This window comes from Electrophorus electricus, chromosome 18 (genome assembly GCF_041902795.1).
Source record: "Electrophorus electricus isolate QZ-2024a chromosome 18, ASM4190279v1, whole genome shotgun sequence".
Classification (NCBI taxonomy): Eukaryota; Metazoa; Chordata; class Actinopteri; order Gymnotiformes; family Gymnotidae; genus Electrophorus; species Electrophorus electricus.
In genome coordinates this window covers 3,747,270-4,007,461 of record NC_137514.1, presented here as the reverse complement: position 1 = coordinate 4,007,461, position 260,192 = coordinate 3,747,270, and the positions used below count along the sequence as shown (strand labels likewise).

At 38.9% G+C, this 260,192-nt stretch overlaps 12 protein-coding genes and 10 long non-coding RNA genes across 65 annotated transcripts; 8 read left to right on the top strand and 14 right to left on the bottom strand.

Annotated features, from left to right (window-relative positions):
• Positions 1-5,961: 5,961 nt before the first annotated feature.
• Positions 5,962-6,554, bottom strand: LOC145651952 (uncharacterized). The gene is made up of 3 exons (XR_014118131.1): positions 6,537-6,554; positions 6,289-6,331; positions 5,962-6,006 (listed from the first exon to the last, which is right to left on the bottom strand). It is a non-coding gene; the product is annotated as an uncharacterized LOC145651952 (long non-coding RNA).
• Positions 6,555-19,820: 13,266 nt separating this feature from the next.
• LOC118242621 (uncharacterized) lies at positions 19,821-21,004 on the top strand. Its single transcript, XR_004776942.2, has 2 exons — positions 19,821-20,059; positions 20,730-21,004. It is a non-coding gene; the product is annotated as an uncharacterized LOC118242621 (long non-coding RNA).
• Positions 21,005-28,874: 7,870 nt separating this feature from the next.
• LOC145652103 (uncharacterized) lies at positions 28,875-33,237 on the bottom strand. The gene is made up of 8 exons (XM_081701576.1): positions 33,152-33,237; positions 32,713-32,737; positions 31,233-31,518; positions 30,627-30,869; positions 30,106-30,208; positions 29,858-29,900; positions 29,505-29,575; positions 28,875-29,160 (listed from the first exon to the last, which is right to left on the bottom strand). The coding sequence occupies exons 1-8, from the start codon at positions 33,235-33,237 to the stop codon at positions 29,154-29,156; spliced, it is 864 nt and encodes a 287-aa protein (XP_081557702.1). The 3' UTR covers positions 28,875-29,153.
• Positions 33,238-40,666: 7,429 nt separating this feature from the next.
• LOC145651942 (uncharacterized) lies at positions 40,667-43,502 on the bottom strand. Its single transcript, XR_014118071.1, has 2 exons — positions 43,214-43,502; positions 40,667-41,182 (listed from the first exon to the last, which is right to left on the bottom strand). It is a non-coding gene; the product is annotated as an uncharacterized LOC145651942 (long non-coding RNA).
• A 218-nt stretch (positions 43,503-43,720) lies between these two features.
• LOC145651934 (Fc receptor-like protein 3) lies at positions 43,721-48,441 on the top strand. 2 transcript variants are annotated; one of them, XM_081700773.1, is made up of 8 exons: positions 43,721-44,008; positions 44,971-45,034; positions 45,608-45,946; positions 46,313-46,555; positions 47,006-47,266; positions 47,397-47,445; positions 47,705-47,747; positions 48,166-48,441. In XM_081700773.1, the coding sequence occupies exons 1-8, from the start codon at positions 43,985-43,987 to the stop codon at positions 48,184-48,186; spliced, it is 1,044 nt and encodes a 347-aa protein (XP_081556899.1). In that variant the 5' UTR covers positions 43,721-43,984; the 3' UTR covers positions 48,187-48,441. The 2 variants fall into 2 exon arrangements, with proteins under 2 accessions (XP_081556899.1, XP_081556900.1); XM_081700774.1 differs by having other exon boundaries at positions 43,722-44,008; positions 47,400-47,445.
• Positions 48,442-57,028: 8,587 nt separating this feature from the next.
• On the bottom strand, positions 57,029-62,025 carry LOC118242616 (Fc receptor-like protein 3). 4 transcript variants are annotated; one of them, XM_081700764.1, is made up of 9 exons: positions 61,731-62,025; positions 60,687-60,750; positions 59,775-60,113; positions 59,166-59,408; positions 58,443-58,703; positions 58,264-58,312; positions 57,962-58,004; positions 57,638-57,679; positions 57,029-57,303 (listed from the first exon to the last, which is right to left on the bottom strand). In XM_081700764.1, exons 1-9 carry the CDS (start codon positions 61,752-61,754, stop codon positions 57,283-57,285), a joined length of 1,086 nt encoding a protein of 361 aa, XP_081556890.1. In that variant the 5' UTR covers positions 61,755-62,025; the 3' UTR covers positions 57,029-57,282. The 4 variants fall into 4 exon arrangements, with proteins under 4 accessions (XP_081556890.1, XP_081556891.1, XP_081556892.1 ...); XM_081700765.1 differs by having other exon boundaries at positions 58,264-58,309; positions 61,731-62,024; XM_081700766.1 differs by lacking the exon at positions 57,638-57,679 and having other exon boundaries at positions 61,731-62,024.
• A 27,073-nt stretch (positions 62,026-89,098) lies between these two features.
• On the bottom strand, positions 89,099-91,812 carry LOC113568983 (uncharacterized). 2 transcript variants are annotated; one of them, XR_014118066.1, is made up of 5 exons: positions 91,756-91,812; positions 91,564-91,657; positions 91,340-91,426; positions 91,059-91,121; positions 89,099-89,546 (listed from the first exon to the last, which is right to left on the bottom strand). XR_014118066.1 is itself a non-coding variant. In XM_081700798.1 (4 exons), exons 1-4 carry the CDS (start codon positions 91,699-91,701, stop codon positions 89,526-89,528), a joined length of 309 nt encoding a protein of 102 aa, XP_081556924.1. In that variant the 5' UTR covers positions 91,702-91,798; the 3' UTR covers positions 89,099-89,525. The 2 variants fall into 2 exon arrangements, 1 of the variants encoding a protein (XP_081556924.1); XM_081700798.1 differs by having other exon boundaries at positions 91,564-91,798.
• Positions 91,813-92,262: 450 nt separating this feature from the next.
• On the bottom strand, positions 92,263-93,655 carry LOC145643344 (B-cell receptor CD22-like). The gene is made up of 5 exons (XM_081701575.1): positions 93,580-93,655; positions 93,084-93,338; positions 92,718-92,972; positions 92,359-92,607; positions 92,263-92,267 (listed from the first exon to the last, which is right to left on the bottom strand). The coding sequence occupies exons 1-5, from the start codon at positions 93,653-93,655 to the stop codon at positions 92,263-92,265; spliced, it is 840 nt and encodes a 279-aa protein (XP_081557701.1).
• Positions 93,656-94,158: 503 nt separating this feature from the next.
• Positions 94,159-96,210, bottom strand: LOC145651957 (uncharacterized). The gene is made up of 3 exons (XR_014118136.1): positions 96,183-96,210; positions 95,005-95,074; positions 94,159-94,478 (listed from the first exon to the last, which is right to left on the bottom strand). It is a non-coding gene; the product is annotated as an uncharacterized LOC145651957 (long non-coding RNA).
• Positions 96,211-99,343: 3,133 nt separating this feature from the next.
• LOC118242623 (uncharacterized) lies at positions 99,344-111,965 on the bottom strand. Of its 10 annotated transcripts, none has more exons than XR_014118107.1 (9): positions 107,472-107,659; positions 107,179-107,320; positions 106,879-106,984; positions 106,288-106,549; positions 105,130-105,197; positions 104,678-104,817; positions 104,497-104,581; positions 101,055-101,109; positions 99,344-100,679 (listed from the first exon to the last, which is right to left on the bottom strand). It is a non-coding gene; the product is annotated as an uncharacterized LOC118242623 (long non-coding RNA). The 10 variants fall into 10 exon arrangements; XR_014118111.1 differs by having other exon boundaries at positions 99,344-101,109; positions 106,288-106,336; positions 106,450-106,549; XR_014118113.1 differs by having other exon boundaries at positions 99,344-101,109; positions 106,288-106,336; positions 106,450-106,467.
• A 271-nt stretch (positions 111,966-112,236) lies between these two features.
• LOC118242635 (B-cell receptor CD22-like) lies at positions 112,237-116,862 on the top strand. Of its 3 annotated transcripts, none has more exons than XM_081700752.1 (9): positions 112,237-112,491; positions 113,384-113,453; positions 113,980-114,324; positions 114,676-114,918; positions 115,172-115,432; positions 115,566-115,665; positions 115,871-115,913; positions 116,196-116,266; positions 116,617-116,862. In XM_081700752.1, the coding sequence occupies exons 1-9, from the start codon at positions 112,468-112,470 to the stop codon at positions 116,621-116,623; spliced, it is 1,164 nt and encodes a 387-aa protein (XP_081556878.1). In that variant the 5' UTR covers positions 112,237-112,467; the 3' UTR covers positions 116,624-116,862. The 3 variants fall into 3 exon arrangements, with proteins under 3 accessions (XP_081556878.1, XP_081556877.1, XP_081556879.1); XM_081700751.1 differs by having other exon boundaries at positions 115,563-115,665; XM_081700753.1 differs by lacking the exon at positions 113,980-114,324 and having other exon boundaries at positions 115,563-115,665.
• Positions 116,863-125,609: 8,747 nt separating this feature from the next.
• Positions 125,610-130,447, bottom strand: LOC145651933 (B-cell receptor CD22-like). Of its 7 annotated transcripts, none has more exons than XM_081700744.1 (9): positions 130,184-130,447; positions 129,218-129,287; positions 128,351-128,689; positions 127,744-127,986; positions 127,003-127,263; positions 126,802-126,904; positions 126,542-126,584; positions 126,188-126,259; positions 125,610-125,777 (listed from the first exon to the last, which is right to left on the bottom strand). In XM_081700744.1, exons 1-9 carry the CDS (start codon positions 130,205-130,207, stop codon positions 125,757-125,759), a joined length of 1,176 nt encoding a protein of 391 aa, XP_081556870.1. In that variant the 5' UTR covers positions 130,208-130,447; the 3' UTR covers positions 125,610-125,756. The 7 variants fall into 7 exon arrangements, with proteins under 7 accessions (XP_081556870.1, XP_081556871.1, XP_081556872.1 ...); XM_081700745.1 differs by having other exon boundaries at positions 126,802-126,901; XM_081700746.1 differs by having other exon boundaries at positions 127,744-127,959.
• A 261-nt stretch (positions 130,448-130,708) lies between these two features.
• On the top strand, positions 130,709-149,293 carry LOC118242611 (B-cell receptor CD22-like). 4 transcript variants are annotated; one of them, XM_081700756.1, is made up of 9 exons: positions 130,709-130,974; positions 145,372-145,441; positions 145,964-146,308; positions 146,635-146,877; positions 147,612-147,872; positions 147,971-148,073; positions 148,291-148,333; positions 148,616-148,657; positions 149,028-149,293. In XM_081700756.1, the coding sequence occupies exons 2-9, from the start codon at positions 145,381-145,383 to the stop codon at positions 149,046-149,048; spliced, it is 1,119 nt and encodes a 372-aa protein (XP_081556882.1). In that variant the 5' UTR covers positions 130,709-130,974; positions 145,372-145,380; the 3' UTR covers positions 149,049-149,293. The 4 variants fall into 4 exon arrangements, with proteins under 4 accessions (XP_081556882.1, XP_081556883.1, XP_081556880.1 ...); XM_081700757.1 differs by lacking the exon at positions 148,616-148,657; XM_081700754.1 differs by lacking the exon at positions 149,028-149,293 and having other exon boundaries at positions 148,616-148,966.
• A 9,372-nt stretch (positions 149,294-158,665) lies between these two features.
• On the bottom strand, positions 158,666-159,730 carry LOC118242642 (uncharacterized). 2 transcript variants are annotated; one of them, XR_004776979.2, is made up of 3 exons: positions 159,498-159,730; positions 159,265-159,367; positions 158,666-159,059 (listed from the first exon to the last, which is right to left on the bottom strand). It is a non-coding gene; the product is annotated as an uncharacterized LOC118242642 (long non-coding RNA). The 2 variants fall into 2 exon arrangements; XR_014118124.1 differs by having other exon boundaries at positions 159,265-159,364.
• Positions 159,731-159,858: 128 nt separating this feature from the next.
• Positions 159,859-161,713, bottom strand: LOC145652094 (uncharacterized). The gene is made up of 4 exons (XM_081701556.1): positions 161,656-161,713; positions 160,737-161,081; positions 160,143-160,385; positions 159,859-159,923 (listed from the first exon to the last, which is right to left on the bottom strand). Exons 1-4 carry the CDS (start codon positions 161,711-161,713, stop codon positions 159,859-159,861), a joined length of 711 nt encoding a protein of 236 aa, XP_081557682.1.
• A 1,574-nt stretch (positions 161,714-163,287) lies between these two features.
• On the top strand, positions 163,288-176,079 carry LOC118242636 (uncharacterized). Of its 6 annotated transcripts, none has more exons than XR_014118121.1 (8): positions 167,310-167,435; positions 167,484-168,000; positions 168,152-168,293; positions 168,488-169,184; positions 170,220-170,289; positions 170,602-170,746; positions 170,838-170,922; positions 174,314-176,079. It is a non-coding gene; the product is annotated as an uncharacterized LOC118242636 (long non-coding RNA). The 6 variants fall into 6 exon arrangements; XR_014118120.1 differs by having other exon boundaries at positions 167,310-168,000; positions 168,488-168,593; positions 169,136-169,184; XR_014118122.1 differs by having other exon boundaries at positions 167,310-168,000; positions 168,488-168,593; positions 169,005-169,184.
• An 11,446-nt stretch (positions 176,080-187,525) lies between these two features.
• Positions 187,526-206,802, bottom strand: LOC118242630 (B-cell receptor CD22-like). 5 transcript variants are annotated; one of them, XM_081700758.1, is made up of 9 exons: positions 206,532-206,801; positions 191,261-191,330; positions 190,353-190,691; positions 189,750-189,992; positions 189,026-189,286; positions 188,795-188,897; positions 188,535-188,577; positions 188,181-188,252; positions 187,532-187,774 (listed from the first exon to the last, which is right to left on the bottom strand). In XM_081700758.1, exons 2-9 carry the CDS (start codon positions 191,319-191,321, stop codon positions 187,754-187,756), a joined length of 1,143 nt encoding a protein of 380 aa, XP_081556884.1. In that variant the 5' UTR covers positions 191,322-191,330; positions 206,532-206,801; the 3' UTR covers positions 187,532-187,753. The 5 variants fall into 5 exon arrangements, with proteins under 5 accessions (XP_081556889.1, XP_081556884.1, XP_081556887.1 ...); XM_081700761.1 differs by having other exon boundaries at positions 189,750-189,965; XM_081700762.1 differs by having other exon boundaries at positions 189,750-189,959.
• Positions 206,803-207,062: 260 nt separating this feature from the next.
• LOC145651935 (B-cell receptor CD22-like) lies at positions 207,063-211,873 on the top strand. Of its 4 annotated transcripts, none has more exons than XR_014118034.1 (8): positions 207,063-207,324; positions 208,203-208,272; positions 209,578-209,793; positions 210,212-210,472; positions 210,549-210,673; positions 210,891-210,933; positions 211,216-211,287; positions 211,706-211,873. XR_014118034.1 is itself a non-coding variant. In XM_081700777.1 (8 exons), exons 1-8 carry the CDS (start codon positions 207,301-207,303, stop codon positions 211,724-211,726), a joined length of 804 nt encoding a protein of 267 aa, XP_081556903.1. In that variant the 5' UTR covers positions 207,064-207,300; the 3' UTR covers positions 211,727-211,873. The 4 variants fall into 4 exon arrangements, 3 of the variants coding, with proteins under 3 accessions (XP_081556903.1, XP_081556902.1, XP_081556901.1); XM_081700777.1 differs by having other exon boundaries at positions 207,064-207,324; positions 209,584-209,793; positions 210,571-210,673; XM_081700776.1 differs by having other exon boundaries at positions 207,064-207,324; positions 210,574-210,673.
• Positions 211,874-223,255: 11,382 nt separating this feature from the next.
• LOC145651948 (uncharacterized) lies at positions 223,256-225,060 on the bottom strand. The gene is made up of 3 exons (XR_014118125.1): positions 225,033-225,060; positions 223,856-223,925; positions 223,256-223,332 (listed from the first exon to the last, which is right to left on the bottom strand). It is a non-coding gene; the product is annotated as an uncharacterized LOC145651948 (long non-coding RNA).
• Positions 225,061-228,205: 3,145 nt separating this feature from the next.
• Positions 228,206-240,970, bottom strand: LOC145651946 (uncharacterized). Of its 5 annotated transcripts, none has more exons than XR_014118114.1 (8): positions 240,699-240,970; positions 236,030-236,171; positions 235,730-235,835; positions 235,139-235,187; positions 234,030-234,099; positions 233,573-233,717; positions 233,397-233,481; positions 228,206-230,008 (listed from the first exon to the last, which is right to left on the bottom strand). It is a non-coding gene; the product is annotated as an uncharacterized LOC145651946 (long non-coding RNA). The 5 variants fall into 5 exon arrangements; XR_014118115.1 differs by having other exon boundaries at positions 233,578-233,717; XR_014118116.1 differs by lacking the exon at positions 228,206-230,008 and having other exon boundaries at positions 233,238-233,481; positions 235,139-235,318.
• A 260-nt stretch (positions 240,971-241,230) lies between these two features.
• Positions 241,231-246,188, top strand: LOC118242610 (B-cell receptor CD22-like). 2 transcript variants are annotated; one of them, XM_035534584.2, is made up of 7 exons: positions 241,231-241,493; positions 242,495-242,564; positions 244,527-244,787; positions 244,918-245,020; positions 245,226-245,268; positions 245,551-245,621; positions 246,003-246,188. In XM_035534584.2, exons 1-7 carry the CDS (start codon positions 241,470-241,472, stop codon positions 246,007-246,009), a joined length of 579 nt encoding a protein of 192 aa, XP_035390477.2. In that variant the 5' UTR covers positions 241,231-241,469; the 3' UTR covers positions 246,010-246,188. The 2 variants fall into 2 exon arrangements, with proteins under 2 accessions (XP_035390477.2, XP_081556914.1); XM_081700788.1 differs by having other exon boundaries at positions 241,233-241,493; positions 244,921-245,020.
• Positions 246,189-250,078: 3,890 nt separating this feature from the next.
• LOC145651959 (uncharacterized) lies at positions 250,079-251,069 on the top strand. Its single transcript, XR_014118138.1, has 3 exons — positions 250,079-250,113; positions 250,512-250,743; positions 251,009-251,069. It is a non-coding gene; the product is annotated as an uncharacterized LOC145651959 (long non-coding RNA).
• The last annotated feature ends 9,123 nt before the right edge of the window (positions 251,070-260,192 follow it).

Genomic DNA, 260,192 nt, shown 5'->3' with positions numbered 1-260,192 from the left:
TGTTGTGTTTGTTATTGTATTCCAGATCTGTTCTACTCAGTTGTTCGTCTCTGGACTGTAATTCTGACATACATCTCTAACACTCAGTATAAATCTCTACTCAGCATTTGTCTGCCCTCTATTGCTCTGCTTTACCGTTTCCACTGTGAAAGTGAGCACTCCATCTTAAAATCCCTCTTTCTAAAATCAAAGTATAAAGTTTGCTGTGTAGCTGCTTATAACTTTTCAATTGCTTTGGCTTGTTCAAATTCTTATGCATTTGTGATTTGTAGACCACCATATTATATATATATATATATATATATATATATATATATATATATATATATATATATATATATATATATATATATAATTATATATAAGCATAATTACAGGTGGAGATACAGACCAGAGAGCGGAACAGATTAAACCAAAACAAGCACTGGGAAAGAGGAACAGGTAAAAGGAATGACAGGCATGGAGAAAACAAAACTAAGGAACGGAACAACCAGGAAATAAAGGAAAACAAAGACATGACAGGGAAATCATGTAAACAGGGATGCCAGTAGGGGGCCCATACGTGACACCAGTGCAGTCAAAAGAGTGAGAAATAGAAAGGGGAAGAATAAATTTAACATGTAGTTTCCTTCAGCAGAAAAGCTTTTCAGTGTTTTACATTAATGATTAATACTCAGAAAATGTTAAAATAAAAGCGTCCTTTGCATTTTTATTGCAAGGATGACAAATAACCTTCTTATTTTTCTGCTAATCTAAATAATTAAATGAACCTCATGTGAATAAAAAATAGTCACTATTATTTTAATACTATATTCATTCATTCGCTCATCATTCATTCATTCATTTAGTCCATTTATTTTAATGCAGTTAAATACATGGATGCAGTTTCCTCAAAAGCATCATAATGAAATCTAAGGGCATTTTCTCAGTTTTTGAATATTTTAATTAAAAAGCTGCAAACGAGTAGCTCTGCACACTCCTCTTTCTGTCATACTCTAACATCCCTGTTTATGTGTGTAAGTCCATTCAGATTGGTTGGTCAGTCCTGACGTAACATGACGCTGTCAAAATATAATTTAGTTCTAGAGTGGGAGTCTCTGAGAACACGTCCTTTTGGGGGGAATTACATCTGAGTGTTTTAACTGGCACAGTATATATATGATAAGTATTTGTTGGGTCAGTTCTTAGTGAGGAATCTGGTTACATCCAGATTGTGAACCTCAGGCACCTGAAGAGAGCCTCTTAGCAGCAGTGAGACACAGAGTCAGTTTGTAGTTAGATAGCATGTGTAATTTATAGACTACCTGTGTTTGACAAGAAGAGCAAGCACAGGGAAAAAAGAGGAAGAACAATAACAAAGGCAAATGTGGTCTTTGGCAAGCAAAGCAGGCATCAAATGAAGAAGTTACATGGTAGTAGAATATGTGGACTTAGCTCAGCATTATTTCTTATACTTGCAAGCATGCATAGAGAGAAAACAGATGCATTTTATTCTTACTTTGCTGTCTTTTACTGTAGCAGAATAACAACAGAGAATAAAAAGGCAAAAAATTCCAGTCAAGGCCAGTTTATCTGGAGAAATTTCCTGGTCTGACCAAACCTTTTACATGTGGCAAATATTCATTTCTCCTGGAAGTGATATGCAGATTATTTACAAAAATATGAAATCACCTTTGCCATTGGTTAAATCAGTTACATTTAGCTGACACTTTTATACAAAGTGACTTACAATTATGACTGAGTACAACTTGAGGGTTAAGGGATTTACTCAGGAGCCCCAGCCGTGGCAACTTGGCAGCGATGGGGCTTAAACTAGCAACCTTCTGTTTACAAATGAAATACCTGAACCACTGAGCTACCACTGCCCAATCATCCTTTGTTAGTAGTAATAACAAGCCAAGTTAATTAGAAACATGAGGTATTGAGTAAACAGCTATCTAACAGGAGCCGGGAGCCAGTCCAAACAGGAGCCAGTCCAAATGCCCGTAGTTTACATCGAACAACTCTGACATCCTCGTGTTGTTAAGTGAAATGACACTGATGGTGTGGTGACAGTGTGACTTTCCCAGGAACAGCAGAATGGGGGATGGAGTTCTAGCAGAAGGGTGACTCCATATGCGGATATGACCCATTTAACAACAGTTAGGTAGATTGGGGTGTTTTTCCATCTGCTGGACAGGGAGAGGCACACCACACAGTACTGGTGCTCTGTCACATTTACAGCTATTTCCAGGGACAAGGCACACACGATGTTCCCTTTGCACCATAGGAGGCCCTTCAGTCTGAACATCAGCATAATAAGATTCACCATGGATTACCTGCATACAGACATACAACAAAACACACATAGAGACAATAGTACACCCTAACTGGGGGCCTCTTTAATCTACTAGCATATATCAACTGAGGCTGAGCATCAGTTAGTACAGCTGTTTGGATTATCACAATAACAGTAGCGGATTGTGTGTAGTGAGCCTCAACAAATCTCCTAGGAAGCAAACATTCGATTAGCACTTTGCCATCTGGTGAGAATTTCAAGGAGTGCTACAGTACAATCAGAGATAATTGTGTGTAAATTACCAGCTAGCATGGGGCCTGGTTGGCCCTTTACCCACAACATGGGAAATGGTCTTCCTATCAAAACTTTGAAAGGAGACATTTTCATGACAGAGGGCAGTAGAGGATGTGAAACCTCCAGTCGATCATAGATATATACGCACAGATATTTGCAGAGCTGCTGAGTGACTCTTGATGTGAATGCTGGGCCCTTATCACTGTTGTTAGAATGCAGTATTCCATACATAGTTATTATATCTCTTGCCACAACTCTTACTATTGTTCTCACATTTTCCTTTGCACTCAGGAATACCTCAGGCCATTTAGAAAATTGATCAATCATCATAATAATATTTTTCTGCTGAATCAGCTAGTAACGCTCTGCTTCGTTGCTTATGGTTGGGGTGTCATATCCTGTTACTTTGATAACTGCTAAATGACTGGGAAGCTTGCAGTCAGGCTGCAATGAGAGTGGAATGTGATATGATCTTTCCCTCTACTGCCCTAAACCGGTTCTGTGGCCGAATCCATCAGAAATCATGGGAGACACCACATGCATGTCGACTGTGTGTGTACATAGTGAGGGGCTTATCCTTGAACAGATGAATAACATGCATGAATAAGAGCAAACCACTGTGTTCCTCCAGTGTCCAAGCTGAATTCAGGAGAGAAAGCATTTGATGCAGCATGAAGGCTGAAGAGCCCTGCAGAGAAGAGTGTTTAACAGTCAAACTACGAGTTCATGTCAAAATGTTTCATAGCCACTACACCTCTGAGCTGTCATGTTGTGTGGCTGCTGTGTTTAACACCTTGGTGACCTGATGACTAGTATTTTCTCAGCAGCAGCAGCAGCAGCAACCACAGAGTGTGAGCACACAGGAAGACCTGGTGCCATAAGTTCCAATAGGAATCTCCCAGGTCTGTAAGCCCCATCAACCTAGTCTGAGTCCATGCTAGTGCAAGACAATTTTTTTATTTCTAAATGTAAGTGCAAAAATGGGCTGTGTCTACATGCACAGGGATGCTAGTGAAAGCAGAACAAACATCAACCATGGTGGTGTGTGTGTGTGTGTGTGTGTGTGTGTGTGTGTGTGTGTGTGTGTGTGTGTGTAATTATATTTATTATACAAGAGATGTCCAGTACAAGCGAGGGATGACAAGATCATTGACCTTTCTCAAATCTTGTGTGAAATGCCACCTCCTCCAATCTGGTTTGCAAACTGGATTGATTAGAGTGTTATAAGGGGGCACAATAGGTGTCAGAACTCCTCTGACAGCAGAAAGTCCATGATGTTGACACTGTTCTCCTTTTCAGGCAAGAGCAGGTATTGCCTACATGACATGGGGGGTGTAGGTGCCAGCTAGACCCTGTACCCACTTGACCTTGGTATTCAACTCACAGAGAAGGCAGAACTGAGTGCAGGTATAAGTAGAATCACAAATAGAAAGATAATTAACCAGAGAGGTCAGTATATTATGACCCATGATTATCATGCTTAATTTAGACATTATGTCACAACCCAGAAGATTAAAATGTAAATTGGAAATGATCACAAATGGATGGTGAAAGCGTATTCCACAGTCACTGACACATGTAACACACTGAGGGAAGGTTTTGTGGGCAGAAAATGGGCAGCCCATTAACTCCAACAGAACTAATGGATGCTCCACACAAGACCCTTGTATTTTGTTCTATTGTTGCAAGACCTGAGCCAATGGAACCCTGGGTTTTTTTTTTGTATGTTTTTGTTTTTTACAAGGGTAAATATGCAAGCCAGACTCTCTCCATTGCTGGAAATGCTCCTGTTTTTAATGTAACTAGCAGGTCAGAGTGTCTTTCAATAAGCCATCAGCTATTAGCTAATAAGTCCATGATAAAGAGATTAGAGTAATTGGTTTTTGTACCTGACTTAGAGGTGTCAGTCTTATAGGTGCTGGTGGTGGGAGGTCTCGAGTCAGGCACACCACTAATCAGGCTTAACGCCCAACAGCTGGGCTAGGTCTATATAAGCCCAGTGACCCAGTCACTCAGTGCTGGCTCTTTGCAAAAGTTCTAAGCCACGTGCCTAGCTGGTAACTTTGGGTATTGAGGTCTGTAAGCCCTTCTGTTGTGAGGGTATTTGTGTTTTTACATGTTCTGTCCCTTCTCCAGTTTTCCTTCTCAAATCTGTCTCTCTTCCAAAGCTCCCCTTAGCCATTACAACTCCTTGTTTTCTGGTTTTGTTTAGGAAGTTTTAGTTTGGTTTTCCCCAGGGCATTGGGGCTGCCATCCTTCCCATGGTGTGCTTGGTTCTGCATTTTCCAAAGCTCGGTGTGGTGTTTAGTTTTTCTTTCCCTCTAGTTTTGTTGTCCTCTGTTCCTTTGAAGAGCGATATACGGGCACGTTGTTTTATGGCCGCTGCAGTCTAGCGGGAGCTCGTTCACCTCGCAAAAAAATGGCTGGGGTTCGACTCCCTGCCTTTTGGTTATTTACTTTTCTTGTTTACCTGTTCCACGAGCTAACTGTTCTGCACATGGGTCCATCATGAGAGCGTGGTTGCTCACCCAGCAGGCCGTTGGCATCATCACCTGAGTTCAAGATCACCTTACATTATTTTGCTCTATTTTCATTGTAGTCCAGATTGCTAGAGTGAGAATCCCTGAGTACACATCGTGAACAAGATATAAACATCATGATGCTTTTGAGGAAACTGCATTCAAGTATTTTAACTAGATTAAAATTAATGGACTAGATAAAAATTGAATGAACAAAAATTATTTAGATTTTTATTTAGATGTATTAATTATTTAGATTGTCAAATTAAGAACAAGGTTATTTTCCAACATTCCAAAAAAAATGAAAGGCTGCAATATTTTTTGCATTAATTATTAATGTAAAACACTGAAAAGCTTTTCTTTTGAAGGAAACAATACTTGTGTACTCTACATGTGATCATGCATCTCTCTTCCCCTCTATATCTCTCACTCTTTTGACTGCATTGGGATACAGCTGCATGTTTGATTTCTCAGTGATGATTCTCTTAGTGATGTTTCCTTAAGGCCTATAAAAGGAAACACAGGAAAGAATATCAGATCACAAGGACATTTGGAATAACAAAATACACACACACACACATCTTCATATGGCTTAACAAACTGAAAGAAAAGCAAAAAAACCCCTGTATATTTTGCCATATCTAAACTTAATAATATATTCCTCTGGATTCTACATAGTTATGGTAATGTAAGAATGCTGTGTATCGTAGTATTCATCCAGAATTCAGTAAAAATGACAAGAGCTTTACACATCCCATCTCAAAAAAGATTCTAGAGTGCTATCAAGATTCTAGAGTTCTAACAGAGTTCTATACCTGTGATGTAACTGATATGATGAACTCACTGCAGTATCTCATACACAGGAGAGCTGGATGTGGAAGTGTCACAGGTATGACAGGGCTTGAGGCTGGCGTTCTGTGAAGCACAGAGTTAATGATGTGCAGTTTAATGATAAACACTAAATAGCTTAATAGCTAAGGTTTCACTGGAGTTTATCCACTAATGTTATTTTGTTGTTGACAGTCTGCATCTCAGATGGAGCTCTCACTCTGACATAAAGAAATGCTAAATATACAGAACTAAGACTGACACTGTCATTTAAAGGCTCTGATTTGTCATGACATGAATTCTATGAACTCTTTAGCAGGTTTAAGACTCCTTATTGACAAATATATCTGGATTTCTGTGAGAGCTCACCCCATAATCAGATTCATCTGTATTTCTCTTTTGCCTCTTGCCTCTGAGCTCAAAAATCCCCAAATGTCAGTGTTTATCCAAACAGAAAACAGAGAATAAACATTATTATTCATATAATTGTATTTATGATATTAGTCATATTTTAAAGATTTTCCATATTAATAAAGTGCTTTTTGAAAGGAAATGAAATAAGGTAGTATAAAGTTATCGTTTATTCATGTAATTTATATTAACATCTTTCACTTTACCTTCTTAAACTTTCTCTCTTCACAAATAAAACTATTGAGAGAGTAAGTACATTCCCACAGAGGCTGACTCCAACAGTTACAGGCAAAATGTAGAAGTGACCTGCTGAGAGAAACAGACATACACACACTATTGTTCATAAACACAATATAGGGCTTTTGTAATTTGATTAGCAAAGGAATAAGTGAATGAACTGATGAATGAAAAATGAAACATAACTGTCTGTCTGTCTCACCCTTTAAAGTGACATCTATTGAAGCTGATTTCAGCATCCCATGTTCATTCTGAGCTACACAGTAATACCAGCCGCTGCTATTCGAGCTGATAGTGATGTTATATGTCTGTCCAGATCCTACAGGTGAGGTTCCTCCTTCTTTAAACCAGTTATAGTTCTGCACAGGTGGATTGGCATCACTGCTGCAGGTCAGAGTCACTGAACTGTCCTCCACTATTTCACCAGAGGGACTGATGGACACCAACTACAGGCTACAGATTACAGACTACAGGCATGATCTGCATCAATCAGTGGTGCAAAGACATGTAGAGTTACAGCTGTATAATGTTTATTTCTAGGTTCATTAATGGACTTGTATCCTCTACTGTTCTAAGAGCTGATTTTGGAGATGTTGTATAGTTGTCCCACCATTACTAATGTCTTCACCTTAAATCAGACAATAACACCATGAGGATAATGCATTTTATAGTAATGAAATGCCTCATGTACTCAAAGTAAAGAATATATATATAATTCTAATAAGACTACTACCTCATTGTATTTTTTACATTTTAACTGAGAAATGAGTTGAAATTGGCAATGAAATGAACTTAGCAATAATCAGATAATCATATAATGAAACCAACATTGTAAATTCACATCTGACAGTGAGAGTTTGAGCAGGAGAGGGGAGATGTTCATATCCTCTTACAGGACACATATAACTGCCTGCATCCTCACTGCTGACTGGCTGCAGGTGGAGTGGGTTTGTATTGGAGGATAAACGACGTCCATTTTTGTACCAGATGAATGTTGGACTGTCAGTCAGACTGCAGGTGGTTGTACAGGTCAGAACTGCTGCTTCTCTCTCTATTACTTCAAGAAGAGTGTTCACAAGGATCTCTAAGACAATGAGAAAATTATCAAACCAAACGAATGGAAATCCATCACAATTAGACTTTAGAATCATCCAGAAAAACTTCAAGCAATTAAGAAAATTATTCTGCTGTCATGAAACTGTCTTGAATTTGCTAAAAAATAAAAGCAAAACAAATTGTATAGTACAACTAATATATCAGAGTAACCCTTAATCAGTTTAACCACTCTCAGTAATCAGCTTAATTAAACTCAAATGCCTTTACATGAAGTGAGAATGTGCATCATAGTTAAAAATAAGCATTAATGAACTTCAAGACTCAAATTCCTCTGAGTAAAGGGACACTTTGCATCATAGTCAGAAAATTAGGAATTAAAGATTTAACCCACCTGTGACATTGATTTTGACAGGATCTCCCAGCCATTTTTGATCACTTACATTTGTTTTGATTCTGAAGTGATAGGCATGTTCATGCTCCTTCGTTATATTGATCAGTTTGAGGGAGAAGTGTTGCTGTTTATCTACATAACACTGGACCCTTCCTGAGTCATTAGTCGGTCTGCAATATACAGGTGTGTCTTCTTGTGGATTGAGCTTGTAGCAGGGTGGGGGAGGAGCTTGGGGAGAAGTGGACACTAGTGACTCTGAACAACTTAACGCTCAGTCACATAATATATGAGGTTGAGTAAAGAGAAAAACAAACAAAAATATATCTGCACTTTGTAGTTATAGTGGGGTTGTGAATTTTAATCTTACTACAGTGTGCCCTAAACTTGAGAAAAACCACAAAGCACTCAGCAAGCTCTGTAGCAGTGGTGTGGGAGATGTGGGGGGATTTGGTAACCAGTGTATCCCTACTCTTCAATTTATGGGTCCGTTTTTCAGACCAAATGTAAACAGGATGTAGATGGGCAGCCTGCGTTATCAGGGAGATGATAATCAAACGTTCTTCTCTTGAAGAATGCATTCTTGCACCCTCTGGTGGGAAAATAATTAATTGCTTAAACTTACTGGCAGAACAGTTTCACTGCTGTTTAAATGTGAGTACTGAGAGTTTAATTGAAATATCTCATTATGTAACCCCCCCGCCCCACCAATTTTCAGAAAATTAGGAGCAATTCAGAATATAAGGATCAGTAACTCATGATCAGTCATGTCAGTTCCACTACTGTAATAAAATCAAATCAAATTACACAACTGAAGCTGGCTGACACAATATGTTTCAAAGTAGTTTTGAGCAGGCTGTCATTACAAGTGTCTGTCTCTAACAGTTGGATGGTTCTAATGGATGCATCCCAATTGCATAGAACGAGTCATTTTTGTGTATGGTTTGGAAGGACACTATTGTCCCATAATGCAATGCACAATGGAAAGGGAGGAGCTATTCTAATAAATCTACTCACATCATTTATAAAAAATGGTAGACAATGACAAGTTTAGTCGTGATGGTGGCTGATATTACTGATGGTGGCTGATGTTTAAATGTGACTTAGATTACTTTTACTTTAGTAAAATTATTAATAAATATAATAAATCCAATTACTTTTACAAACAAAGCAAAGAACTTGATATTTACTGAAAATATATATTTGATATAACTAAAAACATGGTTGTTTTTGTAATCCAATTCATAATTGTAACATCATAGTGGCTATAGTTTTGGCTTTTAAGCACAATTTAATGTGACTGCAAGTGTGTGTGTGTGTGTGTGTGTGTGTGTGTGTGTGTGTGTGTGTGAATCAGTTGCTTAGGGATGGAACCCACCCTGAATGATTAAGTGAAGGCCAAACACTCGTGATCCTGGAGAGCCCCCAGAAAGGGCGCAATTCCATCCAAGTACCAGCTGATAAACTCCCAATAGCATGAGGTACCATCAAGTGACTGCTATAGAAAATTATTAGTAAATAATTAGTAAAATTATCAACAAGAGCCACCTCTACATGGATGATATCAAGCTGTATGCCAGAAGTGAAAGAGACATTGACTGACTAATACATCTCAGGATATACAGCAGCGACATCGGAATGTTTTACAGATCTGATAAGTGTGGACGTATGAGTGAGGCCAGTCCTGAGAATTCAGCTGAATAGGAGGAACGAGATCTGAGCTATGAACACCGATGATCTACCAGTCATCAGACACCCCGCTGGTATAATTAGTTGGCCTAATGAGGAGATAAAAGCCACTGTCATCAAGACAAGGAAACTCCTCACAATGCACAGAGGGTTTCAGTCCAAATCCATCACTCTGAGACTATACACTAAGGGGAAAGAGGCTGAGGACTAGTGAGTGTCAGAGCCACTATCCAAGATGAAACAACCAAGATCCAGGACACCAGGATGTTGGCCCCAAGTGAAGAAGTGCTTAGTGAGTACCTTAGAAACAGACATGTTGACATTTTACAAAGAAAAGCCACATATGTAAGTAATGTAGTGCAAGAAATAAGAAGGACATCAAAACTTTAACAACTTTCAGATTTATGTTCTATAAAGTATTCCAACTGCCAAACCAGTTTTTGTCCAGCAGATGGCGATATAACCCTGTGCTTATAAACCCCCTAAGGGTGAGCGTGTATGTGTGTGTCTGTGTGTGTGCATGTGTGCCTGTGTGTACATCTGTGTGTGCGTGTGTATGTGTGTTTGTGTGTGTGTATGTGTGTTTGTGTGTGTGTGTGTGTTTGGGTGTATGGGTGTGTCTCACCACATCTCTGCTTTCACACATTTCAGTCAGGAGCTGTAGCAGGACTGCAGGAGGCTGTAAATGATGACAATGATGAAGATTACTCATTTTGGTATCTGTCTCTTTCTCTCAGGTAAGTTGTTCCTCCCCTTCTGAAGCTTACAGCATTTGAAGGAAAGCAGTGGGTGACAAAATTCACAAATTTACATCCTTGTGCATTGTAACCTTGTTTGACAGCAACAAGATACAAAACATCTGGGGTTACAATCATTGGATATTAAAGAGAGTCAATCACATTTAAGTGTACTCATAAGTGGGCTCCAGGTAACAGGAAGTACTTCTGTAAGGATCCTTGTCAAAGAGCTGAGGACGTCCTTGTTGACTCAGATAAGCCATCCAGTGGGAGATACAGCCTGATGGATGAAGGGACAGACTTCACTGTGAGTATCACTTGACTGGAGAGGGCAGACTCTGGTAAATACTGGTGTGAGGTGGACAGAATGTTTAGGGACACATTTAATGATGTCATCCTTAAAGTTTTGGATGGTAAGCTTTTCACATTAAAAGAGTAAAAGAAGACGTGTGTTTCTTTTGACAGTTTGTCAGCTTCATCTCACTGTCTCACTGTGTGTCCTGTTGATGACGTCTGTGGTTTGGATTCTTATGTTTTTGTCCTTACATTACAAGGGTAAGACTTTTAGTAGAATCACACACATTTGCTTGGACATCTAAACTGCAGGCACATTTTTATAGATTTCTTATACAGTAAGTCTGTTTGATCTTAATGACACATTCATTCATCACATTTTATTATGTAATGTAGTTTTCACATTTCTATACTTCATGTGTTTGTGTGAGCATTACTCTCTAGCCTTGACCTAAGAGACACAGTTTAGCTCTTCAGTTTGGTAATCCCGAGGCTTCTTCCTTACACCCCATGTGTGGTCTAGACCTGTGTACTGTGAAGCTGATTTTAGACAATATATTTTGTTAAATTCACTGTATAAAACAAAAATGAATGAAAACAGAATATCTGAATCTTTTTCATTGACCTGTTTTCTTTTATCCAGTATGTACCCAGCCCCTTTTAGAGCCTTTGGTGATGTCCTGGTGTCATCCAGGAAGAGGACAGGTGAGTGACGAGGGGGTTAGCCAATAACATATTCAAGTCATAAAAAAACATCTTGATATATGAAGAATGTTTTTATGTCTTCATTTAGTTTATAAATAATTGGCTTTGAGAAATACTGATCCCCAAATGAAGTGTCTAACCCTAGTGTTTTAAGACGTTTTCTCTGTTATCTGTCCACAGTTTGAGGTGTCTGACTATGAGGGGGATCAATTTGGAAACCAGAACTCAGTGAGCCAGAATCAGACTCCAGAAGCTGACACTGAGCTAGATGATGAGAACATTCATATTGGTACCACAGACTAGGAGAACGTTCACAGTGCTACAACAGACTATGAGAATATTCACGCTGCTACCACAGACTATGAGAAACTTTTCACTGCTATGAGATTTTCTGTACAAAATATATATACATTACAGTGATGACTGATTGACTGAAGCACAGCTTTCTCTCAGCACCAGCTGTTATATATTATATATTATATCTGTTATACACATACACAAAAAAACCTTTAGCTGCAAATGAAGTAGCTGCTGTGCTCTTCATCATATCTCGGTTCGGATAGTTGTTTGTGCTGCACAGTTGTGTTTCTGCTGTGCACCAGATGGGCCTGATGTACGGCTGGACAATGTTGTGAAATCTTTGTGGTGATTATAAGTGAAAGGACATCAGGTCGGGCCGCCGGAGAGATTCTACATCCAGAGATTCCACCTTCCTCTACAACTTCAGTCAACTTCAGTGAACACATGAGTGTGGTGAGACAATGACACCCAAGTCAAAGTTCACTATAATACCAGGTTGCAAACCTGGTAAGACACACATGCACACAAAAAAACAACACCCCCCCCCCCCCCCCCCACAAAAAAAACCAAACAAAAAAACAAAAACAAAAACAGATTACTTTCATAAAAGGTCAGGGCATCTTACATTTATTCATGTAAATCTTAAAATAATCTTCAAATAATCATGTTTAATTACAACGGTATTAGGTAAGGAAATAATTTTTTTTATTTCTACAACAGAAACAGCAATATAGCAAATCCTCAAAATTAGATATTTGTGTTATTAAAATTATATATTTGTGTTATTCCAAAGTCCTGACTGAAAAATGTGGAATTTTACATCTTGACCCAGATCCATGCAATAAAATATGGTTGTCATACCTTCAGCCATTTCACCCAACAATCTCCCTCTTTTTCTCTCCATCTCTAACCCCCCCCCCCACACACACACACACATATTTTTCCTGTAGACTGTGTTTTATGGTTTATTGCTTTTTATTGCTATAGAGATGGTCTCTGTATTGTTTTCTCAAAGTCTGCAAAAAGAATGAGAGTACAAATGAAAGTGTGCTAGAGCAGATTTTAAACACACACATACATACCAAACACTGATCCATACAGACACAAATACAAACATGGACACACACACACACACACACACACACACACACACACACACACATGTTCACACACACACACACACACACACACACACAAAATGAGAAATTGAAATCTGATAATGATAGAACTCTAAAAACTATAACTTTCTTGTGCATGTGTATGCACAAGAAATTTGTGCGGTCATAGAGGGGATATACACATGCACAAGAAAGTTATAGTTCAGCACATACAGTTACATCACTGCAACTACACAACTTCATATGTATTCTTGAATGTGGTGGTGTAATATACTTTAGCACAAATGTGAACTTCGTTCTGACGAAAAGGCCCCATGTTTCCTGTGCACAGTCACTCATTTCTGCTAACCCCTCCCCCACACTCCTACAAGTCTAACAGAGCTCTTCTCTAATCTCCTCCTAAACGTCAGTAAGACAAAGGAGCTGATCGTGGATTGCAGCAAGAAGCAGGAGCGGCACTACCAACCTGTGAGGATCAGTGGAACCACGGTGGAGAGAGTAGATAGTTTCAGGTACCTTGGTGTTCACATCTCACAGGACCTGTCCTGGTCCTGCCATACCAACTCCCTGGCAAAGAAGGCTCGTCAGCGTCTTTACCACCTCAGACGCCTAAGAGACTTCAGACTACCCTCCAAGGTACTGCGAACTTCTACACCTGCACTATCGAGAGCATCCTCATGGGGAACATCACAGTCTGGTTTGAGAATAGCACCAAGCAGGACAGACAAGCACTCCAAAGGGTAATGCGTTCCGCAGAGTGCATCACTCACACGGAACTTCCTGACCTGCAGACCATCTACTACAAGCGGTGCCAGACCAAGGCCAGGAGGATTGTGAAGGACCCCACCCATCCCAATAATAGGCTCTTCTCTCTGTTGAGATAAGGGAGGCGCTTTCGCTCCCTGAAAACCAAGACAGAGAGACTGAAGAGGAGCTTCTTCCCACAGGCCATTCGGGCCCTGAATCAGGGAAACTGATAAAGTGTGGGGACCACCACCACCATGTAGCATAACTGTGTATATATATATATAGATAGATATTCTATTACCACCATGTAACATAAAAACTGTAAATATGCCATTTTACAAAATGGATCTGTACATTCTGTACATTGTGTACATATATATACACACAACCATATACATTGTACATTGTGTATATAATCATAATATACATATATTGTACATACATTGTTAATATATTTTTGTACATATATAGAATATATATTTCTCTATGCACCCGTTTTCATTTTCCTCAGTTTGGACAGAGTACCCTCAACCATTTCACTGCGAGTTATACTGTGTATGCATGTGACAAATAAACCAAACTTGAACTCGAACTTGAACTTGTGTGCGTGTGTGTGTGTTTCTTTGTGCATGCGTGTGTGTGTCTGAGTCTGTACCAAGGAAATAACAATCACAGAGCAATCTATGGTCTGTGTGTGTTTGTGTGGGTGTATATACATTTGTTTGTGTGTGTGTGTGGTTGTGTGTGTGTGTGTGTGTGTGGGTGTGTGTGCGAATGCATTTGTTGAAAAAGAAGAGAACAGTGCAGTAAAAGAGGAAGAGAATTTAAATACACTAAAAAATAACATCATTAAATACACCACAGACAGTTCACATGGTTAAAACCTCAAAGCTGTTTCTTCTGAGTTTATTTTCCTCTGTTCCCACACTGCTGATGAGACTTTGCACAGTAAGGTAAGAAGAGCTCTTTATTAACTTACATTTGTTTGTTAAATTTCCCCGTAGTCTGTGCTTTTAGTAAATAGCATAAAGGTCAAGAGAACATTACCACTCTTCATGAACTCTCATCCACATATAGTTGTAGAGGACGTGGAGTTGGTTTTGGATTTTAGTGGTGTTATGTTTATATGGTGTGTTTGTGTTCCTGATGGAGAGACTGTGTGAATCAAAGGAATAAAAAAGTAAGCAAAAAATGAGGGTGAATGTGAGAAGTGCGGGTGAGCGAGTGACAGAGAGGAGTCTTAATTAGGACAGTCCAGGAGTTATTATGATAACTCAGCAGTCAGACCCATCTGTGAACTAGAAATGAAAAATTTACATTAGGAACAAAGATAAAAAAAAACAGGAACAAGAAAATAATGTGATGACAAAGAAAGACTTACAAAGGGCTAACAAGAAATTGGTGTGGAACATCACTGATGCCTCTGTACAGAACACTCAACCAATGATGATTATATATATATATATATATATATATATATATATATATATATATATATATATATATATATAGAGAGAGAGAGAGAGAGAGAGAGAGAGAGAGAGAGAGAGAGAGAGAGAGAGTGGCCTGGGAGTGTGACAGAGTATTTTTACTGATTCTAGCCTTGAGCTCTTCTGAAATTAGATTGGTGCTTTTATTCCTGTTGGAGCCACAACTCCCAGCATTGGTGTCTCTGCCACAAGTGCCCCAGTCACCACTGGGAAAACCTTTTTGATAACACACACAGATTTGAAGTTGTTCAGATTATCTGTCTTGCATATGTTTCTATCCATGGTCTCTGCCACTTGGTCAGGTCTCTTAATATTTGCTTTCACTGCAAGTGTCTTGTGTTCCTGTTACTCTCAGAGACTCCTTTGTATAGTCTGCATCTTGTGTGGTGTAATGCACCCCTGTTACAATTAACATAATGCTTAGTTCTTGTATTTTTACTACCATGATCAGTGACTCTGTACTGTCCTTCAATCATGCTTTTTCCAGACATTGGTAAGATTGTCTTGTCAGCCACTTCTGCTACCTGTCAGTGTTAAATTCCATGTAGGTAATCCTGCCATGACACCTCCACTGTTTTCACGGTAACTATGTCCCCCTTCTGACTGGGACATGCCCTCATCAGCCCATCCTTGGGATCCCGTGTTTGGATGTAGTCATGGATATCTCATGTCACATCCTGAACAGTGGTGTTGAGCCTTCTGTCTGGTGTACAGTCTTTGTTTGTTATATCTTGGGTGATAATGAAGAAGATTTTGGTGAGTGGTTTGGTAGGCTATAGAGTTTACTCCCCCTACTCTTTCAAGTTCCTTGTCTAGTCAGATTGCCCTGCAGTGATATGACCTCTGGTGCAAAGATTCCTGGGTCAAGTCAACTCCTCCATTAAAGTGCTGCAACATTTCATGGGAAAACATTTGCAATAATTCTATTACACTGAGTGTGATTTAGCTATTTACGATCAATTTGTTTGATCACCTTCAAGTTTTGAGATTTAGAATCTATATTATGAATTAAGAGTTCTACTGGAATTCAACACATAGTGCCTGTAAGTTCCAACATTATTTTTCAAACCCTTTGTGACCTTTTGAGGAAAGTAGTGAGGCATGAGTGAAAGGTAACAAAATGTACATTTAATGAAGTAACTAATAGACAAAGCAGGAGTTAACTGAGGGGAACATGGAACAAAAATCAAAAATATTTCAAAAGGGCAAAAGGATTAAGCATTTGTTGTGGCTGGCTAGATTTTTACTTGGAATAGAGGAGGTCAGTGTGAAACATTGACTGGAGTTGCCTTAAATGAAGAGAATGAAACAAGGTTCATATATGTGTGATGACCAGTCAGTGAGTGATTGGATTGGAATAGAGGAGGTCAGTGTGAAACATTGACTGGAGATGCCTTAAATGAAGAGAATGAAACAAGGTTCATATATGTGTGATGACCAGTCAGTGAGTGATTGGATTGGAATAGAGGAGGTCAGTGTGAAACATTGACTGGTGATGCCTTAAATGAAGAGAATGTAACAAGGTTCATATATGTGTGATGACCAGTCAGTGAGTGATTGGAAACGTGGAAGTGATTTGGTGGTCCAGTTGGTTGAATGACAGGTGATTGACAGATTGGAGGTGTCTGATTGGCTGGGTGTCAAAGACTGGTTATGAGTGGGTGATTGTGTGTGTGTGTGTGTGTGTTTGGCTGGCTGGGTGTCAACATTCTTCATCTTTTGGGTGGGATGAGAATAGACCTCCTAGAACAGACCTGAACAACAAGCTCTCACTACATACATATTGGCCACTTCAGTCTTCTACACTGCTTAGGACATAACACAACTGTTATTAATACAATATGTATCTGATTTATGACTGTTTAAATACATTTGTATGTAATGCTGAGATGAGGTGTTAAAATAGTTGAAGTTGTTTTTATTTTGTTAAAGTTGGTAGAATGGTTGTGTTTTTATTCTTATCACAATGGCTTTCAAATTGTACATTTACAGTCTGGACAAGGATTCCTATAAATCCTTTTGTGAATCAATTTAGAATAAATAGCCCTCAAGAAATAAAACTGAACTGAAATGAGATGACAAGAGTCAAACCTCCTCAGTAATACAGATGTGTCATCAGATCAGACTGATATTTGAAACAGTGTAAACAGAAGCAGAAATGTGATGCACTCAGCTGTGTTGTGTGCTGTTGTGTGTCTGTGCAGGTTTGTTTAATGATGTCACTCAGAACTCCTCTTCTAACTCTCACTCTTATCACTCTGTTCATGTCTCTGGGTAAGACTGCAGTCTTCATCAAAATTGTATTTTTCTTTGTAAAATTTCCAAAACTGTTGAAACCTGCACAAATATTAGGAAAATTCTGATATCGAGTATAAAGATTTTCTGACACACTGTTCCCATTTAATGAAGTTAATTTACATTGGTTACCAAAGCCCCCACATCCCCCACACCACTGCTATAGAGCTTGCTGAGTGCTTTGTGGTTTTTGTCAAGTTTAGGGCAGTCTTAGATTAAGAGCACACTGTGGTAAGATTAAAATTCACAACCCCACTATAACTACAAAGTGCAGATATATTTTTGTTTGTTTTTCTCTTCACTCAACCTCATATATTATGTGACTGAGCGTTAAGTTGTTCAGAGTCACTAGTGTGCACTTCTCCCCAAGCTCCTCCCCCACCCTGCTACAAGCTCTTCGCACTTTGTGGTTTAGCTCAGAATCAGCTCAGTGTTCTGCAGTATCTGCTGGAGTTAGAGAGGAGAGAAGTGAAGCTGTAAGAGAACTCCCACTCTCTTATGGGGCCCAGACTCCTCTAATGACCTCTTGCATGCATTATATGTTTCAGGAGCTTTTGGAACAAAATTGAGTGTGATGTACAACCCAACTAAAATATGTGTTTTAAAGGGGTCCACAGTGTTTATCAATGACAGTTACACATACCCAGCAGGGCTGGAAGTCAAAGAGGAATTTTGGGTTAAAGAGCCATTCGATAGAGAACAGGGCACACCTGTATATTCCAAACCCACTAAGGACTCAGGCACAGTCCAGTGTTATGTCGATAAACAGCAAAAGTTCTCCCTCAAACTGATTAATGTAACGAAGGAGGATGACTATTACTTCAGAATCAAAACAAATGTAATCGAACAAAAATGGCTGGGAGATCCTGTTAAGATCAGTGTCACAGGTGGGTTAAATCTTTAATTTCCTATTTTCTAACTGTGATGCATAGTGTCCTTTACTCAGAGGAATTTGAGTCTAGAAGTTCATTAATGCCTATTTTTAACTATGATGCACATTCTCACTTCATGTAAAGGCGTTTGAGTTTAATTAAGCTGATTATTGAGAGTTGTTAAACTGATTAAGGGTTACTCTGATATATTAGTTGTACTATGCAATTTGTTTCTCTCTTATTTTTTAACAAATTCAAGACAGTTTCATGACAGCAGAATTATTTTCTTAATTGCTTGAAGTTTTCTGGATGATTTAAAGGCTGTCTAATTGTGATGGACTTCCATTTGTTTGGTTTGAGGATTCTCTCATTGTCTTAGAGCTCCTTGTGAACACTTTTCTTGAAGTAATAGAGAGAGAAGCAGCAATTCTTACGTGTACAACCACCTGCAGTCTGACTGACAGTCCAACATGCATCTGGTACAAAAATGGACGTCCTTTATCGTCCAATACAAACCCACTCCACCTGCAGCCAGTCAGCAGTGAGGATGCAGGCAGTTATATGTGTGCTGTAGGAGGATATGAACATCTCCCCTCTCCTGCTCAAACTCTCACTGTCAGATATGAGTTTACAATGTTGGTTTCATTATATGATTATCTGATTATTGCTAAGTTCATTCCATTGTCAAGTTCAGTTCATTTCTCAGTTAAAATGTAAAAAAATACAATGAATTAGTAAAGTCTTATTAGAATTATATATATATATATATATATATATATATATATTCTTTACTTTGAGTACATGAGACATTTCATTACTATAAAATGCATTCTCCACATGGTGTTATTGCCTGATTTAAGGTGAAGACATTAGTAATGGTGGGACAACTATACAACATCTCCAGAATCAGCTCTTAGAACAGTAGAGGATACAAGTCCATTGATGAACCTGGATATATGCCTGGTTGATGCAGATCATGCCTGTAGTCTCCTTGCTCCTCCTTTCAGACAGAAGACGTCATATTCATTTCTTCACATTCTCTCATTTTGTGGGTGTTAGATCCTCCAAAGAATGTCTTGGTGTCCATCAGGCCCTCTAGTGAAATAGTGGGGGACAGTTCAGTGACTCTGACCTGCAGCAGTGATGCCAACCCACCTGTGCAGAACTACGCCTGGTTTAAAGAAGGAGGAACCTCATCTGTAGGATCTGGACAGACATACAACATCACCATCAGCTCTAATAGCAGTGGCTGGTATTACTGTGTAGTTCAGAATGAACACGGGATGCTGAAATCAGCTTCCATAGATGCTGATTTAAAGGGTGAGACAGACAGACAGTTATGTTTCATTTTTCATTCATCAGTTCATTAACTTATGCATTTGCTAATCACATTATGAAAGCCCTATATTATGTGTATGAACAATAATGTGCATATGTCTGTTTCTCTCAGCAGGTCACTTCTACATTTTGCCTATAGCTGTTGGAGTCGGCCTCTTTGGGTTTGTATTTCCTCTCTCAATAGTTTTATTTATGAAGAGAGAAAGTTTAAGAAGGTAAAGTGAAAGATGTTAATATAAGTTACATGTATAAATGATAACTTTATAGTACCTCATTTCTGTTCCTTTCCAAAAGCACTTTATTAATATGGGAAATCTTAAAAATATGACTAATATCATAAATGCAATATTATGAATACTAATGTTTATTCTCTGTTTTCTGTTTGGATGAACACTGACATTTGGGTTTTTTTGAGCTCAGAGGCAAGAGGCAAAAGAGAAATACAGATGAATCTGATTATGGGGTGAGCTATCACAGAAATCCAGATATATTTGTCAATAAGGAGTCTTAACCCTGCTAAAGAGTTCATGGAATTCATGTCATGACAAATCAGAACCTTGAAATGACAGTGTCAGTCTTAGTTCTGTATCTTTAGCATTTGTTTATGTCAGAGTGAGAGCTCCATCTGAGATGCAGACTGTCAACAACAAAATAACATTAGTGGAAAAACTCCAGTGGAACCTTAACTATTAAGCTATTCAGTGTTTCTCATTAAACTGCACATCATTAACTCTGTGCTTCACAGAACGCCGACCTCAAGCCCTGTCCTACCTGTGAGAATACTGTAGTGAGTTCATCATATCAGTTACATCACAGTTATAGAACTCTGTTAGAACTCTAGAATCTTGATAGCAGTCTAGAATCTTTTTTGAGATGGGATGTGTAAAGCTCTTGTCATTTTTACTGAATACTGGAGGAATACTACGATACACAGCTTTCTTACATTACCATAATTATATAGAATCCACAGGAATAGATTATTAAATTTAGATATGCCAAAACATGCATTGTTTTGTTGTGTTTTTTCAATGTTTGTGTGTGTGTGTGTGTGTGTGTGTGTGTGTGTGTGTGTGTATTTTGTTATTCCAAATGTCCTTGTGAGCTGATATTCTTTCTTGTGTTTCCTTTTATAGGACTTAAAGAAACATCACTAAGAGAATCATCACTGAGAAATTAAACTTGCAGCTGTATCCCAATGCAGTCAAAAGAGTGAGAGATATAGAGGGGAAGAGAGATGGATGATCACATGTAGACAAGAGTGTTCAGTTAATCAACAGTAAAAAATGTAATCAACTGCAAAAAATGTTGTAGCCTTTCTTTTTTTTTTTTTGTACTGATGGAAAATAACCTTGTTCTTATTCTGAAAATTGAACTAATTAATAATCTAAATTAAAATCTAAATGTTTTATTATTTGTTAATTCAATTTTTATCTAGTCCATTAATTTTAATCCAGTTAAAATACTTGAATGTGGTTTCCTCAAAAGCATCATGATGTTTATATCTTGTTCAGTACATGTACTCAGGGATTCTCACTCTAGCAATCTGAACTACAATGAAAATAGAACAAAATAATGTAAAATGAGCGCGAACCCACGTCAGCTAGATGATGACACCGACAGCCTACTGGGTGAGCAACCACACTTTAATGGTGGGCCCTTGTGCAGAACAGTTAGATCGTGGAACAAGTAAACAAGAAAAGTAAATAACCAAAAGGTGAGGAGTGAACCTCAGCCATTTTGTTACGATGTGAACGAGCTCCTGCTAGACAGCTGTGACCATAAAACAATCTGCGCGTATATCGCTCTTCAAAGGAATGGAGGACAACAACACTAGAGGGAAAGAAAAACTAAACACCATGCCGAGTGTGGGAAAAGGGAGAACCAAGGATGGCAGCCCCGATGCCCTGGGGAAAATCAAACTAAAACTTCCCAAACGAAACCAGAAAACAGGAGCTGTAATGGCTAAGGGGAGGCTTAGGAGAGAGACAGATTTGAGGGGGAAAACTGCAGAAGGCAGGAGACGTGTAAAAACACAGACACCCTCGCAGCACAGAAGTGAGGTGTCACACAAGGGCTCACAGACCTCAATACCCAGAACTTGGCTCAGAACTTTGGCAAAGACCCAGCATTGGGTCACTGGGCTTATATAGACCTAGCCCAGCTTTTTGGCGTTAAGCCTAATTAGTGGCGTGCCTGACTCAAGATCTCCCTCTGGTGGTCGGAGGAGGCCTCGGCCTGGCACCGACCCTTACAAATAAGGTTACAAAACAACAAAAACTCCATAATGTAGGGATTAGATCCACACTACCAGCACCTATAAGACTGACAAAAAATAATTCCTTTAAACTCTTTATCATGGACTTCTTAGCTAATAGCTGTTGTTAAACATCATGGCACCAAAATATATGACATCTTAATGAAAGCTTTACATTGTTTGATTATATAATATAAACTATTACTAAATGAATTTCACAGTTAAAATGTAAAACACACAATGAAACACGAAAGAGTCACTAAATCTTCAACATGTATAGATGTCAGACCCTCGCTGGTACATAGGCAGCCCTTACACCACATCCACCAATCACTGCACACATTCACTTCCCCAATCCAAATCACCTGTTTACTTGAATAATCACCTAGACCTAGACCTCATTTATCTCCAGCCTATTTAAACCCCACAGGTGCCTGAGTTCAATGCTTTGTACTTATGGTCCCTTGTCACAAGTTAAAGGCTCTGCTTAGTAAGTTACTTTGAAAATGTATTTTCTGTCTTTGGTTGCATTTGGGAATTAAACAATTATGCTCCTCACTTGCACCTTGCTCTTGTTTCATGATGTCATAATAGAATATCTTTAATTTGAGACATTTTATCAAATTCGTTCTTTACATGTTGTTATTTATGCCTGATTTAAGGTGAAAACATTAGTAATGGTAGCACAACCATACATCATCTCCATCTCCAAAATCAGTTCTTAGAACAGTGGATAATGCAAGTTCAAATACAAGTCAGCTAATGGACGTTTATATAGACACTACACAGCTGTAACTACATGGTTTTGTATCACTGGTTGATGTTTACCATAACTTTAATCTCCCTGTTCCTCCTTTCAGGCAGAATATGCTATATTCATTTCTTCACATTCTCTCCTTTTGTGGGTATTAGATCCTCCAAATAATGTCTTTTTATCCATCTGGGAAATAGTGAAGTGACTCTGACTTGCAACAATGCCACCCCACCTGTGCAGAACTACACCAGATATAAAGAAGGAGGAACCTCACCTGTAGGATCTCGGCAGAGTTACATCATCAACAGCTCCAGGATCTGGTTCTGCTGTGTGGCTCAGTATGAACATGCAGTACTGAAATCAGCTTCAGCACATGCCACTTTAAAGGGTGACACACACAGGCAGTTATGTTTTAATTGTTCACATTCATTCATCAGTTTGTTCACTCTTATTCATTCATATTTACAAACTATAATTGCTATACTGTATATGTGTCTGTGTTTCTCACCAGGCCACTTCAACATATTGCCTATAGTTGTTGGAGTCGGCCTCTGTGGGATTGTAGTTCCTCTCAATAGTTTTATTGAAGAAGCGGGAAAGTTTAAGAAGGTTAAATTAAGTGAAATGTATTATGTTAAATTACACTTTGTTACGATCTCGTCGAGGCTCCAGGCCATAATGGGAAGTGTGACTCCCCCCCCCCCCCCCCCCCACCCCCCCAAAAAAAAAGTCTAAACAAGTCGGTAGTGGAAATGAAATCAGATTGCAACAGACCAAAGTAGTTCAATGACAGCCAGTGTAGTGTACAGGAATGTACACTAAATGTGTACAAAAATGTGATTTTATTTTCATTTTGTTATGACATTTGAATGAGCGTGCATGTGTGTGTGTGTCCATTGTTATTCCAAATATCCTTGTATTCTGATATTTTTTCCTGTGTGTCCTTTTATAGGCCTTGAGGAAACACCACTAAGAGAATCATCCCTGAGAAATATCAAACTTGCAGCTATGGCCCAATTGTAACGTTTACTGCAGTAACGTTTACTAGGCCAGAAGCAAAATGCCAACGCAGGAGGCTTTTAATGAACAAAGGAAACAAAACATGAGAGGCTAACAAACAGAGACACGGGAAAACACTGAGACAAATTAACACACGAACTAAGCAAACAGCAAAACAATGACAAGGTCAGTGACAGTGACAACAACTAGAAACTTAACCGAACATGCCAAAATAACCGACAAACTGGAAGACAAAACAAAGCCAGGGCTTAAATAACCAAGACTTATAAACTAACCAGACACAGGCGAACATCATTACAGGTGGAGATACAGACCAGAGAGCGGAACAGATTAAAACAAAACAAGCACTGGGAAAGAGGAACAGGTAAAAGGAATGACAGGCATGGAGAAAACGAAACTAAGGAACGGAACAACCAGGAAGTAAAGGAAAACAAAGACACGACAGGGAAATCATGTAAACAGGGATGCCAGAAGGGGGCCCATACGTGACACCAGTGCAGTCAAAAGAGTGAGAAATAGAGAGGGGAAGAATAAATTTAACATGTAGTTTCCTTCAGCAGAAAAGCTTTTCAGCGTTTTACATTAATGAATAATACTCAGAAAATGTTAAAATAAAAGCGTCCTTTGCATTTTTATTGCAAGGATGAAAAATAACCTTCTTATAAACTTTGCTAATCTAAATAATTAAATGAACCTCATGCGAATAAAAAATAGTCACTACTATTTTAATACTATATTCATTCATTCATTCATTCATTCATTCATGCATCCCTTCATTCATTCATTCATTTAGTCCATTTATTTTAATGCAGTTTCCTCAAAAGCATCGTAATGAAATCTAAGGGCATTTTCTCAGTTTTTGAATATTTTATTAAAAAGCTGCAAACGAGTAGCTCTGCACACTCCTCTTTCTGTCATACTCTAACATCCTTGTTTATGTGTGTAAGTCCATTCAGATTGGTTGGTCAGTCCTGACGTAACATGACGCTATTTAATTTAATTTAGTTCTAGAGTGGGAATCTCTGAGAACACGTCCTTTTTGGGGGAACTACATCTGAGTGTTTTAACTGGCACAGTGTATATATGATGTTAAGTATTTGGTTGGTCAGTTCTTAGTGAGGAATCTGGTTGCATCCAGATTGTGAACCTCAGGCACCTGAAGAGAGCGTCTGAGCAGCAGTGAGACACAGAGTCAGTTTGTAGTTAGATAGCATGTGTAATTTATAGACTACCTGTGTTTGACAAGAAGAGCAAGCACAGGGAAAAAAGAGGAAGAACAATAACAAAGGCAAATGTGGTCTTTGGCAAGCAAAGCAGGCATCAAATGAAGAAGTTACATGGTAGCAGAATATGTGGACTTAGGTCAGCATTATTTCTTATACTTGCAAGCATGCATAGAGAGAAAACAGATACATTTTATTCTTACTTTGCTTTATTCTTACTCTTTTATTCTTATTCTTAATATTCTTTTATTCTTTATTCTTTATTTTTATTCTTACTTTGCTTTACATTTTACTCTTACTTTTAGAGAGAAAACAGATACATTTTATTCTTACTTTGCTGCCTTTTACTGTAGCAGAATAACAACAGAGAATAAAAAGGCAAAAAATTCCAGTCAAGGCCAGTTTATCTGGAGGAATTTCCAGGTCTGACCACACCTTTTACATGTGGCAAATATTCATTTCTCCTGGAAGTGATATGCAGATTATTTACAAAAATATGAAATCACCTTTGCCATTTATTAAATCAGTTACAATTAGCTGACACTTTTATACAAAGTGACTTACAATTATGACAAGTACAACTTGAGGGTTAAGGGATTTAACCACTGCCCAATCATCCTTTGTTAGTAGTAATAACAAGCCAAGTTAATTAGAAACATGAGGTATTGAGTACACAGCTATCTAACAGGAGCCAGGATCCAGTCCAAACAGGAGCCAGTCCAAATGCCCGTAGTTTACATCGAACAACTCTGACATCCTCGTGTTGTTAAGTGAAATGACACTGATGGTGTGGTGACAGTGTGACTTTCCCAGGAACAGCAGAATGGGGGATGGAGTTCTAGCAGAAGGGTGACTCCATATGCGGATATGACCCATTTAACAACAGGTACATTGGGGTGTTTTTCCATCTGCTGGACAGGGAGAGGCACACCACACAGTACTGGTCCTGTGTCACATTTACAGCTATTTCCAGGGACAAGGCACACACGATGTTCCCTTTGCACCATAGGAGGCCCTTCAGTCTGAACATCAGCATAATAAGATTCAACATGGATTACCTGCATACAGACATACAACAAAACACACATAGAGACAATAGTACACCCTAACTGGGGGCCTCTTTAATCTACTAGCATATATCAACTGAGGCTGAGCATCAGTTAGTACAGCTGTTTGGATTATCACAATAACAGTAGCAGATTGTGTGTAGTGAGCCTCAACAAATCTCCTAGGAAGCAAACATTCGATTAGCACTTTGCCATCTGGTGAGAATTTCAAGGAGTGCTACAGTACAATCAGAGATAATTGTGTGTAAATTACCAGCTAGCATGGGGCCTGGTTGGCCCTTTACCCACAACATGGGAAATGGTCTTCCTATCAAAACTTTGAAAGGAGACATTTTCATGACAGAGGCCAGTAGAGGATGTGAAACAACCAGTCGATCATAGATATATACGCACAGATATTTGCAGAGCTGCTGAGTGACTCTTGATGTGAATGTTGGGCCCTTATCACTGTTGTTAGAATGCAGTATTCCATACATAGTTATTATATCTCTTGCCACATCTCTTACTATTGTTCTCACATTTTCCTTTGCACTCAGGAATACCTCAGGCCATTTAGAAAATTGATCAATCATCATAATAATATTTTTCTGCTGAATCAGCTAGTAACGCTCTGCTTCGTTGCTTATGGTTGGGGTGTCATATCCTGTTACTTTGATAACTGCTAAATGACTGGGAAGCTTGCAGTCAGGCTGCAATGAGAGTGGAATGTGATATGATCTTTCCCTCTACTGCCCTAAACCGGTTCTGTGGCCAAATCCATCAGAAATCATGGGAGACACCACATGCATGTCGACTGTGTGTGTACATAGTGAGGGGCTTATCCTTGAACAGATGAATAACATGCATGAATAAGAGCAAACCACTGTGTTCCTCCAGTGTCCAAGCTGAATTCAGGAGAGAAAGCATTTGATGCAGCATGAAGGCTGAAGAGCCCTGCAGAGAAGAGTGTTTAACAGTCAAACTACGAGTTCATGTCAAAATGTTTCATAGCCACTACACCTCTGAGCTGTCATGTTGTGTGGCTGCTGTGTTTAACACCTTGGTGACCTGATGACTAGTATTTTCTCAGCAGCAGCAGCAGCAGCAACCACAGAGTGTGAGCACACAGGAAGACCTGGTGCCATAAGTTCCAATAGGAATCCCCCAGGTCTGTAAGCCCCATCAACCTAGTCTGAGTCCATGCTAGTGCAAGACAATTTTTTTATTTCTAAATGTAAGTGCAAAAATGGGCTGTGTCTACATGCACAGGGATGCTAGTGAAAGCAGAACAAACATCAACCATGGTGGTGTGTGTGTGTGTGTGTGTGTGTGTGTGTGTGTGTGTGTGTGTGTGTGTGTGTGTGTAATTATATTTATTATACAAGAGATGTCCAGTACAAGCGAGGGATGACAAGATCATTGACCTTTCTCAAATCTTGTGTGAAATGCCACCTCCTCCAATCTGGTTTGCAAACTGGATTGATTAGAGTGTTATAAGGGGGCAGAAAGTCCATGATGTTGACACTGTCCTCCTTTTCAGGCAAGAGCAGGTATTGCCTACATGACATGGGGGGTGTAGGTGCCAGCTAGACCCTGTACCCACTTGATCTTGGTATTCAACTCACAGAGAAGGCAGAACTGACTGCAGGTGTAAGTAGAATCACAAATAGAAAGATCATTAACCAGAGAGGTCATTATATTATGACCCATGATTATCATGCTTAATTTAGACATTATGTCACAACCCAGAAGATTAAAATGTAAATTGGAAATGATCACAAATGGATGGTGAAAGCGTATTCCACAGTCACTGACACATGTAACACACTGAGGGAAGGTTTTGTGGGCAGAAAATGGGCAGCCCATTAACTCCAACAGAACTAATGGATGCTCCACACAAGACCCTTGTATTTTGTTCTATTGTTGCAAGACCTGAGCCAATGGAACCCTGGGTTTTTTTTTTGTATGTTTTTGTTTTTTACAAGGGTAAATATGCAAGCCAGACTCTCTCCATTGGTGGAAATGCTCCTGTTTTTAATGTAACTAGCAGGTTAGAGTGTCTTTCAATAAGCCATCAGCTATTAGCTAATAAGTCCATGATAAAGAGATTAGAGTAATTGGTTTTTGTACCTGACTTAGAGGTGTCAGTCTTATAGGTGCTGGTGGTGGGAGGTCTCGAGTCAGGCACACCACTAATCAGGCTTAACGCCCAACAGCTGGGCTAGGTCTATATAAGCCCAGTGAGCCAGTCACTCAGTGCTGGCTCTTTGCAAAAGTTCTAAGCCAAGTGCCTAGCTGGTAACTTTGGGTATTGAGGTCTGTAAGCCCTTCTGTTGTGAGGGTGTTTGTGTTTTTACATGTTCTGTCCCTTCTCCAGTTTTCCTTCTCAAATCTGTCTCTCTTCCAAAGCTCCCCTTAGCCATTACAACTCCTTGTTTTCTGGTTTTGTTTAGGAAGTTTTAGTTTGGTTTTCCCCAGGGCATTGGGGCTGCCATCCTTCCCATGGTGTGCTTGGTTCTGCATTTTCCAAAGCTCGGTGTGGTGTTTAGTTTTTCTTTCCCTCTAGTTTTGTTGTCCTCTGTTCCTTTGAAGAGCGATATACGGGCACGTTGTTTTATGGCCGCTGCAGTCTAGCGGGAGCTCGTTCACCTCGCAAAAAAATGGCTGGGGTTCGACTCCCTGCCTTTTGGTTATTTACTTTTCTTGTTTACTTGTTCCACGAGCTAACTGTTCTGCACACAGGCCCATCATGAGAGTGTGGTTGCTCACCCAGCAGGCCGTTGGCATCATCACCTGAGTTCAAGATCACCTTACATTATTTTGTTCTATTTTCATTGTAGTCCAGATTGCTAGAGTGAGAATCCCTGAGTACACGTCGTGAACAAGATATAAACATCATGATGCTTTTGAGGAAACTGCATTCAAGTATTTTAACTAGATTAAAATTAATGGACTAGATAAAAATTGAATGAACAAAAATTATTTAGATTTTTATTTAGATGTATTAATTATTTAGATTGTCAAAATACGAACAAGGTTATTTTCCAACATTCCAAAAAAAAATGAAAGGCTGCAACATTTTTTGCATTAATTATTAATGTAAAACACTGAAAAGCTTTTCTTTTGAAGGAAACAATACTTGTGTACTCTACATGTGATCATGCATCTCTCTTCCCCTCTATATCTCTCACTCTTCTGACTGCATCGGGATACAGCTGCAAGTTTGATTTCTCAGTGATGATTCTCTTACTGATGTTTCCTTAAGGCCTATAAAAGGAAACGCAGGAAAGAATATCAGATCACAAGGACATTTGGAATAACAAAATACACACACACACACACACACATCTTCATATGGCTTAACAAACTGAAAGAAAAGAAAAAAAAAACCCTGCATATTTGCCATATCTAAACTTAATAATATATTCCTCTGGATTCTACATAGTTATGGTAATGTAAGAAAGCTGTGTATCGTAGTATTCATCCAGAATTCAGTAAAAATGACAAGAGCTTTACACATCCCATCTCAAAAAAGATTCTAGAGTGCTATCAAGATTCTAGAGTTCTATCTGAGTTCTATAACTGTAATGTAACTGATATGATGAACTCACTGCAGTATCTCATACACAGGAGAGCTGGATGTGGATGTGTCACAGGTAGGACAGGGCTTGAGGCTGGCGTTCTGTGAAGCACAGAGTTAATGATGTGCAGTTTAATGAGAAACACTAAATAGCTTAATAGTTAAGGTTCCACTGGAGTTTTTCCACTAATGTTATTTTGTTGTTGACAGTCTGCATCTCAGATGGAGCTCTCACTCTGACATAAAGAAATGCTAAATATACAGAACTAAGACTGACACTGTCATTTCAAGGTTCTGATTTGTCATGACATGAATTCTATGAACTCTTTAGCAGGGTTAAGACTCCTTATTGACAAATATATCTGGATTTCTGTGATAGCTCACCCCATAATCAGATTCATCTGTATTTCTCTTTTGCCTCTTGCCTCTGAGCTCAAAAATCCCCAAATGTCAGTGTTTATCCAAACAGAAAACAGAGAATAAACATTATTATTCATATAATTGTATGTATGATATTAGTCATATTTTAAAGATTTTCCATATTAATAAAGTGCTTTTGGAAAGGAACTGAAATAACGTAGTATAAAGTTATCGTTTATTCATGTAATTTATATTAACATCGTTCACTTTACCCTCTTAAACTTTCTCTCTTCATAAATAAAACTATTGAGAGAGGAAGTACAATCCCACAGAGGCTGACTCCAACAGTTACAGGCAAAATGTAGAAGTGACCTGCTGAGAGAAACAGACATACACACACTATTGTTCATAAACACAATATAGGGCTTTTGTAATTTGATTAGCAAAGGAATAAGTGAATGAACTGATGAATGAAAAATGAAACATAACTGTTTGTCTGTCTCACCCTTTAAAGTGACATCTATTGAAGCTGATTTCAGCATCCCATGTTCATTCTGAGCTACACAGTAGTACCAGCCGCTGCTATTCGAGCTGATGGTGATGTTGTAAGTTTCATTTTATAGTAATGAAATGCCTCATGTACTCAAAGTAAAGAATATATATATAATTCTAATAAGACTACTACCTCATTGTATTTTTTACATTTTAACTGAGAAATGAGTTGAAATTGGCAATGAAATGAACTTAGCAATAATCAGATAATCATATAATGAAACCAACATTGTAAACTCACATCTGACAGTGAGAGTTTGAGCAGGAGATGGGAGATGTTCATATCCTCTTACAGCACACATATAACTGCCTGCATCCTCACTGCTGACTGGCTGCAGGTGGAGTGGGTTTGTATTGGAGGATAAACGACGTCCATTTTTGTACCAGGTGAATGTTGGACTGTCAGTCAGACTGCAGGTGGTTGTACAGGTCAGAACTGCTGCTTCTCTCTCTATTACTTCAAGAAGAGTGTTCACAAGGATCTCTAAGACAATGAGAAAATTATCAAACCAAACGAATGGAAATCCATCACAATTAGACTTTAGAATCATCCAGAAAAACTTCAAGCAATTAAGAAAATTATTCTGCTGTCATGAAACTGTCTTGAATTTGCTAAAAAATAAAAGAAAAACAAATTGTATAGTACAACTAATATATCAGAGTAACCCTTAATCAGTTTCACAACTCTCAATAATCAGCTTAATTAAACTCAAACGCCTTTACATGAAGTGAGAATGTGCATCATAGTTAAAAATAGGCATTAATGAACTTCAAGACTCAAATTCCTCTGAGTAAAAGGACACTATTCATCATAGTTAGAAAATTAGGAATTAAAGATTTAACCCACCTGTGACATTGATTTTGACAGGATCTCCCAGCCATTTTTGATCACTTACATTTGTTTTGATTCTGAAGTGATAGGCATGTTCATCCTCCTTCGTTACATTAATCAGTTTGAGGGAGAAGTGTTGCTGTTTATCTACATAACACTGGACCCTTCCTGAGTCATTAGTCGGTCTGCAATATACAGGCTTGTCTTCTTGTGGATTGAAATCCACTTTGACCCAAAATTCCTTGTTCACATCAAGCCCTGCTGGGTATGTGTAAGTGCCATTGATGAACACCGTGGACCCCTTTAAAACACATATTTTAGTTGGGTTGTACTTCACACTCCATTCTGTTCCAAAAGCCCCTGAAACATATGTGTCATGGCAGGCTTCCCTACATGGAATTTAACATTGACAGGTAGCAGAAGTGGCTGACAAGACAATCTTACCAATGTCTGGAAAAGGTAGGACTGAAGGACAGTACAGAGTCACTGATCATGGTAGTAAGAATACAAGAACTAAGCATTATGTTAATTGTAACAGGGGTGCATTACACCACACAAGATGCAGAATGTACAAAGGAGCCTCTGAGAGTAACAGGAGCACCAGATTCCTGCAAGGAAAGCAAATATTAAGATACCTGACCAAGTGGCAGAGACCATGTATAGAAACATATGCAAGACAGATAATCTGAACAACTTCAAATCTGTGTGTTATCAAAAAGGTTGTCCCAGTGGTGACTGGGGCTCTTGTGGCTTGTGGCTTGTGGCTCCAACTGGAATAAAACCATCAATCTCATTTCAGAAGAGCTCAAGGCTAGAATCAGTAAAAATACTCTGTCACACCCCCAGGCCACTCTCTCTCTCTCTCTCTCTCTCTCTATATATATATATATATATATATATATATATATATATATATATATATGACTGCTGTTTCAAAGCATAGTCTATGCCTAACGCAGGGTGTTCATCATTGGTTGAGTGTTCTGTACAGAGGGAGCAGTGATGTTCTACACCAATTTCTTGTTAGCCCTTTGTAAGTCTTTCTTTGTCATCACATTATTTTCTTGTTCCTGGTTTCTTTTTCTTTGTTCCTAATGTAAATTTTTCATTTCTAATTCACAGATGGGTCTGACTGCTGGTTTGCTGAAATTAGACTATCATATTAACTCCTGGACTGTCCTAATTAACACTCCTCTCTGTCACTCGCTCACACACTCTTCTCACATTCAATTTTCCTTGACACACAGTTTTGACACATTTTTTGCTTGTTTTTTCATTCCTTTCACTCACACATTCTCTCCATCAGGAACACAAACACACCACATAAACATAACACCACTGAAATCTAAAACCAACTCCAAGTCCTCTACAACTATATGTGGATGAGAGTTCATGAAGAGTGGTAATGTTCTCTTGACCTTTAACTATGTACTAAAAGCACAGACTACAGGGGAATTTTACAAACAAATGTAAGTTAATAAAGAGCTCTTCTTACCTCACTGTACAAAGTCTCATCAGCACTGTGGGAACAGAGGAAAATAAACTTAGAAGAAACAGCTTTGAGGTTTTAAACTGGTGAACCTTCTGTGGTGTATTTATTGATGTTATTTTTAGTGTATTTAATTTCTTTTCCTCTTTTACTGCACTGTTCTCTCCTTTTTCAACAAATGCACATGTGCACACACACACACACACACACACACACATGCGCGCGCACACACACAGTCACACACACACACACACACACACACACACACACACACATACACACACACACACACACACACATAAACAAATGTATATACGCCCACACAAACACACACAGACCATAGAGTGCTATATGGGTGTTATTTCCTTGGTGCAGACTCAGACACACACGCATGCACAAAGATACACACACACATACACACACACACACACACACACACACTCACAGTACTCTGTGGGTGTTATTCCTGTGGTTCAGGCCACTGAGAGCCTCAATCTTCCCATGGAGCAACTGCCATGGCTGCACATTCATGGAGAAAACACTTCTGTTTATTGATTACTATCACTGCACTGTGTGTGTGTGTGTGTGTGTGTGTGTGTGTGTGTGTGTGTGTGTGTGTGTGTGTATGTATGTGATCAAACCAAACCAATAAATGGAGGATGAAAATAACAGTATGGAAATAATTACAAAGAATCACTTTGCTCTTTTAGTTTTATATACATAACACTGGTCCCTGCCTGAGTCATTAGTGCCTATATATAGTTCAGGCTTCTCCACAATCTTAGCTGTGTGATGCAGAATTCCTCTTACACTCAAAGACATGTTGGCTATGTGTAAGTGCCACTCATAAATTCTGTGTATTCCTTTAAGGAACATGTTATCTGCTGGTTATAATTCACATTCAAATCACTCACAAAAGATTCTGAAACATGATGCATGAAAGAGGTCATTAGAGGAGTCTGGGCCCCATAAGAGACTGGGAGTTCTCTTACAGCTTCACTTCTCTCCTCTCTAACTCCAGCAGCTACTGCAGAACACTGAGCTGATTCTGCGCTAAAGCACAAAGTGAGAAGAGCTCTGTTAGACTTGTAGCAGTGTGGGGGAGGGGTTAGCAGAAATGAGTGACTGTGCACAGGAAACATGGGGCCTTTTCGTCAGAACGAAGTTCACATTTGTGCTAAAGTATATTACACCACCACTGATTAAATGAGTTTGTTCAAGAATACATATGAAGTTGTGTAGTTGCAGTGATGTAACTGTATGTGCTGGAATCATGTGCAGAAAGATCAGAGACAGAAAATTAATTATTAGTGACATCATTAGAGGAGCCTGTGTTTTTACAGAAGAACATAATAGTCATAATTTGCCTTTAGTTGGCAATATTTTTTGCAGTTCATATTATTTCAATGCACATAAAGATATTTATATTTGCTTTTCAATAAGGTGATGTCCACAACCATAAAATGAAGACTTTCATTATGAGAACAGTGTGGCAGACAACTGAATAGTGGAATAAAAGTAGATTTAGAGCTGTTTCTCTATACATCTTGTGTACATGTATCAGGTAACAGCAGTTGTGGATCAGTACTCACAATATGGGAAATCCACTGCATAAATGAAAAACAGACAAAAGTTAAAAACTAGTACAGAGCAAAAATTACTATACCTCACACTGGACATGGACATGTATATATGATATATACATGAATTAAGGATTCCCTGAACTGCATTGCTGGGTTGAACACAGGTATCTGTTTTTAATTGCTTGAAGTGGATTGTTAAAGTACAGAGGTGGCAGGTAATGATAGTTTGAGTGAGGATTATCAGGGCTCTGCTGAAATGCAGTACACTTTGTTTAAGGAACAGTAAAAGTCAAATGAAGTACATGTTGATTAAGGAACAGTAAAGGTTCAGCCCCAGGCTCACTGAGCTCTCACTGAATGTTTACTGCTCCTTCTGTAAAGTGTATTTGACTCTTCTGTGCCTTTTAGCGTCCACTTAGGAGACACAGAAGCAGCAGAACATCTGCTGCCTCAGTTCATTTAACCCTCGTGTCGTCTTAATATTATGTATACACCCCGTGTCCTAAGGGTCAAAAATGACCCGCCTTTACTAAACCCCTAAAATAAAATAGCTGAACTGAGTTTTAAAGCCCCAATCTACTTTGCTTGAAGAAACAACCTTCATGCAAGTCTGTCTATGAATATTTGAGTTTTCTCTTTTCACATTGCAGAAAGACTACATTTAATCAGTGGCCACCACTCGTTTTTATTACAGCACACCTGTTATATTATTTTTCGTACACTAAAGTAGAGATGTATTATCATCATTTTTGCTTAAGGTTCTGCATAGGTGTTAACATTAACATTTTATTAAGAGATGGCAATTCTATAGCTTCAGAAAGTAGCGGAAATGTGCAGAAAGTAGTTTTTAATGTCTTGTATTGAAAGGAAACAATTACAGTCATCAACATTTTTTGGCAACATAGTGATATTTTCTTATGCACCCTACAGTGAGAAATTCAACTACAACATATCAAGCTCCCATTTTTCTCCTAGCATTCGTGAAACAGTGTGAAACACTTTCAGTGGCATTGTGGCACAAAAAATCACCCTTCTACTCTCTGCATCCCAGAGACTAGATGTAGCCTCACCTCGTGAGCTAAAAACCACCTGCTAAAATTAGCAGCCCTATGTAAGCTTGCAGGTCAATAACATACATTATTTTCCAGATGTCCCCATATATAGAGAAACCTTCCAAATTTGTCATTTCCAGGCGGATTTTTTTCGATGACTGGTGTGATATATATGCAGAGAATGCTGAAGTGATGTCATGGCCATGAGCAACTGCATATCTTGTGGGCCCTGGGGTCATCCTTATGACATTTTGAGTTGCCTCCCTGCCATGTATGTCATATGGTAACAGGGACCATGTTATTTTGCCATTTTTTAACAAAAATGTCTCTCTGTTAGCTTGGGGGATTTCTTCTTCATCTGAAGATGATTCACCGTGCTCCGGGTTGTATTCCTCCCCATCTCCTTCTTCAGATACCTCTTCTAAATAATTGATCTCTTGTTATTCCTGGACGTCTGAAAAAATCAGATCTATGACCTGTTGGGCACTGAAGCGTGCACTCATGTCTTCAGCAAAGAGAGAACTGGGAGTACTGTTACCTGCCGCACCTTTTATAGCCTTTCACTGCATTCCCCTTTAGTAAACAATGCTTTCAAGAAATGTTTATTTGCTCTGAAATTTTGTTTATTTCATCTGAATTTGATTTTATTTAGTCTTTGAACTTGAGAGATTTGTGGGGTCATAGAGGGGACATGCACATGCACAAGAAAGTTGTAGTTTTTAGAGTTCTATCAGTAGCATATTTCAGTTTCTCATTGTGTGTGTGTGTGTGTGTGTGTGTGTGTGTGTGTGTGTGTGTGTGTGTGTGTGTGATTTTGTTGTTTTTGTGGAATGTAAATGATTTTATAACTGATGGGTCAAAAATGACCCTAAGACAATCTTTGTACCCTGGAGGTGTACAGCTTTCATGGAAATTTAAATTTCATGTTGAAAAAAGACCATTAAGGGGGTTTTCTCTACAGTTAAATGTGACGGTGGGTCATTTTTGACCCTTAAGACAACACAAGGGTTAAAGCACAAACCACCTCTTTAAAGATTTTTACTGCTCAGCCACACAAGAGTAAAATATGAATGTAATAACATTTAAGAAAACATCCTTAAATATGTTTGTGTCTAATTAAATGTATCTTGTAACTCTGATTATGTTGCACAGTGACATGCAAACTTTGCAAAGTGTTTGGCAGCTGCTGACATGTGTGACATGAGCTGGTCTAATTTTAAAGCAATCATACTTATGTGCGAACAGAGGAAGTCATGTGATCAGTAATTAACCAGTTGTTTGGAAGCCTTTGCTTTGTAGTAGAATAACGGTAGACAATGCATAGTAGACTGTGAATGATATTATTTGTAATTCTGTTGTAACATTCACAAATTATTTGTCCTTTATTATTTTCTGATCAGACCAAATCCAGCTATAAAGGTTTAACAGATTCATTTATTTGCTTTTACTCGTCCAGTGTCACTCATTCTGAGAAACATGCCCCAGGGCCATGAGGAAGGACAACCAGACCAGGCGAGGCAGACGGTGAAATCAGCAGGACAAGTTAAGGAAAATATGGAATTTTTCCTTACAATAGCGCTGGAATACTGGAATTGACCTTGGTCTACGTGCACTTTTACATAAAACAAGGATGAAGTAACAAGGTACAGCCATGTATTTTAAAAAAACAAAACACTTTCACCATCCCATTTTAAAGATGAAAATGTTTAAATAAAGAGCAGTTCATCATTGCGAAGTAAAGAACACCACTGTATGGGCCTAGATGAAGTTTATGCCTGAGACTAGAATACATAGAATTGTCAATGGTAATTTTATACTCCAAATTAGTTCATGATTAGACATAATCAAATTCTAAGAAATCACCTGTAAATCTCTATTCTTTTAATCTCTCTTTTGTTAATCTCTGTTCTGTTCATTTCTATTCTGTTAATCTCTAATCATGCTGCATTAAAACGTATCTGAACTAAAGAAAGAGTCTTACTGTTCTATAATGAGACTGATCACCATGTTCAAATATCAAATGAGAACAGAGGCAGCACAGAAGTGAAAAGCTAGATGTGGTTAACACATTTATCTGCAAGATCCCGCCGTTGAGAGGGTATGCATGCCCTTTCTGGCTAAAACTTACTTTAAACTAAAGACAAATATCTTTAGAAATATGTATTTACCACATCAGCAAGAAGGCGATGATAGAGAATTAACCTCTACAGACATAACTGTACACATAACTTAGCTCTGACCACTACAACATTTTTTTTTTTTTATAATCGATTTTATTTCAACATTTTACACTGTGAAGACTGAACTTAGTTTTCAAGATTTCATGCATGATTTTAGGTTTTTGGAATCAACGCCCCCTTCTGTTCGTCTAGTTACACTGAGCATTGAGCCATACTGGTAGATAAGCAGTATAACACACTTGACAATCGCAAATAAATACAAATTATTTTTCACTTAAAAAATTAAAATAAATCTACCGTTATCCCTACTCTTCATCTGACTGGTCCGGTTTTAAGACTTAATATGAGCAGGGTGCCGTTGGGCAGCATGCGTAGTCAGGGCCATGGCAATGAAATATTCCCGTTCGAGAAAACACTCTATCACCCTCTAGCGGGATAATTAATGAATTGCTTAAGAAGAGATTCATTGCTGTTTAGACATGTCACGCGGATGCTAATTGTATTTTCTAAGACAAAATTTGAAATGATCTTATACCGGAAACATGTTTTAAAAGGCCATTTAAAAAAGGACAAATGCTGTTGTGGAAATTTACCAACCCCCCCCCCACACACACACACACAACACCGCGTACTCAGCGTGGGATTTCTGTTGAACGGTTGCACGTAGATGACTGAAAATCGGTAATCATTTACCTGATGCTTTTATCCAAAACAACATACAATTATGACTATACAACTGAGGGTCTTGCTCAGGGGCCTAACAGTACAAAATTGAACTGGCAAACGTCGAATTATTAGTCAAGTACATTAACCATTGAGCTACCACCATCCAGGCACACACACTCAGTATCATACTGGTTATCATTTCTTTCCTTTCTTGTCTCCTGTCCTTCCAGACACTGATGAGTGCAGTGTGAGGTTTACATTCCCCTCTCATTATCCCAGATACCCCTGTTTCTCTGGGGGTCAAAGATCAAACCAGACAAACAATTCCATCCGGTCTGAAGATTCAGAAGACCAGTATTCCTGATGCTGGCTTGGGAGAGTTTAAAAAATGTCAAACTGTTCCAGTTGGAACATTCAAGTCATTCAGAAGCTCATTTGAAAAATATCATACATCAAAATCAATATATTTTACAGAAACAAAAATTAGCATTTTTATTGTTTGTTTTCAGTTATTTGGTCCCATACAATACATATCATTTGTCAACAAAGCTCCTGTTTCTCAGCTTCCTTCAAGTGCCACAAGTGCTCTATTATATTTTTACAAACACATTTTATTAACTGTATTTCAGTACAGTTCTCTGGGGCAACAGACCTACAGTTTGCTTTAAATGTTGAGTCCTACTGTAGAACAGTATTCACAGTGAACACAGTATGATTTCTTATATAGCCCCTTTAAATTTAATTTTGTTTTTGCAATCAGTGTAATAAGTACATAGATGCTAAGAGAGCGACTCACTCTAATTGGATGAGGTGGAGAATGCAGCACTGAATCTGCAGCTCATGGGTTGTTGGCCATATGTGATGAATAATGAATTTTATAGTCTATTATTTGATTAAAAAACTGCCAGTTATTCATCCTCTCTCTCTCTCCCTCTGTGTGTGTGTGTGTGTGTGTGTGTGTGTGTGTGTGTGTGTGTGTGTGTGTGTGTGTGTGCCTGTCTGTCTCTGTTGTTAGGTATATAAACTGTGCTCGTAATGATGAAGAGCAGAATTTGTTGACCTTCTAGTATCATGGGGGGTTCTCTACCATGGCTATCTACCCATCAAAGCAGGACAGGAGCTCCTGATGTGGTACGGAGATGAGTACGCCAAAGATGTCTGCGTCATGTTTGGCTACATAAGGCTCAAAAAGTGCTCTGCACAAGGTTAAGTCCAAACACCTTTTTTAATTTCACTGAGTTAATCTTGAATCTTACTTGAGTTTTTAAACTAAAATGTACCAGGTCAGTGTTTGCCCTACAATGACACACCTGATTTAGCTCAACATTCCTCGTTAAAATAACAAACGCTCGATGAAAGTTTGCGGTTTTTGATCCAGAAAAGCTGTGTAGTTCATGGGTCTCCCAGATTAGGTGCATTGAAAATATACTGAATTACAATATAAGTCAAATTTTGTTTAAGTATTTATTTTGTGATGATATTTTGCTTTAAGTATTATCATTGTTTACATGAGGTACAATGTGATGGAAATTATTATTCGATCATGTATTATCATGTGATTCATATATAATCATGTTAATCCTTTCTCTATGTAATCCTATATGAATAGTTTAGTCTGCACATTCTGTCTTTGTATATTGTGTAAACAAAATGACTGCTGAATCAGTTGCTTCGTGATCTTGCACGTGTCGTGCGACTAATGCTGATAAAGAGGAACTAGCAAACTGTGTCTGTCCTGGTGGAACAGAGCATCCTGGTATGTGCAAAAGTGTTTAGCGCGATAAGGAGCAGGAAACGGGTAAACAGGATGACAGGACATCCCTTCCGGGAATTGAAGTTTAGATTTAAGGAACAGAATCAGTCTACCCCTTTAGAGCTTTCGCTTTAGAGCATTTGCTCTCACACAGCTGTGTTTTTGTATGTCTTATTTTCTTTATTAAATTACTCTTTTAATCACGTCTGACTTGCTCTTTATTCAAAGTTCCACCACAACAGCCACCCGACAGTTGTTTACCATAATTATGTTGCATCTCACACTGAAATTATAATGCCTTTTTTCTCTCTAGGAATGAATGATATCCATTTGCAAGTCTTCTGCTGTGTGTGTCCACTTTCCCATACAGTTCAAATTTAACTCCACAAACACATCAGGAGATGCCATCATGAGGACTATGTCAGATTCCTGAAATCAGGAGAAATTAAATATGAGAATCTGGCACCTAAAAAAGCTTCAATACTCCACAAACGTCCGCTGTTACTGTCCACACCAACACACCTCACAGACAATCGCAGAAAGTCTCGGAAAAGAAGAGTGTGGAAAGAGTTTTAGTAGATGGGATGATATCCAGATCTTCACTTGCTGCATGTGAAGATTGAGGCTCTCAGTGGCCTGAACTACAGGAATAACACTGTACTGTTTCATGACATGTCGTGTGTGTGTGCGCGTGCGCATTTGTTGAAAAAGGAGAGAACAGTGCAGTAAAACAGGAAGAGAATTTTAATACACTAAAATTAACATCATTAAATACACCACAGACAGTTCACAAGTTTAAAACCTCAAAGCTGTTTCTTCTAAGTTTATTTTCCTCTGTTCCCACAGTGCTGATGAGACTTGGTACAGTGAGGTAAGAAGAGCTCTTTATTAACTGACATTTGTTTGTTAAATTTCCCTGTAGTCTGTGCTTTTAGTACATAGTGAAAAGTCAAGAAAACGTTACCACTCTTCATGAACTCTCATCCACATGTAGTTGTAAAGGACTTAGAGTTGGTTTTGGATTTCACTGGTGTTATGTTTGTGTGGTGTGTTTGTGTTCCTGATAGAGAGAGTGTGTGAGTGAAAGGAATGAAAACACAAGCAAAAAATGTGTCAAGACTGTGTCAGGGAAAAATGAATGTGAGAAGAGTGTGTGAGTGAGTGACAGAGAGGAGTCTTAATTAGGACAGTCCAGGAGTTATTATGATAGACCAATTTCAGGGAACCAGCAGTCAGACCCATCTGTGAATTAGTAATGAAAAATTTACATTAGGAACAAAGAAAAAGAAACCAGGAACAAGAAAATAATGTGATGACAAAGAAAAACTTACAAAGGGCTAACAAGAAATTGGTGTGGAACATCATTGCTCCCTCTGTACAGAACACTCAACCAATGATGAACACCCTGCGTTAGCCACAGACTATGCTTTGAAACACCAGCCACTCTTACTCCAGCTACTACACAGATAGATAGATAGACAGATAGATAGACAGATAGACAGATAGATAGAGAGGCCTCTGACAGAGTATTTTCACTGATTCTAGCCTTGAGCGCTTCTGAAATGAGATTGATGGTTTTATTCCAGTTGGAGCCACACCTTCCAGCATTGGTGTCTCTTCCACAAGAGCCCCAATCACCACTGGGACAACCTTTTTGTTAACACACACAGATTTGAAGTTGTTCAGATTATATGTCTTGCATATGTTTCTATACATGGTCTCTGCCACTTGGTCAGGTCTCTTAATACTTGCTTTCCCTGCAGGAATCTTGTATTAGTGTTACTTTCAGAGGCTCCTTTGTACAGTCTGCATCTTGTGTGGTGTAATGCACCCCTATTACAATTAACCTAGTGCTTAGTTCTTGTATTTTTACTACCATGATCAGTGACACAGTACTGTCCTTCAGTCCTACCTTTTCCAGACATTGTCTTGTCAGCCACTTCTGCTACCTGTCAGTGTTGAATTCCATGTAGGTAATCCTGCCATGACAGCGCCACTGTTTTCACGGTAACTATGTCCCGCTTCTGACTGGGACATGCCCTCATCAGCCCATCAATCGGGGCCAGTGTTAGGATGTAATCAAGGATATTTCATGTCACATCCTGAACAGTGGTGTTGAGCCTTCTGTCTGGTGTACAGTATTTGTTTGTTAGCTCTTGGGTGATAATGAAGAAGATTTTGGTGAGTGGTTTGGTAGACTATAGAGTTTTCTCTTCCTTCTCTTTCAAGTTCCCTGTCTAGTCAGATTGTCCTACAGTGATATGACCTCTGGTGCTTAGAGTCCTGGGTCAAGCCAACTCCTCCATTATAGTGCTGCAACATTTCATGGAAAATAATGTGTGGTTTAGCTATTTACTATCAATGTGTTTCATCACCTTTAGGTTTTGAGATTTAGAATTTATATTAGGAATGAAGAGTTCTACTGGAATTCAACACAGTGCTTGTATGATCCAACATTATTTTCCAAACCCTTTGTGAACTTTTGAGCAAAATAGTGAGGCATGAGTGAAAGGTAACTAATAGACAAAACAGGAGTTAACTGAGGGGAACATGTTACATAAAGCAAAAAGATTTCAAAAGGGAAAAAGGATTAAGTAGTCCTTGTGACTTGCTAGATTTTTAATTAGAATAGAGAATAGTCAGTGTGAAACATTGGAGATGCCTGTGGGCACACGCATTTTAAAGCTCATTTTTGAACGATTTGTACTTGTTCATTTTAACACTATATATCTGAAATTGTACACATAGCACAATGATCATTCAGAATTCAAATTGAAGTAGACAATTGGGAGAAGACATCCATTCACATCTAAGCTTATTTGTCCATCATTTAGTTACATTTGAGCTCATCTAATACAGAAGAACACGTTAAAAAAAACATAAAACGCCATTGATTTTCTTGGTGTATAATGTGTCTATTGATGCTGGAGATTCAGTTTCACTCAAACTCTACATTTCCTGATTCACCAGGGTCTTGCGTAATAAACTGAAGTTTTGAGCACATACATGAAATGACTAAATAGCTACATAATGTTTTACAGTAGGTGTCCAAGACTTCTCCTTAGTGTCCCAAAACCTCTCTAAATGCACAAAAAGTCATCAATCACTATACATCAAGTCTGCATGTTTCTTTTTTGCTAAAACATCACAGTAAGTTACTTTAGTAAGTTCCACAGCAATATGAGCTACATAGCATCATTGTTGGCATCATTGCTAATACTGTAAATGCTATAATACTGTAAAGCAATAGTATACTTTTTCATTTATACTTACAATTTGTAGCAGGATTACGATTTTTTCAAGCAGTGAATGGTAACATCCAGTGATTTGCTATGAAAACATCGAAGCTAGTTCATGCTAGCAGCAAGCAAACAACTCCACATAAACTTCAGCTAAAATAAGCATCTTCCTTTCCATGATGTCCAAACGTATTGGCGATCAAATCATTCTTATGGTTGTACGAGTTTCGCCAAACAGCCTCAAACCCATGCCCTATGCTATCTGCTAACAACACTGAAGCACTAACAGTACACAGTGCGCAGACCTTTAAACATTAAACGGATGACTAAATAAGGCAAGCGAGGGGTCTACGTTTTCGCCTGAGCGTCCTCTATTTGATAAAACAACTGCCAATCACACCGCTTGCCCTGGAAACATTTGGTGAGAATTGCTGTCACTCCAAGACAATGGCGCTGCAATGGCCAATAGAAATCAATATAAAATGGAAAAATGGGGGGGGGGGGTCTAATGCTCTATTTAGGAATACTTTTACGTCAGTAACGTGCAGTTAGAGTTAAACAAAGGCTGCGTAGTTTCGGTTTGCTTAAGAAGGAACTGAACGCGTGTTTTTACGCAAAGAAGTGAGCACGGAATTAAAGAACTTTACTAACACTGTGTATAACATTTAACCATCTAAACATCTCACACAGTTGTTTTAATGGTAATTTAACTTTCTATGACAAAAGAACTTATCTTAAAGCGGAAGAATGTTTTAAAAGGCCACATTGTGGAAATTTACCCGAGCGCGGGATTTGTGGCGATCTGATGCATGTAGACGGCTGCAAATCGGTAAGCGGGTACTTGTATTAGTCCTAAGAAATGTTATGTTGATCAATGTACTGTACTTTAAGAATATTCGATGTTATCAATCATTTATTTGAGTATGCCAGTTTGGGCTTGCTAGGGAGCGTTAGCGCATAAGGGGCTTAAATAAAGAGAGTGAAACAATATATGTAATATGTGTGATGATCAGTAAGTGGGTGATTGGAAACGTGATTGGGTGCTACGATTGGTTGAAGAACAGGTGAGTGGCGGACTGGAGGTGTCTGATTGGCTGGGTGACAGAGTGTGTGTGTGTGTGTGTGTGTGTGTGTGTGTGTGTGTGTGTGTGTGTGTGTGTGTGTGTGTGTGCGCGTGTGTGTGTGTGTTTGTGTGTGTTCGTGTGTGTGTGTGTGTGTGTGTGTGTGTGTGTGCGTGTGTGTGTGTGTGCGTGTGTGCGTGTGTGTGTGTTTGGCTGGCTGGGTGTCAACATTCTTCATCTTTTGGGTGGGATGAGAATAGACCTCCTAGAACAGACCTGAACAACAAGCTCTCACTACATACAGTTTGGCCACTTCAGTCTTCTACACTGCTTAGAACATAACAAAACTGTTATTAATACAATGTGTACTTGATTTATAACTGTGTAAATACATTTGTATGTAATACTGAGATGAGGTGTTAAAATAGTTGAAGTTGTTTTTATTTTGTTAAAGTTGGTAGAATTATTTTGTGTTTTTATTCTTATCTCATCTGCTTTCACCTTTTTCATTTACAGTCTGGGCAAGGATTCCTCTAAATCCTTTTGTGATTCGATCCAGAATAAATAGCCCTCAAGGAATAAAACTGAATTGAAATGAGATGACGAGCCAAACCTCCTCAGTAATACAAATGTGTCATCAGATCAGTCTGACTGATATTTGAAACAGTGTAAACAGAAGCAGAAATGTAATGCACTCAGCTGTGTTGTGTGCTCTTGTGTGTCTGTGCAGGTTTGTTTAATGATGTCACTCAGAACTCCTCTTCCAACTCTCATCACTCTGTTCATGTCTCTGGGTAAGACTGCAGTCTTCATCAAAATTGTATTTTTATTTGTAAAATTTCCAAAACTGTTGAAACCTGCACAAATTCTGATATCAGAAAATTCTGATATCTAGTATAAAGATTTTCTGACACCGTGTTCCCATTTAATGAAGTTAATTTACATTGGTTACCAAAGCCCCCACATCCCCCTCACCACTGCTACAGAGCTTGCTGAGTGCTTTGTGGTTTTTCTCAAGTTTAGGGCAGTCTTAGATTAAGAGCACACTGTAGTAAGATTAAAATTCACAACCCCACTATAACTACAAAGTGCAGATATATTTTTGTTTGTTTTTCTCTTTATTCAACCTCATATATTACATGACTGAGCGTTAAGTTGTTCAGAGTCACTAGTGTCCACTTCTCCCAAGCTCCTCCCCCACCCTGCTACAAGCTTTTCTCACTTTGTGGTTTAGCTCAGAATCAGCTCAGCGTTCTGCAGAAGCTGCTGGAGTTAGAGAGGAGAGAAGTGAAGCTGTAAGAGAACTCCCACTCTCTTATGGGGCCCAGACTCCTCTAATGACCTCTTGCATGCATTATATGTTTCAGGGGTTGATGGAACAGAATGGAGTGTGAAGTACAACCCAACTAAAATATGTGCTTTAAAGGGGTCCACAGTGTTTATCAATGGCAGTTACACATACCCAGCAGGGCTGGAAGTCAAAGAGGAATTTTGGGTTAAAGAGCCATTCGATAGAGAACAGGACACACCTGTATATTGCAAACCCACTAAGGACTCAGGCACAGTCCAGTGTTATGTCGATAAACAGCAAAAGTTCTCCCTCAAACTAATTAATGTAACGAAGGAGGATGACTATTACTTCAGAATCAAAACAAATGTAATCGAGCAAAAATGGCTGGGAGATCCTGTTAAGATCAGTGTCACAGGTGGGTTAAATCTTTAATTTCCTATTTTCTAATTGTGATGCATAGTGTCCTTTACCCAGAGGAATTTGAGTCTTGAAGTTCATTAATGCCTATTTTTAACTATGATGCACATTCTCACTTCATGTAAAGGCGTTTGAGTTTAATTAAGCTGATTATTGAGAGTTGTTAAACTGATTAAGGGTTACTCTGATATATTAGTTGTACTATACAATTTGTTTCTCTCATATTTTTTTAGCAAATTCAAGACAGTTTCATGACAGCAGAATAATTTTCTTAATTGCTTGAAGTTTTTCTGCATGATTTAAAGGCTGTCTAATTGTGATGGACTTCCATTCGTTTGGTTTGATGATTTTCTCATTGTCTTAGAGCTCCTTGTGAACACTCTTCTTGAAGTAATAGAGAGAGAAGCAGCAGTTCTGACGTGTACGACCACCTGCAGTCTGACTGACAGTCCAACATTCATCTGGTACAAAAATGGACGTCGTTTATCCTCCAATACAAACCCACTCCACCTGCGGCCAGTCAGCAGTGAGGATGCAGGCAGTTATATGTGTGCTGTAAGAGGATATGAACATCTCCCCTCTCCTGCTCAAACTCTCACGGTCAGATGTGAGTTTACAATGTTGGTTTCATTTTATGATTATCTGATTATTGCTAAGTTCATTTCATTGCCAAGTTCAGTTCATTTCTCAGTTAAAATGCAAAAAATACAATGAATTAGTAAAGTCTTATTAGAATTTTTGATATAGATATATATATATATATATATATATATATATATATATTCTTTACTTTGAGTACATGAGACATTTCATTACTATAAAATGCATTCTCCACATGGTGTTATTGCCTGATTTAAGGTGAAGACATTAGTAATGGTGGGACAACTATACAACATCTCCAGAATCAGCTCTTAGAACAGTAGAGGATACAAGTCCATTAATGAACCTGGATATATGCCTGGTTGATGCAGATCATGCCTGTAGTCTCCTTGCTCCTCCTTTCAGACAGAAGACGTCATATTCATTTCTTCACATTCTCTCATTTTGTGGGTGTTAGATCCTCCAAAGAATGTCTTGGTGTCCATCAGTCCCTCTGGTGAAATAGTGGAGGGCAGTTCAGTGACTCTGACCTGCAGCAGTGATGCCAACCCACCTGTGCAGAACTACGCCTGGTTTAAAGAAGGAGGAACCTCACCTGTAGGATCTGGACAGACATACAACATCACCATCAGCTCTAATAGCAGCGGCTGGTATTACTGTGTAGCTCAGAATGAACACGGGATGCTGAAATCAGCTTCCATAGATGCCACTTTAAAGGGTGAGACAGTCAGACAGTTATGTTTCATTTTTCATTCATCAGTTCATTCACTTATGCATTTGCTATTCACATTATGAAAGCCCTATATTGTGTGTATGAACAATAATGTGCATATGTCTGTTTCTCTCAGCAGGTCACTTCTACATTTTGCCTACAGCTGTTGGAGTCGGCCTCTTTGGGTTTGTATTTCCTCTCTCAGTAGTTTTATTTATGAAGAGAGAAAGTTTAAGAAGCTAAAGTGAAAGATGTTAATATAAGTTACATGTATAAATGATAACTTTATAGTACCTCATTTCTGTTCCTTTCCAAAAGCACTTTATTAATATGGGAAATCTTAAAAATATGACTAATATCATAAATGCAATATTATGAATACTAATGTTTATTCTCTGTTTTCTGTTTGGATGAACACTGACATTTGGGTTTTTTTGAGCTCAGAGGCAAGAGGCAAAAGAGAAATACAGATGAATCTGATTATGGGGTGAGCTATCACAGAAATCCAGATATATTTGTCAATAAGGAGTCTTAACCCTGCTAAAGAGTTCATGGAATTCATGTCATGACAAATCAGAACCTTGAAATGACAGTGTCAGTCTTAGTTCTGTATCTTTAGCATTTGTTTATGTCAGAGTGAGAGCTCCATCTGAGATGCAGACTGTCAACAACAAAATAACATTAGTGGAAAAACTCCAGTGGAACCTTAACTATTAAGCTATTCAGTGTTTCTCATTAAACTGCACATCATTAACTCTGTGCTTCACAGAACGCCGGCCTCAAGCCCTGTCCTACCTGTGAGAATACTGTACTGTAGTATGAAGATGTGTGTGTGTGTGTGTGTGTATTTTGTTATTCCAAATGTCCTTGTGATCTGATATTCTTTCCTGCGTTTCCTTTTATAGGACTTAAAGAAACATCACTAAGAGAATCATCACTGAGAAATTAAACTTGCAGCTGTATCCCAATGCAGTCAAAAGAGTGAGAGATATAGAGGGGAAGAGAGATGGATGATCACATGTAGACAAGAGTGTTCAGTTAATCAACAGTAAAAAATGTAATCAACTGCAAAAAATGTTGTAGCCTTTCTTTTTTTTTTTTTTGTACTGATGGAAAATAACCTTGTTCTTATTCTGAAAATTGAACTAATTAATAATCTAAATTAAAATCTAAATGTTTTATTATTTGTTAATTCAATTTTTATCTAGTCCATTAATTTTAATCCAGTTAAAATACTTGAATGTGGTTTCCTCAAAAGCATCATGATGTTTATATCTTGTTCAGTACATGTACTCAGGGATTCTCACTCTAGCAATCTGAACTACAATGAAAATAGAACAAAATAATGTAAAATGAGCGCGAACCCACGTCAGCTAGATGATGACACCGACAGCCTACTGGGTGAGCAACCACACTTTAATGGTGGGCCCTTGTGCAGAACAGTTAGATCGTGGAACAAGTAAACAAGAAAAGTAAATAACCAAAAGGTGAGGAGTGAACCTCAGCCATTTTGTTACGATGTGAACGAGCTCCTGCTAGACAGCTGTGACCATAAAACAATCTGCGCGTATATCGCTCTTCAAAGGAATGGAGGACAACAACACTAGAGGGAAAGAAAAACTAAACACCATGCCGAGTGTGGGAAAAGGGAGAACCAAGGATGGCAGCCCCGATGCCCTGGGGAAAATCAAACTAAAACTTCCCAAACGAAACCAGAAAACAGGAGCTGTAATGGCTAAGGGGAGGCTTAGGAGAGAGACAGATTTGAGGGGGAAAACTGCAGAAGGCAGGAGACGTGTAAAAACACAGACACCCTCGCAGCACAGAAGTGAGGTGTCACACAAGGGCTCACAGACCTCAATACCCAGAACTTGGCTCAGAACTTTGGCAAAGACCCAGCACTGGGTCACTGGGCTTATATAGACCTAGCCCAGCTTTTTGGCGTTAAGCCTAATTAGTGGCGTGCCTGACTCGAGACCTCCCTCTGGTGGTCGGAGGAGGCCTCGGCCTGGCACTGACCCTTACAAATAAGGTTACAAAACAACAAAAACTCCATAATGTAGGGATTAGATCCACACTACCAGCACCTATAAGACTGACAAAAAATAATTCCTTTAAACTCTTTATCATGGACTTCTTAGCTAATAGCTGTTGTTAAACATCATGGCACCAAAATATATGACAGCTTAATGAAAGACACTCTGACCTGCTAGTTAAATTAAAAACAGGAGGCAATGGAAAAAGAGTCTGGCTTGCATATTTACCCTTGTAAAAAATCAAACAAGCAAAAAAACAGGGTTCCATTGGCTCAGGTCATGCAACAATAGAACAAAATACAAGGGTCTTGTGTGGAGCATCCATTAGTTCTGTTGAAGTTAATGGGCTGCCCATCTCCTGCCCACAAAACCTTCCCTCAGTGTGTTACATGTGTCAGTGACTGTGGAATACGCTTTCACCATGCATTTGTGTTCATTTCCAATTTACATTTTAATCTTCTGGGTTGTGACATAATGTCTAAATTAAGCATGATAATCATGGGTCATAATATAATGACCTCTCTGGTTAATTATCTTTCTATTTGTGATTCTACTTACACCTGCAGTCAGTTCTGCCTTCTCTGTGAGTTGAATACCAAGATCAAGTGGGTACAGGGTCTAGCTGGCACCTACACCCCCCATGTCATGTAGGCAATACCTGCTCTTGCCTGAAAAGGAGGACAGTGTCAACATCATGGACTTTCTGCTGTCAGAGGAGTTCTGACACCTATTGTGCCCCCTTATAATACTCTAATCAATCCAGTTTGCAACCAGATTGGAGGAGGTGGCATTTCACACAAGATTTGAGAAAGGTCAATGATCTTGTCATCCCTCGCTTGTACTGGACGTCTCTTCTATAATAAATATAATTACACACACACACACACACACACACACACACACACACACACACACACACACACACACACACACACACACACACACACACACCATCATGGTTGATGTTTGTTCTGCTTTCACTAGCATCCCTGTGCATGTAGACACAGCCCATTTTTGCACTTACATTTAGGAATAAAAAAATTGTCTTGCACTAGCATGGACTCGGACTAGGTTGATGGGGCTTACAGACCTGGGGGATTATGGCACCAGGTCTTCCTGTGTGCTCACACTCTGTGGTTGCTGCTGCTGCTGCTCAGAAAATACTAGTCATCAGATCACCAAGCAGCCACACAACATGACAGCTCAGAGGTGTAGTGGCTATGAAACATTTTGACATGAACTCGTAGTTTGACTGTTAAACACTCTTCTCTGCAGGGCTCTTCAGCCTTCATGCTGCATCAAACGCTTTCTCTCCTGAATTCAGCTTGGACACTGGAGGAACACAGTGGTTTGCTCTTATTCATGCATGTTATTCATCTGTTCAAGGATAAGCCCCTCACTATGTACACACACAGTCGACATGCATGTGGTGTCTCCCATGATTTCTGATGGATTTGGCCACAGAACCGGTTTAGGGCAGTAGAGGGAAAGATCATATCACATTCCACTCTCATTGCAGCCTGACTGCAAGCTTCCCAGTCATTTAGCAGTTATCAAAGTAACAGGATATGACACCCCAACCATAAGCAATGAAGCAGAGCGTTACTAGCTGATTCAGCAGAAAAATATTATTATGATGATTGATCAATTTTCTAAATGGCCTGAGGTATTCCTGAGTGCAAAGGAAAATGTGAGAACAATAGTAAGAGATGTGGCAAGAGATATAATAACTATGTATGGAATACTGCATTCTAACAACAGTGATAAGGGCCCAGCATTCACATCAAGAGTCACTCAGCAGCTCTGCAAATATCTGTGCGTATATATCTATGATCGACTGGTTGTTTCACATCTTCTACTGCCCTCTGTCATGAAAATGTCTCCTTTCAAAGTTTTGATGGGAAGACCATTTCCCATGTTGTGGGTAAAGGGCCAACCAGGCCCCATGCTAGCTGGTAATTTACACACAATTATCTCTGATTGTACTGTAGCACTCCTTGAAATTCTCACCAGATGGCAAAGTGCTAATCGAATGTTTGCTTCCTAGGAGATTTGTTGAGGCTCACTACACACAATCTGCTACTGTTATTGTGATAATCCAAACAGCTGGAGTCACCCTTCTGCTAGAACTCCATCCCCCATTCTGCTGTTCCTGGGAAAGTCACACTGTCACCACACCATCAGTGTCATTTCACTTAACAACACGAGGATGTCAGAGTTGTTCGATGTAAACTACGGGCATTTGGACTGGCTCCTGTTTGGACTGGATCCTGGCTCCTGTTAGATAGCTGTGTACTCAATACCTCATGTTTCTAATTAACTTGGCTTGTTATTACTACTAACAAAGGATGATTGGGCAGTGGTTAAATCCCTTAACCCTCAAGTTGTACTTGTCATAATTGTAAGTCACTTTGTATAAAAGTGTCAGCTAATTGTAACTGATTTAATAAATGGCAAAGGTGATTTCATATTTTTGTAAATAATCTGCATATCACTTCCAGGAGAAATGAATATTTGCCACATGTAAAAGGTGTGGTCAGACCTGGAAATTCCTCCAGATAAACTGGCCTTGACTTGAATTTTTTGCCTTTTTATTCTCTGTTGTTATTCTGCTACAGTAAAAGGCAGCAAAGTAAGAATAAAATGTATCTGTTTTCTCTCTAAAAGTAAGAGTAAAATGTAAAGCAAAGTAAGAATAAAAATAAAGAATAAAGAATAAAAGAATATTAAGAATAAGAATAAAAGAGTAAGAATAAAGCAAAGTAAGAATAAAATGTATCTGTTTTCTCTCTATGCATGCTTGCAAGTATAAGAAATAATGCTGACCTATGTCCACATATTCTGCTACCATGTAACTTCTTCATTTGATGCCTGCTTTGCTTGCCAAAGACCACATTTGCCTTTGTTATTGTTCTTCCTCTTTTTTCCCTGTGCTTGCTCTTCTTGTCAAACACAGGCAGTCTATAAATTACACATGCTATCTAACTACAAACTGACTCTGTGTCTCACTGCTGCTCAGACGCTCTCTTCAGGTGCCTGAGGTTCACAATCTGGATGCAACCAGATTCCTCACTAAGAACTGACCAACCAAATACTTAACATCATATATACACTGTGCCAGTTAAAACACTCAGATGTAGTTCCCCCAAAAAGGACGTGTTCTCAGAGATTCCCACTCTAGAACTAAATTAAATTTTGACAGCGTCATGTTACGTCAGGACTGACCAACCAATCTGAATGGACTTACACACATAAACAAGGATGTTAGAGTATGACAGAAAGAGGAGTGTGCAGAGCTACTCGTTTGCAGCTTTTTAATAAAATATTCAAAAACTGAGAAAATGCCCTTAGATTTCATTACGATGCTTTTGAGGAAACTGCATTAAAATAAATGGACTAAATGAATGAATGAATGAAGGGATGCATGAATGAATGAATGAATGAATGAATGAATATAGTATTAAAATAGTAGTGACTATTTTTTATTCGCATGAGGTTCATTTAATTATTTAGATTAGCAAAGTAATAAGAAGGTTATTTTTCATCCTTGCAATAAAAATGCAAAGGACGCTTTTATTTTAACATTTTCTGAGTATTATTCATTAATGTAAAACACTGAAAAGCTTTTCTGCTGAAGGAAACTACATGTTAAATTTATTCTTCCCCTCTCTATTTCTCACTCTTTTGACTGCACTGGTGTCACGTATGGGCCCCCTTCTGGCATCCCTGTTTACATGATTTCCCTGTCGTGTCTTTGTTTTCCTTTACTTCCTGGTTGTTCCGTTCCTTAGTTTCGTTTTCTCCATGCCTGTCATTCCTTTTACCTGTTCCTCTTTCCCAGTGCTTGTTTTGTTTTAATCTGTTCCGCTCTCTGGTCTGTATCTCCACCTGTAATGATGTTCGCCTGTGTCTGGTTAGTTTATAAGTCTTGGTTATTTAAGCCCTGGCTTTGTTTTGTCTTCCAGTTTGTTGGTTATTTTGGCATGTTCGGTTAAGTTTCTAGTTGTTGTCACTGTCACTGACCTTGTCATTGTTTTGCTGTTTGCTTAGTTCGTGTGTTAATTTGTCTCAGTGTTTTCCCGTGTCTCTGTTTGTTAGCCTCTCATGTTTTGTTTCCTTTGTTCATTAAAAGCCTCCTGCGTTGGCATTTTGCTTCTGGCCTAGTAAACGTTACTGCAGTAAACGTTACAATTGGGCCATAGCTGCAAGTTTGATATTTCTCAGGGATGATTCTCTTAGTGGTGTTTCCTCAAGGCCTATAAAAGGACACACAGGAAAAAATATCAGAATACAAGGATATTTGGAATAACAATGGACACACACACACATGCACGCTCATTCAAATGTCATAACAAAATGAAAATAAAATCACATTTTTGTGTTATCTAAAATTAATAATAATCTATTCCTGCAGATTCTGTATAGTTATGACAATGTAAAGTAGCCTAATACTATGAAAGCTGTGTACTGTATATTTCCAGTATTCATTAGCTTGTTTTTTGTACCTTTTTCCTAAATAAACTACAGCTCCTATTTAATGCCCATCACAAACACAAAAGATGTAAAGAAAGGTTTGGAAGCCAAATGAATAACCTTTTGTTGAACAATTTGTTGAATTCCGGTAGAATTTCCACCAGAAAAATTTGACTTCATTTTGAGCTGTAGCTTAAACCACAAGGTTTTCTGAGAACTACAAATGTGGAACACAAAACTGATTGAAGAAACCCACATGTCCACACTGATGGTTCAGCAGAAAGATGCTCATGGGTAGACTTTGTTTGAGTAGAAAAGTGTACTTATTACTTCAGTGATCCTATTGATAGATTAGGTGCAGCATTATTTATAATAATCTAATACATTCAAAAATTCACTTTTTACATTCTGTGAAGCAGAGAATTAACATACAAAACAGAAACAGTGTGTGTGTGTGTGGTGTGTGTGTGTGTGTGTGTGTGTGTGTGTGTGTGTGTGTGTGTGTGTGTGTGTGTGTGTGTGTGTGTGTGTGTGAGAGAGTTCATGATAGTTGACCTGGTGTATGACCTTGCTTCCAGTTTTCACTTTACTCTTGTCTGCTCTAATAGTTAGTCTGCAGTTGTACATTTGTATATATTCAACTTTTTCCTTTTGTTGAGTGGTCACTGGTAAGTAGGGAGTGACTGCCATTTTGTTTTGGGATGTGGTTTGATCGGTTTTCCACTTAGGGAGTAAATGTAGTTTTGTGTGTATTTTCTTTTGTGTAGGTTTAGTGAGTGCCTTTTTTTTTCTAGTGTGGATTTATTTGTTACTTTGGCCTGGGTCACTCCTGATGTTATAGTAGTGTCAGGCCGTCTCCTGTACACTACACTGGCTGTCATTGAACTACTTTGGTCTGTTGCAATCTGATTTCATTTCCACTACAGACTTGTTTAGACTTTTTTTTGGGCGGGGGGGGGGGGGAGTCACACTTCCCATTATGGCCTGGAGCCTCGACGAGATCGTAACAAAGTGTAATTTAACATAATACATTTCACTTAATTTAACCTTCTTAAACTTTCCCGCTTCTTCAATAAAACTATTGAGAGGAACTACAATCCCACAGAGGCCGACTCCAACAACTATAGGCAATATGTTGAAGTGGCCTGGTGAGAAACACAGACACATATACAGTATAGCAATTATAGTTTGTAAATATGAATGAATATGAGTGAACAAACTGATGAATGAATGTGAACAATTAAAACATAACTGCCTGTGTGTGTCACCCTTTAAAGTGGCATGTGCTGAAGCTGATTTCAGTACTGCATGTTCATACTGAGCCACACAGCAGAACCAGATCCTGGAGCTGTTGATGATGTAACTCTGCCGAGATCCTACAGGTGAGGTTCCTCCTTCTTTATATCTGGTGTAGTTCTGCACAGGTGGGGTGGCATTGTTGCAAGTCAGAGTCACTTCACTATTTCCCAGATGGATAAAAAGACATTATTTGGAGGATCTAATACCCACAAAAGGAGAGAATGTGAAGAAATGAATATAGCATATTCTGCCTGAAAGGAGGAACAGGGAGATTAAAGTTATGGTAAACATCAACCAGTGATACAAAACCATGTAGTTACAGCTGTGTAGTGTCTATATAAACGTCCATTAGCTGACTTGTATTTGAACTTGCATTATCCACTGTTCTAAGAACTGATTTTGGAGATGGAGATGATGTATGGTTGTGCTACCATTACTAATGTTTTCACCTTAAATCAGGCATAAATAACAACATGTAAAGAACGAATTTGATAATAAAATGTCTCAAATTAAAGATATTCTATTATGACATCATGAAACAAGAGCAAGGTGCAAGTGAGGAGCATAATTGTTTAATTCCCAAATGCAACCAAAGACAGAAAATACATTTTCAAAGTAACTTACTAAGCAGAGCCTTTAACTTGTGACAAGGGACCATAAGTACAAAGCATTGAACTCAGGCACCTGTGGGGTTTAAATAGGCTGGAGATAAATGAGGTCTAGGTCTAGGTGATTATTCAAGTAAACAGGTGATTTGGATTGGGGAAGTGAATGTGTGCAGTGATTGGTGGATGTGGTGTAAGGGCTGCCTATGTACCAGCGAGGGTCTGACATCTATACATGTTGAAGATTTAGTGACTCTTTCGTGTTTCATTGTGTGTTTTACATTTTAACTGTGAAATTCATTTAGTAATAGTTTATATTATATAATCAAACAATGTAAAGCTTTCATTAAGATGTCATATATTTTGGTGCCATGATGTTTAACAACAGCTATTAGCTAAGAAGTCCATGATAAAGAGTTTAAAGGAATTATTTTTTGTCAGTCTTATAGGTGCTGGTAGTGTGGATCTAATCCCTACATTATGGAGTTTTTGTTGTTTTGTAACCTTATTTGTAAGGGTCGGTGCCAGGCCGAGGCCTCCTCCGACCACCAGAGGGAGATCTTGAGTCAGGCACGCCACTAATTAGGCTTAACGCCAAAAAGCTGGGCTAGGTCTATATAAGCCCAGTGACCCAATGCTGGGTCTTTGCCAAAGTTCTGATCCAAGTTCTGGGTATTGAGGTCTGTGAGCCCTTGTGTGACACCTCACTTCTGTGCTGCGAGGGTGTCTGTGTTTTTACACGTCTCCTGCCTTCTGCAGTTTTCCCCCTCAAATCTGTCTCTCTCCTAAGCCTCCCCTTAGCCATTACAGCTCCTGTTTTCTGGTTTCGTTTGGGAAGTTTTAGTTTGATTTTCCCCAGGGCATCGGGGCTGCCATCCTTGGTTCTCCCTTTTCCCACACTCGGCATGGTGTTTAGTTTTTCTTTCCCTCTAGTGTTGTTGTCCTCCATTCCTTTGAAGAGCGATATACGCGCAGATTGTTTTATGGTCACAGCTGTCTAGCAGGAGCTCGTTCACATCGTAACAAAATGGCTGAGGTTCACTCCTCACCTTTTGGTTATTTACTTTTCTTGTTTACTTGTTCCACGATCTAACTGTTCTGCACAAGGGCCCACCATTAAAGTGTGGTTGCTCACCCAGTAGGCTGTCGGTGTCATCATCTAGCTGACGTGGGTTCGCGCTCATTTTACATTATTTTGTTCTATTTTCATTGTAGTTCAGATTGCTAGAGTGAGAATCCCTGAGTACATGTACTGAACAAGATATAAACATCATGATGCTTTTGAGGAAACCACATTCAAGTATTTTAACTGGATTAAAATTAATGGACTAGATAAAAATTGAATTAACAAATAATAAAACATTTAGATTTTAATTTAGATTATTAATTAGTTCAATTTTCAGAATAAGAACAAGGTTATTTTCCATCAGTACAAAAAAAAAAAAAGAAAGGCTACAACATTTTTTGCAGTTGATTACATTTTTTACTGTTGATTAACTGAACACTCTTGTCTACATGTGATCATCCATCTCTCTTCCCCTCTATATCTCTCACTCTTTTGACTGCATTGGGATACAGCTGCAAGTTTAATTTCTCAGTGATGATTCTCTTAGTGATGTTTCTTTAAGTCCTATAAAAGGAAACACAAGAAAGAATATCAGCTCACAAGGACATTTGGAATAACAAAATACACACACACACACACACACACACACACAAACATTGAAAAAACACAACAAAAAAATGCATGTTTTGGCATATCTAAATTTAATAATCTATTCCTGTGGATTCTATATAATTATGGTAATGTAAGAAAGCTGTGTATCGTAGTATTCCTCCAGTATTCAGTAAAAATGACAAGAGCTTTACACATCCCATCTCAAAAAAGATTCTAGAGTGCTATCAAGATTCTAGAGTTCTAACAGAGTTCTATAACTGTGATGTAACTGATATGATGAACTCACTACAGTATTCTCACAGGTAGGACAGGGCTTGAGGCCGGCGTTCTGTGAAGCACAGAGTTAATGATGTGCAGTTTAATGAGAAACACTGAATAGCTTAATAGTTAAGGTTCCACTGGAGTTTTTCCACTAATGTTATTTTGTTGTTGACAGTCTGCATCTCAGATGGAGCTCTCACTCTGACATAAACAAATGCTAAAGATACAGAACTAAGACTGACACTGTCATTTCAAGGTTCTGATTTGTCATGACATGAATTCCATGAACTCTTTAGCAGGGTTAAGACTCCTTATTGACAAATATATCTGGATTTCTGTGATAGCTCACCCCATAATCAGATTCATCTGTATTTCTCTTTTGCCTCTTGCCTCTGAGCTCAAAAAAACCCAAATGTCAGTGTTCATCCAAACAGAAAACAGAGAATAAACATTAGTATTCATAATATTGCATTTATGATATTAGTCATATTTTTAAGATTTCCCATATTAATAAAGTGCTTTTGGAAAGGAACAGAAATGAGGTACTATAAAGTTATCATTTATACATGTAACTTATATTAACATCTTTCACTTTAGCTTCTTAAACTTTCTCTCTTCATAAATAAAACTACTGAGAGAGGAAATACAAACCCAAAGAGGCCGACTCCAACAGCTGTAGGCAAAATGTAGAAGTGACCTGCTGAGAGAAACAGACATATGCACATTATTGTTCATACACACAATATAGGGCTTTCATAATGTGAATAGCAAATGCATAAGTGAATGAACTGATGAATGAAAAATGAAACATAACTGTCTGACTGTCTCACCCTTTAAAGTGGCATCTATGGAAGCTGATTTCAGCATCCCGTGTTCATTCTGAGCTACACAGTAATACCAGCCGCTGCTATTAGAGCTGATGGTGATGTTGTATGTCTGTCCAGATCCTACAGGTGAGGTTCCTCCTTCTTTAAACCAGGCGTAGTTCTGCACAGGTGGGTTGGCATCACTGCTGCAGGTCAGAGTCACTGAACTGCCCTCCACTATTTCACCAGAGGGACTGATGGACACCAAGACATTCTTTGGAGGATCTAACACCCACAAAATGAGAGAATGTGAAGAAATGAATATGACGTCTTCTGTCTGAAAGGAGGAGCAAGGAGACTACAGGCATGATCTGCATCAACCAGGCATATATCCAGGTTCATTAATGGACTTGTATCCTCTACTGTTCTAAGAGCTGATTCTGGAGATGTTGTATAGTTGTCCCACCATTACTAATGTCTTCACCTTAAATCAGGCAATAACACCATGTGGAGAATGCATTTTATAGTAATGAAATGTCTCATGTACTCAAAGTAAAGAATATATATATATATATATATATATATATATATATATATATATATATATATATATCAAAAATTCTAATAAGACTTTACTAATTCATTGTATTTTTTGCATTTTAACTGAGAAATGAACTGAACTTGGCAATGAAATGAACTTAGCAATAATCAGATAATCATAAAATGAAACCAACATTGTAAACTCACATCTGACCGTGAGAGTTTGAGCAGGAGAGGGGAGATGTTCATATCCTCTTACAGCACACATATAACTGCCTGCATCCTCACTGCTGACTGGCCGCAGGTGGAGTGGGTTTGTATTGGAGGATAAACGACGTCCATTTTTGTACCAGATGAATGTTGGACTGTCAGTCAGACTGCAGGTGGTCGTACACGTCAGAACTGCTGCTTCTCTCTCTATTACTTCAAGAAGAGTGTTCACAAGGAGCTCTAAGACAATGAGAAAATCATCAAACCAAACGAATGGAAGTCCATCACAATTAGACAGCCTTTAAATCATGCAGAAAAACTTCAAGCAATTAAGAAAATTATTCTGCTGTCATGAAACTGTCTTGAATTTGCTAAAAAAATATGAGAGAAACAAATTGTATAGTACAACTAATATATCAGAGTAACCCTTAATCAGTTTAACAACTCTCAATAATCAGCTTAATTAAACTCAAACGCCTTTACATGAAGTGAGAATGTGCATCATAGTTAAAAATAGGCATTAATGAACTTCAAGACTCAAATTCCTCTGGGTAAAGGACACTATGCATCACAATTAGAAAATAGGAAATTAAAGATTTAACCCACCTGTGACACTGATCTTAACAGGATCTCCCAGCCATTTTTGCTCGATTACATTTGTTTTGATTCTGAAGTAATAGTCATCCTCCTTCGTTACATTAATTAGTTTGAGGGAGAACTTTTGCTGTTTATCGACATAACACTGGACTGTGCCTGAGTCCTTAGTGGGTTTGCAATATACAGGTGTGTCCTGTTCTCTATCGAATGGCTCTTTAACCCAAAATTCCTCTTTGACTTCCAGCCCTGCTGGGTATGTGTAACTGCCATTGATAAACACTGTGGACCCCTTTAAAGCACATATTTTAGTTGGGTTGTACTTCACACTCCATTCTGTTCCATCAACCCCTGAAACATATAATGCATGCAAGAGGTCATTAGAGGAGTCTGGGCCCCATAAGAGAGTGGGAGTTCTCTTACAGCTTCACTTCTCTCCTCTCTAACTCCAGCAGCTTCTGCAGAACGCTGAGCTGATTCTGAGCTAAACCACAAAGTGAGAAAAGCTTGTAGCAGGGTGGGGGAGGAGCTTGGGAGAAGTGGACACTAGTGACTCTGAACAACTTAACGCTCAGTCATGTAATATATGAGGTTGAATAAAGAGAAAAACAAACAAAAATATATCTGCACTTTGTAGTTATAGTGGGGTTGTGAATTTTAATCTTACTACAGTGTGCTCTTAATCTAAGACTGCCCTAAACTTGAGAAAAACCACAAAGCACTCAGCAAGCTCTGTAGCAGTGGTGAGGGGGATGTGGGGGCTTTGGTAACCAATGTAAATTAACTTCATTAAATGGGAACACGGTGTCAGAAAATCTTTATACTAGATATCAGAATTTTCTGATATCAGAATTTGTGCAGGTTTCAACAGTTTTGGAAATTTTACAAATAAAAATACAATTTTGATGAAGACTGCAGTCTTACCCAGAGACATGAACAGAGTGATGAGAGTTGGAAGAGGAGTTCTGAGTGACATCATTAAACAAACCTGCACAGACACACAAGAGCACACAACACAGCTGAGTGCATTACATTTCTGCTTCTGTTTACACTGTTTCAAATATCAGTCAGACTGATCTGATGACACATTTGTATTACTGAGGAGGTTTGGCTCGTCATCTCATTTCAATTCAGTTTTATTCCTTGAGGGCTATTTATTCTGGATCGAATCACAAAAGGATTTAGAGGAATCCTTGCCCAGACTGTAAATGAAAAAGGTGAAAGCAGATGAGATAAGAATAAAAACACAAAATAATTCTACCAACTTTAACAAAATAAAAACAACTTCAACTATTTTAACACCTCATCTCAGTATTACATACAAATGTATTTACACAGTTATAAATCAAGTACACATTGTATTAATAACAGTTTTGTTATGTTCTAAGCAGTGTAGAAGACTGAAGTGGCCAAACTGTATGTAGTGAGAGCTTGTTGTTCAGGTCTGTTCTAGGAGGTCTATTCTCATCCCACCCAAAAGATGAAGAATGTTGACACCCAGCCAGCCAAACACACACACACGCACACACGCACACACACACACACGCACACACACACACACACACACACACACACACACACGAACACACACAAACACACACACACACGCGCACACACACACACACACACACACACACACACACACACACACACACACACACACACACACACACACACACACACACACACACTCTGTCACCCAGCCAATCAGACACCTCCAGTCCGCCACTCACCTGTTCTTCAACCAATCGTAGCACCCAATCACGTTTCCAATCACCCACTTACTGATCATCACACATATTACATATATTGTTTCACTCTCTTTATTTAAGCCCCTTATGCGCTAACGCTCCCTAGCAAGCCCAAACTGGCATACTCAAATAAATGATTGATAACATCGAATATTCTTAAAGTACAGTACATTGATCAACATAACATTTCTTAGGACTAATACAAGTACCCGCTTACCGATTTGCAGCCGTCTACATGCATCAGATCGCCACAAATCCCGCGCTCGGGTAAATTTCCACAATGTGGCCTTTTAAAACATTCTTCCGCTTTAAGATAAGTTCTTTTGTCATAGAAAGTTAAATTACCATTAAAACAACTGTGTGAGATGTTTAGATGGTTAAATGTTATACACAGTGTTAGTAAAGTTCTTTAATTCCGTGCTCACTTCTTTGCGTAAAAACACGCGTTCAGTTCCTTCTTAAGCAAACCGAAACTACGCAGCCTTTGTTTAACTCTAACTGCACGTTACTGACGTAAAAGTATTCCTAAATAGAGCATTAGACCCCCCCCCCCCCATTTTTCCATTTTATATTGATTTCTATTGGCCATTGCAGCGCCATTGTCTTGGAGTGACAGCAATTCTCACCAAATGTTTCCAGGGCAAGCGGTGTGATTGGCAGTTGTTTTATCAAATAGAGGACGCTCAGGCGAAAACGTAGACCCCTCGCTTGCCTTATTTAGTCATCCGTTTAATGTTTAAAGGTCTGCGCACTGTGTACTGTTAGTGCTTCAGTGTTGTTAGCAGATAGCATAGGGCATGGGTTTGAGGCTGTTTGGCGAAACTCGTACAACCATAAGAATGATTTGATCGCCAATACGTTTGGACATCATGGAAAGGAAGATGCTTATTTTAGCTGAAGTTTATGTGGAGTTGTTTGCTTGCTGCTAGCATGAACTAGCTTCGATGTTTTCATAGCAAATCACTGGATGTTACCATTCACTGCTTGAAAAAATCGTAATCCTGCTACAAATTGTAAGTATAAATGAAAAAGTATACTATTGCTTTACAGTATTATAGCATTTACAGTATTAGCAATGATGCCAACAATGATGCTATGTAGCTCATATTGCTGTGGAACTTACTAAAGTAACTTACTGTGATGTTTTAGCAAAAAAGAAACATGCAGACTTGATGTATAGTGATTGATGACTTTTTGTGCATTTAGAGAGGTTTTGGGACACTAAGGAGAAGTCTTGGACACCTACTGTAAAACATTATGTAGCTATTTAGTCATTTCATGTATGTGCTCAAAACTTCAGTTTATTACGCAAGACCCTGGTGAATCAGGAAATGTAGAGTTTGAGTGAAACTGAATCTCCAGCATCAATAGACACATTATACACCAAGAAAATCAATGGCGTTTTATGTTTTTTTTAACGTGTTCTTCTGTATTAGATGAGCTCAAATGTAACTAAATGATGGACAAATAAGCTTAGATGTGAATGGATGTCTTCTCCCAATTGTCTACTTCAATTTGAATTCTGAATGATCATTGTGCTATGTGTACAATTTCAGATATATAGTGTTAAAATGAACAAGTACAAATCGTTCAAAAATGAGCTTTAAAATGCGTGTGCCCACAGGCATCTCCAATGTTTCACACTGACTATTCTCTATTCTAATTAAAAATCTAGCAAGTCACAAGGACTACTTAATCCTTTTTCCCTTTTGAAATCTTTTTGCTTTATGTAACATGTTCCCCTCAGTTAACTCCTGTTTTGTCTATTAGTTACCTTTCACTCATGCCTCACTATTTTGCTCAAAAGTTCACAAAGGGTTTGGAAAATAATGTTGGATCATACAAGCACTGTGTTGAATTCCAGTAGAACTCTTCATTCCTAATATAAATTCTAAATCTCAAAACCTAAAGGTGATGAAACACATTGATAGTAAATAGCTAAACCACACATTATTTTCCATGAAATGTTGCAGCACTATAATGGAGGAGTTGGCTTGACCCAGGACTCTAAGCACCAGAGGTCATATCACTGTAGGACAATCTGACTAGACAGGGAACTTGAAAGAGAAGGAAGAGAAAACTCTATAGTCTACCAAACCACTCACCAAAATCTTCTTCATTATCACCCAAGAGCTAACAAACAAATACTGTACACCAGACAGAAGGCTCAACACCACTGTTCAGGATGTGACATGAAATATCCTTGATTACATCCTAACACTGGCCCCGATTGATGGGCTGATGAGGGCATGTCCCAGTCAGAAGCGGGACATAGTTACCGTGAAAACAGTGGCGCTGTCATGGCAGGATTACCTACATGGAATTCAACACTGACAGGTAGCAGAAGTGGCTGACAAGACAATGTCTGGAAAAGGTAGGACTGAAGGACAGTACTGTGTCACTGATCATGGTAGTAAAAATACAAGAACTAAGCACTAGGTTAATTGTAATAGGGGTGCATTACACCACACAAGATGCAGACTGTACAAAGGAGCCTCTGAAAGTAACACTAATACAAGATTCCTGCAGGGAAAGCAAGTATTAAGAGACCTGACCAAGTGGCAGAGACCATGTATAGAAACATATGCAAGACATATAATCTGAACAACTTCAAATCTGTGTGTGTTAACAAAAAGGTTGTCCCAGTGGTGATTGGGGCTCTTGTGGAAGAGACACCAATGCTGGAAGGTGTGGCTCCAACTGGAATAAAACCATCAATCTCATTTCAGAAGCGCTCAAGGCTAGAATCAGTGAAAATACTCTGTCAGAGGCCTCTCTATCTATCTGTCTATCTGTCTATCTATCTGTCTATCTATCTATCTGTGTAGTAGCTGGAGTAAGAGTGGCTGGTGTTTCAAAGCATAGTCTGTGGCTAACGCAGGGTGTTCATCATTGGTTGAGTGTTCTGTACAGAGGGAGCAATGATGTTCCACACCAATTTCTTGTTAGCCCTTTGTAAGTTTTTCTTTGTCATCACATTATTTTCTTGTTCCTGGTTTCTTTTTCTTTGTTCCTAATGTAAATTTTTCATTACTAATTCACAGATGGGTCTGACTGCTGGTTCCCTGAAATTGGTCTATCATAATAACTCCTGGACTGTCCTAATTAAGACTCCTCTCTGTCACTCACTCACACACTCTTCTCACATTCATTTTTCCCTGACACAGTCTTGACACATTTTTTGCTTGTGTTTTCATTCCTTTCACTCACACACTCTCTCCATCAGGAACACAAACACACCACACAAACATAACACCAGTGAAATCCAAAACCAACTCTAAGTCCTTTACAACTACATGTGGATGAGAGTTCATGAAGAGTGGTAACGTTTTCTTGACTTTTCACTATGTACTAAAAGCACAGACTACAGGGAAATTTAACAAACAAATGTCAGTTAATAAAGAGCTCTTCTTACCTCACTGTACCAAGTCTCATCAGCACTGTGGGAACAGAGGAAAATAAACTTAGAAGAAACAGCTTTGAGGTTTTAAACTTGTGAACTGTCTGTGGTGTATTTAATGATGTTAATTTTAGTGTATTAAAATTCTCTTCCTGTTTTACTGCACTGTTCTCTCCTTTTTCAACAAATGCGCACGCGCACACACACACGACATGTCATGAAACAGTACAGTGTTATTCCTGTAGTTCAGGCCACTGAGAGCCTCAATCTTCACATGCAGCAAGTGAAGATCTGGATATCATCCCATCTACTAAAACTCTTTCCACACTCTTCTTTTCCGAGACTTTCTGCGATTGTCTGTGAGGTGTGTTGGTGTGGACAGTAACAGCGGACGTTTGTGGAGTATTGAAGCTTTTTTAGGTGCCAGATTCTCATATTTAATTTCTCCTGATTTCAGGAATCTGACATAGTCCTCATGATGGCATCTCCTGATGTGTTTGTGGAGTTAAATTTGAACTGTATGGGAAAGTGGACACACACAGCAGAAGACTTGCAAATGGATATCATTCATTCCTAGAGAGAAAAAAGGCATTATAATTTCAGTGTGAGATGCAACATAATTATGGTAAACAACTGTCGGGTGGCTGTTGTGGTGGAACTTTGAATAAAGAGCAAGTCAGACGTGATTAAAAGAGTAATTTAATAAAGAAAATAAGACATACAAAAACACAGCTGTGTGAGAGCAAATGCTCTAAAGCGAAAGCTCTAAAGGGGTAGACTGATTCTGTTCCTTAAATCTAAACTTCAATTCCCGGAAGGGATGTCCTGTCATCCTGTTTACCCGTTTCCTGCTCCTTATCGCGCTAAACACTTTTGCACATACCAGGATGCTCTGTTCCACCAGGACAGACACAGTTTGCTAGTTCCTCTTTATCAGCATTAGTCGCACGACACGTGCAAGATCACGAAGCAACTGATTCAGCAGTCATTTTGTTTACACAATATACAAAGACAGAATGTGCAGACTAAACTATTCATATAGGATTACATAGAGAAAGGATTAACATGATTATATATGAATCACATGATAATACATGATCGAATAATAATTTCCATCACATTGTACCTCATGTAAACAATGATAATACTTAAAGCAAAATATCATCACAAAATAAATACTTAAACAAAATTTGACTTATATTGTAATTCAGTATATTTTCAATGCACCTAATCTGGGAGACCCATGAACTACACAGCTTTTCTGGATCAAAAACCGCAAACTTTCATCGAGCGTTTGTTATTTTAACGAGGAATGTTGAGCTAAATCAGGTGTGTCATTGTAGGGCAAACACTGACCTGGTACATTTTAGTTTAAAAACTCAAGTAAGATTCAAGATTAACTCAGTGAAATTAAAAAAGGTGTTTGGACTTAACCTTGTGCAGAGCACTTTTTGAGCCTTATGTAGCCAAACATGACGCAGACATCTTTGGCGTACTCATCTCCGTACCACATCAGGAGCTCCTGTCCTGCTTTGATGGGTAGATAGCCATGGTAGAGAACCCCCCATGATACTAGAAGGTCAACAAATTCTGCTCTTCATCATTACGAGCACAGTTTATATACCTAACAACAGAGACAGACAGGCACACACACACACACACACACACACACACACACACACACACACACACACACACAGAGGGAGAGAGAGAGAGGATGAATAACTGGCAGTTTTTTAATCAAATAATAGACTATAAAATTCATTATTCATCACATATGGCCAACAACCCATGAGCTGCAGATTCAGTGCTGCATTCTCCACCTCATCCAATTAGAGTGAGTCGCTCTCTTAGCATCTATGTACTTATTACACTGATTGCAAAAACAAAATTAAATTTAAAGGGGCTATATAAGAAATCATACTGTGTTCACTGTGAATACTGTTCTACAGTAGGACTCAACATTTAAAGCAAACTGTAGGTCTGTTGCCCCAGAGAACTGTACTGAAATACAGTTAATAAAATGTGTTTGTAAAAATATAATAGAGCACTTGTGGCACTTGAAGGAAGCTGAGAAACAGGAGCTTTGTTGACAAATGATATGTATTGTATGGGACCAAATAACTGAAAACAAACAATAAAAATGCTAATTTTTGTTTCTGTAAAATATATTGATTTTGATGTATGATATTTTTCAAATGAGCTTCTGAATGACTTGAATGTTCCAACTGGAACAGTTTGACATTTTTTAAACTCTCCCAAGCCAGCATCAGGAATACTGGTCTTCTGAATCTTCAGACCGGATGGAATTGTTTGTCTGGTTTGATCTTTGACCCCCAGAGAAACAGGGGTATCTGGGATAATGAGAGGGGAATGTAAACCTCACACTGCACTCATCAGTGTCTGGAAGGACAGGAGACAAGAAAGGAAAGAAATGATAACCAGTATGATACTGAGTGTGTGTGCCTGGATGGTGGTAGCTCAATGGTTAATGTACTTGACTAATAATTCGACGTTTGCCAGTTCAATTTTGTACTGTTAGGCCCCTGAGCAAGACCCTCAGTTGTATAGTCATAATTGTATGTTGTTTTGGATAAAAGCATCAGGTAAATGATTACCGATTTTCAGTCATCTACGTGCAACCGTTCAACAGAAATCCCACGCTGAGTACGCGGTGTTGTGTGTGTGTGTGTGGGGGGGGGGTTGGTAAATTTCCACAACAGCATTTGTCCTTTTTTAAATGGCCTTTTAAAACATGTTTCCGGTATAAGATCATTTCAAATTTTGTCTTAGAAAATACAATTAGCATCCGCGTGACATGTCTAAACAGCAATGAATCTCTTCTTAAGCAATTCATTAATTATCCCGCTAGAGGGTGATAGAGTGTTTTCTCGAACGGGAATATTTCATTGCCATGGCCCTGACTACGCATGCTGCCCAACGGCACCCTGCTCATATTAAGTCTTAAAACCGGACCAGTCAGATGAAGAGTAGGGATAACGGTAGATTTATTTTAATTTTTTAAGTGAAAAATAATTTGTATTTATTTGCGATTGTCAAGTGTGTTATACTGCTTATCTACCAGTATGGCTCAATGCTCAGTGTAACTAGACGAACAGAAGGGGGCGTTGATTCCAAAAACCTAAAATCATGCATGAAATCTTGAAAACTAAGTTCAGTCTTCACAGTGTAAAATGTTGAAATAAAATCGATTATAAAAAAAAAAAAATGTTGTAGTGGTCAGAGCTAAGTTATGTGTACAGTTATGTCTGTAGAGGTTAATTCTCTATCATCGCCTTCTTGCTGATGTGGTAAATACATATTTCTAAAGATATTTGTCTTTAGTTTAAAGTAAGTTTTAGCCAGAAAGGGCATGCATACCCTCTCAACGGCGGGATCTTGCAGATAAATGTGTTAACCACATCTAGCTTTTCACTTCTGTGCTGCCTCTGTTCTCATTTGATATTTGAACATGGTGATCAGTCTCATTATAGAACAGTAAGACTCTTTCTTTAGTTCAGATACGTTTTAATGCAGCATGATTAGAGATTAACAGAATAGAAATGAACAGAACAGAGATTAACAAAAGAGAGATTAAAAGAATAGAGATTTACAGGTGATTTCTTAGAATTTGATTATGTCTAATCATGAACTAATTTGGAGTATAAAATTACCATTGACAATTCTATGTATTCTAGTCTCAGGCATAAACTTCATCTAGGCCCATACAGTGGTGTTCTTTACTTCGCAATGATGAACTGCTCTTTATTTAAACATTTTCATCTTTAAAATGGGATGGTGAAAGTGTTTTGTTTTTTTAAAATACATGGCTGTACCTTGTTACTTCATCCTTGTTTTATGTAAAAGTGCACGTAGACCAAGGTCAATTCCAGTATTCCAGCGCTATTGTAAGGAAAAATTCCATATTTTCCTTAACTTGTCCTGCTGATTTCACCGTCTGCCTCGCCTGGTCTGGTTGTCCTTCCTCATGGCCCTGGGGCATGTTTCTCAGAATGAGTGACACTGGACGAGTAAAAGCAAATAAATGAATCTGTTAAACCTTTATAGCTGGATTTGGTCTGATCAGAAAATAATAAAGGACAAATAATTTGTGAATGTTACAACAGAATTACAAATAATATCATTCACAGTCTACTATGCATTGTCTACCGTTATTCTACTACAAAGCAAAGGCTTCCAAACAACTGGTTAATTACTGATCACATGACTTCCTCTGTTCGCACATAAGTATGATTGCTTTAAAATTAGACCAGCTCATGTCACACATGTCAGCAGCTGCCAAACACTTTGCAAAGTTTGCATGTCACTGTGCAACATAATCAGAGTTACAAGATACATTTAATTAGACACAAACATATTTAAGGATGTTTTCTTAAATGTTATTACATTCATATTTTACTCTTGTGTGGCTGAGCAGTAAAAATCTTTAAAGAGGTGGTTTGTGCTTTAACCCTTGTGTTGTCTTAAGGGTCAAAAATGACCCACCGTCACATTTAACTGTAGAGAAAACCCCCTTAATGGTCTTTTTTCAACATGAAATTTAAATTTCCATGAAAGCTGTACACCTCCAGGGTACAAAGATTGTCTTAGGGTCATTTTTGACCCATCAGTTATAAAATCATTTACATTCCACAAAAACAACAAAATCACACACACACACACACACACACACACACACACACACACACACACACACACACACACACACACACACACACAATGAGAAACTGAAATATGCTACTGATAGAACTCTAAAAACTACAACTTTCTTGTGCATGTGCATGTCCCCTCTATGACCCCACAAATCTCTCAAGTTCAAAGACTAAATAAAATCAAATTCAGATGAAATAAACAAAATTTCAGAGCAAATAAACATTTCTTGAAAGCATTGTTTACTAAAGGGGAATGCAGTGAAAGGCTATAAAAGGTGCGGCAGGTAACAGTACTCCCAGTTCTCTCTTTGCTGAAGACATGAGTGCACGCTTCAGTGCCCAACAGGTCATAGATCTGATTTTTTCAGACGTCCAGGAATAACAAGAGATCAATTATTTAGAAGAGGTATCTGAAGAAGGAGATGGGGAGGAATACAACCCGGAGCACGGTGAATCATCTTCAGATGAAGAAGAAATCCCCCAAGCTAACAGAGAGACATTTTTGTTAAAAAATGGCAAAATAACATGGTCCCTGTTACCATATGACATACATGGCAGGGAGGCAACTCAAAATGTCATAAGGATGACCCCAGGGCCCACAAGATATGCAGTTGCTCATGGCCATGACATCACTTCAGCATTCTCTGCATATATATCACACCAGTCATCGAAAAAAATCCGCCTGGAAATGACAAATTTGGAAGGTTTCTCTATATATGGGGACATCTGGAAAATAATGTATGTTATTGACCTGCAAGCTTACATAGGGCTGCTAATTTTAGCAGGTGGTTTTTAGCTCACGAGGTGAGGCTACATCTAGTCTCTGGGATGCAGAGAGTAGAAGGGTGATTTTTTGTGCCACAATGCCACTGAAAGTGTTTCACACTGTTTCACGAATGCTAGGAGAAAAATGGGAGCTTGATATGTTGTAGTTGAATTTCTCACTGTAGGGTGCATAAGAAAATATCACTATGTTGCCAAAAAATGTTGATGACTGTAATTGTTTCCTTTCAATACAAGACATTAAAAACTACTTTCTGCACATTTCCGCTACTTTCTGAAGCTATAGAATTGCCATCTCTTAATAAAATGTTAATGTTAACACCTATGCAGAACCTTAAGCAAAAATGATGATAATACATCTCTACTTTAGTGTACGAAAAATAATATAACAGGTGTGCTGTAATAAAAACGAGTGGTGGCCACTGATTAAATGTAGTCTTTCTGCAATGTGAAAAGAGAAAACTCAAATATTCATAGACAGACTTGCATGAAGGTTGTTTCTTCAAGCAAAGTAGATTGGGGCTTTAAAACTCAGTTCAGCTATTTTATTTTAGGGGTTTAGTAAAGGCGGGTCATTTTTGACCCTTAGGACACGGGGTGTATACATAATATTAAGACGACACGAGGGTTAAATGAACTGAGGCAGCAGATGTTCTGCTGCTTCTGTGTCTCCTAAGTGGACGCTAAAAGGCACAGAAGAGTCAAATACACTTTACAGAAGGAGCAGTAAACATTCAGTGAGAGCTCAGTGAGCCTGGGGCTGAACCTTTACTGTTCCTTAATCAACATGTACTTCATTTGACTTTTACTGTTCCTTAAACAAAGTGTACTGCATTTCAGCAGAGCCCTGATAATCCTCACTCAAACTATCATTACCTGCCACCTCTGTACTTTAACAATCCACTTCAAGCAATTAAAAACAGATACCTGTGTTCAACCCAGCAATGCAGTTCAGGGAATCCTTAATTCATGTATATATCATATATACATGTCCATGTCCAGTGTGAGGTATAGTAATTTTTGCTCTGTACTAGTTTTTAACTTTTGTCTGTTTTTCATTTATGCAGTGGATTTCCCATATTGTGAGTACTGATCCACAACTGCTGTTACCTGATACATGTACACAAGATGTATAGAGAAACAGCTCTAAATCTACTTTTATTCCACTATTCAGTTGTCTGCCACACTGTTCTCATAATGAAAGTCTTCATTTTATGGTTGTGGACATCACCTTATTGAAAAGCAAATATAAATATCTTTATGTGCATTGAAATAATATGAACTGCAAAAAATATTGCCAACTAAAGGCAAATTATGACTATTATGTTCTTCTGTAAAAACACAGGCTCCTCTAATGATGTCACTAATAATTAATTTTCTGTCTCTGATCTTTCTGCACATGATTCCAGCACATACAGTTACATCACTGCAACTACACAACTTCATATGTATTCTTGAACAAACTCATTTAATCAGTGGTGGTGTAATATACTTTAGCACAAATGTGAACTTCGTTCTGACGAAAAGGCCCCATGTTTCCTGTGCACAGTCACTCATTTCTGCTAACCCCTCCCCCACACTGCTACAAGTCTAACAGAGCTCTTCTCACTTTGTGCTTTAGCGCAGAATCAGCTCAGTGTTCTGCAGTAGCTGCTGGAGTTAGAGAGGAGAGAAGTGAAGCTGTAAGAGAACTCCCAGTCTCTTATGGGGCCCAGACTCCTCTAATGACCTCTTTCATGCATCATGTTTCAGAATCTTTTGTGAGTGATTTGAATGTGAATTATAACCAGCAGATAACATGTTCCTTAAAGGAATACACAGAATTTATGAGTGGCACTTACACATAGCCAACATGTCTTTGAGTGTAAGAGGAATTCTGCATCACACAGCTAAGATTGTGGAGAAGCCTGAACTATATATAGGCACTAATGACTCAGGCAGGGACCAGTGTTATGTATATAAAACTAAAAGAGCAAAGTGATTCTTTGTAATTATTTCCATACTGTTATTTTCATCCTCCATTTATTGGTTTGGTTTGATCACATACATACACACACACACACACACACACACACACACACACACACACACACACACACACACACAGTGCAGTGATAGTAATCAATAAACAGAAGTGTTTTCTCCATGAATGTGCAGCCATGGCAGTTGCTCCATGGGAAGATTGAGGCTCTCAGTGGCCTGAACCACAGGAATAACACCCACAGAGTACTGTGAGTGTGTGTGTGTGTGTGTGTGTGTGTATGTGTGTGTGTATCTTTGTGCATGCGTGTGTGTCTGAGTCTGCACCAAGGAAATAACACCCATATAGCACTCTATGGTCTGTGTGTGTTTGTGTGGGCGTATATACATTTGTTTATGTGTGTGTGTGTGTGTGTGTGTGTGTATGTGTGTGTGTGTGTGTGTGTGTGTGTGTGTGTGTGTGACTGTGTGTGTGCGCGCGCATGTGTGTGTGTGTGTGTGTGTGTGTGTGTGTGCACATGTGCATTTGTTGAAAAAGGAGAGAACAGTGCAGTAAAAGAGGAAAAGAAATTAAATACACTAAAAATAACATCAATAAATACACCACAGAAGGTTCACCAGTTTAAAACCTCAAAGCTGTTTCTTCTAAGTTTATTTTCCTCTGTTCCCACAGTGCTGATGAGACTTTGTACAGTGAGGTAAGAAGAGCTCTTTATTAACTTACATTTGTTTGTAAAATTCCCCTGTAGTCTGTGCTTTTAGTACATAGTTAAAGGTCAAGAGAACATTACCACTCTTCATGAACTCTCATCCACATATAGTTGTAGAGGACTTGGAGTTGGTTTTAGATTTCAGTGGTGTTATGTTTATGTGGTGTGTTTGTGTTCCTGATGGAGAGAATGTGTGAGTGAAAGGAATGAAAAAACAAGCAAAAAATGTGTCAAAACTGTGTGTCAAGGAAAATTGAATGTGAGAAGAGTGTGTGAGCGAGTGACAGAGAGGAGTGTTAATTAGGACAGTCCAGGAGTTAATATGATAGTCTAATTTCAGCAAACCAGCAGTCAGACCCATCTGTGAATTAGAAATGAAAAATTTACATTAGGAACAAAGAAAAAGAAACCAGGAACAAGAAAATAATGTGATGACAAAGAAAGACTTACAAAGGGCTAACAAGAAATTGGTGTAGAACATCACTGCTCCCTCTGTACAGAACACTCAACCAATGATGAACACCCTGCGTTAGGCATAGACTATGCTTTGAAACAGCAGTCATATATATATATATATATAGAGAGAGAGAGAGAGAGAGAGAGAGAGAGAGTGGCCTGGGGGTGTGACAGAGTATTTTTACTGATTCTAGCCTTGAGCTCTTCTGAAATGAGATTGATGGTTTTATTCCAGTTGGAGCCACAAGCCACAAGCCACAAGAGCCCCAGTCACCACTGGGACAACCTTTTTGATAACACACAGATTTGAAGTTGTTCAGATTATCTGTCTTGCATATGTTTCTATACATGGTCTCTGCCACTTGGTCAGGTATCTTAATATTTGCTTTCCTTGCAGGAATCTGGTGCTCCTGTTACTCTCAGAGGCTCCTTTGTACATTCTGCATCTTGTGTGGTGTAATGCACCCCTGTTACAATTAACATAATGCTTAGTTCTTGTATTCTTACTACCATGATCAGTGACTCTGTACTGTCCTTCAGTCCTACCTTTTCCAGACATTGGTAAGATTGTCTTGTCAGCCACTTCTGCTACCTGTCAATGTTAAATTCCATGTAGGGAAGCCTGCCATGACACATATGTTTCAGGGGCTTTTGGAACAGAATGGAGTGTGAAGTACAACCCAACTAAAATATGTGTTTTAAAGGGGTCCACGGTGTTCATCAATGGCACTTACACATACCCAGCAGGGCTTGATGTGAACAAGGAATTTTGGGTCAAAGTGGATTTCAATCCACAAGAAGACAAGCCTGTATATTGCAGACCGACTAATGACTCAGGAAGGGTCCAGTGTTATGTAGATAAACAGCAACACTTCTCCCTCAAACTGATTAATGTAACGAAGGAGGATGAACATGCCTATCACTTCAGAATCAAAACAAATGTAAGTGATCAAAAATGGCTGGGAGATCCTGTCAAAATCAATGTCACAGGTGGGTTAAATCTTTAATTCCTAATTTTCTAACTATGATGAATAGTGTCCTTTTACTCAGAGGAATTTGAGTCTTGAAGTTCATTAATGCCTATTTTTAACTATGATGCACATTCTCACTTCATGTAAAGGCGTTTGAGTTTAATTAAGCTGATTATTGAGAGTTGTGAAACTGATTAAGGGTTACTCTGATATATTAGTTGTACTATACAATTTGTTTTTCTTTTATTTTTTAGCAAATTCAAGACAGTTTCATGACAGCAGAATAATTTTCTTAATTGCTTGAAGTTTTTCTGGATGATTCTAAAGTCTAATTGTGATGGATTTCCATTCGTTTGGTTTGATAATTTTCTCATTGTCTTAGAGATCCTTGTGAACACTCTTCTTGAAGTAATAGAGAGAGAAGCAGCAGTTCTGACCTGTACAACCACCTGCAGTCTGACTGACAGTCCAACATTCACCTGGTACAAAAATGGACGTCGTTTATCCTCCAATACAAACCCACTCCACCTGCAGCCAGTCAGCAGTGAGGATGCAGGCAGTTATATGTGTGCTGTAAGAGGATATGAACATCTCCCATCTCCTGCTCAAACTCTCACTGTCAGATGTGAGTTTACAATGTTGGTTTCATTATATGATTATCTGATTATTGCTAAGTTCATTTCATTGCCAATTTCAACTCATTTCTCAGTTAAAATGTAAAAAATACAATGAGGTAGTAGTCTTATTAGAATTATATATATATTCTTTACTTTGAGTACATGAGGCATTTCATTACTATAAAATGAAACTTACAACATCACCATCAGCTCGAATAGCAGCGGCTGGTACTACTGTGTAGCTCAGAATGAACATGGGATGCTGAAATCAGCTTCAATAGATGTCACTTTAAAGGGTGAGACAGACAGACAGTTATGTTTCATTTTTCATTCATCAGTTCATTCACTTATTCCTTTGCTAATCAAATTACAAAAGCCCTATATTGTGTTTATGAACAATAGTGTGTGTATGTCTGTTTCTCTCAGCAGGTCACTTCTACATTTTGCCTGTAACTGTTGGAGTCAGCCTCTGTGGGATTGTACTTCCTCTCTCAATAGTTTTATTTATGAAGAGAGAAAGTTTAAGAGGGTAAAGTGAACGATGTTAATATAAATTACATGAATAAACGATAACTTTATACTACGTTATTTCAGTTCCTTTCCAAAAGCACTTTATTAATATGGAAAATCTTTAAAATATGACTAATATCATACATACAATTATATGAATAATAATGTTTATTCTCTGTTTTCTGTTTGGATAAACACTGACATTTGGGGATTTTTGAGCTCAGAGGCAAGAGGCAAAAGAGAAATACAGATGAATCTGATTATGGGGTGAGCTATCACAGAAATCCAGATATATTTGTCAATAAGGAGTCTTAACCCTGCTAAAGAGTTCATAGAATTCATGTCATGACAAATCAGAACCTTGAAATGACAGTGTCAGTCTTAGTTCTGTATATTTAGCATTTCTTTATGTCAGAGTGAGAGCTCCATCTGAGATGCAGACTGTCAACAACAAAATAACATTAGTGGAAAAACTCCAGTGGAACCTTAACTATTAAGCTATTTAGTGTTTCTCATTAAACTGCACATCATTAACTCTGTGCTTCACAGAACGCCAGCCTCAAGCCCTGTCCTACCTGTGACACATCCACATCCAGCTCTCCTGTGTATGAGATACTGCAGTGAGTTCATCATATCAGTTACATTACAGTTATAGAACTCAGATAGAACTCTAGAATCTTGATAGCACTCTAGAATCTTTTTTGAGATGGGATGTGTAAAGCTCTTGTCATTTTTACTGAATTCTGGATGAATACTACGATACACAGCTTTCTTACATTACCATAACTATGTAGAATCCAGAGGAATATATTATTAAGTTTAGATATGGCAAATATGCAGGGTTTTTTTTTTCTTTTCTTTCAGTTTGTTAAGCCATATGAAGATGTGTGTGTGTGTGTGTGTGTATTTTGTTATTCCAAATGTCCTTGTGATCTGATATTCTTTCCTGCGTTTCCTTTTATAGGCCTTAAGGAAACATCAGTAAGAGAATCATCACTGAGAAATCAAACTTGCAGCTGTATCCCGATGCAGTCAGAAGAGTGAGAGATATAGAGGGGAAGAGAGATGCATGATCACATGTAGAGTACACAAGTATTGTTTCCTTCAAAAGAAAAGCTTTTCAGTGTTTTACATTAATAATTAATGCAAAAAATGTTGCAGCCTTTCATTTTTTTTTGGAATGTTGGAAAATAACCTTGTTCGTATTTTGACAATCTAAATAATTAATACATCTAAATAAAAATCTAAATAATTTTTGTTCATTCAATTTTTATCTAGTCCATTAATTTTAATCTAGTTAAAATACTTGAATGCAGTTTCCTCAAAAGCATCATGATGTTTATATCTTGTTCACGACGTGTACTCAGGGATTCTCACTCTAGCAATCTGGACTACAATGAAAATAGAACAAAATAATGTAAGGTGATCTTGAACTCAGGTGATGATGCCAACGGCCTGCTGGGTGAGCAACCACACTCTCATGATGGGCCCGTGTGCAGAACAGTTAGCTCGTGGAACAAGTAAACAAGAAAAGTAAATAACCAAAAGGCAGGGAGTCGAACCCCAGCCATTTTGTTGCGAGGTGAACGAGCTCCCGCTAGACTGCAGCGGCCATAAAACAACCTGCCCGTATATCACTCTTCAAAGGAATGGAGGACAACAAAACTAGAGGGAAAGAAAAACTAAACACCACACCGAGCTTTGGAAAATGCAGAACCAAGCACACCATGGGAAGGATGGAAGCCCCAGTGCCCTGGGGAAAACCAAACTAAAACTTCCTAAACAAAACCAGAAAACAAGGAGATGTAATGGCTAAGGGGAGCTTTGGAAGAGAGACAGATTTGAGAAAGAAAACTGGAGAAGGGACAGAACATGTAAAAACACAAACACCCTCACAACAGAAGGGCTTACAGACCTCAATACCCAAAGTTACCAGCTAGGCACTTGGCTTAGAACTTTTGCAAAGAGCCAGCACTGAGTGACTGGCTCACTGGGCTTATATAGACCTAGCCCAGCTGTTGGGCGTTAAGCCTGATTAGTGGTGTGCCTGACTCGAGACCTCCCACCACCAGCACCTATAAGACTGACACCTCTAAGTCAGGTACAAAAACCAATTACTCTAATCTCTTTATCATGGACTTATTAGCTAATAGCTGATGGCTTATTGAAAGACACTCTGACCTGCTAGTTACATTAAAAACAGGAGCATTTCCAGCAATGGAGAGAGTCTGGCTTGCATATTTACCCTTGTAAAAAACAAAAACATGCAAAAAAAAACCCCAGGGTTCCATTGGCTCAGGTCTTGCAACAATAGAACAAAATACAAGGGTCTTGTGTGGAGCATCCATTAGTTCTGTTGGAGTTAAGGGGCTGCCCATCTCCTGCCCACAAAACCTTCCCTCAGTGTGTTACATGTGTCAGTGACTGTGGAATACGCTTTCACCATCCATTTGTGATCATTTCCAATTTACATTTTAATCTTCTGGGTTGTGACATAATGTCTAAATTAAGCATGATAATCATGGGTCATAATATAATGACCTCTCTGGTTAATGATCTTTCTATTTGTGATTCTACTTATACCTGCACTCAGTTCTGCCTTCTCTGTGAGTTGAATACCAAGGACAAGTGGGTACAGGGTCTAGCTGGCACCTACACCCCCCATGTCATGTAGGCAATACCTGCTCTTGCCTGAAAAGGAGAACAGTGTCAACATCATGGACTTTCTGCTGTCAGAGGAGTTCTGACACCTATTGTGCCACCTTATAACACTCTAATCAATCCAGTTTGCAAACCAGATTGGAGGAGGTGGCATTTCACACAAGATTTGAGAAAGATCAATGATCTTGTCATCCCTCGCTTGTACTGGACATCTCTTGTATAATAAATATAATTACACACACACACACACACACACACACACACACACACACACACACACACACACACACACACACACACACACACACACACACACCACCATGGTTGATGTTTGTTCTGCTTTCACTAGCATCCCTGTGCATGTAGACACAGCCCATTTTTGCACTTACATTTAGAAATAAAAAAATTGTCTTGCACTAGCATGGACTCAGACTAGGTTGATGGGGCTTACAGACCTGGGGGATTCCTATTGGAACTTATGGCACCAGGTCTTCCTGTGTGCTCACACTCTGTGGTTGCTGCTGCTGCTGCTGCTGCTGCTGCTGCTGCTGCTGCTGAAAAAATACTAGTCATCAGGTCACCAAGGTGTTTTAAACACAGCAGCCACACAACATGAAAGCTCAGAGGTGTAGTGGCTGTGAAACATTTTGACATGAACTAGTAGTTTGACTGTTAAACACTCTTCTCTGCAGGGCTCTTCAGCCTTCATGCTGCATCAAACTCTGTCTCTCCTGAATTCATCTTGGATACTGGAGGAACACAGTGGTTTGCTCTTATTCAAGCATGTAACCTGTTCAAGGATAAGCCTCTCATTATTTACAATCTTATTGGTCATTATTTGTGAACATTACAGTTTCCTTCCACACAAAGAGACAATGAAAATATATTCACTGTAATTGCTAATCCCCCCTTTGACAGAGGCAAAACACAGCTCATAACATGCAGACCTCATCTGAATCAGATCAAATGCAGACCTCATCTGAATCAGATCAAATCCAGACCTCAGTTCAGTCAGCAAATATAAGTTGATGTCACTTGCATGAAAGATGGGTTACATCCATGTGGGTTAAAGAATGTAAAACAAAAAGCAAGTAATTAGAAAACCATTTCTCTAGATGGCAGTGTAAGATAAGCATGGGTAATTTTTCTGCATATGTATAAAGTGGGAGTACTGTCCAAGGTTCTGAAAATAGCAGCTCTAGGGTGCGGGAGCTTATTTGAGTTCAAGAGTGCTGCGTCAAATATAACTGGCATCCACTTAATACCACAATGAAAAAAAGTTTGCTGGTTCAAGGCCCAACATCGCCAAGCTGCCACTGTTAGGCCCCTGAGCAAGGCACTTAATCCTCAATTGCTTGAATTGTAGTCTGTCACAAATGTAAGCTGTGAACCTGATCAGCATACAGCTTGACACTCAGCACCCCCTGAACTTCACAATCCAGTTTTGATGCTTTCAGGAGGTTGTGTGGGAAATTGCTAGGATATGCCTCCTCTTATATCTTAGCTGATGTAATCTGCATTTCTCTGTACAGTTAGAAGGCTCCACTAATGTAATACTCCCATGTCATGCTTCCCCTATACTAGCATAGCAATACCCTTGGCAACCTGCCTCATGTCTTTGTTTTGACTTCCAGGTTTAGTTTCTTGTTCCGGTTTTCTCCATCCCTTATTAGTTTCAGGTGTTTCTTATTATCCTCTTGTTAGCCTATGTATTTAAGGCCTGTGTTGGCCCTGTTTCATTGCTGGTCATTGAGTTTCTCTATGATGGCTTGTCTGGTTGTTGTAATCATCCTGTACAATATTTTGGTCTGTATTCTCTGGTCAGTGTTTCCCACTTATATCTCTGTGTTGTGTTTGTTATTGTATTCCAGATCTGTTCTACTCAGTTGTTCGTCTCTGGACTGTAATTCTGACATACATCTCTAACACTCAGTATAAATCTCTACTCAGCATTTGTCTGCCCTCTATTGCTCTGCTTTACCGTTTCCACTGTGAAAGTGAGCACTCCATCTTAAAATCCCTCTTTCTAAAATCAAAGTATAAAGTTTGCTGTGTAGCTGCTTATAACTTTTCAAATGCTTTGGCTTGTTCAAATTCTTATGCATTTGTGATTTGCAGACCACCATATATATATATAAACATAATTACAGGTGGAGATACAGACTAGAGAGCGGAACAGATTAAACCAAAACAAGGACTGGAAAAGAGGAACAGGTAAAAGGAATGACAGGCATGGAGAAAACAAAACTAAGGAACGGAACAACCAGGAAATAAAGGAAAACAAAGACATGACAGGGAAATCATGTAAACAGGGATGCCAGTAGGGGGCCCATACGTGACACCAGTGCAGTCAAAAGAGTGAGAAATAGAAAGGGGAAGAATAAATTTAACATGTAGTTTCCTTCAGCAGAAAAGCTTTTCAGTGTTTTACATTAATGATTAATACTCAGAAAATGTTAAAATAAAAGCGTCCTTTGCATTTTTATTGCAAGGATGACAAATAACCTTCTTATTTTTCTGCTAATCTAAATAATTAAATGAACCTCATGTGAATAAAAAATAGTCACTATTATTTTAATACTATATTCATTCATTCACTCATCATTCATTCATTCATTTAGTCCATTTATTTTAATGCAGTTAAATACATGGATGCAGTTTCCTCAAAAGCATCATAATGAAATCTAAGGGCATTTTCTCAGTTTTTGAATATTTTATTAAAAAGCTGCAAACGAGTAGCTCTGCACACTCCTCTTTCTGTCATACTCTAACATCCCTGTTTATGTGTGTAAGTCCATTCAGATTGGTTGGTCAGTCCTGACGTAACATGACGCTGTCAAAATATAATTTAGTTCTAGAGTGGGAGTCTCTGAGAACACGTCCTTTTGGGGGGAATTACATCTGAGTGTTTTAACTGGCACAGTATATATATGATAAGTATTTGTTGGGTCAGTTCTTAGTGAGGAATCTGGTTACATCCAGATTGTGAACCTCAGGCACCTGAAGAGAGCGTCTGAGCAGCAGTGAGACACAGAGTCAGTTTGTAGTTAGATAGCATGTGTAATTTATAGACTACCTGTGTTTGACAAGAAGAGCAAGCACAAGGAAAAAAGAGGAAGAACAATAACAAAGGCAAATGTGGTCTTTGGCAAGCAAAGCAGGCATCAAATGAAGAAGTTACATGGTAGCAGAATATGTGGACTTAGTTCAGCATTATTTCTTATACTTGCAAGCATGCATAGAGAGAAAACAGATGCATTTTATTCTTACTTTGCTGTCTTTTACTGTAGCAGAATAACAACAGAGAATAAAAAGGCAAAAAATTCCAGTCAAGGCCAGTTTATCTGGAGAAATTTCCTGGTCTGACCAAACCTTTTACATGTGGCAAATATTCATTTCTCCTGGAAGTGATATGCAGATTATTTACAAAAATATGAAATCACCTTTGCCATTGGTTAAATCAGTTACATTTAGCTGACACTTTTATACAAAGTGACTTACAATTATGACTGAGTACAACTTGAGGGTTAAGGGATTTACTCAGAAGCCCCAGCCGTGGCAACTTGGCAGCGATGGGGCTTAAACTAGCAACCTTCTGTTTACAAATGAAGTACCTGAACCACTGAGCTACCACTGCCCAATCATCCTTTGTTAGTAGTAATAACAAGCCAAGTTAATTAGAAACATGAGGTATTGAGTACACAGCTATCTAACAGGAGCCGGGAGCCAGTCCAAACAGGAGCCAGTCCAAATGCCCGTAGTTTACATCGAACAACTCTGACATCCTCGTGTTGTTAAGTGAAATGACACTGATGGTGTGGTGACAGTGTGACTTTCCCAGGAACAGCAGAATGGGGGATGGAGTTCTAGCAGAAGGGTGACTCCATATGCGGATATGACCCATTTAACAACAGGTACATTGGGGTGTTTTTCCATCTGCTGGACAGGGAGAGGCACACCACACAGTACTGGTGCTGTGTCACATTTACAGCTATTTCCAGGGACAAGGCACACACGATGTTCCCTTTGCACCATAGGAGGCCCTTCAGTCTGAACATCAGCATAATAAGATTCACCATGGATTACCTGCATACAGACATACAACAAAACACACATAGAGACAATAGTACACCCTAACTGGGGGCCTCTTTAATCTACTAGCATATATCAACTGAGGCTGAGCATCAGTTAGTACAGCTGTTTGGATTATCACAATAACAGTAGCAGATTGTGTGTAGTGAGCCTCAACAAATCTCCTAGGAAGCAAACATTCGATTAGCACTTTGCCATCTGGTGAGAATTTCAAGGAGTGCTACAGTACAATCAGAGATAATTGTGTGTAAATTACCAGCTAGCATGGGGCCTGGTTGGCCCTTTACCCACAACATGGGAAATGGTCTTCCTATCAAAACTTTGAAAGGAGACATTTTCATGACAGAGGGCAGTAGAGGATGTGAAACCTCCAGTCGATCATAGATATATACGCACAGATATTTGCAGAGCTGCTGAGTGACTCTTGATGTGAATGCTGGGCCCTTATCACTGTTGTTAGAATGCAGTATTCCATACATAGTTATTATATCTCTTGCCACAACTCTTACTATTGTTCTCACATTTTCCTTTGCACTCAGGAATACCTCAGGCCATTTAGAAAATTGATCAATCATCATAATAATATTTTTCTGCTGAATCAGCTAGTATTGAATCAGCTGAATCTGCTTCGTTGCTTATGGTTGGGGTGTCATATCCTGTTACTTTGATAACTGCTAAATGACTGGGAAGCTTGCAGTCAGGCTGCAATGAGAGTGGAATGTGATATGATCTTTCCCTCTACTGCCCTAAACCGGTTCTGTGGCCAAATCCATCAGAAATCATGGGAGACACCACATGCATGTCGACTGTGTGTGTACATAGTGAGGGGCTTATCCTTGAACAGATGAATAACATGCATGAATAAGAGCAAACCACTGTGTTCCTCCAGTGTCCAAGCTGAATTCAGGAGAGAAAGCGTTTGATGCAGCATGAAGGCTGAAGAGCCCTGCAGAGAAGAGTGTTTAACAGTCAAACTACGAATTCATGTCAAAATGTTTCATAGCCACTACACCTCTGAGCTGTCATGTTGTGTGGCTGCTGTGTTTAACACCTTGGTGACCTGATGACTAGTATTTTCTCAGCAGCAGCAGCAGCAACCACAGAGTGTGAGCACACAGGAAGACCTGGTGCCATAAGTTCCAATAGGAATCCCCCAGGTCTGTAAGCCCAATCAACCTAGTCTGAGTCCATGCTAGTGCAAGACAATTTTTTTATTTCTAAATGTAAGTGCAAAAATGGGCTGTGTCTACATGCACAGGGATGCTAGTGAAAGCAGAACAAACATCAACCATGGTGGTGTGTGTGTGTGTGTGTGTGTGTGTGTGTGTGTGTGTGTGTGTGTGTGTGTGTGTGTGTGTGTGTGTGTGTGTGTGTGTGTGTAATTATATTTATTATACAAGAGACGTCCAGTACAAGCGAGGGATGACAAGATCATTGACCTTTCTCAAATCTTGTGTGAAATGCCACCTCCTCCAATCTGGTTTGCAAACTGGATTGATTAGAGTGCTATAAGGGGGCACAATAGGTGTCAGAACTCCTCTGACAGCAGAAAGTCCATGATGTTGACACTGTTCTCCTTTTCAGGCAAGAGCAGGTATTGCCTACATGACATGGGGGGTGTAGGTGCCAGCTAGACCCTGTACCCACTTGACCTTGGTATTCAACTCACAGAGAAGGCAGAACTGAGTGCAGGTATAAGTAGAATCACAAATAGAAAGATCATTAACCAGAGAGGTCATTATATTATGACCCATGATTATCATGCTTAATTTAGACATTATGTCACAACCCAGAAGATTAAAATGTAAATTGGAAATGATCACAAATGGATGGTGAAAGCGTATTCCACAGTCACTGACACATGTAACACACTGAGGGAAGGTTTTGTGGGCAGAAAATGGGCAGCCCATTAACTCCAACAGAACTAATGGATGCTCCACACAAGACCCTTGTATTTTGTTCTATTGTTGCAAGACCTGAGCCAATGGAACCCTGGGTTTTTTTTTTTGTATGTTTTTGTTTTTTACAAGGGTAAATATGCAAGCCAGACTCTCTCCATTGCTGGAAATGCTCCTGTTTTTAATGTAACTAGCAGGTCAGAGTGTCTTTCAATAAGCCATCAGCTATTAGCTAATAAGTCCATGATAAAGAGATTAGAGTAATTGGTTTTTGTACCTGACTTAGAGGTGTCAGTCTTATAGGTGCTGGTGGTGTGGATCTAATCCCTACATTATAGAGTTTTTGTTGTTTCGTAACCTTATTTGTAAGGATCGGTCCCAGGCCGAGGTCCCCTCCGACCACCAGTGGGAGGTCTCGAGTCAGGCACACCACTAATCAGGCTTAACGCCCAACAGCTGGGCTAGGTCTATATAAGCCCAGTGAGCCAGTCACTCAGTGCTGGCTCTTTGCAAAAGTTCTAAGCCACGTGCCTAGCTGGTAACTTTGGGTATTGAGGTCTGTAAGCCCTTCTGTTGTGAGGGTGTTTGTGTTTTTACATGTTCTGTCCCTTCTCCAGTTTTCCTTCTCAAATCTGTCTCTCTTCCAAAGCTCCCCTTAGCCATTACAACTCCTTGTTTTCTGGTTTTGTTTAGGAAGTTTTAGTTTGGTTTTCCCCAGGGCATTGGGGCTGCCATCCTTCCCATGGTGTGCTTGGTTCTGCATTTTCCAAAGCTCGGTGTGGTGTTTAGTTTTTCTTTCCCTGTAGTTTTGTTGTCCTCTGTTCCTTTGAAGAGCGATATACGGGCAGGTTGTTTTATGGCCGCTGCAGTCTAGCGGGAGCTCGTTCACCTCGCAAAAAAATGGCTGGGGTTCGACTCCCTGCCTTTTGGTTATTTACTTTTCTTGTTTACCTGTTCCACGAGCTAACTGTTCTGCACACGGGTCCATCATGAGAGCGTGGTTGCTCACCCAGCAGGCCGTTGGCATCATCACCTGAGTTCAAGATCACCTTACATTATTTTGCTCTATTTTCATTGTAGTCCAGATTGCTAGAGTGAGAATCCCTGAGTACACATCGTGAACAAGATATAAACATCATGATGCTTTTGAGGAAACTGCATTCAAGTATTTTAACTAGATTAAAATTAATGGACTAGATAAAAATTGAATGAACAAATAAATGATTTAGATTTTTATTTAGATGTATTAATTATTTAGATTGTCAGGATCTCCCAGCCATTTTTGATCACTTACATTTGTTTTGATTCTGAAGTGATAGGCATGTTCATCCTCCTTCGTTATATTGATCAGTTTGAGGGAGAAGTGTTGCTGTTTATCTACATAACACTGGACCCTTCCTGAGTCATTAGTGGGTCTGCAATATACAGGCTTGTCCTCTTGTGAATTGAAATGCTCTGTGACCCAAAATTCCTCTTTCACATCAAGCCCTGCTGGGTATGTGTAACTGCCATTGATAAACATTGTGGACCCCTTTAAAACACATATTTTAGTTGGGTTGTACTTCACACTCCATTCTGTTCCAAAAGCTCCTGAAACATATGATGCATGAAAGAGGTCATTAGAGGAGTCTGGGCCCCATAAGAGAGTGGGAGTTCTCTTACAGCTTCACTTCTCTCCTCTCTAACTCCAGCAGCTACTGCAGAACTATGAGCTGATTCTGATCTAAACCACAAAGTGAGAAGAGCTTGTAGCAGGGTGGGGGAGGAGCTTGGGGAGAAGTGGACACTAGTGACTCTGAACAACTTAACGCTCAGTCACATAATATATGTGGTTGAGTAAAGAGAAAAACAAACAAAAATATATCTGCACTTTGTAGTTATAGTGGGGTTGTGAATTTTAATCTTACTACAGTGTGCTCTTAATCTAAGACTGCCCTAAACTTGAGAAAAACCACAAAGCCCTCAGCAAGCTCTGTAGCAGTGGTGTGGGGGATGTGGGGGGATTTGGTAACCAGTGTATCCCTACTCTTCAATTTATGGGTCCGTTTTTCAGACCAAATGTAAACAGGATGTAGATGGGCAGCCTGCGTTATCAGGGAGATGATAATCAAACGTTCTTCTCTTGAAGAATGCATCCTTGCACCCTCTGGTGGGAAAATAATTAATTGCTTAAACTTACTGGCAGAACAGTTTCACTGCTGTTTAAATGTGAGTACTGAGAGTTTAATTGAAATATCTCATTATGTAACCCCCCGCCCCACCAATTTTCAGAAAATTAGGAGCAATTCAGAATATAAGGATCAGTAACTCATGATCAGTCATGTCAGTTCCACTACTGTAATAAAATCAAATCAAATTACGCAACTGAAGCTGGCTGACACAATATGTTTCAAAGTAGTTTTGAGCAGGCTGTCATTACAAGTGTCTGTCTCTAACAGTTGGATGGTTCTAATGGATGCATTCTAATGATTAAGTGAAGGCCAAACACTCGTGATCCTGAAGAGCCCCCAGAAAGGGCACAATTCCATCCAAGTACCAGCTGATAAACTCCCAATAACATGAGGTACCATCAAGTGACTGCTATAGAAAATTATTATTAAATAATTAGTAAAATTATCAACAAGAGCCACCTCTACATGGATGATATCAAGCTGTATGCCAGAAGTGAAAGAGACATTGACTGACTAATACATCTCAGGATATACAGCAGCGACATCGGAATGTCATACAGATCTGATAAGTGTGGACGTATGAGTGAGGCCAGTCCTGAGAATTCAGCTGAATAGGAGGAACAAGATCTGAGCTATGAACACCGATGATCTACCAGTCATCAGACACCCCGCTGGCATAATTAGTTGGCCTAATGAGGAGATAAAAGCCACTGTCATCAAGACAAGGAAACTCCTCACAATGCACAGAGGGTTTCAGTCCAAATCCATCACTCTGAGACTATACACTAAGGGGAAAGAGGCTGAGGACTAGTGAGTGTCAGAGCCACTATCCAAGATGAAACAACCAAGATCCAGGACACCAGGATGTTGGCCCCAAGTGAAGAAGTGCTTAGTGAGTACCTTAGAAACAGACATGTTGACATTTTACAAAGAAAAGCCACATATGTAAGTAATGTAGTGCAAGAAATAAGAAGGACATCAAAACTTTAACAACTTTCAGATTTATGTTCTATAAAGTCTTCCAACTGCCAAACCAGTTTTTGTCCAGCAGATGGCGATATAACCCTGTGCTTATAAACCCCCTAAGGGTGAGCGTGTATGTGTGTGTGTGTGTGTGTGTGCATGTGTGCCTGTGTGTACATCTGTGTGTGCGTGTGTATGTGTGTGTGTATGTGTGTGTGTGTGTGTGTGTGTGTGTGTGTTTGGGTGTATGGGTGTGTCTCACCACATCTCTGCTTTCACACATTTCAGTTAGGAGCTGTAGCAGGACTGCAGGAGGCTGTAAATGATGACAATGATGAAGATTACTCATTTTGGTATCTGTCTCTTTCTCTCAGGTAAGTTGTTCCTCCCCTTCTGAAGCTTACAGCATTTGAAGGAAAGCAGTGGGTGACAAAATTCACAAATTTACATCCTTGTGCATTGTAACCTTGTTTGACAGCAACAAGATACAAAACATCTGGGGTTACAATCATTGGATATTAAAGAGAGTCAATCACATTTAAGTGTACTCATAAGTGGGCTCAAGGTAACAGGAAGTACTTCTGTAAGGATCCTTGTCAAAGAGCTGAGGACGTCCTTGTTGACTCAGATAAGCCATCCAGTGGGAGATACAGCCTGATGGATGAAGGGACAGACTTCACTGTGAGTATCACTTGACTGGAGAGGGCAGACTCTGGTAAATACTGGTGTGAGGTGGACAGAATGTTTAGGGACACATTTAATGATGTCATCCTTAAAGTTTTGGATGGTAAGCTTTTCACATTAAAAGAGTAAAAGAAGACGTGTGTTTCTTTTGACAGTTTGTCAGCTTCATCTCACTGTCTCACTGTGTGTCCTGTTGATGACGTCTGTGGTTTGGATTCTTATGTTTTTGTCCTTACATTACAAGGGTAAGACTTTCAGTAGAATCACACACATTTGCTTGGACATCTAAACTGCAGGCACATTTTTATAGATTTCTTATACAGTAAGTCTGTTTGATCTTAATGACACATTCATTCATCACATTTTATTATGTAATGTAGTTTTCACATTTCTATACTTCATGTTTTTGTGTGCGCATTACTCTCTAGCCTTGACCTAAGAGACACAGTTTAGCTCTTCAGTTTGATAATCCCGAGGCTTCTTCCTTACACCCCATGTGTGGTCTAGACCTGTGTACTGTGAAGCTGATTTTAAACAATATATTTTGTTAAATTCACTGTATAAAACAAAAATGAATGAAAACAGAATATCTGAATCTTTTTCATTGACCTGTTTTCTTTTATCCAGTATGTACCCAGCCCCTTTTAGAGCCTTTGGTGATGTCCTGGTGTCATCCAGGAAGAGGACAGGTGAGTGACGAGGGGGTTAGCCAATAACATATTCAAGTCATAAAAAAAACATCATGATATATGAAGAATGTTATTATGTCTTCATTTAGTTTATAAATAATTGGCTTTGTGAAATACTGATCCCCAAATGAAATCTCTAACCCTAGTGTGTTAAGAAGTTTTCTCTGTTATCTGTCCACAGTTTGAGGTGTCTGACTATGAGGGGGATCAATTTGGAAACCAGAACTCAGTGAGCCAGAATCAGACTCCAGAAGCTAACACTGAGCTAGACAATGAGAATATGCCCACTGGTACCACAGACTATGAGAATGTTCACACTGGTACCACAGACTATGAGAAACTTTTCACTGCTATGAGATTTTATGTACAAAATATATATACATTACAGTGATGACTGATTGACTGAAGCACAGCTTTATCTCAGGACCAGCTGTTATACATTATATATTATATCTGTTATACACATACACAAAAAAACCTTTAGCTGCAAATGAAGTAGCTGGCGTGCTCTTCATCATATCTTGGTGCGGATAGTTGTTTGTGTTGCACAGTTGTGTTTCTGCTGTGCACCAGATGGGCCTGATGTACGGCTGGACAATGTTGTGAGATCATTGTGGTGATTATAAGTGAAAGGACATCAGGTCGGGCCGCCGGAGAGATTCTACACCCAGAGATTCCACCTTCCTCTACAACTTCAGTCAACTTCAGTGAACACATGAGTGTGGTGAGACAATGAAACCCAAGTCAAAGTTCACTATAATACCAGGTTGCAAACCTGGTAAGACACATGCACACAAGAAAACAACCCCCCCCCCACAAAAAAAACAAAAAAAAAAAAAACAAAAACAGATTACTTTCATAAAAGGTCAGGGCATCTTTCATTTATTCATGCAAATCTTAAAATAATCTTCAAATAATCATGTTTAATTACATTGGTATTAGGTAAGGAAATACATTTTTTTAATTTCTACAACAGAAACAGCAGTATGGCAAATCCTCAAAATTAGATATTTGTGTTATTAAAATTATATATTTGTGTTATTCCAAAGTCCTGACTGAAAAATGTGGAATTTTACATCTTGACCCAGATCCATGCAATAAAATATGGTAGTCATACCTTCAGCCATTTCACCCAACAATCTCTCTCTCTCTCTCACACACACACACACACACACACACACACACACACACACACACACACACACACACACACATACATACACACACACACACACACACACACACACACACACACACACACACACATATTTTTCCTGTAGACTGTGTTTTATGGTTTATTGCTGTTTATTGCTATAGAGATGGTCTCTGTATTGTTTTCTCAAAGTCTGCAAGAAGAATGAGAGTACAAATGAAAGTGTGCTAGAGCAGAATTTAAACACACACATACATACCAAACACTAATCCATACACAGACACACATGGACACACACACACACACACACACACACACACACACACACACACACACTGGCAGCCATGCATTTAAATAGTTCAATAATACTCCTCACTAATACACTTCATTCTAGCACCTAAGTAACTTAAGTAACTTCATACTGATATAGCACTTGTCAGTCATTCTGTTTGTCAGTTTTAATGGTATAATCATATAGTTACAGTTATGGTTTATAAACATATAGTTATAATAATGGAGAAACTCAGCAGGATCTAATTCTTAGTAATGTACACTGTCACTGCCAATGATTGTACCTGTCATGCACTATTTATCAGCCACGATCTAACTCAGCTCTTAACAGCTCAACCCTACACAGGATGGCTGCAGCACTGGGTATGGCCACTGGGGGGCAGCCTATTTTGATCACAGCGGTGATGCTCATATGGTAGTGGCATGTTCATATGCAAAACACAGCAGTATCAGTGTCACTGCTAGACTTTTAGTGGCCTGCCACCTAAAAGAATATCAAGTTCATTCATATAGTCAGTAAATGACCATAGATAGATGATGGTTAGACATTTGTGCTTGGCAACAGAAGAGCTGTTTTTGTATACCTATATTGTGTCTCTAATAAATAAGGTTTTTCGTAGAAGCATAAAGTGAGCTAATTCTTGACAGTGTTGTATGCAATGTGAGAAAGATCTGCATTATAGTAATCCCTCTCTTTAGTAACCAAACATGACATGTCCCAAATAAACCATCAATGTGTGGAATTAAATAGGTTCTGGGTGGTGTTATCCAGTTTACTCACTTCCTCAGTTTTCTCAAGTATAATAAAACCTTTTCAAGTGGAATGAAACAGCTTGAACTTACTGTGATGTTCTCATACACAGGACAGGTGGTTGTGTTCAAATCATCAGGACAGGGGTGAACAGTCTGTGTAAAGGTGGCAATAAAAAGCACATATGAAAGTAAAGCATTCACAGCAAACACTCTTGTCTAGAATTACATGTTTGTTGGAACCACACAACAAATGTTGCCTGGGAATCAAAACTACCACCTCAGTGTTTTTAACACCTCACACTACCTGTGCTACCAGGTGAGCTACAAGAGCCACAACAACCAAGACTAATTTTGTTTTTGAAGATACTTACAGCAAGTACATCATATAAATTATCAGAGGGTCTGACTTTCAACTCAAGAGCTGTGTATGCATCATCCATAGAATCAGGGTCAGCATTCTGCAGAGAAGACGCAGGTAGGAAACAGGAAGCAGAAGCAGGCCTTGATGTAGGCATTACAGTGGCTTTATGAAGAGGCAGTGAAGATTTACAATGAAGATCTCCATTGGAGATCCCTCACTATGCAGAGTCAGAACCTTGGATAGCGCTCTCTCTCGACAACCTGGCGCTGTTCCACTCCCTCTCCTTTTAGAGGCACTGTGGTATTTCTTTCTCTTACTCCTATTCCTCCTGCTCATAGAACACAAACTATCAAATATTGCCAGCACAGACATAATTAATTGCTGAAACCTGTTCTACTCAAGGAAGTTGGTCACAAATTTCTTCACCTCATCCAGAATGCCAGCACAAGAAGAGCAGAGAGCCCACACACTGTTACTCTGACAGCTATATTAAGAATGATGGAAGAGCCTGCTGAGAGATCCAGACATGCACACACACACGTACACATGCACGTATGCATAACAGCAATAACAAAATATATTAACAAAAATCAAATCATTGAATCAAGTCTATGGAAATTTCATATCACAACTATCATATCATGTCTCTTGTATCATGACTATTGTGGCGAGGATAAGCAGGATGCGGGGACGAGGCACGATGAAACATGCTTTTTTTTAAAAACATGCAAAACATAAGACAAAGCTCTAAGGCTATGCACATCTCAAACACCAACACACATATTACGACACACGAGACATATATACATCGAAGACGATTACACATAGCACGGAACAGGTGAACAACATGAGAGGGCGTGGCAAGACAGAAGAACACACACACACCAAGAAACTTGGGGAGGGGGCGGGGCTATAACATGACAACTATCAGGTCTACCCTGTAAAGCAAATAAATATATATAAACTGTCCTACACACTTTCATTCATTAACTGCATTATTAGGACATTTCTGATTTCTCTGATTGTTACCTTTTATTAAGACAGACACAGTAGATGAATTCTGAGCTCCATGATGGTTCTGAGCTGCACAATAGTAGAATCCACTCTGTAGAACTCTGTAATTCTGTCCAGATCCTACAGGTGAGGTTCTTCCTTCTTTAAACCAATTGAAGTTCTGCACAGATGGGTTGGCATCACTGTTGCAGATCAGAGTCACTGAACTACCCTCCACTATTTCACCAGAGGGACTGATGGACACTGATACATTCTTTGGAGGATCTAAAAACCAGGAAACAATGGCATGGTTTAATCATCAGAGGAGGTATTTTCTTTACTGTACCTTTACAAAACACAGAATTTCAAATTGTACAAAGTAAACATTAACTTACACATAACATTCAGTATTACAGATGAGTATTTTGATCCATGTTCATTACTGGACTTGCACTTGTATTCTCCACTGTCCTCAAAGCTGATATTAGGAATAATGTGTGTGCTTTCTTTTCCTAATAATGTTTTCTCCTTAAACCAGTTATAGTTCTGCACAGGTGGGTTGGCATCACTGCTGCAGGTCAGAGTCACTGAACTTCCCTCCAGTATTTCACCAGAGGGAGTGATGGACACTGATACATTCTTTGGAGGATCTAAAAACCAGGAAACAATGGCATGGTTTAATCATCAGAGAATGTATTTTCTTTATTGTACCTTTAAAAAACAAAATAATTTCAAATTGTACAAGATAAACAATAACTTACACATAACATTCAGTATTACAGATGAGTATTTTGATCCATGTTCATTACTGGACTTGCACTTGTATTCTCCACTGTCCTCAGAGCTGATATTAGGAATAATGTGTGTGCTTTCTTTTCCTAATAATGTTTTCTCCTTGAACCAATTGTAGTTCTGCACAGGTGGGTTGGCATCACTGCTGCAGGTCAGAGTCACTGGACTGCCCTCCACTATTTCACCAGAGGGACGGATGGACACTGACACATTCTTTGGACGATCTATGAGTAGACATTATTGCTTTAAATGTAATATTTATCTTTTATTATGCAGGTAATACAATTATTTCACTGGCAGTGCAAGATCTTAGGATGTTTATTCAGTAATTCATTTGTTTTACATTTGATTTTATGTAAATATTGGAAGTATTGTATGAAAGCAAAATGAAGCTATGTAAACTTACATCTGACCGTGAGAGTTTGAGCAGGAGAGGGGAGATGTTCATATCCTCTTACAGCACACATATAACTGCCTGCATCCTCACTGCTGACTGGCCGCAGGTGGAGTGGGTTTGTACTGGAGGATAAAGGATGTCCATTTTTGTACCAGATGAATGTTGGACTGTCAGTCAAACTGCAGCTGGTTGTACACGTCAGAACTGCTGCTTCTCTCTCTATTACTTCAAGAAGAGTTTTAATAAGGAGCTCTAAGACAATGAGAGAATCATCAAATGAAGCAACTGGAAGTCCATCACAATTTAAATCATACAGGGAAACTTCAAGCAATTAAGAAAATTATTCTGCTGTGATGAAACTGTCTTGGATTTTATTTAAAGAAAAGAGAGAAACAAAGTGTGTAGTACAAATTGAGTAGTACAGCTAATATATCAGAGTAACCCTTATTCAGTTTAACAACTCTCAATAATCAGCTTAATTAAACTCAAACGCCTTTGCATGAAGTGAGAATGTGCATCATAGTTAAAAATAGGCATTAATAAACTTCAAGACTCATATTCCTCTGAGTAAAGGACACTATGCATCACAATTAGAAAATGGGGAATTCAATATTTAACCTACCTGTGACAGTGATCTTGACAAGATCTCCCAGCCATTTTTGATTGGCTACATTTGTTTTGATTCTGAAGCGATAGTCATGTTCATCCTCCTTCGTTACATTAATCAGTTTGAGGGAGAAATGTTGCTGTTTATCTACATAACACTGCACTCTGCCTGAGTCCTTAGTGGGTCTGCAATATACAGGTGTGTCCTGTTCTCTATCGAATGGCTCTTTAACCCAAAATTCCTCTTTGACTTCCAGCCCTGCTGGGTGTGTGTAACTGTCATTGATAAACACTGTGGACCCCTTTAAAGCACATATTTCAGTTTGTTTGTACTTCACACTCCATTCTGTTCCAAAAGCCGCTGAAACATATAATGCATGCAAGAGGTCAATAGAAGAGTCTGGGCCCCATAAGAGAGTGGGAGTTATCTTACAGCTTCACTTCTCTCCTCTCTAACTCCAGCAGGTACTGCAGAACTCTGAGTTGATTCTGAGCTAAACCACAAAGTGAGAAGAGCTTGTAGCAGGGTGAGGGAGGAGCTTGGGAGAAGTGGACACTAGTGACTCTGAACAACTTAACGCTCAGTCACATAATATATGAGGTTGAATAAAAAGAAAAACAAACAAAAATATATCTGCACTTTGTAGTTATAGTGGGGTTGTGAATTTTAATCTTACCACAGTGTGCTCTTAATCTAAGACTGCCCTAAACTTGAGAAAAACCACAAAGCACTCAGCAAGCTCTGTAGCAGTGGTGTGGGAGATGTGGGGGCTTTGGTAACCAATGTAAATTAACTTCATTAAATGGGAACACTGTGTCAGAAAATCTTTATATTTTAACTTATTAATCTTTATATAATAAACTTTTGATGAAGATTGCAGTCTTACCCAGAGACATGAACAGAGTGATGAGAGTGAGAGTTAGAAGAGGAGTTCTGAGTGACATCATTAAACAAACCTGCACAGACACACAACAGCACACAACACAGCTGAGTGCATCACATTTCTGCTTCTATTTACACTGTTTCAAATATCAGTCAGACTGATCTGATGACACATCTGTATTACTGAGGACGTTTGGCTCTTGTCATCTCATTTCAATTGAGTTTTATTCCTTGAGGGCTATTTACTCTGGATTGAATCACAAAAGGATTTATAGGAATCCTTGTCCAGACTGTAAATGAAAAAGGTGAAAGCAATTGTGATAAGAATAAAAACACAAAATCATTCTACCAAGTTTAACAAAATAAAAACAACTTCAACTATTTTAACACCTCATCCCAGCATTACATACAAATGTATTTACACAGTAACAAATCAGATACATATTGTATTAATAACCGTTTTGTTATGTCCTAAGCAGTGTAGAAGACTGAAGTGGCCTATATGTAGTGAGAGCTTGTTGTTCAGGTCTGTTCTAGGAGCTCTATTCTCATATGGTGTCATGTTGGAGAGGAGACCTGCATCAGAAGAGCGGAGTGTATGTGTGGGGCCGTATGAGTATAGGAGTTCAGCTAGGTAGGGAGGTGCAAGACCATGTAGAGCTCTGAGTGTAAGTGGGTGGCATGATTGACAGCTGTCAATCAATCAAAAACAAGCTATAAATCATTTTGATGGACGGTGTATACAAAACCCCCTCCCCCCCACTATGTACTTTCATTGCATCAGAATGATAAATCACTTTATTAGCAAAGTAGGACTGGACACTAGAATTTATCTTGGTCTCAATGAATATTTTCACAACACAAATCAAGTAACAAGACCATGTGTTGTAACCACAAACTACTTTAGCCATCCTATTTGAAAATATTTTTTAAAATGTAAAGAAACAGTAGTCCATCACAGAATCATAGAACAACCATGCACGGTCCCAGATGATGGTAATGCCTGACATTAGAATAACAGAATTGTCAATGGTAATTTTCTACTGGTTCTGCAAATTAGTTGATAATTAGACAATCATTTTCTAGGAAATTAAACCAAAATCTCTATTCTGTTAATCTACATTCTGTTAATCTTTATTGATGTTGCATTAATACTGTTGTGACCTAAAGAAAGAGTCTTACCGTTCTGTGACAAGACTGATCACCAGTGTTCAAATATCAAATGATAAGAACAGAGGCAGCACAAAGCTAAAAAGCTAGATGTGGTTAACACATTTATTTCCTTCCTCTTTTAGGGAGTGCTTGACCTTCCTGGCTAAAGCAGCTTTGTTGCATGCTCATGTGGTTTTTAAACAGGTGTTGAGAAAGAAGGCCATGGCAAACAGGCAGCAAAATATGTTCCAGTGAGTTTTTATTTATAGCTTGTGATAATGCAAAATAAGAAATATGCATATTTGTGAAAAGTGAATTTCAAAAATACTAAATGTAGTCACTTGCTGCCATCCTCCGTCAGCCTTGAGCTGTCATCAAAGTACAAATAAAGCTAAAGACAACCTCAGTCTATGACACTGCACCACCCCAGACCTCCAGAAAGAAGCACTGAGCCAAAGTGAGAATGTGAATAACACTTTAGACAAGCTCAAAGAAATAGCTCGTGTGTGTCACATTATATACAAGCAAAGGACTACATTTTACTTACAAAAAAAACAAAAAACAAAACTTCACTGTTATCCCTACTCTTCAATTCATGGGTCTGTTTTTCAGACCAAATGAGAACAGGATGTAAATGGGCAGCCTGCATTATGAGGGAGATGATAATCAAACATTCTGCTCTAGAGGAATGCATCCTTGCACGCTCTGGTGGGAAAATAATTAATTGCTTAAACTTACTGGCAGAACAGTTTCACTGCTGTTTAAATGTGAGTACTGAGAGTTTAATTGAAATTTCTCATTATGTAACCCCCCGCCCCACCAATTTTCAGAAAATTAGGAGCAATTCAGAATATAAGGATCAGTAAGTCATGATCAGTCATGTTAGTTCCACTACTGTAATAAAATCAAATCAAATTACGCAACTGAAGCTTGCTGACACACTATGTTTCAAAATAGTTTTGTGCAGGCTGTCATTACAAGTGTCTCTAACAGTTGGATGGTTCTAATGGATGCATCCCAATTGCATACTTAGAAGCAGTCATTTCTGTGTATGGTTTGTATGGACAATATTGTCCCATAATGCAATGCAAAATGGAAAGGGAGGAGCTATTCAACTGAATCTAGTCACATCATTTGAAAAAAATGGTAGACACTGACAAGTTTAGTAGTGATGGTGGCTGATGAATGTTTAAATGTGACTTAGATTACTTTTACTTTACTAAAATTATGAATATATATAATAAATCCAATTACCTTTACAAACAAAGCAAAGAACTTGATATTGATTGAAAATATATAACTAAATACATGGTTGTTTTTGTAATCAAATTCATAATTGTAGCATCATAGTGGCTATAGTTTTGGCTTTTAAGCACAATTTAATGTGACTGCAAGTGTGTGTGTGTGTGTGTGTTTGTCTGTTTGTGTGTGTGAATCAGCTGCTTAGGGATGGAACCCACCCTGAATGGTTAACTGAAGGCCAGACACTCCTGATCCTGAAGAGCCCCCAGAAAGGGAACAATTCCATCCAAGTACCGATTGATAACATGCCAATAACATGAGTTACCATCAAGTGACTACTAAGGAGATGCCCTGTCTCTCATGCTGTTCTACATAGGACTCAGCCCCCTTAGCAAAATTATCAACAAGAGCCACCTCCTCTACATGGATGATATCAAGCTGTATGCCAGAAGTGAAAGAGACATTGACTCACTAATACATCTCAGGATATACAACAGCGACATCGGAATGTCATACAGATCTGATAAGTGTGGACGTATGAGTGAGGCCAGTCCTGAGAATTCAGCTGAATGGGAGGAACAAGATCTGAGCTATGAACACCGATGATCTACCAGTCATCAGACACCCCGCTGGCATAATTAGCTGGCCTAATGAGGAGATAAAAGCCACTGACATCAAAACAAGGAAACTCCTCACAATGCACAGAGGGTTTCAGTCCAAATCCATCACTCTGAGACTATACACTAAGGGGAAAGAGGCTGAGGACTAGTGAGTGTCAGAGCCACTATGCAAGATGAAACAACCAAAATCCAGTACACCAGGATGTTGGCCCCAAGTGAAGACGTGCTTAGTGAGAACCTCAGACAGCAAAGAAAAACCACGTATGTAAGTAATGTAGTGCAAGAAATAACAAGGACAACAAAATGTTAACAACTTTCAGATTTATGTTCTATAAAGTCTTCGAACTGCCAAACCAGTTTTTGTCCAGCAGATGGCGAAATAAACCTGTGCTTATAAACCCCCTAAGGGTGAGTGTGTGTGGGTGTGTGTGTGTCTATGTATGGGTGGGTTGATGGGTGTGGGTGTGGTTTTTATGATGTGTGGAGAGTTTGAAAACTGATAAGATGCTTCTCATCACATCTCATCATGTCTCATCATGTCTCACAATGGCTCTGCTTTCACACATTTCAGTCAGGAGCTGTAGCAGGTCTGCAGGAGGCTGTCAGAGCTCTGGGGACAAAGTTGTCAAATAAATATTATAGACAATGATGAAGATTATTCATCTTGGTATCTGTCTCTTTCTCTCAGGTAAGTTGTTCCTCCCCTTCAGAAGCTTACAGTGTTTGAAGCAAAGCAGTGACAAACACATTTAAGTGTATTCATAAGTGGGCTCAAGGTAATAGGAGGTCGTCGACTCAGATAAGCCATCCAATGGGAGATACAGCCTGATGGATGAAGGGACAGACTTCACTGTAACTATCACTCGACTGGAGAGGGCAGACTCTGGTAAATACTGGTGTGGGGTGGACATAATTTTTGTTAACACACAATGATGTCATCCTTAAAGTTTTAGATGGTAAGCTTTTAACATTAGAGAGATCATTTAGTTTATAAAGATGAAACTACCATTTTAACAATGGCTGATGATACAAACCCTGATAAATAATTACAGAAGTGTCTTTTCATACTTCTCCTCTCTCTCTCTCTCTAGGACAGCACCACAAACCTTTGTTACTTCAACCTCTCAGTCTCCTTCTCCAACCACAATCAGTTTTGTGAGAAACATTTCAATATCTGTCACCACCAATGCTACAGGTACACACACACAAACATACACATGCTGTATTCTGTAAATAACCATTAAACTAGTAAATTTCTCTGGACTGACGTTTCATCTCTTAGTTTCTGTTCACAGTAGTATATCAGGTATGTGATGACCAAAACTCTGGTAAGAATGTTCTACTATTTTATTTTCCCAGTTTAAGAACATTCAGAACCCCAGAACTCATATGCACAACCTCCCACACATGCACTTACAAACAGACACATAATGTAACGTAAAACAACCGGCCTCAGATGTGGTTTTTGTCACCATGGTTACAGAGTAAAAACAAAACAAAACAAACAAACAAAAAAAACATGTAGAATATGTCAGTCATTCTTTCAACTGCCTCAGAGGACAACCTGCTATGGTTTTGTTCAGGAAGCTGTGTGAAGAAAGAGGTAGCAGGCCAGTGTATTGTGTGCATGGAGGTGACACTGCAAGACTCATTAACACATTCAGTTTCATTCTGTTGTGGAACAGAAAAAAAAACACTGAAAACAGTGACTAAGGAAAAAAAGTAAAAGAAGACATGTGTTTCTTTTGACAGTTTGGCAGCTTCATCTCACTGTCTCACTGTGTGTTGTTGATGACGTCTGTGGTTTGGATGCTTATGTTTTTGTCCTTACATTACAAGGGTAAGACTGTCAGTAAAATCACACACATTTGCTTGGACATCTAGACTGCAGGCACATTTTTATAGATTTCTTATACCCTAAGTCTGTATGATCTTAATGACACATTCATTTATTACATTTTATTATGTAATGTGGTTTTCACATTTCTATACTTCATGTGTTTGTGTGAGCATTACTCTCTAGCCTTGACCCAAGAGACACAGTTTAGCTCTTCAGTTTGGTAATCCTGAGGTAACTTTCTTACACCCCATGTGTGGTCTAGACCTGTGTACTGTAAAGCTGATTTTAGACAATATATTTTGTTAAATTCACTGTATAAAATCAAAAAAATGAATGAAAACAGAATATCTGAATCTTTTTCATTGACCTGTTTTCTTTTATCCAGTATGTACCCACCCCCTTTTAGAGCCTTTGGTTGATGTCCTGGTGTCATTCAGGAAGAAGACAGGTGAGTGATGAGGGGATTAAAAATATCATGATATATGAAGAATGTTATTATGTCTTCATTTAGTTTATAAATAATTGGCTTTGAGAAATACTGATCCCCAAATGAAGTTTCTAACCCTAGTGTTTTAAAAAGTTCTCTGTTATCTGTCCACAGTTTGTTTGACTATAAGGGGGATCAATTTGGAAACCAGAACTCAGTGAGCCAGAATCAGACTCCAGAAGCTGACACTGAGCTAGATGATGAGAACATTCATACTGGTACCACAGGCTATGAGAAACAACTCTACAACTTCAGTCAACAGTGAACACATGAGAGTGGCGAGACAATGACACCCAAATCGAAGTTCAGTATAATCCCAGGTCATAAGCCTAAAAAAACTTACATAGACATATATGCACAAAAAAAAAAGAAAACAGATTACTTTCATAAAAGGTCAGGGCATCTTACATTTATTCATGCAAATCTAAAAATCTTCAAATAACCATGTTTAATTACATCGGTATGAGGTAAGGAAATACATTTTAAAATTTCTACAACCAAAACAGCAATATGGCAAATCCTCAAAATGAGATATTTGTGTTATTAAAATTAGATATTTGTGTTATTCCAAAGTCCTGACTGAAAAATGTGGAATTTTACATTTTGACCCAGATCCAGGCAATAAAATATGGTTGTCATACCTTCAGCCATTTCACCCAACAATCTCTCTCTCTCTCTCACACACACACACAGGCACACAGACACATACATACGTTTCCTGTAGACTTTATTACTATGGCGATGGTCTCTGTATTGTTTTCTCAGTGTCTGCAAGAAGAATGAGAGTACAAATGAAAGTGTGCTGCAGCAGAATTTGAACACACATACAAACCACATACTGATGCATACATAAACACATACAAATCACACAATGATGCATACATAGACACACATACAAACATGGACACGCATACACACACTGGCAGTCATGCATTTAAATAGATCAATAATCCTCCTCACTAATACACTACATTCTAGCACATTTTTTCCTAAGTAACTTCATACTAATATAGCAACTGCCAGTCATTCTGTTTGTCAGTTCTAATGGTATAACTATATAGTTATAGTTATGGTTTATAAACATATAGTTATAATAATGGAGAAACTAATGGATTCTTACTCATGTGTACCGTCACTGCCAGTGATTGTACCTGTCATGCATAATTTATCAGCCACCATCTAACTCGCCTCTTAACAGCTCATGACTCATCACAGGACGGCTGCAGCACTGGGTATGGCCACTGGGGGGAGCCTATTCTGAACACATCGGGATGCTCATATGGTAGTGGCTTGATCATATGCAAATATTCTATATTGTCCTGTATGAATGTGACCAGTGTGTAAGTATATATAGATATGTATATGTGTATGAATGTGTGCATGTATGTCCAGTGACGGTTGTTGCTCTGTCTTGGTCTTAACCTACCCTACATAACGTGCAGTCGCACAGGTGGCTGCAGATTCTGATGAGAATATGCTGTGTGCACATTGGCTGCTGCTTCTCATCTGTTTGCGAGTCATTGCAAAAGCTGATATCTGTCTGTAAAGTATCCTTGAGTTGGAGATAGGTGCTAGGTAAATAATAATAATAATAATAATAATAATAAAAAATTAACAGCATCATTAGCATATTTGACTTATCTGTTCATTACCTTTTATTATGACAGACACAGTAGATTAATTCTCAGCTCCATGAGGATTCTGAGCTACACACTAGTAGAATCCATTCTGTAGAACTTTGTAATTCTGTCCAGATCCTACAGATAAAGTTCCTCCTTCTATAAACCAGGTGTGTAGTTCTGCACAGGTGGGTTGGCATCACTGCTGCAGGTCAGAGTCACTGAACTGTCCTCCACTATTTCATCAGTTACTTACACAAAACATTTAGTGTTACTGAATGAGGCCCATGTCTATGGTCATTACTGGATTGGCATGTGTATTCTCCACTGTCTTCAGCATAATACAGTCTGGCATAGCCAGTGACTCCTAGGAATAGGCTAGGTGACAACCAAGAATACGTTGGTGACTACTGGAAAGACAGTTGACGGCACGGAAAGATGGCACACGGGACAAGAAGGGTTAGCAACCCAGCCTGTATCTTTAGTGAGAAAGGACCCAACCAAGTTACGGAAAGCCCTGAAGAGAGATACCCCCAGGAGATCCTGAGATTGGGGGGGAATGAGATCTCTAATCAAACTGATAAATGGTTAACAACTCATGCAAACGGACTGGCCACGAGTGTAACATGCATTTGCGGAAAGCTGCGCAAGAACCAACATGGCCTCAGAATTCATCAGGCCAGAATGAAATGTTTGGTGCAGGAGACCAAGGTGCAACGCACAAGTCCTGAACCTGGTGAGACACAGGAAGAGCCCGGCCAGGAGTCACCCCACAGAGCCAAGTCCCTCCATGCTCCTGTGTCTCCTATTCCAAGCAGAGTAGTTCCACAGCAGCGGATAAAGTGGCCCCCAGCCAGTAACCAGAGTGTGTGGCTGCAGTTTAACAAGGACGTGTCCAACATCATTCAAGCTATGGCCAAAGGAGATGCAGACAGTCGACTTCAAATAATGACTACCATACAACAAGCCCACCACCTATAGCATGAATCGCAGGGCCAGAAAACTACATCAACTGTGCCAGGAGCTTCGAACCCTCAAGAAACAGTACAAGAAATCTAATAAGAAGAAGCAGGCATTAGAAGAACTGCAAAATTTTCTGAGGAAGAAACTGATGACCATATGCAGAGCAGACTGGTATAGGAGGTGGGGAAGAGAGAGAGCCAGGAAGCAAGCCACTTTCATTGCCAATCCCTTTGAGAAGGTAAAAAATCTGCTTGGAGGCAAACACAGTGGCTACCTAGAGTATTCAAGAGAGGAAGTAAATTGTTTCCTCCTGAACACCCTGAGAGAGCTGTTGAGGGAGCAAGAGCTTGAGCCCAACAAAGCTCTCATCAGCCCTGCCCCCCAACAACAGAGTTCGAACTGAGGGAGCCGATCCTGAAGGAGGTGGAGGAAGTGATTAAGAGAGGTCACTCAGCATCCACTCCAGGCCCCAGCAGTGTACCCTACCTGGTCTATAAGTGTTGTCCTGAACTTCTCCGGCACTTATGGAGGATCTTGAAGATGATATGGCGAAGGGGGAGAGTCACTGACCAGTGGAGGTGTGCTGAGAGTTGGATCCCAAAAGAGGAGAACTCGAGAAACATCAACCCGTTTCATTCAATTTCATTATTTAGTGTGGAAGGGACTGCGTTTTTTAGTCTCACGAAGACTGACCAAGTTTCTCCTCAAGAACAACTTTATTGATACCTCAGTACACAAAGGTGGGATTCCTGGATGTTTGGAGCACACAGGGGTAGTTACACAGCTCATCAGAGAGGCTCAAGAGAGCAAAGGTGGCCTAGTTGTGTTGTGGTTGGACCTGACCAATGTTTATGGGTCCATACCACAAGCTGGTTGAGCTAGCACTTCACCGCCACCATGTTCCCAGTAAGATCAAGGATCTGATCCGAGATTACTACAATAATTTCAGGATGTGGGTCACTTCTGGGTCAGTAACATCAGACTGGCATCGTATTGGGAAAGGAATAATAATCTCTTTGCCCTTGCCATGAACATAAACTTTAGGTATAGTCCTGAAGGTAATTTGATTTAGCTTTTAATAAATAAATGACTTGCATCTGACCGTGAGAGTTTGAGCAGGAGAGGGGAGATGTTCATATCCTGTTACAGCAAACCTATAACTGCCTGCATCCAAACCTATAACTGCCTGCATCCTCACTGCTGCCTGGCTGCAGGTGGAGTGGGTTTGTACTGGAGGATAAAGGATGTCCATTTTTGTACCAGATGAATGTTGGACTGTCAGACTGCAGGTGGTTGTACATATCAGAACAGTGGTGTGTCCCTCTATTACTGCTTGAGAGGTGTCTACATGGAGGTCCAAGTCAAAGAGATCATCAGATGTGTCAGAGCAGAGAAAACACCAGCAGTGCAGCTCTAGACCAGGACAGGAGCTGAAAAACCCTGATGTTGCAGTGGAATAAAACCTCTGATGGAGCTACATGAATATGTCACTATAAATCACTATGATACCATGAAGATTAAAGTGACATGATAGCTTGTGTTGTTAGCAGGATAATGTGGTGATTAAATGTACCTGTAAATTTCAGCTGTATTCCAGGAATACCCACCCATTTCTCTGTGCGTGTTTGGATTCTGTAGCAGTAATGGTGTTCATCCTCCTTCAACACATTAGTCAATCAGAGGGAGAAGTGTTACTAGACCCTTCCTGAATACTCAGGAAGATCAAGCAGAGAAACTGGTTCCACATACTTAACTGGGTCTATATACCAAAAGGCTTCTGTCACTGTAAGATGGTCTGGGTGTGTATAAGAGCCATTCTTAAACACAGTGGACCCTTTTAAAGCACATATTGTCTCTTTGCTGTATTTCATAGTCCATTTGTTTCCAGAAGCCCCTGTAAAATATGATCCATATAAGAGATCACAGGTTAACTTAACTTACTAACTTACTGCTTCTCTGTCCTTGCAGCCCTCTACTCCTAAAAGAACACTGACCTAAATGTGAGAAAAACCACGAACCACAAAGCACTCAGTGAGCACTGCAGTGGTGGAGAGGGGCATGTGGGGGGATTTGGCAACCAATGGAAATGGACTTCATTGAATGTGAACAATGCATTCAGTTATGAAAAGATGATGCATTAATGAAATTATGTTGAGGCATCATTGAGCAGTTTCTTTTTAAAAGGTGTGATTGGGTCCAGACTTACCGAGAGTGATGAACAGTGATGAGAGTAAGAGTTAGAGGAGGAGTTGTGTGTGACATCATTAAAAAACCCTGCGCAGACACACAATAGCACACAACACAGCTGAGTTCGCCACATTTCTGCTTCTGTTTAACTGACTGGTGAACATTATTGTTACTAAAATATAAAACAATCTTGTCAGTCATGGATACAAAAATAGTATTTCATTTACCTGTTATCACATGTTTTAGCTCGGTGTAATTTTATTTTAGTTGTAGAGAAATATTTTTTAAACAATGTTGTTACAAATGTTTTACAGACATGCATGTACAAATACTAAATGAAAAAGATGCAGGTGTAAGGCCCGATTGTAAAAAAAATATATACATTATTTTTAAAAGTGATTCTTTAACATTTATAAAAACTTATAAATAGCTTTGATGACATTTATTTGATATATATATATATATATATATATATATATATATATATATATATATATATATATATATATCTAAATAAAATTATCAATATATATTGGGTTGTATTACCATTTACTGTAAGTGTTATGCGCGAGTTCCATCTGTGTCATATGTGTTTAATGTTAATAAACATCCGGCCCTATGCCCTGTGGCACTCGGGCCAGCTACATTACAGCATGTGTATGTATGCCACGCAGAGGAGGTTTTTTGGATTGTACTGTAGATGGACATCACTGGACCAAATTCTTATTTTTGTCCTTATTTTTTACTTCTCTAGTAACACGTTTATCAGCTTTGGATGTTTCTACAGTTCATATATGAACTGTCTACAAGATTCCAAGAGCAAGCCTGTCACGTAATGAATAAACCGGCAATATTACTGCAAAACTGAGTTGAGTCTGACTCTCATCTCCTCCACATGCGTCACAGGCTTCTCGCTACCAATTCCAAAACTTCCCTCTAATCGGGGTTGGAGTGTAACTTAAATAGGACTAACTCCAAAGCTTTACACCACACACATCAGATCATGCTTCAAAGCCTGTAAAAGCATCAAAACATGCTTAAAGGATTGTAGCCATTATGATGTTACAATTATGAACTGGATTACAAAAACAACTTTGAGGTATATTGAATGTATATTTTCAGTAAAGATCAAGTTATTTCCTTTGTCTGTAAAGGTAATTTGATTTATTGTGTGTACCTCACTGGTAGCGTGTTGTACTCAGGAGAGCTGGAATAAGAATCCAAGGCTGTGTACATGTCATCAGGAAGACACAATTTTGAGGCAAGACAGACCATGTTAGTATCAGTACCTTGGACAGCAGCCTCACTCCTGCGCTAAGCTTTTCTGCATCACACATACCATTTAATACACTGCCATCTAGAGGAAGAGATTTGTAATTACAGGCACACGATCAGGATCAACAGACTCTTTCCTTGTTTGTAAGATTCACATGGTTCATCTAAAAGAAACAGATACAAATTATACAGCAAATTACAAAGTATTCTGGAAATTGGTAACAATGCAGGAATAGTGTCTTTCACGTAAATTATAATTAATGTAGCTTCTTCACTGGTATATTAGATTGAAGACAAGGTAGAAGTACATCAGTTATAAACGAAAGCAAACAATCAGCACTTACACAGGTAAAATTTTAAAGCAACATGTGGCAGCTCTTAATTTTAATTAAGACAAATGGTATAAATTATATGTGCATGTGCAACAAGTACTGGAAAAAAAAATGTTTAAGAATGCCAGAATTCCCGCTGGGGTCACGATCTCCCTGCTTACCGATCTCATGTCTTTGTTTTTGTAGCTTCAGAGATGCTTCGAGTTTTATACAGACTGTGTTACTGACGATTCATGTTCAGTAATGTCCCTGTGGGGTGGAGAAGCGCTGTAAAAAGATTTGGAGAAGTAAAAGCTGAGTTCATTGTATTCACTTCTTTCTACTGTGTCCATTTCTTTTTTCATTAAATATCAAGTTTATTAGGCGAACCCTGGTGAAGCTCAGTTGGTGACAGCAGTGTTTATTCACGTTCTTTGGGACAAATGAACGAAAGTGTGCGGGTTGAGAGTAGTTTAGCTTACTCGGTATAGTTAACTTGGCTCCAATGGGAAAGGAAACCAATGCGCCATCACATGTGGAAAAGAAGAGATCAGATTGTTCTCTGTAGTCCAACTTTAGTGGCAGGTACAGCGAGTGCGACCTCATGGACTCTGCTTTATATTTCTGGAAGGCGATAAAAACGCAGTATTTTACTATTCACCAAGTTTCATTATAGTAAAAACGTAATTCAGTGTGAGTGTGGTGATTAATAAATTTATGAACGAGATCAATGCAATTGTCACGGTTGGCCGGTCATACGCCAGAGAGAACTCACCTATTTTAGATAGGGGCCGTCCTACACCCCTACCTCGTTCTCATCAATTACACAAACTGTCTTCGCTATTAAATCTACAGCTCTACGGCTACCTGCTGACGTTGGGTACTGCAAGTAAAATACGGTTTGGCGGCTCTCTGCTCCGCTCTCGACTGCAGCCGACTACTCTGGTTGGCCACCAAGTCGAGACGCATGTTACCTCTAACAAGAATGTTGAATTGCGTGGAGTCCCAAGGAGGTTCGGACCGGCTCCAATAACTGAACTCATGTTACGCTTCCAACAGGAACAAGGCAAAAGGTAGAATGCAAAATGCAGGAGGCGGTTTATTTCATGAGGAAACACGAAAGGTAAAACAAACAGAGAATAAGGGGCGCTAAGGGTAATCTAACACAGCTGAAGTACACAAAAAAAAGAAAAGGAAAAAAAAAGCAATGACGACGACAGTAAAACAAGAATAAGGCAAACCTGACAGAAAGACGTCCCTTACCACAATTACCAACACGTAGAAGTCAAACCTAACAGAAAGACGTCCCTTACCACAATTACCAACGCGTAAAAGACAAACCCACAGGGCTTAAATAACCAAGACAATCAGACACTAAACAGATAGAGGTGAACATGGGAACAGCGGAAACTAAAACAAGGAGTGGAATACAGGAACAGACGGGGGCGGAGAAAACGAAACTAAGGCATGGAACCCGGCAGCGCAGGAAGACCGGGAAACGGTGACATCAGGGACGTGAGGAGGGTGGCCATTCGTGACAAACAAACGCTGCATAACCGCTGATGTATATTGTCACAGGACGTTTGAATCGTGATTATGATTTGTTCTTCCAAGCTCCCGAAAAACTGGATATTTGGATATAGTTCTTCATCTATACTTTCATGCTATACTTTCTCTTTCTCATCAGAAAACGTTTCAGTTTTATTTTATTTAAAAGCTTATTTCTGTGAGGGTAGCGACGTCACAGAGGAAGCGGGAGGCAAGGTCGAGCTAAAGAGCTCTTTATTCTCCATGGTCACATGAAAACACTCACAAAATGGACAAAAAACAAGTATACTTAATATAAGGACCTTGGAGAAGCGATGCACGGGATGAGTCTCTAGTGCAGCGCCTTCTCCAAGAAAAATATGAAATGCAAATTAAAATCTCCAAGTGGTCCATTGTCGTCTCTGCTGTTGTATTATGGCTATTGTATTGTGTAACATTTAATTTTGCTTTTAGTGTTAATTCCGTAAAATATATTATATAAACCCAGCTAAGTGTTATTGTTTTCCTCAGTGATCAGAAATTGTGCAAGGCGAATCCAAATCGTCAAAAGTGCTCTCATAGCACGTCTAGCCGACGTCGGCACGATGTGTACGGTTTGCTTCTGGGAAACGTAATACAGAGTTCGTTTGCTAATTGGGAAGACCTCTTATCAAGGTCGTTTTTGGATCAAGTGACATGTCCAGCCAACCTTATACCAATACTCTTCCCACACTCTGAGCACTGATACGGCTTCTCTCTGTACGAATGCGATGGTGTCGCTGGAGATCATCCCGTCTACTAAAACTCTTTCCACACTCTTCTTTTCCGAGACTTTCTGCGATTGTCCGTGAGGTGTGTTGGTGTGGACAGTAACAGCTAACATTTGTGGCGTATTGAAGATTTTTTTAGGAGCCAAATTCTCATGTTTAATTTCTCCTGATTTCAGCAATCTGACATAGTCCTCATGATGGCACGCACACACACACACACACACACACACACACACACACACAAACACACACACACACAGACTGTGCAGTGATCAATAAACAGAAAGGTTTTCTCCATGAATGTGCAGCCATGGCACTTGCTGCATGTGAAGATTGAGGCTCTCAGTGGCTTGAACTACAGGAATAACACTGTACTGTTTCATGACATGTCATGTGTGTGTGTGTGTGTGTGTGTGTGTGTGTGTGTGTGTGTGTGTGTGCACGCATTTGTGGAAAAAGGAGAGAACAGTGCAGTAAAACAGAATGCACTAAAATTAATACACTAAAAATAACATCATTAAATACACCACAGACAGTTCCCAAGTTTAAAACCTCAAAGCTGTTTCTTCTGAGTTTATTTTTCTCTGTTAGATAAAGATAAAGAAACCAGGAACAAGAAAATAATGTGATGACAAAGAAAGACTTACAAAGGACTAACAAGAAATTGGTGTGGAACATCACTGCTCCCTCTGTACAGAACACTCAACCAATGATGAACACCCTGTGTTAGCCACAGACTATGCTTTGAAACACCAGCCACTCTTACTCCAGCTACTATATATTTACACACACACACACACACACACACACATATAGATAGATAGATAGATAGATAGATAGATAGATAGATAGATAGATAGATAGATAGATAGATAGATAGAGAAAGCAAAAGAGAGAGAGAGAGAGAGAGAGAGAGAGAGAGGCCTCTGATAGAATATTTTCACTGATTCTAGCCTTGAGCGCTTCTGAAATGAGATTGATGGTTTTATTCCAGTTGGAGCCACACCTCCCAGCATTTGTGTCTCTGCCACAAGTGCCCCAGTCACCACTGGGACAACCTTTTTGATAACACACACATATTTGAAGTTGTTCAGATTATATTTCTTGCATATGTTTCTATACATGGTCAGGTCTCTTAATATTTGCTTTCCCTGCAGGCATCTTGTGTTAGTGTTACTCTCAGAGACTCCTTTGTACAGTCTGCATCTTGTGTGGTGTAAGGCACCCCTGTTACAATTAACATAATGCTTAGTTCTTGTATTTTTACTACCATGATCAGTGACACAGTACTGTCTTTCAGTCCTACCTTTTCCAGACATTGGTCAGATTGTCTTGTCAGCCACTTCTGCTACCTGTCAGTGTTGAATTCCATGTAGGTAATCCTGCCATGACACCTCCACTATTTTCACGGTAACTATGTCCCCCTTCTGACTGGGACATGCCCTCATCAGCCCATCCTTGGGGTCCTGTGTTTGGATGTAGTCTTGGATATTTCGTGTCACATTCTGAACAGTGGTGTTGAGCCTTCTGTCTGGTGTACAGTCTTTGGTTGTTAGCTCTTGGGTGATGATGAAGAAGATTTTGGTGAGTGGTTTGGTAGACTATAGAGTCTACTCCCCCTTCACTTTCAAGTTCCTTGTCTAGTTAGATTGCTCTACAGTGATATGACCACTGGTGCTAAGAGGCCTGGGTGAAGTCAACTATTCCATTACAGTGCTATAACATTTCATGGAAAATAATCTGTAATAATTATATTACACTGAGTGTGGTTTGCCATTTACTATCAATGTGTTTCATCACCTTTAAGTTTTGAGATTTAGAATTTATATTAGAAATGAAGAGTTCTACTAGAATTCAACACATAGTGCTTGTATGATCCAACATTATTTTCCAAACCCTTTGTGAACTTTTGAGCAAAATAGTGAGGCATGAGTGAAAGGTGACTAATAGACAAAACAGGAGTTAACTGAGGGGAACATGTTACATAAAGCAAAAAGATTTCAAAAGGGAAAAAGGATTAAGTAGTCCTTGTGACTTGCTAGATTTTTAATTAGAATAGAGAATAGTCAGTGTGAAACATTGGAGATGCCTGTGGGCACACGCATTTTAAAGCTCATTTTTGAATGATTTGTACTTGTTCATTTTAACACTATGCATCTTAAATTGTACACATAGCACAATGATCATTCAGGATTCAAAGTGAAGTAGACAATTGGGAAAAGACATCCATTCACATCTAAGCTTATTTGTCCATCATTTAGTTACATTTGAGCTCTTTTAATACTGAAGAACATGTTAAAAAAACATAAAACGCCATTGATTTTTTTGGGTGTATAATGTGTCTATTGATGCTGGAGATCCAGTTTCACTGAAACTCTACATTTCCTGATTCACCAGGGTCTTGCGTAATAAACTGAAGTTTTGAGCACATACATGAAATGACTAAATGGCTACATAATGTTTTACAGTAGGTGTCCTAGACTTCTCCTTAGTGTCCCAAAACCTCTCTAAATGCACAAAAAGTCATCAATCACTATACATCAAGTCTGCATGTTTCTTTTTTGCTAAAACATCACAGTAAGTTACTTTAGTAAGTTCCACAACAATATGAGCTACATAGCATCATTGTTGGCATCATTGCTAATACTGTAAATGCTGTAATACTGTAAAGCAATAGTATACTTTCTCATTTATACTTACAATTTGTAGCAGGATTACGATTTTTTCAAGCAGTGAATGGTAACATCCAGTGATTTGCTATGAAAACATCGAAGCTACTTCATGCTAGCAGCACGCAAGCAACTCCACATAAACTTCAGCTAAAATAAGCATCTTCGTTTCCATGATGTCCAAAACTATTGGCGATCAAATCATTCTTACGGTTGTACGAGTTTCGCCAAACAGCCTCAAACCCATGCGCTATGCTATCTGCTAACAACACTGAAGCACTGACAGTACACAGTGCGCAGACCTTTAAACATTAAACGGATGACTAAATAAGGCAAGCGAGGGGTCTACGTTTTCGTCTAAGCGTCCTCTATTTGATAAAACAACTGCCAATCACACCGCTTGCCCTGGAAACATTTGGTGAGAATTGCTGTCACTCCAAGACAATGGCGCTGCAATGGCCAATAGAAATCAATATAAAATGGAAAAGGGGGGGGGGGGGGGGGTCTAATGCTCTATCCATTAATACTTTTACGTCAGTAACGTGCAGTTAGAGTTAAACAAAGGCTGCGTAGTTTGGGTTTGCTTACGAAGGAACTGAACGCGTGTTTTTACGCAAAGAAGTGAGCACGGAATTAAAGAACTTTATTAACACTCTGTATACCATTTAACCATCTAAACATCTCACACAGTTGTTTTGATGGTAATTTAACTTTCTATGACAAAAGAACTTATCTTAAAGCGGAATAATGTTTTAAAAGGCCACATTGTGGAAATTTACCCGAGCGTGGGATTTGTGGCGATCTGATGCATGTAGACGGCTGCAAATCGGTAAGCAGGTACTTGTATTAGTCCTAAGAAATGTTATGTTGATCAATGTACTGTACTTTAAGAATATTCGATGTTATCAATAATTTATTTGAGTATGCCAGTTTGGGCTTGCTAGGGAGCGTTAGCGCATAAGGGGCTTAAATAAAGAGAGTGAAACAATATATGTAATATGTGTGATGATCAGTAAGTGGGTGATTGGAAACGTGATTGGGTGCTACGATTGGTTGAAGAACAGGTGAGTGACGGACTGGAGGTGTCTGATTGGCTGGGTGACAAAGAGTGTGTGTGTGTGTGTGTGTGTATGTGTGTGTGTGTGTGTGTGTGTGTGTGTGTGTGTGTGTATGTGTGTGTGTGTGTGTGTGTGTGTGTTTGGCTGGCTTGGTATCAACATTCTTCATCTTTTGGGTGGGATGAGAATAGAGCTCCTAGAACAGACCTGAACAACAAGCTCTCACTACATACAGTTTGGCCACTTCAGTCTTCTACACTGCTTAGGACATAACAAAACTGTTATTAATACAATGTGTACTTGATTTATGACAGTGTAAATACATGTGTATGTAATACTGAGATGAGGTGTTAAAATAGTTGAAGTTGTTTTTATTTTGTTAAAGTTGGTAGAATTATTTTGTGTTTTTATTCTTATCTCATCTGCTTTCACCTTTTTCATTTACAGTCTGGACAAGGATTCCTCTAAATCCTTTTGTGATTCGATCCAGAATAAATAGCCCTCAAAAAATAAAACTGAATTGAAATGAGATGACAAGAGCCAAACCTCCTCAGTAATACAGTTGTGTCATCAGATCAGTCTGACTGATATTTGAAACAGTGTAAACAGAAGCAGAAATGTGATGCACTCAGCTGTGTTGTGTGCTGTTGTGTGTCTGTGCAGGTTTGTTTAATGATGACACTCAGAACTCCTCTTCTAACTCTCACTCTCATCACTCTGTTCATGTCTCTGGGTAAGACTGCAATCTTCATCAAAAGTTTATTATATAAAGATTAATAAGTTAAAATATAAAGATTTTCTGACACAGTGTTCCCATTTAATGAAGTTAATTTACATTGGTTACCAAAGCCCCCACATCTCCCACACCACTGCTACAGAGCTTGCTGAGTGCTTTGTGGTTTTTCTCAAGTTTAGGGCAGTCTTAGATTAAGAGCACACTGTGGTAAGATTAAAATTCACAACCCCACTATAACTACAAAGTGCAGATATATTTTTGTTTGTTTTTCTTTTTATTCAACCTCATATATTATGTGACTGAGCGTTAAGTTGTTCAGAGTCACTAGTGTCCACTTCTCCCAAGCTCCTCCCTCACCCTGCTACAAGCTCTTCTCACTTTGTGGTTTAGCTCAGAATCAACTCAGAGTTCTGCAGTACCTGCTGGAGTTAGAGAGGAGAGAAGTGAAGCTGTAAGATAACTCCCACTCTCTTATGGGGCCCAGACTCCTCTAATGAGCTCTTTCATGCATCATATGTTTCAGGGATTTTTGGAACAGAATGGAGTGTGAAGTACAAACAAACTGAAATATCTGCTTTAAAGGGGTCCACAGTGTTTATCAATGGCACTTACACAAAGCCAGCAAAGTTTAATGTGAAAGAGGAATTTTGGGTCACAGAGAATTTCAATGGACATGAGGACAAGCCTGTATATTGCAGACCCACTAATGCCTCAGGCAGAGTCCAGTGTTATGTAGATAAACAGCAACACTTCTCCCTCAAACTGATTAATATAACGAAGGAGGATGAACATGACTATCGCTTCAGAATCAGAACAAATGTAGCCAATGAAAAATGGCTGGGAGATCCTGTTAAGATCAGTGTCACAGGTGGGTTAAATCTTTAAGTCCCAGTTTTCTAACTGTGATGTCCCTTTACCCAGAGAAATTTGAGTCTTGAAGTTCATTAATGCCTATTTTTAACTATGATGTGCATTCTCACTTCATGTAAAGGCGTTTGAGTTTAATTAAGTTGATTATTGAGAGTTGTTAAACTGATTAAGGGTTACTCTGATATACTAGTACTACACAATTTGTTTCTCTTATTTTTTAACAAATTCAAGACAGTTTCATGACAGCAGAATAATTTTATTAATTGCTTGAAGTTTTTCTGGATGATTCTAAAGTCTAATTGTGATGGATTTCCATTCGTTTGGTTTGATGATTCTCTCATTGTCTTAGAGCTCCTTGTGAACACTCTTCTTGAAGCAATAGAGAGAGAAGCAGCAGTTCTGACGTTTACAACCACCTGCAGTCTGACTGACAGTCCAACATTCATCTGGTACAAAAATGGACGTCATTTATCCTCCAATACAAACCCAGTCCACCTGCGGCCAGTCAGCAGTGAGGATGCAGGCAGTTATAGGTGTGCTGTAAGAGGATATGAACATCTCCCCTCTCCTGCTCAAACTCTCACAGTCAGAGGTGAGTTTACAATGTTGGTTTCATTATATGATTATCTGATTATTGCTAAGTTCATTTCATTGCCAATTTCAGCTCATTTCTCAGTTAAAATGTAAAAAATACAATGAGGTAGTAAAGTCTTATTAGAATTATATATAATATATATATATATATATATATATAAAAACATTTGAAATCCTGTGTTTTGTAAAGGTACAATAAAGAAAATACCTCCTCTGGTGATTAAATAATTCCATTATTTCCTGGTTTTTAGATCCTCCAAAGAATGTATCAGTGTCCATCAGTCCCTCTGGTGAAATAGTGGAGGACAGTTCAGTGACTCTGACCTGCAGCAGTGATGCCAACCCACCTGTGCAGAACTATAACTGGTTTAAAGAAGGAAGAACCTCACCTGTAGGATCTAGACAGACTTACAACATCACCATCAGCTCTAATAGCAGCGGCTGGTACTACCGTGTAGCTCAGAATGAACATGGGATGCTGAAATCAGCTTCAATAGATGTCACTTTAAAGGGTGAGACAGACAGACAGTTATGTTTCATTTTTCATTCATCAGTTCATTTACTTATTCCTTTGCTAATCAAATTACAAAAGCCCTATATTGTGTTTATGAACAATAGTGTGTGTATGTCTGTTTCTCTCAGCAGGTCACTTCTACATTTTGCCTGTAACTGTTGGAGTCAGCCTCTGTGGGATTGTACTTCCTCTCTCAATAGTTTTATTTGTGAAGAGAAAAAGTTTAAGAAGGTAAAGTGAAAGATGTTAATATAAATTACATGAATAAACGATAACTTTATAGTACCTTATTTCAGTTCCTTTCCAAAAGCACTTTATTAATATGAAAAATCTTTAAAATATGACTAATATCATAAATACAATTATATGAATAATAATGTTTATTCTCTGTTTTCTGTTTGGATGAACACTGACATTTGGGGATTTTTGAGCTCAGAGGCAAGAGGCAAAAGAGAAATACAGATGAATCTGATTATGGGGTGAGCTATCACAGAAATCCAGATATATTTGTCAATAAGGAGTCTTAACCCTGCTAAAGAGTTCATAGAATTCATGTCATGACAAATCAGAGCCTTGTAATGACAGTGTGAGTCTTAGTTCTGTATCTTTAGCATTTCTTTATGTCAGAGTGAGAGCTCCATCTGAGATGCAGACTGTCAACAACAAAATAACATTAGTGGAAAAACTCCAGTGGAACCTTAACTATTAAGCTATTCAGTGTTTCTCATTAAACTGCACATCATTAACTCTGTGCTTCATAGAACGCCAGCCTCAAGCCCTGTCCTACCTGTGACACCTCCACATCCAGCTCTCCTGTGTATGAGATACTGCAGTGAGTTCATCATATCAGTTACATTACAGTTATAGAACTCAGTTAGAACTCTAGAATCTTGATAGCACTCTAGAATCTTTTTTGAGATGGGATGTGTAAAGCTCTTGTCATTTTTACTGAATTCTGGATGAATACTACGATACACAGCTTTCTTACATTACCATGACTATGTAGAATCCAGAGGAATATATTATTAAGTTTAGATATGGCAAAATATACAGGGTTTTTTTTGCTTTTCTTTCAGTTTGTTAAGCAATATGAAGATGTGTGTGTGTGTGTGTGTGTGTGTGTATTTTGTTATTCCAAATGTCCTTGTGATCTGATATTCTTTCCTGTGTTTCCTTTTATAGGCCTTAAGGATACATCACTAAGAGAATCATCACTGAGAAATCAAACTTGCAGCTGTATTCCAATGCAGTCAGAAGAGTGAGAGATATAGAGGGGAAGAGAGATGCATGATCACATGTAGAGTACACAAGTATTGTTTCCTTCAAAAGAAAAGCTTTTCAGTGTTTTACATTAATAATTAATGCAAAAAATGTTGCAGCCTTTCATTTTTTTTGGAATGTTGGAAAATAACCTTGTTCCTATTTTGACAATCTAAATAATTAATACATCTAAATAAAAATCTAAATAATTTATTTGTTCATTCAATTTTTACCTAGTCCATTAATTTTAATCTAGTTAAAATACTTGAATGCAGTTTCCTCAAAAGCATCATGATGTTTATATTTTGTTCAAGACGTGTACTCAGGGATTCTCACTCTAGCAATCTGGACTACAATGAAAATAGAACAAAATAATGTAAGGTGATCTTGAATTCAGGTGATGATGCATGCCAACGGCCTGCTGGGTGAGCAACCATACTCTCATGATGGGCCCGTGTGCAGAACAGTTAGCTCGTGGAACAGGTAAACAAGAAAAGTAAATAACCAAAAGGCAGGGAGTCGAACCCCAGCCATTTTGTTGCGAGGTGAACGAGCTCCTGCTAGACTGCAGCGGCCATAAAACAACCTGTGCGTATATCGCTCTTCACAGGAATGGAGGACTAGAGGGAAAGAAAAACTAAACACCACACCGAGCTTTGGAAAATGCAGAACCAAGCACACCATGGGAAGGATGGCAGCCCCAATGCCCTGGGGAAAACCAAACTAAAACTTCCTAAACAAAACCAGAGAACAAGGAGTTGTAATGGCTAAGGGGAGCTTTGGAAGAGAGACAGATTTGAGAAGGAAAACTGGAGAAGGGACAGAACATGTAAAAACACAAACACCCTCACAACAGAAGGGCTTACAGACCTCAATACTTAAAGTTACCAGCTAGGCACTTGGCTCAGAACTTTGGCAAAGACCCAGAACTGAGTGACTGGCTCACTGGGCTTATATAGACCTAGCCCAGCTGTTGGGCGTTAAGCCTGATTAGTGGTGTGCCTGACTGGAGACCTCCCACTGGTGGTCAGAGGGGACCTCGGCCTGGCACCGATCCTTACAAATAAGGTTAGGAAACAACAAAAACTCCATAATGTAGGGATTAGATCCACACCACCAGCACCTATAAGACTGACACCTCTAAGTCAGGTACAAAAACCAATTACTCTAATCTCCTTATCATGGACTTATTAGCTAATAGCTGATGGCTTATTGAAAGACACTCTGACCTGCTAGTTACATTAAAAACAGGAGCATTTCCAGCAATGGAGAAAGAGTCTGGCTTGCATATTTACCCTTGTAAAAAACACAAACATGCAAAAAAAAAAACAGGGTTCCATTGGCTAAGGTCGTGCAACAATAGAACAAAATACAAGGGTCTTGTGTGGAGCATCCATTAGTTCTGTTGGAGTTAATGGGCTGCCCATCTCCTGCCCACAAAACCTTCCCTCAGTGTGTTACACGTGTCAGCGACTGTGGAATACGCTTTCACCATCCATTTGTGTTCATTTCCAATTTACATTTTAATCTTCTGGGTTGTGACATAATGTCTAAATTAAGCATGATAATCATGGGTCATAATATAATGACCTCTCTGGTTAATGATCTTTCTATTTGTGATTCTACTTACACCTGCAGTCAGTTCTGCCTTCTCTGTGAGTTGAATACCAAGATCAAGTGGGTACAGGGTCTAGCTGGCACCTACACCCCCCATGTCATGTAGGCAACACCTGCTCTTGTCTGAAAAAGAGGACAGTGTCAACATCATGGACTTTCTGCTGTCAGAGGAGTTCTGACACCTTTTGTGCCCCATTATAACACTCTAATCAATCCAGTTTGCAAACCAGATTGGAGGAGGTGGCATTTCACACAAGATTTGAGAAAGGTCAATGATCTTGTCATCCCTCGCTTGTACTGGACGTCTCTTCTATAATAAATATAATTACACACACACACACACACACACACACACACACACACACACCAACCATCATGGTTGATGTTTATTCTGATTTCACTAGCATCCCTGTGCATGTAGACACAGCCCATTTTTGCACTTACATTTAGGAATAAAAAAATTGTCTTGCACTAGCATGGACTCGGACTAGGTTGTAGGTTGATGGGGCTTACAGACCAGGGGGATTATGGCACCAGGTGTTCCTGTGTGCTCACACTCTGTGGTTGCTGCTGCTGCTGCTCAGAAAATACTAGTCATCAGATCACCAAGGTGTTAAACACAGCAGCCACACAACATGACAGCTCAGAGGTGTAGTGGCTATGAAACATTTTGACATGAACTCGTAGTTTGACTGTTAAACACTCTTCTCTGCAGGGCTCTTCAGCCTTCATGCTGCATCAAACGCTTTCTCTCCTGAATTCAGCTTGGACACTGGAGGAACACAGTGGTTTGCTCTTATTCATGCATGTTATTCATCTGTTCAAGGATAAGCCCCTCACTATGTACACACACAGTCGACATGCATGTGGTGTCTCCCATGATTTCTGATGGATTTGGCCACAGAACCGGTTTAGGGCAGTAGAGGGAAAGATCATATCACATTCCACTCTCATTGCAGCCTGACTGCAAGCTTCCCAGTCATTTAGCAGTTATCAAAGTAACAGGATATGACACCCCAGCCATAAGCAACGAAGCAGAGCGTTACTAGCTGATTCAGCAGAAAAAGATTATTATGATGATTGATCAATTTTCTAAATGGCCTGAGGTATTCCTGAGTGCAAAGGAAAATGTGAGAACAATAGTAAGAGTTGTGGCAAGAGATATAATAACTATGTATGGAATACTGCATTCTAACAACAGTGATAAGGGCCCAGCATTCACATCAAGAGTCACTCAGCAGCTCTGCAAATATCTGTGCGTATATATCTATGATCGACTGGAGGTTTCACATCCTCTACTGCCCTCTGTCATGAAAATGTCTCCTTTCAAAGTTTTGATGGGAAAACCATTTCCCATGTTGTGGGTAAAGGGCCAACCAGGCCCCATGCTAGCTGGTAATTTACACATAATTATCTCTGATTATACTGCAGCACTCCTTGAAATTCTCACCAGATGGCAAAGTGCTAATCGAATGTTTGCTTCCTAGGAGATTCGTTGAGGCTCACTACACGCAATCTGCTACTGTTATTGTGATAATCCAAACAGCTGTACTAACTGATGCTCAGCCTCAGTTGATATATGCTAGTAGATTAAAGAGGCCCCCAGTTATGGTGTACTATTGTCTCTATGTGTGTTTTGTTGTATGTCTGTATGCAGGTAATCCATGGTGAATCTTATTATGCTGATGTTCAGACTGAAGGGCCTCCTATGGTGCAAAGGGAACATCGTGTGTGCCTTGTCCCTGGAAATAGCTGTAAATGTGACACAGCACCAGTACTGTGTGGTGTGCCTCTCCCTGTCCAGCAGATGGAAAAACACCCCAATGTACCTGTTGTTAAATGGGTCATATCTGCATATGGAGTCACCCTTCTGCTAGAACTCCATCCCCCATTCTGCTGTTCCTGGGAAAGTCACACTGTCACCACACCATCAGTGTCATTTCACTTAACAACACGAGGATGTCAGAGTTCTTCGATGTAAACTACGCGCATTTGGACTGGCTCCTGTTTGGACTGGCTCCTGGCTCCTGTTAGATAGCTGTGTACTCAATACCTCATGTTTCTAATTAACTTGGCTTGTTATTACTACTAACAAAGGATGATTGGACAGTGGTAGCTCAGTGGTTCAGGTACTTCATTTGTAAACAGAAGGTTGCTGGTTTAAGCCCCACCGCTGCCAGGTTGACACTGCTGGGGCTCCTGAGTAAATCCCTTAACCCTCAAGTTGTACTCAGTCATAATTGTAAGTCACTTTGTATAAAAGTGTCAGCTAAATGTAACTGATTTAACCAATGGCAAAGGTCATTTCATATTTTTGTAAATAATCTGCATATCACTTCCAGGAGAAATGAATATTTGCCACATGTAAAAGGTGTGGTCAGACCAGGAAATTTCTCCAGATAAACTGGCCTTGACTGGAATTTTTTGCCTTTTTATTCTCTGTTGTTATTCTGCTACAGTAAAAGACAGCAAAGTAAGAATAAAATGTATCTGTTTTCTCTCTATGCATGCTTGCAAGTATAAGAAATAATGCTGGCCTAAGTCCACATATTCTGCTACCATGTAACTTCTTCATTTGATGCCTGCTTTGCTTGCCAAAGACCACATTTGCCTTTGTTATTGTTCTTCCTCTTTTTTCCCTGTGCTTGCTCTTCTTGTCAAACACAGGTAGTCTATAAATTACACATGCTATCTAACTACAAACTGACTCTGTGTCTCACTGCTGCTCAGACGCTCTCTTCAGGTGCCTGAGGTTCACAATCTGGATGCAACCAGATTCCTCACTAAGAACTGACCAACCAAATACTTAACATCGTATATACACTGTGCCAGGTTAAACACTCAGATGTAGTTACGCCCAAAAGGACGTGTTCTCAGAGATTCCCACTCTAGAACTAAATTAAATTTTGACAGCGTTATGTTACGTCAGGACTGACCAACCAATCTGAATGGACTTACACACATAAACAGGGATGTTAGTGTATGACAGAAAGAGGAGTGTGCAGAGCTACTCGTTTGCAGCTTTTTAATAAAATATTCAAAAACTGAGAAAATGCCCTTAGATTTCATTACGATGCTTTGGAGGAAACTGCATTAAAATAAATGGACTAAATGAATGAATGAATGAAGGGATGAGTGAATGAATGAATGAATGAATATAGTATTAAAATAGTAGTGACTATTTTTTATTCGCATGAGGTTCATTTAATTATTTGGATTAGCAAAGTAATAAGAAGGTTATTTTTCATCCTTGCAATAAAAATGCAAAGGACGCTTTTATTTTAACATTTTCTGAGTATTAATCATTAATGTAAAACACTGAAAAGCTTTTCTGCTGAAGGAAACTACATGTTAAATTTATTCTTCCCCTCTCTATTTCTCACTCTTTTGACTGCACTGGTGTCACGTATGGGCCCCCTTCTGGCATCCCTGTTTACATGATTTCCCTGTCGTGTCTTTGTTTTCCTTTACTTCCTGGTTGTTCCGTTCCTTAGTTTCGTTTTCTCCATGCCTGTCATTCCTTTTACCTGTTCCTCTTTCCCAGTGCTTGTTTTGGTTTAATATGTTCCGCTCTCTGGTCTGTATCTCCACCTGTAATGATGTTCGCCTGTGTCTGGTTAGTTTATAAGTCTTGGTTATTTAAGCCCTGGCTTTGTTTTGTCTTCCAGTTTGTCGGTTATTTTGGCATGTTCGGTTAAGTTTCTAGTTGTTGTCACTGTCACTGACCTTGTCATTGTTTTGCTGTTTGCTTAGTTCGTGTGTTAATTTGTCTCAGTGTTTTCCCGTGTCTCTGTTTGTTAGCCTCTCATGTTTTGTTTCCTTTGTTCATTAAAAGCCTCCTGCGTTGGCATTTTGCTTCTGGCCTAGTAAACGTTACTGCAGTAAACGTTACAATTGGGCCATAGCTGCAAGTTTGATATTTCTCAGGGATGATTCTCTTAGTGGTGTTTCCTCAAGGCCTATAAAAGGACACACAGGAAAAAATATCAGAATACAAGGATATTTGGAATAACAATGGACACACACACACATGCACGCTTATTCAAATGTCATAACAAAATGAAAATAAAATCACATTTTTGTGTTATCTAAAATTAATAATAATCTATTCCTGCAGATTCTGTATAGTTATGACAATGTAAAGTAGCCTAATACTAAGAAAGCTGTGTACTGTATATTTCCAGTATTCATTAAACCGCAAGGTTTTCTGAGAACTACAAATGTGGAACACAAAACTGATTGAAGAAACCCACATGTCCACACTGATGGTTCAGCAGAAAGATGCTCGTGGGTAGACTTTGTTTGAGTAGAAAAGTGTACTTATTACTTCAGTGATCCTATTGATAGATTAGGTGCAGCATTATTTATAATAATCTAATAAATTCAAAAATTCACTTTTTACATTCTGTGAAGCAGAGAATTAACATACAAAACAGAAACAGTGTGTGTGTGTGTGTGTGTGTGTGTGTGTGTGTGTGTGTGTGTGTGTGTGTGTGTGAGAGAGAGAGTTCATGATAGTTGACCTGGTGTATGACCTTGCTTCCAGTTTTCACTTTACTCTTGTCTTCTCTAATAGTTAGTCTGCAGTTGTACATTTGTATATATTCAACTTTTTCCTTTTGTTGAGTGGTCACTGGTAAGTAGGGAGTGACTGCCATTTTGTTTTGGGATGTGGTTTGATCGGTTTTCCACTTAGGGAGTAAATGTAGTTTTGTGTGTATTTTCTTTTGTGTAGGTTTAGTGAGTGGCTTTTTTTTTCTAGTGTGGATTTATTTGTTACTTTGGCCTGGGTCACTCCTGATGTTATATTAGTGTCAGACCGTCTCCTGTACACTACATTGGCTATCATTGAACTACTTTGGTCTGTTGCAATCTGATTTCATTTCCACTACAGACTTGTTTAGACTTTTTTTTTAATTTGGGTCACACTTCCCATTATGGCCTGGAGCCTCGACGAGATCGTAACAAAGTGTAATTTAACATAATACATTTCACTTAATTTTACCTTCTTAAACTTTCCCGCTTCTTCACTAAAACTATTAAGAGGAACTACAATCCCACAGAGGCCGACTCCAACAACTATAGGCAATATGTTGAAGTGGCCTGGTGAGAAACACAGACACATATACAGTATAGCAATTATAGTTTGTAAATATGAATGAATGTGAGTAAATGAATGTCGACTGATGAATGAATGTCAACAATTAAAACATAACTGCCTGTGTGTGTCACCCTTTAAAGTGGCATGTGCTGAAGCTGATTTCAGTATCCTATGTTCATACTGAACCACACAGCAGAACCAGATCCTGGAGCTGTTGATGATGTAACTCTGTCCAGATCCTACAGGTGAGGTTCCTCCTTCTTTATATCTGGTGTAGTTCTGCACAGGTGGGGTGGCATTGTTGCAAGTCAGAGTCACTTCACTATTTCACAGATGTATAAAAAGACATTATTTGGAGGATCTAATACCCACAAAAGGAGAGAATGTGAAGAAATGAATATAGCATATTCTGCCTGAAAGGAGGAACAGGGAGACTATAGTTATGGTAAACATCAACCAGTGATACAAAACCATGTAGTTACAGCTGTGTAGTGTCTATATAAACGTTAATTAACTGACTTGTATTTGAACTTGCATTATCCACTGTTCTAAGAACCGATTTTGGAGATGGAGATGATGTATGGTTGTGCTACCATTACTGTTTTCACCTTAAATCAGGCATAAATAACACCATGTAAAGAACGAATTTGATAATAAAATGTCTCAAATTAAAGATATTCTATTGTGACATCATGAAACAAGAGCAAGGTGCAAGTGAGGAGCATAATTGTTTAATTCCCAAATGCAACCAAAGACAGAAAATACATTTTCAAAGTAACTTACTAAGCAGAGCCTTTAACTTGTGGGGTCTAAATAGGCTGGAGATAAATGAGGTCTAGGTCTAGGTGATTATTCAAGTAAACAGGTGATTTGGATTGGGGAAGTGAATGTGTGCAGTGATTGGTGGATGTAGTTTGTAAGGGCTGCCTGTGTACCAGCGAGGGTCTAACATCTATACATGTTGAAGATTTAGTGACTCTTTCGTGTTTCATTGCGTGTTTTACATTTTAACTGTGAAATTCATTTAGTAATAGTTTATATTATATAATCAAACAATGTAAAGCTTTCATTAAGCTGTCATATATTTTGGTGCCATGATGTTTAACAACAGCTATTAGCTAATAAGTCCATGATAAAGAGTTTAAAGGAATTATTTTTTGTCAGTCTTATAGGTGCTGGTAGTGTGGATCTAATCCCTACATGATGGAGTTTTTGTTGTTTTGTAACCTTATTTGTAAGGGTCGGTGCCAGGCCGAGGCTCCTTCCAACCACCAGTGGGAGGTCTCGAGTCAGGCACAACACTAATCAGGCTTAACGGCCAAGAGCTGGGCTAAGTCTATATAAGCCCAGTGAGCCAGTCACTCAGTGCTGGGTCTTTGCCAAAGTTCTGAGCCAAGTTCTGGGTATTGAGGTCTGTGAGCCCTTGTGTGACACCTCACTTCTGTGCTGCGAGGGTGTCTGTGTTTTTACATGTCTCCTGCCTTCTGCAGTTTTCCCCCTCAAATCTGTCTCTCTCCTAAGCCTCCCCTTAGCCATTACAGTTCCTGTTTTCTGGTTTTGTTTGGGAAGTTTTAGTTTGATTTTCCCCAGGGCATCGGGGCTGCCATCCTTGGTTCTCCCTTTTCCCACACTCGGCATGGTGTTTAGTTTTTCTTTCCCTCTAGTGTTGTTGTCCTCCATTCCTTTGAAGAGCAATATACGCGCAGATTGTTTTATGGCCACAACTGTCTAGCAGGAGCTCGTTCACATCGTAACAAAATGGCTGAGGTTCACTCCTCACCTTTTGGTTATTTACTTTTCTTGTTTACTTGTTCCACGATCTAACTGTTCTGCACAAGGGCCCACCATTAAAGTGTGGATGCTCACCCAGTAGGCTGTCGGTGTCATCATCTAGCTGACGTGGGTTCGAGCTCACTTTACATTATTTTGTTCTATTTTCATTGTAGTTCAGATTGCTAGAGTGAGAATCCCTGAGTACATGTACTGAACAAGATATAAACATCATGATGCTTTTGAGGAAACCACATTCAAATATTTTAACTGGATTAAAATTAATGGACTAGATAAAAATTGAATTAACAAATAACAAAACATTTAGATTTTAATTTAGATTTATTAATTAATTCGATTTTCAGAATAAGAACAAGGTTATTTTCCATCAGTACAAAAAAAAATTAAAAAATGAAAGACTGCAACATTTTTTGCAGTTGATTACATTTTTTATTGTTGATTAACTGAACACTCTTGTCTACATGTAATCATCCATCTCTCTTCCCCTCTATCTCTCACTCTTTTGACTGCATTGGGATACAGCTGCAAGTTTAATTTCTCAGTGATGATTCTCTTAGTAATGTTTCCTTAAGTCCTATAAAAGGAAACACAGGAAAGAATATCAGATCACAAGGACATTTGGAATAACAAAATACACACAGACACACACACACACACACACACACACACACACATACACAAACACACAAGCACACACACACACAGACATCTTCATATTGCTTAACAAATTGAAAAAACACAACAAAACAATGCATGTTTTGGCATATCTAAATTTAATAATCTATTCCTCTGGATTCTATATAATTATGGTAATGTAAGAAAGCTGTGTATCGTAGTATTCCTCCAGTATTCAGTAAAAATGACAAGAGCTTTACACATCCCATCTCAAAAAAGATTCTAGAGTGCTATCAAGATTCTAGAGTTCTAACTGAGTTCTATAACTAGAGTTCTATAACTGTGATGTAACTGATATGATGAACTCACTGCAGTATTCTCATACACAGGAGAGCTGGATGTGGAAGTGTCACAGGTATGACAGGGGTTGAGGCCGGCGTTCTGTGAAGCACAGAGTTAATGATGTGCAGTTTAATGATAAACACTGAATAGCTTTATGGTTAAGGTTCCATTGGAGTTTTTCCACTAATGTTATTTTGTTGTTGACAGTCTGCATCTCAGATGGAGCTCTCACTCTGACATAAACAAATGCTAAAGATACAGAACTAAGACTGACGCTGTCATTAAAAGGCTCTGATTTGTCATTACATGAATTTTATGAACTCTTTAGCAGGGTTAAGACTCCTTATTGAAAAATATATCTGGATTTCTGTGATAGCTCACCCCATAATCAGATTCATCTGTATTTCTCTTTTGCCTCTTGCCTCTGAGCTCAAAAAACCCCAAATGTCAGTGTTCGTCCAAACAGAAAACAGAGAATAGACATTAGTATTCATAATATTGCATTTATGATATTATTATTAGCATTTATCATATTTTCAAGATTTCCCATATTAATAAAGTGCTTTTGGAAAGGAACAGAAATGAGGTACTATAAAGTTATCATTTATACATGTAACTTATATTAACATCTTTCACTTTACCTTCTTAAACTTTCTCTCTTCATAAATAAAACTATTGAGAGAGGAAATACAATCCCAAAGAGGCTGACTCCAACAGCTATAGGCAAAATGTAGAAGTGACCTGCTGAGAGAAACAGACATGCACACTATTGTTCATACACATAATATAGTGTGAATAATCATAATGTGAATAGCAAATGCATAACTGTCTGTCTGTCTCACCCTTTAAAGTGGCATCTATGGAAGCTGATTTCAGCATCCCGTGTTCATTCTGAGCTACACAGTAATACCAGCCACTGCTATTAGAGCTGATGGTGATGTTGTATGTCTGTCCAGATCCTACAGATGAGGTTCCTCCTTCTTTAAACCAGGCGTAGTTCTGCACAGGTGGGTTGGCATCACTGCTGCAGGTCAGAGTCACTGAACTGTCCCCCACTATTTCACTAGAGGGCCTGATGGACACCAAGACATTCTTTGGAGGATCTAACACCCACAAAATGAGAGAATGTGAAGAAATGAATATGACGTCTTCTGTCTGAAAGGAGGAGCAAGGAGACTACAGGCATGATCTGCATCAACCAGGCATATATCCAGGTTCATTAATGGACTTGTATCCTCTACTGTTCTAAGAGCTGATTCTGGAGATGTTGTATAGTTGTCCCACCATTACTAATGTCTTCACCTTAAATCAGGCAATAACACCATGTGGAGAATGCATTTTATAGTAATGAAATGTCTCATGTACTCAAAGTAAAGAATATATATATATATATATATATATATATATATATATATATATATATATATATATATATATATATATATATATATATAATTCTAATAAGACTTTACTAATTCATTGTATTTTTTGCATTTTAACTGAGAAATGAACTGAACTTGGCAATGAAATGAACTTAGCAATAATCAGATAATCATATAATGAAACCAACATTGTAAACTCACATCTGACAGTGAGAGTTTGAGCAGGAGAGGGGAGATGTTCATATCCTCTTACAGCACACATATAACTGCCTGCATCCTCACTGCTGACTGGCCGCAGGTGGAGTGGGTTTGTATTGGACGATAAAGGACGTCCATTTTTGTACCAGATGAATGTTGGACTGTCAGTCAGACTGCAGGTGGTTGTACACGTCAGAATTGCTGCTTCTCTCTCTATTACTTCAAGAAAAGTGTTCACAAGGAGCTCTAAGACAATGAGATAATCCTCAAACCAAACAAATGGAAGTCCATCACAATTAGACAGCCTTTAAATCATCCAGAAAACTTCAAGCAATTAAGAAAATAATTCTGCTGTCATGAAACTGTCTTGAATTTGTTAAAAAATAAGAGAGAAACAAATTGCATAGTACAACTAATATATCAGAGTAACCCTTAATCAGTTTAACAAGTGTCAATAATCAGCTTAATTAAACTCAAACACCTTTACATGAAGTGAGAATGTGCATCATTGTTAAAAATAGGCATTAATGAACTTCAAGACTCAAATTCCTCTGAGTAAAGGACACTATGCATCACAGTTAGAAAATAGGAAATTAAAGATTTAACCCACCTGTGACACTGATCTTAACAGGATCTCCCAGCCATTTTTGTTCGATTACATTTGTTTTAATTCTGAAGTAATAGTCATCCTCCTTCGTTACATTAATCAGTTTGAGGGAGAACTTTTGCTGTTTATCGACATAACACTGGACTGTGCCTGAGTCCTTAGTGGGTTTGCAATATACAGGTGTGTCCTGTTCTCTATCGAAAGGCTCTTTAACCCAAAATTCCTCTTTGACTTCCAGCCCTGCTGGGTATGCGTAACTGCCATTGATAAACATTGTGGACCCCTTTAAAACACATATTTTAGTTGGGTTGTACTTCACACTCCATTTTGTTCCAAAAACCCCTAAAACATATAATGCATGCAAGAGGTCATTAGAAGAGTCTGGGCAACCATAAGAGAGTGGGAGTTCTCTTACAGCTTCACTTCTCTCCTCTCTAACTCCAGCAGCTTCTGCAGAACTCTGAGCTGATTCTGAGTTAAACCACAAAGTGAGAAAAGCTTGTAGCAGGGTGGGGGAGGAGCTTGGGGAGAAGTGGACACTAGTGACTCTGAACAATTTAACGCTCAGTCACATAATATATGAGGTTGAATAAAGAGAAAAACAAACAAAAATATATCTGCACATTGTAGTTATAGTGGGGTTGTGAATTTTAATCTTACCACAGTGTGCTCTTAATCTAAGGCTGCCCTAAACTTGACAAAAACCACAAAGCACTCAGCAAGCTCTGTAGCAGTGGTGAGGGGGATGTGGGGGCTTTGGTAACCAATGTAAATTAACTTCATTAAATGGGAACACTGTGTCAGAAAATCTTTATATTTTAACTTATTAATCTTTATATAATAAACTTTTGATGAAGATTGCAGTCTTACCCAGAGACATGAACAGAGTGATGAGAGTGAGAGTTAGAAGAGGAGTTCTGAGTGACATCATTAAACAAACCTGCACAGACACACAACAGCACACAACACAGCTGAGTTCATCACATTTCTGCTTCTGTTTACACTGTTTCAAATATCAGTCAGACTGATCTGATGACACATCTGTATTACTGAGGAGGTTTGGCTCTTGTCATCTCATTTCAATTCAGTTTTATTCCTTGAGGGCTATTTATTCTGGATCGAATCACAAAAGGATTTAGAGGAATCCTTGTCCAGACTGTAAATGAAAAAGGTGAAAGCAGATGAGATAAGAATAAAAACACAAAATAATTCTACCAAGTTTAACAAAATAAAAACAACTTCAACTATTTTAACACCTCATCTCAGTATTACATACAAATGTATTTACACAGTTATAAATCAAGTACACATTGTATTAATAACAGTTTTGTTATGTCCTAAGCAGTGTAGAAGACTGAAGTGGCCAAACTGTATGTAGTGAGAGCTTGTTGTTCAGGTCTGTTCTAGGAGGTCTATTCTCATCCCACACAAAAGATGAAGAATGTTGACACCCAGCCAGCCAAACACACACACGCACACACACACACACACACACACACGCACACGCACACACACACACACACACACACACACACACACACACACACACACACACACTCTTTGTCACCCAGCCAATCAGACACCTCCAGTCCGTCACTCACCTGTTCTTCAACCAATCGTAGCACCCAATCACGTTTCCAATCACCCACTTACTGATCATCACACATATTACATATATTGTTTCACTCTCTTTATTTAAGCCCCTTATGCGCTAACGCTCCCTAGCAAGCCCAAACTGGCATACTCAAATAAATGATTGATAACATCGAATATTCTTAAAGTACAGTACATTGATCAACATAACATTTCTTAGGACTAATACAAGTACCTGCTTACCGATTTGCAGCCGTCTACATGCATCAGATCGCCACAAATCCCACGCTCGGGTAAATTTCCACAATGTGGCCTTTTAAAACATTCTTCCGCTTTAAGATAAGTTATTTTGTCATAGAAAGTTAAATTACCATCAAAACAACTGTGTGAGATGTTTAGATGGTTAAATGGTATACAGAGTGTTAGTAAAGTTCTTTAATTCCGTGCTCACTTCTTTGCGTAAAAACACGCGTTCAGTTCCTTCGTAAGCAAACCCAAACTACGCAGCCTTTGTTTAACTCTAACTGCACGTTACTGACGTAAAAGTATTCATGAATAGAGCATTAGACCCCCCCCCCTTTTCCATTTTATATTGATTTCTATTGGCCATTGCAGCGCCATTGTTTTGGAGTGACAGCAATTCTCACCAAATGTTTCCAGGGCAAGCGGTGTGATTGGCAGTTGTTTTATCAAATAGAGGACGCTTAGACGAAAACGTAGACCCCTCGCTTGCCTTATTTAGTCATCCGTTTAATGTTTAAAGGTCTGCGCACTGTGTACTGTCAGTGCTTCAGTGTTGTTAGCAGATAGCATAGGGCATGGGTTTGAGGCTGTTTGGCGAAACTCGTACAACCATAAGAATGATTTGATCGCCAATAGTTTTGGACATCATGGAAACGAAGATGCTTATTTTAGCTGAAGTTTATGTGGAGTTGTTTGCGTGCTGCTAGCATGAACTAGCTTCGATGTTTTCATAGCAAATCACTGGATGTTACCATTCACTGCTTGAAAAAATCGTAATCCTGCTACAAATTGTAAGTATAAATGAGAAAGTATACCATTGCTTTACAGTATTACAGCATTTACAGTATTAGCAATGATGCCAACAATGATGCTATGTAGCTCATATTGCTGTGGAACTTACTAAAGTAACTTAATGTGATGTTTTAGCAAAAAAGAAACATGCAGACTTGATGTATAGTGATTGATGACTTTGTGTGCATTTAGAGAGGTTTTGGGACACTAAGGAGAAGTCTAGGACACTTACTGTAAAACATTATGTAGCTATTTAGTCATTTCATGTATGTGCTCAACTTCAGTTTATTACGCAAGACCCTGGTGAATCAGGAAATGTAGAGTGAGTGAAACTGAATCTCCAGCATCAATAGACACATTATACACCAAAAAAATCAATGGCGTTTTATGTTTTTTTTTAACATGTTCTTCTGTATTAGATGAGCTCAAATGTAACTAAATGATGGACAAATAAGCTTAGATGTGAATGGATGTCTTCTCCCAATTGTCTACTTCAATTTGAATTCTGAATGATCATTGTGCTATGTGTACAATTTCAGATGCATAGTGTTAAAATTAACAAGTACAAATCGTTCAAAAATGAGCTTTAAAATGCGTGTGCCCACAGGCATCTCCAATGTTTCACACTGACTATTCTCTATTCTAATTAAAAATCTAGCAAGTCACAAGGACTACTTAATCCTTTTTCCCTTTTGAAATCTTTTTGCTTTATGTAACATGTTCCCCTCAGTTAACTCCTGTTTTGTCTATTAGTTACCTTTCACTCATGCCTCACTATTTTGCTCAAAAGTTCACAAAGGGTTTGGAAAATAATGTTGGATCATACAAGCACTATGTGTTGAATTCCAGAAGAACTCTTCATTCCTAATATAAATTCTAAATCTCAAAACCTAAAGGTGATGAAACACCTTGATAGTAAATAGCTAAACCACACTCAGTGTAATAGAATTATTACAGATTATTTTCCATGAAGTGTTGCAGCACTATAATGGAGGAGTTGGCTTGACCCAGGACTCTAAGCACCAGAGGTCATATCACTGTAGGACAATCTGACTAGACAAGGAACTTGAAAGAGAAGGAAGAGAAAACTCTATAGTCTACCAAACCACTCACCAAAATCTTCTTCATTATCACCCAAGAGCTAACAAACAAAGACTGTACACCAGACAGAAGGCTCAACACCACTGTTCAGGATGTGACACGAAATATCCATGATTACATCCTAACACTGGCCCCGATTGATGGGCTGATGAGGGCATGTCCCAGTCAGAAGGGGGACATAGTTACCGTGAAAACAGTGGCGCTGTCATGGCAGGATTACCTACATGGAATTCAACACTGACAGGTAGCAGAAGTGGCTGACAAGACAATCTGACCAATGTCTGGAAAAGGTAGGACTGAAGGACAGTACTGTGTCACTGATCATGGTAGTAAAAATACAAGAACTAAGCACTAGGTTAATTGTAACAGGTGTGCATTACACCACACAAGATGCAGACTGTACAAAGGAGCCACTGAAAGTAACACTAATACAAGATTCCTGCAGGGAAAGCAAATATTAAGAGACCTGACCAAGTGGCAGAGACCATGTATAGAAACATATGCAAGACATATAATCTGAACAACTTCAAATCTGTGTGTGTTAACAAAAAGGTTGTCCCAGTGTTGATTGGGGCTCTTGTGGAAGAGACACCAATGCTGGGGGGTGTGGCACCAACAGGAATAAAACCATCAATCTCATTTCAGAAGCGTTCAAGGCTAGAATCAGTGAAAATACTCTGTCAGAGGCCTCTCTCTCTTGCTTTCTCTATCTATCTATCTATCTATCTATCTATCTATCTATCTATCTATCTATCTATCTATCTATCTATCTATCTATCTATCTATCTATCTATCTATCTATCTATATATATATATATATATATATATATATATATATATATATATATATATAATATATAATGTCTGTGTGTGTGTGTGTGTGTGTGTGTGTGTAAATATATAGTAGCTGGAGTAAGAGTGGCTGGTGTTTCAAAGCATAGTCTGGCTAACACAGGGTGTTCATCATTGGTTGAGTGTTCTGTACAGAGGGAGCAGTGATGTTCCACACCAATTTCTTGTTAGCCCTTTGTAAGTCTTTCTTTGTCATCACATTATTTTCTTGTTCCTGGTTTCTTTTTCTTTGTTCCTAATGTAGATTTTTCATTACTAATTCACAGATGGGTCTGACTGCTGGTTCCCTGAAATTGGTCTATCATAATAACTCCTGGATTGTCCTAATTAAGACTCCTCTCTGTCACTCACTCACACACTCTTCTCACATTCGTTTTTCCCTCACACATTTTTGACACATTTTTTGTCTTGACACATTTTTTGCTTGTGTTTTCATTCCTTTCACTCACACACTCTCTCCATCAGGAACACAAACACACCACACAAACATAACACCAGTGAAATCCAAAACCAACTCTAAGTCCTTTACAACTATATGTGGATGAGAGTTCATGAAGAGTGGTAATGTTTTCTTGACTTTTCACTATGTACTAAAAGACTACAGGAAAATTTAACAAACAAATGTCAGTTAATAAAGAGCTCTTCTTACCTCACTGTACCAAGTCTCATCAGCACTGTGGGAACAGAGGAAAATAAACTTAGAAGAAACAGCTTTGAGGTTTTAAACTTGTGAACTGTCTGTGGTGTATTTAATGATGTTAATTTTAGTGTATTAAAATTCTCTTCCTGTTTTACTGCACTGTTCTCTCCTTTTTCAACAAATGCGCGCACACACACACGACATGTCATGAAACAGTACAGTGTTATTGCTGTAGTTCAGGCCACTGAGACCCTCAATCTTCACATGCAGCAAGTGGAGATCTGGAGATCATCCCATCTACTAAAACTCTTTCCACACTCTTCTTTTCCGAGACTTTCTGCGATTGTCTGTGAGGTGTGTTGGTGTGGACAGTAACAGCGGACGTTTGTGGAGTATTGAAGCTTTTTTAGGTGCCAGATTCTCATATTTAATTTCTCCTGATTTCAGCAATCTGACATAGTCCTCATGATGGCATCTCCTGATGTGTTTGTGGAGTTAAATTTGAACTGTATGGGAAAGTGGACACACACAGCAGAAGACTTGCAAATGGATATCATTCATTCCTAGAGAGAAAAAAGGCATTATAATTTCGGTGTGAGATGTAACGTAATTATGGTAAACAACTGTCGGGTGGCTGTTGTGGTGGAACTTTGAATAAATAGCAAGTCAGATGTGATTAAAAGAGTAATTTAATAAAGAAAATAATACATACAAAAACAGCTGTGTGAGAGCAAATGCTCTAAAGCGAAAGCTCTAAAGGGGTAGACTGATTCTGTTCCTTATATCTAAACTTCAATTCCCGGAAGGGATGTCCTGTCATCCTGTTTACCCGTTTCCTGCTCCTTATCGCGCTAAACACTTTTGCACATACCAGGATGCTCCGTTCCACCAGGACAGACACAGTTTGCTAGTTCCTCTTTATCAGCATTAGTCGCACGACACGTGCAAGATCACGAAGCAACTGATTCAGCAGTCGTTTTGTTTACACAATATACAAAGACAGAATGTGCAGACTTAACTATACATATAAGATTACATAGAGAAAGGATTAACATGATTATATATGAATCACATGATAATACATGACCGAATAATAATTTCCATCACACTGTACATCATGTAAACAATATTAATACTTAAAGCAAAATATCATCACAAAATAAATACTTAAACAAAATTTGACTTATACTGTAATTCAGTATATTTTCAATGGACCTTATCTGGGAGACCCATGAACTACACAGCTTTTCTGGATCATAAACCGCAAACTTTCATCGTGCGTTTGTTATTTTAACAAGGAGGAATGTTGAGCTAAATCAGGTGTGTCATTGTAGGGCAAACACTGACCTGGTACATTTTAGTTTAAAAACTCAAGTAAGATTCAAGATTAACTCAGTGAAATTAAAAAAGGTGTTTGGACTTAACCTTGTGCAGAGCACTTTTTGAGCCTTATGTAGCCAAACATGATGCCGACATCTTTGGCGTACTCATCTCCGTACCACAACAGGAGCTCCTGTCCTGCTTTGATGGGTAGACAGCCATGGTAGAGAACCCCCCATGATACTGGAAGGTCAACAAATTCTGCTCTTCATCATTACGAGCACAGTTTATATACCTAAAAACAGAAACAGACAGGCACACACACACACACACACACACACACACACAGAGGGAGAGAGAGAGGATGAATAACTGGCAGTTTTTCAATCAAATAATAGACTATAAAATTCATTATTCATCACATATGGCCAACAACCCACGAGCTGCAGATTCAGTGCTGCATTCTCCACTTCATCCAATTAGAGTGAGTCGCTCTCTTAGCATCTATGTACTTAATACACTGATTGCAAAAACAAAATTACATTTAAAGGGGCTATATAAGAAATCATACTGTGTTCAGTGTGAATACTGTTCTACAGTAGGACTCAACATTTAAAGCAAACTAGGTCTGTTGCCCCAGAGAACAGTACTGAAATACAGTTAATAAAATGTGTTTGTAAAAATATAATAGAGCACTTGTGGCACTTGAAGGAAGCTGAGAAACAGGAGCTTTGTTGACAAATGATATGTATTGCATGGGACCAAAGAACTGAAAACAAACAATAAAAATGCTCATTTTTGTTTCTGTAAAATATATTGATTTTGATGTATGATATTTTTCAAATGAGCTTCTGAATGACTTGAATGTTCCAACTGGAACAGTTTGACATTTTTTAAACTCTCCCAAGCCAGCATCAGGAATACTGGTCTTCTGAATCGTCAGACCGGATGGAAGTGTTTGTCTGGTTTGATCTTTGACCCCCAGAGAAACAGGGGTATCTGGGATAATGAGAGGGGAATGTAAACCTCACACTGCACTCATCAGTGTCTGGAAGGACAGGAGACAAGAAAGGAAAGAAATGATAACCAGTATGATACTGAGTGTGAGTGCCTGGATGGTGGTAGCTCAATGGTTAATGTACTTGACTAATAATCAGACGTTTGCCAGTTCAATCTTGTACTGTTAGGCCCCTGAGCAAGACCCTCAGTTGTATTGTCATAATTGTATGTTGTTTTGGATAAAAGCTTCAGCTAAATGCTTACCGATTTTCAGTCATCTACGTGCAACTGTTCAACAGAAATCCCACGCTGAGTACGTGGTGTTGTGGGGGGTTTGGTAAATTTCCACAACAGCATTTGTCCTTTTTTAAATGGCCTTTTAAAACATGCTTCTGGTATAAGATCATTTCAAATTGTGTCTTAGAAAATACAATTAGCATCCGCATGACATGTCTAAACAGCAATGAATCTCTTCTTAAGCAATTCATTAATTATCCCGCTAGAGGGTGATAGAGTGTTTTCTTGAACAGGAATATTTCATTGCCATGGCCCTGACTACGCATGCTGCCCAACTGCACCCTGCTCATATTAAGTCTTAAAACCGGACCAGTCAGATGAAGAGTAGGGATAACGGTAGATTTATTTTAATTTTTTAAGTGAAAAATAATTTGTATTTATTTGCGATTGTCAAGTGTGTTATACTGCTTATCTACCAGTATGGCTCAATGCTCAGTGTAACTAGACGAACAGAAGGGGGCGCTGATTCCAAAAACCTAAAATCATGCATTAAATCTTGAAAACTAAGTTCAGTCTTCACAGTGTAAAATGTTGAAATAAAATCGAATATAAAAAAAAAATGTTGTAGTGGTCAGAGCTAAGTTATGTGTACAGTTATGTCTGTAGAGGTTAATTCTCTTTCATCGCCTTCTTGCTGATGTGGTAAATACATATTTCTAAAGATATTTGTCTTTAGTTTAAAGTAAGTTTTAGCCAGAAAGGGCATGCATACCCTCTCAACGGCGGGATCTTGCAGATAAATGTGTTAACCACATCTAGCTTTTCACTTCTGTGCTGCGTCTGTTCTCATCATTTGATATTTGAACATGGTGATCAGTCTCATTATAGAACAGTAAGACTCTTTCTTTAGTTCAGATACGTTTTAATGCAGCATGATTAGAGATTAACAGAATAGAAATGAACAGAACAGAGATTAACAGAAGAGAGATTAAAAGAATAGAGATTTACAGGTGATTTCTTAGAATTTGATTATGCCTAATCATGAACTAATTTGGAGTATAAAATTACCATTGACAATTTTATGTATTCTAGTCTCAGGCATAAACTTCATCTAGGCCCATACAGTGGTGTTCTTTACTTCTCAATGGTGAACTGCTGTTTATTTAAACATTTTCATCTTTAAAATGGGATGGTGAAAGTGTTTTTTGTTTTTTTTTGTTAAAATACATGGCTGTACCTTGTTACTTCATCCTTGTTTTATGTAAAAGTGCATGTAGACCAAGGTCAATTCCAGTATTCCAGCGCTATTGTAAGGAAAAATTCCATATTTTCCTTAACTTGTCCTGCTGATCTCACCGTCTGCCTCGCCTGGTCTGGTTGTCCTTCCTCATGGCCCTGGGGCATGTTTCTCAGAATGAGTGACACTGGACGAGTAAAAGCAAATAAATGAATCTGTTAAACCTTTATAGCTGGATTTGGTCTGATCAGAAAATAATAAAGGACAAATAATTTGTGAATGTTACAACAGAATTACAAATAATATCATTCACAGTCTACTATGCATTGTCTACCTTTATTCTACTACAAAGCAAAGGTTTCCAAACAACTGGTTAATTACTGATCACATGACTTCCTCTGTTCACACATAAGTATGATGACTTTAAAATTAGACCAGCTCATGTCACACATGTCAGCAGCTGCCAAACACTTTGCAAAGTCTGCGTGTCACTGTGCAACATAATCAGAGTTACAAGATAGATTTAATTAGACACAAACATATTTAAGGATGTTTTCTTAAATGTTATTACATTCATATTTTACTCTTGTGTGGCTGAGCAGTAAAAATCTTTAAAGAGGTGGTTTGTGCTTTAACCCTTGTGTTGTCTTAAGGGTCAAAAATGACCCACCACAACATTTAACTGTAGAGAAAACCCCCTTAATGATCTTTTTTCAACATGAAATTTAAATTTCCATGAAAGCTGTACACCTCCAGGGTACAAAGATTGTCTTAGGGTCATTTTTGACCCATCAGTTATAAAATCATTTACATTCCACAAAAACAACAAAATCACACACACACACACACACACACACACACACACAATGAGAAATTGAAATTATCTGCTACTGATAGAACTCTAAAAACTACAACTTTCTTGTGCATGTGCATGTCCCCTCTATGACCCCACAAATCTCTCAAGTTCAAAGACTAAATAAAATCAAATTCAGATTAAATAAATTGAATTTCAGACCAAATAAACATTTCTTGAAAGCATTGTTTACTAAAGGGGAATGCAGTGAAAGGCTGTAAAAGGTGCGGCAGGTAACAGTACTCCCAGTTCTCTCTTTGCTGAAGACATGAGTGCACGCTTCAGTGCCCAACAGGTCATAGATCTGATTTTTTCAGACGTCCAGGAATAACAAGAGATCAATGATTTAGAAGAGGTATCTGAAGAAGAAGATGGATGGGGAGGAATACAACCCGGAGCACGATGAATCATCTTCAGATGAAGAAGAAATCCCCCAAGCTAACAGAGAGACATTTTTGTTAAAAAATGGCAAAATAACATGGTCCCTGTTACCATATGACATACATGGCAGGGAGGCAACTCAAAATGTCATAAGGATGACCCCAGGGCCCACAAGATAGGCAGTTGGCCATGACATCACTTCAGCATTCTCTGCATGTATATCACACCAGTCATCGAAAAAAATCCACCTGGAAATGACAAATTTGGAAGGTTTCTCTATATATGGGGACATCTGGAAAATAATGTATGTTATTGACCTGCGAGCTTACATAGGGCTGCTAATTTTAGCAGGTGGTTTTTAGCTCACGAGGTGAGGCTACATCTAGTCTCTGGGATGCAGAGAGTAGAAGGGTGATTTTCAGTGCCACAATGCCACTGAAAGTGTTTCACACTTTTTCACGAATGCTAGGAGAAAAATGGGAGATTGATATGTTGTAGTTGAATTTCTCACTGTAGGGTGCATAAGAAAATATCACTATGTTGCCAAAAAATGTTGATGACTGTAATTGTTTCCTTTCAATACAAGACATTAAAAACTACTTTCTGCACATTTCCGCTACTTTCTGAAGCTATAGAATTGCCATCTCTTAATAAAATGTTAATATTAACACCTATGCAGAACCTTAAGCAAAAATGATGATAATACATCTGTACTTTAGTGTACGAAAAATAATATAACAGGTGTGCTGTAATAAAAACGAGTGGTGGCCACTGATTAAATGCAGTCTTTCTGCAATATGAAAAGAGAAAACTCAAATATTCATAGACAGACTTGCATGAAGGTTGTTTCTTCAAGCAAAGTAGATTGAGGGTTTAAAACTCAATTCAGCTATTTTATTTTAGGGGTTTAGTAAAGGCGGGTCATTTTTGACCCTTAGGACACGGGGTGTATACATAATATTAAGACAACACGAGGGTTAAATGAACTGAGGCAGCAGATGTTCTGCTGCTTCTGTGTCTCCTAAGTGGACGCTAAAAGCCACAGAAGAGTCAAATACACTTTACAGAAGGAGCAGTAAACATTTAGTGAGAGCTCAGTGACCCTGGGGCTGAACCTTTACTGTTCCTTAATCAACATGTACTTCATTTGACCTTTACTGTTCCTTAAACAAAGTGTACTACATTTCAAGAGAGCCCTGATAATCCTCACTCAAACTATCATTACCTACCACCTCTGTACTTTAACAATCCACTTCAGGCAGTTAAAAACAGACATATGTGTTCAACCCAGCAATGCAGTTCAGGGAATCCTTAATTCATGTATATATCATATATACATGTCCATGTCCAGTGTGAGGTTAGTTAATGTGAAAATGTCACTTTCCGGTGCAAGAAAAAATGAAATTAACTATCTGGATAGTTTTTTCTAGAGTAACCGTCCCTGTATGTATTTTGGATATTGTCTCTTGGATGTATATTTGCTTTTGGTCTGCTTCTCCAGTGTTGACCATTGCCTGAACTGCTTTCTCTGTGAAATCATCTGTATAGTAATTTTTGCTCTGTACTAGTTTTTAATTTTTGTCTGTTTTTTCATTTATGCAGTGGATTTCCCATATTGTCAGTAAACCTATTTTTGTTCAACTCATCTGCACACATCTGATTAGTCATGTTGCCTTACATTGATCTTTATCCTAGCAATGGTTTCTACAATGTGATTTTAAACCACGGTGCTTTATATCTGGGCTGTTGAGTGCATTCTTTTAAAGTAAGACAAATGATCAACCTACTGGTCTACAACTGCTGTTACCTGATACATGTACACAAGATGTATAGAGAAACAGCTCTAAATCTACTTTTATTCCACTATTCAGTTGTCTGCCACACTGTTCTCACAATGAAAGTCTTCATTTTATGGTTGTGGACATCACCTTATTGAAAAGCAAGTATAAATATCTTTATTTGCATTGAAATAATATGAACTGCAAAAAATATTGCCAACTAAAGGCAAATATGACTATTATGTTCTTCTGTAAAAACACAGGCTCCTCTAATGATGTCACTAATAATTAATTTTCTGTCTCTGATCTTTCTGCACATGATTCCAGCACATACAGTTACATCACTGCAACTACACAACTTCATATGTATTCTTGAACAAACTCATTTAATCAGTGGTGGTGTAATATACTTTAGCACAAATGTGAACTTCGTTCTGACGAAAAGGCCCCATGTTTCCTGTGCAAAGTCACTCATTTCTGCTAACCCCTCCCCCACACTGCTACAAGTCTAACAGAGCTCTTCTCACTTTGTGGTTTAGCGCAGAATCAGCTCAGTGTTCTGCAGTAGCTGCTGGAGTTAGAGAGGAGAGAAGTGAAGCTGTAAGAGAACTCCCACTCTCTTATGGGGCCCAGACTCCTCTAATGACCTCTTTCATGCATCATGTTTCAGAATCTTTTGTGAGTGATTTAAATGTGAATTATAACCAGCAGACAACATGTTCCTTAAAGGAATCCATGGAATTTATGAGCGGCACGTACACATAGCCAACATGTCTTTGACTGAAAGAGGAATTCTACATCACACAGTTAAGATTGTGGAAAAGCCTGAACTATGTAAAGGCACTAATGAGTGAGACAGGGACCAGTGTTATGTAGATAAACAGTTTAAAACTAAAAGAGCAAAGAAAGGTTTGTAATTCTTGCCATACTGTTATTTTCATCCTCGGTTTATTGGTTTGATTTGATCACATACATACATGCACACACACACTCACACACACACACACACACACACACACACACACACACACACACACACACACACACACACGCAGACACACACACGCAGACACACACACAGTGCAGTGATAGTAATCAATAAACAGAAATGTTTTCTCCATGAATGTGCAGCCATGGCAGTTGCTGCATGTGAAGATTGAGGCCCTGAATCACAGGAATAACACCCACAGAGTACTGTGTGTGTGTTTTTTTTTTCACCTCAGTTTGGACAGAGCACTCTCATACCATTTCACTGTGAGTTATAATGTGTATGACTATGTATGTGACACATCAGTCGTGATGAAGTGCTTTGAAAAGCTAGTCAGAAACTTCATGACATCTTCACTGCCAGCCTCCATGGACCCACTGCAGTTTGCATACCGCCACAACCGCTCCACTGATGATGCAATTGCACATCTGTTCCACACCACACTGACCCACCTGGACGAAGGGAGAGGAAATTATGTTAAAATGCTGTTTGTCGACTACAGTTCAGCATTTAACACTATCATCCCCTTCCTACTCACTACTAAGTTGGAGGATCTAGGACTGCATACATCCCTGTGCGACTAGATCTCCAACTTCCTAACAGACAGACCACAATCGGTACGGGTGGGCAACTGTGCCTCATCCACCCTCACACTCAGCACTGGAGCTCCTCAGGGTTGTGTCCTAAGCCCCCTGCTCTACTCACTGTACACTTACGACTGCACAGCCACTTCCAGCTCCACCATCATTGTCAAGTTTGCTGATGACACCGTTGTCATGGGCCTGATCTCAGACAACGATGAGAGGGCTACCTGGAGGAGATTAAACACCTGGAAAATTGGTGCCAGGAAAATAATCTCCTCCTAAACGTCAGTAAGACAAAGGAGCTGATCGTGGATTGCAGCAAGAAGCAGGAGCGGCACTACCAACCTGTGAGGATCAGTGGAACCACGGTGGAGAGAGTAGATAGTTTCAGGAACCTTGGTGTTCACATCTCACAGGATCTGTCCTGGTCCTGCCATACCAACTCCCTGGCAAAGAAGGCTCGTCAGCGTCTTTACCACCTCAGACGCCTAAGAGACTTCAGACTGCCCTCCAAGGTACTGCGAACTTCTACACCTGCACTATCGAGAGCATCCTCACGGGGAACATCACAGTCTGGTTTGAGAATAGCACCAAGCAGGACAGACAAGCACTCCAAAGGGTAGTGCATTCCGCAGAGCGCATCACTCACACGGAACTTCCTGGCCTGCAGACCATCTACTACAAGCGGTGCCAGACCAAGGCCAGGAGGATTGTGAAGGACCCCACCCATCCCAATAATAGGCTCTTCTCTCTGTTGAGGTGAGGGAGGCGCTTTCGCTCCCTGAAGACCAAGACAGAGAGACTGAAGAGGAGCTTCTTCCCACAAGCCATTCGGGCCCTGAATCAGGGAAACTGAAAAACTGTGGGGAAACCCACCACCATGTAGCATAACTGTATATATATATATATATATATATATATATATATAGATATCCTATTACCATCATGTAACATAAAAACTGTAAATATGCCATTTTACAAAATGGATCTGTACATTCTGTACATTGTGTACATATATATATATATACACAACCATATACATTGTACATTGTGTATATAATCATAATATACATATATTGTACATACATTGTTAATATATTTTTGTACATATATAGAATATATGTTTCTTTGTGCATGCGTGTGTGTGTCTGAGTCTGTACCAAGGAAATAACAATCACAGAGCAATCTATGGTCTGTGTGTGTTTGTGTGGGTGTAAATACATTTGTTTGTGTGTGTGTGTGGTTGTGTGTGTGTGTGTGTGTGGGTGTGTGTGCACATGCATTTGTTGAAAAAGGAGAGAACAGTGCATTAAAAGAGGAAGAGAATTTAAATACACTAAAAATAACATCATTAAATACACCACAGACAGTTCACATGGTTAAAACCTCAAAGCTGTTTCTTCTGAATTTATTTTCCTCTGTTCCCACACTGCTGATGAGACTTTGTACAGTGAGGTAAGAAGAACTCTTTATTAACTTACATTTGTTTGTTAAATTTCCTCGTAGTCTGTGCTTTTAGTAAATAGCATAAAGGTCAAGAGAACATTACCACTCTTCATGAACTCTCATCCACATATAGTTGTAGAGGACGTGGAGTTGGTTTTGGAGTTCAGTGGTGTTATGTTTATGTGGTGTGTTTGTGTTCCTGATGGAGAGACTGTGTGAAACAAAGGAATAAAAAAGCAAGCAAAAAATGAGTGTGAATGTGAGAAGTGCGTGTGAGCGAGTGACAGAGAGGAGTCTTAATTAGGACAGTCCAGGAGTTATTATGATAATCCATTTACAGGAAACAAGCAGTCAGACCCATCTGTGAATTAGAAATGAAAAATTTACATTAGGAGCAAAGATAAAAAAAAACAGGAACAAGAAAATAATGTGATGACAAAGAAAGATAAAGGGCTGTGACAGAGTATTTTTACTGATTCTAGCCTTGAGCTCTTCTGAAATTAGATTGGTGCTTTTATTCCTGTTGGAGCCACAACTCCCAGCATTGGTGTCTCTGCCACAAGTGCCCCAATCACCACTGGGACAACCTTTTTGTTAACACACACAGATTTGAAGTTGTTCAGATTATTTGTCTTGCATATGTTTCTATACATGGTCTCTGCCACTTGGTCAGGTCTCTTAATATTTGCTTTTCACGGTAACTATGTCCCCCCTCTGACTGGGACATGCCCTCATCAGCCCATCCTTGGGATCCCGTGTTTGGATGTAGTCATGGGTATCTCATGTCACATCCTGAACAGTGGTGTTGAGCATTCTGTCTGGTGTACAGTCTTTGTTTGTTATATCTTGGGTGATAATGAAGAAGATTTTGGTGAGTGGTTTGGTAGGCTATAGAGTTTACTCCCCCTACTCTTTCAAGTTCCTTGTCTAGTCAGATTGCCCTGCAATGATATGACCTCTGGTGCAAAGATTCCTGGGTCAAGTCAACTCCTCCATTAAAGTGCTGCAACATTTCATGGGAAGAAATCTGCAATAATTATATTACACTGAGTGTGATTTAGCTATTTACGATCAATTTGTTTGATCACCTTCAAGTTTTGAGATTTAGAATCTATATTATGAATTAAGAGTTCTACTGGAATTCAACACATAGTCCCTGTAAGTTCCAGCATTATTTTTCAAACCCTTTGTGACCTTTTCAGCAAAATAGTGAGGCATGAGTGAAAGGTAAATGTACATTTAATGAAGTAACTAATAGACAAAGCAGGAGTTAACTGAGGGGAACATGGAACATAAATCAAAAAGATTTCAAAAGGGCAACAGGATTAAATATTTCTTGTGGCTGGCTAGATTTTTACTAGGAATAGAGAAGGTCAGTGTGATACAATGACTGGAGATGCCTGTGGGCTTAAATAAAGCGAGTGAAACAAGGTACATACATGTGTGATGATCAGTCAGTGGGTGATTGGAAATATGGAAGTGATTGGGTGGTCTGATTGGTTAAACGACAAGTGATTGACAGATTGGAGGTGTCTGATTGGCTGGGTGTCAAAGAGTGGTTATGAGTGGGTGATTGTGTGTGTGTGTGTGTGTGTGTGTGTGTGTGTGTGTGTGTGTGTGTGTGTGTGTGTGTGTGTGACACCATTCTTCATCTTTTGGGTTGGGTGAGAATAGACCTCCTAGAACAGACCTGAGCAATAAGCTGGTAGAATGGTTATTTGTTTTTAATCTTATCACAATTGCTTTCAAATTGTTCATTTACAGTTTGGACAAGGATTCCTCTAAATCCTTTTGTGATTCGATCTAGAGTAAATAGCCCTCAAGAAATAAAACTGAATTGAAATGAGATGACAAGAGCCAAACCTCCTCAGTAATACAGTTGTGTCATCAGATCAGTCTGACTGATATTTGAAACAATGTAAACAGAAGCAGAAATGTGATGAACTCAGCTGTGTTGTGTGCTGTTGTGTGTCTGTGCAGGTTTGTTTAATGATGTCACTCAGAACTCCTCTTCTAACTCTCACTCTCATCACTCTGTTCATGTCTCTGGGTAAGACTGCAGTCTTCATGAAAATTGTATTTTTCTTTGTAAAATTTCCAAAACTGTTGAAACCTGCACAAATATTAGGAAAATTCTGATATCCAGTATAAAGATTTTCTGACACAGTGTTCCCATTTAATGAAGTTAATTTCCATTGGTTACCAAAGCCTCGCACATTCCCCACACCACTGCTACAGAGCTTGCTGAGTGTTTTGTGTTTTTTCTCAAGTTTAGGGCAGTCTTAGATTAAGAGCACACTGATGTAAGATTAAAATTCACAACCCCACTATAACTACAAAGTGCAGATATATTTTTGTTTGTTTTTCTCTTTACTCAACCTCATATATGATGAGGTTTTCCGCCACCCTGCTACAAGCTTTTCTCACTTTGTGGTTTAGCTCAGAATCAGCTCAGAGTTCTGCAGTAGCTGCTGGAGTTAGAGAGGAGAGAAGTGAAGCTGTAAGAGAACTCCCACTCTCTTATGGGGCCCAGACTCTTCTGTTGACCTCTTGCATGCCTTATATATTTCAGGGGTTTTTGGAACAGAATGGAGTGTGAAGTACAACTCTACTGAAATATGTGCTTTAAAGGGGTCCACGGTGTTCATCAATGGCACTTACACATACCCAGCAGGGCTTGATGTGAATGAGGAATTTTGGGTTAAAAGGTCATTCAATACACACCAGGACAAGCCTGTATATTGCAGACCCACTACTGACTCAGGAAGGGTCCAGTGTTATGTAGATAAACAGCAACACTTCTCCCTCAAACTGATTAATGTAACAAAGGAGGATGAAAATGACTATCGCTTCAGAATCAAAACAAATGTAAGTCATCAAAAATGGCTGGGAGATCCTGTCAAAATCAATCTCAGAGGTGGGTTAAATCTTTAATTCCTCATTTTCTAACTATGATGCAAAGTGTCCTTTACCCAGAGAAATTTGAGTCTTGAAGTTCATTAATACCTATTTTTAACTATGATGCACATTCTCACTTCATGTAAAGGAGTTTGAGTTTAATTACGCTGATTATTGAGAGTTGTTAAATTGATTAATGGTTACTCTGATATATTAGTTGTATATACAAAATTTGTTTCTCTCTTATTTTTTAACAAATTCAAGACAGTTTCATGACAGCAGAATAATTTTCTAATTGTGATGGACTTCCATTTGTATCGTTTGATGATTCTTTCATTGTCTTAGAGCTCCTTGTGAACACTCTTCTTGAAGTAATAGAGAGAGAAGCCGCAGTTCTGATGTGTATAACCACTTGCAGTCTGACTGACAGTGCAACATTCATCTGGTACAAAAATGGACGTCGTTTATCCTCCAATACAAACCCACTCCACCTGCGGCCAGTCAGCAGTGAGGATGCAGGCAGTTATATGTGTGCTGTAAGAGGATATGAACATCTCCCCTCTCCTGCTCAAACTCTCACTGTCAGATGTGAGTTTACAATGTTGGTTTCATTATATGATTATCTGATTATTGCTAAGTTCATTTCATTGCCAAGTTCAGTTCATTTCTCAGTTAAAATGCAAAAAATACAATGAATTAGTAAAGTCTTATTAGAATTATATATATATATATTCTTACTTTGAGTACATGAGACATTTCATTACTATAAAATGCATTCTCCACATGGTGTTAGTTCAAGTTCAAGTTCAAGTTTGGTTTATTTGTCACATACATAGTCATACACAGTACAACACGCAGTGAAATGGTGGAGGGTGCTCTGTCCAAACTGAGGAAGAGAACCAAAGGTGCATAGAGAAAAAAATATATATACAGATAAATATATATTCTATGTATGTACAAAAATATATTAACAATGTATGTACAATATATGTATATTATGATTATATACACAATGTACAGTGTATATGGTTGAGTATATATTTACACAATCTACAGAATGTACAAATCCATTGTATAGTACCATATCTACAGTTGTTGTAACAGGTTAATTGCCTGATTTAAGGTGAAGACATTAGTAATGGTGGCACAACTATACAACATCTCCAGAATCAGCTCTTAGAACAGTAGAGGATACAAGTCCATTAATGAACCTGGATATATGCCTGGTTGATGCAGATCATGCCTGTAGTCTCCTTGCTCCTCCTTTCAGACAGAAGACGTCATATTCATTTCTTCACATTCTCTCATTTTGTGGGTGTTAGATCCTCCAAAGAATGTCTTGGTGTCCATCAGGCCCTCTAGTGAAATAGTGGGGTACAGTTCAGTGACTCTGACCTGCAGCAGTGATGCCAACCCACCTGTGCAGAACTACGCCTGGTTTAAAGAAGGAGGAACCTCATCTGTAGGATCTGGAGAGACATACAACATCACCATCAGCTCTAATAGCAGTGGCTGGTATTACTGTGTAGCTCAGAATGAACACGGGATGCTGAAATCAGCTTCCATAGATGCCACTTTAAAGGGTGAGACAGACAGACAGTTATGCATTTGCTATTCACATTATGATTATTCACACTATATTATGTGTATGAACAATAGTGTGCATGTCTGTTTCTCTCAGCAGGTCACTTCTACATTTTGCCTATAGCTGTTGGAGTCAGCCTCTTTGGGATTGTATTTCCTCTCTCAATAGTTTTATTTATGAAGAGAGAAAGTTTAAGAAGGTAAAGTGAAAGATGTTAATATAAGTTACATGTATAAATGATAACTTTATAGTACCTCATTTCTGTTCCTTTCCAAAAGCACTTTATTAATATGGGAAATCTTGAAAATATGATAAATGCTAATAATAATATAATAAATGCAATATTATGAATACTAATGTCTATTCTCTGTTTTCTGTTTGGACGAACACTGACATTTGGGGTTTTTTGAGCTCAGAGGCAAGAGGCAAAAGAGAAATACAGATGAATCTGATTATGGGGTGAGCTATCACAGAAATCCAGATATATTTGTCAATAAGGAGTCTTAACCCTGCTAAAGAGTTCATGGAATTCATGTCATGACAAATCAGAACCTTGAAATGACAGTGTCAGTCTTAGTTCTGTATCTTTAGCATTTGTTTATGTCAGAGTGAGAGCTCCATCTGAGATGCAGACTGTCAACAACAAAATAACATTAGTGGAAAAACTCCAATGGAACCTTAACTATTAAGCTATTCAGTGTTTCTCATTAAACTGCACATCATTAACTCTGTGCTTCACAGAACGCCGGCCTCAAGCCCTGTCCTACCTGTGAGAATACTGTAGTGAGTTCATCATATCAGTTACATCACAGTTATAGAACTCTGTTAGAACTCTAGAATCTTGATAGCACTCTAGAATCTTTTTTGAGATGGGATGTGTAAAGCTCTTGTCATTTTTACTGAATACTGGAGGAATACTACGATACACAGCTTTCTTACATTACCATAATTATATAGAATCCACAGGAATAGATTATTAAATTTAGATATGCCAAAACATGCATTGTTTTGTTGTGTTTTTTCAATGTTTGTGTGTGTGTGTGTGTGTGTGTGTGTGTGTGTGTGTGTGTGTGTGTGTGTGTGTGTCTGTGTGTATTTTGTTATTCCAAATGTCCTTGTGATCTGATATTCTTTCCTGTGTTTCCTTTTATAGGACTTAAGGAAACATTACTAAGAGAATCATCACTGAGAAATTAAACTTGCAGCTGTATCCCAATGCAGTCAAAAGAGTGAGAGATAGAGGGGAAGAGAGATGGATGATTACATGTAGACAAGAGTGTTCAGTTAATCAACAGTAAAAAATGTAATCAACTGCAAAAAATGTTGCAGTCTTTCATTTTTTAATTTTTTTTTGTACTGATGGAAAATAACCTTGTTCTTATTCTGAAAATCGAATTAATTAATAAATCTAAATTAAAATCTAAATGTTTTGTTATTTGTTAATTCAATTTTTATCTAGTCCATTAATTTTAATCCAGTTAAAATATTTGAATGTGGTTTCCTCAAAAGCATCATGATGTTTATATCTTGTTCAGTACATGTACTCAGGGATTCTCACTCTAGCAATCTGAACTACAATGAAAATAGAACAAAATAATGTAAAGTGAGCTCGAACCCACGTCAGCTAGATGATGACACCGACAGCCTACTGGGTGAGCATCCACACTTTAATGGTGGGCCCTTGTGCAGAACAGTTAGATCGTGGAACAAGTAAACAAGAAAAGTAAATAACCAAAAGGTGAGGAGTGAACCTCAGCCATTTTGTTACGATGTGAACGAGCTCCTGCTAGACAGTTGTGGCCATAAAACAATCTGCGCGTATATTGCTCTTCAAAGGAATGGAGGACAACAACACTAGAGGGAAAGAAAAACTAAACACCATGCCGAGTGTGGGAAAAGGGAGAACCAAGGATGGCAGCCCCGATGCCCTGGGGAAAATCAAACTAAAACTTCCCAAACAAAACCAGAAAACAGGAACTGTAATGGCTAAGGGGAGGCTTAGGAGAGAGACAGATTTGAGGGGGAAAACTGCAGAAGGCAGGAGACGTGTAAAAACACAGACACCCTCGCAGCACAGAAGTGAGGTGTCACACAAGGGCTCACAGACCTCAATACCCAGAACTTGGCTCAGAACTTTGGCAAAGACCCAGCACTGAGTGACTGGCTCACTGGGCTTATATAGACTTAGCCCAGCTCTTGGCCGTTAAGCCTGATTAGTGTTGTGCCTGACTCGAGACCTCCCACTGGTGGTTGGAAGGAGCCTCGGCCTGGCACCGACTCTTACAAATAAGGTTACAAAACAACAAAAACTCCATCATGTAGGGATTAGATCCACACTACCAGCACCTATAAGACTGACAAAAAATAATTCCTTTAAACTCTTTATCATGGACTTATTAGCTAATAGCTGTTGTTAAACATCATGGCACCAAAATATATGACAGCTTAATGAAAGCTTTACATTGTTTGATTATATAATATAAACTATTACTAAATGAATTTCACAGTTAAAATGTAAAACACGCAATGAAACACGAAAGAGTCACTAAATCTTCAACATGTATAGATGTTAGACCCTCGCTGGTACACAGGCAGCCCTTACAGACTACATCCACCAATCACTGCACACATTCACTTCCCCAATCCAAATCACCTGTTTACTTGAATAATCACCTAGACCTAGACCTCATTTATCTGCACCCTATTTAAACCCCACATGTGCCTGAGTTCAGTGCGTTACAATGATGGCCCCTTGTCACAAGTTAAAGGCTCTGCTTAGTAAGTTACTTTGAAAATGTATTTTCTGTCTTTGGTTGCATTTGGGAATTAAACAATTATGCTCCTCACTTGCACCTTGCTCTTGTTTCATGATGTCACAATAGAATATCTTTAATTTGAGACATTTTATTATCAAATTCGTTCTTTACATGGTGTTATTTATGCCTGATTTAAGGTGAAAACATTAGTAATGGTAGCACAACCATACATCATCTCCATCTCCAAAATCAGTTCTTAGAACAGTGGATAATGCAAGTTCAAATACAAGTCAGCTAATGAACGTTTATATAGACACTACACAGCTGTAACTACATGGTTTTGTATCACTGGTTGATGTTTACCATAACTGTAGTCTCCCTGTTCCTCCTTTCAGGCAGAATATGCTATATTCATTTCTTCACATTCTCTCCTTTTGTGGGTATTAGATCCTCCAAATAATGTATTTTTATACATCTGTGAAATAGTGAAGTGACTCTGACTTGCAACAATGCCACCCCACCTGTGCAGAACTACACCAGATATAAAGAAGGAGGAACCTCACCTGTAGGATCTGGACAGAGTTACATCATCAACAGCTCCAGGATCTGGTTCTGCTGTGTGGCTCAGTGTGAACATAGGATAATGAAATCAGCTTCAGCACTTGCCACTTTAAAGGGTGACACACACAGGCAGTTATGTTTTAATTGTTGACATTCATTTACTCACATTCATTCATATTTACAAACTATAATTGCTATACTGTATATGTGTCTGTGTTTCTCACCAGGCCACTTCAACATATTGCCTATAGTTGTTGGAGTCGGCCTCTGTGGGATTGTAGTTCCTCTCAATAGTTTTAGTGAAGAAGCGGGAAAGTTTAAGAAGGTAAAATTAAGTGAAATGTATTATGTTAAATTACACTTTGTTACGATCTCGTCGAGGCTCCAGGCCATAATGAGAAGTGTGACCCAAATAAAAAAAAAAGTCTAAACAAGTCTGTAGTGGAAATGAAATCAGATTCCAACAGACCAAAGTAGTTCAATGACAGCCAGTGTAGTGTACAGGAGTCAGTGTGACACTACTATAACATCAGGAGTGACCCAGGCCAAAGTAAGAAATAAATCCACACTAGAAAAAAAAAAGCCACTCACTAAATCTACACAAAAGAAAATACACACAAAACTACATTTACTCCCTAAGTGGAAAACTGAGCAAACCACACCCCAAAACAAAATGGCAGTCATTCCCTACTTACCAGTGACCACTCAACAAAGGGAAAAAGTTGAATATATACAAATGTACAACTGCAGACTAACTATTAGAGCAGACAAGAGTAAAGTGAAAACTGGAAACAAAGTCATACACCAGGTCAACTATCATGAACTCTCTCTCTCACACACACACACACACACACACACACATACACACACACACTGTTTCTGTTTTGTATGTTAATTCTCTGCTTCACAGAATGTAAAAAGTGAATTTTTGAATTTATTAGATTATTATAAATAATGCTGCACCTAATCTATCAATAGGATCACTGAAGTAATAAGCACACTTTTCTACTCAAACAAAGTCTACCCACGAGCATCTTTCTGCTGAACCATCAGTGTGGACATGTGGGTTTCTTCAATCAGTTTTGTGTTCCACATTTGTAGTTCTCAGAAAACCTTGCGGTTTAATGAATACTGGAAATATACAGTACACAGCTTTCTTAGTATTAGGCTACTTTACATTGTCATAACTATATAGAATCTGCAGGAATAGATTATTATTAAATTTAGATAACACAAAAATGTGATTTTATTTTCATTTTGTTATGACATTTGAATGAGCGTGCATGTGTGTGTGTCCATTGTTATTCCAAATATCCTTGTATTCTGATATTTTTTCCTGTGTGTCCTTTTATAGGCCTTGAGGAAACACCACTAAGAGAATCATCCCTGAGAAATATCACACTTGCAGCTATGGCCCAATTGTAACGTTTACTGCAGTAACGTTTACTAGTCGAGAAGCAAAATGCCAACGCAGGAGGCTTTTAATGAACAAAGGAAACAAAACATGAGAGGCTAACAAACAGAGACACGGGAAAACACTGAGACAAATAAACACACGAACTAAGCAAACAGCCAAACAATGACAAGGTCAGTGACAGTGACAACAACTAGAAACTTAACCGAACATGCCAAAATAACCGACAAACTGGAAGACAAAACAAAGCCAGGGCTTAAATAACCAAGACTTATAAACTAACCAGACACAGGCGAACATCATTACAGGTGGAGATACAGACCAGAGAGCGGAACAGATTAAAATAAAACAAGCACTGGGAAAGAGGAACAGGTAAAAGGAATGACAGGCATGGAGAAAACTAAACTAAGGAACGGAACAACCAGGAAGTAAAGGAAAACAAAGACACGACAGGGAAATCATGTAAACAGGGATGCCAGAAGGGGGCCCATACGTGACACCAGTGCAGTCAAAAGAGTGAGAAATAGAGAGGGGAAGAATAAATTTAACATGTAGTTTCCTTCAGCAGAAAAGCTTTTCAGTGTTTTACATTAATGATTAATACTCAGAAAATGTTAAAATAAAAGCGTCCTTTGCATTTTTATTGCAAGGATGAAAAATAACCTTCTTATTACTTTGCTAATCTAAATAATTAAATGAACCTCATGCGAATAAAAAATAGTCACTACTATTTTAATACTATATTCATTCATTCATTCATTCACTCATCCCTTCATTCATTCATTCATTTAGTCCATTTATTTTAATGCAGTTTCCTCCAAAGCATCGTAATGAAATCTAAGGGCATTTTCTCAGTTTTTGAATATTTTATTAAAAAGCTGCAAACGAGTAGCTCTGCACACTCCTCTTTCTGTCATACTCTAACATCCCTGTTTATTTGTGTAAGTCCATTCAGATTGGTTGGTCAGTCCTGACGTAACATGACGCTGTCAAAATTTAATTTAGTTCTAGAGTGGGAATCTCTGAGAACACGTCCTTTTGGGGGGAACTACATCTGAGTGTTTTAACTGGCACAGTGTATATACGATGTTAAGTATTTGGTTGGTCAGTTCTTAGTGAGGAATCTGGTTGCATCCAGATTGTGAACCTCAGGCACCTGAAGAGAGCGTCTGAGCAGCAGTGAGACACAGAGTCAGTTTGTAGTTAGATAGCATGTGTAATTTATAGACTACCTGTGTTTGACAAGAAGAGCAAGCACAGGGAAAAAAGAGGAAGAACAATAACAAAGGCAAATGTGGTCTTTGGCAAGCAAAGCAGGCATCAAATGAAGAAGTTACATGGTAGCAGAATATGTGGACATAGGTCAGCATTATTTCTTATACTTGCAAGCATGCATAGAGAGAAAACAGATACATTTTATTCTTACTTTGTTTTATTCTTACTCTTTTATTCTTATTCTTAATATTCTTTTATTCTTTATTCTTTATTTTTATTCTTACTTTGCTTTACATTTTACTCTTACTTTTAGAGAGAAAACAGATACATTTTATTCTTACTTTGCTGCCTTTTACTGTAGCAGAATAACAACAGAGAATAAAAAGGCAAAAAATTCCAGTCAAGGCCAGTTTATCTGGAGAAATTTCCTGATCTGACCACACCTTTTACATGTGGCAAATATTAATTTCTCCTGGAAGTGATATGCAGATTATTTACAAAAATATGAAATCACCTTTGCCATTGGTTAAATCAGTTACACTTAGCTGACACTTTTATACAAAGTGACTTACAATTATGACTGAGTACAACTTGAGGGTTAAGTGATTTACTCAGGAGCCCCAGCAGTGTCAACTTGGCAGTGGTGGGGCTTAAACCACCAACCTTCTGTTTACAAATGAAGTACCTGAACCACTGAGCTACCACTGCCCAATCATCCTTTGTTAGTAGTAATAACAAGCCAAGTTAATTAGAAACATGAGGTATTGAGTACACAGCTATCTAACAGGAGCCAGGAGCCAGTCCAAACAGGAGCTAGTCCAAATGCCCGTAGTTTACATCGAACAACTCTGACATCCTCGTGTTGTTAAGTGAAATGACACTGATGGTGTGGTGACAGTGTGACTTTCCCAGGAACAGCAGAATGGGGGATGGAGTTCTAGCAGAAGGGTGACTCCATATGCGGATATGACCCATTTAACAACAGGTACATTGGGGTGTTTTTCCATCTGCTGGACAGGGAGAGGCACACCACACAGTACTGGTGCTCTGTCACATTTACAGCTATTTCCAGGGACAAGGCACACACGATGTTCCCTTTGCACCATAGGAGGCCCTTCAGTCTGAAGATCAGCATAATAAGATTCACCATGGATTACCTGCAAACAGACATACAACAAAACACACATAGAGACAATAGTACACCCTAACTGGGGGCCTCTTTAATCTACTATCATATATCAACTGAGGCTGAGCATCAGTTAGTACAGCTGTTTGGATTATCACAATAACAGTAGCAGATTGTGTGTAGTGAGCCTCAACGAATCTCCTAGGAAGCAAACATTCGATTAGCACTTTGCCATCTGGTGAGAATTTCAAGGAGTGCTGCAGTATAATCAGAGATAATTATATGTAAATTACCAGCTAGCATGGGGCCTGGTTGGCCCTTTACCCACAACATGGGAAATGGTTTTCCCATCAAAACTTTGAAAGGAGACATTTTCATGACAGAGGGCAGTAGAGGATGTGAAACCTCCAGTCAATCATAGATATATACGCACAGATATTTGCAGAGCTGCTGAGTGACTCTTGATGTGAATGCTGGGCCCTTATCACTGTTGTTAGAATGCAGTATTCCATACATAGGTATTATATCTCTTGCCACATCTCTTACTATTGTTCTCACATTTTCCTTTGCACTCAGGAATACCTCAGGCCATTTAGAAAATTGATCAATCATCATAATAATCTTTTTCTGCTGAATCAGCTAGTAACGCTCTGCTTCGTTGCTTATGGTTGGGGTGTCATATCCTGTTACTTTGATAACTGCTAAATGACTGGGAAGCTTGCAGTCAGGCTGCAATGAGAGTGGAATGTGATATGATATTTCCCTCTACTGCCCTAAACCGGTTCTGTGGCCAAATCCATCAGAAATCATGGGAGACACCACATGCATGTCGACTGTGTGTGTACATAGTGAGGGGCTTATCCTTGAACAGATGAATAACATGTATGAATAAGAGCAAACCACTGTGTTCCTCCAGTGTCCAAGCTGAATTCAGGAGAGAAAGCGTTTGATGCAGCATGAAGGCTGAAGAGCCCTGCAGAGAAGAGTGTTTAACAGTCAAACTACGAGTTCATGTCAAAATGTTTCATAGCCACTACACCTCTGAGCTGTCATGTTGTGTGGCTGCTGTGTTTAACACCTTGGTGATCTGATGACTAGTATTTTCTGAGCAGCAGCAGCAGCAACCACAGAGTGTGAGCACACAGGAAGACCTGGTGCCATAATCCCCTAGGTCTGTAAGCCCCATCAACCTACAACCTAGTCCGAGTCCATGCTAGTGCAAGACAATTTTTTTATTCCTAAATGTAAGTGCAGAAATGGGCTGTGTCTACATGCACAGGGATGCTAGTGAAATCAGAACAAACATCAACCATGATGGTTGGTGTGTGTGTGTGTGTGTGTGTGTGTGTGTGTGTGTGTGTTTGTAATTATATTTATTATAGAAGAGACGTCCAGTACAAGCGAGGGATGACAAGATCACTGACCTTTCTCAAATCTTGTGTGAAATGCCACCTCCTCCAATCTGGTTTGCAAACTGGATTGATTAGAGTGTTATAATGGGGCACAAAAGGTGTCAGAACTCCTCTGACAGCAGAAAGTCCATGATGTTGACACTGTCCTCCTTTTCAGACAAGAGCAGGTGTTGCCTACATGACATGGGGGGTGTAGGTGCCAGCTAGACCCTGTACCCACTTGATCTTGGTATTCAACTCACAGAGAAGGCAGAACTGACTGCAGGTGTAAGTAGAATCACAAATAGAAAGATCATTAACCAGAGAGGTCATTATATTATGACCCATGATTATCATGCTTAATTTAGACATTATGTCACAACCCAGAAGATTAAAATGTAAATTGGAAATGAACACAAATGGATGGTGAAAGCGTATTCCACAGTCGCTGACACATGTAACACACTGAGGGAAGGTTTTGTGGGCAGGAGATGCGCAGCCCATTAACTCCAACAGAACTAATGGATGCTCCACACAAGACCCTTGTATTTTGTTCTATTGTTGCACGACCTGAGCCAATGGAACCCTGTTTTTTTTTTTTGCATGTTTGTGTTTTTTACAAGGGTAAATATGCAAGCCAGACTCTTTCTCCATTGCTGGAAATGCTCCTGTTTTTAATGTAACTAGCAGGTCAGAGTGTCTTTCAATAAGCCATCAGCTATTAGCTAATAAGTCCATGATAAGGAGATTAGAGTAATTGGTTTTTGTACCTGACTTAGAGGTGTCAGTCTTATAGGTGCTGGTCGTGTGGATCTAATCCCTACATGATGGAGTTTTTGTTGTTTCGTAACCTTATTTGTAAGGATTGGTGCCAGGCCGAGGTCCCCTCTGACCACCAGTGGGAGGTCTCGAGTCAGGCACACCACTAATCAGGCTAAACGCCCAACAGCTGGGCTAGGTCTATATAAGCCCAGTGAGCCAGTCACTCAGTGCTGGGTCTTTGCCAAAGTTCTGAGCCAAGTGCCTAGCTAGTAACTTTAAGTATTGAGGTCTGTAAGCGCTTCTGTTGTGAGGGTGTTTGTGTTTTTACATGTTCTGTCCCTTCTCCAGTTTTCCTTCTCAAATCTGTCTCTCTTCCAAAGCTCCCCTTAGCCATTACAACTCCTTGTTCTCTGGTTTTGTTTAGGAAGTTTTAGTTTGGTTTTCCCCAGGGCATTGGGGCTGCCATCCTTCCCATGGTGTGCTTGGTTCTCCATTTTCCAAAGCTCGGTGTGGTGTTTAGTTTTTCTTTCCCTCTAGTCCTCCATTCCTGTGAAGAGCGATATACGCACAGGTTGTTTTATGGCCGCTGCAGTCTAGCAGGAGCTCGTTCACCTCGCAACAAAATGGCTGGGGTTCGACTCCCTGCCTTTTGGTTATTTACTTTTCTTGTTTACCTGTTCCACGAGCTAACTGTTCTGCACACGGGCCCATCATGAGAGTATGGTTGCTCACCCAGCAGGCCGTTGGCATGCATCATCACCTGAATTCAAGATCACCTTACATTATTTTGTTCTATTTTCATTGTAGTCCAGATTGCTAGAGTGAGAATCCCTGAGTACACGTCTTGAACAAAATATAAACATCATGATGCTTTTGAGGAAACTGCATTCAAGTATTTTAACTAGATTAAAATTAATGGACTAGGTAAAAATTGAATGAACAAATAAATTATTTAGATTTTTATTTAGATGTATTAATTATTTAGATTGTCAAAATAGGAACAAGGTTATTTTCCAACATTCCAAAAAAAATGAAAGGCTGCAACATTTTTTGCATTAATTATTAATGTAAAACACTGAAAAGCTTTTCTTTTGAAGGAAACAATACTTGTGTACTCTACATGTGATCATGCATCTCTCTTCCCCTCTATATCTCTCACTCTTCTGACTGCATTGGAATATAGCTGCAAGTTTGATTTCTCAGTGATGATTCTCTTAGTGATGTATCCTTAAGGCCTATAAAAGGAAACACAGGAAAGAATATCAGATCACAAGGACATTTGGAATAACAAAATACACACACACACACACACACACACACACACACACATCTTCATATTGCTTAACAAACTGAAAGAAAAGCCAAAAAAACCCTGTATATTTTGCCATATCTAAACTTAATAATATATTCCTCTGGATTCTACATAGTCATGGTAATGTAAGAAAGCTGTGTATCGTAGTATTCATCCAGAATTCAGTAAAAATGACAAGAGCTTTACACATCCCATCTCAAAAAAGATTCTAGAGTGCTATCAAGATTCTAGAGTTCTAACAGCGTTCTATAACTGTGATGTAACTGATATGATGAACTCACTACAGTATTCTCACAGGTAGGACAGGGCTTGAGGCCGGCGTTCTGTGAAGCACAGAGTTAATGATGTGCAGTTTAATGAGAAACACTGAATAGCTTAATAGTTAAGGTTCCACTGGAGTTTTTCCACTAATGTTATTTTGTTGTTGACAGTCTGCATCTCAGATGGAGCTCTCACTCTGACATAAAGAAATGCTAAAGATACAGAACTAAGACTCACACTGTCATTACAAGGCTCTGATTTGTCATGACATGAATTCTATGAACTCTTTAGCAGGGTTAAGACTCCTTATTGACAAATATATCTGGATTTCTGTGATAGCTCACCCCATAATCAGATTCATCTGTATTTCTCTTTTGCCTCTTGCCTCTGAGCTCAAAAATCCCCAAATGTCAGTGTTCATCCAAACAGAAAACAGAGAATAAACATTATTATTCATATAATTGTATTTATGATATTAGTCATATTTTAAAGATTTTTCATATTAATAAAGTGCTTTTGGAAAGGAACTGAAATAAGGTACTATAAAGTTATCGTTTATTCATGTAATTTATATTAACATCTTTCACTTTACCTTCTTAAACTTTTTCTCTTCACAAATAAAACTATTGAGAGAGGAAGTACAATCCCACAGAGGCTGACTCCAACAGTTACAGGCAAAATGTAGAAGTGACCTGCTGAGAGAAACAGACATACACACACTATTGTTCATAAACACAATATAGGGCTTTTGTAATTTGATTAGCAAAGGAATAAGTAAATGAACTGATGAATGAAAAATGAAACATAACTGTCTGTCTGTCTCACCCTTTAAAGTGACATCTATTGAAGCTGATTTCAGCATCCCATGTTCATTCTGAGCTACACGGTAGTACCAGCCGCTGCTATTAGAGCTGATGGTGATGTTGTAAGTCTGTCTAGATCCTACAGGTGAGGTTCTTCCTTCTTTAAACCAGTTATAGTTCTGCACAGGTGGGTTGGCATCACTGCTGCAGGTCAGAGTCACTGAACTGTCCTCCACTATTTCACCAGAGGGACTGATGGACACCAACTACAGGCTACAGACTACAGACTACAGGCATAATCTGCATCAATCAGTGGTGCAAAGACATGTAGAGTTACAGCTGCGTAGTGTTTATATCCAGGTTCATTAATGGACTTGTATTCTCTACTGTTCTAAGAGCTGATTTTGGAGATGTTGTATAGTTGTCCCACCATTACTAATGTCTTCACCTTAAATCAGACAATAACACCATGAGGATAATGCATTTTATAGTAATGAAATGCCTCATGTACTCAAAGTAAATAATATATATATATATATAATTCTAATAAGACTACTACCTCATTGTATTTTTTACATTTTAACTGAGAAATGAGCTGAAATTGGCAATGAAATGAACTTAGCAATAATCAGATAATCATATAATGAAACCAACATTGTAAACTCACCTCTGACTGTGAGAGTTTGAGCAGGAGAGGGGAGATGTTCATATCCTCTTACAGCACACCTATAACTGCCTGCATCCTCACTGCTGACTGGCCGCAGGTGGACTGGGTTTGTATTGGAGGATAAATGACGTCCATTTTTGTACCAGATGAATGTTGGACTGTCAGTCAGACTGCAGGTGGTTGTACACGTCAGAACTGCTGCTTCTCTCTCTATTGCTTCAAGAAGAGTGTTCATAAGGAGCTCTAAGACAATGAGAAAATCATCAAACCAAACGAATGGAAATCCATCACAATTAGACTTTAGAATCATCCAGAAAAACTTCAAGCAATTAAGAAAATTATTCTGCTGTCATGAAACTGTCTTGAATTTGTTAAAAAATAAGAGAAACAAATTGTGTAGTACTAGTATATCAGAGTACCCCTTAATCAGTTTAACAACTCTCAATAATCAACTTAATTAAACTCAAACGCCTTTACATGAAGTGAGAATGCACATCATAGTTAAAAATAGGCATTAATGAACTTCAAGACTCAAATTTATCTGGGTAAAGGGACATCACAGTTAGAAAACTGGGACTTAAAGATTTAACCCACCTGTGACACTGATCTTAACAGGATCTCCCAGCCATTTTTCATTGGCTACATTTGTTTTGATTCTGAAGCGATAGTCATGTTCATCCTCCTTCGTTATATTAATCAGTTTGAGGGAGAAGTGTTGCTGTTTATCTACATAACACTGGACTCTGCCTGAGGCATTAGTGGGTCTGCAATATACAGGCTTGTCCTCATGTCCATTGAAATTCTCTGTGACCCAAAATTCCTCTTTCACATTAAACTTTGCTGGCTTTGTGTAAGTGCCATTGATAAACACTGTGGACCCCTTTAAAGCACATATTTCAGTTTGTTTGTACTTCACACTCCATTCTGTTCCAAAAATCCCTGAAACATATGATGCATGAAAGAGCTCATTAGAGGAGTCTGGGCCCCATAAGAGAGTGGGAGTTATCTTACAGCTTCACTTCTCTCATCTCTAACTCCAGCAGCTACTGCAGAACTCTGAGCTGATTCTGAGCTAAACCACAAAGTGAAAAGAGCTTGTAGCAGGGTGGGGGAGGAGCTTGGGGAGAAGTGGACACTAGTGACTCTGAACAACTTAACGCTCAGTCACATAATATATGAGGTTGAGTAAAGAGAAAAACAAACAAAAATATATCTCCACTTTGTAGTTATAGTGGGGTTGTGAATTTTAATCTTACCACAGTGTGCTCTTAATCTAAGACTGCCCTAAACTTGAGAAAAACCGCAAAGCACTCAGCAAGCTCTGTAGCAGTGGTGAGGGGGATGTGGGGGCTTTGGTAACCAATGTAAATTAACTTCATTAAATGGGAACACTGTGTCAGAAAATCGTTATACTAGATATCAGAATTTTCTGTTATCAGAATTTGTGCGGGTTTCAACAGTTTTGGAAATTTTACAAAGAAAAATACAATTTTGATGAAGACTGCAGTCTTACCCAGAGACATGAACAGAGTGATGAGAGTGAGAGTTAGAAGAGGAGTTCTGAGTGACATCATTAAACAAACCTGCACAGACACACAACAGCACACAACACAGCTGAGTGCATCACATTTCTGCTTCTGTTTAAACTGTTTCAAATATCAGTCAGACTGATCTGATGACACAACTGTATTACTGAGGAGGTTTGGCTCTTGTCATCTCATTTCAATTCAGTTTTATTCCTTGAGGGCTATTTATTCTGGATCGAATCACAAAAGGATTTAGAGGAATCCTTGTCCAGACTGTAAATGAAAAAGGTGAAAGCAGATGAGATAAGAATAAAAACACAAAATAATTCTACCAACTTTAACAAAATAAAAACAACTTCAACTATTTTAACACCTCATCTCAGTATTACATACAAATGTATTTACACAGTTATAAATCAAGTACACATTGTATTAATAACAGTTTTGTTATGTCCTAAGCAGTGTAGAAGACTGAAGTGGCCAAACTGTATGTAGTGAGAGCTTGTTGTTCAAGTCTGTTCTAGGAGGTCTATTCTCATCCCACCCAAAAGATGAAGAATATTGACACCCAGCCAGCCAAACACACACACACACGCGCACACACACACACACACACACACACACACACACACACACACACACACACACACACACACACACGCACGCGCACACACACACACGCACACATACAGACGCACACACGCGCACACACACACACACACACACACACACACACACACACACACACACACACACACACACACACACACACACACTCTTTGTCACCCAGCCAATCAGACACCTCCAGTCCGTCACTCACCTGTTCTTCAACCAATCGTAGCACCCAATCACGTTTCCAATCACCCACTTACTGATCATCACACATATTACATATATTGTTTCACTCTCTTTATTTAAGCCCCTTATGCGCTAACGCTCCCTAGCAAGCCCAAACTGGCATACTCAAATAAATTATTGATAACATCGAATATTCTTAAAGTACAGTACATTGATCAACATAACATTTCTTAGGACTAATACAAGTACCTGCTTACCGATTTGCAGCCGTCTACATGCATCAGATCGCCACAAATCCCACGCTCGGGTAAATTTCCACAATGTGGCCTTTTAAAACATTATTCCGCTTTAAGATAAGTTCTTTTGTCATAGAAAGTTAAATTACCATCAAAACAACTGTGTGAGATGTTTAGATGGTTAAATGGTATACAGAGTGTTAATAAAGTTCTTTAATTCCGTGCTCACTTCTTTGCGTAAAAACACGCGTTCAGTTCCTTCGTAGGCAAACCCAAACTACGCAGCCTTTGTTTATCTCTAACTGCACGTTACTGACGTAAAAGTGTTCCTGAATAGATCAATAACCCCCCCCCTTTTTCTATTTTATATTGATTTCTATTGGCCCATTGCAGCGCCATTGTCTTGGAGTGACAGCAATTCTCTCCTATGGGTGAAGGGGGAAGGAGAAGGCATGACTAACATGTACTTCACAAATGTTTCTAGGGCAAGCGTTGTGATTGGCAGTTGTTTTATCAAATAGAGGACGCTTTGACGAAAACGAAGACCCCTCTCTTGCCTTATTTAGTCATCCGTTTAACGTTTAAAGGTCTGCGCACTGTGTACTGTCAGTGCTTCAGTGTTGTTAGCAGATAGCATAGCGCATGGGTTTGAAGCTGTTTGGCGAAACTCGTACAACCATAAGAATAATTTGATCGCCAATAGTTTTGGACATCATCGAAAGGAAGATGCTTATTTTAGCTGAAGTTTATGTGGAGTTGTTTGGGTGCTGCTAGCATGGACTAACTTCGATGTGTGCATAGCAAATCACTGGATGTTTCCATTCACTGCTGGAAAAATCGTAATCCTGCTACAAATTGTAAGTATAAATGAGAAAGTATACTATTGCTTTACAGTATTACAGCATTTACAGTATTTTCCCCAGCATTTACAGTATTAGCTACAGTATGTTCCCCTAATGATGCCAACAATGAAGCTATGTAGCTCATATTGTTGTGGAACTTACTAAAGTAACTTACTGTGATGTTTTAGCAAAAAGAAACATGCAGTCTTGATATATAGTGATTGATGACTTTGTGTGCATTTAGAGAGGTTTTCGGACACTAAGGAGAAGTCTAGGACACCTACTGTAAAACATTATGTAGCTATTTAGTCATTTCATGTATGTGCTCAAAACTTCAGTTTATTACGCAAGACCCTGGTGAATCAGGAAATGTAGAGTATGAGTGAAACTGAATCTCCAGCATCAATAGACACATTATACACCCAAAAAAATCAAAGGCATGTTATGTTTTTTTTGACATGTTCTTCTGTATTAGATGAGCTCAAATGGAAGTAAATGATGGACAAATACGCCTGGATGTGAATGGATGTCTTCTCCCAATTGTCTACTTCACTTTGAATCCTGAATGATCATTGTGCTATGTGTACAATTTCAGACGCATAGTGTTAAAATGAACAAGTACAAATCGTTCAAAAATGAGCTTTAAAATGCTTGTGCGCACAGGCAGCTCCAGTCAATGTTTCACACTGACTATTCTCTATTCTAATTAAAAATCTAGCAAGCCACAAGGACTACTTAATCCTTTTTCCCTTTTGAAATCTTTTTGCTTTATGTAACATGTTCCCCTCAGTTAATTCCTGTTTTGCCTATTAGTTACCTTTCACTCATGCCTCACTATTTTGCTCAAAAGTTCACAAAGGGTTTGGAAAATAATGTTGGATCATACAAGCACTATGTGTTGAATTCCAGTAGAACTCTTCATTTCTAATATAAATTCTAAATCTCAAAACTTAAAGGTGATGAAACACATTGATAGTAAATGGCAAACCACACTCAGTGTAATATAATTATTACAGATTATTTCCCATGAAATGTTATAGCACTGTAATGGAATAGTTGACTTGACCCAGGCCTCTTAGCACCAGTGGTCATATCACTGTAGGGCAATCTAACTAGACAAGGAACTTGAAAGTGAAGGGGGAGTAGACTCTATAGTCTACCAAACCACTCACCAAAATCTTCTTCATCATCACCCAAGATATAACAACCAAAGACTGTACACCAGACAGAAGGCTCAACACCACTGTTCAGGATGTGACACGAAATATCCAAGACTACATCCAAACACAGGACCCCAAGGATGGGCTGATGAGGGCATGTCCCAGTCAGAAGGGGGACATAGTTACCGTGAAAATAGTGGAGGTGTCATGGCAGGATTACCTACATGGAATTCAACACTGACAGGTAGCAGAAGTGGCTGACAAGACAATCTTACCAATGTCTGGAAAAGGTAGGACTGAAAGACAGTACTGTGTCACTGATCATGGTAGTAAAAATACAAGAACTAAGCATTATGTTAATTGTAACAGGGGTGCCTTACACCACACAAGATGCAGACTGTACAAAGGAGTCTCTGAGAGTAACACTAACACAAGATGCCTGCAGGGAAAGCAAATATTAAGAGACCTGACCAAGTGGCAGAGACCATGTATAGAAACATATGCAAGACATATAATCTGAACAGCTTCAAATCTGTGTGTGTTATCAAAAAGGTTGTCCCAGTGGTGACTGGGGCACTTGTGGCAGAGACACAAATGCTGGGAGGTGTGGCTCCAACTGGAATAAAACCATCAATCTCATTTCAGAAGAGCTCAAGGCTAGAATCAGTGAAAATATTCTATCAGAGGCCTCTCTCTCTCTCTCTCTCTCTCTCTCTCTCTCTCTCTCTCTCTCTCTCTCGCTCTATCTATCTATCTATCTATCTATCTATCTATCTATCTATCTATCTATCTATCTATCTATCTATCTATCTATCTATCTATATATATATATATATATATATATATATATATATATATATATATATAATATATAATGTCTGTGTGTGTGTGTGTGTGTGTGTGTGTGTGTGTGTGTGTAAATATATAGTAGCTGGACTAAGAGTGGCTGGTGTTTCAAAGCATAGTCTGGCTAACACAGGGTGTTCATCATTGGTTGAGTATTCTGTACAGAGGGAGCAGTGATGTTCCACACCAATTTCTTGTTAGGCCTTTGTAAGTCTTTCTTTGTCATCACATTATTTTCTTGTTCCTGGTTTCTTTATCTTTATCTAACAGAGAAAAATAAACTCAGAAGAAACAGCTTTGAGGTTTTAAACTTGGGAACTGTCTGTTGTGTATTAATTTTAGTGCATTCTGTTTTACTGCACTGTTCTCTCCTTTTTCCACAAATGTGCGCACACACACACACACACACACACACACACACACACATGACATGTCATGAAACAGTACAGTGTTATTCCTGTAGTTCAGGCCACTGAGAGCCTCAATCTTCACATGCAGCAAGTGCCATGGCTGCACATTCATGGAGAAAACCTTTCTGTTTATTGATCACTGCACAGTCTGTGTGTGTGTGTGTGTGTGTGTGTGTGTGTGTGTGTGTGTGTGTGTGTGTGTGTGCGTGCCATCATGAGGATTATGTCAGATTGCTGAAATCAGGAGAAATTAAACATGAGAATTTGGCTCCTAAAAAAATCTTCAATACGCCACAAACGTTTGCTGTTACTGTCCACACCAACACACCTCACAGACAATCGCAGAAAGTCTCGGAAAAGAAGAGTGTGGAAAGAGTTTTAGTAGACGGGATGATCTCCAGCGACACCATCGCATTCGTACAGAGAGAAGCCGTATCAGTGCTCAGAGTGTGGGAAGAGTATTGGTATAAGGTTGGCTGGACATGTCACTTGATCCAAAAAACGACGTTGATAAGAGGTCTTCCCAATTAGCAAACGAACTCTGTATTACGTTTCCCAGAAGCAAACCGTACACATCGTGCCGACGTCGGCTAGACGTGCTATGAGAGCACTTTTGACGATTTGGATTCGCCTTGCACAATTTCTGAACACTGAGGAAAACAATAACACTTAGATGGGTTTGTATAATATATTTGACGGAATTAACACTAAAAGCAAAATTAAATGTTACACAATACAATATCCATAATACAACAGCAGAGACGACAATGGACCACTTGGAGATTTTAATTCGCATTTCATATTTTTCTTGGAGAAGGCGCTGCACTAGACGGGAGACTCATCCCGTGCATCGCTTCTCCAAGGTCCTTATATTAAGTATACTTGTTTTTGTCCATTTTGTGAGTGTTTTCATGTGACCATGGAGAATAAAGAGCTCTTTAGCTCGACCTTGCCTCCCGCTTCCTCTGTGACGTCGCTACCCTCACAGAAATAAGCTTAAAATAAATTTTAAATAAAATAAAACTGAAACGTTTTCTGATGAGAAAGTATAGCATGAAAGTATAGATGAAGAACTATATCCAAATATCCAGTTTTTCGGGAGCTTGGAAGAACAAATCATAATCACGATTCAAACGTCCTGTGACAATATACATCAGCGGTTATGCAGCGTTTGTTTGTCACGAATGGCCACCCTCCTCACGTCCCTGATGTCACCGTTTCCCGGTCTTCCTGCGCTGCCTGGTTCCATGCCTTAGTTTCGTTTTCTCCGCCCCCGTCTGTTCCCTTATTCCACTCCTTGTTTTACTTTCCGCTGTTCCCATGTTCACCGCTATCTGTTTAGTGTCTGATTGTCTTGGTTATTTAAGCCCTGTGGGTTTGTCTTCTACGCGTTGGTAATTGTGGTAAGGGACGTCTTTCTGTTAGGTTTGCCTTCTACGTGTTGGTAATTGTGGTAAGGGACGTCTTTCTGTTAGGTTTGCCTTCTACGTGTTGGTAATTGTGGTAAGGGACGTCTTTGTTAGGTTTGCCTTCTAAGTGTTGGTAATTGTGGTAAGGGACGTCTTTCTGTCAGGTTTGCCTTATTCTTGTTTTACTGTCGTCGTCATTGCTTTTTTTTTTCCTTTTCTTTTTTTTGTGTACTTCAGCTGTGTTAGATTACCCTTAGCAACCCTTATTCTCTGTTTGTTTTACCTTTCGTGTTTCCTCATGAAATAAACCGCCTCCTGCATTTTGCATTCTACCTTTTGCCTTGTTCCTGTTGGGAGCGTAACATGAGTTCAGTTATTGGAGCCGGTCCGAACCTCCTTGGGACTCCACGCAATTCAACATTTTTGTTAGAGGTAACATGCGTCTCGACTTGGTGGCCAACCAGAGTAGTCGGCTGCAGTCGAGAGCGGAGCAGAGAGCCGCCAAACCGTATTTTACTTGCAGTACCCAACGTCAGCAGGTAGCCGTAGAGCTGTAGGTTTAATAGCGAAGACACTATGTGTAATTGATGAGAACGAGGTAGGGGTGTAGGACGGCCCCTATCTAAAATAGGTGAGTTCTCTCTGGCGTATGACCGGCCAACCGTGACAATCACATTGATCTTGTTCATAAATTTATTAATCACCACACTCACACTGAATTACGTTTTTACTATAATGAAACTTGGTGAATAGTAAAATACTGCGTTTTTATCGCCTTCCAGAAATATAAAGCAGAGTCCATGAGGTCGCACTCGCTGTACCTGCCACTAAAGTTGGACTACAGAGAACAATCTGATCTCTTCTTTTCCACATGTGATGGCGCATTGGTTTCCTTTCCCATTGGAGCCAAGTTAACTATACCGAGTAAGCTAAACTACTCTCAACCCGCACACTTTCGTTCATTTGTCCCAAAGAAAGTGAATAAACACCGCTGTCACCAACTGAGCTTCACCAGGGTTCGCCTAATAAACTTGATATTTAATGAAAAAAGAAATGGACACAGTAGAAAGAAGTGAATACAACGAACTCAGCTTTTACTTCTCCAAATATTTTTACAGCGCTTCTCCACCCCACAGGGACATTACTGAACATGAATCGTCAGTAACACAGTCTGTATAAAACTCGAAGCATCTCTGAAGCTACAAAAACAAAGACATGAGATCGGTAAGCAGGGAGATCGTGACCCCAGCGGGAATTCTGGCATTCTTAAACATTTTTTTTTCCAGTACTTGTTGCACATGCACATATCATTTATACCATTTGTCTTAATTAAAATTAAGAGATGCCTTATGTTGCTTTAAAATTTTACCTGTGTAAGTGCTGATTGTTTGCTTTCGTTTATAACTGATGTACTTCTACCTTGTCTTCAATCTAATATATCAGTGAAGAAGCTACATTAATTATAATTTACGTGAAAGACACTATTCCTGCATTGTTACCAATTTCCAGAATACTTTGTAATTTGCTGTATAATTTGTATATGTTTCTTTTAGATGAACCATGTGAATCTTACAAATCAGGAAAGAGTCTGTTGATCCTGATCATGTGCCTGTAATTACAAATCTCTTCCTCTAGATGGCAGTGTATTAAATGGTATGTGTGATGCAGAAAAGCTTAGCGCAGGAGTGAGGCTGCTGTCCAAGGTACTGATACTAACATGGTCTGTCTTGCCTCAAAATTGTGTCTTCCTGATGACATGTACACAGCCTTGGATTCTTATTCCAGCTCTCCTGAGTACAACACGCTACCAGTGAGGTACACACAATAAATCAAATTACCTTTACAGACAAAGGAAATAACTTGATCTTTACTGAAAATATACATTCAATATACCTCAAAGTTGTTTTTGTAATCCAGTTCATAATTGTAACATCATAATGGCTACAATCCTTTAAGCATGTTTTGATGCTTTTACAGGCTTTGAAGCATGATCTGATGTGTGTGGTGTAAAGCTTTGGAGTTAGTCCTATTTAAGTTACACTCCAACCCCGATTAGCGGGAAGTTTTGGAATTGGTAGCGAGAAGCCTGTGACGCATGTGGAGGAGACGCGAGTCAGACTCAACTCAGTTTTGCAGTAATATTGCCGGTTTATTCATTACGTGACAGGCTTGCTCTTGGAATCTTGTAGACAGTTCATACATGAACTGTAGAAACATCCAAAGCTGATAAACGTGTTACTAGAGAAGTAAAAAATAAGGACAAAAATAAGAATTTGGTCCAGTGATGTCCATGTACAGTACAATCCAAAAAACCTCCTCTGCGTGGCATACATACACATGCTGTAATGTAGCTGGCCCGAGTTCCACAGGGCGCAGGGCCGGATGTTTATTAACATTAAACACACATGACACAGATGGAACTCGCGCATAACACTTACAGTAAATGGTAATACAACCCAATATATTGATCATTTTATTTAGATATATATATCAAATAAATGTCATCAAAGCTATTTATAAGTTTTTATAAATGTTAAAGAATCACTTTTAAAAATGATGTATATATTTTTTTTACAATCGGGCCTTACACCTGCATCTTTTTCATTTAGTATTTGTACATGCATGTCTGAAAAACATTTGTAACATTGTTTAAAAAATATTTCTCTACAACTAAAATAAAATTACACCGAGCTAAAACATGTGATAACAGGTAAATGAAATACTATTTTTGTATCCATGACTGACAAGATTATTGTTACTAAAATATAAAATAATGTTCACCAGTCAGTTAAACAGAAGCAGAAATGTGGTGAACTCAGCTGTGTTGTGTGCTATTGTGTGTCTGCGCAGGGTTTTTTAATGATGTCACACAGAACTCCTCCTCTAACTCTTACTCTCATCACTCTGTTCATCACTCTCGGTAAGTCTGGACCCAATCACACCTTTTAAAAAGAAACTGCTCAATGATGCCTCAACATAATTACATTAATGCATCATCTTTTCATAACTGAATGCATTGTTCACATTCAATGAAGTCCATTTCCATTGGTTGCCAAATCCCCCCACATGCCCCTCTCCACCACTGCAGTGCTCACTGAGTGCTTTGTGGTTCGTGGTTTTTCTCACATTTAGGTCAGTGTTCTTTTAGGAGTAGAGGGCTGCAAGGACAGAGAAGAAGTAAGTTAGTAAGTTACGTTAACCTGTGATCTCTTATATGGATCATATTTTACAGGGGCTTCTGGAAACAAATGGACTATGAAATACAGCAAAGAGACAATATGTGCTTTAAAAGGGTCCACTGTGTTTAAGAATGGCTCTTATACACACCCAGACCATCTTACAGTGACAGAAGCCTTTTGGTATATAGACCCAGTTAAGTATGTGGAACCAGTTTCTCTGCTTGATCTTCCTGAGTATTCAGGAAGGGTCTAGTAACACTTCTCCCTCTGATTGACTAATGTGTTGAAGGAGGATGAACACCATTACTGCTACAGAATCCAAACACGCACAGAGAAATGGGTGGGTATTCCTGGAATACAGCTGAAATTTACAGGTACATTTAATCACCACATTATCCTGCTAACAACACAAGCTATCATGTCACTTTAATCTTCATGGTATCATAGTGATTTATAGTGACATATTCATGTAGCTCCATCAGAGGTTTTATTCCACTGCAACATCAGGGTTTTTCAGCTCCTGTCCTGGTCTAGAGCTGCACTGCTGGTGTTTTCTCTGCTTTGACACATCTGATGATCTCTTTGACTTGGACCTCCATGTAGACACCTCTCAAGCAGTAATAGAGGGACACACCACTGTTCTGATATGTACAACCACCTGCAGTCTGACAGTCCAACATTCATCTGGTACAAAAATGGACATCCTTTATCCTCCAGTACAAACCCACTCCACCTGCAGCCAGTCAGCAGTGAGGATGCAGGCAGTTATAGGTTTGGATGCAGGCAGTTATAGGTTTGTTGTAACAGGATATGAACATCTCCCCTCTCCTGCTCAAACTCTCATGGTCAGATGCAAGTCATTTATTTATTAAAAGCTAAATCAAATTACCTTCAGGACTATACCTAAAGTTTATGTTCATGGCAAGGGCAAAGAGATTATTATTCCTTTCCCAATACGATGCCAGTCTGATGTTACTGACCCAGAAGTGACCCACATCCTGAAATTATTGTAGTAATCTCGGATCAGATCCTTGATCTTACTGGGAACATGGTGGCGGTGAAGTGCTAGCTCAACCAGCTTGTGGTGTGGACCCATAAACATTGGTCAGGTCCAACCACAACACAACTAGGCCACCTTTGCTCTCTTGAGCCTCTCTGATGAGCTGTGTAACTACCCCTGTGTGCTCCAAACATCCAGGAATCCCACCTTTGTGTACTGAGGTATCAATAAAGTTGTTCTTGAGGAGAAACTTGGTCAGTCTTCGTGAGACTAAAAAACGCAGTCCCTTCCACACTAAATAATGAAATTGAATGAAACGGGTTGATGTTTCTCGAGTTCTCCTCTTTTGGGATCCAACTCTCAGCACACCTCCACTGGTCAGTCACTCTCCCCCTTCGCCATATCATCTTCAAGATCCTCCATAAGTGCCGGAGAATTTCAGGACAACACTTATAGACCAGGTAGGGTACACTGCTGGGGCCTGGAGTGGATGCTGAGTGACCTCTCTTAATCACTTCCTCCACCTCCTTCAGGATCGGCTCCCTCAGTTCGAACTCTGTTGTTGGGGGGCAGGGCTGATGAGAGCTTTGTTGGGCTCAAGCTCTGGCTCCCTCAACAGATCTCTCAGGGTGCTCAGGAGGAAACAATTTACTTCCTCTCTTGAATACTCTAGGTAGCCACTGTGTTTGCCTCCAAGCAGATTTTTTACCTTCTCAAAGGGATTGGCAATGAAAGTGGCTTGCTTCCTGGCTCTCTCTCTTCCCCACCTCCTATACCAGTCTGCTTTGCATATGGTCATCAGTTTCTTCCTCAGAAAATTTTGCAGTACTTCTAATGCCTGCTTCTTCTTATTAGATTTCTTGTACTGTTTATTGAGGGTTCGAAGCTCCTGGCACAGTTGATGTAGTTTTCTGGCCCTGCGATTCATGCTATAGGTGGTGGGCTTGTTGTATGGTAGTCATTATTTGAAGTCGACTGTCTGCATCTCCTTTGGCCATAGCTTGAATGATGTTGGACACGTCCTTGTTAAACTGCAGCCACACACTCTGGTTACTGGCTGGGGGCCACTTTATCCGCTGCTGTGGAACTACTCTGCTTGGAATAGGAGACACAGGAGCATGGAGGGACTTGGCTCTGTGGGGTGACTCCTGGCCGGGCTCTTCCTGTGTCTCACCAGGTTCAGGACTTGTGCGTTGCACCTTGGTCTCCTGCACCAAACATTTCATTCTGGCCTGATGAATTCTGAGGCCATGTTGGTTCTTGCACAGCTTTCCGCAAATGCATGTTACACTCGTGGCCAGTCCGTTTGCATGAGTTGTTAACCATTTATCAGTTCGATTAGAGATCTCATTCCCCCCCCAATCTCAGGATCTCCTGGGGGTATCTCTCTTCAGGGCTTTCCGTAACTTGGTGGGGTCCTTTCTCACTAAAGATACAGGCTGGGTTGCTAACCCTTCTTGTCCCGTGTGCCATCTTTCCGTGCCGTCAACTGTCTTTCCAGTAGTCACCAACATATTCTTGGTTGTCACCTAGCCTATTCCTAGGAGTCACTGGCTATGCCAGACTGTATTATGCTGAAGACAGTGGAAAATACACATGCCAATCCAGTAATGACCATAGACATGGGTCTCATTCAGTAACACTAAATGTTTTGTGTAAGTAACTGATGAAATAGTGGAGGACAGTTCAGTGACTCTGACCTGCAGCAGTGATGCCAACCCACCTGTGCAGAACTACACACCTGGTTTATAGAAGGAGGAACTTTATCTGTAGGATCTGGACAGAATTACAAAGTTCTACAGAATGGATTCTACTAGTGTGTAGCTCAGAATCCTCATGGAGCTGAGAATTAATCTACTGTGTCTGTCATAATAAAAGGTAATGAACAGATAAGTCAAATATGCTAATGATGCTGTTAATTTTTTATTATTATTATTATTATTATTATTATTATTTACCTAGCACCTATCTCCAACTCAAGGATACTTTACAGACAGATATCAGCTTTTGCAATGACTCGCAAACAGATGAGAAGCAGCAGCCAATGTGCACACAGCATATTCTCATCAGAATCTGCAGCCACCTGTGCGACTGCACGTTATGTAGGGTAGGTTAAGACCAAGACAGAGCAACAACCGTCACTGGACATACATGCACACATTCATACACATATACATATCTATATATACTTACACACTGGTCACATTCATACAGGACAATATAGAATATTTGCATATGATCAAGCCACTACCATATGAGCATCCCGATGTGTTCAGAATAGGCTCCCCCCAGTGGCCATACCCAGTGCTGCAGCCGTCCTGTGATGAGTCATGAGCTGTTAAGAGACGAGTTAGATGGTGGCTGATAAATTATGCATGACAGGTACAATCACTGGCAGTGACGGTACACATGAGTAAGAATCCATTAGTTTCTCCATTATTATAACTATATGTTTATAAACCATAACTATAACTATATAGTTATACCATTAGAACTGACAAACAGAATGACTGGCAGTTGCTATATTAGTATGAAGTTACTTAGGAAAAAATGTGCTAGAATGTAGTGTATTAGTGAGGAGGATTATTGATCTATTTAAATGCATGACTGCCAGTGTGTGTATGCGTGTCCATGTTTGTATGTGTGTCTATGTATGCATCATTGTGTGATTTGTATGTGTTTATGTATGCATCAGTATGTGGTTTGTATGTGTGTTCAAATTCTGCTGCAGCACACTTTCATTTGTACTCTCATTCTTCTTGCAGACACTGAGAAAACAATACAGAGACCATCGCCATCGTAATAAAGTCTACAGGAAACGTATGTATGTGTCTGTGTGCCTGTGTGTGTGTGAGAGAGAGAGAGAGAGATTGTTGGGTGAAATGGCTGAAGGTATGACAACCATATTTTATTGCCTGGATCTGGGTCAAAATGTAAAATTCCACATTTTTCAGTCAGGACTTTGGAATAACACAAATATCTAATTTTAATAACACAAATATCTCATTTTGAGGATTTGCCATATTGCTGTTTCGGTTGTAGAAATTTTAAAATGTATTTCCTTACCTCATACCGATGTAATTAAACATGGTTATTTGAAGATTTTTAGATTTGCATGAATAAATGTAAGATGCCCTGACCTTTTATGAAAGTAATCTGTTTTCTTTTTTTTTTGTGCATATATGTCTATGTAAGTTTTTTTAGGCTTATGACCTGGGATTATACTGAACTTCGATTTGGGTGTCATTGTCTCGCCACTCTCATGTGTTCACTGTTGACTGAAGTTGTAGAGTTGTTTCTCATAGCCTGTGGTACCAGTATGAATGTTCTCATCATCTAGCTCAGTGTCAGCTTCTGGAGTCTGATTCTGGCTCACTGAGTTCTGGTTTCCAAATTGATCCCCCTTATAGTCAAACAAACTGTGGACAGATAACAGAGAACTTTTTAAAACACTAGGGTTAGAAACTTCATTTGGGGATCAGTATTTCTCAAAGCCAATTATTTATAAACTAAATGAAGACATAATAACATTCTTCATATATCATGATATTTTTAATCCCCTCATCACTCACCTGTCTTCTTCCTGAATGACACCAGGACATCAACCAAAGGCTCTAAAAGGGGGTGGGTACATACTGGATAAAAGAAAACAGGTCAATGAAAAAGATTCAGATATTCTGTTTTCATTCATTTTTTTGATTTTATACAGTGAATTTAACAAAATATATTGTCTAAAATCAGCTTTACAGTACACAGGTCTAGACCACACATGGGGTGTAAGAAAGTTACCTCAGGATTACCAAACTGAAGAGCTAAACTGTGTCTCTTGGGTCAAGGCTAGAGAGTAATGCTCACACAAACACATGAAGTATAGAAATGTGAAAACCACATTACATAATAAAATGTAATAAATGAATGTGTCATTAAGATCATACAGACTTAGGGTATAAGAAATCTATAAAAATGTGCCTGCAGTCTAGATGTCCAAGCAAATGTGTGTGATTTTACTGACAGTCTTACCCTTGTAATGTAAGGACAAAAACATAAGCATCCAAACCACAGACGTCATCAACAACACACAGTGAGACAGTGAGATGAAGCTGCCAAACTGTCAAAAGAAACACATGTCTTCTTTTACTTTTTTTCCTTAGTCACTGTTTTCAGTGTTTTTTTTTCTGTTCCACAACAGAATGAAACTGAATGTGTTAATGAGTCTTGCAGTGCAACCTCCATGCACACAATACACTGGCCTGCTACCTCTTTCTTCACACAGCTTCCTGAACAAAACCATAGCAGGTTGTCCTCTGAGGCAGTTGAAAGAATGACTGACATATTCTACATGTTTTTTTTGTTTGTTTGTTTTGTTTTGTTTTTACTCTGTAACCATGGTGACAAAAACCACATCTGAGGCCTGTTGTTTTACATTACATTATGTGTCTGTTTGTAAGTGCATGTGTGGGAGGTTGTGCATATGAGTTCTGGGGTTCTGAATGTTCTTAAACTGGGAAAATAAAATAGTAGAACATTCTTACCAGAGTTTTGGTCATCACATACCTGATATACTAATGTGAACAGAAACTAAGAGATGAAACGTCAGTCCAGAGAAATTTACTAGTTGAATGGTTATTTACAGAATACAGCATGTGTATGTTTGTGTGTGTGTACCTGTAGCATTGGTGGTGACAGATATTGAAATGTTTCTCACAAAACTGATTGTGGTTGGAGAAGGAGACTGAGAGGTTGAAGTAGCAAAGGTTTGTGGTGCTGTCCTAGAGAGAGAGAGAGAGAGAGAGAGGAGAAGTATGAAAAGACACTTCTGTAATTATTTATCAGGGTTTGTATCATCAGCCATTGTTAAAATGGTAGTTTCATCTTTATAAACTAAATGATCTCTATAATGTTAAAAGCTTACCATCTAAAACTTTAAGGATGACATCATTGTGTGTTAACAAAAATTATGTCCACCCCACACCAGTATTTACCAGAGTCTGCCCTCTCCAGTCGAGTGATAGTCACAGTGAAGTCTGTCCCTTCATCCATCAGGCTGTATCTCCCATTGGATGGCTTATCTGAGTCGACGACCTCCTATTACCTTGAGCCCACTTATGAATACACTTAAATGTGTTTGTCACTGCTTTGCTTCAAACACTGTAAGCTTCTGAAGGGGAGGAACAACTTACCTGAGAGAAAGAGACAGATACCAAGATGAATAATCTTCATCATTGTCTATAATATTTATTTGACAACTTTGTCCCCAGAGCTCTGACAGCCTCCTGCAGACCTGCTACAGCTCCTGACTGAAATGTGTGAAAGCAGAGCCATTGTGAGACATGATGAGACATGATGAGATGTGATGAGAAGCATCTTATCAGTTTTCAAACTCTCCACACATCATAAAAACCACACCCACACCCATCAACCCACCCATACATAGACACACACACACCCACACACACTCACCCTTAGGGGGTTTATAAGCACAGGTTTATTTCGCCATCTGCTGGACAAAAACTGGTTTGGCAGTTCGAAGACTTTATAGAACATAAATCTGAAAGTTGTTAACATTTTGTTGTCCTTGTTATTTCTTGCACTACATTACTTACATACGTGGTTTTTCTTTGCTGTCTGAGGTACTCACTAAGCACTTCTTCACTTGGGGCCAACATCCTGGTGTACTGGATCTTGATTGTTTCATCTTGGATAGTGACTCTGACACTCACTAGTCCTCAGCCTCTTTCCCCTTAGTGTATAGTCTCAGAGTGATGGATTTGGACTGAAACCCTCTGTGCATTGTGAGGAGTTTCCTTGTTTTGATGTCAGTGGCTTTTATCTCCTCATTAGGCCAGCTAATTATGCCAGCGGGGTGTCTGATGACTGGTAGATCATCGGTGTTCATAGCTCAGATCTTGTTCCTCCCATTCAGCTGACTTCTCAGGACTGGCCTCACTCATACGTCCACACTTATCAGATCTGTATGACATTCCGATGTCGCTGTTGTATATCCTGAGATGTATTAGTGAGTCAATGTCTCTTTCACTTCTGGCATACAGCTTGATATCATCCATGTAGAGGTGGCTCTTGTTGATAATTTTACTAATTATTTAATAATAATTTTCTATAGCAGTCACTTGATGGTACCTCATGTTATTGGGAGTTTATCAGCTGGTACTTGGATGGAATTGTGCTCTTTCTGGGGGCTCTTCAGGATCACGAGTGTTTGGCCTTCACTTAATCATTCAGGGTGGGTTCCATCCCTAAGCAACTGATTCACACACACACACACACACACACACACACACACACACACACACACACACACACACACACACACACACACACACACACACACACACACTTGCAGTCACATTAAATTGTGCTTAAAAGCCAAAACTATAGCCACTATGATGTTACAATTATGAATTGGATTACAAAAACAACCATGTTTTTAGTTATATCAAATATATATTTTCAGTAAATATCAAGTTCTTTACTTTGTTTGTAAAAGTAATTGGATTTATTATATTTATTAATAATTTTACTAAAGTAAAAGTAATCTAAGTCACATTTAAACATCAGCCACCATCAGTAACATCAGCCACCATCACGACTAAACTTGTCATTGTCTACCATTTTTTATAAATGATGTGAGTAGATTTATTAGAATAGCTCCTCCCTTTCCATTGTGCATTGCATTATGGGACAATAGTGTCCTTCCAAACCATACACAAAAATGACTCGTTCTATGCAATTGGGATGCATCCATTAGAACCATCCAACTGTTAGAGACAGACACTTGTAATGACAGCCTGCTCAAAACTACTTTGAAACATATTGTGTCAGCCAGCTTGAGTTGCGTAATTTGATTTGATTTTATTACAGTAGTGGAACTGACATGACTGATCATGAGTTACTGATCCTTATATTCTGAATTGCTCCTAATTTTCTGAAAATTGGTGGGGCGGGGGGTTACATAATGAGATATTTCAATTAAACTCTCAGTACTCACATTTAAACAGCAGTGAAACTGTTCTGCCAGTAAGTTTAAGCAATTAATTATTTTCCCACCAGAGGGTGCAAGGATGCATTCTTCAAGAGAAGAACGTTTGATTATCATCTCCCTGATAACGCAGGCTGCCCATCTACATCCTGTTTACATTTGGTTTGAAAAACGGACCCATAAATTGAAGAGTAGGGATACACTGGTTACCAAATCCCCCCACATCCCCCACACCACTGCTACAGAGCTTGCTGAGGGCTTTGTGGTTTTTCTCAAGTTTAGGGCAGTCTTAGATTAAGAGCACACTGTAGTAAGATTAAAATTCACAACCCCACTATAACTACAAAGTGCAGATATATTTTTGTTTGTTTTTCTCTTTACTCAACCTCATATATTATGTGACTGAGCGTTAAGTTGTTCAGAGTCACTAGTGTCCACTTCTCCCCAAGCTCCTCCCCCACCCTGCTACAAGCTCTTCTCACTTTGTGGTTTAGATCAGAATCAGCTCATAGTTCTGCAGTAGCTGCTGGAGTTAGAGAGGAGAGAAGTGAAGCTATAAGATAACTCCCACTCTCTTATGGGGCCCAGACTCCTCTAATGACCTCTTTCATGCATCATATGTTTCAGGAGCTTTTGGAACAGAATGGAGTGTGAAGTACAACCCAACTAAAATATGTGTTTTAAAGGGGTCCACAATGTTTATCAATGGCAGTTACACATACCCAGCAGGGCTTGATGTGAAAGAGGAATTTTGGGTCACAGAGCATTTCAATTCACAAGAGGACAAGCCTGTATATTGCAGACCCACTAATGACTCAGGAAGGGTCCAGTGTTATGTAGATAAACAGCAACACTTCTCCCTCAAACTGATCAATATAACGAAGGAGGATGAACATGCCTATCACTTCAGAATCAAAACAAATGTAAGTGATCAAAAATGGCTGGGAGATCCTGACAATCTAAATAATTAATACATCTAAATAAAAATCTAAATCATTTATTTGTTCATTCAATTTTTATCTAGTCCATTAATTTTAATCTAGTTAAAATACTTGAATGCAGTTTCCTCAAAAGCATCATGATGTTTATATCTTGTTCACGATGTGTACTCAGGGATTCTCACTCTAGCAATCTGGACTACAATGAAAATAGAGCAAAATAATGTAAGGTGATCTTGAACTCAGGTGATGATGCCAACGGCCTGCTGGGTGAGCAACCACGCTCTCATGATGGACCCGTGTGCAGAACAGTTAGCTCGTGGAACAGGTAAACAAGAAAAGTAAATAACCAAAAGGCAGGGAGTCGAACCCCAGCCATTTTTTTGCGAGGTGAACGAGCTCCCGCTAGACTGCAGCGGCCATAAAACAACCTGCCCGTATATCGCTCTTCAAAGGAACAGAGGACGACAAAACTAGAGGGAAAAAAAAACTAAACACCACACCGAGTTTTGGAAAATGCAGAACCAAGCACACCATGGGAAGGATGGCAGCCCCAATGCCCTGGGGAAAACCAAACTAAAACTTCCTAAACAAAACCAGAGAACAAGGAGTTGTAATGGCTAAGGGGAGCTTTGGAAGAGAGACAGATTTGAGAAGGAAAACTGGAGAAGGGACAGAACATGTAAAAACACAAACACCCTCACAACAGAAGGGCTTACAGACCTCAATACTCAAAGGTACCAGCTAGGCACTTGGCTCAGAACTTTGGCAAAGACCCAGCACTGAGTGACTGGCTCACTGGGCTTATATAGACCTAGCCCAGCTGTTGGGCGTTTAGCCTGATTAGTGGTGTGCCTGACTCGAGACCTCCCACTGGTGGTCGGAGGGGACCTCGGCCTGGCACCGATCCTTACAAATAAGGTTACGAAACAACAAAAACTCCATCATGTAGGGATTAGATCCACACCACCAGCACCTATAAGACTGACACCTCTATGTCAGGTACAAAAACCAATTACTCTAATCTCCTTATCATGGACTTATTAGTTAATAGCTGATGGCTTATTGAAAGACACTCTGACCTGCTACTTACATTAAAAAAAGGAGCATTTCCAGCAATGGAGAAAGAGTCTGGCTTGCATATTTACCCTTGTAAAAAACACAAACATGCAAAAAAAAAAAACAGGGTTCCATTGGCTCAGGTCTTGCAACAATAGAACAAAATACAAGGGTCTTGTGTGGAGTATCCATTAGTTCTGTTGGAGTTAATGGGCTGCCCATCTCCTGCCCACAAAACCTTCCCTCAGTGTGTTACATGTGTCAGCGACTGTGGAATACGCTTTCACCATCCATTTGTGATCATTTCCAATTTACATTTTAATCTTCTGGGTTGTGACATAATGTCTAAATTAAACATGATAATCATGGGTCATAATATAATGACCTCTCTGGATAATGATCTTTCTATTTGTGATTCTACTTACACCTGCAGTCAGTTCTGCCTTCTCTGTGAGTTGAATACCAAGATCAAGTGGGTACAGGGTCTAGCTGGCACCTACACCCCCCATGTCATGTAGGCAATACCTGCTCTTGCCTGAAAAGGAGGACAGTGTCAACATCATGGACTTTCTGCTGTCAGAGGAGTTCTGAAACCTATTGTGCCCCCTTACAATACTCTAATCAATCCAGTTTGCAACCAGATTGGAGGAGGTGGCATTTCACACAAGATTTGAGAAAGGTCAATGATCTTGTCATCCCTCGCTTGTACTGGACGTCTCTTCTATAATAAATATAATTACACACACACACACACACACACACACACACACACACACACACACACACCACCATGGTTGATGTTTGTTCTGATTTCACTAGCATCCCTGTGCATGTAGACACAGCCCATTTTTGCACTTACATTTAGGAATAAAAAAATTGTCTTGCACTAGCATGGACTCAGACTAGGTTGATGGGGCTTACAGACCTGGGGGATTATGGCACCAGGTCTTCCTGTGTGCTCACACTCTGTGGTTGCTGCTGCTGCTGCTCAGAAAATACTAGTCATCAGATCACCAAGCAGCCACACAACATGACAGCTCAGAGGTGTAGTGGCTATGAAACATTTTGACATGAACTCGTAGTTTGATTGTTAAACACTCTTCTCTGCAGGGCTCTTCAGCCTTCATGCTGCATCAAACGCTGTCTCTCCTAAATTCAGCTTGGACACTGGAGGAACACAGTGGTTTGCTCTTATTCATGCATGTTATTCATCTGTTCAAGGATAAGCCCCTCACTATGTACACACACAGTCGACATGCATGTGGTGTCTCCCATGATTTCTGATGGATTTGGCCACAGAACCGGTTTAGGGCAGTAGAGGGAAAGATCATATCACATTCCACTCTCATTGCAGCCTGACTGCAAGCTTCCCAGTCATTTAGCAGTTATCAAAGTAACAGGATATGACACCCCAACCATAAGCAACGAAGCAGAGCGTTACTAGCTGATTCAGCAGAAAAATATTATTATGATGATTGATCAATTTTCTAAATGGCCTGAGGTATTCCTGAGTGCAAAGGAAAATGTGAGAACAATAGTAAGAGTTGTGGCAAGAGATATAATACCTATGTATGGAATACTGCCTTCTAACAACAGTGATAAGGGCCCAGCATTCACATCAAGAGTCACTCAGCAGCTCTGCAAATATCTGTGCGTATATATCTATGATCGACTGGTTGTTTCACATCCTCTACTGGCCTCAGTCATGAAAATGTCTCCTTTCAAAGTTTTGATGGGAAGACCATTTCCCATGTTGTGGGTAAAGGGCCAACCAGGCCCCATGCTAGCTGGTAATTTACACACAATTATCTCTGATTGTACTGTAGCACTCCTTGAAATTCTCACCAGATGGCAAAGTGCTAATCGAATGTTTGCTTCCTAGGAGATTTGTTGAGGCTCACTACACACAATCCGCTACTGTTATTCATTAATGTTCATTCATTAAAGTTCATTAATGCCTATTTTTATCTATGATTCACATTCTCACTTCATGTAAATGCATTTGAGTTTAATTAAGATGATTACTGAGAGTTGTTAAATTGATTAAGGGTTACTCTGATATATTAATTGTACTACACAATTTGTTTCTCTCTTATTTTTTAACAAATTCAAGACAGTTTCATGACAGTTTCATAATCGAATGTTTGCTTCCTAGGAGATTTGTTGAGGCTCACTACACACAATCCACTACTGTTATTGTGATAATCCAAACAGCTGTACTGACTGATGCTCAGCCTCAGTTGATATATGCTAGTAGATTAAAGAGGCCCCCAGTTAGGGTGTACTATTGTCTCTATGTGTGTTTTGTTGTATGTCTGTATGCAGGTAATCCATGGTGAATCTTATTATGCTGATGCTCAGACTGAAGGGCCTCCTATGGTGCAAAGGGAACATCGTGTGTGCCTTGTCCCTGGAAATAGCTGTAAATGTGACACAGCACCAGTACTGTGTGGTGTGCCTCTCCCTGTCCAGCAGATGGAAAAACACCCCAATGTACCTAACTGTTGTTAAATGGGTCATATCCGCATATGGAGTCACCCTTCTGCTAGAACTCCATCCCCCATTCTGCTGTTCCTGGGAAAGTCACACTGTCACCACACCATCAGTGTCATTTCACTTAACAACACGAGGATGTCAGAGTTGTTCGATGTAAACTACGGGCGTTTGGACTGGCTCCTGTTTGGACTGGCTCCTGGCTCCTGTTAGATAGCTGTGTACTCAATACCTCATGTTTCTAATTAACTTGGCTTGTTATTACTACTAACAAAGGATGATTGGGCAGTGGTAGCTCAGTGGTTCAGGTACTTCATTTGTAAACAGAAGGTTGCTGGTTTAAGCCCCACCGCTGCCAAGTTGACACTGCTGGGGCTCCTGAGTAAATCCCTTAACCCTCAAGTTGTACTCAGTCATAATTGTAAGTCACTTTGTATAAAAGTGTCAGCTAATTGTAACTGATTTAATAAATGGCAAAGGTGATTTCATATTTTTGTAAATAATCTGCATATCACTTCCAGGAGAAATGAATATTTGCCACATGTAAAAGGTGTGGTCAGACCTGGAAATTCCTCCAGATAAACTGGCCTTGACTGGAATTTTTTGCCTTTTTATTCTCTGTTGTTATTCTGCTACAGTAAAAGGCAGCAAAGTAAGAATAAAATGTATCTGTTTTCTCTCTAAAAGTAAGAGTAAAATGTAAAGCAAAGTAAGAATAAAAATAAAGAATAAAGAATAAAAGAATATTAAGAATAAGAATAAAAGAGTAAGAATAAAGCAAAGTAAGAATAAAATGTATCTGTTTTCTCTCTATGCATGCTTGCAAGTATAAGAAATAATGCTGACCTATGTCCACATATTCTGCTACCATGTAACTTCTTCATTTGATGCCTGCTTTGCTTGCCAAAGACCACCTTTGCCTTTGTTATTGTTCTTCCTCTTTTTTCCCTGTGCTTGCTCTTCTTGTCAAACACAGGCAGTCTATAAATTACACATGCTATCTAACTACAAACTGACTCTGTGTCTCACTGCTGCTCAGACGCTCTCTTCAGGTGCCTGAGGTTCACAATCTGGATGCAACCAGATTCCTCACTAAGAACTGACCAACCAAATACTTAACATCATATATACACTGTGCCAGTTAAAACACTCAGATGTAGTTCCCCCAAAAAGGACGTGTTCTCAGAGATTCTCACTCTAGAACTAAATTAAATTTTGACAGCGTCATGTTACGTCAGGACTGACCAACCAATCTGAATGGACTTACACACATAAACAAGGATGTTAGAGTATGACAGAAAGAGGAGTGTGCAGAGCTACTCGTTTGCAGCTTTTTAATAAAATATTCAAAAACTGAGAAAATGCCCTTAGATTTCATTACGATGCTTTTGAGGAAACTGCATTAAAATAAATGGACTAAATGAATGATTGAATGAATGAATGAATGAATGAATATAGTATTAAAATAGTTTAACTACAAATGTGGAACACAAAACTGATTGAAGAAACCCACATGTCCACACTGATGGTTCAGCAGAAAGATGCTCGTGGGTAGACTTTGTTTGAGTAGAAAAGTGTGCTTATTACTTCAGTGATCCTATTGATAGATTAGGTGCAGCATTATTTATAATAATCTAATAAATTCAAAAATTCACTTTTTACATTCTGTGAAGCAGAGAATTAACATACAAATCAGAAACAGTGTGTGTGTATGTATGTGTGTGTGTGTGTGTGTGTGTGTGTGTGTGTGTGGGAGAGAGTTCATGATAGTTGACCTGGTGTATGACTTTCAGTTTTCACTTTAGTCTTGTCTGCTCTAATAGTTAGTCTGCAGTTGTACATTTGTATATATTCAACTTTTTGTTGAGTGGTCATTGGTAAGTAGGGAGTGACTGCCATTTTGTTTTGGGGTGTGGTTTGATCAGTTTTCCACTTAGGGAGTAAATGTAGTTTTGTGTGTATTTTCTTTTGTGTAGATTTAGTGAGTGGCTTTTTTTTTTCCAGTGTGAATTTATTTCTTACTTTGGCCTGGGTCACTCCTGATGTTATATTAGTGTCAGACCGTCTCCTGTACACTACACTGGCTGTCATTGAACTACTTTGGTCTGTTGGAATCTGATTTAATTTCCACTACAGACTTGTTTAGACTTTTTTTTTTATTTGGGTCACACTTCTCATTATGGCCTGGAGCCTCGACGAGATCGTAACAAAGTGTAATTTAACATAATACATTTCACTTAATTTTACCTTCTTAAACTTTCCCGCTTCTTCACTAAAACTATTGAGAGGAACTACAATCCCACAGAGGCCGACTCCAACAACTATAGGCAATATGTTGAAGTGGCCTGGTGAGAAACACAGACACATATACAGTATAGCAATTATAGTTTGTAAATATGAATGAATGTGAGTAAATGAATGTCGACTGATGAATGAATGTGAACAATTAAAACATAACTGCCTGTGTGTGTCACCCTTTAAAGTGGCATGTGCTGAAGCTGATTTTAGTATCCTATGTTCATACTGAACCACACAGCAGAACCAGATCCTGGAGCTGTTGATGATGTAACTCTGTCCAGATCCTACAGGTGAGGTTCCTCCTTCTTTATATCTGGTGTAGTTCTGCACAGGTGGGGTGGCATTGTTGCAAGTCAGAGTCACTTCACTATTTCACAGATGGATAAAAAGACATTATTTGGAGGATCTAATACCCACAAAAGGAGAGAATGTGAAGAAATGAATATAGCATATTCTGCCTGAAAGGAGGAACAGGCAGACTACAGTTATGGTAAACATCAACCAGTGATACAAAACCATGTAGTTACAGCTGTGTAGTGTCTATATAAACGTTCATTAGCTGACTTGTATTTGAACTTGCATCATCCACATTTCTAAGAACTGATTTTGGAGATGATGTATGGTTGTGCTACCATTACTAATGTTTTCACCTTAAATCAGGCATAAATAACACCATGTAAAGAACAAATTTGATAATAAAATGTCTCAAATTAAAGATATTCTATTGTGACATCATGAAACAAGAGCAATGTGCAAGTGAGGAGCATAATTGTTTAATTCCCAAATGCAACCAAAGACAGAAAATACATTTTCAAAGTAACTTACTAAGCAGAGCCTTTAACTTGTGACAAGGGACCATAAGTACAAAGCACTGAACTCAGGCACCTGTGGGGTTTAAATAGGGTGCAGATAAATGAGGTCTAGGTCTAGGTGATTATTCAAGTAAACAGGTGATTTGGATTGGGGAAGTGAATGTGTGCAGTGATTGGTGGATGTGGTCTGTAAGGGCTGCCTGTGTACCAGCGAGGGTCTGACATCTATACATGTTGAAGATTTAGTGACTCTTTCGTGTTTCATTGTGTGTTTTACATTTTAACTGTGAAATTCATTTAGTAATAGTTTATATTATATAATCAAACAATGTAAAGCTTTCATTAAGCTGTCATATATTTTGGTGCTATGATGTTTAACAACAGCTATTAGCTAATAAGTCCATGATAAAGAGTTTAAAGGAATTATTTTTTGTCAGTCTTATAGGTGCTGGTAGTGTGGATCTAATCCCTACATGATGGAGTTTTTGTTGTTTTGTAACCTTATTTGTAAGGTTCGGTGCCAGGCCGAGGCTCCTTCCAACCACCAGAGGGAGGTCTCGAGTCAGGCACAACACTAATCAGGCTTAACGGCCAAGAGCTGGGCTAAGTCTATATAAGCCCAGTGAGCCAGTCACTCAGTGCTGGGTCTTTGCCAAAGTTCTGAGCCAAGTTCTGGGTATTGAGGTATGTGAGCCCTTGTGTGACACCTCACTTCTGTGCTGCGAGGGTGTCTGTGTTTTTACACGTCTCCTGCCTTCTGCAGTTTTCCCCCTCAAATCTGTCTCTCTCCTAAGCCTCCCCTTAGCCATTACAGCTCCTGTTTTCTGGTTTTGTTTGGGAAGTTTTAGTTTGATTTTCCCCAGGGCATCGTGGCTGCCATCCTTGGTTCTCCCTTTTCCCACACTCTTCATGGTGTTTAGTTTTTCTTTCCCTCTAGTGTTGTTGTCCTCCATTCCTTTGAAGAGCGATATACGCGCAGACTGTTTTATGGCCACAACTGTCTAGCAGGAGCTCGTTCACATCGTAACAAAATGGCTGAGGTTCACTCCTCACCTTTTGGTTATTTACTTTTCTTGTTTACTTGTTCCACGATCTAACTGTTCTGCACAAGGGCCAACCATTAAAGTGTGGATGCTCACCCAGTACGCTGTCGGTGTCATCATCTAGCTGACGTGGGTTTGAGCTCACTTTACATTATTTTGTTCTATTTTCATTGTAGTTCAGATTGCTAGAGTGAGAATCCCTGAGTACATGTACTGAACAAGATATAAACATCATGATGCTTTTGAGGAAACCACATTCAAGTATTTTAACTGGATTAAAATTAATGGACTAGATAAAAATTGAATTAACAAATAATAAAACATTTAGATTTTAATTTAGATTTATTAATTAATTCGATTTTCAGAATAAGAACAAGGTTATTTTCCATCAGTACAAAAAAAAAGAAAGGCTGCAACATTTTTTGCAGTTGATTACATTTTTTCCTATTGATTAACTGAACACTCTTGTCTACATGTAATCATCCATCTCTCTTCCCCTCTATCTCTCACTCTTTTGACTGCATTGGGATACAGCTGCAAGTTTAATTTCTCAGTGATGATTCTCTTAGTAATGTTTCCTTAAGTCCTATAAAAGGAAACACAGGAAAGAATATCAGATCACAAGGACATTTGGAATAACAAAATACACACAGACACACACACACACACACACACACACACATACACAAACACACAAGCACACACACACACAAACATCTTCATATTGCTTAACAAATTGAAAAAACACAACAAAACAATGCATGTTTTGGCATATCTAAATTTAATAATCTATTCCTCTGGATTCTATATAATTATGGTAATGTAAGAAAGCTGTGTATCGTAGTATTCCTCCAGTATTCAGTAAAAATGACAAGAGCTTTACACATCCCATCTCAAAAAAGATTCTAGAGTGCTATCAAGATTCTAGAGTTCTAACTGAGTTCTATAACTAGAGTTCTATAACTGTGATGTAACTGATATGATGAACTCACTGCAGTATTCTCATACACAGGAGAGCTGGATGTGGAAGTGTCACAGGTATGACAGGGGTTGAGGCCGGCGTTCTGTGAAGCACAGAGTTAATGATGTGCAGTTTAATGATAAACACTGAATAGCTTTATGGTTAAGGTTCCATTGGAGTTTTTCCACTAATGTTATTTTGTTGTTGACAGTCTGCATCTCAGATGGAGCTCTCACTCTGACATAAACAAATGCTAAAGATACAGAACTAAGACTGACGCTGTCATTAAAAGGCTCTGATTTGTCATTACATGAATTTTATGAACTCTTTAGCAGGGTTAAGACTCCTTATTGACAAATATATCTGGATTTCTGTGATAGCTCACCCCATAATCAGATTCATCTGTATTTCTCTTTTGCCTCTTGCCTCTGAGCTCAAAAAACCCCAAATGTCAGTGTTCGTCCAAACAGAAAACAGAGAATAGACATTAGTATTCATAATATTGCATTTATGATATTATTATTAGCATTTATCATATTTTCAAGATTTCCCATATTAATAAAGTGCTTTTGGAAAGGAACAGAAATGAGGTACTATAAAGTTATCATTTATACATGTAACTTATATTAACATCTTTCACTTTACCTTCTTAAACTTTCTCTCTTCATAAATAAAACTATTGAGAGAGGAAATACAATCCCAAAGAGGCTGACTCCAACAGCGATAGGCAAAATGTAGAAGTGACCTGCTGAGAGAAACAGACATGCACACTATTGTTCATACACATAATATAGGGCTTTCATAATGTGAATAGCAAATGCATAAGTTAATGAACTGATGAATGAAAAATGAAACATAACTGTCTGTCTGTCTCACCCTTTAAAGTGGCATCTATGGAAGCTGATTTCAGCATCCCGTGTTCATTCTGAGCTACACAGTAATACCAGCCGCTGCTATTAGAGCTGATGGTGATGTTGTATGTCTGTCCAGATCCTACAGATGAGGTTCCTCCTTCTTTAAACCAGGCGTAGTTCTGCACAGGTGGGTTGGCATCACTGCTGCAGGTCAGAGTCACTGAACTGTCCCCCACAATTTCACTAGAGGGCCTGATGGACACCAAGACATTCCTTGGAGGATCTAACACCCACAAAATGAGAGAATGTGAAGAAATGAATATGACGTCTTCTGTCTGAAAGGAGGAGCAAGGAGACTACAGGCATGATCTGCATCAACCAGGCATATATCCAGGTTCATTAATGGACTTGTATCCTCTACTGTTCTAAGAGCTGATTCTGGAGATGTTGTATAGTTGTCCCACCATTACTAATGTCTTCACCTTAAATCAGGCAATAACACCATGTGGAGAATGCATTTTATAGTAATGAAATGTCTCATGTACTCAAAGTAAAGAATATATATATATATATATATATATATATATATATATATATATATATATATATATATATAAATTCTAATAAGACTTTACTAATTCATTGTATTTTTTGCATTTTAACTGAGAAATGAACTGAACTTGGCAATGAAATGAACTTAGCAATAATCAGATAATCATATAATGAAACCAACATTGTAAACTCACATCTGACAGTGAGAGTTTGAGCAGGAGAGGGGAGATGTTCATATCCTCTTACAGCACACATATAACTGCCTGCATCCTCACTGCTGACTGGCCGCAGGTGGAGTGGGTTTGTATTGGACGATAAAGGACGTCCATTTTTGTACCAGATGAATGTTGGACTGTCAGTCAGACTGCAGGTGGTTGTACACGTCAGAATTGCTGCTTCTCTCTCTATTACTTCAAGAAAAGTGTTCACAAGGAGCTCTAAGACAATGAGAGAATCATCAAACCAAACGAATGGAAATCCATCACAATTAGACTTTAGAATCATCCAGAAGAACTTCAAGCAATTAAGAAAATTATTCTGCTGTCATGAAACTGTCTTGAATTTGTTAAAAAATAAGAGAAACAAATTGTGTAGTACAACTAGTATATCAGAGTAACCCTTAATCAGTTTAACAACTCTCAATAATCAGCTTAATTAAACTCAAACGCCTTTACATTAAGTGAGAATGTGCATCATAGTTAAAAATAGGCATTAATGAACTTCAAGACTCAAATTCCTCTGAGTAAAGGAGACTATGCATCACAATTAGAAAATAGGAAATTAAAGATTTAACCCACCTGTGACACTGATCTTAACAGGATCTCCCAGCCATTTTTGTTCGATTACATTTGTTTTAATTCTGAAGTAATAGTCATCCTCCTTCGTTACATTAATCAGTTTGAGGGAGAACTTTTGCTGTTTATCGACATAACACTGGATTGTGCCTGAGTCCTTAGTGGGTTTGCAATATACAGGTGTGTCCTGTTCTCTATCGAATGGCTCTTTAACCCAAAATTCCTCTTTGACTTCCAGCCCTGCTGGGTATGTGTAACTGCCATTGATAAACACTGTGGACCCCTTTAAAACACATATTTTAGTTGGGTTGTACATCACACTCCATTTTGTTCCAAAAACCCCTGAAACATATAATGCATGCAAGAGGTCATTAGAGGAGTCTGGGCCCCATAAGAGAGTGGGAGTTATCTTATAGCTTCACTTCTCTCCTCTCTAACTCCAGCAGGTACTGCAGAACTCTGAGCTGATTCTGAGCTAAAACACAAAGTGAGAAGAGCTTGTAGCAGGGTGGGGGAGGAGCTTGGGGAGAAGTGGACACTAGTGACTCTGAACAACTTAACGATCAGTCACATAATATATGAGGTTGAGTCAAGAGAAAAACAAACAAAAATATATCTGCACTTTGTAGTTATAGTGGGGTTGTGAATTTTAATCTTACCACAGTGTGCTCTTAATCTAAGACTGCCCTAAACTTGAGAAAAACCACAAAGCACTCAGCAAGCTCTGTAGCAGTGGTGAGGGGGATGTGGGGGCTTTGGTAACCAATGTAAATTAACTTCATTAAATGGGAACAGTGTGTCAGAAAATCTTTATACTAGATATCAGAATTTTCCTAATATTTGTGCAGGTTTCAACAGTTTTGGAAATTTTACAAAGAAAAATACAATTTTGATGAAGACTGCAGTCTTACCCAGAGACATGAACAGAGTGATGAGAGTGAGAGTTAGAAGAGGAGTTCTGAGTGACATCATTAAACAAACCTGCACAGACACACAACAGCACACAACACAGCTGAGTTCATCACATTTCTGCTTCTGTTTACACTGTTTCAAATATCAGTCAGACTGATCTGATGACACAACTGTATTACTGAGGAGGTTTGGCTCTTGTCCTCTCATTTCAGTTCAGTTTTGATTCACAAAAAGGATTTATAGGAATCCTTGTCCAGACTCTAAATGTACAATTTGAAAGCCATTGTGATAAGAATAAAAACACAACCATTCTACCAACTTTAACAAAATAAAAACAACTTCAACTATTTAAACACCTCATCTCAGCATTACATACAAATGTATTTAAACAGTCATAAATCAGATAGATATTGTATTAATAACAATTTTGTTATGTCCTAAGCAGTGTAGAAGACTGAAGTGGCCAATATGTATGTAGTGAGAGCTTGTTGTTCAGGTCTGTTCTAGGAGGTCTATTCTCATCCCACCCAAAAGATGAAGAATGTTGACACCCAGCCAGCCAAACACACACACACACACACACACACACACACACACACACACACACACACACACACACACACACACACAATCACCCACTCATAACCACTCTTTGACACCCAGCCAATCAGACACCTCCAATCTGTCAATCACCTGTCCTTCAACCAACTGGACCACCAAATCACTTCCACGTTTCCAATCACTCACTGACTGGTCATCACACATATATGAACCTTGTTACATTCTCTTCATTTAAGGCATCACCAGTCAATGTTTCACACTGACCTCCTCTATTCCAATCCAATCACTCACTGACTGGTCATCACACATATATGAACCTTGTTTCATTCTCTTCATTTAAGGCATCTCCAGTCAATGTTTCACACTGACCTCCTCTATTCCAAATAAAAATCTAGCCAGCCACAACAAATACTTAATCCTTTTGCCCTTTTGAAATATTTTTGATTTTTGTTTCATGTTCCCTTCAGTTAACTCCTGCTTTGTCTATTAGTTACTTCATTAAATGTACATTTTGTTACCTTTCACTCATGCCTCACTACTTTCCTCAGAAGGTCACAAAGGGTTTGAAAAATAATGTTGGAATTTAGAGGCACTATGTGTTGAATTCCAGTAGAACTCTTAATTCATAATATAGATTCTAAATCTCAAAACTTGAAGGTGATCAAACAAATTGATCGTAAATAGCTAAATCACACTCAGTGTAATAGAATTATTGCAAATTTTTTCCCATGAAATGTTGCAGCACTTTAATGGAGGAGTTGACTTGACCCAGGAATCTTAGCACCAGAGGTCATATCACTGCAGGGCAATCTGACTAGACAAGGAACTTGAAAGAATAGGGGGAGTAAACTCTATAGCCTACCAAACCATTCACCAAAATCTTCTTCATTATCACCCAAGATATAACAAACAAAGACTGCACACCAGACAGAAGGCTCAACACCACTGTTCAGGATGTGACATGAGATATCCATGACTACATCCAAACACGGGATCCCAAGGATGGGCTGATGAGGGTATGTCCCAGTCAGAAGGGGGACATAGTTACCGTGAAAACAGTGGAGGTGTCATGGCAGGATTACCTACATGGAATTTAACACTGACAGGTAGCAGAAGTGGCTGACAAGACAATCTTACCAATGTCTGGAAAAGGCATGACTGAAGGACAGTACAGAGTCACTGATCATGGTAGTAAAAATAAAAGAACTAAGCATTATGTTAATTGTAACAGGGGTGCATTACACCACACAAGATGCAGACTATACAAAGGAGCATCTGAAACTAACAGGAACACAAGACACTTGCAGGGAAAGCAAATATTAAGAGACCTGACCAAGTGGCAGAGACCATGTATAGAAACATATGCAAGACAAATAATCTGAACAACTTCAAATCTGTGTGTGTTAACAAAAAGGTTGTCCCAGTGGTGATTGGGGCACTTGTGGCAGAGACACCAATGCTGGGAGTTGTGGCTCCAACAGGAATAAAAGCACCAATCTAATTTCAGAAGACCTCAAGGCTAGAATCAGTAAAAATACTCTGTCACACCCCCAGGCCTCTCTCTCTCTCTCTCTCTCTCTCTCTCTCTCTCTCTCTCTCTCTCTCTCTATATATATATATATATATATATATATATATATATATATATATATATATATATATATATATATATATATATATATATATATATATATAAATATATATATAAATCATCATTGGTTGAGTGTTCTGTACAGAAGGAGCAGTGATGTTCCACACCAATTTCTTATTAGCCCTTTGTAAGTCTTTCTTTGTCATCACATTATTTTCTTGTTCCTGGTTTTTTTTATCTTTGTTCCTAATGTAAATTTTTCATTTCTAATTCACAGATGGGTCTGACTGCTTGTTTCCTGTTAATGGATTATCATAATAACAACTGGACTGTCCTAATTAAGACTCATCTCTGTCACTCGCTCACACGCACTTCTCACATTCACACTCATTTTTTGCTTGCTTTTTTATTCCTTTGTTTCACACAGTCTCTCCATCAGGAACACAAACACACCACATAAACATAACACCACTGAACTCCAAAACCAACTCCACGTCCTCTACAACTATATGTGGATGAGAGTTCATGAAGAGTGGTAATGTTCTCTTGACCTTTATGCTATTTACTAAAAGCACAGACTACGAGGAAATTTAACAAACAAATGTAAGTTAATAAAGAGTTCTTCTTACCTCACTGTACAAAGTCTCATCAGCAGTGTGGGAACAGAGGAAAATAAATTCAGAAGAAACAGCTTTGAGGTTTTAACCATGTGAACTGTCTGTGGTGTATTTAATGATGTTATTTTTAGTGTATTTAAATTATCTTCCTCTTTTAATGCACTGTTCTCTCCTTTTTCAACAAATGCATGTGCACACACACCCACACACACACACACACACACAACCACACACACACACAAACAAATGTATTTACACCCACACAAACACACACATACCATAGATTGCTCTGTGATTGTTATTTCCTTGGTACAGACTCAGACACACACACGCATGCACAAAGAAACATATATTCTATATATGTACAAAAATATATTAACAATGTATGTACAATATATGTATATTATGATTATATACACAATGTACAATGTATATGGTTGTGTATATATATATGTACACAATGTACAGAATGTACAGATCCATTTTGTAAAATGGCATATTTACAGTTTTTATGTTACATGATGGTAATAGGATATCTATCTATCTATATATATATATATATATATATATATATATATATATATATATATATATACAGTTATTCTACATGGTGGTGGGGGTCCCCACAGTTTTTCAGTTTCCCTGATTCAGGGCCCGAATGTCCTGTGGGAAGAAGCTCCTCTTCAGTCTCTCTGTCTTGGTCTTCAGGGAGCGAAAGCGCCTCCATCACCTCAACAGAGAGAAGAGCCTATTATTGGGATGGGTGGGGTCCTTCACAATCCTCCTGGCCTTGGTCTGGCACCGCTTGTAGTAGATGGTCTGCAGGCCAGGAAGTTCCGTGTGAGTGATGCGTTCTGCGGAATGCACTACCCTTTGGAGTGCTTGTCTGTCCTGCTTGGTGCTATTCTCAAACCAGACTGTGATGTTCCCCGTGAGGATGCTCTCGATAGTGCAGGTGTAGAAGTTCGCAGTACCTTGGAGGGCAGTCTGAAGTCTCTTAGGCGTCTGAGGTGGTAAAGACGCTGACGAGCCTTCTTTGCCAGGGAGTTGGTATGGCAGGACCAGGACAGGTCCTGTGAGATGTGAACACCAAGGTTCCTGAAACTATCTACTCTCTCCACCGTGGTTCCACTGATCCTCACAGGTTGGTAGTGCCGCTCCTGCTTCTTGCTGCAATCCACGATCAGCTCCTTTGTCTTACTGACGTTTAGGAGGAGATTATTTTCCTGGCACCAATTTTCCAGGTGTTTAATCTCCTCCAGGTAGCCCTCTCATCATTGTCTGAGATCAGGCCCATGACAAAGGTGTCATCAGCAAACTTGACAATGATGGTGGAGCTGGAAGTGGCTGTGCAGTCGTAAGTGTACAGTGAGTAGAGCAGGGGGCTTAGGACACAACCCTGAGGAGCTCCAGTGCTGAGTGTGAGGGTGGATGAGGCACAGTTGCCCACCCGTACCGATTGTGGTCTGTCTGTTAGGAAGTTGGAGATCTAGTCGCACAGGGATGTATGCAGTCCTAGATCCTCCAACTTAGTAGTGAGTAGGAAGGGGATGATAGTGTTAAATGCTGAACTGTAGTCGACAAACAGCATTTTAACATAATTTCCTCTCCCTTCGTCCAGGTGGGTCAGTGTGGTGTGGAACAGATGTGCAATTGCATCATCAGTGGAGCGGTTGTGGCGGTATGCAAACTGCAGTGGGTCCATGGAGGCTGGCAGTGAAGATGTCATGAAGTTTCTGACTAGCTTTTCAAAGCACTTCATCACGACTGATGTGAGTGCAACAGGGCAGTAGTCATTGAGGTCGGAGGGTCGAGGTTTCTTCCGGACAGGGATGATGGTGGATCGTCAGAGTATATTTGTCACATACACAGTCATACACATTATAACTCACAGTGAAATGGTATGAGAGTGCTCTGTCCAAACTGAGGTGAAAAAAAAAACACACACACAGTACTCTGTGGGTGTTATTCCTGTGATTCAGGGCCTCAATCTTCACATGCAGCAACTGCCATGGCTGCACATTCATGGAGAAAACATTTCTGTTTATTGATTACTATCACTGCACTGTGTGTGTGTCTGCGTGTGTGTGTCTGCGTGTGTGTGTGTGTGTGTGTGTGTGTGTGTGTGTGTGTGTGTGTGTGTGTGTGTGTGTGTGTGTGTGTGTGCATGTATGTATGTGATCAAATCAAACCAATAAACCGAGGATGAAAATAACAGTATGGCAAGAATTACAAACCTTTCTTTGCTCTTTTAGTTTTAAACTGTTTATCTACATAACACTGGTCCCTGTCTCACTCATTAGTGCCTTTACATAGTTCAGGCTTTTCCACAATCTTAACTGTGTGATGTAGAATTCCTCTTTCAGTCAAAGACATGTTGGCTATGTGTACGTGCCGCTCATAAATTCCATGGATTCCTTTAAGGAACATGTTGTCTGCTGGTTATAATTCACATTTAAATCACTCACAAAAGATTCTGAAACATGATGCATGAAAGAGGTCATTAGAGGAGTCTGGGCCCCATAAGAGAGTGGGAGTTCTCTTACAGCTTCACTTCTCTCCTCTCTAACTCCAGCAGCTACTGCAGAACACTGAGCTGATTCTGCGCTAAACCACAAAGTGAGAAGAGCTCTGTTAGACTTGTAGCAGTGTGGGGGAGGGGTTAGCAGAAATGAGTGACTTTGCACAGGAAACATGGGGCCTTTTCGTCAGAACGAAGTTCACATTTGTGCTAAAGTATATTACACCACCACTGATTAAATGAGTTTGTTCAAGAATACATATGAAGTTGTGTAGTTGCAGTGATGTAACTGTATGTGCTGGAATCATGTGCAGAAAGATCAGAGACAGAAAATTAATTATTAGTGACATCATTAGAGGAGCCTGTGTTTTTACAGAAGAACATAATAGTCATATTTGCCTTTAGTTGGCAATATTTTTTGCAGTTCATATTATTTCAATGCAAATAAAGATATTTATACTTGCTTTTCAATAAGGTGATGTCCACAACCATAAAATGAAGACTTTCATTGTGAGAACAGTGTGGCAGACAACTGAATAGTGGAATAAAAGTAGATTTAGAGCTGTTTCTCTATACATCTTGTGTACATGTATCAGGTAACAGCAGTTGTAGACCAGTAGGTTGATCATTTGTCTTACTTTAAAAGAATGCACTCAACAGCCCAGATATAAAGCACCGTGGTTTAAAATCACATTGTAGAAACCATTGCTAGGATAAAGATCAATGTAAGGCAACATGACTAATCAGATGTGTGCAGATGAGTTGAACAAAAATAGGTTTACTGACAATATGGGAAATCCACTGCATAAATGAAAAAACAGACAAAAATTAAAAACTAGTACAGAGCAAAAATTACTATACAGATGATTTCATAGAGAAAGCAGTTCAGGCAATGGTCAACACTGGAGAAGCAGACCAAAAGCAAATATACATCCAAGAGACAATATCCAAAATACATACAGGGACGGTTACTCTAGAAAAAACTATCCAGATAGTTAATTTCATTTTTTCTTGCACCGGAAAGTGACATTTTCACATTAACTAACCTCACACTGGACATGGACATGTATATATGATATATACATGAATTAAGGATTCCCTGAACTGCATTGCTGGGTTGAACACATATGTCTGTTTTTAACTGCCTGATGTGGATTGTTAAAGTACAGAGGTGGTAGGTAATGATAGTTTGAGTGAGGATTATCAGGGCTCTCTTGAAATGTAGTACACTTTGTTTAAGGAACAGTAAAGGTCAAATGAAGTACATGTTGATTAAGGAACAGTAAAGGTTCAGCCCCAGGGTCACTGAGCTCTCACTAAATGTTTACTGCTCCTTCTGTAAAGTGTATTTGACTCTTCTGTGGCTTTTAGCGTCCACTTAGGAGACACAGAAGCAGCAGAACATCTGCTGCCTCAGTTCATTTAACCCTCGTGTTGTCTTAATATTATGTATACACCCCGTGTCCTAAGGGTCAAAAATGACCCGCCTTTAAAATAGCTGAATTGAGTTTTAAACCCCCAATCTACTTTGCTTGAAGAAACAACCTTCATGCAAGTCTGTCTATGAATATTTGAGTTTTCTCTTTTCATATTGCAGAAAGACTGCATTTAATCAGTGGCCACCACTCGTTTTTATTACAGCACACCTGTTATATTATTTTTCGTACACTAAAGTACAGATGTATTATCATCATTTTTGCTTAAGGTTCTGCATAGGTGTTAACATTAACATTTTATTAAGAGATGGCAATTCTATAGCTTCAGAAAGTAGCGGAAATGTGCAGAAAGTAGTTTTTAATGTCTTGTATTGAAAGGAAACAATTACAGTCATCAGCATTTTTTGGCAACATAGTGATATTTTCTTATGCACCCTACAGTGAGAAATTCAACTACAACATATCAATCTCCCATTTTTCTCCTAGCATTCGTGAAAAAGTGTGAAACACTTTCAGTGGCATTGTGGCACTGAAAATCACCCTTCTACTCTCTGCATCCCAGAGACTAGATGTAGCCTCACCTCGTGAGCTAAAAACCACCTGCTAAAATTAGCAGCCCTATGTAAGCTCGCAGGTCAATAACATACATTATTTTCCAGATGTCCCCATATATAGAGAAACCTTCCAAATTTGTCATTTCCAGGTGGATTTTTTTCGATGACTGGTGTGATATACATGCAGAGAATGCTGAAGTGATGTCATGGCCAACTGCCTATCTTGTGGGCCCTGGGGTCATCCTTATGACATTTTGAGTTGCCTCCCTGCCATGTATGTCATATGGTAACAGGGACCATGTTATTTTGCCATTTTTTAACAAAAATGTCTCTCTGTTAGCTTGGGGGATTTCTTCTTCATCTGAAGATGATTCATCGTGCTCCGGGTTGTATTCCTCCCCATCCATCTTCTTCTTCAGATACCTCTTCTAAATCATTGATCTCTTGTTATTCCTGGACGTCTGAAAAAATCAGATCTATGACCTGTTGGGCACTGAAGCGTGCACTCATGTCTTCAGCAAAGAGAGAACTGGGAGTACTGTTACCTGCCGCACCTTTTACAGCCTTTCACTACTGCATTCCCCTTTAGTAAACAATGCTTTCAAGAAATGTTTATTTGGTCTGAAATTCAATTTATTTAATCTGAATTTGATTTTATTTAGTCTTTGAACTTGAGAGATTTGTGGGGTCATAGAGGGGACATGCACATGCACAAGAAAGTTGTAGTTTTTAGAGTTCTATCAGTAGCAGATAATTTCAATTTCTCATTGTGTGTGTGTGTGTGTGTGTGTGTGTGTGTGTGTGATTTTGTTGTTTTTGTGGAATGTAAATGATTTTATAACTGATGGGTCAAAAATGACCCTAAGACAATCTTTGTACCCTGGAGGTGTACAGCTTTCATGGAAATTTAAATTTCATGTTGAAAAAAGATCATTAAGGGGGTTTTCTCTACAGTTAAATGTTGTGGTGGGTCATTTTTGACCCTTAAGACAACACAAGGGTTAAAGCACAAACCACCTCTTTAAAGATTTTTACTGCTCAGCCACACAAGAGTAAAATATGAATGTAATAACATTTAAGAAAACATCCTTAAATATGTTTGTGTCTAATTAAATCTATCTTGTAACTCTGATTATGTTGCACAGTGACACGCAGACTTTGCAAAGTGTTTGGCAGCTGCTGACATGTGTGACATGAGCTGGTCTAATTTTAAAGTCATCATACTTATGTGTGAACAGAGGAAGTCATGTGATCAGTAATTAACCAGTGGTTTGGAAGCCTTTGCTTTGTAGTAGAATAAAGGTAGACAATGCATAGTAGACTGTGAATGATATTATTTGTAATTCTGTTGTAACATTCACAAATTATTTGTCCTTTATTATTTTCTGATCACACCAAATCCAGCTATAAAGGTTTAACAGATTCATTTATTTGCTTTTACTCGTCCAGTGTCACTCATTCTGAGAAACATGCCCCAGGGCCATGAGGAAGGACAACCAGACCAGGCGAGGCAGACGGTGAGATCAGCAGGACAAGTTAAGGAAAATATGGAATTTTTCCTTACAATAGCACTGGAATACTGGAATTGACCTTGGTCTATGTGCACTTTTACATAAAACAAGGATGAAGTAACAAGGTACAGCCATGTATTTTAACAAAAAAAAACAAAAAACACTTTCACCATCCCATTTTAAAGATGAAAATGTTTAAATAAACAGCAGTTCACCATTGAGAAGTAAAGAACACCACTGTATGGGCCTAGATGAAGTTTATGCCTGAGACTAGAATACATAAAATTGTCAATGGTAATTTTATACTCCAAATTAGTTCATGATTAGGCATAATCAAATTCTAAGAAATCACCTGTAAATCTCTATTCTTTTAATCTCTCTTCTGTTAATCTCTGTTCTATTCATTTCTATTCTGTTAATCTCTAATCATGCTGCATTAAAACGTATCTGAACTAAAGAAAGAGTCTTACTGTTCTATAATGAGACTGATCACCATGTTCAAATATCAAATGATGAGAACAGACGCAGCACAGAAGTGAAAAGCTAGATGTGGTTAACACATTTATCTGCAAGATCCCGCCGTTGAGAGGGTATGCATGCCCTTTCTGGCTAAAACTTACTTTAAACTAAAGACAAATATCTTTAGAAATATGTATTTACCACATCAGCAAGAAGGCGATGAAAGAGAATTAACCTCTACAGACATAACTGTACACATAACTTAGCTCTGACCACTACAACATTTTTTTTTTATATTCGATTTTATTTCAACATTTTACACTGTGAAGACTGAACTTAGTTTTCAAGATTTAATGCATGATTTTAGGTTTTTGGAATCAGCGCCCCCTTCTGTTCGTCTAGTTACACTGAGCATTGAGCCATACTGGTAGATAAGCAGTATAACACACTTGACAATCGCAAATAAATACAAATTATTTTTCACTTAAAAAATTAAAATAAATCTACCGTTATCCCTACTCTTCATCTGACTGGTCCGGTTTTAAGACTTAATATGAGCAGGGTGCAGTTGGGCAGCATGCGTAGTCAGGGCCATGGCAATGAAATATTCCCGTTCAAGAAAACACTCTATCACCCTCTAGCGGGATAATTAATGAATTGCTTAAGAAGAGATTCATTGCTGTTTAGACATGTCATGCGGATGCTAATTGTATTTTCTAAGACACAATTTGAAATGATCTTATACCAGAAGCATGTTTTAAAAGGCCATTTAAAAAAGGACAAATGCTGTTGTGGAAATTTACCAAACCCCCCCCCACAACACCGCGTACTCAGCGTGGGATTTCTGTTGAACGGTTGCACGTAGATGACTGAAAATCGGTAAGCATTTAGCTGATGCTTTTATCCAAAACAACATACAATTATGACAATACAACTGAGGGTCTTGCTCAGGGGCCTAACAGTACAAGATTGAACTGGCAAACGTCTGATTATTAGTCAAGTACATTAACCATTGAGCTACCACCATCCAGGCACTCACACTCAGTATCATACTGGTTATCATTTCTTTCCTTTCTTGTCTCCTGTCCTTCCAGACACTGATGAGTGCAGTGTGAGGTTTACATTCCCCTCTCATTATCCCAGATACCCCTGTTTCTCTGGGGGTCAAAGATCAAACCAGACAAACACTTCCATCCGGTCTGAAGATTCAGAAGACCAGTATTCCTGATGCTGGCTTGGGAGAGTTTAAAAAATGTCAAACTGTTCCAGTTGGAACATTCAAGTCATTCAGAAGCTCATTTGAAAAATATCATACATCAAAATCAATATATTTTACAGAAACAAAAATGAGCATTTTTATTGTTTATTTTCAGTTCTTTGGTCCCATGCAATACATATCATTTGTCAACAAAGCTCCTGTTTCTCAGCTTCCTTCAAGTGCCACAAGTGCTCTATTATATTTTTACAAACACATTTTATTAACTGTATTTCAGTACTGTTCTCTGGGGCAACAGACCTAGTTTGCTTTAAATGTTGAGTCCTACTGTAGAACAGTATTCACACTGAACACAGTATGATTTCATATATAGCCCCTTTAAATGTAATTTTGTTTTTGCAATCAGTGTATTAAGTACATAGATGCTAAGAGAGCGACTCACTCTAATTGGATGAGGTGGAGAATGCAGCACTGAATCTGCAGCTCGTGGGTTGTTGGCCATATGTGATGAATAATGAATTTTATAGTCTATTATTTGATTAAAAAACTGCCAGTTATTCATCCTCTCTCTCTCTCCCTCTGTGTGTGTGTGTGTGTGTGTGTGTGTGTGTGTGTGCCTGTCTGTCTCTGTTTTTAGGTATATAAACTGTGCTCGTAATGATGAAGAGCAGAATTTGTTGACCTTCTAGTATCATGGGGGGTTCTCTACCATGGCTGTCTACCCATCAAAGCAGGACAGGAGCTCCTGATGTGGTACGGAGATGAGTACGCCAAAGATGTCGGCGTCATGTTTGGCTACATAAGGCTCAAAAAGTGCTCTGCACAAGGTTAAGTCCAAACACCTTTTTTAATTTCACTGAGTTAATCTTGAATCTTACTTGAGTTTTTAAACTAAAACGTACCAGGTCAGTGTTTGCCCTACAATGACACACCTGATTTAGCTCAACATTCCTCCTTGTTAAAATAACAAACGCTCGATGAAAGTTTGCGGTTTTTGATCCAGAAAAGCTGTGTAGTTCATGGGTCTCCCAGATTAGGTGCATTGAAAATATACTGAATTACAATATAAGTCAAATTTTGTTTAAGTATTTATTTTGTGATGATATTTTGCTTTAAGTATTAATATTGTTTACATGATGTACAGTGTGATGGAAATTATTATTCGATCATGTATTATCATGTGAATCATATATAATCATGTTAATCCTTTCTCTATGTAATCCTATATGAATTGTTTAGTCTGCACATTCTGTCTTTGTATATTGTGTAAACAAAATGACTGCTGAATCAGTTGCTTCGTGATCTTGCATGTGTCGTGCGACTAATGCTGATAAAGAGGAACTAGCAAACTGTGTCTGTCCTGGTGGAACAGAGCATCCTGGTATGTGCAAAAGTGTTTAGCGCGATAAGGAGCAGGAAACGGGTAAACAGGATGACAGGACATCCCTTCCGGGAATTGAAGTTTAGATTTAAGGAACAGAATCAGTCTACCCCTTTAGAGCTTTCGCTTTAGAGCATTTGCTCTCACACAGCTGTGTTTTTGTATGTCTTATTTTCTTTATTAAATTACTCTTTTAATCACGTCTGACTTGCTCTTTATTCAAAGTTCCACCACAACAGCCACCCGACAGTTGTTTACCATAATTATGTTGCATCTCACACCGAAATTATAATGCCTTTTTTCTCTCTAGGAATGAATGATATCCATTTGCAAGTCTTCTGCTGTGTGTGTCCACTTTCCCATACAGTTCAAATTTAACTCCACAAACACATCAGGAGATGCCATCATGAGGACTATGTCAGATTGCTGAAATCAGGAGAAATTAAATAGGAGAATCTGGCACCTAAAAAAGCTTCAATACTCCACAAACGTCCGCTGTTACTGTCCACACCAACACACCTCACAGACAATCGCAGAAAGTCTCGGAAAAGAAGAGTGTGGAAAGAGTTTTAGTAGATGGGATGATCTCCAGATCTCCACTTGCTGCATGTGAAGATTGAGGGTCTCAGTGGCCTGAACTACAGCAATAACACTGTACTGTTTCATGACATGTCGTGTGTGTGTGCGCGCATTTGTTGAAAAAGGAGAGAACAGTGCAGTAAAACAGGAAGAGAATTTTAATACACTAAAATTAACATCATTAAATACACCACAGACAGTTCACAAGTTTAAAACCTCAAAGCTGTTTCTTCTAAGTTTATTTTCCTCTGTTCCCACAGTGCTGATGAGACTTGGTACAGTGAGGTAAGAAGAGCTCTTTATTAACTGACATTTGTTTGTTAAATTTTCCTGTAGTCTTTTAGTACATAGTGAAAAGTCAAGAAAACATTACCACTCTTCATGAACTCTCATCCACATATAGTTGTAAAGGACTTAGAGTTGGTTTTGGATTTCACTGGTGTTATGTTTGTGTGGTGTGTTTGTGTTCCTGATGGAGAGAGTGTGTGAGTGAAAGGAATGAAAACACAAGCAAAAAATGTGTCAAGACTGTGTGAGGGAAAAATGAATGTGAGAAGAGTGTGTGAGTGAGTGACAGAGAGGAGTCTTAATTAGGACAGTCCAGGAGTTATTATGATAATCCAATTTCAGGGAACCAGCAGTCAGACCCATCTGTGAATTAGTAATGAAAAATTTACATTAGGAACAAAGAAAAAGAAACCAGGAACAAGAAAATAATGTGATGACAAAGAAAGACTTACAAAGGGCTAACAAGAAATTGGTGTGGAAAATCACTGCTCCCTCTGTACAGAACACTCAACCAATGATGAACACCCTGTGTTAGCCAGACTATGCTTTGAAACACCAGCCACTCTTACTCCAGCTACTATATATTTACACACACACACACACACACACACACACACACATTATATATTATATAGATAGATAGATAGATAGATAGATAGATAGATAGATAGATAGATAGATAGATAGATAGATAGATAGATAGATAGATAGATAGATAGATAGATAGATAGATAGATAGATAGATAGATAGAGAAAGCGAGAGAGAGAGGCCTCTGACAGAGTATTTTCACTGATTCTAGCCTTGAACGCTTCTGAAATGAGATTGATGGTTTTATTCCTGTTGGTGCCACACCCCCCAGCATTGGTGTCTCTTCCACAAGAGCCCCAATCACCACTGGGACAACCTTTTTGTTAACACACACAGATTTGAAGTTGTTCAGATTATATGTCTTGCATATGTTTCTATACATGGTCTCTGCCACTTGGTCAGGTCTCTTAATATTTGCTTTCCCTGCAGGAATCTTGTATTAGTGTTACTTTCAGTGGCTCCTTTGTACAGTCTGCATCTTGTGTGGTGTAATGCCACCTGTTACAATTAACCTAGTGCTTAGTTCTTGTATTTTTACTACCATGATCAGTGACACAGTACTGTCCTTCAGTCCTACCTTTTCCAGACATTGGTCAGATTGTCTTGTCAGCCACTTCTGCTACCTGTCAGTGTTGAATTCCATGTAGGTAATCCTGCCATGACAGCGCCACTGTTTTCACGGTAACTATGTCCCCCTTCTGACTGGGACATGCCCTCATCAGCCCATCAATCGGGGCCAGTGTTAGGATGTAATCATGGATATTTCGTGTCACATCCTGAACAGTGGTGTTGAGCCTTCTGTCTGGTGTACAGTCTTTGTTTGTTAGCTCTTGGGTGATAATGAAGAAGATTTTGGTGAGTGGTTTGGTAGACTATAGAGTTTTCTCTTCCTTCTCTTTCAAGTTCCTTGTCTAGTCAGATTGTCCTACAGTGATATGACCTCTGGTGCTTAGAGTCCTGGGTCAAGCCAACTCCTCCATTATAGTGCTGCAACACTTCATGGAAAATAATCTGTAATAATTCTATTACACTGAGTGTGGTTTAGCTATTTACTATCAAGGTGTTTCATCACCTTTAGGTTTTGAGATTTAGAATTTATATTAGGAATGAAGAGTTCTACTGGAATTCAACACATAGTGCTTGTATGATCCAACATTATTTTCCAAACCCTTTGTGAACTTTTGAGCAAAATAGTGAGGCATGAGTGAAAGGTAACTAATAGACAAAACAGGAGTTAACTGAGGGGAACATGTTACATAAAGCAAAAAGATTTCAAAAGGGAAAAAGGATTAAGTAGTCCTTGTGACTTGCTAGATTTTTAATTAGAATAGAGAATAGTCAGTGTGAAACATTGGAGATGCCTGTGGGCACACGCATTTTAAAGCTCATTTTTGAACGATTTGTACTTGTTAATTTTAACACTATGCATCTGAAATTGTACACATAGCACAATGATCATTCAGAATTCAAATTGAAGTAGACAATTGGGAGAAGACATCCATTCACATCTAAGCTTATTTGTCCATCATTTAGTTACATTTGAGCTCATCTAATACAGAAGAACATGTTAAAAAAACATAAAACGCCATTGATTTTTTTGGTGTATAATGTGTCTATTGATGCTGGAGATTCAGTTTCACTCACTCTACATTTCCTGATTCACCAGGGTCTTGCGTAATAAACTGAAGTTGAGCACATACATGAAATGACTAAATAGCTACATAATGTTTTACAGTAAGTGTCCTAGACTTCTCCTTAGTGTCCCAAAACCTCTCTAAATGCACACAAAGTCATCAATCACTATACATCAAGTCTGCATGTTTCTTTTTTGCTAAAACATCACAGTAAGTTACTTTAGTAAGTTCCACAGCAATATGAGCTACATAGCATCATTGTTGGCATCATTGCTAATACTGTAAATGCTGTAATACTGTAAAGCAATGGTATACTTTCTCATTTATACTTACAATTTGTAGCAGGATTACGATTTTTTCAAGCAGTGAATGGTAACATCCAGTGATTTGCTATGAAAACATCGAAGCTAGTTCATGCTAGCAGCACGCAAACAACTCCACATAAACTTCAGCTAAAATAAGCATCTTCGTTTCCATGATGTCCAAAACTATTGGCGATCAAATCATTCTTATGGTTGTACGAGTTTCGCCAAACAGCTTCAAACCCATGCGCTATGCTATCTGCTAACAACACTGAAGCACTGACAGTACACAGTGCGCAGACCTTTAAACATTAAACGGATGACTAAATAAGGCAAGCGAGGGGTTTACGTTTTCGTCTAAGCGTCCTCTATTTGATAAAACAACTGCCAATCACACCGCTTGCCCTGGAAACATTTGGTGAGAATTGCTGTCACTCCAAAACAATGGCGCTGCAATGGCCAATAGAAATCAATATAAAATGGAAAGGGGGGCGGGGGGTCTAATGCTCTATTCATTAATACTTTTACGTCAGTAACGTGCAGTTAGAGTTAAACAAAGGCTGCGTAGTTTGGGGTTGCTTACGAAGGAACTGAACGCGTGTTTTTACGCAAAGAAGTGAGCACGGAATTAAAGAACTTTACTAACACTCTGTATACCATTTAACCATCTAAACATCTCACACAGTTGTTTTGATGGTAATTTAACTTTCTATGACAAAAGAACTTATCTTAAAGCGGAAGAATGTTTTAAAAGGCCACATTGTGGAAATTTACCCGAGCGTGGGATTTGTGGCGATCTGATGCATGTAGACGGCTGCAAATCGGTAAGCAGGTACTTGTATTAGTCCTAAGAAATGTTATGTTGATCAATGTACTGTACTTTAAGAATATTCGATGTTATCAATAATTTATTTGAGTATGCCAGTTTGGGCTTGCTAGGGAGCGTTAGCGCATAAGGGGCTTAAATAAAGAGAGTGAAACAATATATGTAATATGTGTGATGATCAGTAAGTGGGTGATTGGAAACGTGATTGGGTGCTACGATTGGTTGAAGAACAGGTGAGTGACGGACTGGAGGTGTCTGATTGGCTGGGTGACAAAGAGTGTGTGTGTGTGTGTGTGTGTGTGTGTGTGCGTGTGTGTGTGCGTGTGCGTGTGTGTGTGTGTGTGTGTGCGTGTGTGTGTTTGGCTGGCTGGGTGTCAACATTCTTCATCTTTTAGGTGGGATCAGAATAGACCTCCTAGAACAGACAACAAGCTCTCACTACATACATATTAGCCACTTCAGTCTTCTACACTGCTTAGGACATAACAAAACTGTTATTAATACAATGTGTACTTGATTTATAACTGTGTAAATACATTTGTATGTAATACTGAGATGAGGTGTTAAAATAGTTGAAGTTGTTTTTATTTTGTTAAACTTGGTAGAATTATTTTGTGTTTTTATTCTTATCTCATCTGCTTTCACCTTTTTCATTTACAGTCTGGACAAGGATTCCTCTAAATCCTTTTGTGATTCGATCCAGAATAAATAGCCCTCAAGGAATAAAACTGAATTGAAATGAGATGACAAGAGCCAAACCTCCTCAGTAATACAGATGTGTCATCAGATCAGTCTGACTGATATTTGAAACAGTGTAAACAGAAGCAGAAATGTGATGAACTCAGCTGTGTTGTGTGCTGTTGTGTGTCTGTGCAGGTTTGTTTAATGATGTCACTCAGAACTCCTCTTCTAACTCTCACTCTCATCACTCTGTTCATGTCTCTGGGTAAGACTGCAGTCTTCATCAAAATGTTATTTTTCTTTGTAAAATTTCCAAAACTGTTGAAACTTGCACAAATTCTGATATCAGAAAATTCTGATATCTAGTATAAAGATTTTCTGACACCGTGTTCCCATTTAATGAAGTTAATTTACATTGGATACCAAAGCCCCCACATCCCCCTCACCACTGCTACAGAGCTTGCTGAGTGCTTTGTGGTTTTTGTCAAGTTTAGGGCAGCCTTAGATTAAGAGCACACTGTGGTAAGATTAAAATTCACAACCCCACTATAACTACAATGTGCAGATATATTTTTGTTTGTTTTTCTCTTTATTCAACCTCATATATTATGTGACTGAGCGTTAAATTGTTCAGAGTCACTAGTGTCCACTTCTCCCCAAGCTCCTCCCCCACCCTGCTACAAGCTTTTCTCACTTTGTGGTTTAACTCAGAATCAGCTCAGAGTTCTGCAGAAGCTGCTGGAGTTAGAGAGGAGAGAAGTGAAGCTGTAAGAGAACTCCCACTCTCTTATGGTTGCCCAGACTCTTCTAATGACCTCTTGCATGCATTATATGTTTTAGGGGTTTTTGGAACAAAATGGAGTGTGAAGTACAACCCAACTAAAATATGTGTTTTAAAGGGGTCCACAGTGTTTATCAATGGCAGTTACGCATACCCAGCAGGGCTGGAAGTCAAAGAGTAATTTTGGGTTAAAGAGCCTTTCGATAGAGAACAGGACACACCTGTATATTGCAAACCCACTAAGGACTCAGGCACAGTCCAGTGTTATGTCGATAAACAGCAAAAGTTCTCCCTCAAACTGATTAATGTAACGAAGGAGGATGACTATTACTTCAGAATTAAAACAAATGTAATCGAACAAAAATGGCTGGGAGATCCTGTTAAGATCAGTGTCACAGGTGGGTTAAATCTTTAATTTCCTATTTTCTAACTGTGATGCATAGTGTCCTTTACTCAGAGGAATTTGAGTCTTGAAGTTCATTAATGCCTATTTTTAACTATGATGCACATTCTCACTTCATGTAAAGGCGTTTGAGTTTAATTAAGCTGATTATTGACACTTGTTAAACTGATTAAGGGTTACTCTGATATATTAGTTGTACTATGCAATTTGTTTCTCTCTTATTTTTTAACAAATTCAAGACAGTTTCATGACAGCAGAATTATTTTCTTAATTGCTTGAAGTTTTCTGGATGATTTAAAGGCTGTCTAATTGTGATGGACTTCCATTTGTTTGGTTTGAGGATTATCTAATTGTCTTAGAGCTCCTTGTGAACACTTTTCTTGAAGTAATAGAGAGAGAAGCAGCAATTCTGACGTGTACAACCACCTGCAGTCTGACTGACAGTCCAACATTCATCTGGTACAAAAATGGACGTCCTTTATCGTCCAATACAAACCCACTCCACCTGCGGCCAGTCAGCAGTGAGGATGCAGGCAGTTATATGTGTGCTGTAAGAGGATATGAACATCTCCCCTCTCCTGCTCAAACTCTCACTGTCAGATGTGAGTTTACAATGTTGGTTTCATTATATGATTATCTGATTATTGCTAAGTTCATTTCATTGCCAAGTTCAGTTCATTTCTCAGTTAAAATGCAAAAAATACAATGAATTAGTAAAGTCTTATTAGAATTATATATATATATATTCTTTACTTTGAGTACATGAGACATTTCATTACTATAAAATGCATTCTCCACATGGTGTTATTGCCTGATTTAAGGTGAAGACATTAGTAATGGTGGGACAACTATACAACATCTCCAGAATCAGCTCTTAGAACAGTAGAGGATACAAGTCCATTAATGAACCTGGATATATGCCTGGTTGATGCAGATCATGCCTGTAGTCTCCTTGCTCCTCCTTTCAGACAGAAGACGTCATATTCATTTCTTCACATTCTCTTATTTTGTGGGTGTTAGATCCTCCAAAGAATGTCTTGGTGTCCATCAGGCCCTCTAGTGAAATAGTGGGGTACAGTTCAGTGACTCTGACCTGCAGCAGTGATGCCAACCCACCTGTGCAGAACTACGCCTGGTTTAAAGAAGGAGGAACCTCATCTGTAGGATCTGGACAGACATACAACATCACCATCAGCTCTAATAGCAGTGGCTGGTATTACTGTGTAGCTCAGAATGAACACGGGATGCTGAAATCAGCTTCCATAGATGCCACTTTAAAGGGTGAGACAGACAGACAGTTATGCATTTGCTATTCACATTATGATTATTCACACTATATTATGTGTATGAACAATAGTGTGCATGTCTGTTTCTCTCAGCAGGTCACTTCAACATTTTGCCTATAGCTGTTGGAGTCAGCCTCTTTGGGATTGTATTTCCTCTCTCAATAGTTTTATTTATGAAGAGAGAAAGTTTAAGAAGGTAAAGTGAAAGATGTTAATATAAGTTACATGTATAAATGATAACTTTATAGTACCTCATTTCTGTTCCTTTCCAAAAGCACTTTATTAATATGGGAAATCTTGAAAATATGATAAATGCTAATAATAATATCATAAATGCAATATTATGAATACTAATGTCTATTCTCTGTTTTCTGTTTGGACGAACACTGACATTTGGGGTTTTTTGAGCTCAGAGGCAAGAGGCAAAAGAGAAATACAGATGAATCTGATTATGGGGTGAGCTATCACAGAAATCCAGATATATTTGTCAATAAGGAGTCTTAACCCTGCTAAAGAGTTCATAAAATTCATGTAATGACAAATCAGAGCCTTTTAATGACAGCGTCAGTCTTAGTTCTGTATCTTTAGCATTTGTTTATGTCAGAGTGAGAGCTCCATCTGAGATGCAGACTGTCAACAACAAAATAACATTAGTGGAAAAACTCCAATGGAACCTTAACCATAAAGCTATTCAATGTTTATCATTAAACTGCACATCATTAACTCTGTGCTTCACAGAACGCCGGCCTCAACCCCTGTCATACCTGTGACACTTCCACATCCAGCTCTCCTGTGTATGAGAATACTGCAGTGAGTTCATCATATCAGTTACATCACAGTTATAGAACTCTAGTTATAGAACTCAGTTAGAACTCTAGAATCTTGATAGCACTCTAGAATCTTTTTTGAGATGGGATGTGTAAAGCTCTTGTCATTTTTACTGAATACTGGAGGAATACTACGATACACAGCTTTCTTACATTACCATAATTATATAGAATCCACAGGAATAGATTATTAAATTTAGATATGCCAAAACATGCATTGTTTTGTTGTGTTTTTTCAATTTGTTAAGCAATATGAAGATGTTTGTGTGTGTGTGTGCTTGTGTGTTTGTGTATGTGTGTGTGTGTGTGTGTGTGTGTGTGTGTGTGTGTGTGTCTGTGTGTATTTTGTTATTCCAAATGTCCTTGTGATCTGATATTCTTTCCTGTGTTTCCTTTTATAGGACTTAAGGAAACATTACTAAGAGAATCATCACTGAGAAATTAAACTTGCAGCTGTATCCCAATGCAGTCAAAAGAGTGAGAGATAGAGGGGAAGAGAGATGGATGATTACATGTAGACAAGAGTGTTCAGTTAATCAACAATAAAAAATGTAATCAACTGCAAAAAATGTTACAGTCTTTAATTTTTTAATTTTTTTTTGTACTGATGGAAAATAACCTTGTTCTTATTCTGAAAATCGAATTAATTAATAAATCTAAATTAAAATCTAAATGTTTTGTTATTTGTTAATTCAATTTTTATCTAGTCCATTAATTTTAATCCAGTTAAAATATTTGAATGTGGTTTCCTCAAAAGCATCATGATGTTTATATCTTGTTCAGTACATGTACTCAGGGATTCTCACTCTAGCAATCTGAACTACAATGAAAATAGAACAAAATAATGTAAAGTGAGCTCCAACCCACGTCAGCTAGATGATGACACCGACAGCCTACTGGGTGAGCATCCACACTTTAATGGTGGGCCCTTGTGCAGAACAGTTAGATCGTGGAACAAGTAAACAAGAAAAGTAAATAACCAAAAGGTGAGGAGTGAACCTCAGCCATTTTGTTACGATGTGAACGAGCTCCTGCTAGACAGTTGTGGCCATAAAACAATCTGCGCGTATATTGCTCTTCAAAGGAATGGAGGACAACAACACTAGAGGGAAAGAAAAACTAAACACCATGCCGAGTGTGGGAAAAGGGAGAACCAAGGATGGCAGCCCCGATGCCCTGGGGAAAATCAAACTAAAACTTCCCAAACAAAACCAGAAAACAGGAACTGTAATGGCTAAGGGGAGGCTTAGGAGAGAGACAGATTTGAGGGGGAAAACTGCAGAAGGCAGGAGACATGTAAAAACACAGACACCCTCGCAGCACAGAAGTGAGGTGTCACACAAGGGCTCACAGACCTCAATACCCAGAACTTGGCTCAGAACTTTGGCAAAGACCCAGCACTGAGTGACTGGCTCACTGGGCTTATATAGACTTAGCCCAGCTCTTGGCCGTTAAGCCTGATTAGTGTTGTGCCTGACTCGAGACCTCCCACTGGTGGTTGGAAGGAGCCTCGGCCTGGCACCGACCCTTACAAATAAGGTTACAAAACAACAAAAACTCCATCATGTAGGGATTAGATCCACACTACCAGCACCTATAAGACTGACAAAAAATAATTCCTTTAAACTCTTTATCATGGACTTATTAGCTAATAGCTGTTGTTAAACATCATGGCACCAAAATATATGACAGCTTAATGAAAGCTTTACATTGTTTGATTATATAATATAAACTATTACTAAATGAATTTCACAGTTAAAATGTAAAACACGCAATGAAACACGAAAGAGTCACTAAATCTTCAACATGTATAGATGTCAGACCCTCGCTGGTACACAGGCAGCCCTTACAGACCACATCCACCAATCACTGCACACATTCACTTCCCCAATCCAAATCACCTGTTTACTTGAATAATCACCTAGACCTAGACCTCATTTGTCTCCAGCCTATTTAGACCCCACAAGTTAAAGGCTCTGCTTAGTAAGTTACTTTGAAAATGTATTTTCTGTCTTTGGTTGCATTTGGGAATTAAACAATTATGCTCCTCACTTGCACCTTGCTCTTGTTTTATGATGTCACAATAGAATATCTTTAATTTGAGACATTTTATTATCAAATTCGTTCTTTACATGGTGTTATTTATGCCTGATTTAAGGTGAAAACAGTAATGGTAGCACAACCATACATCATCTCCATCTCCAAAATCGGTTCTTAGAACAGTGGATAATGCAAGTTCAAATACAAGTCAGTTAATTAACGTTTATATAGACACTACACAGCTGTAACTACATGGTTTTGTATCACTGGTTGATGTTTACCATAACTATAGTCTCCCTGTTCCTCCTTTCAGGCAGAATATGCTATATTCATTTCTTCACATTCTCTCCTTTTGTGGGTATTAGATCCTCCAAATAATGTCTTTTTATACATCTGTGAAATAGTGAAGTGACTCTGACTTGCAACAATGCCACCCCACCTGTGCAGAACTACACCAGATAGATATAAAGAAGGAGGAACCTCACCTGTAGGATCTGGACAGAGTTACATCATCAACAGCTCCAGGATCTGGTTCTGCTGTGTGGTTCAGTATGAACATAGGATACTGAAATCAGCTTCAGCACATGCCACTTTAAAGGGTGACACACACAGGCAGTTATGTTTTAATTGTTGACATTCATTCATCAGTCGACATTCATTTACTCACATTCATTCATATTTACAAACTATAATTGCTATACTGTATATGTGTCTGTGTTTCTCACCAGGCCACTTCAACATATTGCCTATAGTTGTTGGAGTCGGCCTCTGTGGGATTGTAGTTCCTCTTAATAGTTTTAGTGAAGAAGCGGGAAAGTTTAAGAAGGTAAAATTAAGTGAAATGTATTATGTTAAATTACACTTTGTTACGATCTCGTCGAGGCTCCAGGCCATAATGGGAAGTGTGACCGAAATAAAAAAAAAAGTCTAAACAAGTCTGTAGTGGAAATGAAATCAGATTGCAACAGACCAAAGTAGTTCAATGACAGCCAGTGTAGTGTACAGGAGACGGTCTGACACTAATATAACATCAGGAGTGACCCAGGCCAAAGTAACAAATAAATCCACACTAGAAAAAAAAAGCCACTCACTAAACCTACACAAAAGAAAATACACACAAAACTACATTTACTCCCTAAGTGGAAAACCGATCAAACCACATCCCAAAACAAAATGGCAGTCACTCCCTACTTACCAGTGACCACTCAACAAAAGGAAAAAGTTGAATATATACAAATGTACAACTGCAGACTAACTATTAGAGAAGACAAGAGTAAAGTGAAAACTGGAAGCAAGGTCATACACCAGGTCAACTATCATGAACTCTCTCTCTCACACACACACACACACACACACACACACACACACACACACACACACACACACACACACACACACACTGTTTCTGTTTTGTATGTTAATTCTCTGCTTCACAGAATGTAAAAAGTGAATTTTTGAATTTATTAGATTATTATAAATAATGCTGCACCTAATCTATCAATAGGATCACTGAAGTAATAAGTACACTTTTCTACTCAAACAAAGTCTACCCACGAGCATCTTTCTGCTGAACCATCAGTGTGGACATGTGGGTTTCTTCAATCAGTTTTGTGTTCCACATTTGTAGTTCTCAGAAAACCTTGCGGTTTAATGAATACTGGAAATATACAGTACACAGCTTTCTTAGTATTAGGCTACTTTACATTGTCATAACTATACAGAATCTGCAGGAATAGATTATTATTAATTTTAGATAACACAAAAATGTGATTTTATTTTCATTTTGTTATGACATTTGAATGAGCGTGCATGTGTGTGTGTGTCCATTGTTATTCCAAATATCCTTGTATTCTGATATTTTTTCCTGTGTGTCCTTTTATAGGCCTTGAGGAAACACCACTAAGAGAATCATCCCTGAGAAATATCAAACTTGCAGCTATGGCCCAATTGTAACGTTTACTGCAGTAACATTTACTAGGCCAGAAGCAAAATGCCAACGCAGGAGGCTTTTAATGAACAAAGGAAACAAAACATGAGAGGCTAACAAACAGAGACACGGGAAAACACTGAGACAAATTAACACACGAACTAAGCAAACAGCAAAACAATGACAAGGTCAGTGACAGTGACAACAACTAGAAACTTAACCGAACATGCCAAAATAACCGACAAACTGGAAGACAAAACAAAGCCAGGGCTTAAATAACCAAGACTTATAAACTAACCAGACACAGGCGAACATCATTACAGGTGGAGATACAGACCAGAGAGCGGAACATATTAAACCAAAACAAGCACTGGGAAAGAGGAACAGGTAAAAGGAATGACAGGCATGGAGAAAACGAAAATAAGGAACGGAACAACCAGGAAGTAAAGGAAAACAAAGACACGACAGGGAAATCATGCAAACAGGGATGCCAGAAGGGGGCCCATACGTGACACCAGTGCAGTCAAAAGAGTGAGAAATAGAGAGGGGAAGAATAAATTTAACATGTAGTTTCCTTCAGCAGAAAAGCTTTTCAGTGTTTTACATTAATGATTAATACTCAGAAAATGTTAAAATAAAAGCGTCCTTTGCATTTTTATTGCAAGGATGAAAAATAACCTTCTTATTACTTTGCTAATCTAAATAATTAAATGAACCTCATGCGAATAAAAAATAGTCACTACTATTTTAATACTGTATTCATTCATTCATTCATTCACTCATCCCTTCATTCATTCATTCATTTAGTCCATTTATTTTAATGCAGTTTCCTCCAAAGCATCGTAATGAAATCTAAGGGCATTTTCTCAGTTTTTGAATATTTTATTAAAAAGCTGCAAACGAGTAGCTCTGCACACTCCTCTTTCTGTCATACACTAACATCCCTGTTTATGTGTGTAAGTCCATTCAGATTGGTTGGTCAGTCCTGACGTAACATGACGCTGTCAAAATTTAATTTAGTTCTAGAGTGGGAATCTCTGAGAACACGTCCTTTTGGGCGTAACTACATCTGAGTGTTTTACCTGGCACAGTGTATATATGATGTTAAGTATTTGGTTGGTCAGTTCTTAGTGAGGAATCTGGTTGCATCCAGATTGTGAACCTCAGGCACCTGAAGAGAGCGTCTGAGCAGCAGTGAGACACAGAGTCAGTTTGTAGTTAGATAGCATGTGTAATTTATAGACTACCTGTGTTTGACAAGAAGAGCAAGCACAGGGAAAAAAGAGGAAGAACAATAACAAAGGCAAATGTGGTCTTTGGCAAGCAAAGCAGGCATCAAATGAAGAAGTTACATGGTAGCAGAATATGTGGACTTAGGCCAGCATTATTTCTTATACTTGCAAGCATGCATAGAGAGAAAACAGATACATTTTATTCTTAATTTGCTTTATTCTTACTTTTTTATTCTTATTCTTAATATTCTTTTATTCTTTATTCTTTATTTTTATTCTTACTTTGCTTTACATTTTACTCTTACTTTTAGAGAGAAAACAGATACATTTTATTCTTACTTTGCTGGCTTTTACTGTAGCAGAATAACAACAGAGAATAAAAAGGCAAAAAATTCCAGTCAAGGCCAGTTTATCTGGAGAAATTTCCTGGTCTGACCACACCTTTTACATGTGGCAAATATTCATTTCTCCTGGAAGTGATATGCAGATTATTTACAAAAATATGAAATCACCTTTGCCATTGGTTAAATCAGTTACATTTAGCTGACACTTTTATACAAAGTGACTTACAATTATGACTGAGTACAACTTGAGGGTTAAGGAATTTACTCAGGAGCCCCAGCAGTGTCAACCTGGCAGCGGTGGGGCTTAAACCAGCAACCTTCTGTTTACAAATGAAGTACCTGAACCACTGAGCTACCATTGTCCAATCATCCTTTGTTAGTAGTAATAACAAGCCAAGTTAATTAGAAACATGAGGTATTGAGTACACAGCTATCTAACAGGAGCCAGGAGCCAGTCCAAACAGGAGCCAGTCCAAATGCCCGTAGTTTACATCGAACAACTCTGACATCCTCGTGTTGTTAAGTGAAATGACACTGATGGTGTGGTGACAGTGTGACTTTCCCAGGAACAGCAGAATGGGGGATGGAGTTCTAGCAGAAGGGTGATTCCATATGCGGATATGACCCATTTAACAACAGGTACATTGGGGTGTTTTTCCATCTGCTGGACAGGGAGAGGCACGCCACACAGTACTGGTGCTGTGTCACATTTACAGCTATTTCCAGGGACAATGCACACACGATGTTTCCTTTGCACCATAGGAGGCCCTTCAGTCTGAACATCAGCATAATAAGATTCACCATGGATTACCTGCATACAGACATACAACAAAACACACATAGAGACAATAGTACACCATAACTGGGGGCCTCTTTAATCTACTAGCAAATATCAACTGAGGCTGAGCATCAGTTAGTACAGCTGTTTGGATTATCACAATAACAGTAGCGGATTGTGTGTAGTGAGCCTCAACAAATCTCCTAGGAAGCAAACATTCGATTAGCACTTTGCCATCTGGTGAGAATTTCAAGGAGTGCTACTGTACAATCAGAGATAATTGTGTGTAAATTACCAGCTAGCATGGGGCTTGGTTGGCCCTTTACCCACAACATGGGAAATGGTCTTCCCATCAAAACTTTGAAAGGAGACATTTTCATGACTGAGGCCAGTAGAGGATGTGAAACAACCAGTCGATCATAGATATATACGCACAGATATTTGCAGAGCTGCTGAGTGACTCTTGATGTGAATGCTGGGCCCTTATCACTGTTATTAGAAGGCAGTATTCCATACATATGTATTATATCTCTTGCCATAACTCTTACTATTGTTCTCACATTTTCCTTTGCACTCAGGAATACCTCAGGCCATTTAGAAAATTGATCAATCATCCTAAGAGTATTTTTCTGCTGTATCAGCTAGTAAGGCTCTGCTTTGTTGCTTATGGTTGGGGTGTCATATCCTGTTACTTTGATAACTGCTAAATGACTGGGAAGCTTGCAGTCAGGCTGCAATGAGAGTGGAATGTGATATGATCTTTCCCTCTACTGCCCTAAACCAGTTCTGTGGCCAAATCCATCAGAAATCATGGGAGACACCACATGCATGTCGACTGTGTGTGTGTACATAGTGAGGGGCTTATCCTTGAACAGATGAATAACATGCATGAATAAGAGCAAAGCATTGTGTTCCTCCAGTGTCCAAGCTGAATTTAGGAGAGACAGCGTTTGATGCAGCATGAAGGCTGAAGAGCCCTGCAGAGAAGAGTGTTTAACAGTCAAACTACGAGTTCATGTCAAAATGTTTCATAGCCACTACACCTCTGAGCTGTCATGTTGTGTGGCTGCTGTGTTTAACACCTTGGTGATCTGATGACTAGTATTTTCTGAGCAGCAGCAGCAGCAACCACAGAGTGTGAGCACACAGGAAGACAACTGTTTTATTCCTAAATGTAAGTGCAAAAATGGGCTGTGTCTACATGCACAGGGATGCTAGTGAAATCAGAACAAACATCAACCATGATGGTTGGTGTGTGTGTGTGTGTGTGTGTGTGTGTGTGTGTGTGTGTAATTATATTTATTATAGAAGAGACGTCCAGTACAAGCGAGGGATGACAAGATCATTGACCTTTCTAAAATCTTGTGTGAAATGCCACCTCCTCCAATCTGGCTGCAAACTGGATTGATTAGAGTATTATAAGGGGGCACAATCGGTGTCAGAACTCCTCTGACAGCAGAAAGTCCATGATGTTGACACTGTCCTCCTTTTCAGGCAAGAGCAGGTATTGCCTACATGACATGGGGGGTGTAGGTGCAAGCTAGACCCTGTACCCACTTGATCTTGGTATTCAACTCACAGAGAAGGCAGAACTGACTGCAGGTGTAAGTAGAATCACAAATAGAAAGATCATTAACCAGAGAGGTCATTATATCATGACCCATGATTATCATGCTTAATTTAGACATTATGTCACAACCCAGAAGATTAAAATGTAAATTGGAAATGAACACAAATGGATGGTGAAAGCATATTCCACAGTCACTGACACATGTAACACACTGAGGGAAGGTTTTGTGGGCAGGAGATGGGCAGCCCATTAACTCCAACAGAACTAATGGATGCTCCACACAAGACCCTTGTATTTTGTTCTATTGTTGCACGACCTGAGCCAATGGAACCCTGTTTTTTTTTTTGCATGTTTGTGTTTTTTACAAGGGTAAATATGCAAGCCAGACTTTTTATCCATTGCTGGAAATGCTCCTGTTTTTAATGTAACTAGCAGGTCAGAGTGTCTTTCAATAAGCCATCAGCTATATGCTAATAAGTCCATGATAAGGAGATTAGAGTAATTAGTTTTTGTACCTGACTTAGAGGTGTCAGTCTTATAGGTGCTGGTGGTGGGAGGTCTCGAGTCAGGCACACCACTAATCAGGCTTAACGCCCAACAGCTGGGCTAGGTCTATATAAGCCCAGTGAGCCAGTCACTCAGTGCTGGGTCTTTGCCAAAGTTCTGAGCCAAGTGCCTAGCTAGTAACTTTAAGTATTGAGGTCTGTAAGCGCTTCTGTTGTGAGGGTGTTTGTGTTTTTACATGTTCTGTCCCTTCTCCAGTTTTCCTTCTCAAATCTGACTCTCTTCCAAAGCTCCCCTTAGCCATTACAACTCCTTGTTCTCTGGTTTTGTTTAGGAAGTTTTAGTTTGGTTTTCCCCAGGGCATTGGGGCTGCCATCCTTCCCATGGTGTGCTTGGTTCTGCATTTTCCAAAGCTCGGTGTGGTGTTTAGTTTTTTATTCCCTCTAGTCCTCCATTCCTGTGAAGAGCGATATACGCACAGGTTGTTTTATGGCCGGGGCAGTCTAGCAGGAGCTCGTTCACCTCGCAACAAAATGGCTGGGGTTCGACTCCCTGCCTTTTGGTTATTTACTTTTCTTGTTTACCTGTTCCACGAGCTAACTGTTCTGCACACGGGCCCATCATGAGAGTGTGGTTGCTCACCCAGCAGGCCGTTGGCATCATCACCTGAATTCAAGATCACCTTACATTATTTTGTTCTATTTTCATTGTAGTCCAGATTGCTAGAGTGAGAATCCCTGAGTACACGTCTTGAACAAAATATAAACATCATGATGCTTTTGAGGAAACTGCATTCAAGTATTTTAACTAGATTAAAATTAATGGACTAGATAAAAATTGAATGAACAAAAATTATTTAGATTTTTATTTAGATGTATTAATTATTTAGATTGTCAAAATAGGAACAAGGTTATTTTCCAACATTCCAAAAAAAATGAAAGGCTGCAACATTTTTTCCATTAATTATTAATGTAAAACACTGAAAAGCTTTTCTTTTGAAGGAAATAATACTTGTGTACTCTACATGTGATCATGCATCTCTCTTCCCCTCTATATTTCTCACTCTTCTGACTGCATTGGGATACAGCTGCAAGTTTGATTTCTCAGTGATGATTCTCTTAATGTTGTTTCCTTAAGGCCTATAAAAGGAAACACAGGAAAGAATATCAGATCACAAGGACATTTGGAATAACAAAATACACACACACACACACACATCTTCATATTGCTTAACAAACTGAAAGAAAAGCAAAAAAAAACCTGTATATTTTGCCATATCTAAACTTAATAATATATTCCTCTGGATTCTACATAGTCATGGTAATGTAAGAAAGCTGTGTCTCGTAGTATTCATCTAGAATTCAGTAAAAATGACAAGAGCTTTACACATCCCATCTCAAAAAAGATTCTAGAGTGCTATCAAGATTCTATAGTTCAAATGCTAAAGATACAGAACTAAGACTGACACTGTCATTACAAGGCTCTGATTTGTCATGACATGAATTCTATGAACTCTTTAGCAGGGTTAAGACTCCTTATTGACAAATATATCTGGATTTCTGTGATAGCTCACCCCATAATCAGATTCATCTTGCCTCTGAGCTCAAAAATCCCCAAATGTCAGTGTTCATCCAAACAGAAAACAGAGAATAAACATTATTATTCATATAATTGTATTTATGATATTAGTCATATTTTAAAGATTTTCCATATTAATAAAGTGCTTTTGGAAAGGAACAGAAATAAGGTACTATAAAGTTATCGTTTATTCATGTAATTTATATTAACATCTTTCACTTTACCTTCTTAAACTTTTTCTCTTCACAAATAAAACTATTGAGAGAGGAAGTACAATCCCACAGAGGCTGACTCCAACAGTTACAGGCAAAATGTAGAAGTGACCTGCTGAGAGAAACAGACATACACACACTATTGTTCATAAACACAATATAGGGCTTTTGTAATTTGATTAGCAAAGGAATAAGTAAATGAACTGATGAATGAAAAATGAAACATAACTGTCCGTCTGTCTCACCCTTTAAAGTGACATCTATTGAAGCTGATTTCAGCATCCCATGTTCATTCTGAGCTACACGGTAGTACCAGCCGCTGCTATTAGAGCTGATGGTGATGTTGTAAGTCTGTCCAGATCCTACAGGTGAGGTTCCTCCTTCTTTAAACCAGTTATAGTTCTGCACAGGTGGGTTGGCATCACTGCTGCAGGTCAGAGTCACTGAACTGTCCTCCACTATTTCACCAGAGGGACTGATGGACACCAACTACAGGCTACAGACTACAGACTACAGGCATGATCTGCATCAACTAGTGGTGCAAAGACATGTAGGGTTACAGCTGCGTAGTGTTTATATCCAGGTTCATTAATGGACTTGTATCCTCTACTGTTCTAAGAGCTGATTTTGGAGATGTTGTATAGTTGTCCCACCATTACTAATGTCTTCACCTTAAATCAGACAATAACACCATGAGGATAATGCATTTTATAGTAATGAAATGCCTCATGTACTCAAAGTAAATAATATATATATATATATAATTCTAATAAGACTACTACCTCATTGTATTTTTTACATTTTAACTGAGAAATGAGCTGAAATTGGCAATGAAATGAACTTAGCAATAATCAGATAATCATATAATGAAACCAACATTGTAAACTCACCTCTGACTGTGAGAGTTTGAGCAGGAGAGGGGAGATGTTCATATCCTCTTACAGCACACCTATAACTGCCTGCATCCTCACTGCTGACTGGCCGCAGGTGGAGTGGGTTTGTATTGGACGATAAACGACGTCCATTTTTGTACCAGATGAATGTTGGACTGTCAGTCAGACTGCAGGTGGTTGTACACGTCAGAACTGCTGCTTCTCTCTCTATTGCTTCAAGAAGAGTGTTCACAAGGAGCTCTAAGACAATGACAAAATCATCAAACCAAACGAATGGAAGTCCATCACAATTAGACAGCCTTTAAATCATCCAGAAAAACTTCAAGCAATTAAGAAAATAATTCTGCTGTCATGAAACTGTCTTGAATTTGTTAAAAAATAAGAGAGAAACAAATTGCATAGTACAACTAATATATCAGAGTAACCCTTAATCAGTTTAACAACTCTCAATAATCAAGTTAATTAAACTCAAATGCCTTTGCATGAAGTGAGAATGTGCATCATAGTTAAAAATAGGCATTAATGAACTTCAAGACTCAAATTTCTCTGGGTAAAGGACACTATGCCTCATAGTTAGAAAATGGGGAATTAAAGATTTAACCCACCTGTGACACTGATCTTAACAGGATCTCCCAGCCATTTTTGTTTGGCTACATTTGTTATGATTCTGAAGCGATAGTCATGTTCATCATCCTTCGTTACATTAATCAGTTTGAGGGAGAACTTTTGCTGTTTATCTACATAACACTGCACCCCTCCTGAGTCATTAGTTGGTCTGCAATATACAGGCTTGTTCTCATTTGCGTTGAAATCCTCTGTGACCCAAAATTCCTCTTTCACTCCCAGCTCTGCTGGCTTTGTGTAAGTGCCATTGATAAACACTGTGAACCCCTTTAAAGCACATATTTCAGTTTATTTGTACTTCACACTCCATTCTGTTCCATCAACCCCTGAAACATATGATGCATGCAAGAGGTCATTAGAGGAGTCTGGGACCCATAAGAGAATGGGAGTTCTCTTACAGCTTCACTTCTCTTCTCTCTAACTCCAGCAGGTACTGCAGAACTCTGAGCTGATTCTGAGCTAAACCACAAAGTGAGAAGAGCTTGTAGCAGGGTGGTGGAGGAGGTTGGGGAGAAGTGGACACTAGTGACTCTGAACAACTTAACGCTCAGTCACATAATATATGAGGTTGAGTAAAGAGAAAAACAAACAAAAAATATATCTGCACTTTGTAGTTATAGTGGGGTTGTGAATTTTAATCTTACCACAGTGTGCTCTTAATCTAAGACTGCCCTAAACTTGAGAAAAACTGCAAAGCACTCAGCAAGCTCTGTAGCAGTGGTGAGGGGGATGTGGGGGCTTTGGTAACCAATGTAAATTAACTAAATGGGAACACTGTGTCAGAAAATCTTTATATTTTAACTTATTAATCTTTATATAATAAACTTTTGATGAAGATTGCAGTCTTACCCAGAGACATGAACAGAGTGATGAGAGTGAGAGTTAGAAGAGGAGTTCTGAGTGACATCATTAAACAAACCTGCACAGACACACAACAGCACACAACACAGCTGAGTGCATCACATTTCTGCTTCTATTTACACTGTTTCAAATATCAGTCAGACTGATCTGATGACAACTGTATTACTGAGGAAATTTGGCTCTTGTCATCTCATTTCAATTGAGTTTTATTCCTTGAGGGCAATTTAGTCTAGATTGAATCACAAAAGGATTTATAGGAATCCTTGTCCAGACTGTAAATGAAAAAGGTGAAAGCAATTGTGATTAAAAATAAAAACACAAAACCATTCTACCAACTTTAACAAAAGAAAAACAACTTCAACTATTTTAACACCTCATCTCAGAATTACATACAAATGTATTTACACAGTCATAAATCAGATACATATTGTATTAATAATAAGTTTTGTTATGTCCTAATCAGTGTAGAAGACTGAAGTGGCCAAACTGTATGTAGTGAGAGCTTGTTGTTCAGGTCTGTACTAGGAGCTCTATTCTCATATGGTGTCATGCTGGAGAGGAGACCTGCATCAGAAGAGCGGAGTGGGTGGGGCAGTATGAGTTTAGGAGTTCAGCTAGGTAGGGAGGTGCAAGACCATGTAGAGCTCTGGGTGTAAGTGGGTGTCATGATTGACAGCTGTCAATCAATCAAAAACAAGCTATAAATCATTTTGATGGACGGTGTATACAATACCCCCTCCCCCCCACTATGTACTTTCATTGCACCAGAATGATAAATCACTTTATTAGCAAAGTAGGACTGGACACTAGAATGTATCTTGGTCTCAATGAATATTTTCACAACAGAATTAAGTAACAAGACCATGTGTTCTAACCACAAACTACTTTAGCCATCCTATTTGAAAATATTTTTTAAAATGTAAAGAAACAGCAGTCCATCACAGAATCATAGAACAACCATGCACGGTCCCAGATGATGGTAATGCCTGACATTAGAATAACAGAATTGTCAATGGTAATTTTCTACTGGTTCTGCAAATTAGTTGATAATTAGACAATCATTTTCTAGGAAATTAAACCAAAATCTCTATTCTGTTAATCTACATTCTGTTAATCTTTATTGATGTTGCATTAATACTGTTGTGACCTAAAGAAAGAGTCTTACCGTTCTGTGACAAGACTGATCACCAGTGTTCAAATATCAAATGATAAGAACAGAGGCAGCACAAAGCTAAAAAGCTAGATGTGGTTAACACATTTATTTCCTTCCTCTTTTAGGGAGTGCTTGACCTTCCTGGCTAAAGCAGCTTTGTTGCATGCTCATGTGGTTTTTAAACAGGTGTTGAGAAAGAAGGCCATGGCAAACAGGCAGCAAAATATGTTCCAGTGAGTTTTTATTTATAGCTTGTGATAATGCAAAATAAGAAATATGCATATTTGTGAAAAGTGAATTTCAAAAATACTAAATGTAGTCACTTGCTGCCATCCTCCGTCAGCCTTGAGCTGTCATCAAAGTACAAATAAAGCTAAAGACAACCTCAGTCTATGACACTGCACCACCCCAGACCTCCAGAAAGAAGCACTGAGCCAAAGTGAGAATGTGAATAACACTTTAGACAAGCTCAAAGAAATAGCTCGTGTGTGTCACATTATATACAAGCAAAGGACTACATTTTACTTACAAAAAAAACAAAAAACAAAACTTCACTGTTATCCCTACTCTTCAATTCATGGGTCTGTTTTTCAGACCAAATGAGAACAGGATGTAAATGGGCAGCCTGCATTATGAGGGAGATGATAATCAAACATTCTGCTCTAGAGGAATGCATCCTTGCACGCTCTGGTGGGAAAATAATTAATTGCTTAAACTTACTGGCAGAACAGTTTCACTGCTGTTTAAATGTGAGTACTGAGAGTTTAATTGAAATTTCTCATTATGTAACCCCCCGCCCCACCAATTTTCAGAAAATTAGGAGCAATTCAGAATATAAGGATCAATAAGTCATGATCAGTCATGTTAGTTCCACTACTGTAATAAAATCAAATCAAATTACGCAACTGAAGCTTGCTGACACACTATGTTTCAAAATAGTTTTGTGCAGGCTCTCATTACAAGTGTCTCTAACAGTTGGATGGTTCTAATGGATGCATCCCAATTGCATACTTAGAAGCAGTCATTTCTGTGTATGGTTTGTATGGACAATATTGTCCCATAATGCAATGCAAAATGGAAAGGGAGGAGCTATTCAACTGAATCTAGTCACATCATTTGAAAAAAATGGTAGACACTGACAAGTTTAGTAGTGATGGTGGCTGATGAATGTTTAAATGTGACTTAGATTACTTTTACTTTACTAAAATTATGAATATATATAATAAATCAAATTACCTTTACAAACAAAGCAAAGAACTTGATATTGATTGAAAATATATAACTAAATACATGGTTGTTTTTGTAATCCAATTCATAATTGTAGCATCATAGTGGCTATAGTTTTGGCTTTTAAGCACAATTTAATGTGACTGCAAGTGTGTGTGTGTGTGTGTTTGTCTGTTTGTGTGTGTGAATCAGCTGCTTAGGGATGGAACCCACCCTGAATGGTTAACTGAAGGCCAGACACTCCTGATCCTGAAGAGCCCCCAGAAAGGGAACAATTCCATCCAAGTACCGATTGATAACATGCCAATAACATGAGTTACCATCAAGTGACTACTAAGGAGATGCCCTGTCTCTCATGCTGTTCTACATAGGACTCAGCCCCCTTAGCAAAATTATCAACAAGAGCCACATCCTCTACATGGATGATATCAAGCTGTATGCCAGAAGTGAAAGAGACATTGACTCACTAATACATCTCAGGATATACAGCAGCGACATCGGAATGTCATACAGATCTGATAAGTGTGGACGTATGAGTGAGGCCAGTCCTGAGAAGTCAGCTGAATAGGAGGAACAATATCTGAGCTATGAACACCGATGATCTACCAGTCATCAGACACCCCGCTGGCATAATTAGCTGGCCTAATGAGGAGATAAAAGCCACTGACATCAAAACAAGGAAACTCCTCACAATGCACAGAGGGTTTCAGTCCAAATCCATCACTCTGAGATTATACACTAAGGGGAAAGAGGCTGAGGACTAGTGAGTGTCAGAGTCACTATCCAAGATGAAACAATCAAGATCCAGTACACCAGGATGTTGGCCCCAAGTGAAGAAGTGCTTAGTGAGTACCTCAGACAGCAAAGAAAAACCACGTATGTAAGTAATGTAGTGCAAGAAATAACAAGGACAACAAAATGTTAACAACTTTCAGATTTATGTTCTATAAAGTCTTCGAACTGCCAAACCAGTTTTTGTCCAGCAGATGGCGAAATAAACCTGTGCTTATAAACCCCCTAAGGGTGATTGTGTGTGGGTGTGTGTGTGTCTATGTATGGGTGGGTTGATGGGTGTGGGTGTGGTTTTTATGATGTGTGGAGAGTTTGAAAACTGATAAGATGCTTCTCATCACATCTCATCATGTCTCATCATGTCTCACAATGGCTCTGCTTTCACACATTTCAGTCAGGAGCTGTAGCAGGTCTGCAGGAGGCTGTCAGAGCTCTGGGGACAAAGTTGTCAAATAAATATTATAGACAATGATGAAGATTATTCATCTTGGTATCTGTCTCTTTCTCTCAGGTAAGTTGTTCCTCCCCTTCAGAAGCTTACAGTGTTTGAAGCAAAGCAGTGACAAACACATTTAAGTGTATTCATAAGTGGGCTCAAGGTAATAGGAGGTCGTCGACTCAGATAAGCCATCCAATGGGAGATACAGCCTGATGGATGAAGGGACAGACTTCACTGTGACTATCACTCGACTGGAGAGGGCAGACTCTGGTAAATACTGGTGTGGGGTGGACATAATTTTTGTTAATACACAATGATGTCATCCTTAAAGTTTTAGATGGTAAGCTTTTAACATTATAGAGATCATTTAGTTTATAAAGATGAAACTACCCTTTTAACAATGGCTGATGATACAAACCCTGATAAATAATTACAGAAGTGTCTTTTCATACTTCTCCTCTCTCTCTCTCTCTCTCTCTCTCTCTCTAGGACAGCACCACAAACCTTTGCTACTTCAACCTCTCAGTCTCCTTCTCCAACCACAATCAGTTTTGTGAGAAACATTTCAATATCTGTCACCACCAATGCTACAGGTACACACACACAAACATACACATGCTGTATTCTGTAAATAACCATTCAACTAGTAAATTTCTCTGGACTGACGTTTCATCTCTTAGTTTCTGTTCACATTAGTATATCAGGTATGTGATGACCAAAACTCTGGTAAGAATGTTCTACTATTTTATTTTCCCAGTTTAAGAACATTCAGAACCCCAGAACTCATATGCACAACCTCCCACACATGCACTTACAAACAGACACATAATGTAATGTAAAACAACAGGCCTCAGATGTGGTTTTTGTCACCATGGTTACAGAGTAAAAACAAAACAAAACAAACAAACAAAAAAAACATGTAGAATATGTCAGTCATTCTTTCAACTGCCTCAGAGGACAACCTGCTATGGTTTTGTTCAGGAAGCTGTGTGAAGAAAGAGGTAGCAGGCCAGTGTATTGTGTGCATTGAGGTTGCACTGCAAGACTCATTAACACATTCAGTTTCATTCTGTTGTGGAACAGAAAAAAAAACACTGAAAACAGTGACTAAGGAAAAAAAGTAAAAGAAGACATGTGTTTCTTTTGACAGTTTGGCAGCTTCATCTCACTGTCTCACTGTGTGTTGTTGATGACGTCTGTGGTTTGGATGCTTATGTTTTTGTCCTTACATTACAAGGGAAAGACTGTCAGTAAAATCACACACATTTGCTTGGACATCTAGGCTGCAGGCACATTTTTATAGATTTCTTATACCCTAAGTCTGTATGATCTTAATGACACATTCATTTATTACATTTTATTATGTAATGTGGTCTTCACATTTCTATACTTCATGTGTTTGTGTGAGCATTACTCTCTAGCCTTGACCCAAGAGACACAGTTTAGCTCTTCAGTTTGGTAATCCTGAGGTAACTTTCTTACACCCCATGTGTGGTCTAGACCTGTGTACTGTAAAGCTGATTTTAGACAATATATTTTGTTAAATTCACTGTATAAAATCAAAAAAATGAATGAAAACAGAATATCTGAATCTTTTTCATTGGCCTGTTTTCTTTTATCCAATATGTACCCACCCCCTTTTAGAGCCTTTGGTGATGTCTTGGTGTCATCCAGGAAGAAGACAGGTGAGTGATGAGGGGATTAACAGATTCATGTCATAAAAAATATCATGATATATGAAGAATGTTATTATGTCTTCATTTAGTTTAGAAATAATTGGCTTTGAGAAATACTGATCCCCAAATGAAGTTTCTAACCCTAGTGTTTTAAAAAGTTCTCGGTTATCAGTCCACAGTTTGTTTGACTATAAGGGGGATCAATTTGGAAACCAGAACTCAGTGAGCCAGAATCAGACTCCAGAAGCTGACACTGAGCTAGATGATGAGAACATTCATACTGGTACCACAGGCTATAAGAAACAACTCTACAACTTCAGTCAACAGTGAACATATGAGAGTGGCAAGACAATGACACCCAAATCGAAGTTCAGTATAATCCCAGGTCATAAGCCTAAAAAAACTTACATAGACATACATGCACAAAAAAAAAAGAAAACAGATTACTTTCATAAAAGGTCAGGGCATCTTACATTTATTCATGCAAATCTAAAAATCTTCAAATAACCATGTTTAATTACATCAGTATGAGGTAAGGAAATACATTTTAAAATTTCTACAACCGAAACAGCAATATGGCAAATCCTCAAAATGAGATATTTGTGTTATTAAAATTAGATATTTGTGTTATTTCAAAGTCCTGACTGAAAAATGTGGAATTTTACATTTTGACCCAGATCCAGGCAATAAAATATGGTTGTCATACCTTCAGCCATTTCACCCAACAATCTCTCTCTCTCTCTCTCTCACACACACACACAGGCACACAGACACATACATACGTTTCCTGTAGACATACGTTTCCTGTAGACTTTATTACTATGGCGATGGTCTTTGTATTGTTTTCTCAGTGTCTGCAAGAAGAATGAGAGTACAAATGAAAGTGTGCTGCAGCAGAATTTGAACACACATACAAACCACATACTGATGCATACATAAACACATACAAATCATACAATGATGCATACATAGACACACATACAAACATGGACACGCATACACACACTGGCAGTCATGCATTTAAATAGATCAATAATCCTCCTCACTAATACACTACATTCTAGCACATTTTTTCCTAAGTAACTTCATACTAATATAGCAACTGCCAGTCATTCTGTTTGTCAGTTCTAATGGTATAACTATATAGTTATAGTTATGGTTTATAAACATATAGTTATAATAATGGAGAAACTAATGGATTCTTACTCATGTGTACCGTCACTGCCAGTGATTGTACCTGTCATGCATAATTTATCAGCCACCATCTAACTCGTCTCTTAACAGCTCATGACTCATCACAGGACGGCTGCAGCACTGGGTATGGCCACTGGGGGGAGCCTATTCTGAACACATCGGGATGCTCATATGGTAGTGGCTTGATCATATGCAAATATTCTATATTGTCCTGTATGAATGTGACCAGTGTGTAAGTATATATAGATATGTATATGTGTATGAATGTGTGCATGTATGTCCAGTGACGGTTGTTGCTCTGTCTTGGTCTTAACCTACCCTACATAACGTGCAGTCGCACAGGTGGCTGCAGATTCTGATGAGAATATGCTGTGTGCACATTGGCTGCTGCTTCTCATCTGTTTGCGAGTCATTGCAAAAGCTGATATCTGTCTGTAAAGTATCCTTGAGTTGGAGATAGGTGCTAGGTAAATAATAATAATAATAATAATAATAATAAAAAATTAACAGCATCATTAGCATATTTGACTTATCTGTTCATTACCTTTTATTATGACAGACACAGTAGATTAATTCTCAGCTCCATGAGGATTCTGAGCTACACACTAGTAGAATCCATTCTGTAGAACTTTGTAATTCTGTCCAGATCCTACAGATAAAGTTCCTCCTTCTATAAACCAGGTGTGTAGTTCTGCACAGGTGGGTTGGCATCACTGCTGCAGGTCAGAGTCACTGAACTGTCCTCCACTATTTCATCAGTTACTTACACAAAACATTTAGTGTTACTGAATGAGACCCATGTCTATGGTCATTACTGGATTGGCATGTGTATTCTCCACTGTCTTCAGTATAATACAGTCTGGCATAGCCAGTGACTCCTAGGAATAGGCTAGGTGACAACCAAGAATATGTTGGTGACTACTGGAAAGACAGTTGACGGCACGGAAAGATGGCACACGGGACAAGAAGGGTTAGCAACCCAGCCTGTATCTTTAGTGAGAAAGGACCCCACCAAGTTACGGAAAGCCCTGAAGAGAGATACCCCCAGGAGATCCTGAGATTGGGGGGGGAATGAGATCTCTAATCAAACTGATAAATGGTTAACAACTCATGCAAACGGACTGGCCACGAGTGTAACATGCATTTGCGGAAAGCTGTGCAAGAACCAACATGGCCTCAGAATTCATCAGGCCAGAATGAAATGTTTGGTGCAGGAGACCAAGGTGCAACGCACAAGTCCTGAACCTGGTGAGACACAGGAAGAGCCCGGCCAGGAGTCACCCCACAGAGCCAAGTCCCTCCATGCTCCTGTGTCTCCTATTCCAAGCAGAGTAGTTCCACAGCAGCGGATAAAGTGGCCCCCAGCCAGTAACCAGAGTGTGTGGCTGCAGTTTAACAAGGACGTGTCCAACATCATTCAAGCTATGGCCAAAGGAGATGCAGACAGTCGACTTCAAATAATGACTACCATACAACAAGCCCACCACCTATAGCATGAATCGCAGGGCCAGAAAACTACATCAACTGTGCCAGGAGCTTCGAACCCTCAAGAAACAGTACAAGAAATCTAATAAGAAGAAGCAGGCATTAGAAGAACTGCAAAATTTTCTGAGGAAGAAACTGATGACCATATGCAGAGCAGACTGGTATAGGAGGTGGGGAAGAGAGAGAGCCAGGAAGCAAGCCACTTTCATTGCCAATCCCTTTGAGAAGGTAAAAAATCTGCTTGGAGGCAAACACAGTGGCTACCTAGAGTATTCAAGAGAGGAAGTAAATTGTTTCCTCCTGAGCACCCTGAGAGATCTGTTGAGGGAGCCAGAGCTTGAGCCCAACAAAGCTCTCATCAGCCCTGCCCCCCAACAACAGAGTTCGAACTGAGGGAGCCGATCCTGAAGGAGGTGGAGGAAGTGATTAAGAGAGGTCACTCAGCATCCACTCCAGGCCCCAGCAGTGTACCCTACCTGGTCTATAAGTGTTGTCCTGAACTTCTCCGGCACTTATGGAGGATCTTGAAGATGATATGGCGAAGGGGGAGAGTCACTGACCAGTGGAGGTGTGCTGAGAGTTGGATCCCAAAAGAGGAGAACTCGAGAAACATCAACCCGTTTCATTCAATTTCATTATTTAGTGTGGAAGGGACTGCGTTTTTTAGTCTCACGAAGACTGACCAAGTTTCTCCTCAAGAACAACTTTATTGATACCTCAGTACACAAAGGTGGGATTCCTGGATGTTTGGAGCACACAGGGGTAGTTACACAGCTCATCAGAGAGGCTCAAGAGAGCAAAGGTGGCCTAGTTGTGTTGTGGTTGGACCTGACCAATGTTTATGGGTCCACACCACAAGCTGGTTGAGCTAGCACTTCACCGCCACCATGTTCCCAGTAAGATCAAGGATCTGATCCGAGATTACTACAATAATTTCAGGATGTGGGTCACTTCTGGGTCAGTAACATCAGACTGGCATCGTATTGGGAAAGGAATAATAATCTCTTTGCCCTTGCCATGAACATAAACTTTAGGTATAGTCCTGAAGGTAATTTGATTTAGCTTTTAATAAATAAATGACTTGCATCTGACCGTGAGAGTTTGAGCAGGAGAGGGGAGATGTTCATATCCTGTTACAGCAAACCTATAACTGCCTGCATCCAAACCTATAACTGCCTGCATCCTCACTGCTGACTGGCTGCAGGTGGAGTGGGTTTGTACTGGAGGATAAAGGATGTCCATTTTTGTACCAGATGAATGTTGGACTGTCAGACTGCAGGTGGTTGTACATATCAGAACAGTGGTGTGTCCCTCTATTACTGCTTGAGAGGTGTCTTCATGGAGGTCCAAGTCAAAGAGATCATCAGATGTGTCAAAGCAGAGAAAACACCAGCAGTTCAGCTCTAGACCAGGACAGGAGCTGAAAAACCCTGATGTTGCAGTGGAATAAAACCTCTGATGGAGCTACATGAATATGTCACTATAAATCACTATGATACCATGAAGATTAAAGTGACATGATAGCTTGTGTTGTTAGCAGGATAATGTGGTGATTAAATGTACCTGTAAATTTCAGCTGTATTCCAGGAATACCCACCCATTTCTCTGTGCGTGTTTGGATTCTGTAGCAGTAATGGTGTTCATCCTCCTTCAACACATTAGTCAATCAGAGGGAGAAGTGTTACTAGACCCTTCCTGAATACTCAGGAAGATCAAGCAGAGAAACTGGTTCCACATACTTAACTGGGTCTATATACCAAAAGGCTTCTGTCACTGTAAGATGGTCTGGGTGTGTATAAGAGCCATTCTTAAACACAGTGGACCCTTTTAAAGCACATATTGTCTCTTTGCTGTATTTCATAGTCCATTTGTTTCCAGAAGCCCCTGTAAAATATGATCCCTATAAGAGATCACAGGTTAACGTAACTTACTAACTTACTTCTTCTCTGTCCTTGCAGCCCTCTACTCCTAAAAGAACACTGACCTAAATGTGAGAAAAACCACGAACCACAAAGCACTCAGTGAGCACTGCAGTGGTGGAGAGGGGCATGTGGGGGGATTTGGCAACCAATGGAAATGGACTTCATTGAATGTGAACAATGCATTCAGTTATGAAAAGATGATGCATTAATGTAATTATGTTGAGGCATCATTGAGCAGTTTCTTTTTAAAAGGTGTGATTGGGTCCAGACTTACCGAGAGTGATGAACAGAGTGATGAGAGTAAGAGTTAGAGGAGGAGTTCTGTGTGACATCATTAAAAAACCCTGCGCAGACACACAATAGCACACAACACAGCTGAGTTCACCACATTTCTGCTTCTGTTTAACTGACTGGTGAACATTGTTTTATATTTTAGTAACAATAATCTTGTCAGTCATGGATACAAAAATAGTATTTCATTTACCTGTTATCACATGTTTTAGCTCGGTGTAATTTTATTTTAGTTGTAGAGAAATATTTTTTAAACAATGTTACAAATGTTTTTCAGACATGCATGTACAAATACTAAATGAAAAAGATGCAGGTGTAAGGCCCGATTGTAAAAAAAATATATACATCATTTTTAAAAGTGATTCTTTAACATTTATAAAAACTTATAAATAGCTTTGATGACATTTATTTGATATATATATCTAAATAAAATGATCAATATATTGGGTTGTATTACCATTTACTGTAAGTGTTATGCGCGAGTTCCATCTGTGTCATGTGTGTTTAATGTTAATAAACATCCGGCCCTGCGCCCTGTGGCACTCGGGCCAGCTACATTACAGCATGTGTATGTATGCCACGCAGAGGAGGTTTTTTGGATTGTACTGTACATGGACATCACTGGACCAAATTCTTATTTTTGTCCTTATTTTTTACTTCTCTAGTAACACGTTTATCAGCTTTGGATGTTTCTACAGTTCATGTATGAACTGTCTACAAGATTCCAAGAGCAAGCCTGTCACGTAATGAATAAACCGGCAATATTACTGCAAAACTGAGTTGAGTCTGACTCGCGTCTCCTCCACATGCGTCACAGGCTTCTCGCTACCAATTCCAAAACTTCCCGCTAATCGGGGTTGGAGTGTAACTTAAATAGGACTAACTCCAAAGCTTTACACCACACACACACATCAGATCATGCTTCAAAGCCTGTAAAAGCATCAAAACATGCTTAAAGGATTGTAGCCATTATGATGTTACAATTATGAACTGGATTACAAAAACAACTTTGAGGTATATTGAATGTATATTTTCAGTAAAGATCAAGTTATTTCCTTTGTCTGTAAAGGTAATTTGATTTATTGTGTGTACCTCACTGGTAGCGTGTTGTACTCAGGAGAGCTGGAATAAGAATCCAAGGCTGTGTACATGTCATCAGGAAGACACAATTTTGAGGCAAGACAGACCATGTTAGTATCAGTACCTTGGACAGCAGCCTCACTCCTGCGCTAAGCTTTTCTGCATCACACATACCATTTAATACACTGCCATCTAGAGGAAGAGATTTGTAATTACAGGCACATGATCAGGATCAACAGACTCTTTCCTGATTTGTAAGATTCACATGGTTCATCTAAAAGAAACATATACAAATTATACAGCAAATTACAAAGTATTCTGGAAATTGGTAACAATGCAGGAATAGTGTCTTTCACGTAAATTATAATTAATGTAGCTTCTTCACTGATATATTAGATTGAAGACAAGGTAGAAGTACATCAGTTATAAACGAAAGCAAACAATCAGCACTTACACAGGTAAAATTTTAAAGCAACATAAGGCATCTCTTAATTTTAATTAAGACAAATGGTATAAATGATATGTGCATGTGCAACAAGTACTGGGAAAAAAAATGTTTAAGAATGCCAGAATTCCCGCTGGGGTCACGATCTCCCTGCTTACCGATCTCATGTCTTTGTTTTTGTAGCTTCAGAGATGCTTCGAGTTTTATACAGACTGTGTTACTGACGATTCATGTTCAGTAATGTCCCTGTGGGGTGGAGAAGCGCTGTAAAAAGATTTGGAGAAGTAAAAGCTGAGTTCGTTGTATTCACTTCTTTCTACTGTGTCCATTTCTTTTTTCATTAAATATCAAGTTTATTAGGCGAACCCTGGTGAAGCTCAGTTGGTGACAGCGGTGTTTATTCACTTTCTTTGGGACAAATGAACGAAAGTGTGCGGGTTGAGAGTAGTTTAGCTTACTCGGTATAGTTAACTTGGCTCCAATGGGAAAGGAAACCAATGCGCCATCACATGTGGAAAAGAAGAGATCAGATTGTTCTCTGTAGTCCAACTTTAGTGGCAGGTACAGCGAGTGCGACCTCATGGACTCTGCTTTATATTTCTGGAAGGCGATAAAAACGCAGTATTTTATTATTCACCAAGTTTCATTATAGTAAAAACGTAATTCAGTGTGAGCGTGGTGATTAATAAATTTATGAACAAGATCAATGTGATTGTCACGGTTGGCCGGTCATACGCCAGAGAGAACTCACCTATTTTAGATAGGGGCCGTCCTACACCCCTACCTCGTTCTCATCAATTACACATAGTGTCTTCGCTATTAAACCTACAGCTCTACGGCTACCTGCTGACGTTGGGTACTGCAAGTAAAATACGGTTTGGCGGCCCTCTGCTCCGCTCTCGACTGCAGCCGACTACTCTGGTTGGCCACCAAGTCGAGACGCATGTTACCTCTAACAAAAATGTTGAATTGCGTGGAGTCCCAAGGAGGTTCGGACCGGCTCCAATAACTGAACTCATGTTACGCTCCCAACAGGAACAAGGCAAAAGGTAGAATGCAAAATGCAGGAGGCTGTTTATTTCATGAGGAAACACGAAAGGTAAAACAAACAGAGAATAAGGGGTGCTAAGGGTAATCTAACACAGCTGAAGTACACAAAAAAAAGAAGGGAAAAAAAAAGCAATGACGACGACAGTAAAACAAGAATAAGGCAAACCTGACAGAAAGACGTCCCTTACCACAATTACCAACACGTAGAAGGCAAACCTAACAGAAAGACGTCCCTTACCACAATTACCAACACGTAGAAGGCAAACCTAACAGAAAGACGTCCCTTACCACAATTACCAACACGTAGAAGGCAAACCTAACAGAAAGACGTCCCTTACCACAATTACCAACACGTAGAAGGCAAACCTAACAGAAAGACGTCCCTTACCACAATTACCAACACGTAGAAGGCAAACCTAACAGAAAGACGTCCCTTACCACAATTACCAACGCGTAGAAGACAAACCCACAGGGCTTAAATAACCAAGACAATCAGACACTAAACATACAGGTGAACATGGGAACAGCGGAAAGTAAAACAAGGAGTGGAATAGGGGAACAGACGGGGGCGGAGAAAACGAAACTAAGGCATGGAACCAGGCAGCGCAGGAAGACCGGGAAACGGTGACATCAGGGACGTGAGGAGGGTGGCCATTCGTGACAAACAAACGCTGCATAACCGCTGATGTATATTGTCACAGGACGTTTGAATCGTGATTATGATTTGTTCTTCCAAGCTCCCGAAAAACTGGATATTTGGATATAGTTCTTCATCTATACTTTCATGCTATACTTTCTCATCAGAAAACGTTTCAGTTTTATTTTATTTAAAAGCTTATTTCTGTGAGGGTAGCGACGTCACAGAGGAAGCGGGAGGCAAGGTCGAGCTAAAGAGCTCTTTATTCTCCATGGTCACATGAAAACACTCACAAAATGGACAAAAACAAGTATACTTAATATAAGGACCTTGGAGAAGCGATGCACGGGATGAGTCTCCCGTCTAGTGCAGCGCCTTCTCCAAGAAAAATATGAAATGCGAATTAAAATCTCCAAGTGGTCCATTGTCGTCTCTGCTGTTGTATTATGGATATTGTATTGTGTAACATTTAATTTTGCTTTTAGTGTTAATTCCGTCAAATATATTATACAAACCCATCTAAGTGTTATTGTTTTCCTCAGTGTTCAGAAATTGTGCAAGGCGAATCCAAATCGTCAAAAGTGCTCTCATAGCACGTCTAGCCGACGTCGGCACGATGTGTACGGTTTGCTTCTGGGAAACGTAATACAGAGTTCGTTTGCTAATTGGGAAGACCTCTTATCAACGTCGTTTTTTGGATCAAGTGACATGTCCAGCCAACCTTATACCAATACTCTTCCCACACTCTGAGCACTGATACGGCTTCTCTCTGTACGAATGCGATGGTGTCGCTGGAGATCATCCCGTCTACTAAAACTCTTTCCACACTCTTCTTTTCCGAGACTTTCTGCGATTGTCTGTGAGGTGTGTTGGTGTGGACAGTAACAGCAAACGTTTGTGGCGTATTGAAGATTTTTTTAGGAGCCAAATTCTCATGTTTAATTTCTCCTGATTTCAGCAATCTGACATAATCCTCATGATGGCACGCACACACACACACACACACACACACACACACACACACACACACACAGACAGTGCAGTGATCAATAAACAGAAAGGTTTTCTCCATGAATGTGCAGCCATGGCACTTGCTGCATGTGAAGATTGAGGCTCTCAGTGGCCTGAACTACAGGAATAACACTGTACTGTTTCATGACATGTCATGTGTGTGTGTGTGCGCGCATTTGTGGAAAAAGGAGAGAACAGTGCAGTAAAACAGAATGCACTAAAATTAATACACAACAGACAGTTCCCAAGTTTAAAACCTCAAAGCTGTTTCTTCTGAGTTTATTTTTCTCTGTTAGATAAAGATAAAGAAACCAGGAACAAGAAAATAATGTGATGACAAAGAAAGACTTACAAAGGCCTAACAAGAAATTGGTGTGGAACATCACTGCTCCCTCTGTACAGAATACTCAACCAATGATGAACACCCTGTGTTAGCCAGACTATGCTTTGAAACACCAGCCACTCTTAGTCCAGCTACTATATATTTACACACACACACACACACACACACACACACAGACATTATATATTATATATATATATATATATATATATATATATATATATATATAGATAGATAGATAGATAGATAGATAGATAGATAGATAGATAGATAGATAGATAGATAGATAGATAGATAGATAGAGCGAGAGAGAGAGAGAGAGAGAGAGAGAGAGAGAGAGAGAGAGCGGCCTCTGATAGAATATTTTCACTGATTCTAGCCTTGAGCGCTTCTGAAATGAGATTGATGGTTTTATTCCAGTTGGAGCCACACCTCCCAGCATTTGTGTCTCTGCCACAAGTGCCCCAGTCACCACTGGGACAACCTTTTTGATAACACACACAGATTTGAAGTTGTTCAGATTATATTTCTTGCATATGTTTCTATACATGGTCTCTGCCACTTGGTCAGGTCTCTTAATATTTGCTTTCCCTGCAGGCATCTTGTGTTAGTGTTACTCTCAGAGACTCCTTTGTACAGTCTGCATCTTGTGTGGTGTAAGGCACCCCTGTTACAATTAACATAATGCTTAGTCTTTCAGTCTTTCAGTCCTACCTTTTCCAGACATTGGTCAGATTGTCTTGTCAGCCACTTCTGCTACCTGTCAGTGTTGAATTCCATGTAGGTAATCCTGCCATGACACCTCCACTATTTTCACGGTAACTATGTCCCCCTTCTGACTGGGACATGCCCTCATCAGCCCATCCTTGGGGTCCTGTGTTTGGATGTAGTCTTGGATATTTCGTGTCACATTCTGAACAGTGGTGTTGAGCCTTCTGTCTGGTGTACAGTCTTTGGTTGTTAGCTCTTGGGTGATGATGAAGAAGATTTTGGTGAGTGGTTTGGTAGACTATAGAGTCTACTCCCCCTTCACTTTCAAGTTCCTTGTCTAGTTAGATTGCTCTACAGTGATATGACCACTGGTGCTAAGAGGCCTGGGTCAAGTCAACTATTCCATTACAGTGCTATAACATTTCATGGAAAATAATCTGTAATAATTATATTACACTGAGTGTGGTTTGCCATTTACTATCAATGTGTTTCATCACCTTTAAGTTTTGAGATTTAGAATTTATATTAGAAATGAAGAGTTCTACTAGAATTCAACACATAGTGCTTGTATGATCCAACATTATTTTCCAAACCCTTTGTGAACTTTTGAGCAAAATAGTGAGGCATGAGTGAAAGGTAACTAATAGACAAAACAGGAGTTAACTGAGGGGAACATGTTACATAAAGCAAAAAGATTTCAAAAGGGAAAAAGGATTAAGTAGTCCTTGTGGCTTGCTAGATTTTTTATTAGAATAGAGAATAGCCTGTGGGCACACGCATTTTAAAGCTCATTTTTGAATGATTTGTACTTGTTCATTTTAACACTATGCATCTTAAATTGTACACATAGCACAATGATCATTCAGGATTCAAAGTAAAGTAGACAATTGGGAAAAGACATCCATTCACATCTAAGCTTATTTGTCCATCATTTAGTTACATTTGAGCTCATCTAATACTGAAGAACATGTTAAAAAAACATAAAACGCCATTGATTTTTTTGGGTGTATAATGTGTCTATTGATGCTGGAGATCCAGTTTCACTCAAACTCTACATTTCCTGATTCACCAGGGTCTTGCGTAATAAACTGAAGTTTTGAGCACATACATGAAATGACTAAATGGCTACATAATGTTTTACAGTAGGTGTCCTAGACTTCTCCTTAGTGTCCCAAAACCTCTCTAAATGCACTCAACGTCATCAATCACTATACATCAAGTCTGCATGTTTCTTTTTTGCTAAAACATCACAGTAAGTTACTTTAGTAAGTTCCACAACAATATGAGCTACATAGCATCATTGTTGGCATCATTGCTAATACTGTAAATGCTGTAATACTGTAAAGCAATAGTATACTTTCTCATTTATACTTACAATTTGTAGCAGGATTACGATTTTTTCAAGCAGTGAATGGTAACATCCAGTGATTTGCTATGAAAACATCGAAGCTACTTCATGCTAGCAGCACGCAAGCAACTCCACATAAACTTCAGCTAAAATAAGCATCTTCGTTTCCATGATGTCCAAAACTATTGGCGATCAAATCATTCTTACGGTTGTACGAGTTTCGCCAAACAGCCTCAAACCCATGCGCTATGCTATCTGCTAACAACACTGAAGCACTGACAGTACACAGTGCGCAGACCTTTAAACATTAAACGGATGACTAAATAAGGCAAGCGAGGGGTCTACGTTTTCGTCTAAGCGTCCTCTATTTGATAAAACAACTGCCAATCACACCGCTTGCCCTGGAAACATTTGGTGAGAATTGCTGTCACTCCAAGACAATGGCGCTGCAATGGCCAATAGAAATCAATATAAAATGGAAAAAGGGGGGGGGGGGGTCTAATGCTCTATTCAGTAATACTTTTACGTCAGTAACGTGCAGTTAGAGTTAAACAAAGGCTGCGTAGTTTGGGTTTGCTTACGAAGGAACTGAACGCGTGTTTTTACGCAAAGAAGTGAGCACGGAATTAAATAACTTTATTAACACTCTGTATACCATTTAACCATCTAAACATCTCACACAGTTGTTTTGATGGTAATTTAACTTTCTATGACAAAAGAACTTATCTTAAAGCGGAAGAATGTTTTAAAAGGCCACATTGTGGAAATTTACCCGAGCGTGGGATTTGTGGCGATCTGATGCATGTAGACGGCTGCAAATCGGTAAGCAGGTACTTGTATTAGTCCTAAGAAATGTTATGTTGATCAATGTACTGTACTTTAAGAATATTCGATGTTATCAATAATTTATTTGAGTATGCCAGTTTGGGCTTGCTAGGGAGCGTTAGCGCATAAGGGGCTTAAATAAAGAGAGTGAAACAATATATGTAATATGTGTGATGATCAGTAAGTGGGTGATTGGAAACGTGATTGGGTGCTACGATTGGTTGAAGAACAGGTGAGTGACGGACTGGAGGTGTCTGATTGGCTGGGTGACAAAGAGTGTGTGTGTGTGTGTGTATGTGTGTGTGTGTGTGTGTGTGTGTGTGTGTGTGTGTGTGTGTGTGTGTGTGTGTGTGTGTGTGTGCGCGTGTGTGCGTCTGTATGTGTGCGTGTGTGTGTGCGCGCGTGCGCGTGTGTGTGTGTGTGTGTGTGTGTGTGTGTGTGTGTGTGTGTGTGTGTGTGTTTGGCTGGCTGGGTGTTTGGCTGGCTGGGTGTCAATATTCTTCATCTTTTGGGTGGGATGAGAATAGAGCTCCTAGAACAGACCTGAACAACAAGCTCTCACTACATACAGTTTGGCCACTTCAGTCTTCTACACTGCTTAGGACATAACAAAACTGTTATTAATACAATGTGTACTTGATTTATTACTGTGTAAATACATTTGTATGTAATACTGAGATGAGGTGTTAAAATAGTTGAAGTTGTTTTTATTTTGTTAAAGTTGGTAGAATTATTTTGTGTTTTTATTCTTATCTCATCTGCTTTCACCTTTTTCATTTACAGTCTGGACAAGGATTCCTCTAAATCCTTTTGTGATTCGATCCAGAATAAATAGCCCTCAAGGAATAAAACTGAATTGAAATGAGATGACAAGAGCCAAACCTCCTCAGTAATACAGATGTGCATCAGATCAGTCTGACTGATATTTGAAACAGTGTAAACAGAAGCAGAAATGTGATGAACTCAGCTGTGTTGTGTGCTGTTGTGTGTCTGTGCAGGTTTGTTTAATGATGTCACTCAGAACTCCTCTTCTAACTCTCACTCTCATCACTCTGTTCATGTCTCTGGGTAAGACTGCAGTCTTCATCAAAATTGTATTTTTCTTTGTAAAATTTCCAAAACTGTTGAAACCTGCACAAATTCTGATATCAGAAAATTCTGATATCTAGTATAAAGATTTTCTGACACACTGTTCCCATTTAATGAAGTTAATTTACATTGGTTACCAAAGCCCCCACATCCCCCTCACCACTGCTACAGAGCTTGCTGAGTGCTTTGTGGTTTTTGTCAAGTTTAGGGCAGCCTTAGATTAAGAGCACACTGTGGTAAGATTACAATTCACAACCCAAATATAACTACAAAGTGCAGATATATTTTTGTTTGTTTTTCTCTTTATTCAACCTCATATATTATGTGACTGAGCGTTAAGTTGTTCAGAGTCACTAGTGTCCACTTCTCCCCAAGCTCCTCCCCCACCCTGCTACAAGCTCTTTTCACATTGTGGTTTAGCTCAGAATCAGCTCAGAGTTCTGCAGTAGCTGCTGGAGTTAGAGAGGAGAGAAGTGAAGCTGTAAGCGAACTCTCACTCTCTTATGGGGCCCAGACTCTTCTAATGACCTCTTGCATGCATTATATGTTTTAGGGGTTTTTGGAACAAAATGGAGTGTGAAGTACAACCCAACTAAAATATGTGTTTTAAAGGGGTCCACAGTGTTTATCAATGGCAGTTACGCATACCCAGCAGGGCTGGAAGTCAAAGAGGAATTTTGGGTTAAAGAGCCATTCGATAGAGAACAGGACACACCTGTATATTGCAAACCCACTAAGGACTCAGGCACAGTCCAGTGTTATGTCGATAAACAGCAAAAGTTCTCCCTCAAACTGATTAATGTAACGAAGGAGGATGACTATTACTTCAGAATCAAAACAAATGTAATCGAACAAAAATGGCTGGGAGATCCTGTTAAGATCAGTGTCACAGGTGGGTTAAATCTTTAATTTCCTATTTTCTAACTGTGATGCATAGTGTCCTTTACCCAGAGGAATTTGAGTCTTGAAGTTCATTAATGCCTATTTTTAACTATGATGCACATTCTCACTTCATGTAAAGGCGTTTGAGTTTAATTAAGCTGATTACTGAGAGTGGTTAAACTGATTAAGGGTTACTCTGATATATTATTTGTACTATACAATTTGTTTCTCTCATATTTTTTTAGCAAATTCAAGACAGTTTCATGACAGCAGAATAATTTTCTTAATTGCTTGAAGTTTTTCTGGATGATTTAAAGGCTGTCTAATTGTGATGGACTTCCATTCGTTTGGTTTGATGATTTTCTCATTGTCTTAGAGCTCCTTGTGAACACTCTTCTTGAAGTAATAGAGAGAGAAGCAGCAGTTCTGACGTGTATAACCACCTGCAGTCTGACTGACAGTCCAACATTCATCTGATAAAAAAATGGACGTCCTTTATAGTCCAATACAAACCCACTCCGCCTGCAGCCAGTCAGCAGTGAGGATGCAGGCAGTTATATGTGTGCTGTAATAGGATATGAACATCTCCCCTCTCCTGCTCAAACTCTCACGGTCAGATGTGAGATTACAATGTTGGTTTCATTTTATGATTATCTGATTATTGCTAAGTTCATTTCATTGCCAAGTTCAGTTCATTTCTCAGTTAAAATGCAAAAAATACAATGAATTAGTAAAGTCTTATTAGAATTTTATATATATATATATATATATATATATATATATATTCTTTACTTTGAGTACATGAGACATTTCATTACTATAAAATGCATTCTCCACATGGTGTTATTGCCTGATTTAAGGTGAAGACATTAGTAATGGTGGGACAACTATACAACATCTCCAGAATCAGCTCTTAGAACAGTAGAGGATACAAGTCCATTAATGAACCTGGATATATGCCTGGTTGATGCAGATCATGCCTGTAGTCTCCTTGCTCCTCCTTTCAGACAGAAGACGCCATATTCATTTCTTCACATTCTCTCATTTTGTGGGTGTTAGATCCTCCAAAGAATGTATTGGTGTCCATCAGGCCCGCTAGTGAAATAGTGGGGTACAGTTCAGTGACTCTGACCTGCAGCAGTGATGCCAACCCACCTGTGCAGAACTACGCCTGGTTTAAAGAAGGAGGAACCTCACCTGTAGGATCTGGACAGACATACAACATCACCATCAGCTCTAATAGCAGCGGCTGGTATTACTGTGTAGCTCAGAATGAACACGGGATGCTGAAATCAGCTTCCATAGATGCCACTTTAAAGGGTGAGACAGTCAAACAGTTATGTTTCATTTTTCATTGATCAGTTCATTCACTTATACATTTGCTATTCACATTATGAAAGCCCTATATTGTGTGTATGAACAATAGTGTGCATATGTCTGTTTCTCTCAGCAGGTCACTTCTACATTTTGCCTATAGCTGTTGGAGTCGGCCTCTGTGGGATTGTACTTCCTCTCTCAATAGTTTTATTTATGAAGAGAGAAAGTTTAAGAAGGTAAAGTGAAAGATGTTAATATAAGTTACATGTAGAAATGATAACTTTATAGTACCTCATTTCTGTTCCTTTCCAAAAGCACTTTATTAATATGGGAAATCTTGAAAATATGACTAATATCATAAATACAATATTATGAATACTAATGTTTATTCTCTGTTTTCTGTTTGGATTAACACTGACATTTGGGTTTTTTTGAGCTCAGAGGCAAGAGGCAAAAGAGAAATAGAGATGAATCTGATTATGGGGTGAGCTATCACAGAAATCCAGATATATTTGTCAATAAGGAGTCTTAAACCTGCTATACAGTTCATAGAATTCATGTCATGACAAATCAGAGCCTTTTAATGACAGTGTCAGTCTTAGTTCTGTATCTTTAGCATTTGTTTATGTCAGAATGAGAGCTCCATCTGAAATGCAGACTGTCAACAACAAAATAACATTAGTGGAAAAACTCCAATGGAACCTTAACCATAAAGCTATTCAGTGTTTCTCATTAAACTGCACATCATTAACTCTGTGCTTCACAGAACGCCAGCCTCAAGCCCTGTCCTACCTGTGACACTTCCACATCCAGCTCTCCTGTGTATGAGATACTGCAGTGAGTTCATCATATCAGTTACATCACAGTTATAGAACTCAGTTAGAACTCTAGAATCTTGATAGCACTCTAGAATATTTTTTGAGATGGGATGTGTAAAGCTCTTCTCATTTTTACTGAATACTGCATGAATACTACGATACACAGCTTTCTTACATTACCATAATTATATAGAATCCACAGGAATAGATTATTAAATTTAGATATGCCAAAACATGCAGTTTTGTTGTGTTTTTCAATTTGTTAAGCAATATGAAGATGTTTGTGTGTGTATGTGTGCGTGTGTGTGCGTGTGTGTGTGTGTGTGTGTGTGTCTGTGTGTATTTTGTTATTCCAAACGTCCTTGTGATCTGATATTCTTTCCTGTGTTTCCTTTTATAGGACTTAAGGAAACATCACTAAGAGAATCATCACTGAGAAATTAAACTTGCAGCTGTATCCCAATGCAGTCAAAAAGAGTGAGAGATATAGAGGGGAAGAGAGATGGATGATCACATGTAGACAAGAGTGTTTAGTTAATCAACAGTAAAAAATGTAATCAACTGCAAAAAATGTTGCAGCCTTTCATTTTTTATTTTTTTTTTGTACTGATGGAAAATAACCTTGTTCTTATTCTGAAAATCGAATTAATTAATAAATCTAAATTAAAATCTAAATGTTTTATTATTTGTTAATTCAATTTTTATCTAGTCCATTAATTTTAATCCAGTTAAAATACTTGAATGCGGTTTCCTCAAAAGCATCATGATGTTTATATCTTGTTCAGTACGTGTACTCAGGGATTCTCACTCTAGCAATCTGAACTACAATGAAAATAGAACAAAATAATGTAAGGTGAGCTCGAACCCACGTCAGCTAAATGATGACACCGACAGCCTACTGGGTGAGCAACCACACTTTAATGGTTGGCCCCTGTGCAGAACAGTTAGATCGTGGAACAAGTAAACAAGAAAAGTAAATAACCAAAAGGTGAGGAGTGAACCTCAGCCATTTTGTTATGATGTGAACGAGCTCCTGCTAGACAGCTGTGACCATAAAACAATCTGCGCGTATATCGCTCTTCAAAGGAATGGAGGACAACAACACTAGAGGGAAAGAAAAACTAAACACCATGCCGAGTGTGGGAAAAGGGAGAACCAAGGATGGCAGCCCCGATGCCCTGGGGAAAATCAAACTAAAACTTCCCAAACAAAACCAGAAAACAGGAGCTGTAATGGCTAATTGGAGGCTAAGGAGAGAGACAGATTTGAGGGGGAAAACTGCAGAAGGCAGGAGACGTGTAAAAACACAGACACCCTCGCAGCACAGAAGTGAGGTGTCACACAAGGGCTCACAGACCTCAATACCCAGAACTTGGCTCAGAACTTTGGCAAAGACCCAGCATTGGGTCACTGGGCTTATATAGACCTAGCCCAGCTTTTGGGCGTTAAGCCTAATTAGTGGCGTGCCTGACTCAAGACCTCCCTCTGGTGGTCGGAGGAGGCCTCGGCCTGGCACCGACCCTTACAAATAAGGTTACAAAACAACAAAAGCTCCATCATGTAAGGATTAGATCCACACTACCAGCACCTATAAGACTGACAAAAAATAATTCCTTTAAACTCTTTATCATGGACTTATTAGCTAATAGCTGTTGTTAAACATCATGGCACCAAAATATATGACAGCTTAATGAAAGACACTCTGACCTGCTAGTTAAATTAAAAACAGGAGGCAATGGAAAAAGAGTCTGGCTTGCCTATTTACCCTTGTAAAAAATCAAACAAGCAAAAAAACAGGGTTCCATTGACTCAAGTCTTTCAACAGTGGGACAAAACATGAGGGTCTCGTCTGGAGCATCCATTAGTTCTGTGGGAGTTAATGGGCTGCACATCTCCTTCCCACAAAACCTTCCTTCAGTGTGTTACACCTGTCACTGACTGTGGAATACATTTTCACCATCAATTTGTGAATATTCCCAACTCACAATTTAATCTTCTGGGTTATGACATAATGTCTAAATTAGATATCACCCATTATACCAGATGTCTCTAGTATAAAAAATATAATTTCCGACACACACACACACTCTTCACCGTGGTTGATCTTTGCTCTGCCTTCTTTAGTATCCCTGTGCAGGCCGACACAGCCCATTTTTTGCTTTTTATATTCAGAAATAAACAATTATCCTGCACTAGCTTAACTCGGACTAGGTTGATGGGGCTTTCAGACCTGTGGGATTCCTATTGGAATTTATGGCACCAGGTCTTCCTGTGTGTTCACACTCTGTGGCTGCTGCTGCTGCTGAGAAAATACTAGTCATCAGATCTCCAAGGTGTTAAACACATCAGCCACACAACATGACAGCTCAGAGGTGTAGCATCTGTGAAACATTTTGACATGAACTAGTAGTTTGACTGTTAAACACTCTTCTCTGCAGGGCTCTTCAGCCTTCATGCTGCATCAATCTGTCTCTCCTGAATTCAGCTTGGATACTGGAGGAACACAGTGGTTTGCTCTTATTCATACATGTAATCTGTTCAAAGATAAGCCTCTGATTATTTATAACTTCATTGGTCATTATTTGTGAACATTACACTTTCCTTCCACACAAAGAGAAAATGAAAATATATTCACTGTAATTGCTAATCCCCCCTTTGACAGAGGCAAAACACAGCTCATAACATGCAAACCTCATCTGAATGAGATCAAATGCAGACCTCAGCTGAATCAGATCAAATGCAGACCTCAGTTCAGTCAGCAAATATAAGTTGATGTCGCTTGCATGAAAGATGGGTTACATCCATGTGGGTTAAAGAATGTAAAACAGAAAGCAGGTAATTACAAAAACATTTCTCTAGATGGCAGTGTAAGATAAGCATGGGTAATTTTGCATATGTATAAAGTAGGAGTACTGTCCAAGGTTCTGAAAATAGCAGCTCTAGGGTGCAGGAGCTTATTTGAGTTCAAGAGTGCTGCGTCAAATATAACTGGCATCCACTTAATACCACAATGAAAAAAAGGTTTGCTGGTTCAAGCCCCAACATTGCCAAGCTGCCACTCTTAGGCCCCTGAGAAAGGCACGTAATCCTCAATTGCTTGAATTGTAGTCTGTCACAAATGTAAGCTGTGAACCTGATCAGCATACAGCTTGACACTCAGCACCCCCTGCACTTCACAATCCAGTTTTGATGCTTTCAAAGGTTGTGTGGCAAATTGGTTGTGTGGGAAATTGCTAGGATATGCCTCCTCTTATATCTTAGCTGATGTAATCTGCATTTCTCTGTACAGTTAGAAGGCTCCACTAATGTAATACTCCCATGTCATGCTTCCCCTATTCTAGCATAGCAATACCCTTGGCAACCTGCCTCATGTCTTTGTTTTGATTTCGAGGTTTAGTTTCTTGTTTCGTTTTTCTCTACCCCTTATTAGTTTCAGGTGTTTCTTATTATCCTCTTGTTAGCCTGTGTATTTAAGGCCTGTGTTGGCCATGTTTCATCGCTGGTCATTGAGTTCCTCTATGATATCTTGTCTGGTTGTTGTGATCATCCTGTACAATATATTGGTCTGCGTTCTCTGGTCAGTGTTTCCCACTTATATCTCTGTGTTGTGTTTGTTATTGTATTCCAGATCTGTTCTATTCAGTTGTTCATCTCTGGACTGTAATTCTGACATACATCTCTAACACTCAGTATAAATCTCTACTCAGCATTTGTGTCTGCCCTCTATTGCTCTGCTTTACCGTTTCCACTGTGAAGGTGAGCACTCCATCTTAAAATCCCTCTTTCTAAAATCAAAATATAAAGTTTGCTGTGTAGCTGCTTATAACTTTTCAAATGATTTGGCTTGTTCAAATTCTTATGCATTTGTGATTTGCAGTGGTTTCATCCATGTCGTCCATTGAAATGATCTGTACTAAAAAACTTTGCCAAATTAACAGTAACTTTAATAGTATCATTATGAATTCTCGAATAAATTGCTTTAATAAATAGTGATGTAACATACTTCTAGCTCAAACTCGAACTTGTTTCTGATTATCACATACCACATTTCCTGTGTAAAGAGTCACTAATTTCTGCTAATTCTGAAGCCCTTCTCCCACCCTGCTACAAGGCTTATGGATCTCCTCCCACTTTGGGGTTTAACTCAGAAGAGAGGAGAGAAGTGAAGCTATAAGATAACCCCCACTCAATTATGGGGCCCAGACTTCTCTAATGACCTCTTTCATGCATCATATGTATGTTTCAGGAGTCTTTGGAACAAAATGGAGTGTGAAGTACAACCAAACTGAAACATGTGTTTTACAAGGGTCTATAGTGTCTTTGAATGGCACTTATACATACCCAAAACACCTTGAAGTGAAAGAGGAATTTGGGATCACAGAGATAGGATAGAAGTGTTGTTTATCTCAGACTGAATAATGTAACAGAGGAGGATGAATGTAACTACTACTTCTGATTCAGGACAAATGTACCCAAAGAAAAATGGCTGGGAGATCCTGTCAAGGTCATAGGTGGGTTAAATCCATGATTCCCCATTTTCTCACTGTGATGCACAGTGTCCCTTTGCCCAGAGGAATTTGAGTGTTGAAGCTCATTTATGACTATGCTGGGCCATAATATTATACTCAAAGTCACAGGTGAGATGATCACCATTTTCTAACTGTGATGCACATTTGCACTAAAGGGGTTTGAGGGTAATTAAGCTGATTAATGAGTTGTTAAAGCTAATTTTGGGCTATGCTCATATATTCTTTGTACTACACAATTTGATTTTAGCAAATGCCAAAACTAAATTAAAGTAAATTAAAGTTTCAAATTAAAGTAAAAAAAAGAAAGGTGACCGCAATATCATGGTATTTTTTGCCTGATATTTTCCTGCATGATTTAAAGGATCTTCTAATTCTTCTAGCCCTCCATTAGTATCTCATTGTACAAGAGCTCCTTGTGAACACTCCTTCTGAAGTGACAGAGAGAGAACATTCATACAACATTCAACTGGTACAAAAATGGACGTCCTTTATCCTCTAATACAAACCCACTCCACCTGCAGCCAGTCAGCAGTGAGGATGCAGGCAGTTATATGTGTGCTGTAAGAGGATATGAACATCTCCCCTCTCCTGCTCAAACTCTCACTGTCAGATGTGAGTTTACATTGTTTGATTATATAATATAAACTATTACTAAATGAATTTCACAGTTAAAATGTAAAACACAATGAAACACGAAAGAGTCACTAAATCTTCAACATGTATAGATCTCAGACCCTCGCTGGTACACAGGCAGCCCTTACAGATCACATCCACCAATCACTGCACACATTCACTTCCCCAATCCAAATCACCTGTTTACTTGAATAATCACCTAGACCAAGACCTCATTTATCTGCACCCTATTTAAACCCCACAGGTGCCTGAGTTCAGTGCGTTACAATGATGGCCCCTTGTCTCAAGTTAAAGGCTCTGCTTAGTAAGTTACTTTGAAAATGTATTTTCTGTCTTTGGTTGCATTTGGGAATTAAACAATTATGCTCCTCACTTGCACCTTGCTCTTGTTTCATGACGTCACAATAGAATATCTTTAATTTGAGACATTTTATTATCAAATTCGTTCTTTACATGGTGTTATTTATGCCTGATTTAAGGTGAAAACATTAGTAATGGTAGCACAACCATACATCATCTCCATCTCCAAAATCAGTTCTTAGAACAGTGGATAATGCAAGTTCAAATACAAGTCAGCTAATGAACGTTTATATAGACACTACACAGCTGTAACTACATGGTTTTGTATCACTGGTTGATGTTTACCATAACTGTAGTCTCCCTGTTCCTCCTTTCAGGCAGAATATGCTATATTCATTTCTTCACATTCTCTCCTTTTGTGGGTATTAGATCCTCCAAATAATGTCTTTTTATCCATCTGTGAAATAGTGAAGTGACTCTGACTTGCAACAATGCCACCCCACCTGTGCAGAACTACACCAGATATAAAGAAGGAGGAACCAACCTACACAAAAGAAAATACACACAAAACTACATTTACTCCCTAAGTGGAAAACCGATCAAACCACATCCCAAAACAAAATGGCAGTCACTCCCTACTTACCAGTGACCACTCAACAAAAGGAAAAAGTTGAATATATACAAATGTACAACTGCAGACTAACTATTAGAGCAGACAAGAGTAAAGTGAAAACTGGAAGCAAGGTCATACACCAGGTCAACTATCATGAACTTTCTCTCTCTCTCTCTCTCTCTCTCTCTCTCTCTCTCTCTCTCTCTCACACACACACTATTTCTGTTTTGTATTTTAATTCTCTGCTTCACAGAATGTAAAAAGTGAATTTTTGATTTTATTAGATTATTATAAATAATGCTGCACCTAATCTATCAATAGGATTACTGAAGTAATAAGCACACTTTTCTACTCAAACAAAGAAAACCCACGAGCATCTTTCTGCTGAACCATCAGTGTGGACATGTAGGTTTCTTCAATCAGTTTTGTGTTCCACATTTGTAGTTCTCAGAAAACCTTGCGGTTTAAGCTACAGCTCAAAATGAGGTCTAACTTTTCTGGTGGAAATTCTACTGGAATTCAACACATTGTGACTAAAAGTTATTCATTTGTATTCCAAATCTTTCTTTACATATTTTGGGTGTTTACCATTAAATAGGAGCTGTATTTTATTTAGAAAAAAGGTACAAAAAACAAGTTAATGAATACTGGAAATATACAGTACACAGCTTTCTTAGGCATTAGGCTACTTTACATTGTCATAACTATATAGAATCTGCAGGAATAGATTATTATTAATTTTAGATAACACAAAAATGTGATTTTATTTTCATTTTGTTATGACATTTGAATGAGCGTGCATGTGTGTGTGTGTCCATTGTTATTCCAAATATCCTTGTATTCTGATATTTTTTCCTGTGTGTCCTTTTATAGGCCTTGAGGAAACACCACTAAGAGAATCATCCCTGAGAAATATCAAACTTGCAGCTATGGCCCAATTGTAACGTTTACTGCAGTAACGTTTACTAGGCCAGAAGCAAAATGCCAACGCAGGAGGCTTTTAATGAACAAAGGAAACAAAACATGAGAGGCTAACAAACAGAGACACGGGAAAACACTGAGACAAATTAACACACGAACTAAGCAAACAGCAAAACAATGACAAGGTCAGTGACAGTGACAACAACTAGAAACTTAACCGAACATGCCAAAATAACCGACAAACTGGAAGACAAAACAAAGCCAGGGCTTAAATAACCAAGACTTATAAACTAACCAGACACAGGCGAACATCATTACAGGTGGAGATACAGACCAGAGAGCGGAACAGATTAAAATAAAACAAGCACTGGGAAAGAGGAACAGGTAAAAGGAATGACAGGCATGGAGAAAACGAAACTAAGGAACGGAACAACCAGGAAGTAAAGGAAAACAAAGACACAACAGGGAAATCATGCAAACAGGGATGCCAGAAGGGGGCCCATACGTGACACCAGTGCAGTCAAAAGAGTGAGAAATAGAGAGGGGAATAATAAATTTAACATGTAGTTTCCTTCAGCAGAAAAGCTTTTCAGTGTTTTACATTAATGATTAATACTCAGAAAATGTTAAAATAAAAGCGTCCTTTGCATTTTTATTGCAAGGATGAAAAATAACCTTCTTATTACTTTGCTAATCCAAATAATTAAATGAACCTCATGCGAATAAAAAATAGTCACTACTATTTTAATACTATATTCATTCATTCATTCGTTCACTCATCCCTTCATTCATTCATTCATTTAGTCCATTTATTTTAATGCAGTTTCCTCCAAAGCATCGTAATGAAATCTAAGGGCATTTTCTCAGTTTTTGAATATTTTATTAAAAAGCTGCAAACGAGTAGCTCTGCACACTCCTCTTTCTGTCATACACTAACATCCCTGTTTATGTGTGTAAGTCCATTCAGATTGGTTGGTCAGTCCTGACGTAACATGACGCTGTCAAAATTTAATTTAGTTCTAGAGTGGGAATCTCTGAGAACACGTCCTTTTGGGCGTAACTACATCTGAGTGTTTTACCTGGCACAGTGTATATATGATGTTAAGTATTTGGTTGGTCAGTTCTTAGTGAGGAATCTGGTTGCATCCAGATTGTGAACCTCAGGCACCTGAAGAGAGCGTCTGAGCAGCAGTGAGACACAGAGTCAGTTTGTAGTTAGATAGCATGTGTAATTTATAGACTACCTGTGTTTGACAAGAAGAGCAAGCACAGGGAAAAAAGAGGAAGAACAATAACAAAGGCAAATGTGGTCTTTGGCAAGCAAAGCAGGCATCAAATGAAGAAGTTACATGGTAGCAGAATATGTGGACTTAGGCCAGCATTATTTCTTATACTTGCAAGCATGCATAGAGAGAAAACAGATACATTTTATTCTTACTTTGCTTTATTCTTACTCTTTTATTCTTATTCTTAATATTCTTTTATTCTTTATTCTTTATTTTTATTCTTACTTTGCTTTACATTTTACTCTTACTTTTAGAGAGAAAACAGATACATTTTATTCTTACTTTGCTGCCTTTTACTGTAGCAGAATAACAACAGAGAATAAAAAGGCAAAAAATTCCAGTCAAGGCCAGTTTATCTGGAGAAATTTCCTGGTCTGACCACACCTTTTACATGTGGCAAATATTCATTTCTCCTGGAAGTGATATGCAGATTATTTACAAAAATATGAAATCACCTTTGCCATTGGTTAAATCAGTTACATTTAGCTGACACTTTTATACAAAGTGACTTACAATTATGACTGAGTACAACTTGAGGGTTAAGGGATTTACTCAGGAGCCCCAGCAGTGTCAACCTGGCAGCGGTGGGGCTTAAACCAGCAACCTTCTGTTTACAAATGAAGTACCTGAACCACTGAGCTACCATTGTCCAATCATCCTTTGTTAGTAGTAATAACAAGCCAAGTTAATTAGAAACATGAGGTATTGAGTACACAGCTATCTAACAGGAGCCAGGAGCCAGTCCAAACAGGAGCCAGTCCAAATGCCCGTAGTTTACATCGAACAACTCTGACATCCTCGTGTTGTTAAGTGAAATGACACTGATGGTGTGGTGACAGTGTGACTTTCCCAGGAACAGCAGAATGGGGGATGGAGTTCTAGCAGAAGGGTGACTCCATATGCGGATATGACCCATTTAACAACAGGTACATTGGGGTGTTTTTCCATCTGCTGGACAGGGAGAGGCACACCACACAGTACTGGTGCTGTGTCACATTTACAGCTATTTCCAGGGACAAGGCACACACGATGTTCCCTTTGCACCATAGGAGGCCCTTCAGTCTGAACATCAGCATAATAAGATTCACCATGGATTACCTGCATACAGACATACAACAAAACACACATAGAGACAATAGTACACCATAACTGGGGGCCTCTTTAATCTACTAGCATATATCAACTGAGGCTGAGCATCAGTTAGTACAGCTGTTTGGATTATCACAATAACAGTAGCGGATTGTGTGTAGTGAGCCTCAACAAATCTCCTAGGAAGCAAACATTCGATTAGCACTTTGCCATCTGGTGAGAATTTCAAGGAGTGCTACAATCAGAGATAATTGTGTGTAAATTACCAGCTAGCATGGGGCTTGGTTGGCCCTTTACCCACAACATGGGAAATGGTCTTCCCATCAAAACTTTGAAAGGAGACATTTTCATGACTGAGGCCAGTAGAGGATGTGAAACAACCAGTCGATCATAGATATATACGCACAGATATTTGCAGAGCTGCTGAGTGACTCTTGATGTGAATGCTGGGCTCTTATCACTGTTGTTAGAATGCAGTATTCCATACATAGTTATTATATCTCTTGCCACAACTCTTACTATTGTTCTCACATTTTCCTTTGCACTCAGGAATACCTCAGGCCATTTAGAAAATTGATCAATCATCATAAGAGTATTTTTCTGCTGTATCAGCTAGTAAGGCTCTGCTTTGTTGCTTATGGTTGGGGTGTCATATCCTGTTACTTTGATAACTGCTAAATGACTGGGAAGCTTGCAGTCAGGCTGCAATGAGAGTGGAATGTGATATGATCTTTCCCTCTACTGCCCTAAACCAGTTATGTGGCCAAATCCATCAGAAATCATGGGAGACACCACATGCATGTCGACTGTGTGTGTGTACATAGTGAGGGGCTTATCCTTGAACAGATGAATAGTATGCATGAATAAGAGCAAAGCATTGTGTTCCTCCAGTGTCCAAGCTGAATTTAGGAGAGACAGCGTTTGATGCAGCATGAAGGCTGAAGAGCCCTGCAGAGAAGAGTGTTTAACAGTCAAACTACGAGTTCATGTCAAAATGTTTCATAGCCACTACACCTCTGAGCTGTCATGTTGTGTGGCTGCTGTGTTTAACACCTTGGTGATCTGATGACTAGTATTTTCTGAGCAGCAGCAGCAGCAACCACAGAGTGTGAGCACACAGGAAGACAATTGTTTTATTCCTAAATGTAAGTGCAAAAATGGGCTGTGTCTACATGCACAGGGATGCTAGTGAAATCAGAACAAACATCAACCATGATGGTTGGTGTGTGTGTGTGTGTGTGTGTGTGTGTGTGTGTGTGTGTGTGTGTGTGTGTGTGTGTGTGTGTGTAATTATATTTATTATAGAAGAGACGTCCAGTACAAGCGAGGGATGACAAGATCATTGACCTTTCTAAAATCTTGTGTGAAATGCCACCTCCTCCAATCTGGCTGCAAACTGGATTGATTAGAGTATTATAAGGGGGCACAATCGGTGTCAGAACTCCTCTGACAGCAGAAAGTCCATGATGTTGACACTGTCCTCCTTTTCAGGCAAGAGCAGGTATTGCCTACATGACATGGGGGGTGTAGGTGCAAGCTAGACCCTGTACCCACTTGATCTTGGTATTCAACTCACAGAGAAGGCAGAACTGACTGCAGGTGTAAGTAGAATCACAAATAGAAAGATCATTAACCAGAGAGGTCATTATATTATGACCCATGATTATCATGCTTAATTTAGACATTATGTCACAACCCAGAAGATTAAAATGTAAATTGGAAATGAACACAAATGGATGGTGAAAGCATATTCCACAGTCACTGACACATGTAACACACTGAGGGAAGGTTTTGTGGGCAGGAGATGGGCAGCCCATTAACTCCAACAGAACTAATGGATGCTCCACACAAGACCCTTGTATTTTGTTCTATTGTTGCACGACCTGAGCCAATGGAACCCTGTTTTTTTTTTTGCATGTTTGTGTTTTTTACAAGGGTAAATATGCAAGCCAGACTTTTTATCCATTGCTGGAAATGCTCCTGTTTTTAATGTAACTAGCAGGTCAGAGTGTCTTTCAATAAGCCATCAGCTATATGCTAATAAGTCCATGATAAGGAGATTAGAGTAATTGGTTTTTGTACCTGACTTAGAGGTGTCAGTCTTATAGGTGCTGGTGGTGTGGATCTAATCCCTACATGATGGAGTTTTTGTTGTTTCGTAACCTTATTTGTAAGGATCGGTGCCAGGCCGAGGTCCCCTCCGACCACCAGTGGGAGGTCTCGAGTCAGGCACACCACTAATCAGGCTTAACACCCAACAGCTGGGCTAGGTCTATATAAGCCCAGTGAGCCAGTCACTCAGTGCTGGGTCTTTGCCAAAGTTCTGAGCCAAGTGCCTAGCTGGTACCTTTGAGTATTGAGGTCTGTAAGCGCTTCTGTTGTGAGGGTGTTTGTGTTTTTACATGTTCTGTCCCTTCTCCAGTTTTCCTTCTCAAATCTGACTCTCTTCCAAAGCTCCCCTTAGCCATTACAACTCCTTGTTCTCTGGTTTTGTTTAGGAAGTTTTAGTTTGGTTTTCCCCAGGGCATTAGGGCTGCCATCCTTCCCATGGTGTGCTTGGTTCTCCATTTTCCAAAGCTCAGTGTGGTGTTTAGTTTTTTATTCCCTCTAGTCCTCCATTCCTGTGAAGAGCGATATACGCACAGGTTGTTTTATGGCCGCGGCAGTCTAGCAGGAGCTCGTTCACCTCGCAACAAAATGGCTGGGGTTCGACTCCCTGCCTTTTGGTTATTTACTTTTCTTGTTTACCTGTTCCATGAGCTAACTGTTCTGCACACGGGCCCATCATGAGAGTGTGGTTGCTCACCCAGCAGGCCGTTGGCATGCATCATCACCTGAATTCAAGATCACCTTACATTATTTTGTTCTATTTTCATTGTAGTCCAGATTGCTAGAGTGAGAATCCCTGAGTACACGTCTTGAACAAAATATAAACATCATGATGCTTTTGAGAAAACTGCATTCAAGTATTTTAACTAGATTAAAATTAATGGACTAGATAAAAATTGAATGAACAAAAATTATTTAGATTTTTATTTAGATGTATTAATTATTTAGATTGTCAAAATAGGAACAAGGTTATTTTCCAACATTCCAAAAAAAATGAAAGGCTGCAACATTTTTTGCATTAATTATTAATGTAAAACACTGAAAAGCTTTTCTTTTGAAGGAAATAATACTTGTGTACTCTACATGTGATCGTGCATCTCTCTTCCCCTCTATATTTCTCACTCTTCTGACTGCATTGGGATACAGCTGCAAGTTTGATTTCTCAGTGATGATTCTCTTAATGTTGTTTCCTTAAGGCCTATAAAAGGAAACACAGGAAAGAATATCAGATCACAAGGACATTTGGAATAACAAAATACACACACACACACACACATCTTCATATTGCTTAACAAACTGAAAGAAAAGCAAAAAAAACCCTGTATATTTTGCCATATCTAAACTTAATAATATATTCCTCTGGATTCTACATAGTCATGGTAATGTAAGAAAGCTGTCTCGTAGTATTCATCCAGAATTCAGTAAAAATGACAAGAGCTTTACACATCCCATCTCAAAAAAGATTCTAGAGTGCTATCAAGATTCTATAGTTCAAATGCTAAAGATACAGAACTAAAACTGACACTGTCATTACAAGGCTCTGATTTGTCATGACATGAATTCTATGAACTCTTTAGCAGGGTTAAGACTCCTTATTGACAAATATATCTGGATTTCTGTGATAGCTCAACCCATAATCAGATTCATCTTGCCTCTGAGCTCAAAAATCCCCAAATGTCAGTGTTCATCCAAACAGAAAACAGAGAATAAACATTATTATTCATATAATTGTATTTATGATATTAGTCATATTTTAAAGATTTTCCATATTAATAAAGTGCTTTTGGAAAGGAACAGAAATAAGGTACTATAAAGTTATCGTTTATTCATGTAATTTATATTAACATCTTTCACTTTACCTTCTTAAACTTTTTCTCTTCACAAATAAAACTATTGAGAGAGGAAGTACAATCCCACAGAGGCTGACTCCAACAGTTACAGGCAAAATGTAGAAGTGACCTGCTGAGAGAAACAGACATACACACACTATTGTTCATAAACACAATATAGGGCTTTTGTAATTTGATTAGCAAAGGAATAAGTAAATGAACTGATGAATGAAAAATGAAACATAACTGTCCGTCTGTCTCACCCTTTAAAGTGACATCTATTGAAGCTGATTTCAGCATCCCATGTTCATTCTGAGCTACACGGTAGTACCAGCCGCTGCTATTAGAGCTGATGGTGATGTTGTAAGTCTGTCCAGATCCTACAGGTGAGGTTCCTCCTTCTTTAAACCAGTTATAGTTCTGCACAGGTGGGTTGGCATCACTGCTGCAGGTCAGAGTCACTGAACTGTCCTCCACTATTTCACCAGAGGGACTGATGGACACCAACTACAGGCTACAGACTACAGACTACAGGCATGATCTGCATCAACTAGTGGTGCAAAGACATGTAGGGTTACAGCTGCGTAGTGTTTATATCCAGGTTCATTAATGGACTTGTATCCTCTACTGTTCTAAGAGCTGATTTTGGAGATGTTGTATAGTTGTCCCACCATTACTAATGTCTTCACCTTAAATCAGACAATAACACCATGAGGATAATGCATTTTATAGTAATGAAATGCCTCATGTACTCAAAGTAAATAATATATATATATATATAATTCTAATAAGACTACTACCTCATTGTATTTTTTACATTTTAACTGAGAAATGAGCTGAAATTGGCAATGAAATGAACTTAGCAATAATCAGATAATCATATAATGAAACCAACATTGTAAACTCACCTCTGACTGTGAGAGTTTGAGCAGGAGAGGGGAGATGTTCATATCCTCTTACAGCACACCTATAACTGCCTGCATCCTCACTGCTGACTGGCCGCAGGTGGAGTGGGTTTGTATTGGACGATAAACGACGTCCATTTTTGTACCAGATGAATGTTGGACTGTCAGTCAGACTGCAGGTGGTTGTACACGTCAGAACTGCTGCTTCTCTCTCTATTGCTTCAAGAAGAGTGTTCACAAGGAGCTCTAAGACAATGACAAAATCATCAAACCAAACGAATGGAAGTCCATCACAATTAGACAGCCTTTAAATCATCCAGAAAAACTTCAAGCAATTAAGAAAATAATTCTGCTGTCATGAAACTGTCTTGAATTT

Bases quoted from the DNA above. Each gene is read 5' to 3' on its own strand.
- LOC118242616 (XM_081700764.1), bottom strand. From the start codon at position 61,754: ATGCATGTAGACGGCTGCAAATCG. The intron at 58,005-58,263 runs GTTTGTATTTCC...TTTTGAGCTCAG, and splicing joins GTTGGAGTCGGCCTCTTTGG to AGGCAAGAGGCAAAAGAGAA. The intron at 57,680-57,961 runs GTGAGCTATCAC...TGTGCTTCACAG, and splicing joins CAGATGAATCTGATTATGGG to AACGCCGGCCTCAAGCCCTG.
- LOC145643344 (XM_081701575.1), bottom strand. From the start codon at position 93,655: ATGGACATCCTTTATCCTCCAGTACAAACCCACTCCACCTGCGGCCAG. The intron at 93,339-93,579 runs GTGTGCTGTAAG...GTCTACTCATAG, and splicing joins GAGGATGCAGGCAGTTATAT to ATCGTCCAAAGAATGTGTCA. The intron at 92,973-93,083 runs GTAAGTTATTGT...CCTGGTTTTTAG, and splicing joins TGTAATACTGAATGTTATGT to ATCCTCCAAAGAATGTATCA.
- LOC118242630 (XM_081700758.1), bottom strand. From the start codon at position 191,321: ATGATGTCACTCAGAACTCCTCTTCTAACTCTCACTCTCATCACTCTG. The intron at 189,993-190,352 runs GTGGGTTAAATC...TCATTGTCTTAG, and splicing joins TGTTAAGATCAGTGTCACAG to AGCTCCTTGTGAACACTTTT. The intron at 187,775-188,180 runs GTGAGTTCATCA...TTCCTTTTATAG, and splicing joins CTGTGTATGAGAATACTGCA to GACTTAAGGAAACATTACTA.
- LOC145651934 (XM_081700773.1), top strand. From the start codon at position 43,985: ATGCATGTAGACGGCTGCAAATCG. The intron at 44,009-44,970 runs GTAAGCGGGTAC...GTGTCTGTGCAG, and splicing joins ATGTAGACGGCTGCAAATCG to GTTTGTTTAATGATGTCACT. The intron at 47,748-48,165 runs GTGAGCTATCAC...TTCCTTTTATAG, and splicing joins CAGATGAATCTGATTATGGG to GACTTAAAGAAACATCACTA.
- LOC113568983 (XM_081700798.1), bottom strand. From the start codon at position 91,701: ATGTCTGTGCTGGCAATATTTGATAGTTTGTGTTCTATGAGCAGGAGG. The intron at 91,427-91,563 runs GTTCTGACTCTG...TCTTCTCTGCAG, and splicing joins GAGAGAGAGCGCTATCCAAG to AATGCTGACCCTGATTCTAT. The intron at 89,547-91,058 runs GTAAGTTCAAGC...GTGTCTTACCAG, and splicing joins CTGTGTATGAGAACATCACA to GTTTGCAACCTGGTATTATA.
- LOC145651935 (XM_081700775.1), top strand. From the start codon at position 207,301: ATGCATGTAGACGGCTGCAAATCG. The intron at 209,794-210,211 runs GTGAGTTTACAA...TGTGGGTGTTAG, and splicing joins TCAAACTCTCACTGTCAGAT to ATCCTCCAAAGAATGTCTTG. The intron at 210,674-210,890 runs GTAAAGTGAAAG...TTTTGAGCTCAG, and splicing joins AAGAGAGAAAGTTTAAGAAG to AGGCAAGAGGCAAAAGAGAA.
- LOC145651933 (XM_081700744.1), bottom strand. From the start codon at position 130,207: ATGCATGTAGACGGCTGCAAATCG. The intron at 126,585-126,801 runs GTAAAGTGAAAG...TTTTGAGCTCAG, and splicing joins AAGAGAGAAAGTTTAAGAAG to AGGCAAGAGGCAAAAGAGAA. The intron at 125,778-126,187 runs GTGAGTTCATCA...TTCCTTTTATAG, and splicing joins CTGTGTATGAGAATACTGCA to GACTTAAGGAAACATTACTA.
- LOC118242610 (XM_035534584.2), top strand. From the start codon at position 241,470: ATGCATGTAGACGGCTGCAAATCG. The intron at 242,565-244,526 runs GTAAGACTGCAG...TGTGGGTGTTAG, and splicing joins CACTCTGTTCATGTCTCTGG to ATCCTCCAAAGAATGTATTG. The intron at 244,788-244,917 runs GTGAGACAGTCA...TGTTTCTCTCAG, and splicing joins CATAGATGCCACTTTAAAGG to CAGGTCACTTCTACATTTTG.
- LOC145652103 (XM_081701576.1), bottom strand. From the start codon at position 33,237: ATGAATGTGCAGCCATGGCAGTTGCTCCATGGGAAGATTGAGGCTCTC. The intron at 32,738-33,151 runs GTGAGTGTGTGT...CTGTTCCCACAG, and splicing joins AATAACACCCACAGAGTACT to TGCTGATGAGACTTTGTACA. The intron at 30,209-30,626 runs GTGAGTTTACAA...TGTTTCTCTCAG, and splicing joins TCAAACTCTCACTGTCAGAT to CAGGTCACTTCTACATTTTG.
- LOC145652094 (XM_081701556.1), bottom strand. From the start codon at position 161,713: ATGTCACTCAGAACTCCTCTTCTAACTCTCACTCTCATCACTCTGTTC. The intron at 161,082-161,655 runs GTAAGACTGCAG...CATATGTTTCAG, and splicing joins CACTCTGTTCATGTCTCTGG to GGATTTTTGGAACAGAATGG. The intron at 159,924-160,142 runs GTGAGTTTACAA...GTCTGATTTAAG, and splicing joins TCAAACTCTCACAGTCAGAG to GTGAAGACATTAGTAATGGT.
- LOC118242611 (XM_081700754.1), top strand. From the start codon at position 145,381: ATGATGTCACTCAGAACTCCTCTTCTAACTCTCACTCTCATCACTCTG. The intron at 145,442-145,963 runs GTAAGACTGCAG...TATATATTTCAG, and splicing joins CACTCTGTTCATGTCTCTGG to GGGTTTTTGGAACAGAATGG. The intron at 147,873-147,970 runs GTGAGACAGACA...TGTTTCTCTCAG, and splicing joins CATAGATGCCACTTTAAAGG to CAGGTCACTTCTACATTTTG.
- LOC118242635 (XM_081700751.1), top strand. From the start codon at position 112,468: ATGCATGTAGACGGCTGCAAATCG. The intron at 113,454-113,979 runs GTAAGACTGCAA...CATATGTTTCAG, and splicing joins CACTCTGTTCATGTCTCTGG to GGATTTTTGGAACAGAATGG. The intron at 115,666-115,870 runs GTAAAGTGAAAG...TTTTGAGCTCAG, and splicing joins AAGAGAAAAAGTTTAAGAAG to AGGCAAGAGGCAAAAGAGAA.